This window comes from Canis aureus, chromosome 25, assembly GCF_053574225.1.
Source record: "Canis aureus isolate CA01 chromosome 25, VMU_Caureus_v.1.0, whole genome shotgun sequence".
NCBI classification, from domain to species: domain Eukaryota; kingdom Metazoa; phylum Chordata; class Mammalia; order Carnivora; family Canidae; genus Canis; species Canis aureus.
Window position 1 is genome coordinate 31,376,637 of NC_135635.1, and position 259,964 is coordinate 31,636,600.

General features: G+C 37.6%; 3 protein-coding genes across 7 annotated transcripts; 1 reads left to right on the forward strand and 2 right to left on the reverse strand.

Moving 5' to 3' along the window:
- Positions 1–48,562: 48,562 nt before the first annotated feature.
- Positions 48,563–165,981, reverse strand: DERA (deoxyribose-phosphate aldolase). Of its 2 annotated transcripts, XM_077870929.1 has the most exons (9): positions 165,894–165,981; positions 113,347–113,444; positions 111,853–112,000; positions 110,275–110,370; positions 108,008–108,142; positions 93,585–93,713; positions 53,080–53,192; positions 49,089–49,238; positions 48,563–48,777 (listed from the first exon to the last, which is right to left on the reverse strand). In XM_077870929.1, the coding sequence occupies exons 1-9, from the start codon at positions 165,922–165,924 to the stop codon at positions 48,721–48,723; spliced, it is 957 nt and encodes a 318-aa protein (XP_077727055.1). In that variant the 5' UTR covers positions 165,925–165,981; the 3' UTR covers positions 48,563–48,720. The 2 variants fall into 2 exon arrangements, with proteins under 2 accessions (XP_077727055.1, XP_077727056.1); XM_077870930.1 differs by lacking the exon at positions 93,585–93,713.
- Positions 165,982–174,079: 8,098 nt separating this feature from the next.
- STRAP (serine/threonine kinase receptor associated protein) lies at positions 174,080–191,431 on the reverse strand. 2 transcript variants are annotated; one of them, XM_077870934.1, is made up of 10 exons: positions 190,987–191,431; positions 190,171–190,306; positions 184,330–184,411; positions 183,701–183,773; positions 181,324–181,420; positions 180,518–180,655; positions 178,812–178,948; positions 176,765–176,914; positions 175,985–176,047; positions 174,080–175,280 (listed from the first exon to the last, which is right to left on the reverse strand). In XM_077870934.1, the coding sequence occupies exons 1-10, from the start codon at positions 191,096–191,098 to the stop codon at positions 175,219–175,221; spliced, it is 1,050 nt and encodes a 349-aa protein (XP_077727060.1). In that variant the 5' UTR covers positions 191,099–191,431; the 3' UTR covers positions 174,080–175,218. The 2 variants fall into 2 exon arrangements, with proteins under 2 accessions (XP_077727060.1, XP_077727057.1); XM_077870931.1 differs by having other exon boundaries at positions 175,985–176,050; positions 190,987–191,428.
- On the forward strand, positions 191,037–229,021 carry LOC144297159 (uncharacterized). Of its 3 annotated transcripts, XM_077870937.1 has the most exons (4): positions 191,396–191,657; positions 191,819–191,880; positions 226,644–226,738; positions 228,810–229,021. In XM_077870937.1, the coding sequence occupies exons 1-3, from the start codon at positions 191,419–191,421 to the stop codon at positions 226,667–226,669; spliced, it is 327 nt and encodes a 108-aa protein (XP_077727063.1). In that variant the 5' UTR covers positions 191,396–191,418; the 3' UTR covers positions 226,670–226,738; positions 228,810–229,021. The 3 variants fall into 3 exon arrangements, with proteins under 3 accessions (XP_077727062.1, XP_077727063.1, XP_077727061.1); XM_077870936.1 differs by lacking the exon at positions 191,819–191,880 and having other exon boundaries at positions 191,037–191,657; XM_077870935.1 differs by lacking the exons at positions 226,644–226,738; positions 228,810–229,021 and having other exon boundaries at positions 191,413–191,657; positions 191,819–192,221.
- Positions 229,022–259,964: the final 30,943 nt, after the last annotated feature.

The window sequence follows — 259,964 nt, forward strand, 5'->3', positions numbered from 1 at the left end:
ATTAGGAAACACAGATGCACCATCTGTTAAGGAAACATGATTTAACTGATTTTTTTTTTTCACTAGACTTCAGCATTGGAAATATTAACTCTACACTGTTCAGCTCAAATGAAAGTCTCCATGAAAAATATTGCTGATGGGGCATCTCTAAATTATATCCTCCATATCCAATTCAGTTTAATTCTACAAGCATTTACTGAATGTCTCCTAAGTGTCAAGCACAGTAAAACAATGTCTGCCTTCAGGAAGTTTATACTGTTAGCAGTAAGAATAAAACACAGAAGATTCGAGACAGAATTTGGTGTAGAAAGGTTTATTATTACACAGATTCAGAGAAAAAGGAGATCGGAAGATAGAGAAGAGAGGTTTCATAAAGAAGAGGATCAAGGGAAATTTCACCATGAAGTGATGGGAAAAGAGGGGAAGCAGTTGTCTTGGCTTGTGAACTGTCATGCAAGGAAACTGGGGCATAAAATGGAATTGGGGGTTGGGGGATTTAGTTGGTTTAGTGTTTGTTACAGAGTTTACAAGTAGCAGTCCACAGGCCATATTCAGCCTGGAAACTTTTTATTTTCTTTGGGAGTTTGCAGCATTTTTCTTTTAATTCGAATCATGCTCACATTTGAAAGTGGGAAATTTCACATAAGAGTAATTTCAGGCTCCTCTTAAAGAATTGGTAGAGCTGGCAACCAAAGACACCATTACTGCAATGTCAACAACCAAAATTGTGTAAAGGCTGACCCATAGACAGGATGCGTTTGCATTCATTGGCCTGGTCTCCTCCAGATCCACTGAACTTACTTATGTTCCCTTGTTAGGCATTTGAATCTGCAGCAACTAATCCAGAAGAAACACAGGAAATATCTTCTAAGAACTTGAAACAATGTCAATATGATTAGGAAAGTGTTTAAAATTATTCTGTTCACTTCAGAAAGAAGTGACTATTAAGTTATAAGTCATGAATTACTGGAATAGGAAAAGTAGATTGAGTCATCTACACTGTGGAGAAGACTGGAAATTGAGCTGCCCATAAGCTGAAAATTATTTATTCAACTCAATAAACAATGATGAGCAATCAAAGTTTTTGCACAGAGGAGTGATATGATTGTACTACTTCTGGCTTCTTCAAAAGATGGTAATTCTGGCTAAAATAAATTTTAAAATATATATGCTTTGTTTCAGGAAATAAACAGGTTATTTTATGAACTATGTTGGAAATAAATGTACTGTGAACTACATTTATATTTTGATTTATAACTTGGTTGACCTCAGTTTGAATCATTTGCCGTATAAGTTTTTTTTCAGTGCTCTACATGAATTTCAAAACACTTCCCATAAACTCCAGCATAAATATATATGGAACCACAATCAATAAAATAGTTTTACAAGTTGTGTGTTTGCCTATAATTTTCCTTTTCTTTATATCACTTATAGGCAATTATTTCCAAATGGAAAATAATTCATAGTGAATATATTCTAGAGTATATATTTATTTATAAATAAAAGGTAATCATTTCTGAGATATATGTATTCTAAAATTCTTCACATTTGCTGTTGACTTTTTTTTTTGTGGTTCACTCTAAAATGCCAAAATGTCAGTTGATTAATAAAGAATGTAAAGTTATTTCTTTCATAACATTTATATATGCATAGTCAGCCTTTTGAATAAATAGGATTTGTACCAAGGACTGTTTTTATCCTATATTTAAAACATTCATGTGTTTAAATATATTCATATTATAAATTCAGTAATCTGTGTCTTATAAAATACAGTTCTCGCTTTTTTAAGTGAACAAGGTAAATTTATGTACTTCCTGGTGATAATTAAATTAGTTCAAGCTCTCTCACCTTTTCTAAGAAACTATGTCATTGAATGGACACATCTCAGCCCTTGGACTTTTTATTTTCCCCCATTTCTTTCTTCATTCTATTAGCTCTCCCCTCCTAAGGTTATTAGTCACTTCTGCCTTTAAGATAATATATTTATAAAATTTCAAACCCTGCACGTGGGCTGTTGAGCAGAAATAAGTCCAGCAGCGACTACTAGTTATCTATCAGCTAGGGTTATTTTTCATTTCTATTGCCACCAGAACCATTTGTTTTTTAGAACCATAGTCTCCTTAGTTTATTACAAATGAGCTTGAATTTGACAATTGTGTGTGAATTGCACACATTTGTATTTCTTGGATAGGGCCTGCCTGATGAGAAATTTTAAAATAATCTCCTTTTCAAGGTAAGGGATTTTTACTTAAGCCAACAAATGCTTATCCCTGACAACAGAACCACAAAAGGAGACTATAATTATTTTGATAATCATTGGGTTTCTGTAAGAGATACTCACACATATGCACATATTTAGGTGGTCGTTGTGCCATTCATACCTCATAAATCAATCTGGCAGCTCCTTATAATCACTTGTGCTTTTCACATCTGAATCTCCTTTGTTTTTCAACGTCTTCCTCATGCTGAAACCCTGAGATCATGTGTTTTATTCCAAAAGTGTTTCGCCAAGAAGATATAAACAGACTTGTCTATATTTTTTTGATCTATAATGTGATTTCTTTGTGTAGTCTACCTAAAGTCATATTGCTTTTTTTCCCCTGCACCCCCTTGCATTACATGTTCATATAAATTTGCTGCTGGTTATCACCCCAATCCATTTAGCATTACTACTTTCTAAGTTTTTCCTCCTGTATGAGTGTCTGTTTCACTTCATACTTCCCAAATACATTAGCTCCATTTATCAAAACATCACTGTTTGGAACAATTCTCTGTGTATCATTAGTCAGCACATTTTCTTTTAACATTTTATGCTCATACACACCCCAAGAGGAATTTGGTGATGATTTTGACAGCACCTCAAACAAATAATTGCATCAAATTTCAAAAATGTTACTGATACTGAATTTCTTTTATGTAGTCATTTGGGTCTCTAACTTATTTCTGCTGAAGTAATAAGTTCATCCGGTATTACTGAAATGACATGATTTCAACATCTTCATGATCTATAGACTAAAGCTATCTCTGTGTGAAAGAAGGAATCAAAAACTAAATTTTTCCCAACAGAGATTGATAATGTGATATGCTAAATGTGTAAGGGATATCACCGATTGCGTATCATAAACAGCTTAATATGTATCTTACAATAGTATCTTGTATTGCCATTCAATTCTTACATTTGAGTTTTCATGTTTTGTCTCCTTAAATGGCTTCTAAATGCTTGAGAACATGGTGTGTGTGTGTTTCTTGATATTTTCCACAGGTTCTAGCACTGTACAATTTACATAATAGGGGCTTAAGAAATAAATCAAGAAGGAAATAAGAGAGGGAAAGGGGGAGGAAGTGGGCAATGAACACAAAAGTCCTTAAATAACACTCCCAGGTTGGGTAAAACAATAGACCGAAGGCTCTGACCATCCCACCAACTCACTTGTCACTAAAATTCTTTAAGGAAGGGGAGAGGTAGCCCAACCATACACTGTTGATGCTTTTTGGAATGAAAAAATATGACTACTATTACAGAGAAAGGGAAAATTATCAGCTTTTAAAGAGAGTGAAATTAATATGAACTATAAAGTACGGTGAGATAGTTGTAGCAGGATATTTTGTGCATTTTAGACAGGCACTTAGTACGCAGCAGGGACTCAGCGCACGTTTGCAGGATCCATTAATAGTAATATCTCACCATTGGTATAAACTCAGTCATACGCCAATCACTATGCAAGGGCTTTATGTAAATGATCAAATTCAGAAAACTCGCTAAGTTTATATAAACAGGTAATAATTCATTTCATATAAATACTTAGGCGTGTGTGATTCATCTTTTTGAATTCTTGCTACTGCTCTTTAAGTACTATTACAGTCTATCTATATTTGTACATTTCTACAGATGAGGTAACTGAAGCTAAAAATGTTGACTAACTAACCCAAGCTTTTACAACCAGCTAGTAAGTGGCCTACTAGTGCTCCAGCTCCAGTGCCTGCATGCAGGTACTACTCCAGACCTCCACGGACTCCGTTACTTAGATAATATGCCTTATTCCGACAGTATTATCCAATTCTGTTTCCATGTTCATATCCATGCTAAGCACCATGATTCTGACATTAATGGTCAAGTGCTATATATATAAAACATGCTCAGAAGAATGACACAGCCTGGGGACTTCATATAGGGATCTTTGGGTGAATACCTGAATCCACACACGGGAAGAAGACCTTCGTACATTTTGCTATTCTTAAGTCTAATTATAGACAACAGGTTGTAAGCAGTGTACACTGGAGAGGACATACCAGTTCCTTTTAGGCATCTAGATCTAATGTGAGCAAAAGAATAGCTCCTCTCTGTTTTGTTGTGGTCCTGATTCTTTTCTCTGGGTGTTGCTCCAAGTTGCTCTACATTCTTTTGTGTTCTAGGATTGGCTTCCCTTTGTTTTCAGATATCTGGGATAAAGCATTGGTCTTCTCATTTGCAAAAGCCTGCAGTTCTCTTTAGGTGCTCCTAAAGCACCCCAGGAGCTTACACTCCTCATAGGGTTTGGTCATGTCCACCCTACTACAGGTCTCTCCACTAGTCACTGGCTGTTTGACAGATACAATCAAATGGTGGATTTTAAAGCACATGCTTGTTGGCAACAAGAAGGGTTTCTTGTTTTGAAAACTTCTATCCCAGTGTCCCGTGCCATGATACTCTGTCAGTCCACACTTCCTGATAGAAACAGAAGTTCAGACACATTACTCTTTGATTATTCATACCTGATACTGTGTGAACTCCTGATCTCCTATTCAATCTACCTTTCACGTACTCAAATCCTTTCCTTGTGTATCTGAGGACTAGTTTTCACTACTGGCCCATGTCAGAGTCCTTTGTTCCTTTTCCATTCTTTGAGATTTCCCAGTACTGTGGTCCTCAGCCAGGGAACAAGCCTTAGATGAGTCTACATTCCAATCCATGGCACAGCACGCTGTCAGTCTCTGCTGTGAATAATTCAGTGATTCTGTGGTTCCCGGTCCTTTCATTTACATTGAGATCAGCTTTCATTAATCTTTTGGGTGTTAGAAAAATAGGAAGTGCCCCAAATGCTTTATTCTAAGATATGAATGAGAATACTTGTGATCTGAACTAGAGAAGCTATAACTTCTGTCATTCTACAGATGTTTTTAAGAACCTCTATGTATGAGGGAAATGGCAGTGAACAAGACAAGCAAGGACTCTGCTCTCCTGGAATTTACATTGTACGACTTTGTCATTATTTAATATTTATCGACTACATTTGATATGGAAAACATATGTTAGGTGTTTCAGCTAGCCAATAAGTAACATCTCTCTTTCCCAATTGAACTCAGAAGCAATTTAAAGATAGACGAGATAGACAGATGGAGATCAAACCAACAGCTTTATTACTGTTAGAGTTGATTGGAGAATGTGGCTTTAGATCTGCCTTTATCACTGAATTTTAAAAGACCCGTTTCCTTATTCACTGGTATAGTTTGACAACTGCAGGCCATTTTCCCCTAGAAACAGAGCTTTTACCATGCAGAGGAGAGGCCATGGGGATGTATGAATCCTGCAGACAGGTTCACTCTGAAAAAGAGTAGCCCAGGAGGGGCTGAGTCCAGTATGTTTGGGTTCTTCTCTTGGATTCACAAATCAAGGATGCCTGGGTGGCTCAGTGGTTGAGCAACTGCCTTTGGCTCAGGTCATGATCCCAGGGTCCTGGGATTGAGTCCCACATTGGATTCCCCGCAGGGAGCATGATTTCCTTCTGCCTGTGTCTCTCTTAAAAAAAAAAAAAAAAAAAAGAATTCATAAGTCAGATAGCTGAAGGGAGAGGCCAAGAGTATCATTCTGGCAGAAGCCCCATCACATGGAAACATGAAATCAGATTGACTTTTTATACAAATAATAATTGAGACTCTGAAAACTAGTTGAGTCAGGGAAAACTTACTTGTCCCCAGAACACTAAAGATTTATGGAGACTTAGAGGGAAAAGCTCCCTGAGTCTAGGGTCCATGGGTTAATTAACAATGATTTTGAGAGTTGGTGCCATGTAATGGTTTTGGTAAATGGTCATAATACCAATGGTGACTTTCATTTTGAAAGCAAAAATTGCAGGTGAGATCAGGAATTGCAAGCTTCCCATTCTCATCTGAATTAAAGTAAACAGCAATTTAAAATACAGTCTGTATAACAGTGAAGAGTAATTATGACAGTAATTGGAAGAAATATTTTTCAAGAAGCATTACATGTAGAGACAAGTTGCTTGAATAAGCCTATCATTGAAAATTCAGTATCACCTTCTTGCAGGTTTGGGCTTACTAAACTATTTTCCAATATAATCTAAGAAGAAACAAATGGTTTTCGACCATAACAACTGGAGTAATCACCAATATGACCTCAAGTAACTTGGAACGATGGTTCTCTCACTCTGGAGGCTGCTGCAAACACAAGAGTCAGTCATATTCCAAAGCTGTTGCTTGTTCCTAAGAGATCAGGTCACACCGTTGAGTCCCCCAATTTATTTAAATCTGTTATTTTATTTCAAGTGCTAATTGTCTCTCACAACAAACAGAGACTCCTCTCAGCTGCAATTATTGGCATTACAATAGATAATCAACAGGAAAGCCTGAACGCAGAGCGGGAGGTGTTGCCTTGGTTACAAACCTGAGATGCTCTGGGTATTACAGTTCTGTGTTTCGAAATTTCCTAAAACACCCCAAGAGCAAAGTGTTCCTTCTTTTCTTCTTTGTGGCCCATCTAAATTAGTTTTAGCCAATATGGAGTCTTAGTCTTATACAGATATTTTTATGAGGTCTCTTCAATAAGTAACCTTGAAACACAGGGCTTTCATTTAGAACATTTGTATTGCATGTTCATGCACTTAAAAGAATAATGAGAAGGAATCGGTTATTATTTTGTGTTAGAGAAGAATGTTATTATATTTGCCTTATCCACAATCACACAATGCAGCCATTACTCTACAGTATATACTCTCATCTCTCTTTTTTAAAGCAAACAGAAAAATAAATCACCTTACAGCCCATCAGTATTCCAGTACCAAAGTGGCATTTTTCCCTCTTGAGTGCGGATCGAGTAGGGCTAGTAGGGCAGGCCAAAAGGTAGAGCTCCCTAGCACGGCTCTGCTAGTAATTGCTTTGTTTTGTTGCTTCCTCATTTCTTTAGGAAATTGAGATTTTAAAAGTTAAGATGATTTTTCTGATAATGATCTTAATATAACTAGCCATCTAGAAAGCACATAATAAAATCCATGCTATCCGTCATAGAACAGCTTGTTGTTTATCAGGTGGTATTAGTGGCCAGTGTGACTTCTCCCTTCACTCATTAATCTTGGTTACGGGAGATATTTTTATTTCCAAAATATCACATGGACCCGCAGATAACATTTCAGCTATCTCAATCATGATATTCAGAAGTACAACTGATAGCTAGTACTCTTTACAAATATTGTACCCTGTACTAGTACTTTCAACAAACATTGTACTATCTAATCTTTGCAAAAATCCCATCATGCAGGAATTACTAATCATATTTACAGAGAAGGAAACTAAGGCTTATAACATAACTTGAAGGGATTTTGTAAATCCAATTTTTTTTTTCTAACAACGTAGAATGGAATGCTTCAACATCAGAATACTAGAGTAAAATCTTAGTTTTGCTTCTTAGGGTTGTGTGATTGTTGGCAAATTACTTAATGTCTATCATAATTTTTTTAATCTATAAAATGGGAAAATAAAAGAAATAGTTACAGTGAGTTAATACATGTAAAGCACTTAAAATATTGCCAGGAACATGGTAATTATCCAGTGTTAACTCTTTAAATATTTGGAATATTGTATATAATTTCCCAAAGTGATACGGGTTTTTTTTTTAAAGATGTTATTTATTTATTTTAGAAAGAGAGAGAGAGCAGGAGCTGAGAAGAGGAAGGGGGGGGCAGGAGAGAGAGAGAGAGAGAGAGAGAGAGAGAAAGAAAATCTCTCAGCGCCAAGCCTGATGCAGGACTCCATCCCACTACCCAGAGATCATGACTTGAGCCAAAATTAAGAATCCAACACTTAACTGACTGAGCCACCCAGGTGCCTCACAAAGTGATTATGTTTTAATGTTCAGTTATATTACTATAGTTATTTCTTATCTCTAATAATTTTAACCGTTTTTACAAGGTTATTGAAGATTACAAAACATCCATATGGATATAAAGTATTATATACCATGCTCAGCATAGCTGGATAAGCAATATAGATTATAAGCATAAATGTATATTATTATTTTGTTATTTATATGCCTACTAATATTTTTAACTATCTTTAATCTTTCTATGTTAATATTATTATCTAGAGACATCAAAGCTGACACTGTGCAAAAGGATAATTTCCTGTTCTCTGTTTACCCTCCTGGAAATTTCATTCATGTTCCCCTCTAATTCCATTGGAATCTATCTCAACTGGTTTTTCTCTTCTCTATCAAAACCAGTTTTCAAATCTTTCCTTTCACAGTAAGCTTGTTGGTTATTAAGCTATTCTCTTTTAGATAAAAACCCATCCTTCTCTACTCTGTAGTGTTAGGCTCAGATGTGGCAAAAATTATAGTAGTCACCCTTCTTATCTATAGGAATATATTATGAGACCTCCAGTGGATGTCTGAAACCACGGATAGCACCAAACCCTATATATACTATGTTTTATTCATATGCATCTATGATAAAGTTTCATTTATAAATTAGGCACAGTAAGACACTAACAACAATAATAATAAAATAAAGCAATTATAACAATACGCTGTAATAAAAGTTATGTGATGTGGCCTCTCACTCTGAAAATATCTTATTGAACTGTAGTCACCCTTCTTTTTGTGATGATGTAGGTAATAAAATGCCTACATTATGAGATGAAGTGAGGTGAATGATGTAGAGATTGTGACATAGCTTTAGGCTACTATTGACCTGCTGAGGATAAATCAGAAGAAGGATTTTCTACTTTCAAACCAAGATTGACAATTAACTGAAAGCAATGAAAACAAAAACAAAACCACAGATGGGGCTGTGGGGTGAGGGCTAGTATTAGATTTCTCCTTTGTCTTTTAGAGATGACCAATAAGGGGAAGTAGAGAAAGAATGGAGACTCACTTTTTATACACCAATTGTTCACATCTTGCCAACAATAGCCTAGTGGTAGGGTGGTCCTTTTTCCAGCTTTCTTCCTCACTCCAAGACACCTAGAAGCACCAGCTGGGAAGTGTCTTTCCTTCAGGTCCTGAGTTCTAAATCCATGGGCCCAACTCCTTCGACTTCCTGAGGTACCAGAAGCTGCTGAATAGCTCCCCTTTCTGAGAAGCCTAAATTCTATGTGGGGCATCTTCCTTAAGCTTCTAGGTTTAGATAATTCCAACCTCTTTCCTTTGTTCTAGGTGGTTACTTCTTCTAATTACTATCTCTGTGTAACTTGTTATTCACATTTGGCTTTTCATTTTTCCAACATTTGCTTAAGTGATGCTTTGTTTTAAATTCCTTCTGTTGAAATACCTAATGTGGTTTCTGATTTCCTATCTGGATCATAATTGATCCAAAAATGCTATAAATAACTGTTTGAAATGTTATATTCTTTTTTTTAAGGTTTTATTTATCTATTTGAGAGAGAAAGAGCATGACCAGGGGGAGAGGCAGAGGAAGAGGGAGAAGCAGACTTCCTACTGAGCAGGGAACCCGACTTGGGGCTGGATTCCAGGACCCTGAGATCACCTGGAAGTGTTGAATATATATCAAAAAAAAAAAAAAAAAAAGAATGAAGATGAATTTTGAGCACCTTCCATTAGATAGAGAAGACTTTTGTGAGATTAGAGAGAAGGTTTACTTGTCCCATCTCACTCCCAAAATAATTATCCTCTACCTAGGCAGCCAGTTCTGCCCACAGGCAGAAGGAATTTTCTTTTACTTGGGAGAGAGTCAGCCTTTTTGCTCTAGTCAGGCCTTCAACTGACTGGGTAGGCCCACCCACATTAGGGAGGACAATCTGCTTTACTCATTCTACCAACTTAAATATTAATCCAAAAACTTCCTCATAGAAATATCCAGAATAATATTTGACCATATATGTGCCACTCAAGTCAAGACATTAAATGAACTATCACATTTGCTAACAAACTAAGTGACCAATTGAGATTTTTGTCCACAGTCAACTCAAATAGCTATAACTGGGGAAGAGAATTCTGGGGTCAACCCTACACTTGCCTTGTGAATGCCATTACATCTTTCCTGTTTAGGCATTCTACCCCTGTCAGCCAGACCTTGCTGTGTCTCTGTCAGCTGCTGGAAAGGCTCCTCAGTGCTTGGGCCTCTACAGATCATGAGCAGTAAAAGTCAGTAGCAAAGCACTGAGAAAACATATAAGGAACCAAGAAATATCTTAGAAAGAGTGGACTAAATAAGGAGGTATAAGGTCGGAAGGTAATTTTTAAAAAATATTATATATATATTTTTAATAGTGAATTTTAAGTGTGTATGAGTGTTTCCTAAGGGCTACACTAGTCCAGTTAGGGTACTTCTGGAAAAAAATTAGACCAAGAATCAGCAATATAGACTTCCTCTTCATTAAGAGTTTTTTGATGACTCTTCCCTTTGTTATCTGAATTCTGTCAATAGCAAGTAAAACACAGCATCGAATAGTACACGAAATTTTAAATTATTCAGAGACTGATTATATGGCTTGTGAATTACTGTATCTCTTTTCATATCTCAAATTCCCACATCCATTATTAACCCCAATAAGAGTATGGCTTTGAAAAGTGAAATTTATAAAATGGGATCTTTTCGATCTAGAAGAGACATAGAGGTTAACCATGCCTAATCCTCTCCTTTGTGGGTTAGCCAACTGTCTTAAGAAAGGAAGGCAAATCACCAAGGCATGTGAATGAGTTCATGGAAGAGACTGAAATTAGGCAATTTGCTACTTGGCCTTTTTTTTTTTTTTTTTTTTTAAGATTTTATTTATGGGACACCTGGGTGGCTCAGCTGTTTAATGTCTACCTTAGGCTCAAGTCATGATCCCCCAGTACAGGGATCTAGCCCAGCATCAGGCTCCTTGAAGGGATCCTGCTTCTCCCTCTGCCTGTGTTTCTGTCTCTCTCTCTCTCTTTCTCCCTCTCTCTCTCTCTCTCTCTCTAGAGAGAGAGAGAGATGAAGAGAATAGAAGGCTACCAGTGGAGCAGGGAGCCAAATGCAGCACTTGACCTGAGCCAAAGGCAGATGCTTAACTGGCTGAGCCACCCAGGTGCCCAGCAATCTGCTTCTTGTAAACTGACTTGGTTACACCTCTGAAGTTTTTCAAGAGAAGAATATGACAATAGTAATGAAAGTAATATTGGAGGATCATGTAAAGATTTTAATTTTCTTATTCCTACTCCTTCTTCTATGGAAAACTGGAAATTGACTTTAACAGATTCCTTCTGTTCCTCAAAGAGAGAGATAATACTTCTTACTCCAGGGTCCCAAGCCTAACTGATATGTGTGTGTGTGATGTGTTTATTTGTGTGTGGAGTTGTCCTTCACCTTTGAAAATGCTAATGTTGGGGCATCTGGGTGGCTTAATTTGATTGTTGATTGGTTAATCATCAGACTCTTGATTTTAGCTCAGGTCATGATCTCAGAGTCCTGGGATCGAGCCCTGCATCAGGCTCTGTGCTGGACACAGAGTCTGCTTGAGATTCTGTCTCCCTCTGCTCCTCCTCCCCACTCCCTCTCTCAAATACGTAAAGTTTTAAAAATCCAAAAAAAAAGAGAAAATGCTAATGTTGACAGCATTATTTTTCTTGCTTATTACTATAGCTGAAAAGATCTGCCACATTGACACATGTATAAAATGTCCTTTAAAGAGATGATGTTGCTTGACTCAAGCACTGCCACTGACTAGGGCTGATATCCCTTGATCTGTCTTTGACCAAAGCCCTTGCAATACCCACAGCTAGGTTGCAGGCCTTTAGAGAGGACTTTCCAGGATTGGTGGAGAAATCTGGAACAGAGCTTCTCGATCTATCCTGGCCATACCCCTTATGCTTCAGATGTGTTTGAGGAGAAGAAAACTGGAGAGGGAACAAATAAGAAAGCAGGGAGTCCACCCTGAAGGCAGTTGAGTGCTTCTAAGAAGAGTTGGAAATTAACACTGTCATATATGCACTGAATCTGGGTGCCTTCCTTCTGAGATGCAAGTATTTGGAAACATTATCCTGATTAAAATCAGTTAAACTACCCATTTCCTCTAAGCAAAATGCCAAACAAAGTCCTTTGTGATTTCACCTGATGATTTATCCAGACTCTTTTCTCATTGCATTTGCCCACCTTCACTCCCACCTCAAAACCCTGAATCCTATGACAGAGTGGTACTAAAATACTTGTCATTACCTTTTCATCTTGCCGTACCTTTGCACATACTCCAACCTCTGCTTGGAACAGCCTTCTACTCTATGTTACTTGCTAATACAGCCTTCAGATTCGCTCCAGCGTTCCCTCCTGCAGGAAGCTTCTTTCTTTCCAGTTTGTTCTGGGGAGTCTGGAATAGCCAGGCTTTATGATGGCCCACAGTGATCTTACCTCTTGATACTTATACTTCTATGATCTCCTAACTGAATAAAGTTGACCTGTGTAACCTGTAGGGAATGGTCAAATGTGTGACTTCCTGAGGCTGTCATAATAAAAATAGTAAATCCTACCTTGTTCTTTTTTTTAAAGATTTTATTTATTTGTGAAAGACACAAAGAGAGAGGCAGAGACATAGGCAGAGGGAGAAGCAGGCTCCCCAAGGGAAGCCTGATGCAGGCCTCAATCCCAGGACCCCTGGGTCATGACCCGAGCCAAAGGCAGACACTCAATGACTGAGCCACTCAGGTGCCCCCTATATTGCTCTTATTTTGATGACTTACTCTGGTAGAAGCCCACTGCCATATCTTGAAATCATTCAACCAGCCCTCAGAAAGCTCAGTGTGTGGAGGCCTTGTGCCAACAGCTGGTTGTCAACTTGTCAGTCATGTGAGTGAGCCATCTTTGAAAGATCTCCTGCAGCCCTAGATGCACTTTCAAAGAACTACACCCTGGCTGACACCTGGACTATAACCTAGGAGATCTCAAGCCAGAATAATCCTACTAAATGACTCCCCAATTACCACTGCATAGAAGCTATGTAGATAATAAATATTTATTGTCGTGCTAAGCCTCTATGTTTTGGAGTAATTTGTTATGCAGCAATAGAAACAGGGTCTCTCTTCTACAGTTTTCCATAGTACCCTGTGTTTCTGCCCATCAAAGCCTACTCCTAGTTGTCTTTTTACTTGTCTGTCCCTTCCACTATCCTAACGACATCTTGAGAGCTGAGACATAGCAATTCATCTTCATCTCAATTCTAGTTCCAGTATCACTACCAGGAAAATGAAGAGGGAATTTGTGGTTGAGAAGCCAGAGATTGATAACTGGCACATACAACTAGAAAACAGCCTTTTACTAATTTGTTCCACCTATAGGAATGCTTTGTTCAGCTCTCACAAAGGCACTCTATGGGTCTGATGGTTTGTAAGGGTCATGAAAACCTGGTTTGAGGTACCTATCTAGTGTTCAAGAGTACTCCTAGTGCTCCTTCACGTCTCAAACCTGACTACGCTCACCTATGTGGCCATCAATGCCCTGTCCTGGTGACTTCCCTTCCCATGATGTAGCAGCCTCTATCTTCTGAGCATTATGTCCATAGAACACCTTGTTATTACAAACATGGGCCTTGAAATTGATGTTACGTCCATCAAGTGTGACAGATGAGATGAAACTTTTCTTAACACTGAATCTGATGAGAATATAGGACTTCTGTCATTTTGAGGCTAACTGGCTCTTACCAGCAGTTTGGCTTACAATATCTCTCAGAGAAGGGTAATGTTTTGTGACATCAAATCACAATAGCATCTCTACTAATAAGGATATAATAGTAATAGATAATTGCATAGAGTTACACAGCATGAAACTATGGCTTATCATCTCCTCCTATTTGTATTATTTCTCTATAAAATGAAATGATAGCATAGCTACAACCACCTAGCGGTCTCTGTTTATCCTGCTGCTCTGAAGAAATATGCTAATTATATGTTGAAGGAAAAGTTCTGTTTCTAATGTATTAAGGGCAGAATCCATGGCAGTCAGTTCAGTCAACATTTATTAAGTCTGGGTGAAGCTACAAAGAAAGAAGAAGATATTATAACTTTGCCCTAAAGTAACATACAATCTAATATTTCCTGTCATGGCAGTCTGTTGGATTCTGTATACTGCACTTTTTTTTTTTTACATTATTTCTCCTTTTTTCTATGATACTTTGATATTAAATGAAAGCAGAACACTGGAGAACTGCACCAGATGACTCTGGATTTTGTCGGGCATTACGATAAACAACCCTCTCCTTTATCTTGAGATGTGCACACTACTTGGCTAAAGAAACTTGGAAAAGGTAAACAGTTGAAAAGTAAATTTAAATCTAGTTCTATTAAAATGCCTTTGGTAAGCAATTCTTTATATGCTAGAAAAGTGTCACACAAAGCAAAAATCTATAGAGAAGCTTTGAGTATTTTGCCATGTTTCTTGGAAAAATACAGAAAAACCAAGATTTGCAAGCAAATAAGATGGAGTGGGCCTAATAACCATTACTTTTAAGAAAAGGAACACAGACAGCTCCTATAGATCAAATTTACTCACCAATGATGTCTTTCTACAGAATTTTGGAAAATAAGCTTGGTTAGGACTAATCCAAAGAATGTTAGAATGGTGCCATTGATAAAAGAAAGGGATCAGAGGTATAATGATGATAATAAAAATGATACTTAATGTGAACATTCCCTGAACTCTTTTAGTGAGCCAGACACTGTTCTAAGCCTAGGTAGGGTATTTAATCAGAGTTACCCAGAGAAACAAAACCAACATGATGATAGATAAGTAGGTAGGTAGGTAGGTAGGTAGGTAGGTAGAGATTTACTTTAGGAATCAGCTCAATGAGGCTCAGAAGTCCCATGCCTGCTGTCTACAATCCAGAGAGCCCAAAAAAGCTGGTGGTCTAGTTCAGTCCTAGTCTGGAGGCCTAAAGACCAGGAGTGCCAATGTCTGAAGGAAGGAGAAACAGGATCTCAGCTCAAGCAAAGTGAATTTGCCCTTCCCTCACTTTTTGTTCTGTTCAGACTCTCAACTTATTGAATGATGCCCACCCACACTGATGAGGGTGATTTTCTTTACTCATTTAAATGTTACCTATTTAAATGCTAATCTGTTCTGGAAACACCCTGTAGACACACTCAGGAATCATGTTTTACCACTCATCTGGGCATCCCTTGGACAGATGAGGTAGACAGGAAAATTAGCCAGCACAGGTAGGTACTGTTATTATAAGCCAATCTGACTCCCCTTTTGACCAAATTGCTCCTCTGCGTATTTCTCCAACTGGAAACAGACACACACTTTAACACATGTTAATATATTATGGAACAGCATGTTCACTGAATACATGGAAATGAAGATAAAACAAACATTTTTTAGGAGACTCTGATGTACCAAGTGCCACAGCAGGTGATTCAGACATATCCTGTCTTGTTAAAACTCATTCCCAGTCTTGTCAGGAGTAAGCAGTATCTGGAATCTTTATTTTTACCTTTTGGTAATTCTGCTTTCTGATGACAGTATCAATGCTGGGGGGAATTAAATAAATGTTTGGGAAACCCCTGGATGAACACATGTTTGGGTGTAGCGATTCAGAGTCGTCTGGGGATAAGCAGAAGAGAAGCCCCTCAGAGAAGAATCCTGGTTTTCTTAAGAATCATTTAGTTGTAGAGGCACCTGGGAGGCACCTAAGTGGCTCAGCTTCTGCCTTTGGCTCAGGTCATGATCCCAGGACACTGGGATCTAGTCCCACTTCGGGCTTGCTGTGGGGAGCCTGCTCCTCCCTCTGCCTATGTCTCTGTCTCTCTCTGTGTGTCTCTTGTGAATAAATAAAACCTTAAAAAACAAACAAACAAAAAGAATCATTTGGTTGTGTACCACAGGAACTCACCCAAACTCAGGTAAGGAAAAATAGAGTTTTGGTAGAAAGCCCTAGGGTTCTCCCACAGAACTCAATTGTGAGAAGTACGTCTAGGTTTCCTGCAGATAGGAATTGGGGAGTAAAATGTTGATAACAGAGTCTGCTCTTTCCTTCTCACCAAGAGTCCCTCTCAACCCCACTGCTCTCTACAGTGATTCTTCTCTGGCTCAGCCTACTGGTCTTTTCACCTTCCTTAGGTGCCCTGGGCCACCCCAACCCAATGAAAAGTCCAGTGGTCTCAGGAAAAAGGTAAGATTTGGCCCAGCCCAGCCTTTGGATGATCCACTCTTACATCCTATCATCTGTAACCTGAAAGAGAGAGTCCGAGTCCAATGTAAGTATAAATGTAGGGCGATAATGGCTTAACCAAGGGATGATGAGTGTATAGGGGCAGGGGAGGAGCTGAAGATTTTGCAGGCACATTAACCAATATCTATTCTAGAACATCACTAGAAGAAGGTTATATCACTTCCAAGGGGAACTTGAGTAAGATACTTGACCTCTGTGTGCCTCAATTTCCTCTTTGTTAAATGAGGGTAGTGTTATTTTGTGAGAATTATATGATTTAATTTACATGACATGGCTTATAATGCAGTACATTTTACCTATCCTCATTAGTATTTGTTGCTATTGTCTGGAGTCAACTCCTAACATCTGTCAGTTCAATAATCTAGATATTACATACTGTTCAGCCCACTCCTTATTTTCTACTGGATAATTTCTCCCTTCCTACTTGAAAAATCTGTATTCTATAAACTTGGGCATAAAAAAAGAGGAGAACTCCAGAGTAAGAGGAATGAGAGGTTCAACTCTTTAAAAACACATCTTTTTAAGTCACTCACACTTCTTTTCACTTTTTAGGCATACAATTAAATTAAAAGTTTGTGGTTCATAAACATGAGAAGTGTTTGAATTCTAGGAGGAGTCTTGGGCCGAGGTCCTTAGGGCAGGCAGTTGGCTGAACTGCTGTGTTGGAACTGGCCAATCAATTCCAGGAACCAATTTCCCTGGCTTTGCAATTGACTGGTGGCTTGAGCATTGTGTAGAAATACTCTGGAATGTGGGCTTTTTTGAATACAGCAAAACTAAGTGACCTGTTAATTTAGGTTACAATGAAAGAAGCGGGGTTCTGCTAGGAGCTGGTTTTAAATAAGCTGCCCCATTTTGAATAGCAGAGGCTTTCTTTTCAAATCTTTATTATTTGAAGTTATTTTGTAATTTCTGGTGTAACTATAATTTTGGCACCATTCTCTAGTCCTTGAAACAATCTCTCCTCCATTTCTAAACTTCTGTGTGGCATAGTTGACAATTATTCTAATTCTAGTCAGTTTCTTAATTCTTATTCTTTCTCTGAGATCTGACATTATACACTCTGTTTTAAGAATTTAGATAACTTCCTGGTTTGTTCTATAAAAGGGAAAACTGCTGCTTCTTCTTCTTCTTTTTTTTTTTTTCTTTGCTAGATGGGTGTCTTTTTCCCCTCCACCTCCCTGAATTAACTTATCATTCACTTTGTACTGCCTTCTCACTGTCAAAAAAAAAAAAAAGCTATTTTTTTTTTAGTCATTTCCCTCTGTACTGTCACTTCAGATTCACAGTTGCTAAGTGTTCCAGGAGCCCACCAGAGGGACTTTCTCATGGTGTGATTTGCAAACTTTGAAATAACACCCACCAGCAGAAGCACCATATGCTATGGAGTTACACAGTAAACTGACAGGAGCATCTCATTTGTCATATGAAATTCAGAAAATGTCAGCAATTTTCATACCCAGCAATTGCCTAAATGCCTCTCTGGTTAGCAAAGAGTAACATTTACTATAAATGTACATGAAAATATGAAATTTTATATTGTGATTCTAGAGGAATAATAATAGCAAAGCCAGTATTAAGACCTACACAAGTCAGTGAGCATATGGACAGACATATCAAATTTCTGCACTCATTTTATATCATATACGTGCATCTCTAGGTGAATGGCTTTATCTATAAGGTTTATGGCATTTGTACTATTCACATTCTATGACATTGCTGACTCAAATGTGCCTTTTTATGATAAAAATATAACACCAAAGACTATTTTTATCCATTAAAGGCAAATTAAACATAAAACACAAGATATTCCCTTTGTGATTAAGCAGAATTATCATCCAGCTGCCCTTAGCTACAACAAAGCCAAGAGAGAAAACTACTTGGCAATTCCTCCTAATTAAAGGATGTTAATTACTACTAAATACTATACACTTTCTATGTTATAAAGGTTCATCTAAATCAGTGTTATCACAGTATTAAAGAAATTAATAATGATTTCAAATCTAGTAAGTGTGGCCAAGCTACCCATTAGTGTGTACACATTAGTTCATATTTTTAAATGACTTCCCAAGGAAATTTCTGAACTGGTATCATGTAAGGACTGGGATGTCTATGGTCTTGCACATTGAGCACATCTTCTATGCATTAACCATAGTACATGGTGGTTTGTCTCCCTTAGACCTAAATATTAATGACATGATAGATAAGAGTCAGAGAGCATGAGAAAATGAAGAATGGGACTTAAGACTCTAGGTATTTCCTTCCTTCTGAACTCACCTATGGCCAGAATGGCCTCTGTGGAATAGAGGATTTTTTTTTTTTAAATTTATTTATGATAGTCACAGAGAGAGAGAGAGAGAGAGGCAGAGACATAGGCAGAGGGAGAAGCAGGCTCCATGCACCGGGAGCCTGACGTGGGATTCGATCCCGGGTCTCCAGGATCGCGCCCTGGGCCAAAGGCAGGCGCCAAACCGCTGCGCCACCCAGGGATCCCGGAATAGAGGATGTTAGACTGAATGCTCTACTATCTGTTCAGCAGTAGATCATAACCAGTAGGAACAGAAAACTAACACTTCCTGAGCTCCAGAAGTTTTCTTATTTGATACAAGAGTCCTTCGAAGTCAGTATATATTTTTTTAAGACTTTATTTATTCATAGAGACAGAGAGAGAGAGGAGGGAGAAGCAGGCTCCACGCAGAGAGCCTGAGGTGGGACTCGATCCAGGGTCTCCAGGATCACGCCCTGGGCTGTAGGCGGCGCTAAACCGTTGCGCCACTGGGGTTGCCCTGAAGTCACTATAAATACCCTTTTTTGGCATATGAGAATCTGGGGCCTCAGAAGTAGAAATTTCCAAGTTTCCCCAATTAATAGGTGGCAGCCATAAAGTCCAGTCTTTCTGACCTCCATTCACAGATTTTGCCTACTAAATCATGTTCCCCATTATGTAAAGGAAATCTGAAAACCTTGCTTTGCTTTTTTGAGCCAATATTCTTTCCCTTTTCACCTGTCCACAAGTCCTGTTAAGTTTATTTGGGTTTTGACTCAAGAGGTGACTTGTCAAGGGAAGAACTCCAGACTCGGCCCTGACCTTGATAGAAAGAGTCACCTAGAAAAGTCACTTCCTAAATTTAAGCCCTGATTTCCTCACCTGCAATGTGAGTAACAATTCCAAGTCACTCTTGGGATTGTGATGATGATCAATTAAGGTGATGTATAGAGGAAATGAAGTATTTAGAAAAATATAAAGAACAATCTAAGGTAAGGTGCTTTGGCTAAGTGCTATACGGGAGAATGAGTAAAGAGGGTGAACCATATGGACTCTTTATAACCCACACAGTGATTGTTACTTTTAGATTTCTAAAATCCACCAATGGTTATAGGCAAATGCATAGATGAGTTTTTACAGCACTGAATAGTTAGGAACAGGGTAGTCCCGGTGGCTTAGCGGTTCAGTGCCACCTTTGGCCCAGGGTGTGATCCTGGAAACCCGGCATCGAGTCCCATGTTGGGCTCCCTGCATGGAGTCTGCTTCTCCCTCTGCCTGTGTCTCTGCCTCTCTCTCTCTCTTTCTGTGTGTGTGTGTGTGTGTGTCTGTGTCTCTCATGTATAAGTAAATAAAGTCTTTAAAAAAAAATAGTTAGGAATGTGAGCTCTGGAATCAGATGGACAAACCAGAGTTCAAATCCAGGATCCCCCCATTTCTGTTTGTTTGAACTTAAGTGTGTTACTTCTTTTTTCTTTTCTTTTTTTTTAAGATTTATTTGATAGAGAGAGAGTGCACAGAGGCCGGGGGAGGGGCAGAGGGAGAGAGAGAGAGAGAGAATCAAGCAGACTCTCTGCTGAGTGCAGAATCAGGACCCTGAGATTATGACCGGAGCCAAAATCAAAAGTCAGATGCTTAACTGATGGAGTCATCCCGGGGTCCCTTAAGTATATTACTTATCTTACTATCACTATCTCATCTGAAAATTTAAAAACTTAGGTACTATCTCATATCTAGGGGCAACTTCATAAACATAAACCTGAGTACTAACACAGAAGGGCCCCACATTTGGTTTAATGCTCTGCTGTCATTAACTTGAAATTCTTAATAATTTCATCAAGTTTGTGTTTCTACTTTCATCAAGAGAAGTGCAATGTGACAATGGAGTGTGCATATGGGCAGAGGAGATATGTACCAGATGTGTGCCTCTGTGAATTCCTTCTTTACTCCACAAGCATATAACATTCAGGATGCCCCATGAGCACAGGATTCTAGTGGACCCATCACATACAGGAGTTCAGTGAGATTCAATGCAGGAATCAGGTAAGTCCATTAGGTCTATAACTGAGTAAATGGGAGCACTGATAGCCTGAGATGTATTCCTTCCTTTCTGAACCAGAATTTGTTTGAAATAAAGAAAACAATCTTCTCATCACAGGAAAAATATTGTAATTATGTATGGTGATGGATGTTAACTTGACTTACTGTGGTGATCATTTCACAATATGTACAAATCATTATGTTGTACATCTAAAACTAACGTAATGTTATAGGTCAGATGTATCTCCACTAAAGAAAAAAAAGGCAGGACATACAAAGAAATAGAAACAACCAAGGAACCCCATCTTACCCCTTCTTACTTGGATGTCATTCCCCTGCGATAGGGAACCACTTATGCTAAAAATTATGAAGGTAAAGGAAAAGGAAAATAGAGCAGCCCATAGTTCCTCTTCTTTCAGCCTTTGTGTAACTCAACTGTAAACCAGATGTAGAGTGTTGTTAGAATGTACACTTCTCAAGAAGTGAAATAAAAACACTTGAGCTAGTTTTGCACAGCATTCTGCTATTCTGATAGTAACAAAAAGAAAAAAAAGCAAAATAAAAAGTAATACAACAAAATATGTAAGCGATACTAGTTGTGTAATTTGGGTGGTTCTGCAGATGAATTAACTATTTTTATGTTTAAAGTTGGCACACATAAATATGAAGATTAATGGTAAAATTTACACTTGTAATCAATAAAAATTTTTAGCCACAATTAAGCAGCAAAAGGAAAAAAACACCATGACTAAGTCAAAAGAGAGATCACAGAAGAAAAGGAAAAAGCTTTATATTTTAGTACCTTTTTGAAAGAAGGACCCTCAATTTCATTTTCCACTCGGTCCCTCAAATTGTGGAGCCAATTTGTGATTGTGAATCATTTGGCAGAGTATCTGATACATGCTCAATACCCAGTAGAGATTGGCTACTAAAATTGTGATCATCTCTGAAATTTTATGCTGTTAATAGTGTAAAAAAGATGCTGTCGAGGGCCCAGGTTAATGCTCTAAATACTGTCATAACTTTGTCTGGTAACAGATGGTAGCTACACTTATTGTGAGGATCATTTCATAATGTATAAAAATATTGAATCACTATGACGGACCCCTGAAACTAACAAAATATTGTATGTCAATTATCCGTCAATAAAAAATATTAACAATAAAAAAATCAAGTCTAGAGTCACACTGTTTATATATAGGTTAAAATTCATGTTCTTCTACTTTGTAGCTGTGTAATCTTGGGCAAGTCATTTAAGTATTGGGTCTCAGAAAATGATAGCACAGACATCACAAGGTTGTTGTAGAGAATCGATGGGTCAGTGAGCATAGAATAATGCCTATGAAACATGCAAACGTTCATGAAATTTTTGCAACTATTTTGTTGTCATTGTTGGGATACAGAGGAGGGAGACATTAATCCATTCTTGCAGAAATTAAGAAAGGCTTGATGGAGAAGACATTTGAGGTTTCCCTTATGAACTTCACATTCATAAGTAAAGTGAGTAGAAATAAAAGGCCAGCCATATAGAAAGCTTGAAAGGGTTTACGCCATTTACTGACTTTGATGGCTAAGCCACATCAATCAGAGCCATCTCCAAACTCTCAAACAACTTCTATAGAACTATTTAGGCTAGCGTGCTATTCTCTTTACATGTTGATTTATGCTCCTAGGAAGACCATTATAAGAAAAAATAAAACTCTTTAAAAACACATAGTTGTCAGAAACAATCCAAGATCCCCTCACTGGAAGACTGCATAAGAGAACCTCTTAGCAGAATAAAATTGCTCCTAATGTACAGGCGTACACAGGAATCAATCAGCTGCAGCTCTTGTCTGTTCATTTTATATAGTTGCCCAGTTTGACAAGAAATCCAGAGAAGGGCTGAGGAGTGTTGTCAGCATAAAGATGGGAGAGAAGTGATGTACTAGGCTAATAAAAGGACTCACAAAGGTCCCTGAAGTCATAAATCCTTCTTGCGGCTTTTAAAATCTGTTTCCTTTGTAGGATTTCGATGATGGAGCTTTGACAGAGTGCCTTTTCTATCCTCTCCCCTGCATGTCGGGAACCAAGCTGAGTGCGTGGACAGAAGACAAAATGCAATCTAACTTCCTGCCTTAACTACTCTGCTCTTCCTCCATGAGGGTCTGTGGCAGCCTTGCGGATGGAGAGCAAGGCAGTGCTGTGCAGCCCTCCCCCACCACACACACCCTCTCCTGCCTGGGTCACCCTGCCCTCCCCATAAACTCATGATTGCCTTCTCACATGCGCTTAGAGAACCACCCCATTCTCTTAGGCATCGATCTAAATCCTGAACTAATCCGTAGTGCTTTCATTAAGTAGGTGGGTTTCCTTTTGGTTTTAAGTCAGACTCGTCAGGTGAATTTGGCAAGGGGAATATTGCAAATCATGCACTGGGTTTTGACTTCCCTAACAGATGAACAGTATCCAGGGATTCCACAAACAGGTCATCTTTGAGCTTGAGCAAAGACCACGGGTTGGAGACTGCCCTTGAAGGGGATGTGACTTCTGGCTGACCCAAGAGCTGGCCCCAGGAATCAAAGGCTCCCCACACCCTATTCTATCTTTGGGATGTACCTTCCGCCCACCCTGCCCACAGCCTGAGTGGTTTGAAGGATGCAACCTTGACAGTAAGATGTTGCTGAGTCCACCTGGGGCATTTACATGACTGAGCCTCATTAAGGCCTCTCTATAAAGTTTTAATATTCTGAAAGTTGGCTGTGGAGATTTACTTGTCTTGCAGCCACTGGATCCAAGCTTCCTATGTAAGTTCACTTGCTTATTAAAATTGCCACCCACTGGGGTAGGCAGCTGGGTGGCTGAGTGGGTTAAACATCCAACTCTCAGGTCATGATCTCAGGGTGGTGCGATCGAGCCCCTCCTTGGGTTCTGCACTGGGCCTGGTGCCTACTTGAGATTCTCTCTCTTTCTGTCCTCTCCTCCTCTCCCAAAAAGAAATGAAACAAAACAAAAACTGCCTCCTACCAATCAGGAATGGTTTGCTTCTTTCTTTGTTCTCCCCTTGCCCTAAAGGTCTGGGGCCTGTTTCAGATTTCCTTCTGGAGAACTTCTGAGGTTGTGAACACACACACAGCTTCTGCGTTTCTACATTTGGGATAATCTGCTTTCCTGCACTCAGAAAATACACCCCATGTTTATATTAATTCAGGTAAAATGCAATTAGGAAAATCAATTGGTAAATGCCACTATAAAAATGTACCCACCAAAAGAAAATACAAATGTACTTTTATTGTTGGTGCTTGTATTTACCCATCCATTGCTTTTCCTTATATAGTGTAAATATTTCAAAGTTGCGAGCGAGATAAAGGAACATAAATGTCCTGCCCACAATAAAGACATTTAAAACAAAACCAACAAAAATCTACCTTTTAAAAACAAATCTAAATTTGTTTTCCCTTCAACCAACTACAAGCAAGCAGTATATTTATCCCAATTTTGCTGCCAATACCTTGAATGTAAGACTGTGTTTCATTACGTCTCATTTCTATCAAGAGACAGGTCTCATCAGTGTGGCTTCCAGAGAGAAGGCATGGAGCAGAGCTGCGGCTCCACCAAATGTACTTGGAGCCACACATGAACTTGGTCTATACCTGAAAGCGACATTCCTTCATCTAAGGACAGTGAGTCAATGCAGCATTCAGAGCCACAGCATAAATAGAGTCCCACTACTTGATAGCCATTTTTCAACCTTTCAACCTATAGCTTGAACCTACATGTCATTCACTACATGTCAGTCATTGGTACCAAATGACTGTGGGCCATTTTACCAAGTTAATTTTGCTCTTAGAGGACGAGAATTACTGCCAGTAGGTCTTTATCTACTGCTCCTGGGGAGTCCTATACCTTGGACTCTGGCAGGACAAGTATTCTTGGTGTCAGGTTGGACCAAGAGAGTTTTCACCTAGAGCTACCTCTAGCACCTCAGCAGAAAAAAATCAAGATCATGGACAAGAAGAGAGGTGAGGGGTTAATTGTCTGAATTACAAGATGAGTAAAAAGGATCCAAGATAAGGAGCCTAAGACTTAAGACAATAAAATAGAGGAATACTTTTTTTTTATGGAGTCACAGAATCCTGAAGATAGTCAAAAGAATGTTCCTAAGGCTCTGAAGGCAACTCCAAAACAGCAATTCCAAAAATGTTTTCATCAGTGACAAAGTGACATTGAAGTAAGTGTATACTTACTAGATGCATACTTTGGAGAAAAAAGCACCTATTTGGGTGTGTGGATTCTGGCATATTTGTTAAACATCACACATATTACTTTAGAGTGACTCTTTAAATATGCAATACGTTCAGATGCAGGAAAAACCAACCCGGAACACTGTTGTGTTTTATTTCTTTATTGCTAGAGGTCCGATTCTTTTCTTTGTTGTTTTTTTCAAAACACAGAGCCTTCTTATTTGAAAATATTTATGTGTATATGAGAGGATAGGAGATTTTTGTACATTGTTCTTTGAAACTTTTTTTTTTTCTACATTACTGCATTCTCACACATCTTTTTCCATGGGGCAGAATGACTCTAGTTTTCTTTATAACCATCAGCTCACAAATCCACAGGGACTCTACATGGCACAGCTTATGATAACTTTCCAGTTCTCAAAGATTTGGGGGGAAAACTATATTAACTTTATATCAGCAGATGAAGCAACTTGACTTTATTTGAAACCTTTATCAGTCTGACCCCATAAGGAGACATACCTCGGTTTACTAGGTGGCAGTAGGTCTGGCGACACATCTGATGACTGTGATTCAAGTTACAGACTGAATTTCACCACTTCGCTTTGAGATTTGGGCTAAGTCTCTTTGCCTTCTGAAATTTCAGTTTCTTCTCCCAGTGCTTTCCACCCACTTCACAAAGATGTTGTGAATATTAACTTCAAAGGGCTTTGAGCGCTCCTGAACAAAGGCATGCCTCCAAATACAAGGCATTAAGTAATCTGAAAGGCTCCACTTCACGATTATCATATAAATAATCAGGAGGATTTTAGCAAGAGCACAGTTACTTTGTGTTAAATCCGGCTAGATAATAACAGTAATAAGAAAAATGTGTAGAAAAGGCAGAAACTAACGTAAGTTAGTTTACACCTCTAGGTGTATACATGACAACACTTCATAGGGGGTGCAAATAAAGGTGAGTCAATAGGCAAACTGTAGGAGGTATTTTACACTGTTGATGTGCTTGATTTCTTATTATTGTCATTTCCATTTGCTTGAGAACAGAAAATTAGGACAGAGAACATAAATCTGGCAAAATGCTCAATATTGCCATTCACCAGAGAAATGCAAATTCAACCCAAGGAGATAAGTACACAGTTGAACAGATAAAAGTAAAAAGATCGATGTTACCAAAGATTGGTGAAGATGTAAACCAACCAGAACACAAATAAATTGCTGGTGGGAATGTTCAGTGGTGTAGTGCCTTTGGAAATGGGTGTGGGAGTTTCTTATAAAGTTCAGCAGAACTTACACAATGATCCCACAATTCCACTTCTAGGTATTTACCCAATAAAAAATGAAAAAGTATGCACCCAACAACATATGTGTATATGAAAGTTCATGGCAAACTTTTCCATAAAAGTTTAAACTGGAAATAACCCAAATGTCCATTCACAGGTGAAAAAATTGTGGTATAGTCATACAACTGAATACTACTCCTCAATCAAAAGGAGAAAACTGATAGGGCAGCAATATCGATACGTCTCACAGACATTATCTTGTGTGAAAGAAACCAGACAACAGAGCATATCATCAGCTTTGGCAATGACTATTCTGCTACTATATCCATAAAAACTGGTTCTTATTTCCATAGCATATTTATTGTCACACACATGCACACAATTTCCATCATGCAAAAGTGCAAAATCATTACATTAAATCCATAAAAAAAAATTTAAATTTAGGGGTGCCTGGGTAGCAGTAGGCTAAGCAACTGACTTGATTTCAGCTAGGGTGGTACTCTCAGGGTTGTGAGATCAAGCCCCGTGTTCAGCTCTACACTCAGCACAGAGTCTGCTTGAGATTCTCTCTCCTTCTCTCCCTCTATCTATGCACCTGCCGCCCATCCCCACGGTTAATGCTCTCTCTCTAAAATAATTAATTAAAAAAAGAATCTTAAATTTTTGAGTGCTTTCCACATGCCAGGCGCTGTGGTAGGTGTTTTATATGTATCATATCATTTAGTGGATACGGTACTATTGTTACTCGCATTTTATAAACAAGAAAACTGAGGCTGAGCAAGGGCAATAGCTACCGCATGGCTAAAAATGAAGAGTTGAGACTTGCACTCGCAGCCATCTGAGTCCAAAGCGATAGGAAAAACCAGTGCCTTCAGCTGGCCCTCACTAAGTGCTAGCCTTTGCTTTTACAAAATATCAAACCTAATCTATCATCACTTACTAACCTATGGTTACTTATCACATTGTGATAGAGAAAAATGAATCATGGTGTTCGGAATTACTTACTGTATTTCTACATTTATCAGGACCTAGTTGTCAAAAGGAAGTGAAAGCCTTATCCAGTCTGGAAACAAGAACCCGGGTCGCTTGCAGGGAAAGGTCCATGGCATGGGAGAGGGCAGAGGAGAATTTACTGTGGTAGTCACATATATGAACTGGATTCAGTTCATGGGCTTCCAGTTCCGAGGATTCATCCACATACTTCAGTTCTTCACTTTCTGCCTCCCCCAGAATCTTAGAGTTAAATCAGTTCTTCTTCCTTCTCATACCGCACTGCCAAGTCAGATGTTCTTTGCTCCCGCATAACACAAAGACTCAGGCTTCAGTTCTTCCAGGAATTAAGGTGTGATGTAAGGAAGAACTAAATGGTCTCAACTCCATTCCCCCACAGCACACATACACAAGCATATTCCAGTACACACATATATCCATGTGCATGCATGTGTATTTAGGGGGACTTAATATCATTCTCCCATGTACTCTGATGCTGACCAATGGGGCTTCATGTGTCCTTTTGCTGATGCTAAGTCCTGGGATCTGGTGGCCAAAGGGCAATCACTGGCATCCCCTGTACTACTGCCTGGGATGTATCAGGTCTCAGGAACAGGTTGCCACTTTGATCACCCTACCTCATTCTGCTCATCCTGGTCTCTCTTCTTAGGGGAGTAAAACCTTGCCTCTTACCCTCATAAAGTGGCTCAAGCCCTGCTGTACCAGAGACACACCCCTAGTTAGCCACACTTTCTGCCAACCTGACCAGAAAACCCACAAACCAGAATCTTTCCCAGGGATCTCTATGCATGGTAAGATACTCTCTTTTTGAGGGCAGTGGTGTTCTCATCATCTTTAAAACTTGATTCTTCTGGAGGCACCTGACTGGCTCAGTCAGTGGACCATGTAACTCTTCATGCCAGGGTTGTTGGTTGGAACTCCACATTGGATGTAGAGAATAATTAAAAACAAAATCTTTAAAAATAGTAAAAAATATAAAAAGTAGAAAAATAATAATAATAAAATGGATTCTCCTGGGGGAAAAAATAACAACCCTGATTTACAGTGTTTATCAATTTCTGTGGTATAGCTACTTCCACCAAGACCAAACTCAGGCTGCCAACATGACATCATTTATCGTGCAGTTGGGAATAGATGAGCGGTGGCCCTCATTATATAGTATTTCTGCTATGCAGACACAGTGGAATAAAGAACTTCAAAAGCATCAGTGATAATAAAATGTAACTGAATCGGGAAGTAATATGCTTGAGTGTTTATTATCTTTATTTGTAATGTAATTTATTTTATTTATAAAGTCATATAATTTAATTTTTTTACAATGGCTCTGCTTAATACAATTCCTAAAAATTGAACAGTTGACTCTCACATGCACAAGTGGGCTCCAGCACACCACTGCTTGAAGACATGGATCACCTTGTTATTCATTACTCTAGGCCTGACTCTAGGGCACATGTAGGCATCCAGTAAATCTATTACAGTCAATGAGTGAATAAATGAATAAATCAAGCACTTCTGACTGGGCAATAAAAAGATGTCGTATTAATAAACATTACACTTGAATAAATATTATAATCTCACATTTGTCCATTCCATAAACATTCAGTGAGTACCTACCAGGTGCCATGTGCTCTTCTAGGAGCTGAGGTCCAAGAGGAACTAGACAAACAAATGCCTGCCCTCAAGGAGCATAAATCCAGTGGGACAGTAATCAACATTTTAGCAGGTTTCCCATTTCCCTTTCTATTACAATCCCTCCCCAAGCCCCTGTCAGAAGCTGTACTTTGCTCAGGTGGTAGCTCTCTTTCATTTCTTTACCCTTTTCTTTTTTTATTTTAAAGATTTTATTTGGTTATTCATGACAGACACACAGAGAGAAGCAGAGACATCCGCAGAGGAAGAAGTAGGCTCCCTGTGTGGAGCCCGATGCTGGACTTGATTCCAGGATCCCAGGATCACAACCTGAGCCAAAGGCAGAAGCTCAACCACTGAGCCACCCAGGTGCCCCTTCTCTTCCATTTCAGTCTTTGTGGGTACCTTGTTTCTCCCTCACAACTCCCACCTGCCCTATCTGACTCCACTAGAGTAACCTGTACCCTCTTACCTCTTCATTGTGTTTATATTTTCTCTTTCCAGACCTCCCAAGATCTACTTCTCTTATTACCACAACTCTCTTTGGAGAAAGGAAACTTACAACTATTGAACACATTCTGTATATTAGGCATCTACATATCTATTTCATCTAATTCTCATTACAACTCAGATGATGTAATATTATTTTCCCCATTCTTAGATGAGAAAACTGAGCTGGTTTGCTTGTTGTTTTTTTTCAAATCATGAAAGGTAGGACTTAAGGCCAGATCTGACTAATTGCCAAGTTCACGTTACTTTCTTTACAGATTTCTTCTTAGCACTCCTAGAGAGCTTTGATTTATGCATGTTTATATGCTCCTATCATCTTAAATTAGCTTATCTTTGAGGTTATAAACTTTAAAAATATAAGAGTATTATTGTTCCTGTATCACCTAGGCTAATTGGAGTTTAATAAATTTGGTTGACAAATTTTATTTAAATTTGTTTGATTTTATAAAAGTAATACATGATCGGGGCGCCTCGCTGGCTCAGTCAGAGCATGTGAATGGATTGTAGGAGTTCCAAACCTACGTTGAGTGTAGACATTGCTTAAAAGTAAAACCTTAAAAAGAAAAAATGATCAATATTGTAAAATACAATTTACACAACTGCAAGGAAGAAAAAAATCATATATGATCCTACTATCCCAGGATATCCAACTATTGCTATTTTGTTATTTCCATGTTTTTCTATGGACAACCTTTGCAAATGTAATTGACATCATACTTTATATATACTTTCATTTTCTTAGACTATTAATAGTACCAAGCTAATAATATACAAATATATGGATAATGCATTTTGTTATATGCATACAATTGAATATTCCATAGCTACAAAACTATAGGTATAATATATTTTAGCAAAACTAAAATATACTAATAGAAGTCAAGATATCAGTTGCATTTGGGGAAGAGGCACTGTGTAGTGATGTAATAGAGGCTTGAGGAGAACTTTTGGAATGTATCTTTTCATATTTTTATAAATTTGATTTTTTGTAGCAGACATCATTTTTCCAAACCATTTAATATTCTTCTACAATGATAATAGCTCTTGTATTTATTTAATCATTTTCTTGTTACTGTTCCTTAATATTTCTTATTATAAATAATATTTGAGGAATATTCTTTTTCTAAGATTTGAGAGAGAGAAAAAGAGAGAGAGAGCATGAGAGCAGGAGAAGGGGCAGAGGGAGAGGGAGAATCTTGAGCAAACTCCCCACTGATTGTGCAGCTGAACATGCAGCTCAATCCTAGGGCCCAAGACCCCAGGATCATGATCTGAGCCAAAATCAAGAGCCAGATACTCAACTGATGAGCCACCCAACTGCCCTGAGGAATACTCGTTTTTTTTGTTTGTTTGTTTGTTTTGTTTTTAAGATTTTATTTATTTGAGAGGGGGAGAGAGAGAGAGAGAGCACAAGCAGGGAAAGTGGCAGAAAAAGAGGGAGAAGCAGACTCCTGCTCAGCTGGGAGCCAGACGTGGGCCTTGTTCCCAGGACCCTGGAATCATGACCTGAACTGAAGGCAGACACTTGGCCGACTAAGCCAACCCAGGTGCCCCCTAAGGAAAATTCTTATAGATGTATTTATACACATCCTTATTTCCTAAAATAAATCCCTCTATATTAATTTTGCAACTTTGTGTGACTTTGTGTGTTATCAAATAACTTCCTACAAAATTGTGCCAACTTACCTTTCTACTAGCAGTAGATGGAGTACCCAACTACCTGTACCCTTGGCTACATTATGTCCATTGTTAATCATTACTAGGCTGATAAATAGAAAGCAGTAAGTCTTCTATTTGTTATTTCTTGAGTTTCTTATTAGTGAGTTTGAACAACTTTTTATAAATTTAGCGACCTATGTTTTGAAAAAATACATATTTATGGCTTTTGTCCATTTTTCTACTAGAATGTATTTTTCATTGGTAAGCTTATTGTATAGCAAGGCTTTGAATTTTTCCTCTCTTGTGTTAACTTAATTTACTTAAAAAAAAAACAACCTTTATTTTAAAATATAGATTCACAGGCAGTTGCAAACTATACTACAGAGTTCTTGTGTACCAAGGTTCTTGCATCGGTAACATCTTTACATTAACTGTAGTATATTATCAAAAGCAAGAAATTGACATTGGTTAAAAAAAGAGGGGGTTAAATAGATTACAGATCTATATGGATTTCTTCATTTATTTTTAAATCTATTAACGGAGAGTGTAAATATAAATTTTAATGCATTCATTCATTTTTTTAAATCATTTACACTTCTGGTTTCTGGTTCCACATATAAGAAGCTTAGAAGTTGCCACTCCACCTTAAGAACAAGTAAGAGGCTGAAGAGACTGAAAAATCAACAACTTTTCATGGATCTGCCAGAGAGAGGAGGATCCATGCAGGGCAAGCTGCCACCTCCAAGTCTGGAGAGACAGGTAAATACGAAGAATTGTGGTTTAGGAGAGCAGAGACTCACAAGCAGAAACCACCATGGGAACCAGTGTCAGGGTAGGAAAATCTGAACTGTAACTGATGAATTGCTGAAGGCTCGGTGCAGACAAGTCTTACTAAGAATTAAAAATTCCAAAGGGAACCAGTCATAGGGGAGCCCTAACAATATTGTGAGATTTACCCCTTGGGAACATACCCTGATTCCCACAGTAAAGCTAGGAGAAAATGCCCCTGGGGCTTCTGTAGGAGGAGGGGGAAAGGAATTACTTTGAAATACCTCAGAGGATTCTCCTTTTAATAAAACCTACCCTTGGAGGAAATAGTTAACCAGCTTCTAACCTAGTCAGGTATTATCAAAGTGTGACTGACCCGAGGAAGGGAAATACCCAGCTCCAGCTCTAGCCATCCTGCCCCACACAAATAGGGAGAGAAAAACTTAGAAACATTGTGAAGTTCACAGTCCAGTGGCACAGTGGCACTAAAAGACTGAAACCTAAAAATAGAACTACAGAACCCTTCCCCTGCCCCCACACCTCATCACCACATTACTAAAGGTCTATTTACACAGTTCCTTTTAGCCAGCACATCGTGTTTAGTTATCAAGAAAAGATCAGAGACCATTAGAAAAGGCAAAAAGCACAATTTGAAGAGACAGATTAAGCACCAGAAGCAGGTATGTTGGAATTATTAGATGGGGAATTTGAAACAACTATGATTAGTATACTAAAGGTGCTAATAGATAAAGTAGACAACATGAAAGAATAGATGGCCAAAATAAGTAGAAAGAAATTCCAAGGGGAAAAACAAAACAAAATAAAATGCTAGAGATAAAAAAACACTGCAACAGAAATGATGGATGCCTTTAAGGATCTTATTTTGGACATGGCAAAGAAAGAACCTCTGGGTACCTGAGGACCATTGATATATATGATATATCCTCTAATATTGATGACATTTTGAGAAAAAAAAATGCCAAAATATATTAAAACAATAAAAACCCAACAATTAGATTTTAATGCCCAGTGTGTTGTGATAAAGAGACAAAAATCAAAGTATTTCTAAGCCACCAGTCACAACATGTAAAAACGGTAAAGGAAAAATTGAGCTAGAATTAGAAATCTGAAACGTGCACTTTCTCAAAAAGCATAGCTAAAAATATGGATTTCTTTTTTTTTAAGATTTTATTTATTTGTTCATGAAAGACACACAGAGAGAAAGGCAGAGACGTAGGCAGAGGGAGAAGCAGGCTCCAGGCAGAGAGCCCGATGTGGGACTCGATCCTGAGACCATGGATCATGCCCTGAGCCAGGGGCAGGTGCTCAATCACGAAGCCACCCAGGTGTCCCAATGTGGATTTCTTATTGTAAATGGGAGGGAATACTTGGGCAATGTGCTATTCTGTGCTTTCTTTTCTATATGGGAGTGAAAAAATTAAAAATTTGAATTAGGGGAAAATATTAAAACCTATGGACTATCTGCAAAAGGATTGGGATTTAAAAAAAAAAAGGATTGGGATTAAAAAAAAAAGAAGAAGAAAAGAAAAGGTTACAATATCTTCCATCTGTAAAATGGGGCAGTAACCTGGACTTCATAAGACTGTTGTGAATATGGATATTTGCGCACTATCCATCCACCTTCTCCCACATCACTACCACCCCTCTAACTCCAAGCACCATTATGTCTTAGTGGTCAGTTTATTGCAATGGCCTCCTAACCAACTGCCCTTTCTCCAGTCTGCCCCACTATCATTCATTCTCAATCCAGGAAGAGTAATCTAATAATAAACCTAATTACCTGAGGGACGCCTGGGTGGCTCAGTGGTTTAGAGCCTGCCTTCGGCCCAGGGCATGATCCTGGAGTCTTGGGATCAAGTCCCACATTGCGCTCCCTGCATGGAGCCTGCTTCTCCCTCTGCCTGTGTCTCTGCCTCTCTCTCTCTCTCTCTGTGTCCCTCATGAATAAATAAATAAATAATCTTAAAAAAACAAAACCTAATTACCTGAATAAACCTAATTACTGAATCAGTAAACCTAATTCAGATCATGTCACTCCTCTTAAGTTCTTGCAATGGCTTCTCATTCCTTTACCTACTTCAAGTTAGGTAGAAAAGTGCAACCCCCTTATTATGGCCAACAAGGCCCTCCACCCATTTCTTCAATCTTCTCTCTCTCAAAACCCTTTTACCACAAATCCTCCTACTCCAGTCAACCCTTCCAGGCAGAGTCTTTGCTTGCTGTTTTTTCTGGAACACCTTTCCTGTAGATCTTCCCCGGCTACCTCCTTGTCATCCAGGTCTTTAGATAATATGCCAATAGTATCCTTGAAAATCACAAAGTCTGAGAAAAGCAACAGAATATCCAAGACAACTACACAAGGTGTAATATGTATGTAATGAGAATACAAGAGGAGAAGAAAGAGAGGAAGGAACAGAAGAAATATTTGAAATAATTATGACTTTCAATAATTTGAAATAATTATGAAATAATTATGACTAAATATGCTCAAATGACCATCATACACCAAACCACAAATCCAGGAAGCTCAGAGAATACCAAACAGAATAAATACCAAAACCAGTATAACTAGGCATATCATTTTCAAGCCAGAGAAAGTCAAAGATAAAGGAAAAAACCCTGAAACAATTCAAGTGAAAAAAATCTTACTAATAGAGGCACAAAGATAAGAAGTATATCTTTCTCGGGGCACCTGCATGGCTCAGCCATTTGAGGCTCCACCTCTGGGTTTTGGTTCAGGTTATGAACTCATGGGTCATGGGATGGAGCCCCACAATGGACTCCACACTCAGCAGCGTCTGCCTGAGATTCTCTCTCTCCCTGTCCCTCTGCCCCTCCCCACCCCATGCTCACTCACTCTCTCTCTCTCTCTCTCAAATAAATAAATCTTAAAAAAAAGAAGTATATCTTTCTTCACCCTTGAGGTTACTAATTGTCTTTCCATATCAGAATTTTACCAATTCCCTATTGTTGGATTACTGCTCAGATTTCTTAGAGAAATACTAAATGGACTTGAAAATTCTGGTGCTAACCATGTACATTTCCTTTTCCTCTTATGAGAAAAAAGCTAATATTGCCGAGGGTCAATGTGCTCTTACACTAAGAAATCTATGTATTTACACTGTTGTAAAATGAGTCATTTCAGTGAATCTTTTGATTAGAGCTTGTGTACTTTATGAACTGTGTTCCTTTTTTTAAAAAAATGAAGTATTTTGTGAAAAACTCATATGTTTACATCCTAAGTAGGACAAGAGGAAGATGTAAAAGAATTTTATTATGGGCTTACAGTTTTAACCTAGGAGAGGTAGCCCATCAAATCTGTGGATGTAAAACTGTGAAATCTTCTATCACTGGTGCCTTGCAGGCCCTGGGAGAAGGATGCCAGCCCTGAGTGCCTGGAACCTTTGGACTTTTAAATCTCTCACCTTGGGGCAGGTGGCTGAATACAGTGCAGTTGAGTTTGGAACATTATTTGGGCACCAAGTCTGATAGAAGATAAAGGGCACATGCAAACTTTCATGAGCCTTTGCCTCTTGAAATGTGGATATCTCTGTCTCATTATAATTAAAAGAAAGAATCAAGGCTCAGTATGGACCATGCAGTGGAGTAATTTCCAAAACTGGCAGAACCTAAAACATGAGCATTTAGATTGTTTTTTTAATCATTATAAACAATACTACACTACGTATTAATATATGGTGTTTATATCTTTAACATTTGTTCAGTTATTTCCTTAGGATAAATCCCTAAAAGTGGAATTGCTAAGACAAAGACTATGCTCATTTGCAATCATATGGTACATACTGCCAAAATACCCATTTGAAGGCTGTACTCATGCATATTCCTACCAATTGGACATAAGAATGCTCATTTCCTACATCTTTACCAACACTGGGCATGCGCATCCTTTGTAACTTTTGAAGAATTTAATATTTAATATGAAACAGATCATGTTGCTCCTCTATTTTAAGACCTCCAAAGTTTTTCCACCATCCATAGGAGTCATTTTCAAACTTTTTGGTTGCAGGACCTCTTCAGGGTCTTAAAAATTATTAAGGGCCCTAAAAAGCTTTTATTTACATAGGTTATACTTATTAATATTTGCTGTGTTGTATATTAATGTTACTATAAGTTAATATAAACAAAAATTTGAATTTTTATTTAATTCATTGAAAAACAAACCCATTATGTGTTAATACAAATAACATGTTTATAAGAGATAACTATTTTCAAAAAAAAAAAAACATGAGGGAGACATATGGCATTGCTTTACATTTTTGCAAATCTCTTTAATTACTGGCTTAAAAGATATTCTATTATAGTAGAAGCAGAAGTCTCATATCTGTTTTGGCATTCAATTTGTTGCAATATTGCACATCATGTAGCCTTTGGAAAACTTTCCTGTACACTCAGGGGAGAAGGAACATGAAAAACGTAAACAGTGCCCTAGTATTATTATGAATGTAGTATTGGCCTCCTGGATTCCCTGAAAGGTTCTTGGAGACCTCAGAGGTCTGTGCACAGTGCTTAGAGAACCATAAAGTCCAAAGGATCAATTCTAATTCTTTAGCATGCCATGAATCCTTTTTTGATTCAACCCTGTACTTCCCTCAGTTAGTCCATCATGCTCATTGTTAGAGCCATACAGAAACCTGACTCCTTCCCAAACACAATATGCATTTTCAGTTCTCTGTGTTTTTATAAATACCATTCTCCCTTCCAGGAATGCCTATCCCTGGTGGCTATATCAAGATTTGAGGGAACTCAATAAATTATAACCCTATCCAAGCTCTGAATAAGAAATAAAACAAAAAAAGCAAGCAGAGAGAGAACCGAGTATCACTTTTATTATCAATAGGGCTGATTTTGAAGAATATAGGCAGCAATGGGCTTCTTGATATTTAACCCTTGGAACCTTACAGGTACACTCACCCCCACACAGACTCTGTTGGGCAACTGCAAGCCTCCAATAGAGTCTCCCTGCTCCATTATTAAATTTTGAGAAAGAAAGAGGGCTTCCTCCCAAGAAGAGAAAGGAGGAGTGACTTGAGCTACATGCAATCCCTAGTTCCTTATCCCAGAGTCAACAAGTAGGGACATCACTCCATCTTTCCAGAAGGCAGATGACTGAGGGGAAAAACCAGGAGAAACTGAGGAGAGTGGGATGCTAGTGGCTTTCTTTCACATAAAGAAAACAGGAATGGTAATGAAACATACCCTCCAGCGCCCCCCACCCCCCACACACCACAAATGATATCCTTTAACTACAACCTGCTTATCATACTCAAATGTTACCTCTTGGATGACACTTTACTTAACTTCTTGACTTAGTCTCCCCTCTGCTTACATAACATTTTGTACACATAAATTCAACAAGTGATATTAACACTATTACACACAAGACATGAAGAATGCAAATACAAATGAACTATTTCTGCCTTCAAAAACTTGGGGAAATTATATTTATCAGCATCTCTGATACAGCTCTCAGATTCTTAGCTCTGCCATTTATTCTGTCAACATATTTGGAAGTACTAAGTACACAGGTGCCCTTTTTCTATGAAATAATTTACACGTGCCATTGCACCATCTGAAAACTGTTTACATCCTTTGACCTTCACAAATCTGTACTCAACTTGCATGATGCCCCTGAAATCTTTCCAAAATACTCTCATTTCCTATCAAGATCTAGCCAGACCAGTGCCACTATTAATAATCCCTCAAACCTAACAATTCATTTTTGTATCCTTCCCATTTCCCTAGTAATTTTATAGTTGGGTGCATGCCTTTGTGTGTTTATGTGTTTTGTATTTATAGCTATAATGGTAGAAACCTGCAGTAGCACAGCTCATTATATAAGGATTTGGAAATAACATGGGCCAAATCCCAGATCCTAAGACCCAGCAGTAAATATAATAAAAGCCTGATATAACATGTTTAACCTATAAGGAGGGCACTGTTTCTGTCCCTGAACAGCTCATTATAGAGATTCCACTGGATTGTTATTTCTCCCTATCTCCATGGCAGCCTGCAGACTCCTTGAGAGCATGATCATCGGCAGAATGGTTAGATTAAATGACCTTTGGGGGTCTGCTCTTACCCCACGAAATTCTATCATTCTGGTGAGTTTCCTTCTTGGAAACATGGCACAAAAGCTTCACTTTATCAAAGCTCTTGGCACATAGTCTGTCACAATAGTTAAAAGTACAGATGCTGCAAACAAGAGTAACTGGCCTCAAATCCCAGCTATCTCTGTGACTTTAAAACAAATCACTTCCTTTCTTTATGCCTTCATCAACTTATCTGTAAAATGATAATAATCATACCCATCTCATAGGCATGCTGTGAGGATTAAATAGTTAATATATATAAAGCACATAGAACTGTGTCTATCATATACTTAATGTACGATAAAGTATAAATTTCTAGTTAGTACCAGCAAATATGTGTTCAGAGAATTCTACAATACCATGAATTTCCAGTAACTTACAATACACATTTAATAGGCACTCACAAAGTTCTGTAGACCGATCCTGGGTCTGAATTTTATAGTCTTACCCAAATCCTTTTAAATATCTTGTCTCATTAAAATAAAATTTCAAATTAGAAAGGCAGTTAGTTTTTACCGAAAACTAAGTCCCTATATATATACCAAGCATAGACATGTTGAATCTACCAATGAAATCTTATTATAAGACCATGTTTGCATAATTCTATTATATTCAAAAATATTCATATCCATTTTTAGAGCTTCAATCAAGCATTTACACAATATCTGTAATATCTTTTCTTTGCAAAATCTTGCTGTAGGTGTGTCAAATGTTCTAAACATACCACCAGGTACAGACACTGACTGCAGTTTAAAAGATATAATCAAAGAACATATTAAACAGTTTCGTATAGCTTAGAAGTAAAGGTAACTTTCAACCACGGAATGGCTTAAGAAGTGGGTAAATTTGGCACATTTGCTCTTAAGTCATTTTAAAAGCATTAAAACATATTTCAAAGATTTCAAACATGCAATTATTTTTTCTGCCACTCAAAACATGAAATAAACATTGCTTTAGAAAGATATGTGCTTTTTTATCTATCAAAACAAACAACTTAATGAATAAAAATTGTTTTTCCTAAACCATTTTTCATACATTTGCAACTCATCCAGCAAATCCCAGGTCTGAAATTATGGAAACCACTGGTAAAATGTATCATTGTCCCCCCAGATTAAAATGCATTAAACTTAACGTGTGGTTATTCTATGAAAAACCACTCTAAAAATAGGTATTGTGCATTTACCTTGGAATTGCATTCACTAGCAAAACTGCACTTTTGTCTACTTGGATGGCACCGATATTTTATGTTTATCTTTAGATCAGGGTTATTTTATAATCACATATCCCCTGTGTTTATCCAAAGTGATAATTATCTTTTAAATTAATAAATAACTCTGGATCACCTACTCTTTACTAGGTCTACTGGATATATTGGATCACCTACTCTTTACTGGATATTAAAAGGTGAGGGGAAAAAAAAGGTGAGGGACAGGTCCAGCTGGTGGCAACAGGCTTACTTCTCAAGGTTCCCACTTAGGGAGGGCAGAAAGATAATGCAGATGAATAAATCAAATACAAGACATTTGCTCTGTCCTTTTACAGGTTCCAGGCCTACCATGTCATCATGACGAAGATCTAAGACCTCTGTCCTAGACCACTCCTGTATGACTTTTTTTGCCATTTGTCTCTAACTTCTGTGATCTCTTAGTTTAAAATGTATCCATGTATCTCTACCCACCCCAGGCTAGTGCATTTGTTAACAGACTTGTTTAGAGCCTCTTTGCTGACTTGGATTTTTCTCCACTCTTGGGTTCCAGACTTGCAAAGCTCCAGGTAAGAAATTTGCTTGCCAGTTCTGCATTGTAAGACTGATACTACTTTGCTGAGACTCCTCCCCAGCATCCCTTGCTTCCCCTCCTCCTCACAACCTGCTTGCCATAGAGGAGAAATGGGGAAAAAAGTACCAGACAATAATTTGAGTATAATAATGACATACAGAATGATAGAAACCAGTCATTACAGTAAGTTGGAAGCATGAAAAATGGCTTCTAATTTTGAATCTTCTTTTTTGATGCTGCTTAGTGATGGGCTTCAAGGATGACTAGTAGGAAGAACTGGAGCAGAAGCATGTTTACACTGACAAAAATATTAGTTTTTTATTATCAAAATAGTATATCTTTACATGTGATTTTTCCATCCTTTTTAAAAAAATGATGTCATGATGATGATAGAGAGTATAACTAGAACTTTTTTAAAAAAAGATTTTATTTATTTAATCATGAGTGACACAGATAGAGAGGGAGAGACAAAGGCAGAGGGAGAAACAGGCTCCATGCAGGAAGCCTGATGTGGGACTCAATCCCAGGACTCCAGGATCACGCCCTGGCCCAAAGGCAGACACTCAACCACTGAGCCACCCAAGCGTCCCTAACTAGAACTTTATGAACAGTTTCTACACACAAGACACTTTCCAAGCTCAGTTTTATTTATTATTCTCCTCCATTTTCCAGTTGAGAAGATGTTTTATCTGAGAATGAGATACTGAATAATGCCAGTTGCCTCAGGCACTGCGGCTTCAACCCCCCATTTCTTGGCACTTTCCATTTTAGAATTGCTGTTGCTTTTGCTACTGATTTTACAGTGAATCAAAATTTATATTCACCCCCAAATACAATTAACAACTATTCCTATTTAAATGTAACATTGTTACCAATTCCAACTAGTGGCCTTAGACTAAGGCAGCATATCAAAGCAGGTAGCCCACCCTAGGAAGACAGACCCAGAACTTCTACAGATTGATAGGGATAGGTGGTATACTGACTGGCAGCAGAAGTTTCCCTGGACTCAGTTTGGAATCAAAGAAAAGCACGGAAGATAAGGCTAAAAGAAAAATCATATAGCAACCCAAAATTTGCAAGCAGGCGCCTATTGTTGAGACAGGGCCAGAGGACAGACTGCATTGTGAGTAGCCCTAAAGTCACTGATCTCTGGTAGCTGGGGAAAAAGGATTCACTTAAACACACAATTCCGTGTCATAAGGAACTTATGTGTCTGAAAACAGTAAGAATTCCTGCTAGTGGAAAACATGGACATAGCATCTCTCCCATACAAACCTTCTGCCAGTAGCTGGTCCAGAAAAAAAACAAAAAACAAAAAACTGCCCTCTTTCAAAAATAAGCATCCACATAACGCTACTACAGGAAAATAAGAGAAGAAATAGAGAGAAAATGAAAGACAAACAATATGCAACAGAAAAAAAAGTTTTCCGTAGAACAATTAAACATTTGAGCCAAAAATATTGTTATAAACTTGAAGGGTAAACGACCTAAACAAAGCTTCCATACCTATAAAGCAAGAGCTCATATAGGATATACAAGAGCTCAGGGAAGATACTGCAAGGAAATAGGAAATGAAATACAATTTGGCAGAGCCCAGGAATCACACATTTCACTGGCAGCAACCAGATTCTGCTAAAACATGGAAAGAAACAAGTACATGAGGAATGGAAAAAGAGTGCAATTCAATGAAGTAGAAAAAATTAACAAGAATTATGAAAGAATAATAGCTAACGTGGACAGATTAAAAAAAAAAGCCTAAATATATGTAATAACTAATATCCTGAAGAGGTTGAAAAATAATAAAATAGGAAAAAAGCTACAGATAAGCTTTGAAGTAGCTTTTCAGAAATATAACTCATACTCTATAAACTGAGAGGACTCACTGAACTTGGAAAAACTTACACAAAACATTTAACCCTGAATCATGTTTTAATAAAGCTGCTGGAACTCAAAGAAAAAAGTTGTTGCGCATTAAGGCAAAAAGTTTAAGTCACATTGTTACTTTTCTCAAAAATGTTCAGTCCTAGAAGATACTGGAACAATAGTATAATTGCAAAGTCCTCAGGAAATAAAGTACGTGATCCAAGAATTATACACAGCCAAAGAGTCATTAATGTATAATGAAAATGAACATTTTCTGAGCTTGCAAAAACTCAGGCAATATACCCTAAGCCCTTCCTGAAGAAAATACTACAGGCCAAAATCTGAAAAGCAAGGAGATAAGTGGAGTACTGATCCTAAGTACTGACTTCATTTAACTGTAGGACTAAAACTAAAATAATTGTGGAGGTTATGGTCACAGAACAGAATTTAAATGTGATAAACTCTAATGATGTAGAAATAATATAGCAAAGGTTTGGAGGGGGAAGAGGACAGATGGTGGGTAGTAATGTCAATATGCTGATTTTCTCATCTGGTAGAGCAGAGGATAGAAAGATTATTGAAGCTGATAAATCATGTAATAAAGCTATAAGTACATTTCAAAATCTAAAGAATAAGATATGAAAAATTATATGATCATCAAGAGTCAGGTGCACTGGGGAGGAAGCTACGGGTGGAAAATAGAAAAACTAATTCCATCATTACTCATGGTAGAAAGTCAATAGCTAGCTGTCTAGAGATCTAGAAGTTTAAATATAAGGGACACTGTCATATATTGCTAGTGAGAGTGACTATAGGAAGGGCTTCATAGGACTTCTCTAGCCCCATTGTGTGGGACCAAGAGACACAGGGCAGCTTTTGCAGAATTCAATTTTAGGGACTCCTAAGAAGTGGAAAGATAGTTGAGGGGCAATGAATCCTTCCCTAGCACAAAATATGAACAATCTCTCCAGTGCTACCTTATTATATTGTGGTTGATAATTGTCATGATGAGTGACCACCCAACCTCTTGGATTACCATGTGCCACTTCCCCCAAGAAGGCCAAACTTGCTTTCCCAGCTTCCTCTACAGATTGAGTTTTACAGGCATGTAACAGAGGCTCCAACAATCAGACACAACCACACAGGACTTTGACACCCAAGAGAGCAAGGTGAGGAGTCCAACTTTGGCTACTGTGCCAAGTTAGGGCTCCAGCTTTTGATGGCAAAGGCAGAGGTTCTGGTATCAAGCGCCCAGTGGTGGTAGCAGTGTCTAAAGAGTGGAGCAGCCCTAAAGAGTGTTTTGGGCATTATTCCTAGCTGGCTGTCTTCTAGATAGAGGGGAGTTCTGTTATTTGCAACCATGAACCATGCCTGATAATGCATAATGGTTGCAGAACACACACTTAAAAAGACAAAAACAAATTTAAAACATCTTTTAGTGTTAAAAAGACCAAGGACCTAATGTTTTCATTAGCTCCTAGTCTAGAGATCATTTACACGGTAGCTTCAAATTAAGAAGCCAAGTATCTGTGAAATGTCCCCTCCCTACAACATGTTATCTACTTTAAATATAAGTTAGGGGATCCCTGGGTGGTTCAGTGGTTTAGCGCCTGCCTTTGGCCCAGGGCGTGGAGTCCCAGGATTGAGTCCTATATCCGGCTCCCTGCAGGGAGCCTGCTTCTCCCTCTGCCTGTGTCTCTGCCTCTCTCTCTGTGTCTCTCATGAATAAATAAAATCTTTAAAAAATATTTATATGTTAAAGAATGGGCTCTGTTAAAACAGGTCTTAGTTTTAAGTACAATTACACTGGAATCACCAAAGTCAAAGCATTCCAAATAGGTAAAATCAAAGACAGCTGAATCTTACTATCTTGACTTGCTGAAAGCCTGGATAGATTTTATGGATAATGATCCTAAACTCATCTGAAATGTTTATTCTAGGCTCCAAAGCTTCATCTAAGCCCCAAGTGTAGTCAAGTTTGCTGCCTACTGTGAAAGGGTTACAGGAAATGTCATTTACATTGCTCCCTCTCTTATTCCTGGCTATGAAAAGCAGCAAAATATACACATTTATCCTAGTTTCATGATACGGAAGTACTGCAGCTGGTGGATTTTACTAATGAAGGGATGCATTTACTTTGGAACCTAGGTATTGAGTGTAAGGCATTCCAGTCCAGTGGTTCTCAGAGTGAGGTTTTGGAGCATCAACATTGTTTGGGAACTTCCTGGAAATGCAAATTCTTAGGCCCCACAGCCAATTTAACTGAATTGGAAACTTCTCGGGTTGAGGCCAGGATTCTGTGTTTTATAAAACAACAATAAAAACAACCCCCTTGGGGTGCCTGGGTGCTAAATTGGTTAAGCGTCCACTCTTGGTTTTGGCTCAGGTCATGATCTCAAGGTCCTGAGATAAAGCTCCACGTGGGCCTCTGTGCTCGGCAGGGAGTCTGCTAATTTTCCCCCACTCCCTCAGCCCCTCTCCCCCTCTCTCTCTAAAATAAATAAATCTTTATAAAACCTCTCTTGGGTTTTTCATGTGTACTAAAGTTTGAGAACCACTTTCTTTGGAAGCACAACTAAACTGCTGCAATCAAAGGACAATCTATTTCTGAGAAGGGAAGACAAAGATGTACCTTCTTAATAACACATTTCAAAGTATTAAAAGAGTTCTTCCCTAGAACTAATCTAACTTCTCATGTAGCGTAGATGCATTTCTTCTTCTACAGAGGGGATATAGGACTTGGTTACTATGAGCCAGTATAAAACTTTTCCTAGGGCCATTAGACATCAAGTACTCTTCAATCTTCTCCTGGGGCTAAACAATCCTAGTTCCTTTTACCTTTATTTATAATCACTTAAAACTCTTTGTCATCCTGGTCAAGCTCCAGAATAAAGTACAGCATCATTTTACCATTCAAATCGATTAAAACACACTTTCTGTTGTCGAACCATATAAAATAATGCCACAAAACCTAGGTCTCTTATATTCTACCCATGCTTGAAAGTACATGTACTTCTGAAAAAAAAAAAAATCAAATTTTAGGTCTGTCATTTCAAGATATTGATTTCTCCCCCCTCCCCCTTGTTCTTCCAAAAAAAAAGGAAGGAAAAGAAAAAAAGTTTTAGTTTTAGTTCATTGTAAGGTCACTAAGTATTGCATTAAACATTCTGATCCTCATTTGCCCTATTAAATAAGAATTGACCAGATGGATATTCCACTGACTCTCTCTCCTGAGCAGGTTTTAGTTAATTAAAAATGATTATTTTTACTACATATTTTATATATTGGCCAGATGTTACCTGTGGTCATTTCTGGAAAGGATCATTTGGTGGTGGTTATAAAATACATATTTTCCTTTGGGAGGCAAGACTCTTGAGCATGATCAGGAAAGCAAATGTAGAAATTGATTTCACCTCATACCTTTTTCTTAGTGCCAAAATGGCCATAATGCTTCATTTCCTTTGAAAGTATGATCTATTCAAATTCTTTCTTCTATCTCCACTCTGGCCCTATTTATATTGTGTCAAAAAATTATCTGGTTTGTAGAAGAAAAATTAATACTGGTTTTTCTCTGCACTAGAAGTGTAAGTTGTTTTTTCGAATGAAACTGATTTGGTTTCTCTAGATGTAGTTTATGTGAGACATCTACCTATGGCCTAGCAAACCATTCTGCTCCATCAAGACAGAGACTATTGTGCCCTGAGCACAGAGAATGACTTCCAGATAGAATTTCTAACAGTTCCTGCTTTTATACAGGTCTCCTTAGAAGCTATTTTTCATGCAAACTAATTTGCCTAAATTTCCTGTTAGCACTGAAATAATCTAGAATGAGGCAAAGATACTGTAATTATGAAATTGTTTTGTGATTGCACTAGTCATTTTCTCTTCATTTGTAGACAAACCAGAATCCAAACAAGCCCCTTCTCATTTTTGTCCTTAAAAAAAATAATAAACACAATAAAGCAACATTCAACTTTTTTTTTTTTTTTTTCAGTTTTTGAGGTCACCCAAAATTCAGAAAGTAGATGGCATACACCACACCATCACCTGGGCTAGATTTAGATGGTTGGTCTTCAAAACACCATTAAGAAGACTTTTTTTTTTTAATTTTATTTATTTGAGAGACAGCATATGGGGGTGTGGAGCAGAGGGAGAGGGAGAAGCAGACTGTGCTGAGCACAGAGCCCAACGTGAAGCGGGGCTAGACCCCACAACCCAGAGATCACGACTGAGCCGAAACCAAGTCAGATGCCACCCAGGCGCCCCCAGAAGACTCTTAAGAGGCAAAAGTGAGTCTTCTGAAAGTCTGAATTTCACATGCTGACCAACATAATGTTAGGTGTGGTAGAATGTATAAATAAGAAAGAAACTTTCGATTCTAAAGCCCTGGCTATGTCTTGTAAAATATTTCACGGCCAAAATACGGGCCTAAGTTCTGGTTTCAGTGATGCATGACGTGTTCCAATGACAGACACAATGATTATTCAGAGTCCAGTATCTTGGAACAGAGAGGCCTGAAGGGGCTACACCATCAGGCACCACCAAGCTCACGTACAGAGGTGAAGCTCCGAGTGTGGGTTGACTTACGGCTTTATAAGCAGTTGCCATTTATGTGTGTTCCTGTTTTCATTGTTTCTTTTACCTTCTGGGATCTGGCTCTCCCATAGTCACAGCTCTCACTTTTTACATGGTCTTACATAAATGACTTCCCCACGTTCAGTTTCTTTTCTTACATAAAAAAAATGATAGTTAGAAATACACATCCTCTAAAGGCTTTTTAAGCCCCCAAATTATCTGATTTGTTGTTTATAAAGTAACTTTAAGGCCTAATATGCTTTATTGAGCAACTGGGACAACTGGGGTGGGGGATTGCTTTATTAATATAGAAGCTTTAAACACAGGACACAATCCTCATTTTCTGATCATATAAAGCATCTGCTCCCTATGTTCTCAAGTACACAAATCTGCTTGTAGTAAATCACAGTCACCTCGAAAATGACCTCTTCCTCTTATGTTTTCATAGCAATCAACATTTACTAGGCTCTTCCTATTAAAGTCATCTGTGTTACATTTGATTTCAAGAGCCAGGTAAGGGGCAGACATTCCTGATGAAGAGCCTGACAGTCCTTAGACTAAATTGTCCCCCAAAATATAAGATTACACACCTTCAGATCAGGCCATGCTCATCAGCCTTTAATAGGTTTGAGGGACTCACAGTCTTAATTTCCTATGTGAATCTATAATTGTCCGCAGGGGTCAATTTCAGTGGATGCCTCATATAAATTAGAATTGAAGATAATGATGCCTGTTCACTTGATCAACTAAAATGACCAGCTGGGTTTAATGGGAAGAAAACAGAAACCCCTGTGAAATTGGAATAGTTTCAAAGGTGATAGAATGTAATTATTTTTCTGCAAAGTTACTTCTCTAAAGGTGACTGGCCATTGTGCTGTGGGCACCTGGGCTGGCGTTGTTATGAAGGTGGATATGGCATTCAGAGCTACTGACCATATCCAAAGGTGTAAGTCAAGGGACAGCCTTCTGCTAAGGGAATGGGGGAAAGCAAGATTTCTCCTCCCTTCTTTTTTAGTCATTTCATTTCCAGTTGGAGAGGTGCTTTGGGGACTTGCCTAATTGATTCCCAAGAGGCACATTCTAATTTAGATTGCTACAAAAGTGTTTTCTCTTTATAGCTGTAAAACATTTTCTAGCATTTGTTATAATTATCCTTAGGGCAATATGATTTTAGGTCTCAAAGAACCTTGATATTGCCTGCCCAATCTTTCTCTTTTACAGATAAAGAAGCTAAGGTCCAGAGAGGTGAACTGACTGAAGCAAGGTCAGAGGGTTAGAAAGAGGAAGAGGCTGGCTGGGCTTCCACTATCAGAAGGTGAAACCAAAACGGATGCCCAGTCTGAGGTTTCCCACTGAGGAGTAGCTGGAGACTTGTTCAAGGAGGATAAAAGACTCTCTCCGAAACTTAATAGGTTCAATCGTGCGGGAGAGGTGCTAGGAAGCAAAAATGGTAGACGTGGAAAGCTTGGAGGGACAGACAGAGCAAGGGAAGAGTAGACAACAAAGCAGATGCCCATTCTCCAGAGCAGACAGTGAACTATGATGCTGTGCCTATGGGTGCTGAGGGGCAGTGGTGCACACCCAGGGTGACTGACACCCAGGAGCCAGGCTGTCGGCCTGGGCTTGATTCTTGACTCTGCCAATGGGGGGCTCTGTGATCTTTGACAAGTTGCTTCAGCTTTCTGGCCTCAGGCCCTCATTTGTATAAAAGAATGATAATACCAGTACTGACTGTTACAGGGTTCAAATACATTGATTGATGTGAAGAGCTTAGGACATATTAAGTGCTATGTTAGTGTCTGCTATTTCTTTCCCTTATTCGTTATGCCAGAAAAATCTGAAGTTTCAGCATATCTACATAAGTTGTATTCATTAATGCTCTTACTGAGGTGCCTTCCGATATACATATGCAAAGACTCTACTAGAAGGTGTGACTTCAAAAAGTCATTAATTAAAACCTCTTTATATGTTTAATGGATTAATTTTTCAGTAGGTGTTGTTACGATTTAAAGTGTTTTTTTTCCCAAAAAAATAACTACAGGGATTTTTATATTTAAAAATGCAATGTCCATAACATCCTATAACAACAACATAAGTTTCATTAGTGAAACAATTAATATAAGAGCATATCTGTTGCAAAAATTAAAGACAGATTTTCATTGCAGGAAATTAGTGCCAAGTCAGTGACTCCTGAAGTCATTAGAGTAGGGCCAGCAGCTCAGGGAGGCTGCGTTTTCTTTTGCTAAGGCACATTTCTTGGGCAGTTTAACTTTTTTTTTTCCTTAGAATTTAACGTTGTCAAAGCCATCATTAATATTTTACTCAGAATTTTTAAGGGAAAAATCTTCACAAAATTAACCATACAGATTTTCAAGTAATTAGGACCATTTCAAAAGTGCCTGAAAAGAATACTATGTATGGGTTAGTTGTTTTTTTCTTTTATTCTTTGAATTAAATTCAGTGAAAGTTTTAAGGGAAAAAAAAGTCCCCTCATATTTTAATTAAACAATTTTAGCAATCACATAGAAAAACACATTCTAAACACTGATCTAAAGAGCTCTTCTGGAATTGGTCAGTGATTTAACACATTGCAAGATCGTGATAGGCTGCATATCTTCCAGTCACGTGATGGTAAATCTGTAAGGTAAATCAGAATTTAGTTAATTAATAAGTATTCTATATCACATACATATTAATTATTATACTACTAAATATTAATAACTTTAATGTTTCATTATAAAGCCCCACATTATTACGCATTTCAGCAGACTCTCCATTCAACCTACTTCAGGTGGAGGTTTGCTTGAAAGAAAGCAGAAGTTTGGAGGCAATGAGGTAAATCAGATGAATTTTTTTCTCTAGGTCACATAGCCCAGCAGGGGATTTTTCATTTCTCTCTCAAAAACACACTTGTCAATTTGTCCCAAAGGCAATAGATTATTACATACCTGCCTCTCGATGTCTGAAAGCAGGGTACTGGCACCTATTCGAAAGAGTTCTGGCGTCAGCCATTCATCTCCCAGCTCTTCTTTTATGAGGGAGAGCCAAGCAAGGGAATCCTTTGCACTGCGGATGCCTCCTGCTGGTTTAAAGCCTATCTACAAAGGAAGGTGGGAAAGAGAACAATGTTTATTGTTCCTGGAGTGCTTTAAAAAATGATACTGCATGGGGGTGCCTGGTTGGCTCAGTTGGTTTCAGCTCTGGACTCTTGGTTTCTGCTCAGGTCATGATCTCAGAGTCCTGGGATTGGGCCCCTTGTCAGGCTCCACACTCAGCACAGAGTCTGCTGGAGATTCTCTCCCTCAGCTCCTCTCCCTGCACATGCTGGCTCTCAGGCATGTGTTCTCTCTCTCAAAACTAAGTAAATAAAATCTTTAACAACAATAAAAAAAATGGTACTGCATTAATACAGGGTCTCAATTCTCTTTCTCTCTTATTAAGTCTATTTCACTTCACCCAGCAAAAGAGCTCAGATCACTGACTCACACCCATTCACACTACAAAATGACTTTTCCAAGATTAATGCGAAGAATGTCACTGCTTCTGAGGAGACACTAATGAGCGTTAATAACCCTCATTAACATTGCGTTTATTGGAAAGTCATAAACCTCAACCATCTAGACTATAGCTGTGAACCGGGGATAAACAAGAGAGGTGTCAATAAATAAGGAAAACAGATACCACCAAAGCCCATTCATTCTACATTTCTACAATTCAGCCAGTCTAGTTGCCTTTCAGCCCTTCCTTCAGAGGTGAAAAAAACACATACACGTATTCAAAATAAGAGGAGAGAATCAGTGAGGCCACAGTAACCAAAGTGGCAGCAATCAGGAAGGAGCACTGGCAGTTATTTTCATCAACTGAAGTGTAGGGACTTTTTTCTAAGTCGTCAGTAGCAAGAGTTCTGTAAAGCAGCCAGACCAGTTAAATAAGCACAGTAGAAAGAGTGTAGGAGCTCTTCACAGTTCAGTAGTCTTTGAAGGTGAACATAAAACAGCACGACTCAGCCAATATCTGATGTTTACAAATGATGTCCCTGAGTCCATTAGAAATGGATAAATGTATTCTATAAACAGTAAAACCTGCTTATCTGGATTTACTTGTCTCAAGAACCTGAAACCAGTAGAGTAGAGAATCTACAGACAAGAACAATCAAGAAAACACTGCATAGCCCAAGTACTAAAGCTCAGGCATTTGAACACAAAAAGCCATTGATTCGATAGGTAGCACCAACACGGGGTTAGTTGCTAAAAGAATGCTAGAGAAGGGAGACAATACATGAATGGTCCCATAATTAACCTAAGCTAGAAATCTCACAGTTAACCTGGATTCCACCATTTTCCCCACCACACCACACTACACCACACCCAATCAATCAAAGGTCAAGTCCTACCAATCTTCCCTCTTTAACTTCTGTATTTCCCTCCTCCTATCCATACTTCCTCTGTACTCTCACTTCTGCTGTTTTAGTTTAGACCCTCATTAGTTCTAAGATCGGTGGGTCTCCTTACTAGTTTCCCTGCCTCAGTCATACATTGCCACTGTACACTGATCCATTGCAGCTATTACACTGATCCTAACCCTATCTGCCTATTACCCTGGAGTCCAAGTGGCTCTGAAAGAGTGCAGAGACATGGGGCAAGTGGGGAAGATAAAGAGGATGAGATTATTTATTGAGAAAAGGCCCCCCAAATCAATTAGCTGATATTAGCATACATGTTAATCATAAGAGCATTTCTGTCAATTAGGCAGCTTCATATAGATTTTTCTATACAGTTCAGTTGTGTCAGCAAGTCTGGCAGTGTTTCTAAAGAGAGGTTCTAGCATAAGTTTATCCTTTTTTTTAAGGGAGAGAATATGGAAAACATAAATCTGCAATGAAATCAGTTATGAAATATTAAACCTCTGCTGCTCAGAGTGACACTAATCATGGTCTGGAAGACGGCCCATCACATTTTAAAACACCCCTTAAATCAATGATGTAGAAAGTTTACAGTCTAAGGGCTGCCCAGGCAACTCGTCAACAACCTGAAAGGATGCACCTGATTTGCAGATACATATACAGATCTTCACTATGTGAAATCAAACGTGATTAAGATGAATATGAATATGATTTGACTTGTATCTGTTTCTTAATAAAACTGGGATAAACTTTGTTTATTAGCCGAGGAAAGGGTCAATACAATTAAAAAGAAGTAATGAAAGCCAGCAGAGTCCCTTCTTACTCTAGCCTAGAATATTGAGCACTTAAAACTTTTATTGAAATTCTTTGCTTATTGTCTACAAGCTCTCCTGGAAAGGGACTTGTTCATTTTGTATCTCTGTTAACATAGGTTAACATGACACATAGTTAGCTACTCAAATGTCTGTTGAGAACACAGCAGGGTTAGGTGTCCAATGGTGGATTTTAATCCCGACTATAGAGCTTATGAAACATATAGATGTCTAAGGATTACTCCTCATCCAGAAGTGCTAGGGACAAGGGCCCAGGAACCTATAAGCATAAAAAGCTTCACACTTATTTTGTTGTACTTTGATGGTAAATAAGAACCACTGGTCTAAATGAATGGTGGTGGTCTCAGCTGGCAGGACCAAAGACAGAGTTTTCTTTTTTATAGCTAAACATTTCTTTCTTTCTTTCTTTCTTTTTTTTAATTTGGATCAGTGCAGAAAAGCTACCAAACTAGAGGTTACTCAAATTGAGTCAACTGCCATATGTAAGGTCACAGTAACTATCTTTCCTATTTGTACTTTTTTAAAGATATGAAGTTATTCTGAAGGAGAAAATTCTGGAAGGAGTTCATTTCCTCTCGAACCCAGTACACTCTAAAATACTTCCAAAAATGAACCAAAGGTATAGTCACATATAAAGTCATCACATCTAGCTGGCATAGGATTAAAGGTCTTTTTTGGGTTTCCATTTGACAGAAATCCATAGATTGGTTTTAAAAGATGTCTTCTGAGGAAGGCACAGTTTCATTAAAAAAACAACAACAAAAAGAAAAACAAACTACCTTTCTCTCCAATGATGTAAAAAAAAAAAAAATCCTTTGAGATAATTTGCAGCTAAACAAGCAACTTGAAGTGAAAAGGAAAATCCAAACTCATTTTAAAAAACACCTCATACGCATTTTTCTTTTTAACATCATATGTTTCAAAAAAATATGTATTATTTTTCGAAAAGCTGACAAAAGCTAGCACATACCCTCCTCAGCTTAACAGTCTTCCAAAGAGCACATCCAACTGCCATAAAACGCAAAAATGGATATTTAATTCAAGAGCTATATAACGTCTAGCTACCTTTTCCCTGCTGTTTCACAGCATTTCATTATTTTGTTTAATAAGTTCATCTCCTCGAGAATTTTCTCTTCACCTCATATTATTAAAAGTAATAAGTTTTTCTGGACCGGGGGTTTCCCAACAGAAAAACCAATTTATGTGTGTCCTTCAATAATGACAGGAAAAGATTATTTCCCATTATATTGCATACTTTTCATATCACCACCACAGCTTATCATTCAATAAATGTTACTCTGCAATTCTTTCCATTCCTCAAGGAAGTTTAATTTCTGCATTAACCTGTTTTCGCTGGCCAACGCCTTACCAGAAAGCCTGTGTTGTAGCAGAATTAGTTCGTTAAAGAACCCATTTAGGAATCTCTTGTCAGTGATAAAATTGTCTTCAGTTAATAAAAGGACATAAAGTGAGTTTACATCTTGATCACACAGACTTACTCCCACACTCACACTCACTTTCTGTTAATCGCACATTTTTCTCCATGAATGTGTTCTTTTGTAATGAAAGGTAAATTAAACATTTATCTTCATAAAGGTAACTCATTCACACCTTCTGCATATAAAGACAGTTTCTGTGGCTGTAACTAGTATTATAAATAACATTATCTTTACTCTGAAGAAAGATTTGCTGGCAATAATATACCTTGTTTCCAGTTTTCCAGAAGAAATCTCTAATGGCCCGTAGCATTACTATAGCTACTGGGAAAGTGGCATTTACTGTTTCTTTTCCAGTAGAGGTCTTAATAAAATCTGATCCTAAAACAAAAGGAAAAAAAAAAAAAAACTCTGTGTTAATGAAAAACTTATTTTTACACTTTTTAGTCAGTGAAAGAAGTGGGCTATGTAAATTTTTTTCCAGAGGAACACTTTATTTTTCATTAGTTATTTGAAAAATGAGAAACAAAACCTCTCTTTAAAATAATTCTGTCTATACTTTCCATCCCCCAATTGTTACATGAATGACATGAAGTACCAGTTGGGTTCTCACTGATTCTTGGGGCCCCTGCCTCCATATTTCCAAATCATCAATTAAAATCAAGTTGGCTTATTTAATGCATAACTGAGATGAATAAAAACAATTTCATGCTCTATGCTTAATATCATATATTACAACACTACAAAACTGGAGTGCCTACTCATTTTCCCATACTTGATAGGAAGTACACAGCTATGATAACAAGAAGAACCAACACCAGCTGATTTGTACTGCACTGTTCATTAATGAAAGCACTGTCTTCCCAATGAGATTAGGAATTTCATCCTACAAATACTTTAAACAATTTTCTGTCTCTCAGATGTATCTTAAACCTACTGATGTAATTTAACAGAATCGCACAAGGAGACAAAGAAATGATAGTAACAGTTAAGATTCACTGTGTGCTATGCGCTATCTTCTATTCTAGGTTCACAAGTAATAACTCAGTCATTCCTCATAACTGTATAAGTACTAATATGATCCCTATTTTAAAAAGATGAAATTGAGATACAGAAAAGTTAAATAACCCGCTCGGAGTCATAGTAAGGTAGGGACGTAGAATTCTAACCAAAGAAATATAGCTTAACCAATATGCTGTACTGTCTCCAAGAAACTCACCTAGGGTCACAAAGTCAGGTAGCCAAATAGAGATTCCAGCTTTTATGTGGTTACTAACCCCTGAAATATTCAACATGTGCTCTACAGATGAGTAGCATGGGTACCACGAGGGTGCTTGCTAAAAATGCAGTCTTTTGGGTCCTATACTAGATCGACTGAACCAGAATCTGAATATTAACAAGGTTCCGAAGTGATTTCTATGCAATTCACAGCCCTAACCCACTGATTCTGTGGAACCATAGGTAATGCTAATCTCTGAGATTCTCCCAAGGTCCATCAAAGTCAATAGAAGCAGAGGAAAGAAGTGGCTAAAATTTTCCACTTTAGTTGCAAATGGAAAGGATATTTCCACAACTATTCTGTGGATGGAAGGGTTTAAATCAACACACCTTTATGTAAACACAATGTGTTTAAGGCACAATGGAAAATAAAACAAATAATTTAAGCCCTTGCCCTCAAAAGCCCCTCAAAAGTACAGGTGGAGATGAAACATAAATCCTGGGTAATCACTTGATGAGCCAGAAGTCAGAAGATCTGATTTCATCTCCCAAACTGTCATGTTTGTAAAATACATCAGAAAATTCTTAGTTAATTCATAGTTTTAATTCATACAAGAAATTAAAAGCAACAATCTAGGTGAAAGCACTTTGAAAACTCTCAAGCATTTACAAATATAAATGGATCAAGGACCTAGGCAGGGTTTCAATCTGTAAAAACATGATAGAAATTCTGATTAATGAAAGCAGGTCATCAGAAGCTTTTTTTGAGGCAAGGAGGTCTGTAGGCCCACTGGAAGAATGATCTGTCATGCACACATTTATCTACCAAATATTCACTGAGTGCTTGCTATGTTCTAGACTGTCGTAGATGCTGAGACCACTAAACAATAAAGTTCCTACCATTGTGAGCAGATTTTCTAGAAGAGAAAGACAATAAGCAAGTAAATATATAATAAATGTCAGGTGGAGATAAGTGTTATGAAAAAAAAAAGCATTGTAATGAGGTAGAAAGTGATGGAATTGTGGAGAGGTAGCTATATTTATACAGAGTTATCATAAAGGCATCTCTCAAGAGTGAAATTCAAATAAAGAGTGAATGAAAGGAATCTGTGAAAAGAACATCACAAGCAGAGAAACAGCCAGTATGAAAGCCCTAAACTAGGCATGTGCTAAGTTTAATAATAGGTGAACAAATGAATAGGACCATAGAACCAATGTCTGGTCCCTATGACACCAGAAATAAGAAATCAAGGGGAAGACAGTAGAACCTCCAAATAGACGTAAGAGGTGAGAGGAACAACCCCAAAGAATTCAAAATGAGACCAAGACATTGTCTTCTGAACCACCAGAAAGCTTTCGGGTACAACACTGGATAGCATCCAAATTCTTTCAAGCATCGTAGAAGAGAAGATTATTACAAGTCCACGACCACATTTGGAGGCCTAAAAAAATGGTATGGTCACTTAAAAATCACAGTTTAAAGTTAACCAAAAGAGCCAAACTCCTTTGAAAGAGTCTAGAGTTAGGATAAGGGAGGGATTCTCCTCCTAACATATTTGGGAGGAGCAAAGCAGAACACCTACCATAATAGCAACAAGAGCCCAGGAGTAGTAACAGTGGCCTACACATTGCGTGTTTGTCTCCCTTTCTTGATTGCATTTTAAGCACATTGGAGGGCAGGTGCTATAGCTTTCTTTCTATGCACTCTGAATCCCCAGAGCATGACACACATGCAAAGCTCATTAATGAATTTTGAATGGATAGATGGATGAATAGATGAATTGACGGATGGCTACAGCTACCAAGAAATAGCAAACTACAGTATTTCCCATCTTTAACTGACTAATGAGAAAGGGAAGATAGTTTTGACTTTCATTCCAGTTCAGGTAACAAAACTGGACAGGTGACTCACAAGAATATATCATTCTATTTGTTTTTAAATAAATTTTAAATTTTAGAACAGATCTAAAGCTACAGAAACATTATCAAGCCAGTACAGAGAACTTCCATATATCCCACACCCAGTTTCCCCCTGTAATTAACAACTTTTATCAGTATGGTACATTTGTTATAATTAATGAACCAACATAGATATATTACTACTAACCCAAATCCATACTTTATTTAGATGTCCTTAGTTTTACTTAGCATCTAGTCTCATCCAGGATACTATGAAATACCATTTATCATATCACCATGGGTTCTTCTTGGCCGTGATAGTTTCCAGTTCTTCTTGGATTTGCCTTATTTTGATGACCTTAACAGTTTTGAGGAGTACTGGTCAGGTATTTTGTAAAATTTCCCTCAACTAGGACTTATCTGACACTTCTTTCATGATTAAATTGGGGTTATGGGTTTCTGGGGAGGAAGACCATAGAGGTAAAGTGACATTCTCATCATATCAAATCATGTGTACCTGCCATCAGCATGGTTTACCACTGTTGATGTTGACTGTAATCACTCAGGAGGTAGTTTTTGTCAGGTTTCTTCATTGCAAAGTCACTCTCTTTTCCCTATTTTCCATACTGTACCCCTGGAAAGAAGCCCTTATGTGTATTCTATGCTTAAGGAATGAGGAATTATAATTTAACACCTTTGGGGGGAATAACTACATAAATTATGTGGACTTTTTTTGCGTGGGAGATTTGTCTCCTCTCATACTTATTTACAGTCATTTAAATCAGTACAGACTCAAAGACATTTATTTTATACTTGAGTTTATAATCCAATATTACTTTATTTCATTGCTCAAATGGTTCTACCTTTGGCCACTGGGAGTTCTTTCAGCTGCTTCCTATATTCCTAAGACACACCTCCATCATGTAGAATTTTTGTTTTTTTTTTTAGCACTTCCTCTGGTATTGCCAAATGTTCCAGGTTTATCTTTTATGTTTTCTGCCCCAGTCCCAGAATAAGCCATTTCTCCAAAGAGCCCTAGTTCCTTTTATTAGAGAATGGTATTTGTTTTCTTTTCTTTTTTTTTTTTTTTTTTAGAGAATGGTATTTGAATCCAAAATCTTGGTGGAGGGGTACTCATTGCTACTACAGGGTCTTATTTCTGGCTGTCTCTGTTGCCTCAAAAGGAAATCTATGTGTGTATACTAACCCATTTATATATACGTATCTTTTAATAATTCCATATTTAACAATCTGTATCTATATTAAACTAAACATCCATAATACTGACAACTCCAACTCTGACCCATTACCACATGGATCATCCTAGCCCTCTCTCCCCTTCATCTGTAAACTCCCACTTCAACAGTGAGAAACCTAGTACCTACCATCTGTCACCCATTTATTTAATTGTTCACATCCAGTATCCACATATACTGCTACCAGAACTGTTAACCTACACCATGGGAAACAACTTTATTAACTACTATGCAGTGTTAATGTGCACTTTCCTGTGTCTTTAGCTTTACAGCCCACCTTTATTTATAATATTATGTAGGTCATCACCTTTTTTCTACTTCCTTCAGGGAGGCTGTTTCGTATATTTGTAATACAGCTAGATTCTTTGCTCACAGTCCACATCCGATCCTGGAACGCCCTGATTACGTAAGTGATTTTTTAAAAAATGTGCATATATTAAGGTTCACTCTTTGTGGAGTTTCTAGTACTTCTGACAAATGTACAGTGTCACACACGCATCCTTACAGGATCACACAGATCACTTTCACCACTCTAAAAAGCCCCGTGCTCCACATTTTCATCTTCTCCAACTCATACTGACAACCACTGATCGTTTTACTATCACGACAGTTTTGCCTTTTCCAGGATGTCATGTATGGGAATCATACAGCCTTTCAGACTGGCTTTTCACTTAGCAATGTGCATTCAAGGTTTACTCATGTCTTTTCATGGCTTCATTTTTTAAATTGATAAATAATATTCCATTGAATGGATGTACCACAATTTATCAATTCACCTTTTAAAGGATATCTTGGTTTCTTCAGTTTTAGCACTTATGAATAAAGCTGCTACAAACATTCATATGCAGGATTTTGTGTGGACATAAATCTTCAAATCAGTTGGACAAATACTGAGAGGGGCAATTGCGAGATTATATGGTAAGACCATATTTTGCTTTGAAAGAAACTGCCAAATTATCTTCCAAAGTAGCTGTATCATCTTGCATTCCCAAGAGCAGTGAATGAGAGTTCCTGATGCTCTATATCTTTACTAGTAATTGGTGTTGTCAGTGTTTGGATCTTATCCAACCTAATAAGTGTACATATAGATTACACGCATATTTTTGTTAGATTATACCCAAGTATTCAATTTATGGATTGCTGTTTTAAATGATAGTTTTTTTTTTTTTAATTTTAAATTCCAATTGTTCACACTGCTGGTAGACAGGAAAGCAATAGACTTTTTATATTAACCTTGTGTCATGCAACCTTGGTAAACTCACTCAGTAGTTTTCAAGAGTTTGTTGGTTTGGGAGGATTTTCTCCACAGACAATCATGTGATCTATGAGCAAAGACACTCTTATATCATTCTTCCTATACTAATTTCTTGGTTGTTGTAACAAATTATAACAAACTTGGTATCTTAAAGCAATAGAAAATTTTCTCACAGTTTTGTAGGGCAGAAGTCCAAAATCAAGTTGTCAGCAGAGCTGCACATCTTGCGGAGGGCCTAGGGAAAATCTGTTCCCTAACTCATCCAGCTTCTTAGAGCTGCCAGCATTCCTTGGCTGCATCACTCCCACCTCTGCCTCCATCTTCACATAGCCTTCTCTTTTAGATATAATCTTTCTTTGCCTCTCTCTGATAATAACGTTTGTGATGGCATTTATGTCCTGCCTGGAAAATCCAGAATAGTCATTTCATCTCAAGATCCTTAATTTAATCATGTCTGCAAAGACCCTTTTCTCCAAATAAGGCAATATTCACAGGTTCTGGGGGTTAGGATGTGGATGTATCTCTGGGAGTCATTATTAGCCTACCACACTTACCAATTTGTGTTTATCTAAATTCTTTCTCTTGTCTTCTTGCACTAGCTAGGACTTTCCAGTACAATGCTGAATAGGAACTTATTCTTGCTTTATTCTTAGGGAGACTTTTGGGGAATAGTGTTGTTTCTCGTAAGTGTGTTAACTAAAGTTTGTTTGTAGGTGTTCTTTATCAAGCTTAGAATGTTCCCTAGTATTCCTGGTTTGCTGAGAGCTTTTATTTATTTATTTTATTTTAAAAAATATTTTATTTATTTATTCATGAGATACACACACACACACAGAGGCAGAGACATAGGCAGAGGGAGAGGTAGGCTCCCTGTGGGGAGCCCAATGCTGGACTTGATCCGGGGATCACAACCTGAGCCAAAGGCAGACACTCAACCACTGAGCCACCTAGGTGCCTGAGAGCTTTTATTATAAATATATATTATAAATATGTTAGATGCCTCATCTGTATCATTTGATATGACCATATGATTTTTCCTCTATAGTGTACTGATATGCTGGATTACATTACACTGACCCAGCCTTGCATACCTGGAGTAAATCCCCCTTGGTTGTGGCATATAATACTTTTTATACATTGTTGAACTCATTTTGCTAATACATTGTTGAGGACTGTTTTTGCATCCATGTCATGGGTGATACTGATCTATAATTTTCCTTTCTTGCAATGTCTTTATGTGGCTTTGGTATTGGGGTAACGATGGCCTCACAGAGTGAGCACTATCCTTCAATTTTCTAGAAGAGACAGATAATTGGTATTATTTCTTCCTTAAATGTTCAGTAGAATTCATCAGTGAAACCACCTTTAGCCACTGCTTTCCCTATTGGAAGGTTTTAATCTTTTAATCTTTCCGTAGTAACTTATTAAATTATTAAATAAATAAGAAATTTATTTTACAATATTTTAGAATTAAAATAGTTTTATAATAGTTTGTATAAATATATGCTTATGTATTTATTATATATAATATTTATAAAATAAATCAAATTAAAATTAAAATAACTTCCTTAATAGATACAGGCTTATTTGGACTATTTATCCTCGCAGATATTTTTTTTTTAAAGATTTTATTTATTCATGAAAGACATGGAGAGAGAAAGGCAGAGACACAGACAGAGGGAGAAACAGGCTCCATGCAGGGACCCGACATGGGACTCAATCCCGGGGCTCCAGGATCACGCCCTGGGCTGAAGGTGGCGCCAAACCGCTGAGCCATCTGGGCAGGCCATCACCTTGCAGATATTAATCCAAGTAAATAAACAATCACTTTAAATGTTAGTGGTCTAAATGCACCAGTTAAAATCAGAGACTGACAAAAAATAATGTATGTTGTCTCTAAGAAATCTACTTTAAACATAAAGATCCGGAAGGTTAAAAATAAAGGGATGGAAAAATATATAAAATATATATAGAATTAATCAGAGTAGAGTACCCATATTAATTTCAGGCAAAGCAGACTTCAGAAAAAGGAAAATTACAGGGATAAAAAAGGGTATGACATAATGATAAAGGGGTTATTTCTCCAAGGAGACATAGCAATCCTAAACATGTATGCACCTAATAATGGAGCATCAAAAATACATGAGGCAAAATCTGACAGAATTGAAGTGAAATAGACAAATCTACTATTATAGCTGGAGACTTCAAAACCCTTCTTTCAGTAATTGATAAACATATAGAATATGAGCAGATACATTCAAATTGAATAGCATCATCAATCAATTATGATCAAACTGATATTTATAGAAAACTTCAAAAACAAAAACAAAAAAACCCAGCAGACTACTCAAGTAGTCTGAGGACATTCACTGAAATAGGGCTTTTTGTCTTTTTTTTTTCTTTAATTAATTTTTACACCTCTTTTTCTGCCTTCCCTGGTTTTAATTGAACATTTTCTATGGTTCCATTTTATCTCCTCTCAGCATATCAATTACACTTCCTTTTGTACATTTTTTTAGTGGTTGTCCTGGAGTTTTCAGAATATATTTTTAGCAAATTTAAAATTTAGCAAATTTTAGCAAATTTTTAGCAAATTATAGTATAATACTATACTGCTACATAGGTATTGGAGATATCTTTTAACAAAGTATTCCTAATTCCTCCCTCTTATCCCATTCATGTGCATTGTTACTACTATTTTTAACAGTTACCTTTTACATCAATTGGGAAAGAAAAGTGATTTTTTATTTTTCATGTATTCCTTCTCTGATATTCTTCCTTTTTCAATGTAGATCAGAGTTTCTGATGTATATTATTTTCCTTCTCCTTGAACATTTCTTACAACACAGGACTGCTGGCAGTGAATTCCCTCAGTTATATATGTCTGAGCTCTTTCACTTTTGAAGGATAATTTCACTGGATATAGATTTTTTGCTTGGGTGTTTTTTCTTTGAACACTTAGTGCTTCATTTTATCCACTTCTTGCTGACATGGTTTTCAATAAGAAGTCTGCTGTAATTATTTTTCTTCTATAGGTAAGATGTTTTCTTTCTCTGGCTTTTTTCAAGATTTTCTATTTGTCTTTGGTTTCCTCTAGGTTGATTATGATATATTTAGGTGTAGTTTTTTTTGTTTTGTTTTTTGTTTTGTTTGTTTGTTTTTTCATATTTATCCTGTGGTGTTCTCTGAGCTTCCTGGATCCATGGTTTAGTTATCTGTCATTAATTTTGGAAAATTCTTGGCCATTAATTCAAACATCTTGTCTGCTCCATTTTCTCTTTCTTCTTCTGTTATTCCAAATACATGTATCACATCTTTTGAAATTGTCCCTCAGTTTTTGTTCTGCTTTTTTTTGTCCTTTTATCTCTTTACGTTTCAGTTTGGAGGTTTTTCTGGTTCTATCTTCATGGTCATTGATTCTATCCAGTAATCTAATGAGCCCATCAAGGCCCATGCTCCAGTTTTTGATTTCTTACTTTTCCTTTTGAATATTTCTTAGAGTTTCTCTCTGCTTATATTACCTATCATTCTTCCATTTCTATTTTTTTCCATTAGAATTAGTACTTTATCAATTACAATTATTTTAAATTTCTCATTCTGATAATTTCAACATCTATGTCATGTCTGAATCTGGTTCTGATGCTTGTTTTGTCTCTACAGACTGTGTTTTCTCTTGCTTTGCAGCATCTCTTATAATTTGTTGTGGGAAGCAGACATGACATATTAGGAACTGAAGTAAACAGGCCTTTTGTGTGAGATTTTACACTAATCTGGTCAGGAACTAGGCTGTGTTTTACATTTGCTGCAGTCACCAGTGCTAAGTCTTCAAGTACAATAGTGCCCTTGTTTTTGTCCACCCTCTTACTCTGGGCTTCCTTGGTCTTCCTCTTCAGAGACAGTCTTTATCTTTTAGCTCTGTTAACTGTCATCCACTAGATTACTGGAGTCCAACTGATATGGTGATAATGTATAGAGGAGAACAAGTATTTCATAATCCCATGATTAAACTTCAGTCATAGTGGACTCATCATGTCTCTAGGTTGTAACCTTCACAAGTGTGTCTTAGCTTTTCTCTCCCACTTTGATGAGGCTGAAAGAGTGAAAGGGAAATGCCCTTCTAGGTGGGATAAGATTCCAGCAAATTCTGTTGCCCTGGAGAGCAGGCCTTTGTTAAGGAAAACACTTTGTGCATATTTTGCAAAGATTATCTTCTCCCGACCCTGCCACAGCCAAGAGAAGATCTTGGCTCTTCACTGTAAGAACCTAGGGTTCCTGGAAGTAAAACCCACAAAAGTGCTGGCACCACACTTGGCCTCCAACAAGTTGTTAAAGTTATCATTTAAGTGTTTTTACCAGTTTATGGTTCTAGCAGATCTTGGTTGACTCTCAGCAGTCACCATCCCTCCAGACTTCAAAGTGGCAGTTTGCCCTGAGATCTAAGTTCTTTGATAAGTCCGGGAAAAGTCATTGATTTTCCAAATATTCATCTTTTTTTGTTCATTTTTGTTTTTGCTCTAAGGACAAGAGTGACAACTTCCAAGCTCTTCATGTGTCAGGACTGGCAGCAGAAGTTCTTAAATATTGAGACTTTATTGTGTATAAATCAGGTACAGGTAGAGATACTAATTATATATGGTATTTAAGGTGTTTGGGACATATGCCAAGTAACTATCATGGTCAAAAAGAACTGAAAAGGCTCAGATTCACTTTAGCTAAAAGAATAGAGGAAGGATTCATGGAACAGATGGAATTTGGCACAGATCTTGAAGAAGAGATAAAATGTAAAGATGAGAGGGTAGAAGGAAGAGCACCACCATCGGAAGAGGCACTGAAAGCACAGAAAGTACGAGACACAGCCAAATAATAATGAATGGATACATCTGAGGAAACTCTGTGAGGGACAGGGAGCATGAGAGGTAGAAGTTGTCAATGTCTATTTTAGAACACGTGACTATAAAAGTCCCTTAGGGAGCATAAGGTCTGACCACTTGTTATTACTGTTTAAGGCAGTAAATGCGGTGTTTGTTGGATCAGCTGAGGATAACTGAGAGCCAGAAACCACATGAGAGATTAAAACAGCAGTTTGGGCATACAGCTATTTCTTTATATCCAGGAATAAGACTTAGCTTTAATTATAAAAAATACTTCAGAAAGTACATTAGTATTTTACAACTGTCAAAAGAACAATGGATTTTCCGGTGGGACTAAGTGGGCACACACTTTTGTCTTACTTCTTATTTTAATATTGCTTTCCCTCACCCCTCTGCTATAACAAAATTACCTTAGAGAAATAAAGCTAGATTTCAAATTATCAATATCACAGAACACTGTAAACTCTCCTCAGGGCTCATGTAAATCCAACATTAACCAAGCTCACCTCTGCTCAGCTTTGGGAAAAAAACCTTCTGAGAAAATATCTCACAATTAAAATAGCTATCCATATAAATGTTCCTCCATCAGTGCCCACAATTTCAAGGAAATGACGAAACTAGGAGATAAAAGGCCTGAAAAGTCAAAAGTAACACATTAAATGGATCAGAATTCAACTGTGATTAGCTGAAATTAACATTAATAATAAATTTATAATATTTTATTCAATTGTATTTTTTTATTTTCTTAATCTGAAATCTCTAGCACAATACTTTTTTGTGGTCTAAAGCAACTCAAAGCTTTTCTAAGGCCTATAATTACAAGTCTCCATGGTACAGTTTCATTAAAAACTTTCATTAAACAACAGCTGCCCTTGTATATGGTCTTCTAATCAATTTGGTCAAACAGAATGACTTCTAATCAGCTGTTGATAAAAATAGAAGATGAAATTTTAATTCTAATAGATTAACCACAAACTCAAGACAGTCTTCAAAATCCATCTAGCTCTATTCTCCAGTGGATTTAATGACTATTCAGCAACTCATTACTAAATAGAACAAGATGAACATTTTCCAGTTCATTAAAGAAATGTACTATGTATTTTTGCATTGTCCTCATGATTCGTTACAGGGAGTCTTAATTACAAGATAATGGATAATGGTTATTAAATGCAGACTGCAGTAATGAAGCTCTATTCATTTGCGAACCTCAGAGACTGCAAAGAGAGGAAAATAAAATTACTAGCTTCAAAAGATTAACGGATCAAATTATTATTCAATTTTGAAAATCTCATTCAGACTTCATAGAAACAAGAAGAGATTAAAAACTAGTATTAAGACCACAGTAGTACATTAAAAAAAATAATATCTTAAGGCTATTACTGCATAATAAGCTTCAGATGTGATTATTAGAAAAACATATAGCTAACAATGGGAAAACATACATTTTTATTTCCCGAACAAATCTTATTTATGAGATAGGAAGTTACTAGCAGGATCTTAAAGACAGTCTTGGTGAACATGGAAGATACATGTTCCTGTGCTACAAAAGAACAGCACAATGGAAGGTATTATTAACATTTTATACTTTGCTAATGAAAAATAGGATTTAAAATCAACTGCTGCTTGAGAAAGCTTGTCATTAAGCGGAATTCATGCCAACCCTATAATAAGAGCTTCTGGGCACATTATTCATTAGCACCATGTTTTCTATCGCTCTCTAAGAAATTACCGATTAAAGTTAGCAAGAGAGTTTTGTATGGTAATTCTGACACTAATTTATACTTGCAATCTGCAATGGGACACTTTTTTAAAAACAAATATAATGTACAAAAATACGAAGCCCTAAATTAAAACATTTTCTTTGATACTATATTCTTTCACTCAACATAGGCTTGAAAATAATTTGGAGTGAGACATAAAGATCCAGTGTTATGGCTAAAGAACTGGCCAGAGTAAAGACGGAAGCAGAAGGCCCTGGGGGAGGTATCAATATGGTGTTAATATTCAATCTGGAGACAATTAAACCACAAAGACATCCTTACATGATCCAAGGATAATAACCTTAAGAAAGGGGTGTGTGGGGGAGAATGTTTTCTAAAAGAGAGAGGAAAAGCTTAAGAAGGAAAGAAAAAAATAAAAACACCTGCTTTCTCAGTTCTTTCAATCTAAATAGTGAGCACTGAAAATACTCTTCAGTTGGTCTAGTCTGTCACATGAGAAAGGCAACAGAGCATCATAATTAAGCAGCAAGGCATGTTCAAGCAGAATGGCAATCAGAAAGCAATCACAATCTCAGAGTTAGAAAATATCTCAAATACCCCAAGGGTAAGATTAGTTCATGATAACCACATTCCTTGCAGTTGCCTTCCCCTCAATAAAAATAAAAATGTGGCCATTTAAAATAATGCAGAACAGTATGATTCAAATGGAATACAAGGTGGGGACTCTGACTATATAATCCTGGGGTAATTGACAGTAATGTCCCTGGGAGGATATTCTAAACCATTATGCTAACCATACAAAGATATGTGTTAGTACTGCTTGACACTAACAAGAGTCCCTGAATTATGTCTAATATGACAAAAGTTTCCTTTCACTTCTAAAACTTAGGTTATTTGAAATGAGTTTCAGAACTGTAATAATGCTAGAGATGAGTTTCCAGTCAATGCAAACATCTTTTTTACAGTGGATTTAAATTGTTTAATCTTTCAAACAACTCTAAATGTTTTGTTTGTTTTGTTCTTCATTTTGTTTTTTTACAAATTTGGAAAAAGAAAAGAATATTTAACTCAATTCTTTACAAGCCCATATTGTCAGCAAACTGAGAAACAATAGAATGTTTCCTAACATAGAGGATCTCTATGCCTCCTCTAATTTTTTTTAAAGATTTATTTATTTATTTGAGAGAAGTGAGAGCACGTGTGACAGCAAGAGAGGCAGAGGTGGAGGGAGAGGAACAAGCTGACTCCATATTCAGCCCCACAAAGGGCTCCATCCCATGATCCTGAGATAATGACAATGAACCCAAACCAACAGTTGGATACCCAACCAACTGAGCCACCAGGCACCCCTAATTTTTAATATTGTATTAGTGTTCCTGAGGATGTTTGTGAATATCTACATGGAATTTACAGTTCAGAAATGAGTTCTCAAAATTATGTTGCACTTCTGAGGTCTTATGTCCCCTCTTCTCTCTCCTTCTTTTTTTGAGTAAGGGGATCAGGGAAGAAAAGCAGAGATAAGTAAGCCCTAGAAGATTTACAATTAAAATAAAGGTTCTAGAGTTAAGATAGTAGGGAGGGTTACAAAACTTTATAAATATGACTAAAAATTCCTGAACTTCACATTTTCAAGGTGAATTTTACCTTGTGGGAATTGTATCTCAACTTAAAAAGCAAAAGGGAATGTATTCATGAGACAGAGGGAGAAAAAAACTATCTAATAAGACTAACTGTAAATAAAATTATCAAGTAGTTGACAAATCAAGTATATATAATCAATTGTACCCTATCCCTTTCTTGAACTCATGTTTTTGTTTTGTTTTGTTTGTTTATTTGAGAGAGAGAGCACAGGCAAGGAGGAGAGGAGAGAGAGAAAAGCAGAGTCCCCAGTGAGCAGGGAGCCCAAAGTGGGGCTCAATCTCAGGACCCTGGGATCATGACCCGAGCCAAAGGCAGCTACTTAACCAACTGAGCCCCCAGGCACCCCCTGGACTCATGTTTTAAGGCAACTCCTAGTCTGTAGGTTGTTCCCACCAGCTCCCAAGTAGGACATCCACAATCCAAGCCTTCTCTCTGTCATCAACTATTACAACATAACATTTAGCTGTCATGGTTTAAATAGATATGGTATCTGTTGATAATGCTTTCCTTAGTAGATGAAGTTAACCAAATGAACAGCATTCATATTCAAAGCACTAAACAACCTGAAGCACTACTTTTGAAGAAAAATACTTCAACACATTTATCATTATAGTTCCTTATAAAGATTTTTGAAGAGTGACACCAACACTGTGAATTTCATGCTGATCAAAGAGAGAGAATTTTAATGAAAGGACCTTTCAGGACCAGCTCACTGATGCCTGCTGGGGTAGAGACTGCCCTGTGCACAGTCTGGGGCCACACTGCCTAATATGGCAGTCACTCACCAGTGCAGCTACTGAGCATTGAAAAGTGGTTAATCCAAACTGGGATGTATCCGAAGAGTAAAATGTGCAAAGGGTTTTGGAGATTTAGTATAAAAAATGGAACATAAAATAACTCATAAATAAGTTTTATGTTGATTACACTTGAAATGATATGTTGTGGATTTATTGGGTTAAATAAAATACATTATTATAATTTCTTCCACCTGTTTCTTTTTACTCTACTAATGTAGCTATTAAAAATTTTTAAATTCTATATCTCTGTTAGACAGTACTGGTCTCGAGCTTCAACAAGACACCAAAGTCTGTAATCATCCCATGTAGGCTACAATTTGATGTCCTTTTAAACTAATATCCTTTACGTGTTGGTTTAAATTTATTTTGAAAAAAAAAAAAAAAAGGTTCAATTCTGCCTAGAGGTAGAGCAAGAAGATCCCTGGTGACAGCACTTAACTATTCTCTTATCCAAGCAATTCGGCTCTGCCCTCAAATCTGAATCCTTCACTCAGCCAAACAAAAGCTCTGTAATTAACTAGACCCACCTTTCTTAAAAAGTGTAGATAATCCATCTGGAGAACATAAGAACATATCCTTGGAATGTCTTATACCCAATCCCAATCACATACCGTAGAGGAATTCTAGTAAATGCCACTTCCTCTGTCTGGAACAATTTCAGTGGTTTCAATGCCTCTTATGAATTAGCACCCTAGGAAACTGACCAACTGGCCAGCCCTTAATTGTCTAGAATTGGCCTTGCTTTCGGTTTTCAAATACACAGGACTAACTCTAAAACTACACTAGACTGAATATGACTTATACTCACAGCTCTGTGCTCAACCCAACCACTCTCTTTCCCAACCCTTCCACATCCATTCAACTAATATCTACTGACCACTTACCATGTGCTGGTACTGTTGTACACCTACAGACACAGCAGTGTGTACAAACCAAGGTTTTCCTTTACAGGACTCTGTACCATTAGAGGCAACACTGATTTAGTATAGAAGTTGTATTTTTTTTTCTCTTAGTCTGTCTACTTAAATTAAAAAATATATATATTTATCTGTCTCCATCACATTACCCTGTTTTTTCAGAGAGCATGTGGCATTGCTAAGAAGAAAAATACTGAGATTCATGAGATTAGGCTGGTACTCAATGATCAAACAAAAATGCCAGAAATACCCACAGGCATTGTTATTGTATAGGTATAATGGTTTGGATAAAGTAGTAAAGTGTTTTAGACTCAATATAAAGTGAAAACATCAATCTGTAAATCAAGTTACTGATGCCAAATGCCTCAAAATCGGAATGCTTTCCTGTTTAGCCAGCCCCTGCAGCCGAACTTACTGATGTAGGGATTTACTATGTTAAGCAAATGTCCTCTATTGATATGGTAGTTTTAAAGTCATCTTATCTTAAAATGACACAAGCATATCTAACATATTCCTTTTTCCTCCGCATTTGCTGGGAGGGAAGAGGGAGATGGAACCTCAATACGAGGTAAAAATGTGATTTGGTATCACTATACTTTGGCAAAGAAGAGTAAAATGAAGAAGCATTTTATAAAATAACAAGCTAGATATGCTTCAAACAACTGAATTTCATTTTGATTGTGCTTCCTATTGTCACTAGCAAGTTTGGAATATATAGTATATATTAACATTAAAAGTCAGGTATGCTTGTGTGGAATCTATTAACTTGAGAGAAAATTACTCAAATTGAAGAAATAGCTGCTTAAAATGGATTTAGAAATACATTTTACTGAACAAAGCAAGCTAGAAAATTAGGCTACTTTATCAGGATTAGAAAGTGCTATGAATTTTAAACACAAAGCTTTTAAAAACAATGCAGAGCATATTTGAGATTATCATACCTCAATGTCATCATAAATCTTTTTTTTTCAACAATGGATGATAAGTATGTAGAGTTTCTTTTTACGGTGACCTGTCTTTCATAATAGAAGTTGTGTTAATTTTTCTGTGGGGATTTTTATCTTGAGGTGATTGTTTCACTGTACCTGGAGACTCCTATCATATGCTTCCCATTAGCAGATCTACAGATGGGTCCACCTTGAAAATGCTCTGAAAGTATTTACCATGTGGAGCGTTCGGGGTTGGCCACTGGGGTTAACTGCAGTTACCATTCACCAACCACTTCCAAAGACAATGCTGCATCTCTCCTACTGTTCACAAACCATTTTCACATTAGAATTCTGTTTCTATTTTTCAGCTAGGCATGCCTTCATTTTTATCTTTATTTCTCCTTTTCACTCAACCACCACCAGAGACCTTGCTTCCTCCACAAAAGAGGTAGGTACTAGCGAGGAGAAAGTGATAGAGCTCTGCAAATCTCATCTATGGATGAGGGTCTATAATCAGAAAGGGTCACGGCAAACTTTTGCCAAGTCATGTGCATCACTGGGACATTAGAATCTCTCACAAATTCCTGAAAACACATGAGGCAAAGAGAAAGGAGGGAGAAGGAAGTTTGTAAACTAGGTAGGAAGACTAGTCCTGACCCAGACTCTGCAAAAGTCATGGACTAATACCACATGCTTGCATTAGCTGGATACATTTTGCATACTAACTAGAACTCATCTAGGATCTCCCTGGATGCCATATATATATATATATATATATATATATATATATTTTTTTTTTTTTTTTTTTTTTTTTAAAGCACTACCTTGCCAATGAATATACATGCCTGAATTTCCCTCATAGCAGGAAGGCTATGGGTGCCTTTTTTGAAACTTAATAGAAATAGAAATAACATATAACCATACAGTAATGATGTATATTTCAGACAAATAGCTTACACTACACACTTAATATGGAGGTTTTATCTGTCTCTCACAGAACTCCTTATTACAAAACTAATAGGTTTGATTAAAAGGCTATTCATTTTTAGGAGATTTTCCCCCACTAGAAAACAGAATATAAATAGTTTCTTAACATGTATAAGTTAGGTCTTTACCTACCTTCCTTTTAAACCTACATTGAAAACTTCTGATACATATTTAATGTTTTTAATATTACCTATATAATTGCTTTGAGTGTGGCATTTATTCCTTCCCTCTAAAGTACATGTTATATCATAGATATAATTTCTCCCAGGTATTTCAGGGAGCTATTAAATGTCAAAATCCAAAGTGAACATGTGGGTAACTAAAAAATGTAAAATCTCGGTGAAGAAAAAATTTCAGCTGTTAAGTTTATTACCAAAAATAGGAAATGGGATTCACAGTGATAACCTATGAGGTAAAATGGCATTTGAAAAGCTGGGTTAGAGACAGTTCACAGTGTCAACTTATGTTGGAGATCCATTTACTTGTGTTTCTGTCAGAAATAACATACATTTACTCTTGAGAAAGAAGATTTTCTGAGTTGACCTGGCCCACTTTTTTTTAATATCTTACACATGGAAACTAAAGAGCATACAATTTTTTAAGTATGAGGAGCTAAAAAGTGTTGTAATATGGAAAGGACAGATAAGACAGGTTTGATCATGGCATTTTTCATCTCAAACCGTCAATTGCTTAAAGAATAAAACTTGAGGATTTCTACTCGCCAGGATCTGAATCTAATCTAGTATTCCATTGTTCTCTCCTGCTACTCACTCTAAAGTATCTTGGACTCTAGCTAACTCTGAGCTGATGATGACACAGCACTAACAGTGGTAGTAGTGACAGAACAGGTCCCCCTTTCTGAGAATTCACCAGGTGCTTGGCTCTAGATAAACACTTTACATATCTATCCTCATTTAATTTTTAGGATAACTTCAAAGACAGGTACTTTTGTGATCTCCATTTGCAAATGAAAAAAAAAAAACAAAAAAAACAAGGGTTAGAGATATTGAGGCGTTCATCTAGGACCACAGCTTTTAAATGTCATGAATGGAATTTAACACAGCTTTTTCTAAATCCAGGCTCTTAACCACTACACACCTGTCTCCTAACCCAGACTAGTTACTGTTTTGCAAAAACAAAAAAACCCAATGTCTACCTTATTAACTTTGTACTCTCTATTCCTTCTCTCCCTGTCAAAATCCTATCTGACCTAGTTCAACTGTTCCTTTCAATATGAAGTGGCACCAATGTTGCTTTCTTCCTGTTTTGAATGTAATGTGATGACTGGAGCTTGGCAGCCATTTTTCAACCCATGAGGCAAATGCCAAGAGAATAACAGGCATCAATCTTGGTACTGATGATGAGCCAGCAGCAGTGACTGGTTACATCTCTAGACTTCTTGTTATGTAAGAAAAATAATTTCTTATTTATTTAAGTCACTGTTGTCAAGTTCTATGCTATTTGCAGCCATATGCAAGCCTAACTGATGCAGTCTCTGGAATATTTACTTTTGCTCTGCTGACCCAGAAATCCAATGGCACACTACATTTATTAATTTCCCAGGGCATATCTCTGCAACCATGACACAAATTATCACCCCTGCCACACACACACACACACACACACACACACACACACGACACACACACACACCCACACATGCGCACGCACCTGCATGCACCCACTCTGCCTAGCTGAGAACCCTATGATACCTCCAGCTATGCTTATCCAGGCCTTTACCTCCCCACTCTGCCTACGCTGGTTAATCAGACAGAAGTCTGAGTCTAACTGAAAAAAATGTGGAAGGAAAAGTAGCAAGTGAAAGGGGATTCAAGAAAGCTGTTAGGAATTATTAGGAAAAGCTAAAAGTGAAAAGCCACAGAACAGTAGAGATTTCTGGTAGAGAAGCAACCATCTGAGAGACTAGTCAATGAAGCATCTACATACCAATTATGTGAACAAGTTATGGAAGAAACCAAGAGAAAGGAACTATTTTATCAAGGAACAGAGAATATAAGGAGCTCTAGCAATAATAGAAAATGGAAGAAGAAACTAAAGTACAAGTCTTAAAAAAAAAAAAAAGCTAATTGGAAAAGGTAGGGCCTGAATAAGTTGAGAAATTTCTACATATGTGTCTGCTCCTCACTCCTCAGCCCAGGGAAGACATGCTCTTTGAGGGCTGTGACTGTCTCATTCATCATCATGATACTGCCCATGTGCAGCTAGCACGGTGGTCATAGTATAAACTTAATAATTACACAATCCAAATGAATTCAGTATTAGTCAAGCTTTAGTGAAACATAATACCCACACTGAACACAAATGAACTCTTCAATGATACCACATCTGCCTATTTGTATAAACAAATGGTTTTTATTTAATTCATTTTCTTTAATCAACACTTAACACAGCACTTACCACGTGCTGGACAGTGCCCTAAGAGCTTTAAGAATAACCTGCCAAATCATTGCAAAGAAAGCAGTTACCCGACTCTTCCGGCTCCAAATAAAGTGATCCTGCTGAGTAAGTCTGGGTGTAACATAGAGGAGAAGACATATTTTTAAGGCTGACATACTCAAGAAGAAATCTTGAGAAATCCTTGATGGCAACCCAGGCTTATGCTTCCTGGCTCTGGGGATCTTTACTTGACCTATTTTTTTCCCATCACAAGTATTTGTGGATGACTGCTGTGCGCTCAGCGATGACTATAAGCTTCCCTGACCCGAAGTGGCTCCATTTTGAGAGTGGGACGTACATAGGTGCGAAGTGGCCTATACAAAGTGCCGGAGAAGGGAGGGATAGCTGGAAAGTACAAACTACAGTGCAATGACAGATTGGAGTCCACAGATACAATGTGAAGAAGCGAGTGGCTGAGATTTCTCCTCAGCCAGTGCAATAGGAGGAACAGTGGATGGAGAGAGAGCAACTTAGTTCCAGGACATTCTAAATTAGGGCTCCACACTAAAGGGTACAATTTGGGTTTGGATTATCTGATTTTAGTCCTAGTCACAGTTGGTTTAACTGAGCAAATTTATATTAAATTTCTTCTGCTCTCCTTTTCTAAATTATTTAGTTATAACATTAACATAAAATATCTTGATTGGCAATGCTGTTTTCAGCCTAGAGAGAAAATCTTCTCTTTTCTTGGAAGAGTTTCTAATTTTGGTTGGATAAATGTCCAAACTTCACTGGTGAGAAGGGAGGACAGAATGAGGAAGGGTTTGTAGCCCATGGCTTCAACTTGGTGGATTTTCTTTAATCAAATATTTTCACAGAATCCACACACATAGTTCTCTTCACCTATCTGCTGGTGAAGATATTACTTTTGCACAAGTAATGTTACACAGGTACTAAAGTATATTACTTCTTTCACACAGATTTAAATTTTAGCAGGCTTAAATTAAAGAATGAGGATCTAACAGTGGAATTCCTAATATGAGCCACAAGAATGGGAAGGGGGCAGTGTTACCAAAGATCACATGGGAGGTTTTCTATAATTGGACCCATAACAGTGGCATGCTTATGCTTCTACAGCTACCTGTTAACTGTAATCCTGTCTGCTTAAAAAGTTACATTTCCACAGACCACAATCTTCTATGTCTACAGGACCTGACACAACCTACTGAGTTTTCTTCTTACTCTTTTCTTTGGTTCAATATTAATAATGATACATGAGGAAAAATGCTGCCATACTTTGAAATGTTTGATATGACAGCCTTAAACAAAAATACACAATTTTCCCTTTTGTAAGTTTTCAGGGTCCTTTCTAAATACATGTGCACTAGGAGTGTGTCTTACTAGAGTATATATTACCCAGTATCCCCAAAGCCGAATGACCATGAGGCCCTTTTGTGAGAGAAGTTTTCACTGAAATACTGTTTCACAGAATACAATTTAGAAATCATTGTTTTAGCTGAAAAGCTGTCCCCAAATACACAATTTTTCTTTATTCATTTGGTTGGAGGCAAGCTGGTCTTTAGAATAACCTTTCAGTTCTGACTCTACTTTTCCAGCATTCCGAATCATCCAAGGCCATGTATTGTGGAGTTCGTTATACTGACTAGCTAATGAAAATGTGTTTTGAAGTAGACTGCATGAAAAAGAAAGAAGATAATCTTTCAAACTTCTAAAACTCTTTTTTAGCAAAATTTTATTTTAACTCTATGTAGGACATGAAACCAAATCATCATTGCTGTTTCTTCTTTATCTAGTTTTTCACAGACTAATTCTTTAAAAAGGTTCATAAATCCCCTTAAATTATCAAAAGGTAGGTTTCTAACCCCTTGCACTAAGACATATACATACGCAGATGATCTTTATGAATCAGTGGTTCCTAACCTTGATTTTGAAAACTCTCAAGGTAGCTTCATCTTAATTTGTAGTAGGATTTTCTTTAATTCTTAAAAAACATTCTTTATAATCTATGTTAATTTTTGGAAAAAAAAAAAAAAGAATACAAAAAAGAACCAAAGTTCCACTAAGCCATTTGTTGGCATTGTAAAAAGAATACACTTGCAAATGCCCTCTTGTTTTTAAGATGATAGCATACAATTTTATAAACTACAGTGATTACTAATATAAATTTAGGAAGATGGCCAGTTCTCTTATGTCAGAAAATAACGCTACCCCTTTTCCTCATTAGCTTTTTTTTTCAATTCATTAACAAAAATTGAGAATTGTTGCATTTACAAGTTATCTTTTTATTAAAGACCAGGAGGCATGACACTCCTAGATTCATACAATAAAGAAAAAGAAACAAGATTTGGTGGGGGAACAAGGTTGTCAGGGAGCAGTTAAAGCTTTTTAGTTTAGTTTTGCCTTATGTAAGGTCTCTAGGGGAAATTATGTGTGCTTTTAATTTTTTCTCTATATTTTAAAGATTATTTATTTGACAGAGAGAGAGAGCAAGAACAAGCAGAAGGAGCGGCAGGCAGAGGGAGAGGGAGAAGCAGGATCCCTGATACGGGGCTCGATCCCAGGACCCTGGGTTCAGGCCCTAAGCTGCAGGCAGACACTTAATTGACTGAGCCATCCAGGTACACCTGTATTTTTTATTGTGAATGCTGGTTTTAGATTCAGATTTAAATGATCTACATATATTAAACTGTTAGTGGATTATACTGATAAACTGGTTATATTTTTCCACCTTTAATTAGTAAATTGAAAGGATTAATACACAATTCTCCAACCCAGAAATGGATCACATTCCAAGTCTGTACATTCATGGCTGTCTGGAAATCAAACTGTACTTCTCCAGATAAACAATATTTCCCCTGATAGTAAGTCTCAGGTCAGCCCCCAAAAGTATGTTTTACCTTTACTGAACCTGAGTTCTACTAACCCCTCCTAAGCATTTTGCATGGCAATTCCCCTAAGAAAAGAAGGGAAGGCCAGGATACATATGACTGTCCATCTTTACAACCCAATACCTCTATCATCTGCCAGGTTGGGGATAAGTTACTCTGAGCTTTAAATTACCAACAAGGTTTGCATTTGGACAAGGAATCTCAAGATGATGAGGCAGAGGAGGGCTGGGTAACCAGGTCTGTGTGGGTAGTGGGTGATGAAGGCAGCTCTGAGGAGCAGGGGCATTCCTAAGTTCTCTGCCAATGTTCTTGGTAGTCTCTGGTCATGAAGAAGAGCCACATTTCCTTCTACATCTATATTGTTTCTCTAGCTAATAATTTATAGAGTTTATAATCTTGCTTTTTACAGTGCCTGGTAACCATTCTAACTTTATTGAATTGGACCTATTTGGGGCACTAAAGAAAGGTGTCTGTGAAGTCCACATTGAGATTTCCTTTCTAAGCTTCTAGAATACCCACACTCTCAACAACTTTCCAGTCAAATGCCTCCCCTTCCAAAGTCCCTGGCCATGGCCATCTCTCGGGAGCAGGAGGCAGGGTGGTCAGGCTTATGTTCTCTCAACTCATTACCTTGCCCTCTTAGGAAATCCTTCCTCTAATACCATTTATTTCCTCTTCTTGTCCTTCCTAGTTGCATTCCCCTCTTTGACTACCATCCAATAGACATAAACTCAGGCAGATCCCCTCCAGTGATCCTATACATGTCTAGATTACTTAAACATGGCACACCTTTAAGAGCAGCAAATACAATATAGCACAAGACCAAGACTGTAAGACTATGGTTTCACAAGCACCTTTCCCCCCTCTCTGTGTTTCTAAGCATGAATCTCGTTCCTGTCTCTATGGGAGTTATTCTTTTCTCTGAGCCAATTGTCTTGAATTAAAACTCTGAACTTTTCCAGTCTAGCCCTGAAGGAACAACCACAGAAAACAGTTAGTGGAAAGAGATGGGTTTAACTGAAAATTATACTCAGTTATAAGAAGTGCCTAATCTCTTCATGGGAGTCTGGTTAAAAAGCCAGGCAGGAAGAAATCGAGTATCAGCCTGCCTGGGTGTGTGCTTACGAATGGAAGATGAAAATGAGAAATGTACTTCAAAAATAATTTCAGTAGAAGAATATACTTAATAACCACTCAATTTAGAGAATACCATCTATAATGAAAATGTCTCAGCTGTTTAAAGAATTTTTTTATTTTATATTTTTCAAAGGCCTTATAATAATGAATACTGTAAAATGAGGACACCAAGAAAGGCAGAAGAAAATCTGCTTTTTAATTGCCTAAATTATCTAATCTGCAATCTCAGGCAGAAACTTCAGTAGCTGTGACTGCAACTCCAGGTAACACTATAAACTCTGAGGTAATTTATATGCTTTAGCTTTTTATTAAAAAATAAACAGGAATATTTTAATTATTCACTAGAATGTTAATATCAAACCAGTGTGATAGCAGCTAACATTCTACAAACAGCCTTTTGCAGGCTTTGTGTGACATGGATGATCTAAATTCTTTCCAATTTCATTGACTATTCAGTGCCTCTTCTGTTGTCCCTGACCAATTTAGCAGCTTTGTAGCACAGGAAACTTCCTTTCGATGCCCCAGTTGATGATAAATTTTTTACAAAAAGCATACTATAACACTCATTCTTGGACCACTAGCAAAGCAAAGCCTCACCCCGATAATTCAAGGAAAAGCATGAATTTCCTTTTCCTCCTCTCCATTTCATTTTATATGCCTTGTCTTGTTCATGTGTTCTAAATAGAAAAATAGCCTCTCTCTTTTTCACTGCCACAGCCTTAATCAGATTTCCTTAAAAACACTAAATATTTTTTTCCTTGTGACAAGAACAGAAAAGTAGAGGAAAAGTGGTAAGACTCTGCAGTAAGCCAGCAAAGGAATGAACCGATGGAGGTCTTATAGAGGGCAGTGGAAGCTCAAGACTCGGATTCCGGGGCTCGGAAGAAGCCACATTTGTCTTGAACTCCCTACCCTGGGGAAATGGCACACCATTATGGGTTACTGTAGTGAGGCTGTGGACAAATGGAACCATTCTGAGTTGTCTTATCCTGTCCTTCCCTGGTCAGTATAGAATCATTCACCAAACACCATTTATTCTGCCCCCTGAATGTCTCCCCCAGCCGCTCCCTCCTCATCACCCTCACAGCACTACCTCAATTCAGCCCCACGTCATGGTCAACTACACTGGAATAACAGCTTCCTAACAGGTCCTCTGCCTCCAGCCTAAACACACTGCCTAAAGGCCATGTTCCTAAAATGAAAAGCTGAGCATCGTTCCACCACCACAAAGTATCTGGAGTAAGGATCTTTTATCCCCTGGTGTGTGACACAAAATAGACTTCAATAAGCCCTAGTGAATGAAGAGCTGGGTGGATGAATTACTCAACTGCTCAATTCTCAGGCTAGAAACTTCTAAGAGTTAAAAACTTCCCCTACCTGGGGCACCTGGGTGGCTCAGTGGTTGAGCGTCTGCCTTCAGCTCAGGTCATGATCCCGGGATCCTGGGATTGAGTCTCTGCTTCAGGTTCACTGCAGGGACCCTGCTTTTCTCTCTGCCTATGTCTCTGCCTCTCTCTCTGTGTCTCTCACCAATCAATCAATCAATCAATCAATCAATCAATCGTTTAAAAACCCCAAACTTTCCCTACCCAAACAGGAAACTCAAATTCTTTAGCATGGCATTAAGCCCCAGCAATTTACCAACTTCATTCTCCACCTCTCCTGTCACTCTCCATTAACTCTGCACCCCAACCATACCAGCTTTCTCATCTTGCCATGCCTTCTACGTCTGTGTATGAAACAGCATGTGTTTCTCTGTCTAAAATACCCTTCCTCTATGTCTCTCTGCACCTAATGACACCTACACAAGTACCACTTGCTTTACAAACCTCCCATGACTCTCTGGAGGGTAGCCCTGCTCATGCAGCAATTGGCATAAGTGTCCCTATGGCTCTCAACATGTTCGCAATGAAGCAATCATAAACCTTCCATTTCACTCCCTCATCAAACTAAGAGACACTATCAGTGTTTTAAAGGGAAGGGGTTGGGCAGCCCGGGTGGCCCAGCAGTTTGGCGTCACCTTCGACCCCCCAATGATCCTGGAGACCTGGGATAGAGTCCCACGTCGGGCTCCCTACGTGGAGCCTGCTTCTCCTTCTGCCTGTGTGTGTCTGTGTCTCTCACAAATGAATAAATCAAAAATCTTAAATAAATAAATAAATAAATAAATACATACATACATACATACATAAATAAAAAGTAAATAAATGGAAGGGGTTCTGTCTAATTTTTCTCTCCTCTTTCTCTCTTCTTATGCCTCTCCCATGTGGAGAGTAGCATCTGATAAACATTAGATGCTCACTAAATGCTTGCTTATGGGATAAGCCTATTCAAGTACAAGGAATGTCCCCAGGCATCAAGATGACAGAGATCCTTAGTCTTCTTCTTCTTGACTAGCCTCCTTCCCTCTCCCCTGTTCCTCTGTCCCCACTGCAGCTCTCCTGCCCCACCCCCTCAGCCTTTCCTCTCCTTCAGCTCTCTGGCAGAGCTTGGAACTGGGGGAGTCGTCATTCAAATCCTACACCTAATATGTTAAAGGAGGAAGGAGGAGAAGTCATAATACTTCTATCAAGGAGGTGAAAGGATTAAAAATGTTCTTGGAGACTTAATTAAAAATATAAATCCGTGTCTTTCCAAAACCACTGTTTCATGTGTTGGTTCTGACTTATAGAACTACTGGTGCAGAGCTGACCATTTATTATCTTGTTTCTATGGGAGTGCAGGCTTAGAGTTCCAAACAAGCAATCTGTAAAGTAGCCAACCACTAGGACAATCGATTTGTGAACTGTGTGCTGTCCATGCTCAAGATTCCCCCCCCCCCAGAATCTGAAATTCTTTCTCTAAATAATTTCTCAACTACCAGGGTGAGTGGGAAAAATGCTAGTCTTAACATCAGGAAACCTAGATTCCAGATAGAGGTTCTCATTCCTAGACAGTGGGAACACTCGAGAAAATTTTTAAAAGCACTAATTCTTGGGGGATCCCTGGGTTGCTCAGTGGTTTGGCGCCTACCTTTGGCCCAGGTTGTGATCCTGGAGCCCCAGGATCGAGTCTCGCATGGGGCTCCCTGCATGGAGCCTGCTTCTCCCTCTGCATGTGTCTCTGCCTCTCTCTCTTTCATGAATGAATAAATAAAAATCTTAAAAAAAAAAAAAAAAAGAGCACTAATTCTCTTGGCTCCATTCAATACCAATTAAAATCAGGATCTCTGGTGATGGGATCTTTTAAATAGCTTATTTAAAAAACTCTTCAGGAAATTCTAAACATACAGCCTGGATTGAGAACCTCCTTCTAAATTGTTTTGATTTTAGAATATTTGTCCCTGGATAAATTCCTTACGAATTTGACCTTTCTGGATCTTGGTTTTTTTTCACCTGTAAAATGAAAGCTTTGAAATTAATGAAGCTCCTTTATACCTTATAATCCTTTCCAGTTTTCAAAGCATTTACAACTTTTACAAGTTAACTTTTAACTTTAGTTGCTCTATTTCTCTCGACTTATCTGACAATGTACAAATCAAGGAAAAACAGAGATGAATTTGTAAACAATGACAATGTACAAATCAAGGAAAAACAGAGATGAATTTGTAAAGATCTTTTTGTGACTTAGACAAAAGGAGTTGCAAGCAAAATTCCAATTTTACAAGTGTTGTTTCCCCCATACTTAACTAGTTCCTGGGAGGACAAAAGTTACCTACACAATCACTGAATTTTATGGATTGTTTCGAGCCATTATGTTAAAAATTTTAAAATGGAAAAGAAGAGAGAAACCTTCCATACTCTAATATTTCACTGCCTCAGATACATAGCTTCATCGTTCTAACAATGACTTTTTTGTATATGCTTCCATTAAAGTCATGACTGCAGAATAAGCTGATGATTTCAAGAACGCCCCCTCACTCCTTAAGTCTTTTTACTGAATAGCTTGCTGAGCAATTTAACACACAGGGTCCCTAATTTCTTTATTCTGGTGATGGTAATATAACCTTTGTCTTGCTTCAACCAATTTTTCTCTCAGCAAGCACATCTTCCCAAGTTTAAAAAAATTTTTTTTTTTCATTTATTTGGCTTATAAAGTAAACCGAGAAACCTGCAAACACTTTTTAAAAAGCAAATAAAGAAATATTCACCCATGCAGAAGAAAACAGAACACAGGAGAATCGCTTGCTCCATTTTATAATATTATGGTACATTGTGTAGTCTTGTGTCAGTATTTATTATCAGTCATTTAGTTTATGATAGAGAATAACTTTTGATTACTGATGCTTGTAGTATTACTCACTCTGTCTTGGACTGTTTGAAGATCTGTATTTTTATTACAAAGTCCAATAAAAATAAAGTGAAAAACCCATAGGTCCCAAAACTGATTCCTGGCTTGTGCTGTATGTCACTCCTTTCCAATCTAAAAAGTATTTCCTTCTACTGTTAGTCTCTGTCTCTTGCTCATAAGCAAATTTATCTCCTAATGCCTCATTCTTTATTTTAGCCATTAATCTCCCATTGAGAACCTTACCAAATGCTTTTTGCAGATAAAAATATTTAATATCTACTAGATTTCCCCTATCCACAAAACCATCCAACATTGCTTAGAGGGAAAAATCAATCTTTTGTACCTGAATTTAAGTTTGCTGGTTTGACTCAAAGTATTTTTTTCCAACTTCTTCAGGTCTTTACAGGAAATAACAGAATCACAGTGCAAGAACCCTATTTCTCTTTGTTAAGGGTTTAATCTTGCCCCTCAAAAAGGTACGTTGAAATTCCAATTCCTGGTACCTTAGAAAGTAACCTATTTGGAAATAGGGTCATTGCAGACATAATTAGTTGAATAAAGACAAAGTCTTGTCAGAACGCCTGGGTGGCTCAGTTGGTTAAGTACCTGCCTTCGGCTCAGGTCATGATCCTGGGGTCCAGGGATGGAGTCCCACATCAGGCTCCCTGCTCAGGGGGCAGTCGGCTTTTCCCTCTGTCCCTCCTCCTGCTCATACCCTCGCTCTGTCTCTCTCAAATAAAAAATAAGACAAGGTTTTGCAGAGTAAGATGGGGCCATTAAGTGACTGGTGTCCTTATAAAAAAGGAAGAGACACAACAGAAATATATAGGGCCATGTGTTGATAGAGACAGAGAATGGAGTGTTGCACCTATAAGCCAAGGAATGTCAAGGATTGCCAACACCAGAAGCTAAAAAAGGCAAGCAAGGATTCTACCCTACATGTTACAGAGGGAGTGGGGCCCTGCGGGTACCTTGTTTTCAGGCTTCTACCCTCCAGAACCGTGATAATAAATTCTGTTGTTTCAAGTCACTCAGTTTGAAGTGGAAACCGAGGAAACCAATACACTCTTTTCTCATTATTTCCATATTTGGGGCCCTGTCTATACTGGATTGTAATATACATTGAAATGTCTCATACACATGTAACAGTTGTGTGTATGTGTGTGATATGTTTTTCTCTTCTTCATAGGATCACACTGAACTCTAAAACAGCACACATCTCTTATGGGCACTTAATATCACATATGTAACAGCTCCATTGGGCTGTCATTTAGCCTGTGCTTTGAATATCTCCTACTCCTGATGTGACCCATCCAATTTCTGGAAAATCTGGACCTTAACAAAACTCTGCCTTATACGAGGCCAGAATCCATCTTTCCACAACTTCTAAAAGCTGGCTCCCAGTCCTCCTATATTGGAATAATAGAGATTAATCATGCTTTTTCATCCTTTTTGTATGGGTGTATACAAGTATTTGAATTCAGTATCATAACCCCAGCAACTGCCGTCCTCCCAAATAAGATGCCCACTTTCCTTTTGATCGCTCTTCATAAGAAGTTTTTAATGCCCCTCATCCTTTGCTAGGTCAATCCTCTACACATGCTCCAATCTCATCACTACTGTCCCATACCCTTTTATGTCACCCCCTCTGCTCCTTCATTCTCAGACTGACTCCACTGGGTGGATAAGCGAAAGGTCCACTTTCTGGATCACTCCCTAGTTGTCCTCTCACCATCCAGGTAGAAAATCTGAAAATAATCAAGAGCCTCAGTGCAGGACTCCAGCAGCAGTCATTAAGTCATGACCCCACTGATATTCCGAGGGCGTCATCATGGGGACCATCAGCAGAGCAGGTAAACACACACACACAAACAGTATAATCCACCTGAGGTGAGGATACTCTAGGTACCCTTCCTTTTCACTCAACAAGGGTTACTGCAGGCCTATCATGCATGGGCCCCTGGGCTTACTTCCATTGTTCTCCTTCATGTTTATTTCATGTCTGCCATCCCCTGTAGTTTTCCTCCAAATACTGTGTCTCTCTATTGTCCTTGCTTCCTCTGTATTGTCTTTACTTTGCTTGTCAATAAAAAAGTCAGCTCAACATATAAATCTCACTCAGAGACTCTAAAAATACATCTGTGCCTCCAAAGATTATACACAGCTTCTATATAATATCTTACATACAGAGGAATTGCAGGATGGAGAACAGGATTGTACATGGAATCTCGAGTCAAGAGTCCTTCAGAATTTTGCCATTGCCTCAGTATATGGCCTTGGTCTTTTCACTTAACTTCTCAGCACCCAGGTTTTCATCTATTACAAGATGATAAGGTACCTCCCCTAGTGCCCTCTTAAGACAACTGCAAAAATAATCTGTGAACTAGTAACCTCCCATGATTTATTAATCTTTACTCATTTGCTCATTCAACAAATGTGTATCAAATATCTACCTGGTGCAATATGCTGAGAAACCCATTCAAGGATTCCAATTTCCTAGCATTTAAGAGTTTGCCAATACATCAGTAACCATCCAGCAGAGACATTAAAGAATAAATAACAGAAGTGAACGTGTTTGGAATCAAAGACAAAAGAGTAACAGAATCTCAGAAATGTGAGCAAGTATCTATAGGCCTGGCCTCTTTGTCATGTATCAGAATTTCATCGAGACATGAAAAAAAGTCCCTTAATGTTTCTTTTAATTCAAAACATATATTTATTAAAAAACTGAATTTTATACATGTTGTTTACAAATATATCTATCAATGCCTTTGTACCTGATAACTAAACCCATCAATAAGTACTTCCTAGGCGTCAGCCCTTTACCTACAAGTTTCTCTGAACAAGCTACCTCTGGAGAAGGCAGTTATAAGATTTTAGGTTGGTATTTTTTTGTTGTTGTTGTTGTTGTTATAAGATTTTAGAATACGGTGGGTTATGTTTTTAAAAATCTTACACACATACACACTAGTATATACAACATAAAAAAATGAAGCTTATTTGCTTTTTTTTCCCTCTAAAAGCAGCCATGAAGAGGCAAAGAAAACACTTTATGTTTAAATGTATACTTATTTTCTTTAAAACAACATACATACCCCAAAATCAACCATCAGAAGTTCCTGTACTACTGGAAGGCCAGAAAACATGGCAGCTTCTCTCTCGTACTGAGCTATTTTGCATTCAACAAAGGATGGTGAGAGGGTGCACGAGGACTGCAGGGTGGGTGGGTGGGTATGATGGGGTAAACCTGAAACTTTTGCTCCGGGGGGCTAAATTTAAATTTGCTCCCTGAAATGAGATGGCAAGTTAATTAGTTCTTATTCTATCGGTGGTTTAATTTTCAGGGCTAGTTTAAGGAACTGTAAACCAATTTATGCTTTAAATCCATTAACTCTTAACCCAACCCGATATTCTTACACTTTCCCCAGTGGTGAACTCTCAGCTGTAGCATATCTTTTCATAAATTAAATGTTTTTCCTATGAAAGGCAAGATCTTATTTTTAAAAACCCCCCAAACGAGAAAACCAGGCTGGATCCCCACAGGGGTCTAGATGTGCCATCTGGATCAATACTTCTTGAGTATACAAAGATTTTCAGCCTCAGATGAAGGACTCAGTGTGACTTGTGACAATCTTGAGAAAAATAAAAATACACTGTCATTTACTCTACCATTTGACTCCCATTTAAATTTTTAAAAATGGTTTTTAAATCTTAGATGTTAATTTCCTCCTAATCACAGCATTTCTTTTAAACCGTTGGTTTCCTTCAGTTATAACAGGTTTCTCACGGTTTATTTTCTTCCCGTTTTATTATTTTTAATGGCTTCCCTTATACTTTCTTTTATTTCTCTGCTTCATCTTATTGTTCCTGAATTACTCTGATCTTATTGGGTTGAATTTCAAATATCCCCTCCCCTGGTTTCTACTTTTTTCATTTTTGATTTCCTATACATTACAAAATTCCAGCCAAGTTCAAAACTCATTTTGCATTCCTTCAAGGTCTGCTTTTCTCAAGCCCCATATTTTTGTGTTCGTACTCTTCCCACAGATCTTCATCAGCAATTCAAACCTGATGACATTATGATTGCATCTTTAGTGCTTTTCTACTCCAACCTTATTTATCATGCCTGCATTATTTCCAAAGATAAGGTCTAGAATAACTTCAGAATGGAGCTTGTTAGCTGTTGCGTGTGTGTGAACAGTCCACCGCTACTGAAAGATAAAGCCACTTTTCTACATTCTGGCATTATTCTTAATGTGTGCGTTTGCGGGGCTGAAATCCCTTAGCAGTAGATGGACCTGCTTTAGACTTCTCTTTTCTATAAGCATGTTTCCCTTTCTATCTTACTTCCTATCACCTTGTTTTTGGATTGTTTGATGAAAAAATATGGCTCTCGTTTTTCTTTCCTGATTATATTCCTTTTGAATTGCTTACTCTTACCTCACCCCCTCCTTTATTTGTATTTCTCTCACCACACTGCCAGCAATGTGAAAGTCAGATCCATTTTCCTTGACCAAAAAGCCAAGGCAGAAGTTTTTCTGTAGCCCTCCAGCTGCCTCAGAATCTTCTCAAAACTTTTATATGTCATACCACTGCTTGTGTCATTCAAACAATGCCCCCAATACATAATCTCCTTGTCAACACTATAAATTATCTATCTTTTTGTTCAATTAAAATAAAATTTTGCTCTCCAGATAACACGTCCAAATTCTACAAGGTCGTGGTACATCTGGAAGGTTGAATCTAGGTCTTCAGTGTTTACTTTGCCTGTTTTTACTTTTCCTTATCTCTTTCTTTCTCATTCATCTGTCTGTCCATTTGTTCATTCATTCATTTCAAAATATTTTCTTAGGCTGTCTTAGATGCCAGGCATAGTAGCAATCACAGAGAAATACAAATAAGTTAGAGATAGTCCTTGGCTCAGGATGGTTCATAGTTTTGCAAAAGACTCAACAGGTAAAACAATGGATGATGATACGGTATGACAAATGCTACCAGTATTCACAACTGTCCTAGGAGCACAACGGTATGAACAATAATTAATTCTGCCTCTAGAGGATCATGGAGAGGTTTGGCAAAGTATGAATATTTTATTTAAATCTATAAAAACAGCTAAGAGGAGAAGAGAAAGCTGTAATAGACAAAGGAAATGATGTAACAAAGACAGAAGTATGTGGAATGTTTCCAAATATCAATAATGACCATATAGAATTGCAGCAAAAAATCCTTTTTAACTGATGTTCCCATTTTGCCATAGAAAAGTACCTACCTCATAGAGTTACTGTGAAGGTTAAATGTAAACATACATAAAGTCCTTAAAATAGTGTCTGTCACAGAGTAAGAGTTCAAGAAATGCTGCTATTACTATTGTACTGTAGATTGTATTACATATATTTCATCTCTTTGAAATATTTTCTTTCCTTTTTTTCCTCCTAGTTCCTGGCTTCATTCTGGATCATTGTGGCTGCTGAGTAAGTGATCTCCAGTTAAATATTTTATTCCAATACACATCTAAGGAGATAAGGTGGCTTATAGTTTCCAGAGTAAAGGAATTAGGAGGTATGACAAATAACCACAGCTGAGAAGTATAGGATAAACAATTTAATTGGGCCACATCTAATAGTGATTCTAAACTAATCAAATTCTTTTGAAAATTTTCTTTTTTAAGACAGAGCCAAAAGTTGGCAAAACAAGTTCCTATCTAAGATTCGCTGAACAATCCTACTAACATATTAATAAGCTTTGAGATCATCACAGAATGGAATCCTGCTCAATATATTCTATCTCCTGCAGCTACACCAGATGGTTCTGAAAAGTGATAGTCTGAATAATGCCTTATAATAGTCTAGGAAAAAAAGATTCAATTATGTTTCCTTCCCAACTGAGGTAGGATGGCGTAGGAAGGTATGCTGATATTTTTTAATAACTTGCAAAGTACTTTCTATATAATGCAGCCATACACATTACTTCACTTGAAATAATAATCAGATTAATTTATTTACTTAAAGTCACAAACTGTGCAAGAAAGAACAAGAATCCAGGTCTTCTAACTCCATGACCTATGGCTCCTTCCCTTAAAACATCTGAAAGACCTAAACCAAAGTAAACCAAGAGTAAGCTAGCAATCTAGTTGACCAAACATGGGAACATCTAGGTTAGCTTTTTATTTACAATGAAGCCTGATACCAGACCAATACAGTTACATGTCTCTAGCTTACTATCCAGAGAATTGGTCTGCAATAATCTAAATAGCTATCAATGTAACAAGATAACTATTATTAATGTGAATGATAAAAACATCTTTCCTTTTGAGATTTTTATGCTAAATTAAAGAGAAAACAAAAGCCATGAAGATAAAACAGAATAAATGTACCAGATTTACCCTCCTGCTACAGCCATACCACTGAAACAAAATATAAAAGGCAACTATTTTCAGGCCCTGGAAAACTGGCAGCTCAAGATACAGATGCCGAGATAATCCAGTTACATAAATTAGTAGGGAAGGACTTTTAATCAACTGTTATAAATATGTTCAAAGACTTATAAAAAATATGATCTCAATGAGTGAAAAAATGTTGAACATCAGCAGAGAAATGAATCTCTAAAAAAAATGAAATGGAAATTCTAAAACGAAAAATGTACGTACAATAGCATAAATTTCACTACATGGGCATAAGAGCAAATTTGAGTGGAAAATAAGGGTCAATGAACTTGATGATCCATGTAAATTAACCAATCAGAAGAACAGAGGAAGGAAAAAAAGATTAAAATTAAAATGGGGGATCCCTGGGTGGCTCAGCGGTTTATCGCCTGCCTTTGGCCCAGGGTGCGATCCTGGAGTCCCGGGATCGAGTCCCACGTCGGGCTCCCAGCATGGAGCCTGCTTCTCCCTCCTCCTGTGTCTCTGCCTCTCTCTTTCTCTCTATGTCTATCATAAATAAATAAATCTTAAAAAATAAATAAATAAATAAATAAATAAATAAATAAATAAATAAATAAAATTAAATTAAATTAAAATGAACAGGGGGCGCCTTGGTAGAATAGTTGGTTGAGCATTAGACTCTTGGTTTCATCTCCAGTTGTGAGATCGAGATCCGCATCAGGATCCATGCTCAGGGAAGAGTCTGCTGGAGATTCCCCTCCCACTCATGCTCTCTCCTCTCCCTAAAATAAATAAATCTTTAAAAAACTAAAAATAAAAAAATAAGCAGAACTTCAGTAACCTGTGAGACACTATCTAGCACTCCCATACTTAAAGTCCTAGAAGGGAAAAGGGGGGTCGAAAATATATTTGAAAAAATAACTTTGGACATTTTAGTCCAAAACTGGGTGGAAAACATCAACCTACAAATCCAAGAAGTTTAGGAAACTAAAAGCAGGATAAATACAAAGAAAATCATATTTAGGCACATCATGGTCAAATTAGTTAAAAAAACAAGGATAAAGAGATAATACTAATTGACCACAGCCAGAGTAAGAGGAAACCTTACTTACAAGGAAACAAGAAAAAGTGGAATTCCAAGAAATGGAATGGCATGTTTAATGTATTGAAATAAAAATAAAACGATAATCTGGAACACCATATTCAGCAAACAATCCTGGAAACATGAATGCAAAATGAACACATTTTCAGATGGACAAAATCTAAGAGAATTAGTCACCAGCAGTCTTACAAGTAAGAATAAAGAAGGAAACGACAAATGTGTGAGAAAATATAAAAGACTAGTTTTGCTTAGTTTTCTTTTAATGTCCTTAAAGGACAAATGACTGTTAAAACAAAAATCACATCCTATTTAAGGAGGAGTTTATAAATAGATGGAAGAACACCACTAAAATAAGTCAAAGGACTAAAGAGGGTGTAAACACACAACTGTTGTTAAGGTTTTTACATTCATAACACATGAACTGTAAAGTAGAATAATATTAAATCTATGTAAAATGTGGTAAGTTAAAGATGCATATTGTGGGACGCCTGGGTGGCTCAGTGGTTGAACTTCTGCCTTCAGCTCAGGGCGTGATCCCAGAGACCCAGGATCAAGTTCCGCATCAGGCTCCCCACAGGGAGCCTACTTCTCCCTCTGTCTAGGTCTCTGCTTCTCTGCGTCTCTCATGAATAAATAAATAAATAAATAATATATATTTTTTAAAAGATGCATATTGTAATTGCTAGAGCAACTGCTTGAAAAGTACAAAAAGGCTGTAGATAAAAAGCAAATAGAGAAAAAATAAAATGAAGTGTTATCAAATATTTAATGAACCCAAAAGATAGCAGGAGAAAAGAAAAAATGGATCAGAATAAATAGGAAACTAATTTTAAAATGACAGATTTAAGTTCTATCATATCAAATATTGTGTAAAATGAAAATGAACAAAACATTCTAATTAAAAAGTACAGATTCTCACAATGGAAGAAAAAAAGACTGCCTACAAGAGATAGCTTTATATATATAACAGAAGATGGGTTATATATTTCATACATGCATATATTTTTTTCATAAAATAAAAGGATGAGAAAAAGATATACCATGTAAATGGTAAGAAACACACAAGAAATCTGGTCGGGTTAGATTAATACCAGACAAAGCAGACATTCAGACAGGACTAATACAGGAAATAAAAAGGGACATGTCATAATAAAAGCATTAATTCAACAGGTAAACAAACATAACAATCCTAAAAGTGTATATACTTAATAACAAAACTCCAAAATACATTTCAAAAAAACTGACAAAACTAAAGCAATAAGTGGACAAATCTACATTCATATTTGGAGACTTTATCACCCTTGTCTCTTGGTAATATACAGAACAGGTAGACCAAAACAAAATAAAACAAAACCAGATCTGAAAAATGTGATCACCAACTTGACCTACTTGATATTTATAGAACACTGATACTAGTATCTGCAAATACATGATATTCTTTTCAAGTGCACCGGATGCATACTTAAAATATACCATAAAATGGGCTACAAAGCTCTTTAATTTCAAAAGACAAAAAATTCTTACTCTTCCCTGAGCATAACAGAATTTTAAATTACAAGTCAATAACAATAAGATATCCAGAGAAGCACAGAATACTTGGGAATTAAACATTCTGTTGATCTATCTCTGTTAATATTTGCTTTATGTATTTAGGTGCTCCAATATAAATGTTTATTATAAATAACACTCTAATAATATCCTAAATATCAAGAGATATCACAAGGGAAATTAGCAGTATTTTTAACTCAATGAGGATGAAAAAACAACAAAGCAAAAAATTAGTTCTCTGAAAAGATTAATAAAATTGGCAGAACTCTAGCAATATTCTTTTCTACCAAGAAGAAAGACAGAAACTAACAAACAACAGGAAAGAAAACAAAAATGACAACATCAAAAGTAAAAAAGGAGGTATAACTACAGACCCTATAGACACTGGAATATCATAAATTTTACAGCAATAAATTTGGCAACTCAGTATATTTGTACAATGGAATACCTAAGCAGACTCCTACACACAGAACAACATGGATAGATCTCACTGCTATTATCTTCCGGGTGGAGGGAGAACAGGCACAGAAGAGTACATACTGTATAACTCTATGATGTTCTAAAACTGGCAAAGCCAATCTATGCAGATAAAATCAGAGCACTAATGGCAGCTGGGGCAGAAGGTAAAAAGTGTGGAACTGAAAGCAGAGGCACCAAAAATATTTCTGGGATGATGGAAAATATATATTGTAGAAAGTCATCATACTGTACACTTAACACCCCAATGTATACAAATTTACCTCAATGAAGTTCATTTTTAAGGAAAAAATATATCAATAAAAAATGCCAAGGTAGAACTGTAATATATATAAATGTAAATTCAGTCCAGAATTCTTAAAAATTCTTCAAAACATACTTCATTTCTATTATATACCTTCTTAAGAGAATATGAACCATAAACTATGGGCCAGGAAGTATGCTGAATGCTTTCACTTATTATATCTTGCAAAGATGGTTATGTGTCTTACTTAACTCATTATAAGGTCAAGCACAGTACCTGAGGAGACAGCTGTGTTACAGCGAAAGTAATAACCCTGGAGCCAGAAGACCTATGTTCAAATAATGACTATATGTGATCTATTAGCTTTGTGACCTTAGACAAGTCACTTTTAAGTTTCTTCATCAACGACTGAGTTGATGTGAAGATTAAGGAATATCATTTTAAAGTATCTGGTAACGCACACACAAATATAAGTTTTCTTACCCATAGGAAGTGTTCAACAGACACTGATTAAATGAAGAAATGAAAGAGATAAGCAACCACTTGGACAGAGATACATGCAGACAGGAAGAGACAGGGGACAGCATGTTCCTACTCATGTTTGGTTTGGTTTTGGTTTTTTTCTTGTGGAGGGTAGAATAGGGGCTTCCTGGCATGACGACTTAATACCTTGTTCCTATCATGAGCAGTAGGTACAGTGAGTAGGATAGGCTGGAGGTTGGCTGACCTCCCAGAATGAATATACTTTCCTTATGACCTGGACCACAGCATTCTGGGCTAACAATCCCTTGTCCTGGCAAGGAGCATGAAAAGGGAGTTTTTTACCTGCCTACCTAGGACTCCAAGGGGCTTTACCCAGGCTCATAAGAGCTGCAGCGAGTCTTCTATTATTGCAGACTTTTGAAATGCCAACGTAACCGATAACCCACTGTTTACCATCTTCCATTATTCCTCATCCTTAGGTTTTCAGAGGTTGTGCTCTAAATGAAACAACCAGAGCAGAGATCATCTGGATACAGTGGCAATGAGTAGAGCAATAGCTTCATGAATGCCCAGCAGGTTGATTTTCTGTAGAGTTCCAGGGAACAATGACAATCTGACAGTACTCAAAAAGTATATGAGTATAAAAATCTAGAGGGTGACTACAACAGAGGTTCATAGTGAAGACCTGAGAAGTCATGTATCTTCACCCAGATACGGAGCCACTGGTAGGGCATCTAGAAATGTAATACTAATTCACGCTAAATGTGTTATGTCACCTGACAGAGGGTTCAACAAAATGCCCTGGGGGCATGCAGACGAGATACTGAACGAAATGGTGAGGGAGGAAGCAGTATTGGGGAAATACTCTTGAAAAAGGGGACGCCTGTGCTGAATCCAAAGCTATGAAGGAATTACTTGGGCAAAAGGCATTCCAGGCAATGGCCACAGCATGTATGATGACTTGAAAGGGTTGGATGGTGCCATCTGTGGAGAACTATAAGGAATTTCATACAGCTGGAGCATATGGTGTGAAGGAACAATGAGACTGTAAAGGCAAAGGCAGGGTCTTAAGAAGGACCTTTAAAGTCAGGCTGAAGGAATTTACATTTTACCTTGACAATGAAGGAATCCACTAAAGGATTTTTTTTCTTTGACTGGGCAGGCCAGGTGCCCCTTGTGGTGACCCTGGCTCTCTGAAAGTGATGTGAGAGTGGAGGGCAGGGGAGGTAGAGAGTGCAGCTTCTGGTGAAGGCCTTGTGTGTGTGTGTGTGTACGTGTGTGTTGTTTCTTATTAATGCAAGTGAATTTTATTTCCCTCACATCTCGCTGAAGAGAAGGCTGCTCCTTCCATCACCTCTCTCCTCATGTGCTCTCCACCTTCACATTTTTCTTATGTATTAAAAGAATCATTCAGTGGCAAGATTACATAAAGCACACTGGATTCAGAGGTGCCCTGCTGGCAAATACTAGCTCAAGTGTACAGGTGCACAAGTATTTTCCTTTGTCTCCAACTGGGTCCAGGGACAGCGTAAGCCACCAAAGGATTTTAAGCAAGCACTACCAAAATCAAATTAGCATTTTTAAGAGACTATTCTGGCAACAGTGTGGGAAACAGATTGGATGGGAACAAAAGCAGAGACGGGGCAAGTAGTGAGGAGACTGATGTGATCCATGCTGGGTATGGCCGGAGATGGCAGCACGCAGGATGGAGAGATGTGTTAGATACAGTGAAGAGGTAGACTTCTCAATACTCATTCACTAGTTCACGTGAAGGTGAGGAAAAGAAGGAACCAAGCTTGACTCCCAGGTTTCAAGCTTAGATGTATGAACGGACAGGCAGGCCTGCTGTTCAAGGAGATGAAGAAGTCAACCTGCATTTGAAAGTATAAAAAGCAATGATATTGCACTCCATTTTAAAAGAAAAATTAACACAAACAAAAGCACAGGCTGCCTTAGACGGTATAGTTACACATCTCTGAGAAAAATCAAACACTTAAATTCACAGAGAGGAATAAGTCAGAGTTAAAGAAATTCCTGTCTAACATATGTTGATGAATGAATAATCAAAGAATAACAAGAAGGCAATTCACTAACAAGAGAGCCATCTACTGCCTTACAAGGATAGTGCAGCAATGAAATGCCACAAAAAACGTGAGAGAAAGCCAAGTTTGTGACCACTTCACACTGTACATGTATTCACAGAATATCTGAGTCCTCCTACAAAAATGTCCAAGTGGTTAGCATTTTTTAGCTAATAGCCAAATATTTTAGCTTGCTTGTTTCTCCTAAAAACATCAATTCAATTTATATAATCATTTGAATTAGAACACTTACCTGCCATCATTGCTATCATACTGGCTTTATAGACATTAGTAAGAGATGCAAGTTCTCCTGTTGCTAAGATGGTTTTGAGATGAGCCTCCCCACAGGCCTTGCGAAACTGACGAATCTCATCATACAGGGCTGGGGGAGGAAATAATTGAAGCAGTTACAAAGCAGGCAAGTGATAACATAACTTGGCAGCCATGTGCAGCTGGTAGAACCCATCTCGGATTTAGGAAACATAAAACATTTGTCACTTTCTAAAAATCACCCCAATTTAATATCGCCTAGAGCATTCTGTTGCCGTTCACATCCTGTTACAAGAAATGCTTAGTTTGTTACCAGGAAACTTTCTAAGCCCCTGCCCAAGGTCCAGAGCCACACAGCTTTTAAAATATCATTATAATGACATGCAAATCACAAATAATTTCTACCTCTCCCATATGTTGGTTACTTACGAGAAAAAACACATTTATCTACCATATATGGGGGTGTGCCACTTTGCAAACTAAATAAAAAAAATCCTCAGGTCCTTATTAATACTTCCATTCACACATAATAAGTTCCCTTGTTAGAATATAAAGCAGGCCTTTCCTGAGAGCTCTGTTAATGACAATAAAGATGTAACAGCCTTCCCCATTATCTGTTTAAATATCTGACTAAAAAGCATTGGCCTAGCCAGGTATGCTGGATGTATATGCACAAAGCCAATTGTAGAGAGATTCATAGGTGCAGTCTTGAATCTATTCACCCCTGAACATGGTACCAAATCTGGCTTTTGATGGATCCACTAAGCACCCTGAAAACAGCTTAATTAAAAATACACATACATCCTCAAAACCCCCAAAAAACCTATACTCAACAACAAAAAAAGAATCAAGGGGGGGAACAGTTCATATTCAAACAAAATCAACAGAATTTTAGTAAACAAAATCAGCTTAAGGAGTATGAAAAAAATTTTTAAAGATTTTATTTATTTATTCATAGAGACAGAGAGAGAGAGAGAGAGGCAGAGACACAGGCAGAGGGAGAAGCAGGCATCATACAGAGAGCCTCATGTGGGACTTGATCCAGGGTCTCCAGGATCACGCCCCGGGCTGCAGGCGGCGCTAAACCGCTGCGCCACTGAGGCTGCCCCAATGAGTATGAAATTTTTGAAAAATTACTTAACAGAGCCTTCTGTCATGACACCAGTAGATTTGGCTTTTACTCTGCATCAGGTTCACTGCACTTGTTCGCTGAACTTGGGTTATTACCACACACTGTTGCATAGTATCAGGACTTTTTTGTTCCTCTGTATAGGTGTATATTTTAGGATATACACCTATTCAGAATACATAAGCACATGGTCTAAACTGAGCAGGAAAGAAACATTTATAATATGGGATAGGGTTAGGGTAAGCAGTTTTGAATGCAGACACGAGACTTCCTTATCAATTCATGGGTTTACTAAAGTCCATGTAAAAGACTAAAAATTAGTCACAAGTCAGCAAACTCAGTCAAAACCATGAAAATTCTATCAAGATGAAGAAGACCTGGCATCTCAATCCCAGAAAACCTGAACTCAACTTGAAGCTCAAAGGGAAAACTGAACCCAAATAAAAGCAAATATTCTATTACAGGATGCTTGGTAAATTTTAGTGTTTGTCACTGTCAAGAGACGGCATCTACAGAAGGTTTTTCAAGAAAGGACTGCATATTTTCACAAATCCCTAATAATCAGTGGCTTGGAGCATTAGAGATGATCTAAGATGCCACACTGCCTACCTCACCCTGGGCCATCCTACCCAAATCGTGAGAAGTCATCTCACCTACACATCCGATATGACATGTGTGAGAGTGGTATAGGCAGGAAAGACTATGTGGCAATAACAATTTATATTCTTTATATTCTTTTAGCTCAAGGAACGAATCTTGGATGGAATAACACTTGTCTAGTTACTCAATCTAAAAACAGAAAGTTGTTCTCTAAGAACTAGTGACAAGGAAATCTCTTGATCTGAAAATTCAAGAATACTAACCCAGAGTTAACTTGTGACTTAATGATTTTTCTTCCACAGTACAGCATAGCCATAAAAAGCAGGCTTGAGAGTCAGACAAATGTGGATTTAAAACCCATCCATCCCTTCCTGCATGACCTTGGGCAAGTTATTCTCTCTCAGTCTCAGTCCCATCCTTGAAGTGTCAATAATAATACTTATTTTATAGGGTTATTATGAGGATTAAAAGGGAAGATACAAAGTACTCTATACATTGTCTGGCTCATTGTAAACACTCAGAAAGTTTAACCATCATTCTTAAGCTCAGAATTCTAGTAAAATGAGTTTCAATTAAGGTTGTGTGATAAAAGCCAAATCTGATTCATGGCCTGACCCAACTCCTTGTACTGCACCAAAATCTTGTTATACGGATTAGTGCTTACAATCAGTGAGTCATCAGATAAGGCTTGAAAATGTTTTATTACAACATTTGTTAAGGTGAAGTTTGATCTGTACAACAAAATTCTTAAAACAGTGATCCCAATCATACTTATGAACAAAACTATCAACCTTTTTCTATTACCTTTTGATATCCAGTCAATTTCACCTTCAGTTAAAATTAATCAGAAAAAAAGATGTATTTTATGACTCAATTATCAGCCACCTGGAAGTGATGCTCTGTAATCCATGATCCAGAGTGTAACTGGACTTAAACAAATACATAACCAGTGTCTTCTCATTCTCTAACTGCCAACTCCTCAAATCATTTTACTAAACGATTTCACCACAGAACAGGGTCAATTTTGCTGAGCAAGTATCTTAATCCTTAGAGTTCAACACTGGGAAGTTGTCCGTCATTTTTTTCTGTTACTATTTTGCCCAGAATATACCAGAACAATTCAATAAAAAGCATACTGAACCTGTCCTTTGTATAATGTGACTGGGCTCTATCAGGCAAATGTTTCGGCTTCTGGATCTTACTAAGCGATGCAAAGATGACAATGCAGTCAGGACGTTCATTAGTATGACTACAGCAGCATCACCAATGGCAGCAGATCCAAGAGTCCCATGACCCAGTGGCCACTGGCCATAGTACCTATGCTGGCCTTGGTGGCAGCACCAGAAGTAGCCTGATAACCACCCTTCCCATGTCACATCTGGCTATATTCTCTGCTCCCCAGTCTTTCATGGTCCTGCTTATTTCTCAAGCCTGGTTCTCCTGGCTTCTTACTGACTCAGGAAGCTACTCTATGTCCTCCCAATAGATGCCTTTTCAGCTTAACTTAATCTGAATTGGTTTCATTAATTTTCAATTCATAATTTTAGTATAACAAGCATTTGCAAGGCTGGTATAGTGTAGGACAAGAGCATGGGTGCATATGAACGACCTGGGTTCATATGCTAGTTCCAAAACTAATCTGCTGTTTGATTTGGGCAATTAACTCTTAAACTTTGTCTCAGTTTCCTCTTCAATAAAATGGGGATTATAGAGGTATGCACACCTCATAGAGTTCTTTCAAGCATTAAGTAGGCTAATATGTGTAAAGTGCTAAGGATAGTATCTGGTACATCGGTTAATGCTCAAAGAATGTCAGATTATTTTCCTGTTGCTGGTGGTGCTGTTATTGTTACTGCTGAGTGCTTATTAGGTTCTGACCTAGAGGGACTTAACAAAGCAGGGGAGACTGTGACCTATGTTTCTAAGAAAACATAAACACAACCTCTTTGGGGCCTAGAAAGCAGGTTGGGGGAATAATGTTTACTACATCACAAACTTTTTTTAACTTGGAGCCCATGTTCCCAGACTCCTGGGATAAGAGTTTTGCTACTTGCTAGTTATGTAAATTTACAGGAATCATTCCATTTTCCAACCCTGATCAGTTAGGGGAGCCTAAGTTTGCTCATATATTTTTGTGAAGATTGGATAAAATAATACATTTGGCCAGAATAGAACAAAGCAGTTAATAGGCATTTACTCAGTCAATACTAGATTTCCAAACTTTTCCTTATATAGTACCAGGAATGCAAAAGTAACTTTGAAAAATTAAATGGAGCAAGCACTGTCTTAATATTTATAAAAACAAAATTAGAATTTACAAATTTAACCTGTTAGAAAAATAGACCACTTCACTCCAACACAAACCATGGAAGCCACAGAAAAGCACCAGTAGTGTCCAGGTAGTTTTAACCACCTTGGCATTACAGTGATTGATGACATATGTAAATCCAAGTGACTTGATGGCTGAAATGTAACCCAGTCAATCTCAAATCATAATTTCCTTTCACTATAGATGAAGGAAATAATGGAAAAACTAATGGGTGGATTTTCCTCCTCATCAGCAGGAAAGGACAGCAGCGGCATGTGGGTTTATATAATTGCTACTGGAATATACATGTGGAGGAAATTATAGTGGAATTAATATGTTCAATAGACCCTCTTCCCAAAAAACTCTTCATGAGGAGCAGCTACTGAAAACAATGAGAAACTCCCTAAGTTGTAAAGCATCTTCCTTCTAGAATGCTCAGTGTTTTCTACGTATCAGTTAAACATCCCTGTGGGGTAGCTGACAGTTACCTCCACATTTTATATGTGAAAAGTGAAATGCAGAGAGATGAATGACTTGCCAAAAATCTCCTCACAATTTTTTGTCTCTATTGCACCAAACACATACATGTGGGCAGATACACACATGCTGTCGTTAAAATACATTCTCAAGGAAATAAACTGAAGAACGTCATGTAATAGAGTAATCAAAACCTAGGACCTAAACGGATGTCAACTCCCATTTAGTTCAAATTACAAACATTACAGATGAGCATTATAATCCTAGGACCTGATTTTCATTCTTGGAGGGAAAACAAAGTTGAGGAAATTGAAAAGTTCCAGAATAATTCAGAAGCATAAAATAATTTTATGATTCAATATGCTAAAAAAAACTATTAATTGCTCTATCAGCCTTCTGGATGGAATCAGAACAGCACACTATGTTATAGTGAAGTTCACTTGTCTGAATCAGGACTTCTCTGCACTTGCTTACCCACTAATTGGCTGTTGTCATTTGGGAAAGTTACTGAACCTCTCCAAACATCATTTTTCTACTCAAGATCTGACAGAAGATCTTTACTTTTGGGGCTCAAAGACATCTCAAATCCCGGGAATAAATGTAAATGTAATTATTTAAATAATTATGAAGGTAACCTATTAACTGTTTTTCTCTTGGCTCCATCTTTAATAATAAGCAGTTATAAAAATGAAGATACACTTTGACTTGCTCTAAAATGTTATATTGTTAGAATTAAGACCAAACAGCTTCTTGTTATTGGTTTAGAAAGACATTTTGGAACTCTATACTTTGTAGTAGCTCTCAGCCAGAGAGAGGTAAGGGAACAGAGGTACTTTCATTTGCACACTGCCATGAAGGTGGATGTAAGCTTGGAACTGGCATGTCACTGGGGTCTTGGGAAATTCTGGGCTCACATGCTGCCAGATCAGGGTCAGGGGTGGTTATCCTCATCAGTGAGGGCTGGGAGTTCTGGAGGACGTGGTGAACTCAACCAGCCTGACTGTGCAGTACTGAGCCAGGGAGATAGCCTGTGTGGTCAAGAAACTGTTACATACAAGACAACTGATCAAATAAAGAAATATACTGAGGACGATGGGAACAAGATTTCTCATGACAAGAAAGAGGGGCATAAATATAGAAAGGGAAAGGGGAAGAATAACCACATGATGTTGGCTTATGAGGAAGTCATCGATGTGAACTTACGGTTTCTACTATGGATGATAGATAGACAAATAGATATAAATGCATGTGTGTTTATACATGTTCATCGTGTATATGTGAGCATTCACGTGTTTCCTAGATCTGTCCACTGAAAGGGCTTAGAAACAATAGCCTTGCAGCAATGAGCCCATCTAGCACCCAGATCTTGGTTTCTAAATACCAGTCTTCAATGAAAAGAAGCAGAGCTCTTGGAAAAATGGCTGATTCCAGGGCTTGGGCAGAGAAAGTTAAAGATAAGCCTGAAATATTTTTGATAAGAATTCAAGGAAGTTCTCAAAGAATAATACGAACATATCAGAAGGACAGAAGAAGGGATCCCTGGGTGGCGCAGCGGTTTGGCGCCGGCCTTTGGCCCAGGGCGCGATCCTGGAGACCCGGGATCGAATCCCACGTCGGGCTCCCGGTGCATGGAGCCTGCTTCTCCCTCTGCCTGTGTCTCTGCCTCTCTCTCTCTCTCTGTGTTACTATCATAAAAAAAAAAAACAACAACTATAATTCATAAAAGAAAAAGGACAGAAGAGCCATCTGAAGCAGCTCCCACTAGCCAAATCTGAGAAAATCTGAGTATTAAGATAAATAATGACAGTAATGGATTATAACTAGTTAAATAAAATAGAATTCCATGAGTTCTTACAAACAGAAAGGAAGAAAATGGGAGAGGAGAAGGTGACACTAGTAAGTATAGAAGAAATGCTGGAATTAGAAAATTGCCACTTGACAACAGAGTAATAACTGAAGAATTATGAATGAATGCTAAAACTACTGAATAAACGTTAGATGAGGGATAGGATATTAACAAAGTCTAAAAATATTTCCATTCATATTCTGTATTAATTAATTATTAAAACACAAAATATTTATTAATTTTACAATGGAGAAACTTGCCAAAAAGCATCTTTGCCATTTAAAAATTAACATAATGGGACAAACCAATATCTTATGATTCCTGAAATAATGCACTGAGAAGAAATGAGCGAAACATCTGTGGTATTTCTCCCCAAAACATATAACTTGAATCTAATCATGAGAAAACATCAAACAAACCCAAAAGAAGCATATTTTACAAAATGACAGGCACCTATTCTTTTAACTCAAGGAAAGACTGAAGACTGTTCTAGATTGAAGAAGTCTAAAGAGGCATATAACAACAGAAACCAATAAAGAACATTATTGAGACAATCTGCAAAATTTAAGCAGTCTATGGATTTAATGGTAGTATGATATCAATGTTAATTTCCTGATTTTGATGGTGCACTGTGGCTTGGTCCAAGTGTTCTTGTTTTTAGAAAATAAACACTGAAATATTTATGAGTAATGGGTTGACAGGTCTGCAACTTAATCACAAATAATTAAAACAACAATTACATATACACAATTTTATATATATGCACACACGTACATATGTATACACAAAGAGACAATAAGAAGGCAAAAGGTAGATAGAGCAGAATTTTTTTTTAAGACTTTATTTATTCATGAATGAGAGACACACAGAGAAAGAGGCAGAGACACAGGCAGAGAAAGAAGCAGGCTCGATGCAGGGAGCCTGACATGGGACTCGATCCAGGGTCTCCAGGATCACGCCCTGGACCGAAGGTGGCGCTAAACCGCTGAGCCACCGGGGCTGCCCAATAGAGCAGAATTTAATCATTGTGGAATCTCAGTGAAGAGTAAACAGTTGTGTGGATGATTTTTACAACATTTCTGTAAGTTGAAAATTATTCAAAAATAAATGTTAAAAAGACATGTTTCACTACACTATTGTAATTTATTTAGCATCTAGATATTTTTTTTATAGAAGGGCTTTCGAGATTATCAACTGTTCTGTTTTTTAAACAAAAAAATGATTATATATGGTACATATTATTTGGTAACTTGCTGTTTTCCCCTTGAAATATCACATACATCTTTCCATATTAATAAATATAAGTTTGTAAGCACAATTTTTAATGGCTGCATAATCTCCCATTGCATGGTTATAAATAATTTATTCAATCATTTTTCTATTATTGGATACTTAAGGTTTCAGTTTTTTTGCTATTACGAACAATACTTCAGTAAACGTCCTATGGTTACATCTTTGCATACATCATGACCTATTCCTTAGAGCCTTTATTAATTTTTCTGCTCACATACTTCCATGTAATCCATGTTCATTGCTAAAAATTCAAACATTACAGAAACTCAAAATTCCCCATTTAAAAAAAAGAAAAAAAAATCTTGCATGTAACAGAAAAATAATAATCAGGAAGGCTATTATAAAAGATGACTGACAAATGAAAATGGAATTCAAACACCTTGACTGCAAATTAGTCAGAATAATGCAAAATACAACAAAACACATACCCCAGAGAAGATGCTGGCATAGTGATGTCACATTAAAAATCTGATAATAAATGTTTTGACTTTTAATGAGGTTTTCAGGAATAGCAAAAGTGGGTGTACTAGAAACCCAGGATATATTACACTGTTGATGCATAATCAATATAGTAGCACAACCAGCAGAGGAGTTGTCTCCTATCTGTCCCCTCACATCCCTCCTACTAGTGCCACACTGAGAAGGAGGAATGGAGGTCGTAACCTGACCTTCTGCTCATCCTTCCCAGCTGAAAAACAAGTGAGGCTGTGTTGACGGAGTGTGTTCACTGACAGGAATCAGAGAACCTAGCCACACTGGGAAAGGCCTGTGTGATGAGAATGTAGATCCAAGGAGCAGAGGGGGTCACGCTGCATCTGTTTTAAACAGCATCCCAAACAGTTGACAACTGACTCTACCTTCTGCCTCCCTGTGTCAGCAGGAACTTGCATCTATAGCATTTTGCTTTTCTCCATTCAAAATTATCTTATTTGTCTCCAGCTTCCACCTATAAGGAAAGTATATTCTTAATCTTGAGACTCCTGGCAATCAGTTAAGTTTTCTGGAAAAGCTCTGCTATAAGACAAAGAAAACTATGTTACTAGTAAAGCTTTCATGAATACAAATTATGACTTAAGTAAAAATCCAAGTGTTTAAAGACTATGTTTCCTATCTAAAAGTCATAAAGCAGATTCCCTTTTATATTTCATGCTATTCAAATACACTTAAAAAATAATTGTTAACGAATATATCTAAGCAATTATTTTTGAGTACCAGGAAGATGTTCAACACTGCACAAGAATGGCCTGAAAATAACTCTTAAGATAATTATATGTACAGTAAAACACTTAATATAAATTGTGCAGCAACCTTTGAAACTAAAAAAGTCACAAAATGTTCAAGAACAGTTTTCATCCACCAATGCAACTAATTAATCTTGTAAGACTAAAACAGAGATGAGCTCAAACACCAGGTAGCAAAAGTAACCTACGAGAGATAAAACACACACATTTTGGTCAATAGTATTTGAAGTTTTAAAGAATCATAGCCTAAATACAAAAGCCATAAAAGTCTACAGCTATCATAAGTATCTCCAGAATTTTTCTGTTATAAACAACCCCCAAAACCGAGAAACCACAGATTATAGATTATGTGATTCCTCTCCAAACAGTGTCTATAGATTTAGAGATTGCTTTTCTCATAAGATATTATGATTAAGAGCTCTATAAAACAAGGAAAAATTCCAATTTCTTTTAAGAGTTGCTCTTTCTACCATCCTTCTTGTGTTAAAATAAGCAAATAAGAAAAACAAACTTCTGGCCTGGATGCAAGATTTTTCAGGATCCACTTCAAAAGACACAATGATCGGCACTGTGGTGTTGGCCCAAATATTTCAATCTCTTGCCCTAAAGCTCTTGATAGCATGAGGCATGTACTCCGCAAACCAAGTTTAGGAGAGCGAGTCAGGGCTGAAGAACCAAAGAGGATAAAATAGGGCTTCGGATACAGGATACAAACAATATTTCCAAGTGCAACACTGAACACAACACACTATGCTGAAAAATGTCACAAAAGAATCCACCTTTGGGGTTGTTTCTGATGATGCTCCAATATGGAATGGGTTTCCAAAAGCCAGTAAAGTCAGCTCTAGGTCCTATATTCAAAGAACTGGAAGATTCTTGAACAAGGCAGAATCTGATAACATTTCCATGTCACTGGTAATATATTAAGGTAAATATATGCAGCAGAGAAAGGTCATAAAAAAGTAAAAAATGAACACCTCTGTATTTACAGAGCATGGAATGCATTTAATTTTCAAAACCTGTTCAATAAGATTTATGAGATGATGAACCCCTTCTGGTGAATGCTTTCTTCAAAGAACTGTTTAAGAAATGCAACTTAGATGTCGACTTTAATATCATCATGAAAAAATACTGTATTATAGGTCCTTATCAAGGGAATAATACTCCCAGACAATGAAAATGCCAAATATAAAATCACAGGCCATTATAGCTCTAAAGGACTGTAGAAATCATTAAGTTTTATCCCCTCATTGGTAGCTTATTTAAATGGAGGCAGAGAGAAGTGAAGTGTTTGCCCAAGGACTAGGTATAAATTAGCAAAATCACAAAGACTAAAATCCAAGTCTTTTAGAGTTCTACTTCATTTCCTCAATACATGTACTATTATGGGTACTTCCCTTAACAACATACTATCAGTATCGGAAGGAGGAGAGAGAAAGAGAAGAAACCACAGCTGGCAAGGAGGGATTCATCTGGGCCAAGCAACGGGATGATAAATTTACAAACATTATCTAATTTAATCCCCATTATAACCCTGTGAAGTAGATGCCATTATTCTTATTTTGCAGAGAAAGAACAGAAGACACAGAGAAGTAACTTGCCTAAGACAAAATAGCTGGTAATGGTAGTGCCAGGATTCCAACCAAGGTCTCTGTCTGAAGCAAAGATCTGCTTTCAACCATTGCTAATCTCCCAGAGTTAACCTTCCTTCTTACTCCACAGTATATTTGTTCTGGGTAAGCTCTGGGTCTGGCCACCTCCAGTCATGACCGGCTCACATGCTATCTGTCTGGCTGGGTGCCCCCACCTCTCCTCTAGTCCAGCACAACTTTCCCAGGTAGAGGAGAGCCATCCTTTTCCCAAGAGCTTAGGAGGTAGAAGTCTCTCTGGCAACACTTTCCAGATTAACTCTTTATCCTTAGGCCTTTCTGTTACAGCTAACTGTAGATCCAGGCTAAATAAATGGAAACCCAGAGGAAACACTATTTGTACTAATTAACCAACATATAAGTTCAATAATGTTTCAATTACCCTGCATCTAAACTATGGAACCAAGAACAAGGAGTATGTTTTTTTAAAAGAAAAATAGACGCTCCAAGTTAGTGATTGATTCTCTATGACTATAGGATGGGAGGGAGGGTAGAATCAAAATCATCTGGGGCAATCTTCAAACTACAGGAGCCTATTGCCCTCACCTCCAACACCCAGCTCTGATCTTACATACACTCACAGAAGGGCATGCTAGATTCTGGGAGGAGAGGGGCTGGAGAAAGTAGTTTGAAAATGTCTGTCAGGGAATTCTGAGAACCAGCAATATATTCTGTACCCTATCCAGTTAAAGCTACTGTCCTGGGGTGCCTGGGGTGCTCACTCAGTTAAGCCTCTGCTTTCAGCTCAGGTTATGATCCCTGGGTCCTGGGATCGAGCCCCACATCGGGCTCCCTACTCAGTGGGGCGTGTGCTTCTCTCTCCCTCTGCCTCTTCTCTTGCTTGTGCTCTCTTTCCAATAAATAAATGAAATCTTTAAAAAAAATGTTATTTGTATGCCCTGGAAGGTAGCAGGTAGGTCTTCTGCTAAGAGAGAAGGAGCCTCAAGGTGGCCAGAAGAATTAAAAGCTTGGGGAGAGCAGAGATTTTAAGTTGTCACCAGGGAGAATTCAAGAAGAAGAAAATGAGCCACACCCCACCCCTCCAGTTGCCTCTTTGAGTTCACACCCGAAACTATAGACCCTATAACAGTGAGAACTGATCAGGATACACTCTGAATGGCCAGGTTTAAAAATGGGATTCTTTCTTTTGTGCTCTAACCAGTGTCCTACACACCTCAGTGCACAGAGGAGATGGACCTGGATTTGAATGTGTACTAGCCGGACAGACAGTTCCACTGGTACATTACAAGAAATCAATTTTAGGCTCATATTTTATAGTAAACAGCTAATGAAAGCATGACACTGAAAAATATAATATGTAATCAAATTGAGGCAAATTAAGACAAAATACTGCAGTGAAAAAAGGCTTCAGTCATTACAGGTTTCTATTTAGAATTAAATTTCTAGTATTAAATGTTCCTTTTCAATTTGTTTTGGGTCAAGAGGTTATTAACACCATAAAAAAGTTAATAGAAAAGTATGGTCTAGGACAAAGATGTATTATTATATTTTGCATGAATGCCTGTTATTAGGAAATTATCAGTTCCTAAAAACAACCATTCCTAGTTCATTAAGGGACAGTCAATTACATCAAAACTCATCTCCTATTATATTTTATTTCCCAATTAGTATTCTAGAGACAAGAGCACAAGTTATAATAGAACATATGCTTCTACGTCTACATTTAATAAAAGACACATCGGGTTTTTTTTTTTTTTTATCTAACTAAATCATATAGTTTATTTCCAAATTTGTTTTAAATATTACACACATTCATTTTTTTCCCTCTTATTCTGGCCTGAAATCTTAACTGAAATCTATGACTAGAAGGAAATAAGAATCAATATATAGGGAAAAGGGACATCTATTTAAAATAAGTCTTTTATGAGTGAATGCAAATTGACCAAATCTCATATGAACCATAAAAAAAGGAACAAAAATCAAAAGCACAAAAAGATACTTGTGAACTGTCAAGAATTTAAACTGGGTAAGGATTAAAGATGTTGATGAGTATAGTTGGGAGTATAGGACAATAGGAATGGCTGACATATTTTTTTTCTAGATCATTCAGAACTGTGGTATCAGTGATTGTATTATCCCAGAGCACAGTGATGCTCATGGAGCTGCTGAAATCTCTGAGGTGACCTGCTCCACAACTAATAGTGCTGTGCCTTTTGACTACATGTCTCTTTTTATTTAAATATTTGTGTTATTGTTGTTTCATAAGATCCTTTGCTATTAAGCTTTTTAATGTCAGTCCCCATTTAGCTCCTTATTGCAATCTGTCCTTCCATGCCAGAACTTCCCTCAGTCCTTTCCATCTGGGCACAGAAATGTACATCATTTAACTTGTTAAGAATGTATGAGAACACAGTTAACATTCTAAGCTAAAAGACTACATTCTCTGGCCTCACTTGCAGCCAAGATGGCCATGTAATTCAGTTTGAGCCAAGGAGGTATATACAAAAATGCTGTGGGAGACTTTTAGGATAAGACAGCCCTTCTTTCCTGTTATCTGGGAGATGAGTGGAAAGGCTGGAGCTTCAGAAGCCATCTTAGATGATGGAGTGCCCTTAAGTCTGAGAGTAGAAGCCACCCCACCCACTTTGGAAGTGGAAGATCAAAATAGCATAGGTCATTAAGAACTTTTTGGGACTGCCACAGTACCCCTGAAATACCTACCTCCAGATTTTGTATAAGAAAATAAATCCTCAAGTGTTGAAACTACTAAATCTTTGCTACTCTGTAACCAAAAGCAATTCTTAATGGATAAACAATGGAATTAGGATTTATAGAAGATAAGCTAGATGGACCGATGGATAAGCAACACAGAAAGATAACAATGAGACATTGGCAAGTCCAATAAGTAGACTAAAAAAAAATACATTAAGTATAATCCTACTTTTTATTTAAACTTTTAAAAAGGATGTCAGTTGCATGTGTGTATATATGAAGAGAAAAAAGTCTGAAAAATTGTGCTGTTATGAAGTTATTTCTAGGGGATAAGATTATGTGGAACATCTATTTCCTTTATTACTGGTTAGAATTTTTGTTTTTAACAGCAAGCAGGTAAAACCTCAATAATGACTATAAAATATGCCATGTATTTCATATCCACCTATCTAAAGAGACAACATATTATTCTGGTTTTATCTTATGATTTAATTAAATATTTTAGTTGAACTATTTTTATAATGATTTTTTTGAAGCAGAGAATTGTACTTATCTTAGCTATCAACAATCTCTAATATACAAAATATATTTAAGGCAAAGGTCAAATCTATTTTTTTAATATCTAATTATAAAAACAACAGCTTGTTACTGAAATGGGTGATGTTTTATCATAATTGGTATGATAGTAAATCATGAATCTCAAAGGTAAATATAAAGTAGTATCCATAGGAATTATGCGTAAGAACAGCAGGAGTGAAAACAGACTTAGCAGACTTATTACTAAGTCCACATCCTCAAAATCCACCAAGATTAACATTAAAAAAGGGAAGTTTCTTCCACCTATTAAAATAAACTTTGCATAAATGACTTGCCTAGAGTGATTTATGTATTGAGTAATAAAACACTAGAGAATAGAATAAAAATTAATAATCTACTGCATAGAAATAACCACTCACCTAAGCACTCAAAGGGATCTAAAAAGTTAATGCAGGTGGGCAACTACCTAGGATTTATGAGGGGAACAAGGAAAAGCAATACTAGCCATGTTTTCTCTGAAATTCACCCTCTGATCTGGTGACTTGTAACCTAGAACAATGACTTCCAAAACATGTTGCCTCTTATCCAATCCTCACCATTTGATTCACGCAGGAAGAACTATGTCTCCCTTTTGGGGAAGGACTTGCACATACCTTCCCACTGGCCCCTCAGCACCAAGGTCCTGTTAATGACCACGTCAATTTCTGTGGCTCCATCTTCCACAGCCAATCTGATCTCTTCCAATCGTGTTTTTAAATGAGTCTGTCCAGCTGGAAAGCCAGTGGCCACTAGTAGAGAGAGAGAAAAGAAAGGAAAGAGGGAAGGAGGATAGGAAGGGAGGGAGAGAGGGAGACAAATTTCAGTTGGTGTATCTCAACTAGGAGTTTCATACAAAACAAAACAAAACAAAACAGCATTTTGATCAAGGAATAGATGACACTAAAGAGCTTCTACACCCTTATCTTACAAAGTGAAGTGCAAAGAAACAGAATGTCATCTCATGATATTGGAGTTAGGATAAATATTAGTATTTTGTTGTCTGAAAAACCTGAAATCAAGTTTCTGTGGAGATGCTCATAAGCAGGCTTTAAATAAACAGAAATTAAGAAAATATGTATCATCACAGTGATAGTCATAAAATAGTAGTTATAGACTTGTCTTGATGGACACTGGTTAATTATGGATCCTACTCTTAATCAAATTGGTTATCACTGTATTCTTGATTTACTCACTAACATTTACAGCTGTTGTAACCAAATGGTAACATAGGTTCTTCTCACTGCCTATCTTAAAATGAATAGCCATATAGATGAGAATAAAGGGAAGAGACTGTACCAGGGAAAAGCATCTAATAAAGTCTACAAAACTGGGGCAGGGGTGAGTTGGGAAGAGCAAAACCAAGCACAAATTTCTTTAAAAATGGAAACACAGCTACACTTCAGAAAAACCATTACATTTTTTACATGTGCATCATTAATTCCACTTCCATTACTAATGATAACCTTTTATATTTCCTTGATGTTATTAAATTCCTTGGGTCTGCTATCTTAGAGGGAAGCATGTTTCCCTGTTGTATAAAAGAAAAGTTGAATTGACTGAGGCTGATGAAAAAATTTAAGGTTGCTGCCAAACACTTTCAGAATCTTCACAAGTAGCTTGTATATCAATACTATGTGTTTCTTCTGATGTATCCCTAATAAAATAAAGTAATCATGTTTAGACTCCTTATTTTAAAGCACCAGGATATTCCTCTAAAAATACAATCTAATTTTGTATCTATCCATAACACACACACACGCACACACACACACACACTCACCTACACAGAAACTTTAAAGACTCTTCTTACTTTCTTGCCAAGTCCTATTGGGTCTATCTTAAGTAATAATTCCTGAACATACCCTCTCTTCTTTACCTCCCAGGCTTTGGGGTGGCTCTCCTCACTTCTCACATGGACTATGGTAAGTCTCCTTAACTCCCTGTCACCTCTCTCTACTGTATCCACTACCATCCCCCTGACTCATTGCATCATGCAGCTGATCATGATATGCCTTTGCTTAAAATCTTGCAGTATCCCTCCCATCAGCAGAATAGACTCCAAATGCTACTGCCAGACCTGGTTTCCCTATGTGAACTGGCCCTAATCTACCTCTTCCTCTTCAACTCCCAGAGCTCCCCCTTCATCCCAATTTAGATCCAACAATTATAAACTACTTGCAGCTCCCTGTGCATGCTTCTGTGTCTTCACACATGCTAGTTCTTCTAAAATGCCATTCCCTATCTCACCAACACCGTCAACTCCTCCTTCTCCTTTGAGACCCCAAGCAGTTATCTCCTCTACGAAGAATCCCCTCACTCTCTGAGCATTACCAGTCCGTGCAAAATAAATCACCCCCTGCTCAGAGTTACAACTGTACCTTCTGCATATCTTTACTATCACACTTTACATATATATAATACAACATATCCTGCCTGATGTTTTAAACTCGATCATTCCTCCTAAACAACCAAGTTTCCTTAAGGACAGGGATACAGTTCTGTATTCTTGAAAACGAGTATGGTTTGTTACTCAGGAGGCAATTAGATACTGAAAGAATGAGTAAAAAAGAAATAATTAAATATATAAAACTTGGGGCACCTGGGTGGTTCAGTGGTTGAGCCTTTGGCTCAGGTCATGATCCCAGGGTCCTGGGATCAAGTCCCATGTCAGGCTCCCTGTAGGGAGCCTCCTTCTCCCTTTGCCTAGGTCTCCGCCTTTCTCTCTGTGTCTTTCATGAATAAATAAATAAAATCTTAAATACACACACACACATACAACTAATTAACGTCATAATATAAATTATATATAAAACCCCAGGGGTCTGAGCAGAAGAGCTAGAAACAGGTAGAAGGACAACAGCAAAAGTCAAAACCATCTTACCCGAAGCCACCGGGATTGTACAGCCTGCAGTCTTCAGTGCTTTTACAGCATCAGACACCCGTGCAGGATAAACACAAACAGCAGCGGTAGTAATGCCTGTGAAGAAAGAATCATAATGGCCTGCTTTATGGGAAGCTCAATTTGCATAACACACTTTTAATTATTATTTACACCATAACACTGGCAAAAATCAAAATGAGAGGAAGAATAATTCTATGATGCTGCCCCAAATGAAAAAGTTTTGGCTCTCTGAAGTCCCTCCTAGTTCTTGAAAATATGGATCATTTTCCCCTTGGACAAGTCATGGAATAATTGTGATGCACTGTTTTTTTGCAGTCAATATAAGACCACAGTTTCTAAAAACTCCTAAACGGTTAAACTTAATGGCCTCAACTCAATGAAAATATTTGATTTCAAGTAGGTAACAAAATCCAGATTTGTAGAGTTAACAAACAGTGGCTGAAAAAAGTAGACATGAACCTTACGGGGTAGTATAGCAAAATGACATTTAACTGATCATATTTCCTCTCTTTTAAGAAATAACACAACCTGAATTTGGAGTCCTCATTTGGAGGGATAAGCTCTTATATTAAAAAAAAAAATCGAATAGCCACTATAAAACAAAGCAAGAACATAGACTCATACAAAGTTGCTACTCTTTTTCAGCCTCTCCCACAAAGTTGTTACTTTTAACAATGTTGTATAGGCCTATAAGTAGGTGGTGTTTTTATTATCAACTCAAAAGAAACATAATAGATATTTTTCAAAAGCTGTGGAGTTGTTCAGGCCTATAAATTATTTTCAAATTACTTGGGATAAAATACCTGCATTGGGCCTATGTAACATCTCTAGTTGCATATTCATTATGGACAGGCATTTGGGAATCATGAAGCATCCCTCCAGAGAAAGATGTGGCTCCTAAAATCAGCCCAGTGAGAACCATGGCGTACGGTCTTGGAAACACCATTTAGTCTTCCAGACCTCAGTTTCCTCATTTAGAAATAGGGGATCAACTCTCAAAGGTCTTCTCCATTCCTAAAATGTTAAGATTCTAAACTTACGGCAACTTCATAAAGTCTTTTCTTTCATGTATACTAAGAGAGTGAATATAACTTTTTTCAAAAGATCTAACCTAATATACGAGCATGCAATATTCCCCATTTGCATTTTATTCTCCAAAGTATTTCATTTACTCACAGAAAATACTTTATGTATGAGATGTGATTATTAAGTAATGAGACTGGCTTTTGCACATGTGGCTAGGGAATGAAAATCAGTATTTTAGAGTCACTAGATAGAAATTTTTCCACACTGAAAAACTGCAAAGAAAAATAAAGAAACTCTCTACCAGCAACTTTAATCCATGATGGAAAGAACTGACCTAAAAATGAGACTCAGATTCTCTCCCTGCTGTTTTTCAGAGAAGAATCTTAATTATTTGTCTATGTACACAATTCAACCATGGATTTTTATTGCTGTTATCATTTTAGCAGCTGAATCTTGTCTTAAGTCCTCTTAGATTTAGTAATTAGTTCTGTAAAGAGGCAAACACAGACAGATTAAACACAACAACATTACCTTTATCGTGCATATTTAAAGCTTTTAAGAGATCTTCCCGGATTGGATACTTGGCTTTATAACAGAGCCTCTGAACATTGGAAGATGTGTCATCCCCTGAAAGTGTAGTAAGATCTATAAAGGTAACAGCTTTCAGGAGCCAAGCAGCCTGGTTTAAGAAAAAAAAAAACAAGTTTAAAAAAAAATCATTTCCAATTCAGTGAATAGAAAATCATTAGACAAACAGGGGTACTAAAATCTGACATCTAAGGCATGTCATTTTCATATGTGCTATAAGCATTGCTCAAGAGTGACCAATAAGATGAACACTGCATAGAACAAAATAAAAGAGTAGCCTTAAAAAAATTATTTTTCCAGGGCGCCTGGGTGGTGCAGTTGGTTAAGCATCCGACTCTTGGTTTTGGCTCAGTTTGTGAGCTCAGGTTTGTTGAGACTGAGCACTGAGTCAGGTTCTGGGCTCAGCTCTGGGATTGAGATTTTTTTTCTCTTCCCTTTGCCTCACCTCCCAAGCACACGTGCTCACTCACTCCATCAATAAATAAAATCTTTAAAAAAATTATTTTTCTTTCCATAGCTATCCCAAAGTGAAATCCCTAATAGATCAAGCCTCCCCACATGAGACTTCTCTATCTCCTCAACTAGGAGCCCCTGATAGCTACCATGGTATAGTAGAACTTGGGAATAAGAGAATCTCTATCTGATATTTTACCTCCAGCCCTGGGATCTGGGATGAGATATTTAGAAAAGAGTCTCTAATTTCTTTGTCGGTTTTTTTTTCCACCTTAATCCAATTCTGTTTTTAAAACAATATTCATAGTTCATAATTCATTCTAATGAATTTCCTTTTACCTTTCAATAGGAATATTTCCAAGGATGAGCAAAATGTAAAATGTCACCCTAAAATATTCTATCACAATATTTTGCCTCATTTGTGAAATGAACTCTGAACACCTTTTAGTCTTGTGATGCACAGCACATCTTTGGTCAGTATACACTGAAGGATATGCTGACCACAAGTACCCTGTGAAACATCCTTTTTGAGTTTTGGAAAATGATTTATGAAAATTAATAGTAAGGTAAACACAATGGTCAAAGGAGGTCAACTCTTATGCCTAAGGACCTCAATAGCAAACACACCAGGTTTAGATGTTATGGTTTAAAAATTAAAATAGAAGACAACCAAAGAAGGTATGTCTAAGGAACTGAATAAATGTGTTGAGGAAGTATGCCATTTAATTCACTCATGAATAAAGATGCCTCAAATTCATTTGCGGCTTTGCCACTCAAGAGTGATAAGATTTTTAACTTGTTTGGATAAATGTGTTATCTTTCTTCAACCCGTCATCATCATATATGAATTATTAAAATAAGTCATGGACAGCTGCAATCTTTTAAGTTTAGATGCATCTTGAGCAAAATTCAATATTGCGGCCTTGAGGGAAGAGACCAGGCATTGTAAACTACAGGAATAGAATACTCAAGAAGAAACCTTACTTGCCACTCCTTTTTCACGGTTCTCCGAGTCTGGATTTGTTCTGCACGCCTCAGAACTGCTGGTTGATTCACTTGTATTTTGGAGATCCAACTAAGGTCTAAAGGGGAAAGAAGAACACTTCTTATTAAATATATTCACCTATTTTTCCATGGCCCTTGAAGGGATATATCATTTTACATGAAAACTCTTTTAAAGCTTATGCTTCTTTTTGCACAATTACAAATAAATAACCTTGTTGAAAGAAACCCAGTCATGAAAAGGCATGCTTCATGTAAAATCAAGTACATTTGGAACTGGAAGGACCTGTATTGATTCATTACACAGACACGTCTAACGAGGGAGGAAAATGTTGTGTTACCCATGCCACGTGCCTCACTTCTGACAGCAAAGACTTATTTGTAAGAGCCCAGTGCAGGAGAACAAATGATTAATAAATACCTAAGTGAATTAATGTTGGGGCTTAAAGGAATCCTTGATCACTACCCCCTTACTGACAAGATTAATATCTCCTAGATGCTGATATGATATAGCCCATTCTTTCCTCAAAGGAGACTTTTTCCAAATGTATTAGAAATTACAACATCGACAGAACAGAAGTTAGAAAAAGAGAAAGAAAAAAAACAAGGTGTTCAAAATTCTGGGAGATATCTCTACTGCTTCTGTTTCAAAATGCTCTTCCCTACCTCGATCCTACCCTCTGTCTTAATTAACCATAATTTGTTTTAAAACCAGCCTACATGTTGGCTTTCATGAAAACACTGCCCACTCCCCAGATAGAGCTAACATTTGGATGCTGTTGTACTATATAACTTGTATTCAGTTCATCAAGGAGTCATGGTAAGATGGTGTCCTGTCCTTACTGTATGGAGTCATGATCTTATTTTTGAGTGTCTAACACATGAAAAACACAATGTGTATTTCAATTATATTTCAGTTTTATCCACCAACACTCTATTACATGGGTGACCTCGCAGTAAATTGAACACATACCCATTTATCTTCTATAACTAACATATATATATATATAACTTTTATATCCTTCTAATAACCTCTTCTACCTTCTACAACTAACTTCCTTTTTATATCCCTCTAGCAACTTCTTCTTAGAAGAGACTTAAAAAACTACTATGGAAAAGGAAATAGCCCCAATTATCCACAATTTTGCTTTCTGCAATTTCAGTTACCTATGGTCAACTGCAGCCCAAGAACAGATAATCCTCCTTCTGAGGTAAATCAGAAGGCGAATAGTAGCCTGATGTTACATCACAATGCCTATATCATTCACCTCATTTCCTCTCATCAGGTAGGCATTTTATCATCTCACATCATCACAAAAAGGGTGACTACAATACAAAAGAGTATTCCAGAGACCACATTCACATAACTTTTACTATGCCATATTGTTATAACTGTTGTATTTTATTATTAATTACTGTTGTTAATCTCTTACTGTGCCTAACTGATAAACTAAAATTTATCATAGATGTGTATGAATAGGAAAAAACATAGTATATATGTTCAATGCTGTCTACACTTTCAGGCATCCCCTGGGGTTGGTCTTAGAGCACATTTCCCACAAATAAGAGGGGACTACCATACACAATTCTCTGTAATGTGGTGGAGAAAACTACTAACTGCATATTGCACTATGTAACAACACAAATAATGATGATGATAATAATAATAATAATAATAATAATAATAATAATACAGTATTTGTATCCACCATAAAAATAAGACCACATTTCTACAAAAGAATTCGTTTCCAATTGATTCTGCCTATCAATATTAATATTGTAGAAATTCCAAGTCAGAGTCTGAGTGATTAATAATGATATACTTATTTAAATATCACTGAATAAGGAGCAGAGTCTGGATGCTTTTTTTCCCTAATTAAATTATTTTGTTAGCCGAAATCATTTAACAAAACAGGTTTTTAACATTTCAATCCATCTGCTCCTCAAAAGACACTGTATGTTTTCCTGCTCATCTGCTGAGCCAAAATCACAGAGAAAAAGGGAGTCTAAGGTCAAGCAAACGAAACCTGCCTCTTCTTTTGCAACCAAAGATGGGTTCTAGGTAAAGCCCAAAGAAATAAGACCAAAGAGATACACCAGACTCATCCTAATTTATAAGACCTATAAGAACCCCTCTCTACCCAAAGGCAGGGGAGATTCTTTTTTATAAAAAAAAAAAAACACTAATAATGAATGGTGATTAGGCTTATGGCAAAGATTGTTTCTGGGAGATAGTAACAATGAGGTAGAGTTGTGTGAAATATAAGGCTTTGAAGCAACCTTTGACAGTGGCCAAAACAGGGACGCCTATCTGTGGGGCAAGGCTTTGAGAGGCTTTCCTTTATCTGTCATAAAGCCCCTCCCCACCTCCTCTCTCCTCCCTACACACACTGCCACCACTGGAAGTACTGCTACTGGAGAGACATCTCAGGCAATCCAAGACTTCACCATCTGGCTCCCTTTGCCCTCAGAGGACCCCTCTTCTCCTTCTCTGCCCCTCCAACCCTGTGGCACAGCTCTCACTGGCAATGATGTCACCTTCTGTCTCTGGATCTGTGCATGCCGGTGGTTCCTTCTGCCCTTCGTTATCTTGCCAATACGGTTAACTCCTCCTCAACCCTTAAGACTTAGTTCAAAGGCCACCTTCTCTGTGAATCTTCTCTCACCCACACAAGTTGAGCTATTCCTTTGCTTCTTTGCACTTAATGCTACCTTAGCATCTATCTTTAGTGTAGTCCCCTAATTCTGAATGCACTGATTTGTCAAATTGTTTATATTCCCAACAGATTTTTAAAACTCCAAGCAAAGTGCCTGACACATGGGTGGCATTCAATAAATAAAATGAGTGGTTCTCCAAGACCAGAAATGATCAAAATTTGGGCAGTATCTTTCTCAACTACTTTTTCTTAAAAAAAAAAAAAATTAGTGTTTACCTCCCCCCTCCAGCTTTACTGAAGTATAACTGACAAAAATTATATATGTTTAAGATATACATCTTGATGTTTTGATACACATATACATGGTGAAAAAATCACCACAATCGAGCTAATTATCTATCACTTGACACATTTCCCATGTTCTTTTTTTTTTTTTTTTCTTTTTCTTTTTTGTGTGGGCTAAGAACATTTAAGATCTACTCTCTCAGCAGAATTCAACCATACAATATAGTTTTGTTAACAATAGTCACATTGGGGGTGCCTGGGTGGCTCAGTCAGCTGAGTGTCTGACTAAGGTCATGATCTCAGTCAGGGTCCTGGGATGAAGCCCCTTATAGCCTGGCTCCATGCTCAGCAGGGAGTCTGCTTGTCCCTCTCCCTCTGTTCCTCCCCAGGCTCACTTTCTCTCTCTCTCTCTCTAATAAAGAAATAAGATCTTAAAAAAAAAAACACAAAACATTAGTCACAGTGCTGTACACTAGGTCTCTGCAACTTATTCATCTTGAAAGATGAAACTCTGCACCCCAACTGCTTCTGATTAAAGAACTTGTGGATCTTCATAAGAGAAGCTGGGACTGAAACATGAACGCAATACCTAAGGGCATCTGCCTTAAAAACTAATTTTTAGTACAATTCTCCACCAAAGGTTAGAACCCACAAGGCCTGCTCTCACACTTCTGAGACACTACTTGCTAGAGGTCCCCGCAAACCACCTACTGGAGGATGTAATAGGATTACTTATCTGGCAATATCAGCCTTCACTGTTAAAAATATCATTAGTGGTCATAAAATTATCCGGCCCCATATTTAATCCAGCCACAAAATTTGCCTCTGTGACCTCCCATGGTAATGAATTATATAAGTGACTATCTCATTTTATTAGCACTTAATTTGCTACTCTTTAATTTCATCAAATAACCCTTGTTCTCTTATTATGGGGTCTAGGGAAAAGAAAGGGCTGATTGGCCTTTGTTATGTCCTTCATAATTTTTAATATTTTATTCGAGTACCCTTTAGCGTCTCCTTTCCAGGAGAAGTGATTCTAATGCACACAATCTCATCAGTACCATAGAATCTTCTCTTATGGGGCCAAGAGGGGTTTCAAGTACACGTGCCTTTGGGAAGAAGAGACATGAAGCCATAATTGGATGGCGATAATATTCTTTTCTCAAAACTCTCCCATGAAAAAATACCCTACTGTGTCTCTTAGTAAGTCATTTGGTTGGCTTTCAGGCCCTTCTGTCAGTTATAAATTTGTTCTCAAATACTCTTCTCACAATTTTTTATTATTATTTTTCCTATGCCTCAGTGGAGACAAATCATCTTCTCTACAAATCCACCATATAGTCTTTTTGTCACTTCCGTTGGTGCTTCCATGGATGTTCTTGCACATATTCACAATATTCCTAAACCATGTAACACCAAGTGAGAACTTTGTAAAATGAGGTTTATTTTGTATTTTGATTTTACCTTTGTTCCTAATGGAGAAAAACAAATTGTGATAATTTATTAGAGATTCTTTCTCCTAAATTTGGGAAAGGAAAGATTAAATTTCCCATGTTTTCTCTTTTCATTTTTTCTGGTTATTTTCAATTCAAATTTGCAACTTCCCAGGAATCAGTCACACCTTCCCATATGTGCAAGTGCCCAGCACAGAAATAGTTGCTCAATAAGCCCCTTGCATCATAGTACATTTATTTTTTTACCTCAGACACTGAAACCAGTGAAATATCAACTTGATCATGTCTAGTATTTGATCTTAGCCTCGGAAAAGGTTAGCATGGCTAGAAAAAAAGAGCCCTGGATGTCAGGGCATGCCTGAACCATTCAGCCTCAAAGATATTCAACATATGTAAATGAGCAGACTCAGCCTTATTCAATTCCTAACCAAAGATACAAGACAGATACCATGCTGAGAGCCTCATCCTTACTAACAGGTAGAAACTAGAATTAATTTTTTTCCCCAAAGTCTAGTCTACCATCCAATAAGCCCTGGGTGAGCTCTCTAGGGGATCCATGCCCCTAGTGGACATGAGTCAACTTGTCCAACATTCTACTGTGTAAGCCTAATTCTTAGAACCTAGACAGATGGTCTAGAAACCATGACACCAACAACCTGACAGCATATATTGCCACCACTCACAGAGCCTTACTACTATGACGTCTCCCACAGCTACTTTGACCCTAATCTACAACTCCCATCCCACATACATTCTCCATCTAGACCTTTCTTTAGGATATCAGTCTGAGTCCAGGTGAATAATGAGTTTACTACACTCCCTAAAATACTTCAGAATAGATTTCAGGCACCAAGGTGAAGGCCAACATGATCTGTTCACTTGATCCTTTGATACCAGCCTTGAATATTTTCTGCTTATACTCCTCTTCCCTCTGACTGTCATTTCCAGTATGTCTTATATCCATAGCCACATAGATTATAACATTTTCTCAGAACACATGATCACAGTGGAAGAGAGTCTGGGTTCACATTACAGGCATCTGTGCTCTTGCACCTGGCTTCACACACAGCATCATATGGTATTTTAAAAATTTCCCACTTTTCTCTTACCCTTCATCCCTCCTTGAGATATTAGCCCTTTCCCAGCTTTTGCTGCTCTTCACTAATCAATTTTTGTCATTATTCCCCTTCTCAACCAACAGCTATTACCTGTCAGTTAAGCTAGGCATTAAAAGCAGAACCTAGGGACGCCTGGATGGCTCAGTGGTTGAGCTCTACTTTTGACTCAGGGTGTAAGCCTGGAGTCCTGGGATCGAGTTCCACGTCGGGCTCCCTCCATGGGGCCTGCTTCTCCCTCTGCCTGTGTCTCTGCCCTCTCTCTCTCTCTCTGTGTCTCATGAATAAATAAATAAAATCCTTAAAAAAAATAAAAGCAGAACTTGGTCAATTATTCTGACATCCAAATACTGTTCGGTGCAATCTCCAGTTTGCTTACTTCTGTTCCACTTGTTCCCAGGGTACCTGTAATTACTCAGTGACCAGCCTCACAGGCTCAGCAGCAGGTGGTGGCTGCAGTTATGTCGCTAGAGAACCACAAGCCTTTAGTGCAGTAAAGCACCCACCTACCACAAGTCCTAATGCCTCTGCATTTAGCACCTCTGGAGAGCAGGCACGGGGTGACAGGATGTGAGAAATGCAGTGCCACTAAGTAGGTTGCTGCTGTTCTGAAAAAGCTTAGGGAATAAAGGCACAGAATGGGAAGAGTTGAAAAATATAAAATGTAAGCCAACATATGGGGACAAAAATCAATGCTTGCAACCAACATTTCCAACTAGTTCTACTGGTCATGTCAGTCAAGAACCTTTCCGTTAAAAATGGTGAAAACTGGGATCCCTGGGTGGCGCAGCGGTTTGGCGCCTGCCTTGGGCCCAGGGCGCGATCCTGGAGACCCGGGATCGAGTCCCACGTCGGGCTCCCGGTGTATAGAGCCTGCTTCTCCCTCTGCCTATGTCTTTGCCTCTCTTTCTCTCTCTCTGTGACTATCATAAATAAAAAAAAAAAAAAAAAAACTTTAAAAAAAAATGGTGAAAACTGACTTTAGTGACTGGAACAAAAAGGGAAGGGTGGTAAAAGCTCAGGTAACTGAGAAGAGACTGGAAAACCAAGCTCAGGAAACAGACAAGGACCAAAGACAGTAAGTTAGAAGAACATCAGTATTTTACACCAACAGCCTCTCACTCCAGCTCACTCAGCCTCAAGTTCCATATGGAAGCATCCAAAGCCTGAACCATGCATGCTTGTGTGGAGCAGGGAAGAGGGAAGGTCCATTCCTTCCTCTGTAGTGCCACCAACCTGATCTATGTAAGTTAGATAGAATGACCCATTACTAAGAGGACACATGTTAGTTGCTGGAAAGCCAAAAAGTGATAAATTTCTATTACAATGATAAGTGAGTTTGGGACATGCTAGGTGAGTTAGCTTCTCTTGGAGATGCATAAAGCATTTTTGGACTGTACTAGATGGACATGAGATGCATAAAGCATTTAGCACATTAGATTCTATGACAAAGTCCCACAGGAAAGAAATGCGGAATTTTCTTTAATTCAGCATTTCTCAAACATCTGATCATAAAAGGCTTTTTCCCTGTTACATACACTTACCACACTGGCTGGACAATAAGTCAAGCTCAGAGAAATGGAAAGCCAGAGTAGGCTCATCCAGTTCACACACACACACACACACACACACACACACACACAGAAAACCCTCTTAGTAGATAAGTGGAGATGTGAGATTGAGGCTAAAGCAGAGGTTCTCAGTCTAGAGACATTTGTGGTTGTCACAGCTGGTGGTAGGAAAGTGCCACTTGCACCTAGTGGGTAGAAGTCAGGGATGCTGCTAATAGTCTCTCAATAGTGTAAGTGCCTGATATTAAGCTTTCTAATTGTAGTATAAGTGCCTGACATTAAGCTTTTTATTGCTGAGGCATCCATTTCAAAAGACATTCATCCTGAATAAACATATGGCCAGCCGCATGACATTGCTACTATGAACTAGACAGCCCCCCCACACGAAGGTTCCTCTTTCAGAAAAAGCTCTGGGTAACCTAGATAACTGCCTGCTCAAGTGACCCTGCTTCCCCTTCCCATACCGCAATTCCTGCTCTTTAGCTTTAAATTAACTAATAAAGAGTTAACCCACAAAACCCTAGACATCCCACCCTCAGACCCTAATAAAGACTCAGGTCATTGCTTGCCTGTGCACACTTGCTCTTTCTGCCCGAAACCTCACAGTGCAGCTCTTGGATACACTTGCACTCTCTAGGATTGTGAGTAATAAATCCTGATCCTCAAGTTCCCTGATGGTTTTTGTTGAAGTGTGTGTCCTGAAGTCAAAATAAGAACCAGAAGAGACAGCCCACCCATAAAGAGGAGGCCCAGTAGGGAACCGTCTATGGAATTTGCCACAAGTGATATGCCCAAGTTAGCATCCCGGGCATTCCTAACCAAGGGCACTGCCATTAACAGGCTCAGGACCAATGGAAAAGTCCAATCCTAGAGAATTAACTGGCCCCAAATGTCAACAGTGCTGAGAAACCCTACCCAAAGCATGGGCAGGATTCAGGAAAAATAAAGAGGAAGTGCTGAAAGTTTATAGGAAACAAGAGTGTCAGGAGCACAGGCAAGTTGGCCCTATTTGATTCACTGTGGCTTCCTTATAAAGCTTAAGTACCAGGGAAAGGAGTCTAGATCTGTGCTATCCAATCAGTAGCCACTGGTCACATGTGGCCATCTGAGCATTTGAAATGTGGAACAGTCCAATTTTGAGATGTGCTTTAAGTGTAAAGTACTTAGCAGATTTCAAAGATTTAGTACAAAAAAAAAAAAACAAAATATTTCTGTAATTATGTTTTTTGTTTTTAAGCTCAGCATGGTGCCCAATGCGGGCCTTGAACTCACAACCCTGAGATCAAGACCTGAGCTGAGATCAAGAGTCAGTCAATGCTCAACTGACTGGGCCACCCAGGCACCCTTCTGTAATTATGTTTTGATATTGCTTATACACTCAAAATATGGTATCTGGGTTACATCTGGTTAAATAAAAAGCTATTAAAATTATTTTCACTTGTTTCTTTTCACCTTTTATAATGTGCACTCCAGGAAATTTTAAATTACTTCATGTTGTATATTATATTTCTATTAAACAGCACTGGTCTAGACTTTATCCTGCAAGTGATGAGAGCCATCAAAGATTTCTAAAGCAAACTGTAATAGAATTAAAGAAGTATTTCCTAAAAATAATCAGCATGCAGAATAGGTCCCATAGAAATACTTACACAAATATGCCAAGTGCAAATATGGAAAAATATTTATGCTAGTATTGTTGCAAGTGACACCAAGATCCATGATGGCTTCAAATATAGCAGATCCATAAGGTAGACTATACCCATTATTAAAAAGAATGAGGTAGATGAGTAAGCACTGTCATGGAAAACCAATTATGATACTTGACTCGGTGAAAACAAGTAGCCTGTACAGCAGTGATTTTCTAAAATAAAAATGTTTGTAAAAACAAAAATACAAGTATAAAACATATATCTGTTGCTACATGGGTAAAAAAAAATAATAGAATATATACCAAATTGATAGAAGAGTTTCTCTTCAGAGCTAGAATTACATAAGATTTCTACTTTGTAAAAAGGAAAAAAAAAAAAAAAGATTTCTACTTTCTCATATAGTTCCATAACACTGAAATTTTTTACCAAGAGCATGCATTACCTTATTGAGCAGTAAAAACAAAATATACTTAACTTTTGAATTAAGAGGCACTGCCAGGCAGCAGTGCGCAGGGCAGGTAGAAAAGAGACAATAGAAGGTAAACCAGCAAGATGGCTGTTGCTACCTATAATCCAGGCATCAGCATAGGACAACACCTCCCTGGGGCATTTCAAACTCCAGACCTGTCATACCCAAACTCTGCCATTGAGGGCTTCCATCAATCCAGCCTGACTCAGCTGCATGATACTAGGCAGAAATGATAATATAATCAGAACACCATCATTACTGCTCCCATAAAGAAGATCACTAAACATTAGCACCCTGGGCTACCAGAAAGAACCTGATTATTATATAAATCCTGAATGACACAAATATCACACCTGGGTGAGACAGGCCCACGCTGGCCCTTGCAGACCAATGCCCTTTCCCATAGTGAAGGAGTCTATGGGGTCAAAGGTCTAGACTTTCCCCAAGATCACATTCTCCTTCCAGGCAAGGTAGACAGGATTCCAAAATTCTCAGACCAAATGGCATCAGGTCTGCTCACAGAGTTTATAGGGTTCTCCGACCCAAAATCAGTAGCTTAAGCATAAGATAGGATACAGGTTTGGAACTCTGCTCCTAGAAAGTTTGGTCAGTCCATATCTGTCTGTGAATTACATTTATTCATTCATTCAACTAACACACGATGGTGCCAGCACTGCTCTAGGTTCAGCGGATTCAGCAGTGAGTGAGAAAACAAAATCGGTACTCTCACAGAGCTTCTTCTAATGAAATGAGACAAACATATAAATGTATACTGAATATATTACACAGTATCCGTGGGCTACAGTGAAAAGTTACATTGGATAAGAGAATGGAGAATGCAGGGATGGGCATGGTCAGGGAGAGTCTCTGATAAGGAAACACTTGAGCGGAGCTCCATATAAAACCATCAACCAGGGGAAACAGTGTTCTAGGCAGAGAGAAGAGCAAATGCAAAAGCCCTCAAGTAAGAGCGAACATGTCATATTTATGGCAAAGCAGGGACACAGGTTTAACTGGAGGACAGTAAGCCAGGGGGACTGGGAGTGGCAGAGTTAAAGTCTGAGAGGCAGGCAAGGACCAGATCATATAGTAAAATGTTCTCCAAACTGAGAGTCATGACCCATGGACCTGTCATGAAATCAAGTTTGTCAGCTGCAACTAGTATTTTTTGAAAAGAAGAAGAAACAATAAAATGGAAAACATCAGGACACCTTATATATAATACAAGTAAGGGTCATTTACAGAAATGTTGTTTCAATTATACATACGACGGCATGTACTGTGTGGCAATATAAAATACGTGGCCTGTTGTGAGGCATGCCCATAAGGTTTGAAAGCCCCTCAAGAAGGACATTTTCAGCATGGAAAGGACTTCAGATGTGAGACAGGAAGTCTTCAGAGAACTCTGTGCAGAGGAATGAAACGATCTGATTTAGATTTACATTTTAAAAAGTCCCTCTGGCTGCTAAGGGGAAGCCAATTAGGAGGCTCAAGCAACAGCAAGTGGTAGCTTGAACCAGAACAATAGTAGTGAGGAGGAGAGAATGGTCAAAATCTCATCAGTGCACCAACTGTAGCATTTCTTTTCTTTTTTTTTTTAATTATTTATTTATTTATGATAGTCACACAGAGAGAGAGAGAGGCAGAGACACAGGCAGAGGGAGAAGCAGGCTCCATGCACCGGGAGCCCGACGTGGGATTCGATCCCGGGTCTCCAAGATCGCGCCCTGGGCCAAAGGCAGGCGCTAAACCGCTGCGCCACCTGGGGATCCCTGTAGCATTTCTGTCTTTAAAATTTGCCTTCAAACAAATATGAGATGCTCATTCTCTGGTGCCATCGGGAGAATGAAGTGTCCAAGAAAAGCTGATATTCCAGAAGCAGCTCCAAGGTTCACAGAGCACAGAATTCAAGGAAGAATTACATCTGCTCAGTACCCACAAGTATCCTCAGGTAAGTCTCTGTGTGGAAGAGTTCACAGACTGGCACAAACCATCAGAGCTGATCCCTCTGTCTCCATGCTCTGACCACGACAGTAAAACTGACTACTCTTCCCAATCCGTTCTATCTGCTGAGCTTCTGGTCCTCACTAGCTTCTGGACCCCATCACCCTGGTTTACACCTCCTGTCCCATTCAGTTTAGCATTTGCTTCTATGGTTCATATATTCTTAAAAAATTTTATTTATTTATTTATTTATTTATTTATTTATTTATTTATGAAAGAGAGAGAGAGAGCACAGAAGATACAGCAAAAGGAGATGAGCCTGTAGGAGAGGGAAAAGCAGACTTCCCACTGAGCAGGGAGCCCAACACAGAACTAGTTCCCAGGACCCTGAGATCATGACCTGAGCTGAAGGCAGATGCCCAAACGACTGAACCACCCAGCCACCCTATATTTCATTTTTTTTATTTCATTTTTTAATAAACATCATAAACCAGAGTGGGTTTCACAGACCCCCAACTTCTACCACATTCTCTAGTAATAGTTTTAGAGGAAAGTGCAGGGAACAGAAGCCTTGTTTGAACATGTGGTTCACTCTGTAAGGAGACCAAAACTCGACTTTTCCCCTGGCTCCCAGATAGGGCAAAACTAACACTTCCAGCACACAAGGCATTTACTGACAACTGAGGGTTCTTGTAATATTTGTGGTTAGCAACGGCTAACTCCTTCCTGTCTTGGGTAGGGGTAGAAGTTTGCAATGCTCTTGTGTCCCTGCAGTCATGTGAATATACCAGTCAGCTGTGCCCTGGCCTCGGCCCAAGCTCACAAGAGATATAGATACCCCATGCCACCAGTCAGTAGGGCATGAGAAGTATGACAATCTGTAGGCAACATGAATATGGAATATGTATGGGGAATATCTAAACTCCTAGAGGAGAACTAATTGAAAGCAATGCTTTTGTCATTTTTAAAAAAATTTTAAAGATTTTTATTTATTTATTTGAGAGAGAGAGCCACAGAAATAATAAGAGAGAACGTATGCTGGGAGCAGAGGGAGAAGCAGACTCCCTGCTGAGCAGGGAATCCATGTGGGGCTTGATCCCAGGATTTTGGATCATGCCCTAAGCTGAAGGTAGATGCTTAACCGACTGAGCCACCAGGCGCCCTACTTTTGTCGTTTTTATATTCTATATAGCTAAACATATTTAGGGTTAGCCCTTTTTATTTTGAAAAAAATATATATTAGCAACAATGATCTCCAAAAAAGTATGCTTAATGAAATATTAAATTCTGAATTTCCACTTCTCTGAAAAGTTGATGATCTATAATTTGCACAAAATGCTTTTCAACATTTATCACGTGCCAACACAGCTCAACAGAGATATCACTGACTCCAAGACCCAAATCTGCTAAAAAGCATCTTTATATACTGCAAAAATTAGCAGTTATGTTAAGAAGCCTGTGCTTAAAGATGGCAATTTTAACACAGCCTCAGAAGAAGCAGTTACAGAAAGCTCTGAAGCATGACTTTCCATTTAGATAAAAGAAGTATGGATGGTCCCCAACTTACGATGGTTCGATTTATAATTTTTCAATTTTACAATGGTGCAAAAGTAATACACATTCAGTAGGAACCATACTTCGAATTTGCAATTTTGACCTTCTCCCAGGCTAGCAACAATGTAGTAGGATCCTCTCTCATAATGCTGGGCAGTGGCAGCCACAGTTTCCGGTCAGTCACGTAGTTACAAAGGTAAACCACCAATAGTGACAACCATCCTGTACCCATAGCAATCATTCTGTTTATGTCAGTCCAGTATTTAATATATTCCATGAATTACTCAACACTTTGCTATAAAGTAGGCTTTGTGTTAGATGATCCTGCCCACACAATAGAAGTGTTCTGAGCACATTTAAGGTAGACTAGACTCAGCTACGATGTTTGGTGGGTTAGTGTGTTAAATGCATTTCACTTACAATATGTTCAACTTGTGATGGGTTTATCAGAACGTGACCCCACCATAAGTCGAGGAAGATCTGTACTCTAAATACAGCTCATTAAAATAAATTAAATTAAATTAATAAAAAATACAGCTCATTTTTACATCCAAATCTAGTAGAAGTAAAGCAGAAGTTATTAATTTGTTTGCTTAGAAGCAGAATTTCACAATCAACTAGAAAATACGAGTCTTACATAGAGGTACAGGTGCTTCAAGGAGAAAATCTGTTAAATGAATTCAAATATTGGCTCATTTTAAAAATTGAATTTATCAAATCAAAGAAAAATTTTAGAAGTCAATTTTGTTGAAGGTCAAACATCTGACATCATTGGGGCTGCCACTGTAAATTCAGTTTAACAGGTTGGTGTTGAACATGTAATTATTTGATTTTGCAATGATAACATGGATACAAATTTTGTTGGAATATAGTATCATGATAAAAAAATTTCTTATTAAATTAAGAAACCTATGAAGCATAAATATACTTGGATATGGTTGTGATAGACACATAATTTATATTTTCATCCAAATAAGCTTCCACATTGTAACAAACTGCAAGCTGTAGCTGTCAAATTTTAAATATTTTATATGTACACAGAATAAGTGAACTACCTGATCTTTGTGAGAAAGCTGATGTTTAATTAAAAATAAATACTTCCTGGCAGTAGGCACTATCTCTCTACTGATCATCATCAGTTGAATATTAGAACATTTGGCTCTTGGAAGAGTAGGAACCATTTTGTCAGTCAATCTCAGCTGATGTACAACTAGTCCTGAACTAGTTTGTAAATAAGACCTTTAAATGTTGGCTTTATTGTTTCTCAAAATCGGTTGAAAATCTTTTTAAAGAAAAAAAACTGTTAAGTAAATAAAAAACCAAAAGCCTCCAGCTTTTGAAACTTAGTGAACCACAATTACTGATGACAACTGTTTGTAAACATTGCAAACAGGAAGACACTAAAATATATCCCTACAAAAGTAAAGACAAGATTTCAACAAATTAAATGAGGGCATTTCAACCAGTAAACAAGGCTTTGTTTTTAAGATCTAAAATTGCACTTTCAAATATCACTGCTTATCTGTTTTGATTATCTACTGCTGTAAAACAAACCACCACACAATGTCATGGCTGAAATCAGCAACACTTGCGTTACTTCTCCTGATTCTGTGGGTTGAGTGGAGCTGAAACCTGCCAAATAGCTTCACCCACATACCTGGTGCCTTAGGGAAGGCAGCTAGGAGCCTGGGCTCTGCAAAGACACTTAGTGTCCTTCTCTTTCTCCATGCAGAACCAGAACATCTCCCTCTCCAAGTGCCTTCATTTTTTTTTTTTAATTTTTATTTGTTTATGATAGTCACAGAGAGAGGGAGAGAGAGAGAGAGGCAGAGACATAGGCAGAGGGAGAAGCAGGCTCCATGCACCCAGAGCCCGACGTGGGATTCGATCCCGGGTCTCCAGGATCGCGCCCTGCGCCAAAGGCAGGCGCCAAACCGCTGCGCCACCCAGGGATCCCTCCAAGTGCCTTCTAAACAAAGTAACTGAACCTCCTACAAGGTGGATCATGGCTCCCCAAATCATAAAAACAGCTATTAAAGCCTCACTTGTGCTGCATTCTCTGGGTCAAGGTGTCAAGGTGAGTCAAGGGCAGCCCGGATCCCAGACACCTGATCCATCTTTGGAGTCTAGTTACCACAAACTCCACTTTTAAACTGGATACATTTATATCCTGTACTGGAAAGAAATGAAATGGAGAAGGCTTGAGGTTTTACAGTATTTAGATTTAGCAAAATCTTCTTCAAAAGAACCTTAAACAGAGACATCTTATATGACAAGTTTTTGTCTTATAAAAATACATGTTATTTTGCCTTAGCAAAGAGGAAAAAATACATTAGCTGTGAAACTATTTGTGCCAAAATATTTACACATTTCAATTTTTAAAAATGAGAAGAACAACCTCTACTTGCAGAATTTGTTCTAAGCTTACCAGATACCTCACCATCCATAAAGAAAATATTTTCTCAATTAGAAATGATATGTTCCACAGAGAAGAATCAACTGAAGGTGTCAAGAATTTTAAAATTTAAGAAACATAAGATGGAACTTGAAAAAAATTGATGGACATTTCAATTATTTTTTAAAATTTTCATTGGTCTTAAAAAGATACTAATGACACAACAGATTGATATAGCTAAGAAACTGGTTAAAACAGAGCAATGCCTCAACTTATGTTGTTTCATAATGCTGAGATAATTAAGATGGATACATTTTTTTGGCTTTGATATACATAAATATATTCTGTTTCAGAATGAAGTGTTTTTAAAAGTTTTTGAATAGAGCTATTTTCTCTTGAATAGAAGGTTCCCTAAAAATACAGAAACAATTTGTCAGTTAATAAATATTTGTAATTATATTAAGTGTTTTAATGCCTCTTTTCACTGTCAAAAGTATCTAGTTTGCACACTATGTCACCCCTATCGAAATTCCTACTCTACATCACCCTGAGCAACTTTCCCAAGCCTTTCAATCACAAAACCTTCTGAGCTCCACTAGAACCTTAACAGATAATACATAATCACAATTCTTACCCAAGTCATTCACCAAATATTTAGGTGTTTACTATGTATCAGGCACAAGCCCATAATCTAGTGGTTATTATGTTGGACTGCTTGTTGAATTGTCTAGTTAGATGTTGCCAACAAGAGAAGCCTCCACAGAGCTGAGACTCAGACCATTTCATTAGTATACGAATTTCTACCTCCCCCAGCCCAGCTCCCCATCACTGCATTTAAGTGACATGTAGCAAATCATCTATCAACATTTGAGGAATCAATGATAAAAACACATAGATTATAGGGAGGCCTTGTTGCACATCTGGTTGAGCAGAAAACTCTTGGTTTTGGCTTAGGTTGTGATTTCAGGTCGTGAGATCAAGCCCCATGTTGGGCTCCACACTCAGTGCAGAGTCTGCTTAAGATTCTCTCTACCTCTTCCTCTGCCCCTTCCTCCTGCATTCTTTCTCTCTCTCTCTCTCTCTCTCTCTCTCTCTCTCAAGTAAATAAATCCTTAAAGATAATATATGTATTTTGGAGAAAGGGGACTGGCAGTTTGAGGAAGCCTTGATACACTAGAACAAAAAAATTAGAGCCATTCATTTAACCAAGATTCATCACATAGCTACCATCTGGTGAGAAAACTTCAGAAGGAAGGGACATCTGGGGACAAGGAAGAAGGATTCAAAAACAGCAAAGCCTGTGGAAGAAGTACTGGCATCTGAGGGGAAGGGAGAAGAAAAATGTGGGACTTAACACAGTGAATCAAATTAAAACAAACTACATTATTTTGCTATATTTAATTAAATAATGGATACAGGCAAGCTCTGCTGGGACAGTACATAGGTCTCCATGTAGGACCAGAACTTCTCCTTCTCCAAGTGCTTTCTTCAACAGGGTAGCTGAACCTCTTACAAGGCAGCTGAGCTGAGAACTCCCCAAATCATAGAAACAGCTATGAAAACCTCACTTCTGCTACATTCTCTGAGTTAAAGTGAGCCAAGGACAGCGCAAATCAATGCTGTCAAGAGACCAGGATGCAAAAGGGGCATCCTGGGTGGCTCAGTGGTTGAGTGTCTGCATTTGGCTCAGGTCATGATGAAATTGAGTCCTGGAATTGAGTCTCACATCAAGCTCCCCACAGGGAACCTGCTTCTCCCTCTATGTCTCTGCCTCTCTCTGTGTGTCTCTCATGAATAAATAAATAAAATCTTAAAAAAAAAAAAAAAAAGACACTGAGTAAAAAATCTGTGGGGAACTAGATACTCACATGGTATGGAAATATCACCTCATATATCACCTGTAGGTCAAAAGGCATAAACTGGAATTATACAATTGGCAGATGCAACTGTAATCTCCTTAAACAAATGATCAAACTTAATATTACTGAGAGTGAGATAATCACTCATTATGAGCCTCATGATATAATATAAAATATACAGCATCACTTATAAAGTACTCTTACCAGAGCTGTTTAATCTGAATCTAATCAAGTTTTAAATATGTGATAGCTAATCTTATATGTCAACTTTGGGCCACATGGAGCCCAGGTGTTTATTTAAACATAATTTCTGGGTGTGTCTTACAAGGGTGTTTCTGGATGGGATCAGCACTTGAATCAGATTGAGTAAAGGAGGTTGTCTTCTGCAATATGCCTGAGTGTCATCCAATCTGCTGATGGCCTCAATAGAATAAAAGGCTGAGTAAGAAAGAATTCTTTCTGCCTGTCTTTGAACTGGGACCTTGGTCTTCTCTTGCCTTTGGACTTGGACCAGAACTTACACTGTTGGCTTGTCTAGTTTCCAGGCTCTCAGACTCAGACTGGAACTTAGACCATCTGCTCACCTGTGTCACAGACCTTTGGACTAGGACTAGAACTTATAACAACAGTTCTCTTGGCTCTCAGTCCTTCACACTTGGACTGGAACTGTACCACTGGCTCCCCTAAATCTCTAGCTCACTAATCCTATCTTGGACTTCTCAGACTCCATAATTACACGAGCTAATTCCTTATATTAACTCTCTTCATCTATATTTGTAACTATATTCATATATCTACTACTGACTCTATTTTTCTAGAGAACCCAAACTAATATATGACTTCTAAATTAAAGGGAATACAGAAGAGAAAAAAATAAGTTAAATGACATCATGAGGAAATAATCAGATAAATCCTAAAGTTGGGGCAATCTACAAGTTAAATAACCCCAAATCATCAAACTCATGACAGTAAAAGAAATGAATTCTATTCCAGATGATTACTTGTCTCCACAAATACAAAAACTGAATATAATGCATGGTCTTATAAGATTCTGGCTTGAACAAACCAGCAACAAAATACATTTTGGGGACACCTGGAAAAATTTAAATACTTAGTATTAGATAATATCAGGGAATTATTTTAAATTTGGTGACTGCAACAATGATATGGGGATGTTGTAAGAAAATATCTTTATTCCTTAAAAGATGCAAACAAGTATTTATAAATAAAATATCGTGATGTCTGTAATTTTAATTTAAAATATTTTGGAAAAAAATTGCCAAAGCAAACTGTAAACCACTAACAACTATTACCTCTAAGAGATTGGTATCTATGGGTGATTTACATTAATCCTTCTATTTTTCAGAATGTTTGAAAATTTTAGTAATTAACAGTAAACAAAAGCAAGCTAAAATAAATATCATAATGAATAAGAGAAACCATGATAGGCATCAAAATTGCCCCCAGTGATTCTCATCTCCTGGTATTCATGTTCCTTCCACAATGAATGGACAACCCACCCATATGACCATTAAAATATTGGGGAAATATCAGGGTATGACTTCCATTTGGTAATAAAAGACATTGTGGCTCTTGCATTACTATTTTGGGGCACTCTTTTTGAAAGAAGCCAGGTGCTGCAACACAGGATAGTCAGGTGAGGCCTAGAGTGAGGTCCACATAACAGTGAGCTGAGGGCTCTGGCCAGTTGCCAACACTAATTTGTCAACCATGGGAAGGAGCCACTTTGAAAGCAGAGCTCCAGCTCCAGGTAAACCTTCAGGTGATTGCAGCTTTGGCTGATAAGTTGACCTAACCCTCATGAGAGCCCCAAACCAGAACCACACAGCTAAACAACTCCTAAATTTGGCCCACAAAAACTGAGAGATAATAAATGTTTATTGTTTTAGGTTACCAATTTTGGGAGCCATTTATTTCATAGTAATACATAACATACAAAATCCAATACAACAAGGTGCCCATAGCAAACAGTATCACAAGTATAAAATGGCAGACTAAGAGTTCCAATGTAGATATTTAACACTAATAAAAATGTATAAATCAAATTATACTGAAACTCGTCTCTATAGGTATCTATACAGTTAAGATTAGTACATCTTACTGTAGATATGTCTTACAGTCTGAATGCATGTTTATGTCATCTCCCCTCACACACATATACACACACACAAATTCATATGTTGAAACCTAATCCCCAATGTGACAGCATTTGGAGGTAGGGCCCTTAGCAACTGATTAGTCATAAGAATGAAGCCCTTAGAATGGGATTAGTGCTCTTATAAAAGAGGCCCCAGAGACCATGTGAAGTTACAGTGAAAAAACACCCATTAAAGAGGAAGCCAGTCCTCATCAGACCCCAAGTCTGCTGATGCCTTGATTCTTGGACTCCCCATCCTGCAGAACTGTGAGAAATAAACTTCTGCTGTTTATAAGCCACCCAATCTATGGTATCTCTGTTATAGCAGCCTTGACAGACTAAGATATAGTTCAATTAAATTTATTTTTAAAAATTAGTGAAACTCTAGAAGCTAAATATCATGTGATGGTACATCCATATTTTTAAATTCAGCCTAAGTTATTTACAAAGCTTGCATATTTTTTAGTTTTTCAAAAGTTTATATCCATCAATTGTTTTTCTAAGCTGTCTTCCAAAGAGTTCTGTTAGCATTGAAAATATCATGTACTATAATAAAAATGGTGTCAGCCAATGACTGACCTCTCTGGGGAATGCACAGCAGCTTTTCACTCACATTTTTTTTCTATTGTTTAAATATGTTCAAATCTATGAAAAAAGCAATACTTTTTACTCTGTTGGCATTTTTCTTAAACTCTTAAGGGAAGCATTATCAAAAGGTTTTTCAGAAACTAAGTATTTCTACTAGGTTCCCAGTATGAAGCATTTCATTAACTATTTCAAAGAACTCTTAACCTGCCAGGTTGGAATGCTATAGTTTTCCTCAGCAATCCACATATCAAAGCTGTTTGAGAAATGTACTCATAGCTTGAATCAAGAAGTGAAAGAAAGAGGCAGTTAAAATATCCAATAGTTTCCCACTTACTTTATTTTTAATTTACTATAGTTCCAAGTGACTTTACTATAAAACTTCAACAGTATAGTGGTAACAATCCAAACCCATAGGCTATCTACTGGGGCCTAATACTTTACTGGCAATGATGGAGAATCATAGACTCATGGGGGTGTCAGCTCTGGATACACAGCACTACCCTGGAAAAAAAGGAATTTCATGTTCTGCTTCTGTGATCTGGGTCATCATTGGATTTGGAATTGGCAAACCATGGACAACAGGTGATGATGCACTGACCCTACGTCAGGCACTCAATAGGTGTCCTATTATGTTTTAACATAGTAAGGCTGATTTGACAATGTAGGTCTCCTCTGATTACCTTAACCACAGGATTCATTCAATTAATCTGAGCAATAGGCATGACAGTGCAGAGGGCATGACAGTGCAAAACAAGGCAAGAGACTGCATTCTAACTCCAACTTTGTCATAATGAGAACTCTAGGCTGGCTAGAGAAGGTTTCAGCAAGCCAATTTCCCCTGAGAGATTAGTAGAAATTAACTATAGACCAATACAGGAATGGTTATAGCTTGTTCCCAGAATACTAACAATGGCAAAAAGGTGTGTTTGAGAGTAAATATATAGCTGTATAGGTAAGGTGGTATCAGGTCACACAGAATCCCGAAATTTACACACAAGATACTCCAGATTTGAAATACTGGACCACAATTAATTTATTTGATCAGTTGGTGTATACAGTAGAATGGAAAAAGGGAAAAACTATAGTCAAATTTCTTCCAGTTCTGTATAATGAACATTTACTTCTTTAAAACCCTGGGAGGGAAAAACTAAAGCTTAGTTTAAAATAGTTAAAAGACGGGCACTTGGCTGGCTCAGTCATAAGACCATGCAAATCTTGATCTCAGGGTCGTGAGTTTGAACCCCACATTGGGTGTAGAGATGACTTGAATAAATAAAACTTTTGAATAAAATGGTTTTTAAGAAAGGTAAATGGGGGAAAACAGAGCCAAGTAGTTAGGCTTTTTTGTCTTTGGTATCAAATTATAATGTCAAACGAAGATGTAAATATAATGGGATATCCTGAAGGGATATTCTGAACAAGTATAACTTAGAACACTTACGTGCATTCTCTAAGGTGGGGATTGGTGGCTGAGAAGGCAAGAGCCTCATTCTAAGCAAGACACTGGGGGGAAAGAATACAAATTTAATTCAGGAATAATCACAGTTGTTTTTGTTCTGTTGTGGTTGTTTACATAGAGATAGAAACAAAGGCTGAAAGAAAAGTTGGGAATATATCATGAAAGGTGAAGATTGGTAGATTAGCACTAGATTGAATCTAACGCAATAGAAAAATGGAAGACATTGAAAGTTTTAAGCCCAAAAGTGTAATACTGTGCCCTAGTATTCCAAAGGTAAATTCAAAAGTCCTTCAAGCCATCTAAATACTCAGGTATAAGCAATAGCTAATCTAAGTTTCAGTATCTACTTAAAACTACTCTAGTTGGCCAGATTACCATTACAAAACAAAAAACACACGATACCTGGAAGGTAAAGTCAACAAAGAATCAATACAGATTAACAAGAAAATGCATGACTTATATAAATACTCAACTTTTCATGAGAACTCAAACTACACATACCTAATGTGTAAGTTTAAATCTTGACTCCTAAACAAAAATTCCTTTAGGTCCTCAATGCCTTTATACATACATCTGAAAAAGATTTGTTATTGACTAGTTAGCAGAATTGAACACCAACAGATGTATTCCCTTCAAACTAAAAATTGCCTATGGTATTATATCCCTGGTACTATATTTCTGATAATATGGACCATTATAACAAACTGATACCTTATATACTACCCCTTCCCAAGTAATACTGACACATCTACTCAAAGAAATTTATGAGTCTCTGTCTAAAATACCATTCCCTCCATTCTCACCTAGCTAGCTTCCTCTACCCATCCATGGGTATCTGTTTAAATATTCTCTGTGATTCTTTCTTTGATGCCCCAAGTACATTAGGTGTCCCTGGTTCATGTGCTCCCTCAACACTTTGTACTGCTTCTGTTGTCAAGACTGTTATAGAGAGATAGGATGAGCACTGGGTGTTATACGATATGTTGGCAAATCGAACTCCAATAAAAAAATATACAAAAAAAAATATACAAAAAAAATGTTTTAAAGACTATTATAGAGAAAAATAAAAGGAATAAATGAAAATCAATATTCAGTGCTATTATCCTCCTCCTACTCACTCTGAAAACACTAGCAGTTAGGTTTATGCTCTCCTAAGCAAAAGACTCTTTGGATTCGGGATGCCCAGGTGGCTCAGTGGTTGAGCATCTGCCTTCGGCCCAGGGCATGATTCTAGAATCTCGGGATCAAGTCCCACATCAGGGTCCTGCATGGAGCGTGCTTCTCTCTCTGCCTCTCTATGTGTCTCTCATGAATAAATAAATAAAATACTTTTAAAAAATACTGGAGGATTCATTTCTGCAGAAACTGCCCAGACCAAGAAAAAAGACCCACAGACAGTAAAGTTGGAGTCTTTTCAATGAAACAGCCCAGCAAGATTGCTCTACAGTTTATAAGCCCCATCCATGCTCAGAAAGCTTCTAATAAGCTTCTTAACTGCTACAAAGCTTGGAAAAATGTACAAGACAACCCTCACTTCTGATGCCAATGGCAAGTTTGGGGGATGGATCCCTAAGACCACCTCGGATTTAATAATTTACTAGAAGGTTTACAGAACTCAACAGAAGCTAGAGAGCTTTTACACCCACGGTGATAGTTTATCTCAACAAAAGCGTATGGATTAAATTCAGCTAGGAGAAGAGACATCTGAGGCAAAGTCCAGGGGAGTTTCAAATGTAGAGCTTCCAGTTGTCTTCTCTTGATGGAGCAATGGACAGCATTAACACCTCCCAGTAACAATGTGTGTGAATATGCAGAGTACTGCCAACCAAGGAAACTCACCTGAGCCTTGGGGTCCCGAGTTTTTATTGGGGGTTGGTCACAAAGATGTGGTTAGCTCCTAGAGGCTGACCTCAGTCTCCAGCCCCTTGGGGTAGAGCTGATACCACTTGACCCAAAACATTCAACATGAACCATACTGTTAGACTAACTGGCTTGGCCCAAAGCCCCCAAATAAACAAAGACACTCTATAAGGTACGACATTTCAGGAACTTAAGATTACCTCCCATGAGCCAAGGGCAAAAGAGACACCTCTTTGAACAAGACTAAATTCCCTCTCTCTATCATAAATAATAAATAAATATATATTAAAAAAAAAAAAAAAGAAAGGGATCCCCGGGTGGCGCAGCAGTTTAGCGCCTGCCTTTGGCCCAGGGCGCGATCCTGGAGACCCGGGATCGAGTCCCGCATCAGGCCTGGCATGGAGCCTGCTTCTCCCTCCTCCTGTGTCTCTGCCTCTCTCTCTCTCTCTCTCTCTATCACAAATAATAAATAAATATATATTTTAAAAAAAAGACTAAATTCCTTACTACACAAATGTCTCATTCTTAAATATAAATGGACAAAATAGAATTACCTCATATATGAAGAAATCTTCTAACATGAAAGAGGCAAAGCAAAAACAACCAGAGGGGAGAAGAAAGGACAGAATGAAGAACACTTAGAGGAAGTAAAACATGTAGGAAGCAGAACAAAATTTGAAAATGTGTATAAGTAACATCCTCACCCACAAAACCAGAAGAGGAAGCTATTTCTATTAAGAAAAAGAAACATTTAGGAGTGCCTGGGTTGCTCAGTCAGTTAAGCATCTGAACTCAATCTCAGCTCAAGTCTTGATCTCTGGGTTGTGAGTTCAATCCCTGCATTGCGATCCATGTTGGGCATGGAGACTATGGAAGGAAGTAAAGAATGAAGGCAGGCAGAAAGGCAGGCAGGAAGGCAGGCAGGAAGGAAGGCAGGAAGGCAGGAAGGAGAAGGGATGGAGAGAGGGAGGGAAAAGAAACATTTATAAAGCTAAGGAGGAAAAAAAAAAAGCTAAGGAGCTCTTAGAAATTAAAAATGTGATGGCAGAAATGAAAAGCCTATACCACCAAAGTTCATGTCTATGAAATTTTAGAACCCTGAAGACAATGAGAAAATTTTCCCACCTTTCACAAAGAAGAATAAAGGAGATCACATTATATAATGGTGATAAGAATAAAATCAAATTTGTCAACAGGAACAGTGAATAGAATCTAGAATACAGCAGACTTCTGGGGAAGATGGAAGAATAGGAAGATCCTAAGCTTACCTCCTCCTACAATACAACTAGATGAAATCCACATTGGTATTAAATAACCCAGAAAACCGAAGACTGGCAAAATAAATTCCCCATAGCTAAATACAGAGAAGAGGCCACTGGAAGAAGGCAGGAAGGGTGGACCACCAGACTGTTCTCAGGAGGCAGAGATATGCAGGTGCAGAGAGAGGAGAGAAATAGACCTTCACACCAAACATCGTAGGTACAGGGAACCCAGACTGGGAAGATGAATCCCATAACATCTGGCTTTGAAAGCCTGAGGAGCCTAAATTCATGAGTCCTTACAATCAGCAGGGCTTAACATCTGCACTTTAGAAATCAGTAGGATCAGTTCTGGGAGAGTCAGAGGGCAGTGGAGAGAGGAAACTGAGTCCTGCTCTTAGAAAGAGACAACAACAAACAGCCCCTGGTGACATATAGCACAGTTTAAAAATGTCCAGGGTATGTGGAAGGGAGATTTGTTTACTAATCTCAGAAAGTATGCTGGAGAGTCAGGGATCCTTGGAAGATTTCTCCAAGAACTGAAGAGCTGCTAGTAGCCATTTCCTTCCTCTGTCTGACACATGGACACCTGTAGGAACCAGTGCCAGCCAATGCTTTCCAACTAACTTGTTTACAGCATCTGCCCCCACATTTCCCTGTGCATAGTCCACCTCCAGCCAGGTCTCCTCTCCTAGTCCCCTCCCATAGCAGACTCCTGCAAACCTTGCTAACACTGTGCATCCTACTCCCACCTGAGGACTCGCCCTTCTAGTCCTGTGGCAGTTTCCTAAAGTACAGCAGACCTGTACAAAGCTTGTTAACACTGTGCACCACAGGCCAGCTTTCTCCTGTGGACCTGCCCGCTCCAATATAAACTTGGCTACAGCCCATTCAAAGTGCTGCCACAGGCTTGGCAGTATGCAAGCAGCCCTGAGAGGGGCCAGCACCACCCCAAAGTGACTCCTTTCTTGAGAAGAGGGAAACATAACCACACACACCAGTCTTGACTGTGGCCCCAGGAGGGGGGTGGGGGCAGACATATGGTCTACTACAGGCCCCACCCACTAATGAGCAATTCTCAGGAGACAACATAGGGAAAGTGCCCTACAATTCGGTGCTACTGCATCTCTGGCAAATGCCTGGTTTGACTGACTCAACTCAAACCCAAAGGGGTCCCAGACTGGCCCAGTAACAACACAGGGACAAAATCCTGTGCTTATAGGCAAAGACAGTCGTTGCAGACAACTGGACTGAAGGCAAAAGTGGCTTAGCCAAAATAGCAGGGTGTATACAACACACATGGGAGATGTCCCTAAAGTGCCAGGTCCTGGTAAACAAGGGAACACTGCCCTTCAGGGCACTAAAGGATCTCTTCTTCACAAGGACACTACTTTTAAGAGCAAGAGACACAGCTGACTTTCCTAACACATAGAAACAGACACAGAGAGTTAGACAAAATGAGGAAGACAGAGGAATATGTCCCAAATCAAAGGACAAAATTACAGCAAGAGAGCTAAATGAAATGAAAATAAGTAACATGTCTGACAGATAATTTATTTTTTATAATAAATTTATTTTTTATTGGTGTTCAATTTACCAACATACATAATAACACCCAGTGCTCATCCCGTCACGTGCCCCCCTCAGTGCCCGTCACCCATTCACCCCCACTCCCCGCCTTCCTCCCCTTCCACCACCCCTAGTTCGTTTCCCAGAGTTAGGAGTCTTTATGTTCTGTCTCCCTTTCTGATATTTCCCACACATTTCTTCTCTCTTCCCTTATATTCCCTTTCACTATTATTTATATTCCCCAAGTGAATGAGAACATATAACGTTTGTCCTTCTCCGATTGACTTACTTCACTCAGCATAATACCCTCCAGGTCCATCCACATCGAAGCAAATGGTGGGTATTTGTCATTTCTAATGGCTGAGTAATATTCCATTGTATACGCAAACCACATCTTCTTTATCCATTCATCTTTCGATGGACACCGAGGCTCCTTCCACAGTTTGGCTATTGTGGACATTGCTGCTAGAAACATCGGGGTGCAGGTGTCCCGGCGTTTCATTGCATCTGTATCTTTGGGGTAAATTCCCAACAGTGCAATTGCTGGGTCGTAGGGCAGGTCTATTTTTAACTCTTTGAGGAACCTCCACAGTTTTCCAGAGTGGCTGCACCAGTTCACGTTCCCACCAACAGTGTAAGAGGGTTCCCTTTTCTCCACATCCTCTCCAACATTTGTTGTTTCCTGCCTTGTTAATTTTCCCCATTCTCAGTGGTGTGAGGTGGTATCTCATTGTGGTTTTGATTTGTATTTCCCTGATGGCAAGTGATGCAGAGCATTTTCTCATGTGCATGTTGGCCATGATGACAGAGAATTTAAAATAATGGTCATACTCAGTGGATTTGAGAAAAGAGTGAAGGACCTCAGGGAGACTTTCAACAAAGACAGAAAATGTAAAGGAGAACCAATCAGAGATGAAAGAACTCAATAACTGAAATTAAGAATATACTAGATGGAATAAATGGTAGACTAGAGGAAGCAGAAGCAGATCAGTGACCTGGATGATAGAGCAATGAAAAACAATCAAGTTGAGCGGATGAGAGAAAAAATAATAATAAAAAATGAAAACAGACCTAAGGGACTCAGAAACACCATCAAGCATGATAACATTTGCATTATAGGAATCTCAAAAGCAGAAGAAAGAGAAAAGGGGGCATAAAAATTACTTGAAAGAACATAAAAGCTGAACACCTCATGAGTCTAGGGAAGGAAACAGAAATCCAAATCCAAGAAGCAAAGAGAGCCCCCAACAAAATTAACCCAAGGAAGTTCATACCAACTCACATAGTAATTAAAGTGGCAAAACATAATGATAGAGAATTTTAAAAGTAACAAGAGAAAAGAAAACAGTCACATACAAGAGAAACTCCATAAGGCTATAAGCTGATTTGTCAAAAGAAACTTGCAGGCCAGAAGAAAGTGGCATGATATATTCATACTGTGGAAAGAAAGAAACCTGCAGCCAAGAATACTCTATCCAGCAAGACTATCATTCAGAATAGGAGAGGAAAAGAGTTTCCCAAACAAAAACTAAAGGAATTCATGATCTACAGGAAATGTTAAAGGAGACTCTCTGAGTGGAAAGGAAAGACCACGGGTAGCAGTAAGGAAAGGAGGAAGTAGTAAAATTAGGTATATTTATAAAAATAAGTCAAAGGATTCACAAATTGAATGAATGTAAAGTATGACATGTGAAATGTAGGGGGAGAGCAGTAAAGAATAGCTTCAAGTGTAAGCAATCATTAACTTAATATAGACTGCCATATAACATGTTATATACAAACCTACAAATCAAAAATTAGTAATAAATATACAAAAAATAAAGAGAAAGGAATCCAAGTATATCACTAAAGAAAGCCAGAAAACTATGAGAGAGAAGAGTAAAAGAAGGGAACAGAGAAGAACTACAGAACTACCATAAAACAAGTAAGAAATGGCAGTAAGTACATATCTATCTAAAATTCCTCTGTAAATGGACTAAGGGCTCCAATCAAAAGATATAGGGTGACAGAATGGATAACAAAGCAAGACTCATCTATGTACTGCCTAGAAGAGACTAATTTCAGATCTAAAGACATGAAGATTGAGAGTGAGGGGATAGAAAACCATTTATCATGCAAATGGAAGGGAAAAGAAAGCTGAAGTAGCAATACTTGTATCAGACAAAACAGACTTTAATACAAAGACTATAACAATAGACAAAGGACCATATAATCATATAGGGAACCATCCACAAGAAGATGTAATAATTGTAAATAATTATACACCCAACGTGGGAGCACCCAATACATGAAGCAGCTAATAACATAAAGGACTAATTGATAGACTACAATACTATAAGAGTTTAACACCCCACTTAAATCAAAGGACACATTGTCCAAACAGAAAATCCACAAGGAAATAGTGGCTTTGAATGCACAGTGGACCAAATGGATCTAACAGCTATATATTCAGAACATTCCATCATAAAACAGCAGAATACCCATTCTTTCAAGTACACACGGAACATTCTCCAGAATAGATCATATACCAGGCCACAAAACAAGTCTCGACAAATTCAGAAAGACTAAAGTCATACCATGTATCTTTTCCTACCACAAAGCTATGAAACTAGAAATTAATCACAAGAAAAAGGCTGGAAAGAACACAAATACATGGACGTTAAATAACATGTTACTAAACAATGAAAAGGTCAACAAACAAAGAGGAAATTGAAAAATACGTAGAGACAAATGAAAATGAAAATATAATAGACCAAAATTTTGGGAATGCTGCAAAAGCTATTCCAAGAGGAATGTTTACAGCAATACAGGCCTCCCTTAAGAAGCAAGAACAATCTCAAATAAACAACCTACACTTACATCTAAAGAAGCTAGAAAAAGAACAAACAAAATCCAAAACCAGTAGAAGGAAGGAAATAATAAACATTAGAGCAGAAATAAACAAAATAGAAACTAAGAAAACAATAAAACATTTCTTTTAAAAATATTTATTTATTTGAGAGAGAGTGTGTGAGTGTGGGGGGGAAGGGGGAAAGGGAGAGGGAGAGAATCTCAAGCAGAGTCTGTGATGAGCAGAGTCCAACATGGGGCTCAATCTCATAACCCTGAGATCATGACCTGAGCCAAAACCAAGAGTCAGACACTTAACCAACTGCACCAGGAAGGCACCCCAACAGAATATTTCACTGAAACCAGGAACTGGTTATTTGAAAGGATGAACAAAATTGATAAAATCTTAGCCAGACTCATCAAAAAGAGACAGAGGAAATGGCAGCAGGACATCCATTTATGATAAAAGCCTTGAACAACTAAGTTTAGAGGGAACATACCTCAACATAACTAAACCCATATATGAAAAATCCACAGCTAACATCACACCACACTCAACTGTGAAAAACTGAGATTTCCCCTAAAATCAGGAACAAGACAAGATGTCCACTCTTCCCACTTTTATTCAACATAGCACTGTAAGTCCTAGCCACAGCAACTCAGACAAGAAAAAGAAATAGAAGGCATTCAAATTTGTAAGGAAGGGGATCCCTGGGTGGCGCAGCGGTTTGGCGCCTGCCTTTGGCCCAGGGCACGATCCTGGGGACCTGGGATCAAATCCCACATCGGGCTCCCGGTGTATGGAGCCTGCTTCTCCCCCTGCCTGTGTCTCTGCCTCTCTCTCTCTGTGTGACTATCATAAATAAATAAAAAAATTTAAAAAAACACAAATTTGTAAGGAAGAAGTAGAATTCTTACTATTTGCAGATGACATACTATATATAGAAAAACCTAGGAGTGCCTGAGTGACTCAGTGGGTTAAGCATTCAACTCTTAGTTTTGACTCAAGTCATGGTCTCAGGGTTGTAAGATTGAGCCTGATGTTGGGCTGTATGCTCAGTGCAGAGTCTTCTTGAGATTCTCTCCTTCTCCCTCCCCCTCTGACCACCCCTACCCTGTCCCTGCTGCTTGCATGTACTCTCTCAAAAAAATAAATAAAATCTTAAAAAAAAAAGAAAGGAAAACCTGAAGATTTCACCAAAAAACTACTAGAACTGATAAATGAATTCAGTAAGGTAACAGGATACAAAATCAAGGTACAGAAATCTGTTGTATTACTGTACACTAACAATGAAGCAGTAGAAAGAGAAATTAAGAAAACAATCCCATTTACTATTGCACCAAGGAATATACTTAACCAAGAAGGTAAAAGATCTCTACTGTGCAAACTGTAAAAACACCAATGAAAGAAATTGAAGATGACAGAAACAAATGGAAAGATATTCCAAGCTCATGGACTAGAAGAACAAATACTGTTAAAATGTCTACACTACCCAAAGCATTTACAGATTTAAAGCAATCCCTATCAAAATACAAATAGCATTTTTCACAAAACCAGAACAAACAATCCTAAGCTTTATATGGAACCACAAAAAACCCCAAAGAGCCAAAGCAATCTTGGAAAAGAAGAACAAAACTGGAGGCATCACAATCTCAAATTTCAAGATAAACTACCAAAGCTGTAGTAATCAAAACAATACGGTACTGGCACAAAAACATGGGACAGAAGAAAGATCTCAGCAATAAACCCACAAGTACATGGTTAATTAATCTTCAATGAAGAAAGCAAGAATATGCAAAGGGAAAAAGATAGTCTCTTCAACAAATAGTGCTGGGAAAACTGGACAATACTGCAAAAGAATGAAGCTGGACTACTTTCTTACATCGTATATAAAAATAAGCTGAAAATTGATTAAATATAAGACCTGAAGTCATAAAAATCCTGGGAGAGGGATCCCTGGGTGGCGCAGCGGTTTAGCGCCTGCCTTTGGCCCAGGGCGTGATCCTGGAGACCCAGGATCAAATCCCACGTCGGGCTCCTGGTGCATGGAGCCTGCTTCTCCCTCTGCCTGTGTCTCTGCCTCTCTCTCTCTCTGTGTGACTATCATAAATTAAAAAAAAAAAAAAAATCCTGGGAGAGAGACAGGCAGTAATTTATCTGACATCAGCTATATAGCAACATCTTTCTAGATATGTCTCCTGAGGCAAGGAAAACAAAAGCAAAAATAAACTATTGAGACTACATCAAAATAAAAAGCTTCTGCACAGCAAAGGAAACAATAAACAAAATTAAGACAACCTACTGAATGGGAGAAGACGTCTGTAAATGATATATCTGATAAGGGGTTAGTATCCAAAATATATGAAGAACCTAACATCAAAAAATAAAACAATTAAAAATGCACAAGAAACATGAACATTCTTCCAAAGAACATACACAGATGACCAACAGGCACATGAGAAGATACTCAACATCACTTATCATAGGAGAAATGCAAATCAAAACCAGAATAAGATACCACCACACCAACTGTCAGAGTGAGCAAATTCAAACACAGAAAAAACAACATGTGTTAGTGAGGATGTGGAGAAAGAGGAATCCCTGCACACTGTTGATAGGAATGCAAACTGGTGTTGCCACTTGGAAAACAGTATTGAAAAATTGAAAATAGAATTAGTATATAATCCAGTAATTCCACTACTGGGTATTTACCCAAAGAATGTAGAAACTCTAATTTGATAAGATATATGCACCCTTATGTTTACTGCAGCATTATTTACAACAGCCAAATTGTGGAAGTAGCCCAAGTGCAATCAATAGATGAATGGATAAAGATGTGGTATATATCTGTGTGTGTGTGTGTGTATATGTGTATATATATATACACACACACACATACATACAATGGAATATTAATCATAAAAGGAATGAAATCTTGCCATTTCAACAACATGGATGGAGTTAAAGAGTATAATGCTATGGTCAATAATACGTGTGTGTACATATGTAACCCACTCACCTGGCTGTGGTGTTCTCCTTCCTACTCCACCCATCCCAAGCCTGTGTGTATGTGTATACATACACACACACACACACACACACACACACACACACATACACATACACACATACACATATGGTCAATAAAAATAGAATATTTTAAAAGAGAGGGGAAGCATTTTATAATTCATCAGGATAAATACCAGCAGGCTTTATGTTGTGCAGTAAAAGGGTGTGGGGAATACTGTTTACATTTCTCTTGTCCTCTCAAAGGGATTTTCTCAAAGGATTAGCTGGCAAAAAAAACTCAGATGTGAGAGTTTGAGCCCAAAGTTAAAACCAAAGAGCCAACCCCTCCTCAGTGTTTCTATACTACTAGATACTTATAAATTCCTTTATCACTCTAATAATTCCCCCAAGAGATTTGCTGCCAGGGCACATCTAAGATTAAGGGTCACTGATTGTCCCCCAGTAATTCTCTACATTCCATCCTATTTCATTGTGCCTCTATTTCAGCAATGTCATTAGAAACCATTATATTTCCTCAATGAGGCAGCTTTTCCTATTTCACAGACCATCAGGACTCACATTCTAGACTTAACATATGGACTTACACCATAACTGATTTTATTTATTTTTAAAGATTTTATTTATTCATGAGAGACACCGAGAGAGAGAGAGAGGCAGAGACACAGGTGGAAGGAGAAGCAGACTCCATGCAGGATCTCCAGGATCAGGCCCTGGGCTGAAGGCGGTGCTAAACCACTGAGCCACCGGCGCTGCCCAACTTACACCATAACTGAAATATCACTATATCCTGATGCTTTGCTTTATAAGGATAAGAGAAAATATCTCAGAAGCAAGAAGACAAAAAGTTCTTTACAGTTTCTTTTAATGTCTACCTGGCCTATCCTTCACCTTTATGAAATGAACTCTCTGTCCACCTAAATCAAGTATTGCTTATTCAAGCCTCTATCTATCCCTGTGACTTTGCCAGGATCTACATGGGTTTCATACGTGTTTGTCAAATTCGAAACACACATACACACACACACATTTACATATCAAACACTGCTGTGAATCAGTCCTTAAACTCCCAATACTCTTCGAAAGTATCACCTAAAAAAAATCACTGATTCCATGCTTTTCAATCAAATTAACATCTTAAATAAAATTGCTAGTAGACAAAATTTCCCATATCACAAGGCATTTCATTGCCGAGATCTTGGTTTTACTCCTAAAGACTTTTATGAAGATACAGCATAAGACTTACTAAACCATGCCTGGATTTCCAAATACATAGTCTTTCAATTTAACAAACTCTGGGAAAACTTCGGATGAGTATTTCTCCAAAACCCTAAATGTGCCTAGTGTTTAGAAAGAATCATTAGACCTTAGAGAAATTCACTAAGAAGTCAGATAACTGTGGCCCCCTGTTGGGTAAAGATCTAACTCTCAGTCCTTGGAGAAGATTTGATCAATTATTCCAGGAGCTATGAGCTTCCAAGAATATTTAACTCTTTCCTCTCAATGAGAGTTGACGACAAACTTCCCTAAATTAAAATTTGAAAATGTCAAAAAATGCCCTGTTACTTACTGAGTTCATATTATAAGGCAATAGCAAAAGATTATTCATAAAGCTGCCACCTGTGCTAGATGTTGTGCTAATCATAGAAGATAGAATCTGCAAGGATACTTATGTGCTAAAATAAACCTGCACAATTCACCCCACCAAAATACCAGAAACATAATGTAAATGCTACAGAATAGAATTAAATAATAAAATTTATTTCATTTAAATTTAAAAGTACAGTAATCTCAAGAAAAAAAAAAAGAATACACCTGTTAATGAAACCTAGAATTTATATGAAACCTATTCTTATTTTTCCAGAAACCTATTTCCCTATTTCCACTGCCCAGTACTCAATGCCCTGCTCTCACCACACACTATCCCACCTAAATCTCATTTCAGAAAAAAATCTATTATTGGTCATATGCACTTTACTCATGATTTTAAGGTAACATATGATCTCTCCCAGGAAGATTTACTTCTAAGTTTTACTTCTATGGTAAGATACGGTGAATTATAAATGACAAGTTGTATAAAGGATGTTAAATTATTTCCAAAAGCTTGTGAATTTATATTATTCCTGATACTTAACCTTTTAAGCAAATGTTTTTAAATGACCTACTAAGAATCACTACAATTCTACTATTAAAATTTGTATAAATTGAATTTTGAAACCGATGTCTACTTTTACCAAAAGATACTGCTGTTTTCAGTTGAATGGTTTATAAATATTTGCCTATGATTATTTACCTAAAATGGTCATAGAGTGGCACCACAGAGACTTAATTAATGAATGAACACCTACTCTATAGTCTGGGTACTGATCAATTTCCAAAGATGCTGATCACAGAAAAAATAATTAGAGAAATAAAAGAATATGAACTGGGCAAAAAGAAACCCCAGAGATATCTACCTTTTATCATATTTCCATATGAAGGGGAGCAAATCACTGTAAAGGTATTGAATACACATCTAGTTTCAACCTCCATTATATTCCAGCACACACTGGGGCTCCACCCACCCCTCTTTGAATCTCTCCCTCACAATCCCACGTTATATTCTGGACAACAAATATCTTTGTTCAAAATCAGTTACCCTTTAGCTTTAAGGTCAGAACTTTCCATCATCCCTATTACATCTGTGCAAAGGGAAGGGTAAATAATTCTTACTGTGGCTTACTGGCACCAGGCCAGTTGCTCTACATGTGATACCTCATTTAATCTTCACAACTATTCTATGACCTAGCTTTTATCCACCACCTTATTTTAGGTGTGCAAACTCAAAAATCATAGGTGGATGAATCAGGATTTGAATCCTAGGCAGGATGAATTTCAAGTCTAACTTCATTTCCCCAAGAAAGCTCTATTTAATTAAATAGGTAACCATCTCAAGCATCTATTTATTTGCAGAAAATTTTAGGCTGGGTCATCTAGAACTACAGAGCCAAATTCTCAAACTTGAACAAGAGAACATCCTCTCAACTAAGGGAACATCCAAAGTGAAGTAAGCTTTGAAAGAAAAAAAAAATTTTTTCTAAAAGAGAAACACTTCTGGTAGAACTACCATATGTATTACTCAAGCCTTAAATGACCTTCTCCCTACCCTTTGATTTGCGGAAAATATCAAATGCTTTCCAGATCCCTACTTACCACAATCTCATGCTCTCTGGTAATGCCTTATCTGTGTTCAAAAATATATTTAAACACACGCAGAAGGAGCTTGGCATGTAGGTGTACCCCTTAAGCAGCAGGCATCTAACACGTGCTAAAATAGTCTGCCTGTAAGCAGACAGGGCTTGAGCTGATATTGTCTTCCAAAACAAACAAACAAACTCCCGCTGCATTATGGAGCACAAAGATTGCCAACACTGCCTGGGAATATCTGTTCAAAACTGATTCTGAATGGTATTCACCACCTGCTGGGTGCTGATTCTAAACACCGCTTTCCCCAGCACCTCATCTCCTTCTGCAATTTCTCCTCAGGAAGTTCTTTCACGGCACAGGTTTTGACAAGGTGGCCCATTTTCCCAATGCTTTTAGATGCTCCGTGACAAGTCATCAAAAATTCTAAAGCACCACCACCCCTCCTTTTAAAAGTCATTAGATATGCCAACTCAGAAGTTAGTCTGAGTTAGCTCTACAATAACAACTTGGCCATTCACCTGGAAGCATTCCCCCTTTTGGTGCACCACAGGAACACAGGGGCTTCCTGAAGCCTGCTCCTGGGGGCAGGAGGAACCTGAAGTGGTGGTGGAAGTCATGTGACTGTGTCAGCTCTCCAGGGAAGCTGGGTCTTGTCCAATTTTCACAGACAAGGCTACTTCTGTCTACAGGCAGGATTTAACAGCCACAGATCCAGAGGGCTGAGAGACTTTTTACTTAAGGTCAACTATACAAAACACAGAGCAACCAGAAGAGAAAACACTTAAGATTTCAAGTGTAGGAAGAGGGCTCCCCATCACTCAATATTCCCTATGGGCAAATATTTCAAATTACATAATTAAAGAATCATTCCTTGGTACTTATTAAAACTGGCTTTCCCAGGAAAATGTAGCTCTTTATACCATCAATCTCTCAAACATTAGTGAAAAGTGAATTTTTTCTTCTCCCAGACAGTGTTCAAACAAGGAGAAAGGTACCCTCAGAGGAGACACATCAGAGGTGCAGAAGGTGTGCAACAAGAAGCTGGTGCACCCAGAGGCAAAATTTCCCCTGCCTCATAAGGAGTATCTCTGACACGAGCGGGACTCTCAATTGTTCAGGGATTAATGACCCAAACAGGTTGATCTAGGCCCCTGGTCTTTTCTCATTCTAATTGTTTGCCCATGAAATGTCCAGCATATAGTCCAAAATGCAAGTATATAGAGTTGAATTTTAAAGTAATCATTTTTTTTTGTTTTAAAATCCCCCAAAGAGGAAGAATGAACAAGAAATTTTAAAATTATTAATTAAAACAACATTGAAGATTATCTATAGATATCCTATCTCCCTTCATTTTGGGTTTAAAGTTAAGATGGGTCATGAGCCAGTGGTCATATATGGAATGTGAGGAGGTATTAACAAAAATATAAGTAAAAAAAAAGTTTTTTAATAAGTATATACAGAAGCAATGTAGCTTTCAGAGTGGGAGGAATCTCGAGTCACACAGACCAGGGCTGAGTTTCAAGTCGCCAGTGTTTCGCTAGATGTATGACCACAGGCAAGATGCTTTACCTCTCAAAATTCAGCCCCTTGATTTATAGAATCAGGATGAAAATAATACTGACTACATAAAATTGTTGGGAAAAGTACAGGCTACCCCATGTACTTAGCACAGTGCCTTGCATATTTTAAGTATTTATTTTTATTTATTTTTAAGATTTTATTTATTTATTCATGAGAGACAGAAAGAGAGAGAGAGAGAGAGAGAGAAAGAGAGAGAGAGAGAGGCAGAGACACAGGCAGAGGGAGAAGCATGCAGGGAGCCTGATGTAGGACTCGATCCATGCAGGGAGCCTGACATGGGACTGATCCCAGGTCTCCAGGATCACACCCTGGGCTGAATGCAGCGCTAAACCACTGAGCCACCCAGGCTGCCCTATTTTAAGTATTTAATAAAAATTAACTGTTATCATAATATTTATATCATTTTCATGAAGGCAAGATCATCTCCCTTCAAAAATCTTTTAAGTAAATCAATTTTAATTTTGTTAGAATGTAACAATCAAGTAGTTTTGTAACAACAGAATGTTTTTCTAGAGATACATAACCAAAGTAGTAGGAGCAAAATGGCATGATGCCATTTTGAGTTTATTTGAAGTTACTACAGCAAAAAAGGAGGGCTAGTATAATAAGTGTGGCAAAATTGATTTCTGCTGAAACTGCGAGACAGGTATATGAGTTCATTACACTAATCTCTCCACTTTTGTGAATGTTTGAAAACCTTCATAATTAAAAGGTTAAAAAGAATCAATTGGTCCATCAATATGTATTTATTAAGAATCCTCCAGGAGCCCAATATAGAATGGGTGACATGAGATAACAGTTAACCATTGCTTAAGAAGAAAAACCAGGCAGGCATCAATTTTACCTCCCTGGCATGTGGCCAAGAATCAAAGCACGAGTAAAGGAAAGGGCTTTAATCTGTAAATAGGGATTTCACAGCACCCGCACATGGTGTTTATGCACATGACTCATCAGGAGAGCCTAGCAGCATTTCTCAGACAGGGTTTCTCATCTGAACCAGAGAAAAAAACAATGATTTAAATGACTGTTTTCTCATTCTTCCCAATGGAGAACTAGTACCCTTCTAGATGCTTCAGAGAGAAGTTAATTTGTGATATATAATGGATGCCTTAGGGCAGTAAGGCTTAATTCTCATGCAGAACCCCAACTGCAGAAGGCTGCTAGAATCTCACTCAGAACCCTCTTGCTCTTAGTTTATTTATTCACATTTCACATTGATGCTCTTGTCTCAAGTATACTGGAAACAGCAAATCAGAAGGTAGGAATCTCTATAGCAGAAGAATGATCACAGGAGAGAAATTCAAAAGTTTATTAAAAACTCACTCAATGAAACAAACAGCAGAGCAGCCTGGTCACCTAATCAGAGGGAAAAAGCCTCATGAGTCCATTTATACCTTTTATACTAGAAGTTAATATTTACTGAGTACTTACAATATTGAGTACCCACAAGAAATTACATGCTTGTAACAGTGATCCTCCAAGTCACCAAAAACTATTAAATTCTACTCAGTGTACTCTCCCTCAGACAGGGACTAAACCTTCAGAGTTCTACTGCTCCATAGGAGATACTGGGTAATTTTTATTTCCTTCTTTATATTTATGAATTTTCAAAAACCTCTATAATAACTGTGTATTACCTTTGTAAGTAGACAAAAACATCTTTTAAAGATACTTAATTTTACAAAAATTTCATCCCAGGTGACATAAATTTTAAACATTTCAAATCACTCCATAGTGATCCATTCTCCAAAGTTCACAGATAGGTATACACCTTATATAGTAGTTATTGTCCTTGGTGTTAAGGAAAATGTGATCAAAATAATAAGAAGAAAACTTGTAGAGAAAAAAATAAAAATTAAGTGTTAACAGACATCTCTCAAAAAAAAAAAAAAAAAAGAGTAAGTTTTTATGAAAGGGGGAGGGGAATCGGGCTTGACCTCAAAGGGTCAAAGGGCAGAGGTGGGTACAGGTCACAGGCACAGGCCAAATGACACAGAATCATCAAAGAAACAAAGAGCAGAAGTGTTGGAATTTGCACACTAGGCAGTAAAAAGCCACTGTAAGTTCCTAGAAAAGGCGACAATGCTTCTTTATTCATTCCATTTAATAAACACTGATAGAAACAAGTTGCTTGGGGCAGCCCCGGTGGCGGCGCAGTGGTTTAGTGCCCCCTGCGGCCCGGGGTGTGACCCTGGAGACCCTGGATCGAGTCCCACATCGGGTTCCCTGCATGGAGCCTGCTTCTCCCTCTGCCTGTGTCTCTGCCTCTCATTCTCTCTGTGTCTCTATGAATAAATGAATAAAATCTTTAAAAATATATATATATTTAAAAAAAAAGAAACCAGTTGCTTACATCATGAAAAGTCCTGTTCTAAGTGAAAGGAGGGATACAGATCTAACAAACACAGACCCTACCCTCAAGTGGCTTATTAATACAGTAACGCTAAAACATACACACACAAGATGAAAATCAGTAGCTACCAGAAGAGAAGACAAAGGACCTCAGAAGATGAGGGATGAACAGCAGAGGACACAGTCTTCACAGATTAAATAATGAAAGCAGGGGTGCCTGAATGGCTCAGGGTTAAGCCTCTGCCTTCAGTTCAGGTCATGATCCTGGGGTCTTGGGATCAAGAAGGAAGCAAGAAGCCTGCTTCTCTTCCTCCCTCTTCCATTACCCTACTTGTGCTCTCAGGCACGTGGTCGGTCTCTCTCTCTCTCTCTCTCTCTCTCTCTCCCCCTCTCAAATAAATAAATAAAATCTTTAAAAATAATTAAAGCAGTATTTTAGGAAGATTACTGAAATAATCTATTAGTCACTCATCAAATTAAGGGTGATCCAACTGTCTTTCTCACTGAATACTGACACTAACTCTGCCACATAGTAGGTCCATTTTACAGATGAGAAAACTGAAACTCAAAGAGATGAAATCACTTGTCCAAGGTCACGCAGAATATGTCAGGGCTAAGATTCCAACCCAGGTCTCCATGATTCCAAATCTACCCTACTTAGGGAACAATCATTTGGTTGAAAACACATTTACTTAATTCAACTATTTGACAGATAGTCTTAAGAATTTAACAGACATTTCTATTTCCAGTCTTGTGAGAATTCCTACCTGGAATTCCACATTCACCATTTCCTGACAGCACTATTTAGTTGTCCCCATCAACTCAAGTTATTTCCTTTGACTAAAGACAGTGATTACATTAATTTGATTATATCAGGGTATATACTTCTCAAGAAATGTAAGTCCATCTTTAGAGAAACCAAAATAGCAAATCTGAGAAGATAAATATAATTTCTTCTGTGTGAGCAAACAACAAGAAAAAGTTTAGCCACATATAGATTTTCCTGGGGCAGATAAGACAGACCAGGGTGGAGAAGTCAGCTGCGAGGCTACCAATGTGATTTAGGTGTATAATAGAACAAGCCAAGCATAGGAATAAAAGAAAAGAGAAAGGGGGGAATCCACAAGATATTTTTTATGGAAGATACAGTAAGACTATAATCAATACTCTGCCATGCAGAGGAATAAACACAAAATAAAAGGCTCTGACTACATAAAGATTTATGAAGTTGAGATGTACACTCATGAAACATCTAGAGAGAAAGAAAATATATAGTTAGGTATTCAATCAAGTTCAATCATCAGAGAAACAGGGGAGAGGGAATGTAAACTAATCCCTGGAACTTAGAGCCTTGAAAGCCAGAGAGGACTGTGATGGCCAGGGCATGAATAAAAAAGTATGAATTCCAAGCACAGGGAACATCATAAACCTAAAATTCCAAAGAATGGAAATTCTAAGTAATGATCAGAAGACTCAAATAAGTTCAGAACTGAAAGAATCCTCAGGGATCATGTGTCTGCTTTTTTGTTTAATGTTTTAAATAGACTCATTTTTTTTAGGGAAGTTTTAGGGTTACACAGCAAAATTGAGCAGAAGGTACAAAGATTTCCCATCTCCTTTTGTCCCCATACATGCATAGCCTCCTCCACCCCATACATACCCTCCCACCCTCCCACCCCACCAGAGCAGTGCATTTGTTGATACACTGATGAATCTCCATCATATAAGCTAGTACACTGAAGTCCCCTGCCCAAGACCACAGGGCCAGATGCAGAGGTAGGACTAAAATGCTGAAGTCCCAATCCTATATTCTTCCCAAAGAAGCCAAAAGGCATTCAGTGAAGCATACATGACCAAATAGATTCCCATCAATCATCCCAAAGGATACCAGATTTCAAATTGGACTGTAAAAATAGCTACTGTCATGTACCAAAACAATTTCTTTCCAGAGTAGATGGAACTCTGCTTTTGTCTGGGACATCTTCAGGTAGCATCGATGCCTCTAGTCTAGACTCTACATGAGAATCACTATGTACCATAGTTTCTCTACATTATGTAATTACTAAGGTAATACTACAAGCAATCAAACACAGTATCCATCTACAGACTGAAACTGATTTTTTTTTCTTCCTGGAGCCAGCTCTATGGAGGTGTTTTCACTAATAGAGATCCATATCAGATCTTTGCCTATATAAAGAGACCTCTCACAGTATTTTAAAATGATTATCCAAAGGTTAATAATCCAGTGTTGGCTGGTTCATCATTTGAAACAGGCAGCTGCATATCCTGACGATGGGCAAAGTCCGCTCTGTGTACAGCAGTGCACCTCCCCAGTGATATTTTAGTTTGATTAATGGAAGTTTCTCAAGGGCAGGGCCTCCTAACTTCTACTGCTCTCGTGTCTTTCACAAAGACATGGAAAGTACTGAGTATACAGCAGGAGTCTCTATATATATATATTTTTTCAACTATATATATATATATATATATATATACACACACACACCTGCTGAATAAAATAATTTAAATTATTATAATGACTGTATCCTGGAGTCAAAAGTTGAAAAAAAAAAAAAAAAGGCTACTGGGTGACTCAGCTGGTCAAGCATCCAACTGTGGATTTCAGGGTTGTGAGCTTAAGTCCAACATGGGGTTCCATGCTGGGAGTGGAGCCTACTTTAAAAAAAAAAAAAAGGAAAATAAACTGTGTTTATAAAGATTTAGAAGACTAAGATAAATTTCTTGTTTCTTCTTGGAAAACTATCAGAAACACTGAAATTTCTCCCCACATACTAAAGAGAAAAAAAAAACTCCCTCGAAACATCAAATCCTACAGAGCTTGAGCTTCTTTGCCAAATCCAAATAAAATGAGAATCATCACAACCTACCTTTCCACTGAATCCACAATACAAACTTAATTAATAATCTCCAAGGAAACATGAACAAGTTCTTTTTTTCCACCAGAAAATTAACTACATGACTCTTTCTGGTAGATCATCTCACATCTTCAGGTAATGAGAAATCTTTAGGGTCTGTCCCCTCCTGTATCTGAGGACCATGGAGAAGATACACTCATGCCAATTTCCAAAATCACCATGAAGAGCACTTATATTTCCCATTAGTCACTGGCATTATTTGAATAAAATACACTCCTTTTCAGACACAATGTCCTTTCACTTATATGCAACTAGTTGACTGCCTAACACCCCTCCTGATTTTTCCAAGATGCCTTCATGCTTAATTCTTCACTTCCTGCAATCAAAAAATAAAAGGCTCCTTTCTCCCCAAATCTGCTTACAGAAACATTGCTAACCAAACATAAATATGACAAAGAAATTAAAGGTAAAAGTGACAGAGAGAGGATCTGTCAAAAATGATATATAGTAATGGAAGATTCTTGAATCTCTAATTAATCTAGGTTACTCTAGAATTTCCTGCAGGGTTCTGAATCTGAAGTGCTCACAGGAACCCTCTGCGGAGCTTGTGAAAATGCAGATTCCTGGGCACTTCTCCCCACTATGGATATTTAAAGCTACTGAGGGACTTGGAAATGTTCATTCGAGAATCTCTACATCTTAGATGAAGAGTCTAACATACCTTAAGCATGCTAGACACCTAGCTTAGTGTCAAATGTTAAATTTGAATTTCTCTCTCTCTCTCTCTCTCTCACACACACACACACACACACACACACTCTTACGTTCTGGCCATGGGGACAGGAGTGTGTCTACTAGGTGTTCAACTGAAAAGTTTATCCAAATCCAGATTACAAGAATAGTTAATTCGGATATTTTTACCAAACTATAAAGACCACAACCTTGACATCATTAACCACATTCCGTCAGAACCAAAGCACCAGTTAAGTGGCATTCTTTTAGGAAGTAATTACCAGAAGCTACTCTTATCTCAGCCTTTGCTTTAGGCAAGGAAGACCAGACTATACAAAGAGAGTCAGAAGTTGCAGCCAGTGTCTTCACATTTTAAAATATCCTGTATAGTTTGCTGGAGCGGAGATGAAACATTATCCTTCTCTTGCAACCACTTTAGTTTCCAAGGGACTGACTCACAGCTGAGGCAGACTGACGAGAGGTACATCCGTTAGACAAGCACACAACACACACCAAAGTTAACTGAAAAATTTCAAAGTGCCTTTTTATGCCTTCAACTCAAAGATGAACACATTTCAAGGTGACCCAATCCTCAAGTGACAGACAGTGTTTTAAAAGGGCCAGAGCTCTCCACTTAAACAATTTCTAGTGACATGTTTAAATCGCATCCTCAAGGGCTCTATCTGCTGTCCTATTTACTAGTCTTTCTTTCCAGAGGTATCCCATTTTAAGTGAGTGCTTGAAGTTTCTCTTCCTTTCTGACAATTAATATCTACGAGGCTGAGATGCTTAAAAAAAATTTTCTTAACTAAGGAGGCACCATAGAGGACTTTCAATTATTTAATTGTATGACCAATCCAAATTATTATACTTTTTTTTTTTCTATTTATCAGAATAATAAAAGACAGCCTTGGGGCACCTGGGTGGCTCAGTGGTTGAGCTTCAGTCTTTGGCTCAGGTTGTGATCCTGGGGTCCTGGAATGAGACCCACATCAAGCTCCCCGCAGGGAGCCTGCTTCTCCCTCTGCCTATGTCTCTGCCTCTCTGTGTCTCTCATGAATAAATAGAATCTTTAAACAAATAAAAATAAAAATAAAAATAGTAAATAATAGCCTCATCACTCATGCTCACAAGCAAATAGTAAAAAACTTCTAAGGTAAAAGCCAAAGTTCATAAAAGGATGCCAATTTAAAATCTAAAGATGCATATAATTATTATACTGACAGTGTATGTATTTCATAAATAGAATATGAAGGATTGTTTTCTTTCTTCACTAAAATATTACTCTTACCCATTATAATATAATGAGAAGATTACACTAGAAATCTAAAAACTGGGTTCCTATAGTTAAAGAAACATGCCACGCTGGTTTTACTCAGGCCCTTTGCGGAAACTACCATCTGTTAAAATATCCTTTACCAAAAAGCCTCCCTTGAACTGCCTGTGAATTCCTCTGTATTTCTGCAATCTGACTACTTCTCTGTAATGATTTATATGACTATCTCCCTTAGTGGACTGTGAACTCCAGGGAGAGCACAGAACAGGTAATGCTTATTTTGATAATTTGATACTATAAGTATCTAGAAACAAGTGCCAGCAACAGCAGGCACGCCACATAGTTTGTTTTTTTAAAAAAACTATGTATATACTATGTATAGTATAAACTATTTATACTATAAATTTATAACATATAAAAATAAATTTTAAAAAATTTATTCTGGTGCCCTCTTTCCTTTTCCTTTCTGAGCATTGTTGGGAAGGGTGGTGGGGGGAGAGGATAATCAAAGTTCTCATTATAGAGAGAAACATAGATAGATGATAATTAGATAAATATAGAAGTAAATGCGTGTGTGTGTGTGTGTGTGTGTGTGTATAGTACATACATTCTCTAGCTCTGCCAAGTGGGAGACTTGGGAATAGAGACACTCCATTTACCAGGAGCATACCAACTGCCCAGATCTTGCTTCTAAATACCATCATCCACCAAAAGAAACACTCAGAGAAATGGCTGGCTCTGGTGCTAGGGCAAAGAAAGTATCAAATAAACGTGGAATATCTTGTGAAGCCGGAAAATAGGAAGTACTTAAAAGTAATGGTCATGTCAAAAAAAGAGAGAAGCCAGGCTGAAAGGGCTCTCGTAGGCAAAATCTGGGACAATCTGAATATTAATAATAGTAACAATTACAACACATGGGGAAAATAAGAAACCTCAAATACATACTAATATAAACAAGCAAACATAAATAAATTGAAAATTTGCAGAGAAACAGGATATTTAAATAGTTTCAAGGTACCACCCCACAGGGGCACCTGGGTGACTCAGCAGGTTAAGTATCTAACTCTTAAAAAAAAAAAAAAAAAAAGATTTTGTTTATTTATTTATTTATTTAAGAGAGAGAGAGAGAGCACAAGTGGGAAGAGGAAGAGAGAGAGAAGGACAAGTAAACCCCACACTAAGCTCGGAACCTGACGTGGGGCTCAATCCCACAACCCTGAGATCATGACCTGAGCTGAAATCCAGAGTTGGATGCTTGACTGACTAAGCCATCCAGGCACCCTGTATCCAACTCTTGATCTCAGCTCAGGTCTTGATCCCAGGGTCATAAGTTCAAGCCCTGCGTTGGGCTCCATGCTAGGCATGGAGCCTAGTTAAAATTTTTAAAGTACCACCCCCACAAAATACATATTAATTACAAAGGTTAAAAACTGACTTTACTGGGGCATCTGGGTGGCTCAGTTGGTTAAGTGTCTGCCTTCAAGCATCCTGGGATTCAGCCTGACATTGGGCTCTCTGCTCATTGGGGAGCCTGCTTCTCCCTCTCCCTCTGCCTGCCACTCTACCTGTTTGTGCTCTCTTTCTCTCTCTGTCAAATATATAAATAAAATCTTTTTAAAAAACAAACTAACTTTACTATGGGAAGGCTGGCTACCACCTTAACCGAGTGATCAAAATGAACATCATCCATAATGAAATAAATCAAAATCATATGCTTACTCAATAGGATGCAGCAAGAACACAGCATCTTTTCTGTGATAATTCCATCAAAGATGCATGACCTATATCTAACCACAAAAAAAAAAAAAAAACAAAAAAAAAAACAATGCAGACAGAAACTGAGGAACATTCTACAAAATACCTGGTCTGTAGACTGCAAAAGCGTGAAGATCCTGCAAGTCCATGAAAGACTATTCTATACTGAAGAAGACTAAAGAGACACAGGACAAAGGCAATGTGTGATTCTGAACCAAATCTTTTTGAAATAAAGCACAGTATTTGAACAAGTGGTTACATTTGAATGAGATTCATGTACTGGATATAATAATGCATCAATGTCAACATTCTCACTATAATGGGTGCAATGCTGTTGTAGCTATTAAGAAAAATCTCCTAGAGGAAATAAACAACCAGAGGTAGTGACACAACATGTCAGTCAGACATTTTCCTCAAATGGTTCAGAGGAAAAAGATCTTCCTACGGTACTTACAACTTTCCTAAAAGTTTAAGGTTGTTTTAAAGTTAAAAGAAAAAGGTGTAGCAAAAAGAATTTTTTTGTTATTCTGGTTTATAATCATATTTAATGGAAGGATAATAAATTCATCATTACCAATATCATAATTACATAAAATAATTACTTTCATAGTATCTTTTTACCCAAGCTCCTAGAATATTCTGCACACGTGCATAAGTGCACACACACATACACATGCACATACAGAGGCAGCTATGGTACAAAGAACTTGGAATCAGAAGTTCTGGATTTGAATCACGACCTCAACTCTTACTAACTCTGAAACATTTAACAAGTTACTTACACTCTCAATGCTTTAGTTTTCTCACCTATGAGATGAGGATTACTAGGAGAATTAAAAGAGAAAATGTTTACAAAATTACCCTATTAGACCCAAAAGAATATATACATATGTTAAGCATTAAGGAGAAAAAATACTGGATTCAGATATAAAATACACACTAACTTAAAATATTGCACAAACCAAGTTTAATGTCAAAAAAAAATCTCAAGTTAACTCCACTTGGTCCATTTCCCTCAGAAATCTATAAATTTTTAAATTTTATTCTTACCTAACCTGAGCTACAGCCAAATTTTCACATGCCACCTAATAGAATATGCTACCATACATTTTGTTTTAAGCAGGGATTGGCTTTTTTAACTCAAAAACAAACTTCAACATCCTTCTGTCTCACTAAATAAATAAATAAATAAATAAATAAATAAATAAATAAATGGAATTATTGAAGGGTGATTTATGTCATTTCTCTCCTAAAATCTAGAGACTTTTAATTCTGCTTGCCTTGTTTACAACTGAAGAGATTCTAGTTCTCAGGAAACTATAAAGAGAGGCCTCAGACTTAGAAATCAAAAAAACAAAATGGACAAGAAAGTCATCTCAAATTAACAAAACAAATTACAAATTTTCAGTAAGTACTTATTTTCATTCTTTCTTCTTCTTTTTTTAATCATGAGATGACATCAAGAGACAGGATTGGTTTTTAAACCCAGCAAGACAAGGTAAGCCCAAAGACTGGAGCATGAAAGCTGGGATTTTATAAAAATACAAAGAGACAAGAAAAAGAAATTAAGGAAACTAAAACTCCTCTACTCTGATCACTTGGCAAATCACTCCCAGGTCCCCACTCCACGATGCTCTGAGGCATACTCTGAGGTGTATCAGTACATCTATGTAAAGAATTCCCAAAAGTGCCTGGGTGGCTCAGTCAGCTGAGCATCCCTCGATTTTGGCTCAGGTCATGATCTCATAGGTCATGGAATCCAGCCCCACATGGGGCTCCATGCTCAGTGGGGAATCTGAGTGAGATTCTCTCCTCATGCTCCTTCCCCTGCTCTCTCTCTCGAATGAATAAATAATCTTAAAAAAAAAAAATTCCCAGAGGAAGGATGGGTTTAACATGTCATCCCAGAAAATTTCTCATTCAGTGATATCTAAACCTACTCTCCTAATCTACCAAAGATTGGATACTTCCATTCTTTCTCAAAATAAACTTCATCTTCTCTAAAACAAATTGCAATGGTTAAGGTGTGGATTATGGGGGCACCTGGCTGGCTCAGTCATCAAGTCTTCATCTTGGGTTCAAGCTTCACATTGGGTGTAGAATTTACTTAATAAAAAAAAAAAAAAAAAAAGGGCAGCCCCGGTGGCGCAGCAGTTTAGCACTGCCTGCAGCCTGGGGTGTGATCCTGGAGACCCAGGATCGAGTCCCACATCGGGCTCCCTGCATGGAACCTGCTTCTCCCTCTGCCTGTGTCTCTGCCTCTCTCTTTCTCTCAATCTGAATAAATAAATAAATCTCAAAAAAAAAAAAAAAAAGGAAAAAAGAAGAAAGAAAAAAGGTAAAAAAAGAAAAGAAAAAGAAAAAGAAAAAGAAAAAGGTGGATTATGGGAAGAAAACAAAAAGCTTTCACAGAGGATCCCTGGGGGGGGGGGGGGGGGGTCAGCGGTTTAGCGCCTGCCTTCGGCCCAGGGCGTGATCTTGGAGACCCAGGATGGAGCCCATGTCGGGCTCCCAGCATGGGGCCTGCTTCTCCCTCTGCCTGTGTCTCTGCCCCTTTCTCTATCCCTGTGTCTCTCATGAATAAATAAATAAAATCTTTCAAAAAAAAAAACAAGATTTCACAAAGACATGGGCAAACCTAAGAGACTCACATTAAAATTATTCACCTGCTATTGACTTGCTGGTCAACAATACAGTCTTGTATTACAGACTGAGTGCCCCCAATTAGCACCAAGAGACAGTGTCCAGTGGTTAACCATGCAGCGTTAGCACCAAACCACCTAGGTTTGAATTCTGGCTCTGACACCTTAGCTCTGCCTAAGCTCTGCCTAACTGGTTTTTGGCAAGTTACTTAAAACTCTCTGTATCTCAGTTTGCACATCTGCAAAAAGGACATCATAGTAGAATCTTCATAGAGCTGTTGCGAAGAGTAACAGATAATGCAAAAAGTATTTAACATACTGCCTGGAATGTAGCTAGAGCTCTATGTTAACCATTATCTTTGTACCTAGCATCTAGGCACAGTGTCTGGCACGTGGCTAGTGTTGAAGAATTATTCTCCAGCATCCTGTGCTTGGCCAAACTTTAAGATTTAAAATTTCATTCCAAATTATTTTTTAAAAAATTCTTTAAAGATAGCTTTGCAGTGGAAAAATCATCATTACCAAAATCTGTGTTCTACATCAAAGTTACTCTTCAGCAGGAGTGGCAAAAATGAGCTCCCTACATTCTTGGTTCTTACCTAAGTTCTTCAAGGGAAAATAAAAGTTACAATGTCAGAAGGCAGAACACTTGGATATCACAATCCATTCAAGGTACAGCTTAGGTACCTCTAGCTAATTGCTTAAGCGGACAAAAATAAATGAAAAATAACTGCTTATCACATTTGCAATTATTTTAATTGTATCTTTGGCTTGATGCCCAGCTCCTGAATCAGACCTAGGTCTGTGAAAGCAGGAACTATCCTTGTCCATCTTGTATCCAGAATACTACTACCCAGTGCCTAATTGGTATTCAATAACCACTTTCTGAATGAATAAATGTGCTTCATAAAATACAAAATCCCATCATGGCTCTTGGTTTGGCAACTAGCCAAAGCTAATCTCCTTTATCTGTGTTTTAAACAAATAAGAGACCCCTTTTGTTTGTTCTGACTTGCACTACAGAAAGCGCCTCCACAGAGTAAAATAATCTTTACATTCCTCAGTAATCATGATCTCTGATCATTCCAACTGAGGATATATGCCTAAAATAATCTCCTGTGTATGTAATACAGGAAAGCCATCCCTCCAAATTAAAAATCAGTTTTTGAAAAATAAAAAAATAAATAAATAAATACACAAATAAATAAAAATAAAAATCGGTTTTTGGGCAGCCTAGGTGGATCAGCAGTTTAGCACCGCTTTCAGCCCAGGGCATGATCCTGGAGACCCAGGATCAAGTCCCACATCGGGCTCCCTGCATGGAGCCTGCTTCTCCCTCTGCCTGTGTCTCTCATTAACAAATAAATAAATCTTTAAAAATAAATAAATAAATACATACATAAAATAAAAATCAGTTTTCAATTGCTTTCTTTCCCTATTGTTTTTCAGACACTTTTGACATTTTTCTTTCTGTACACAAGAGCTTACAGATATACAGAGTAGGGAGATCATTAGAAGTCACCTAATACAACACCCCCATTTTCCAGATGCCTCCAAAGAAAATTACATTTGAATGGAAGCCATAAATAAATAAATAAATAAATAAATAAATAAATAAATAAAAATTTTTTTAAAAATGAAAGGAAGCCACACAGTCAACATCCTTCATAAGCCTCTTGAGACAAAAGTAACAAATTTAAATTTTAATAATGTTCAGAAAAAGGAAAGTGTACCTCCCCTAGCACCTGCCTACACAGAAATGCCCCAGTTCTCCCAAGCAAGGAGCGGTTCTAAATTCATTAGTTCATTCAACAGGTATCTTTGAGGGCCTCTGGTGCGGTGAAAACTATTCCAGGTGCCTGAGATACACCAAGGAACAAAAAGAAAGATCACTGCCTGAGCTGTACCTACATTTTAGGCGAAACTTGGGAGGTGTCTAGGAGAATAAAGAAAAGAACATAGGAACATTTTAATAGAATACATAAGGCAAGAAACGCCCCATAGCACCATAGAGCTCATTAGGCTAGTGGTTCTCAAACTTGTGTGTGCTGCAGAACCACCCAGAGGACTTAGAACTCAGAAGGCCCAGCCCCATCCCAGAACTGATTCATTAAGATGTCAACAGGGCCCGAGAATGTGCATTTCTAATATGATCTCATACAATGTCAACGCTGCTAGTCCAGGAAGCAAACTTTGACAGCCAATGACTTAGGTGGAAACAAATCAAGTAGCTTGGCCAGAACCATAGGCTTCTCAATACCAGGCCCAGATTTAGGGCTTTTAACCCTTCCGACTCCAAACTGATCAAGCTTTTATGAGGATACAGCTGTCACTTATGCACAAGGGGCAAACACAGCCCAAAGAAAGTGTTTTTAGCTTTATGTTTGAGTTGGAGAAAATCAGAAATGTTTTAAGTATAAAATACCCTACACAGACAGCACTGATCACTAACCACAGACATAAAAATTAACATTAAAGTTAGAGGATTTGCTTTCTTTCACATATCTAAATGCCATGATAAAAGTAGGTTTTCCCTAAAGGGTTTGATCATAAGGGTGAGGCTCAGTCTCAAATGAGCCTATTTATTTATTCAAAAAAAAATCTATTAACTAGAGGTATATACACTTCATATAAATAAGTGATTGGATTAGTAATAATTTCAGGTTTTTTGTGCTAATTATATTTTCTAAAATTTTTACAATAGTCATGAATTCCTTTTGTAATAGGGAATTCACATTAATTTCTTTAAAAGAAGTGACAGTGTTTATTCAAAAAGACTTTTAATTAGAAAACTATAAAAGGCATCAGTTAATATACTGCATAAATTAATACTGAATGATTTTTTTCCTAGTACATAAATAATTCAAGTAACTTATTTTACATTTTAGGCTAAATCTCTGTCTGGAATAATGATTAATACCAGGGAAGGAAAAAAAAAATCCTTGAAATGTATCTGATTTTATTTAAACAAAGAGAATAAAGCAAAACTATGATCCTTTAAATAGCTGCAAAAAAACTACATTTACAATTATTCTACATAACAATTGTTTTTTGTCTTTACTGATACTTTTCAACAAATGTACGGATGTGATGGTAATTTTTGCAAATAAGGTAAAATGTCACGTGTCAATTTTATCAATAAAAAAGTAAAAATGGTTTTAATAGTATTTCTTGGAAGAAAAATAAGCATCTAAGTTTTGGAAAATAATGGTGTATGCTCAATGTGTGCCAAGTACAAGAGCCATATTCGAGAAGATACCAACGTAAGGCCTACACTCCATCCTGTACCCCATCCACCATCTTTCTGGATCTCCTAATCTGGGGAATATGCCTTTATTACTAAAGTCCACGTCTCAGATTTAAAACTAGAGTTTAAAACATAATCTGCTAAAGGGCAATAACTTGAAGGAGAATCAATTTGGTGAAGAAATCGAGTATCTTTATAAAGACACACACTTACCATTTAACAAAAGTTCTGGACTACCTCCTTAAGTCTGGCCTATTTAATTGGAACCGTCACTTTTAAAGAAAGAAAACAAAAAGTGCTTCCGTGTGTCGCAAAAAATCATAGCTAATTCTCTGAAAACTAGCCCCAGAATGTACCAAACACTTTAAATCCTCTCATTTGATCTCCAAACTGCCCTACGAAGTACTACGATTATAACCATTTTACAGATCAAAAAAACTTCAGCACAGAGTGATCAAGGAAGTTGCCCAAAATCACACAACTAAGTTGAAGATCCAGGATCCAGGCATCCGGAGCTACACTCGAACTGAGATCTTTAACCTCTGGCCCCGATCGTGGTTCTGCTGTTTGGATCGTGAAATTCTCACATTTGAGGAAATCAGAAGTAAACTTTTTCCTGCCATAGTCGATAGTATCAATAAAATGAAAAACGATCAAATAATCAATGCACGCGCGTTCGGGAATCTCCGGACTTCACGGAAACGGGCCCACTTTCCCAGGGGCAAGGCCGCGTGGGGCCATCGGGGCGCAGGTGGTCACCGCGGAAGCCCACGGACGCCCGGCGGGGAGCCGTCGCGAGGGGCTCGCCCGGGGCGGGGGGGGCTGCCTCGGTTTTGGGGTTGTTTCCGCTCGTGCGTTTTGGTGGTTTGAGGGCTTGCTCTGCTGTGTGAGGGCCCCCCGGGGAGGCGCTGCTAGTGCGGTCGGCTGGTTTGGGGTCGGTCCGTCTGCCAGCAGCGGGGGCAGAGGGAGCGAGTCCCGCGGGGCCACGCCAGGCGCCAGGCGGGTCCCGCGCTCCGCCTCCCGCTCGCCCCAGGCCCGGCGCCCGCGAGCACCGGAGCCGCCGAGCCCCGGGTCTGGCCCTGGCCCTAGCCCGGGGGGGGGGGGCGGGGGGCGGCGAGCGCGGGGAGCGCTGTGCGGGGGCGCGGTGGGTGCGGGCGGGGACCACCCGCGGGGCCCTTACCCAGCTCCGTGCCCCAGTTGCGCGCGGACATGGCGCCGCCGGCTGCTCGGCGCCCGGCTCCCTCGGCGCGGCCCTCCCCGCCCCCCGCCCCCCGCCAGGCGGCGCCGCGCTCGCCCCGCCCCCCGCCGCCCTCCTCCGCCGGGCGCCAGCGCCCCGCACGGGGCACCGAAGCCCGTTTTAAAATGCGTCAGTTGCCAAATGCGCTGAGCCAACACGTTTAGAAACTTGTCACTGCAAGATGAAGTCACGCCTGTGCCTCAGCATTGCACTGAGTGATGCAGTGGGACGCGGGACGCATCAGCTGCCTCTCTCTCTCTCTCTCTCTCTCTTTCTCTCTTTTTTTTTTTCTTCTCCATCAACTGCCTTTCTAAGCTTCATTTTTGTCATCTCTAAGAAATGACCTTGACAATTTCTTGGAAATTATTAGAGAAACTCAGAATCTGTGATACTAACTTTTTGGTTTTTTTTTCCAGCCTGACTTTTCCGTATCCAGGATGTTTAAATTGACTGGAGTCACTCAACATGGACTACTAGCCACCTCATCTCGACAGAGGCACCTCCACTCTGCTGAAAGAAAAGTCTTAGTTGTAGCTTGTCCACCATGAGCCTGTCACTGTGCTAGGTGCTTTCAGATGTATGACAGCGTGGGAGTCTCAGAACAATCCCGCCAAGTACGTAGATCTCCATTGCTAAGCCTGCAGACACCAATGTTCTGAATAAAGGGGCGTCCTGGTATAGCGGAAAGTGAGTAGGTGCTATCCCCTCCCCTTATTGTATCAGCAATTCCACTTTTTCTTTCTTAGATTTTATTTATTTATTAATGAGAGTGAGAGAGGCAAAGACATCAGCAGAGGGAGAAGCAAGCTCCCTGCAGGGAGCCTGATGCAGGACTCCATCCCAGGACCCTGGGATCCTGCCCTGAGCTAAAGGTAGACAGACACTCAAACACTGAGCCACCCAGGCGTCCCAGCAATCCCACTTATTAACTAGGTGGTTCTAGGAATGTTACTGTCTACTTGTCTGTAAAATGGGGAGATCAAAATATATATGTCTTGCAAAGCTGCTCAATGTGTATAAAGCACCTAAAAAATGTTACTGCATATAGTAGATGCTCAACAAATGAAAGCTGTTAATGTTATTGTCGGGTTCACACAGCAGTTATGGGGATAAATAGGAAAAGTAATTCCAGTCTTATTCCCCTACGCTGAGCTGCCTCTCTGCTTGTCAAGACATAGCTATTGCTCAGTGATTTTAGACATGTTTAGATTCTACTCATATGTATAACAGCATTTTTCCTCTATTTTCATTTTAACCCTGAAAAAGTGAAAAACAGGCTGTGAAAGTCCAGAGCAGCTAGACCATGGTGCTCCCAAGTAGAACATAAACAATTTCACAAAACATCAATATCGGCCAAGGTCACTGGAACCGCACTTGAACACAGAAAACAAACATGAACATGTACAAACCACAAAAAATGAAAAAACAGTTCCCATCCTGGCTAATATAACTGTCACTTCTTTACCCATCTGCTTTAACCTCACCTCATTTTTCTTGTATTTCAACCAAGAATTAAGATGCCCTGTCATAGAATTATCACCACTTCCTGCCAGCATCCAATCCAGAGTAATGTTCTGCCTCTTTGAACCTTCTCCAAATCATGTAACACAAGCCCAAACCCTATGTCATTTCTAACACTTTCTTACTGAGGCACTTCACAGTTCCATATGTTGTTTATCCTTGTTCCAACAAATCGATAAACCCAAATTTATCCAACTATAGGTGCATTCCTGTGGTCTTCAGCTAGAAAGCACTGACATCCCTAAAAGATATAAAGAAAATAAATGGAATTCTGATTTTAGGGGAAGATACAACTCTAAGCCAGATTCTAAGCCACTTGTTATATGTATCCACATATAATGTAAACTTATTAAAACAAACAAAAGCAGTGAGATTCTAGCTTAATTAAAACACCAAAATCTGGAGGATCCCTGGGTGGCTAAACCAGGCCCTGGTTTAGCGCCTGCCTTTGGCCCGGGGTGTGATCCTGGAGTCCCGGGATCGAGTGCCGCATCGGGGTCCCTGCATGGAGCCTGCTTTTTCCCTCTGCCTGTGTCTGTGCCTCTCTCTCTGTCTCTCTGTCTATCATGAATAAATAAATACAATTTTAAACAAACACCAAAATCTGGGCAGTCTCCTTCAAAAATTTCTCAGTGACCTTTTCTAAAATTGGCCAGTTGCTGATACTAATCTGGAATCAATCTCTACAGTTTGAAACTCAGTTAAATTGTCAGGATTCAGAAAGATAGTAGGGATAGAACGCAAAAAGTGAGGGTTTGTTTTATGCTTTTTTACTTACTCTTTTTTAGGTAAGCTCCACCCAATGTGGGGCTGGAACTCACAACTCTGAGATGAAGAATGACACGCTCTACCAACTTTGCCAGCCAGGCACCCCATGAAATAAATTTAATGGAGAAATGTTGGCAAGCTTCACTTTGTGACTTTCCCTTTTAAACTGACTGCTTTCTGAAACTTTTGAAGTATCCTAAGTAAGGCTTCTCAAAGAATTATCTGTAGACCACCACTACTATACTGGAATCTTCCAAGAGTTTTTTCTAGATTCTAGGCTTTACCACAGCCCTACTGAATCACAGTCTCCAGGATCCTGGAATTCATATATATTTTTTAAAGATTTTATTTATTTATTCATGGAACACAGAGACAAAGAGAGAGGCAGAGACACAGACAGAGGGAGAAGCAGGCTCCATGCAGGGTGCCTGATGTGGGACTCATGGAGTCCCAGGATCATGCCCTGGGTGGAAGGCAGGCGCTCAACCTCTGAGCCACCTAGGCATCACTCTGGAATCCATGTTTTTAAGTTCCTTCACATAATGTTAATGCAACCTAATTGTAAAGAATCATCAACCTGGAACAGAGAAGAGTAAACTCTGCATGCCAGTCTGGAGCTATTGCTCAAACCGGCTCTTACATGAGTAAAAACTCAAGTATTGTCATTTTTTTAGGTCATGCAAATTTTGTTGTTCCTTTTTTAATATAATTTTTAAATTGCCAAATAAATTACTTTTCCCATCCCCACACTATCTTCAATTAAAATTAAAGCTCTAGTAATTTATCATATTTATCTTGAAGTCTCAAGAACCTACGAAGCCTGGAGTTAGGAGTAATTCAACTGTTAACTTTGAAAGGACCATTTGTGTTTGCTTCTTCATATGCCTAGGGTCTAGTGGAGTCATTGCCACATAGTAGTCATATGTGTCTATTTATTAGATGAAGGATTATATATTACTTGCTAGGCTATTTTCTTATGGTGGCAATGGTTTTATCCAGCCCAATTCCATTTGACTAATCTCAAATCCTATGATTCCTAGGAGAACTCAGATTCCTTAGGTAATATGGACTCGGATCATGGATTGTAACCAGTTTTCTAAGTCAAAAGAGGAGAGATGTAGAAGCAATGAGAACTAGGCAAAAGTACGAATGTCAAATCAACATATTTCAGAACTGGAAGGACACTTAATAGAACATCTAATCCTGCTTCATGGTGAAATAAGAGAATAAGAATTATATTGAGTCTTTTATGGAACCTAAATTTATTCAATTTAAGTAACTGATCTTTATTCTGAGACTAGGTCTTTCAGTACCAACTTGGATTTTTTAAAATTTCTTTTCTTTTATGAAGATTATGGTAGTAGAAAAAAATTTGAACAGCCTCACTTGTCAAGATTAAAAGCAAACCATTCTATCTTGCCCTGATCTACTTTTTTCCTTTAACCTATTGCTCCACAAAATCTCAAAGTTATACAATCATTGATAGAATATATAATACTATCTAACACTAAGTGCTTCCTATGGGTTAAGTTCCTTACATCAATTATTCGATATATTTTTTTTAAATGTTAGAGATTCCCCCAAAAAATGTATAAGAGCTATTATCTCCTCTTACAGATAAAGTGAAATTAGTGTGAGTGCTAGGGGATGGTTTAAAGCCCAGGCAATATAACTCTACAGACCAAAGAAGTACTGTTCCCACTATCTTGCTGAAGCCAAACTCATTAGACCAGCCATTTAACCTTTCAAAGTCAGATTCTCAATATATAAAATGGGTAATATCCTAACCTTCATTGGGTTACTGGAGATATTTTGACCAAGTTCTATTCTCCCATTATATAAAGTGACTCAACCTATAAAGTATTATTACTGTTCATTAGCCATCATTCAGAGGCTTTGACCTTGTTTTCCTAGGTAAATTTGTTAGATGCCTCCTTTGTCTCATCAGGAACTGTGATTCTGTACTGTTCTAAGTGGCACTGTATCACTGGCAATTGTGCATCCCTATAAACAAAAGCTACACCTCCTGAGAATGCTCTTGCTCCTTAGGAATCCCCCTGGTATAAAATCCAACATGTACAGTAATTTATACGGTAATCCAACAGGAATCACATTTTGTTTCAAAATATTAATCCTCCTGGTATAAAACATTGGTAGCTACTAAAGAAATGTTTCTTCCTAGTCTGCATTTTCAACTCCCATTATGTTATTGCTCCTTCTGGAAAGTTACATACTATGTGCCCCACTCCTCTGCCCTTAGTCTCAAAGAAAAGCCAGCTCAATTAAATAATTCTACGCTGAATATGAACTACTAAAAATTTAATATTTTAAGTTATAAATTATAGCACATATTTATTGTACTATTTTATAGCCATTAAAAAGAATGTGGCCTTTATTTATTGATAGGAAAAAATTCTCAAGACAATTTACTGACCACACTCAATCCTGGTTTCTTGGGAAAAAACCTCTGGACGATACTAAAACTAAAAAGTAATGATTCACAAGTGAAATTACTAAAAGTGAGGTGGGAATTCAATTACCATGACCTACTGCACAGTAGGACCTAAAGAGGCAGCTCCATAGGAAGAATGGAATGGGAAACAGTTGGTTAGGATGAGACTCTCATACAAGCTGGGCTCCTCCTAAGTAAATGGGCCACAGGTTGCCTTTGGCTGTACATGGCCAAGGGCTTTGATTTTCAATGACTGAACAGGATGATCTGTTGCAAGGGGGATAAATGGAAAATTACCCTCCTAGTCTAATAAGATTTGGTGCTAATTTAGGGCCTTGTTTCAGTAACTTCTGAGTACTTACTAGTACACCAGCCTCTTTTCTAGCCAATGGGTAGTATTACTGAAGATGAAAAACAGGCAAGGTAATTTCAGATAAGAACTATAAATAAAGGCAAAATAAGTGATGAGAAAGAATACAGGAGGACTTGAGACCCAAATCACAAGGGTTAGCCATCCAAATACCTAGGTAAGAGTGGACCCAGTAGGAGACATAGCAAGCCAAGTGAAAAGGCCTTGAGGTTGAAATGAAGCCACCATGGCTACAGCAATGTAAGCAAGCAAAGGAAAAATGAAAAGGTCACAGAAGGCAGAAGTCTGATCATAATAAGAAATTGCTAGAATAGGAAGCCACTATGGATTTAAATAAGGCAGCCCCCTGGCCTCTTCAAATCCTAAAGCAATCAGCTTTCCTGCCATGTAGAGGATGGATGGATGGATGGGGACAGGGTAGAGGGAAAAGGCACAAGAAGAGCAGTCAGCGAGGCATGGTAATAAGAGTAGTCAGAGAGGCATGGTAATAATGTCAAGTGACAAATAGAAAGCCTGGCCTGGGGGGGGTAACAATGAAGAAGAGGCAAGTTAGATTCAGAAGCCCCCGCAGGACTTGTGTATAAACTAGAAATGGGGTAAGAATGGACTCAAGGACTTAAAAAAAAAAAAAAAAAAAAACTTTATTTTAGAGAGAGGGAGAGAGTAAAAGGAGAGTCAGAGAGAGAAAAATCTGAAGTCAACTCCACACTGAGCACAGAGCCCGACACAGGGCTCAATCCCAAGACCTTGAGATCATGAACTGAGCCAAGACAGAGTCGGCTGCTTAACACATTGAGCCACCCAGGCAACCCAAGGACTTATCTTTTAGTTTGTATTAAGTATTAGGTAGTGCTGGTTACTGGAATAAGTAATAAGGTAAGAGAAATTGGTTTGGTTGAAAAATTAAGATGTTTTAAATAATTAAGTCTGAGATACTTATAAAGGTTAAGGTGCAACACACAACTATACCATTAAACTCTGGTGCTCAGAGAGACTGGATATACAAATTTGAAGATATCAGAAAATACTGAGTGCCATAACAATGGATATTTTTTCCCCCTTTGGAGAGAAGGAACTAGGAAGTACAGCCCAGACTTGAAGTCAAGCAGAAAAAGAAATGGCAAATATAGGAGGAAAAGTTAGAAAAGTATAAGGAAAACCAGGCATGTGGTTTCACAGCAATGAAAATATATTTCAAAAACAAGTTAAAAGACAACTACTGAGTGCTGCTGAACATTGAGTAAGAGAAGAACAGTGATTAGGTTAGAAACACAAAGAATGCTAGAGACTTTGACAAGTGCAACTATAGTAGATACTTGAACTTTTTGTGAAAGTTTGTTCTATTAGAAGATTCTCCCATTACATAATGTGGTAGGCAGACTAATGGCCTACAAAAGATGTCCATGTCTTAATTCCTGGAACCTGCAAATATGACCTTACACACCAAAAGAGAGTTTGTAGATATCATTAAGAAACTTGAACTGGGGAAATTATCCAGGTCCACTATAGTCACACATGTCCTTTTAAGTGAAGGAGGGTGGCAGGAGAGTCCAAGATTTGAAGATATTAGCGGGCACCGAAGACAGAGGAAAGGACCATGAGCCAAGGTAGGTCAGCGGCTTCTAGAAGCAGGAAAATATAAGGAAACAGATGCTCTTCTAGAGTCCTTCAGAAGAAATGCAATCCTGTCAATAAAAACCTTTATTTTTAGTTTAGTGACACTTATTTTGGATTTTTGACCTCCTTAACTGTTAGACAAATTTGTGTTGTTTTAAGTCACAAATTTATGGTAATTTGTTACAACAGCAATAGAAAATCAATACACAAAGGATACCAAAGCAGTTATTTCCGTAGCCTGCTAGTGGTCTAAATGCCCAGTATATACCACTACAAAGGGAAACTGTTAGCCTTAAAACCTTAATACTAGGGGTGCCTGATGTGGCTCAGTTGGTTAAGTATCCAAATCTCGGTTTCGGCTCAGGTCATGATCTCAGGGTTGTAAGATGGAGCCCCACATCAAGCTCCAAGCTCAGTTCAGCGTCTGCTTGAGACTTTTTCTCCCTCTCCCTCTGCCCCCACATGCTCTCTCTCTAAAATAAATCAATCTTCAAAAATAAAAAAAAAGTTAAATAGGTAAAATCTCTGAAAACATGCCCTCTGTTATTAAAAACAAAAGTAGCAGGGCACCTGGCTGACTCAGACTGTGGCACATGTGACTCTTCGGGGTTGTAGGTTTGAGCCCCACATTGGATGTATAGATTACTTACAAATTAAAAAAAAAAAATCTTAAAAAAATAAATAAGAACAAAAGTAGCTAACAATCAAAAACAACTCTATTAATCTGGCAAAAGCTAAAAATTGAGATGAAAGGACTTGAGTAACCAGAACCTAATAATGGGTTAAAAGCTTAAGAACCTGATAGTTCACATCAACACAGAGATGTGAACAACATGAACATTCTAGTCACAAAAGAAATACAAGGCATAGTAGGACTTCATGACCTGAAATTTTTCAGCTTACAAACTTAACTCAAACAACTTTTACAGATTCCAAGCTGTCTGCCACCCAGTGATGTGTAAACACGTATCTGTGCACAGTCTTTAGATTTTTATAAAACCCAAGTAGGAGAAATCCTCTTGAACCATAAATTTCATAAATATCCAGCAATTTCATTAATCCAATCTGGTGCATATAAATCTCAACTTTAAGGTAAGTCAGACTCTGACTAGAGTCTAAGCAACCCAGGGTATACTGACAATATTGCTACAGCAAAGTAGAGGACCAGGCATGGAGCAAGACGGACACAAAACAACCATTCTATGAGACCTTGTGTGGATTTTCAGTGGCTCTCCCCATGACATAACCGCTCTTGGGCTTTAGAGACAGTCCTACCCCACAGTGCTTTTCTTCAGATTACCACAAATCTCCGAAAACTTACTCTTTGCCTGTATTTTTTTTTTTTTTTTAAGGAAAGTTATCAAGGGCCATTCACAAGATGAATGAGGAGACAAGAAGCGATTTGACAAAGATGTTATTCATTGGTCTAAAATATTTCCAAATTACTAGTTTAATATACGTCTTGTATTTTAAAAAATCAGTATAGTCTAAACCCAGTTGACCCATTTTATTAGGAGACTGGTAAAAAGGTTTTTTGAATGCCATCTGAACTTAAAGGATAAAGTAAAATAAACATTGCAGATCTACAATTATCCCACTTCTATAAAATATTTTATATCTGTATACACACATACAGGTACACAAAATTAATGCTAATTTTTAACAGATTTTGGGGATGGTGGGATTTTAAGCAATTCTCCTGCTTTCTGCCAATTCTGATTTACCTCATTTTTTCCCCTTATAACTAGCACGTGTCATTTAGTAAGACATTATTCTGATACTTTTTTAAAAAGCAAATCAAGTATTTCTATCCAACCTAGGAGGAAGGTAAATGCAACTCCAGCAAAAAACATGGAAAATTTAAAAACCCAGTAGAAGTAATTGCATTTCAAAATTAGGAACCAATATGTTTACTAAAGATTCTTTAACCACATTGTCTTTTGATATAGTTGATGTAGAAAAACTTTCTGGCAATTTCCATCTATAAACTCAAATCAGTATTTTTCCCAGGAAACAAACATTGTTTTGTTTTAGAGGCATTTTATTTAGACAACTAAAACAATTAGATGTTCAGAAGCAGTGTACAATGAAAGAGAAATCAAACCAATTACTTTATCATGTATTCCCTCTTCTTTACAACTAAAGCAAAAAAAAAAAAAAAAAAAAAAAAAAAAGGCTTTCTGCTTTAAGGGAAAAGTCAGAAAAATAGGCCAATATATTTTTCTTCATAATAACATAAACAGCTACAAGAAATCTAATTGTAATAAGAGAAATTGGATGTTGGCTTGCACATATTCATTAAAAAGACAACAGGCCATCATACCACAAGAGCCTAATTCCACCTGCCTTCATCTGATACTCTTGCCTTTCACATACAGGTAACACCAAGTTAGTTCCAGGACTGGAGCTAATTCATATTCCCCATTATTTACTGCTCATGTTTGCCTTAAGCAGAGAGTCACTTTGGGATGTTGATGCTTTTCTCTGCTTGCTTGTTTTAGTCCATAAGTTGTACATTATCTGTGGCATGTGCCCAGTGCTCAGGCCTTCACTTCAGGAGTTGAACTATAGATGGAATCTGAATTCTCTGAAGTAATTTCTTCTGTAATGAAAAAATAATTAATAAAAAAACCCACATTAGTCAACTTAATAAAGAAAATTTCTATGTTGACTTCATTTCCTGTGAAATGAATGAATAAAGATTTTTTGAAAGTGTGCTGATGAGGAGAGGCAAAAGAGAACAAGGGCACATGCTGTTAATGACTAGACTCAGGCCACTGACAATGCAGTGAAAAATAAGTTCATAGATTTCACCCACCAAACTTTTTTACACCATATCTTAACTTCCCAGGAGTTCTGCTTCTGGGCTAAACTTTCAGTGACTCCCAACTATCTAGTAAACAATGAATTACAAGTTGTATCTTGAAAGATTTGGTTCCCTCCTGTATTTATTCAAGTTTCAAGCAAGATTATATGATTGGTGTATCTTACAATCTGTAATTCTAGATTTGGGAAATAGCACTTAGTAAGTAGTAAGTGCCTAATAAATAATAACTGCAACTATAACGATTTTTTTTTATTTTAGCAACTGCCTCCTTACGTTAGACTCTAAGTACTGTAAGAGTAACGACCTCAGATCCATACTACATCTCCATGCCTGCTACTATGCAGTAAACACTTAACTATTTATATTATGAAATATATGCTCATATTAAATAAATTTCCTTTGACAATGAGTAAAACTCACCTAATACTTCAATTTTAAATACCCCAGGACTCTACAAAAGTTAATTCATTAGTATTTACCTAGCTCCTCTTCTGTTGTCTCTGGAAAACTGATCTTTGGCTTTGCCAGCTCACCACTATCTTCTTCTATGAAAAAAAAAAAAGTAATCATGATTATGTGAACCACAATATTACCAATAACTTCCAGTATTTAATAAGCAAGAAGAGTACACTAAAACTATTCTCAGCAATGAGCTACAGAACATAATGGGAACCTCTTCTTTTTTAATAACTGTGATTCTAAAATAGTTTGTCATTCCTCAAAATTCATTTTTAAGTTCTTATTACAACTACTTTGGGATCAGTAAGTATTTTTATTAAAAACATGTCTACCTTCTAAGAATCAGTGAGTACTAACCACTCAGAGATTAAATAAATTTACTTATAAATTCTTTATATTGCCCTCTAGCAAATTCTGAATTAGATTCATGTCATTCACCAAATGATCTAGTGTAAAAAATTCAGGAACAAAATAGAAAACACACACATACACACATAAAAGAAGACAAAACAAAAAACTTAACCAAACAAAATAACACAATAGCCAATTTATAGTTATGGGTCTCTGCTTAAACTGTATTGAATAATTTAAAATCTACAGAAGACAGAAAAATAGAAACAAAGTTAAAGATGAAAAATGACACAAAATCATGAAGCTTAACTTGACAACTTTGTCATTTTTAAGTGAACTCTACCAACGTGGGGCTTAAACTCACGACCCTGAGATCAAGAGTTACATGCTCCACCGACTGAGCTAGCCAGGCACCCCTTTACTTGATAACTTTAGATACAAATCCTTACCAGGAAGCACACATTTCCAAAGGCCGTATGTTTTTCCTACCACAGTTTGCCATAGTCTCAATGTTCCATCTTCAGAACCACTGGCATAGAGTTCTCCATCAGGACTAAATCTCACACAGTGAATAGGACCAAAGTGTCCCTTGTAGGATTCTGGAAAAGAAGAGAAGTGCTATTAGATAACTTAAGACTTAAATGTTGGTTAAGTATTGACACACTAAGGAAAATACTATCTGTATTATTGGAAAGACATGAAATTCTTAAGTGCAAATTCAAAGAACTAAACCTCATTAAAAATAAAGTGATTCTTACTGCAAAGTGGTACATAATATCTACCATTTCTCTGTAAAATTACCCCCTTCTAATTCTATCACACATTATGGTTTCATACTGTCCCTCTTTAAAAAAAAAAAAAAAAAAATGGCTTCAATCCCAGTAAGGGTGAAGGAAAGGAGTAAATTCTACAGAAAGCAAATCTAAAGTCTGTCCATTCAGCCCCAATTTCCACATCATAAACTCACTGCCTGTTTACCAGGGAACCAATTCTTCTTATGACCACAGAGAGCCACCAGATGGAGCTCTTTTACACAATCTGCCTCTTAATTTCCTGCCAGACTATATCTAAGAGTCTACTAGTCATTCTGTCACACAGAACATGAAGATACAAGATCAATGGCAATCCTTAAATATTTTAGTCTGGGGAATTTAATGAGAAAATATACAGATCAGTAGTAGTGTTTCTCTGTTTAAGTCCTATACTTATTTACAAATTTTTGATGATAATGCCTCATCACCTTAGTAGTTTTCAAAGTCTTTACTATTACCTAGACCAATGCTTCTATTCTGTCTCTGGGTCAACTCAAGGAACCTCATCTTCCCCATCTCTGTACAACCAGAGAATACCAAGAGAGTTTTATCGTGAGAGTAAAATTTTCATGAAAGTAGAAAGAATATGAGAGGTTTGTAATGAGAATAAGCTGGGTCCAAGGTCTGGTGTTCACTAACTGTGATCTCAGATCTCAGGCAAATAATTTACTTCTTTTTCAAAAAATAAAAAACATGGCCAAAACATTCTGAAACTTTGAAAACTGACATTAAATAAAAATAATAAAAAAAAGTCTCTCATTTAAAAGTCATCTATATTCAAACAATATAGGGTGAACTATAAACAATTATAATAGATTCTATGTTTCATTCACCAAACTTCCATTTATCCAACCCAAATCTATCAGTTTTCCTAAAGAAACAAAACATATAGTTGTCTTTTGTTCTTTGTGTATAATTCTAACAAGCTTAATTTCATTGGGTAGTAAAGCAAGGCAGCTAGAAACAAGTAGCAGCTTACAGAAAAAGACTAAATACACTAGTTCAAAAAGAAATTCTGTGAAGGCTAAAAGTAGATACTGAGAACCATGATTATAAAATAGCTAGTCAATCAGATAAATGTAAAGTTAGGATGTAGATTAACTTCAAATTAATCTTACCTGCCCTTCCCCTTCCTTTATGAAGGACTACTATGAAAACGGAAGCAAAAGTCAGACTCCAAACAAAAAAAAAACCCCTACCAAACAAAAATCCCCTCCAATTCAGATCCCTAAGGTATCCCTATAATACACCATAACTGTTTTTTGTCTACACTATTCTCTATAGAGCTTAGAGATTTTTACATTGGCTAAAAGGGAAGCCAGGTAGATGAGCTACATATTAGCATTATACTTCAGAAAGAACAAATACTCTTACATCTGTTTAACATGATTTTGACGTAAGACTGCCTGCCTCCTCCTTCCCTCAAATAAATACACTGCACTACTGTATAGAATATCTGAATACAATGAACTTAAGTTAAAAGGAAAAGGTAAAATTGAGAGTTTAGCATGCTTTGTTTATAGCTCTATAAATACTTCTATCCAGAGTGGGAAAAAAATCCTTTTTCACTTGAAAATAGAAAGTTTTAGTTAGCTGAAAAATTTGTTAACTGAGGTATTACTGAAATCCAGCATTGATAAATGTAACCACATCATTTTAAGGGAGGAAAAAGAGAACAACCCACCTAATTCTTCTCCACTATTATAATCATACTTATAAAGTTTAAAGTCTTCACCACCTGCAACAAGAAATTCTTTCTCAGGATGAAGAGATGCAGAATTGATGGTTGCAGGAGCTTCAAAAGATTTAATTGGGTCCAAACTGAAAAATGATTTAAATAATATTTATGAATTTTCAATATTGCATAAACAATACCAGGAAAGAGTACTTTTAAACTGTTCCTAATTCCTGAAACCCAAGAAATAATTATATTTTCATTTAGTCAAACATAGTGATGTTAAAAAAACAACAACAACAACAAAAAAACCTCTAAATAATATTAGCAAAAGTCCAGAAGGATACTCTGCCCAAGTGGAATTCATTCCAGGAATACAAATACACTTTGTACAATGAACGCTTCCCTAGAAATGACTGTGGTGGCTAATTCACAACAGTATGGTTAATATATCTGGATTTTTGCCCTGAAAGAAATTTAATTCTGTATTGTTTGATTTTTCCATGACAACTACACATTATCTTTGAGAAAATGTTTTATAGTAATTAACATAAAACACTATTTGTAGATTATTCTCAACTGCTGAGAATTTATAAGCTTCTGAAACAAAACCTTCAATATCACAAAAATATAAAACTGCTAAAGATGGTTCCATCTTTGCTATCAAGCTTGAAAGAAAAACCAAATTTGAAACTATAGCTATATAATAAAAATCAATGCATACCAATAGTTTCACATGAATATCAGTGAGTTTTCACATCAGCTTTTTCAGAGAAATTGATACATAATTTAGTAAAACCTAAGTATTTTCAAACAATTTTGAATAGCTAACAACAGTTTAAAATAAAAAATCAAAATTACACTTATAGGGCCCTAGTAATTAAAAAAAATACCCACACAAATACATGCATATATAATGTTACACATGTATAATGAAGAAAAAATGTGTAACCAAGAAAAAAAACTAATGGAAGATACAACTACCATTAACATTCTGGCATCTATGGTTGAAGAACAGTGGGTAAATTTTTAAAAATTATATTTCCCAAATTTTCAACAAGGGCATTTACTATATTTACAGTCACAAAAAAATTACATCTTTTTTTTTTTTAAAGATTTTATTTATTTATTCATGAGAGACAGAGAGAGAGAGAGAGAGAGGCAGAGACACAGGCAGAGGGAGAAGCAGGCTCCATGCAGGGAGCCCAACATGGGACTCAATCCCAGGACTCCAGGATCATGCCCTGGGCCAAAGGCAGGCACTAAACCTCTGAGCCACCCAGGGATCCCCTACGTCTGTTTTTAAAAAACATTATTAGGTCTATACAAACTTTGGAATAGAAGAAAAAAAATCACTATTTCTCTAAAATGTTAAAGGGAAAATGAATAAGAGAATCAAGATCACAGTAGCTTTATACAGTAATGAACGTTAAGTATAATTCCAGTCTAGAGATCCTTTTAAGAAAAATATAATCAAAAAAAGAAAATTTAAAAGTTACTAAATTTTACCAATAAATCTCCCCTAAACACTGGAAATAATTAGATTAATTCCCTAGTGTATCAAATTCTTAAAATACACATTATTAGTGGTATGGAAACATTTTCCCCATATAATATGGTCAAGATTTGCCTTATTAAAGAGTTATATATTTTTCACTTCTGCCTTCCAATTTTTAAGTTACCAAAAAAAAAGGGAAGGTATTTCTTGGACATACCTTACTGCACTATGAAAAGCAATAGATCGTCCATAAGTTATTACCAAGATCTCTCCCTCAGGAATATATTCCATACTGCTAACAGACATATTAAAATTTAGAGATTTCACTTCTGTCATGGTAGCATGATCCCAAAGGCTGCAAAAGAAGAGGAAAATAAGGTGATAATTAGCTTATTTAAGAAAAAAGCTTAATTCCCAATTATATTTACAGATTAACCAATGAAAGCATAATCACAATTGTAGTAAAACCTCCTCCATTCCAACTCATAAATTATAGATGATATGGAGAAATTTGGGGTTCCTATACAATGTTAAATTACTTGGTATCTTGTTGGTAAAGTTAACATATACTTAAAAATACCTCTCTTGGCAAAACTATGCTAAAAGTCATGTAAGGTTTTAATCTTAGCAATTTTAGTGTCACTCTAAATAACAGTTCTTAAATTCTGTATTTATAAATCTGATTGGGGTTTTTTCTCCACAGAAAAAAACATCAGGTGTCAGCACACAAAATTTCATAGAATTTCAGGAGTTTCATGGACCTCCTGTAGCCAGTGTGTCCACTACTTCAGGTCAAGAGCACATGCTTATAAAGATGTCAATAATTTTAATTCAGTGTCTTGTAGATTATGCTCTATGTTTATAACAGTAAATGGATAGCTCCAAGAAAATGTGACCTATGTACAACTTAACTTTCAATGTATAGAGATAATTCTTCCTACATACAGTTATGAGAAATATTTAAAATATAAGCACTAAGGTCAAATGTTTCAAACTTTAAATTACTAAAGAAAAATTACTTACCGGACAGTTTTATCATCAGCTGAAAGAATCTGTTTATCCTCACTGCACCATAGAGCTTTCTTAATACCAGAGGTGTGACCACTGATTTCCTTAGGTTCTTAAAATGAAACAATGTAGAATATATTTGTTAATATTTGGTTTTTTAAACTAAGCAATACTGGAACAATTAACTATGTGAAGAAAAAAGAAGTACATTTTAAATTAAGCTGCAACTTTTCAAAGCCCAACACAATGAAAACTTATGGTTTCCACAGAATACATTTAGTTTTTCTACACTGGATTAAAAATTTATCTGCATGACAAAGAACCCAAGAGCAATGCTGCTATATGTATCTGGGAGTGAATGCATTGCTCCCTCCAGGCTGTTTCTGCTTTCAGTAGCATAACTGTACCACACTGAAATAAAAGAAGCTCATCCAACATTATCACTAACACTGGGACCCTCCTCCCAGCCTGTTGGTAGAAACAGGAAAAAAGAGGGAAGTAGAGGCTGACAGGAGAAAAGGAGAATAAAAAGCAATGCAGTAATTCCCAAGAATATTTCTACATTGAGAACAAAGCATCAAAAAAAAAAGGGGGGGGGGGGGAATCTGTCTCTGCTGGAGACTTTCCCTGCAAAAGATTAACAAGAAAAAAAAAAACCCTACTCTTATCTTTGGGCAAAAGCAGATGCTGGAGGCAAAGCCATTCAACACAATTTTGAGCAAGTCATTTAACCCGTTGAAATAAACCTGTTGAAATAAAGGTTACTTAACCCTTTCCATTTCTTCATCTGCAAAATGGGATAACAATAGTTACCATATACCTCATAGCTTGAGAATGAAGATCAAATGAGAATATACATCTAAGGTTTCTAACCTGGAGTCTGACATACAGTAAAAGCAGTCAACTGCTATTATTTCTATTGACAATACAGTAAAGAGGCACTTTCAAAAAACAGCTTTGAGAAAGGTAAAAGATGGAAAAATGTCCGCCTAAGACCTGAACCACCTTGCTGAGTCAGAAAGATACATGATGAAATGAGGTCCAAATGCTTTATGTTTTGGCATAACGTTATTAAAGAAAATGAAAAGAAATACCACTGGGTCTGTGAAGAATAATCTATAAATGTAGTCAGTTTGCTCGCCTTAGAAATGCTTTTAGAAAAGAGTATCTTGAGAATAACTGCTTAATATCCAATGTAACTTTGACTTTCATACAAACTTCTGACGTTCATAGATTTATTACGAATAAATAATAAATACCCATGATACAATATAGAAGATACCAACTTATATAAAATAAATACAACCCTGTTTATCATAATCTGCTGATTTTTGAAATATATATACTATGTGGCTAGAAAAGCATTAAGAAACTACAAAAGAGACGAATATCTGGACCAGGGAGTTTTGAAAAAGCATCTTTTATAGCTTCTGTGCAATAAGAGAATTCATAAAGTAAATGATAAATTCCACCACCAGAGCCTTTACAATGCGTATACCATAAACTTTATTAACGAAATTTAAAAGCAAAAGACAAATTAGAAGATAAGAACCTTAAAACCACTAATAAAAAGATGAACATCCTAACAGATAAATTGGCAAAGGGCATGAACAGATTATTAGTTCACAAAAGAATACATTAAAATGGTATTCAACAGTATTTTAATCTCATGAATAATTTTTTCAAGTTCACATTACGATCACAGAATCACTTTTCTTCTATTAAATTGGGAAGGGCAAAATTAGTTATCGGTCCTTGTCAGAACAGGTTAGCTATATATTTTTAGATTTCATTGGAGCACACTTCGGTAATACCTACCAATGGCTTCCAAGTGTACCTCTTTTCTGTACCAACAATTCTATTTCTGTGTAGTTATTCTATAGAAATAACTGCGGAAATATTTGCAACTATAAGAATGTTCAGCATAATACTACTTATATTTAAGATTTCTAAATAGCCCAAATGGACCAGAATAAGAGATGGGTTAATCCACTTATTCATAGGATGAAAATGATATAGTCATTAAAAACAGCGGATAGAATAAAGACATGAAAAAAATGTTAATTTTTTAATTTTAAAAATTCTTCTGAAAAAAAAGAAAAAAAATTCTTCTGATTAGCTAATACATTCACATGGTTTAAAAATCTGAATATATACACAAAAAAAATCTTACCCTTCTCACTTTCTATAGACAACCATTCTTTCCTCCCAAAGGTAGTAACACTGCTCTGTACCTTTTTAAACTTAATATGATAAAAATTTAGCATGATAAACTGGTAAGTGTTTAATTTGCAAGAAAACTACACAAGCACAATGTAGCAAATAAAGAGACATTAAAAACTCATTTAAATTAAAAGAAAATATAATCCAAAGACATATAAATTATGCTCACCTGCTTCAGGTTTGTTCAAATCATATATGCGTAGCAGTTTATCCTGTCCCCCAGTTAACAAGTAATTACTATCCTGAAAACACACACAAGCAAAATGTTAACAGATTAGCCATTTTAATAGCTGTATCTCTTTAAAACTTTAACACCAACTAAAATCCAAATAAAGTTCAGACTTCATAAAGAGATGCAATACATGCCAATTGCTTCTAGAAAACATTTATCTTTCTCATAATTGCCAAAACCCTTTAAGCTCTCCAGTTCAAATATATTATACCACCTACCACATTAATTTTCTTCCTCTGCCCTGATCCTGCACCTCTCCCTCCTAAGAAACACCTCTTTGATGACCTCAAATTTTTCCTCTCCCTTCTGAAAGTACTGAGGAAACATTACTTGCACATTTTAGATGTCTGCTGCTACTGATGGAAGAACTGACCCAAGAGTTCCACAGTACCTTAGGATTAATCAAATAAATAAATCTGTATAGCTTAATCTGTAATTAAATCAAATATAAACAAATTGTATCCCCCCAAATATACAATAAATATACAAACCAAATACACAACCATTATTACAGCATATAATAACAGCAATCTAAACCTTCTAAAATAAATTCTATTTTCTGATACCTGTGTAAAATCCACAGTCTTGACAATGTGTTTATGAGCCAGGGTCATCAATTCATCTCCTGAGACAGCATCCCACACTTTGCTAAAAGTTAAAAAAAAAAAAAAAAAAAAAAAAATTAAAAGATAAATATAATGGTAATTTTGGTGATTACCAAATATGTTAGATATGTGAAATGTTATATAAATGTATTAGAAGTCTCCCATTATCTCTAATATCCCTCACTGTTAAGATTTAAATATTTGATTAAATATTTAAACAATTCTAAAGGAAAAGAAATTTACCTGTAGTAGCCATATAATCAGTCTAATTTTGACAATGGAAAAGATCTACAAATTTAAGTAAATGAGATCCATGAACCAGCCCATCCTTACTTTTAGTCTATAGCCATAATATCCTTTTAGCAAGACTGCAAAACATTTTAAATTTCATTTCTCCAATTTGTTTCTCTATTCTTTATTATGTAACATGCAAAACATAAAAAAGAAAAACAAGAAATCCTGACAAGAATTTACAGGAGAATGAAAGGCCCTGATACAGGTTACATAAAATTTTAAATTGAGACTACTGAGAAGAAAATATTCTCCCTATCTCTTTCTCAAAGTTGACTCTTAAAATTCTCCAATTCTTTTTTTTTTTTAAAGATTTTATTTATTTATTCATGAGAGACACACAGAGAGGCAGAGACATAGGCAGAGGGAGAGACAGGCTCCCTGTGAGGAGCCCGATGTGAGAATCAATCCCTGGACCCCAGGATCACAACCTGAGCCAAAGGCAGCCACTCAATCACTGAGCCACCCAGGTGTCCCATAATTCTCAAATTCTAATCAAATTAACTCTCCAACAAAGTATCAGTCTTGATTATATAACGCTAAACAGGATTTTTAACCTCTCAACTGTTACACTGACCCCATCCAACCCAAAATATATGTGTGGTTCTATGTCTACACACACACACACACACACACCTGATGAATCACAGGATAATGGCTAAATAATACATTAGAAAAATACTGTACAGGGTTCTCCCAATAAAAAAGATTAAAGAAGAAAAAAAAGTTCATTTTTATATCAGAAGAGGTGATTGAAAAATAAACAAGAAAACTTTGCTTACTGGGAAAATAACTGTTAAGACTGAACAAGCTAAAAAAAATTAAAAAAAAAAAGACAACAAGCTATGTTCTATAAAGATTTTCATTTTCATATAATTGACATTTATTTTTAAAAATAAAGGAAACAATAAACAGAGGTGGTGGTGGAGCTGACCAAAGTCGTATCATACAGGAGAGGCCAACATATCTATAGTCTTTTCCCTTCTGTTTAGAAACTCTACTAAAATTGAAGATGACGCTCTCTGACAGAAGCATGCTCTAATCACTTGTACTAACTTTGGCATATTTCATTATTCACAGTAAGAGTCCTAAAAGTCCTAAAAAGGGCTTACAGCCCTAAAAATATTCTGGAATAACCTAAATGTTTTTAATGTATTTTTCCATCTCCAGGCATGAAACTGATTATTACCAGGCTGGCTGCAGGACTAACATTAAGGCACTGAAACATCATTAACAATATCTTTTTATCAGCTAACCCTCTAACATTTATTTCCTGCACAACTCATGAAGAACTTGTCACCTCCCTAAACTACTGACCCACCTTATATCCCCGTTTCATGCACATAATTAATGCTATCTGTTCAATGCTTTTCATATCCTGAGAACATACTTCCAAGTCTCAAAAAAGGGGCTGCTTAACTTTAAAGCCTTAACAAAAAAATTAAGCTGTTCTGGGTGAAAAACATTTCCTAACATGACCAAGTCATCAAAAAGGAGATAATACCACCTTCAATTTATCGACAACCTATTCAGAGAGAAATCGATCTAATTTCTTTTACAAGAGAGAAAAGTGATCATATACTTTGGTTACCTATAGAGTGCTGGGCCCAACTCCAGGTCTATTTAATCATCCTCTGGAACAGAGTACAATAATCTTCTCCATTTTTGGCACTCTCTCCAGATGATTTTAATGAGAGGAAAGTGGAGATGCTAAGAAGAGGATCATGGGAAGTAAAGCTTATATTTGCTTCATGAATTAAAAGATAATAAGAGGAGGGAATTTAAGGGAATAGTGTACTCCTCACCTGACTCAAATGCCCAAATTACCTCAAGGTAACATTCCCAACTGACCCACAGACCCATCTCTGCTGAATATATTTTCTCCACAAGAACAAAATTCACCTCCACATAAACATGACTTTAATGATTTTCTTTTTTTTTAAGAAAAATGGGAGTTGGGGGAGAGAACTGCCTAAAAATGATCTATATCGACTATAATCAGGTAGGTTGGGGAAGCTATTCTTTAGCTGGATCAAGTTCCTTAACAGCAAGCTCCAGACAAATCATTAAAAGAGAATACATACAACATTCTCACACCTCAAAAACAGACACTGAACAAATAAGGGTTAAGACTCAATTACTATTTATTGAGAACCTACTATGCAATAGATATTATTGCTAGATTCCAAGAACGTAAGTGGAGAAAGATCTCTCAAATCCTCCCAATATCCATGTGGTCTTCCCATCTTACAGATATGAAAACCGAACTTTTAAAAAGCAACCCATGATCAAACTGGAAATATAAAGCATAGCTAGCACATGAACTCAGGCCTAAGCAAAGTGAATGCTTACATCTTTCTTGCCATGATATAATAGGAAACAGGGCGGGTGGAAGGGGGACCCAAAAGCATTTCTTCTTAATATTTAAATCTACTCAACCTGTCTTGCACAAAAGCAAAAAGTTTCATGGCCTCAGCCCAGAAAGTCCAAAATAACCTAATGCCTTTATCAGTTTAAAGGATTTTGGCCCAGTGGTAATGGTAGCTATCATTGTTAACTTACACATGTAACACTTATATACCCATTAGATTTTAGGCAATGTTCTGAATATTAGAAATATGTAATGTTAATATTAAAATATTTTAAAATATTTTTTTAAATATTTTAAAATATTAAATATTTTAGTTCATTTAATATTCACAACTGTCATATGAGATAAGCACTATTACTATTCTCATGTTTATAGACAATGACAGAGAAGAGGTTAAATAAATTCCCAAGGTCATAGGATTCGAGTACAGGGTTCATGCTTTTAATGCCACTTGTAAACATAGACACGGAGACATGAAATGTTAAGCACAAAACAACACTGAATACCTATCCAGGGACATGTCCTGGAATGTGGGGCATGGTTATTAATGCATCATAAGTGACCTAAATAAAGATAACTGGCATCAAGATACAATCCTGACTGCTCTTTCCAAGACTATTAAGTATTTAACGTGCCACATTTTTTCACGCTTGTTTCTCTCTCCATTTCAGAGGGGTTATCACGCCAATCAAACGCAGTAATTTCTATCTAGTTCTTTATCTTCCCAAGGACTGGTATTATATCATTTGATCAAATACACAAACTGAGAATCTTCACAGATTTTAAAGAGACAGGCATCCTTCCCAACAAGCTTTTGTACAAGTCTCTTAAACATGAGGGCAAAACCATCAGGTAGGAGGTGACAGCATTTTCCTCACATAATAAACATTGACAGGGCCCAGAACTGAAGTTAATAAAAAGGTATCCCGTTAGAATTGCAATTCAAAAGCTTATCTTTTTTTTAATGCTAATGTCTGTAGGGTCTATCATCTAACATCTAATGACATTTTTAAAATCCACTTATCAAACCTCTGAAGTCTAGAGTTGGGAATCCCAATTTCTACCTCTATTATAAAATCAATGACATTCATTCCCAATGAGAATCTTCCTACTAAAGTGAGCAAAAAACAAACTTTGGAGGAGTTGAAGGGGGGAAAAAAAAAGCTAAACTCATGGCAATTAGACACAAGTGTTCCAGAAGCAAAACCAAGATCTATAATTCACCCATTCTTTACCCTCTACTTTAGAAAATTTCTTCTACTTATTTACTCAACATTAAGGTATTAAATAAGCCTAGCATATAAAAAATATAACCTGACCTCAAGAAGCAACAACACACAAACAATTAAGTAGTATAAAAGTACCAGAAGTTTTAACACAGGTAACAATGTGAGAACAAGGAATGAACACCTTCACCTTACAGCACTCCATTAAGTCTTCCATCTGTGAATCACTTTTACCAAATTAACAAAAGAAAATGACAGATTACAAGTATGCATGCTGACATCTAAAGCAACATTTGACCTGAAGCTGCTGATATTAAAGAATTTATATAAAATCAAGCCGCTCATTTCAGCAGTAGAACATACAATCACAACAGGGCACAGTGCAAAGCCCTACAATGGTTATGAAGAAAGACATAATAGAAATCTATTCATTGAAGGCACAGAAAAAAGTTCAGGCTGACATTTATAACTTTTCTTGTTGATCTCTCATCATCTCAAATTTAATTCCAGGTAAGCACTGTATCGCCCTCTCCTTATTTAAAAAAAAATTGGAACTTATTTTTTAATCTTACCTATGGTAAAATCCATTCTGTGATATAGAAATCTACATGTTTCAACAAATGCATAGTCATAAATCCATTACCACCATCAATCTACCTTCATTTTTTATAAGACACTTTGTATATTTGATTTGCTTAGAACAAAGAAGTAACACATTAACAATTGCTCCCGTTTGGAATTCTGAGAGGAGAGAGGAAAACAAAGCCATTTTGACTTTCCAGATGGAGTCTAACAAGGTTTACTATCGCACAATAGCTCTTGACATTGCCTTTATCAGTTTAAACCTCTCAGGGTTAAGTCATAAAACACAATTAGGAACTAGAATACCAAGATTATATAAAATATGAAAGTGCCCTGAAGGGGAAAGTGGGTCATTGCAAGTCACTCTAACATATGCAAAAGCCAAAAACCAAAATGGTAAGGTGTATTCTGGCAAACAGTAAGTTTAATATAACCAGACTGTAGGGCATATGCTGTGCAGTGTCAGACGATGCTGATAAATTAGGATGAAGTCAAGTTTCAAACTGGCAACAACTGAAATTCAATCTTTAGGCCAGTGATTCTAAGGCCTGACATCAGAACCAACCAGAAGAACTTTAGGAAAGGAAAACACTGATGTTGGGATTCCATCCCCAGATCAATTCAGAATTTCTCAGACACATGCATATGAATATTTTAAAGCTTCTGGGGTTATTTTTGGGTTCACTCAAGGTCATGAACCACTGAAACTGCACAGGGAAGACAGGAAGATCACTGGAGAAATGACATGATAAAATTTGTTTTTAGGAAGCTGGGAAGATGCAGAGACAGAAAGATAGTGGTAGAGGCATAAAAACCATCATAGTAGACACTCCGTTGGTATACAACATAGACATAGAGGGGAAAAAATCAAGAATATTTAAATTTCAGCCTTAAAAAACTTAAAAATGAAGAGTATTTGAGTTTTAAATAGGTACAAAGCTAGTTAACAAAAATGGAGTGAGACAGGGCTAAAAATCTGGGCCATCAGCAGTAGGGCATCACAGAAATGGTATTTCTCAGGAAGCACATGTTGAGCATTTTTAAGCACAACAACCAAGATTCGTTATCTAGAGTGCTTATCGACAATACAGATTCCTGGTTCCCAATTGAGACATACAGAATAAGTCATTTAAAGTCTCTGAAAATTGATGAGAACCACTGAAGAGAAAAAAGCAGGAAGAACCAGAGTGGAGTTTTTAGAAAAGATCAAACATCATGTGCTCTATATGGCAGGCACGGAGTCAAAATTTTATGAACTGAAGCTGAAGTTTTGAGTACTTCACAACACAATCCACGGGGATCTCCAACACCCGCCAATTTGGCTATACTTACGCAGTGAAATCTGCAGCTGCTGTAGCTGCTTTGGTGGCATCCTTATTCAATGTCGCGCCCCAAACAGCACCCTTATGACCCAAAAATGTTCCAATCCAGTCTCCTGTATCTCCCTGGCGTAGCATAGGTTTCCCGTCTAAAACACATTTAAAAAGACATGTGACTTAGGAGTTCGGATTACTTAAAATCAAAGACCCAAACATAAAGTGACCGTGATAAATGCCAAAGTGTTAAACGGCTTTTGTTGTGTAACTATCGTTATTCGCTGGGGTCACTAAGAAAAGTCCAGAAATAAACTGAAGCGCTGAGCCAGACATTCTCCCTGAAGCATTTATAATTCGGTGGGACTAACGCTGGTCCGTATCAAAATAATCTAAAGTTGGGCCTAATTTTGCACAAACTTAACCTAAACCTCGGTTTCCAATTGAAAAATGGGGCTAATGCCATAAAGGAATGTCCAATAAACTAACAGCAATGACAAGTCTCTAAAATACGGAAAGGTATTACTTGGCTTGGCATATTTTCTCCACCCCCCCACCCCCCCACCCCCCATCCTTGAAAGATTTATTTAGAGAATACGATGGCCGGGGTGTCTAGGCAAGTGTACAGCCCCGCTTCTCCAGAAATGCCAATTTCTGGAAAGTGAAAGGAGAGGCCTGAGTTGGGGGCAGTACTTACACTGTTTTCCCCATCAGACCACTGCTGGCCCCAACCTCAAAGACTGAGATTCCCCCTTTGTCGCTGGGGAGGACCCGCCACACTACCTTCTGGCCCAGTCCTAGCCGTGAGGGACCCGCATCCAGGGGCCCCGCTCACCTTTGCAAGCGCTGATCAAGAAATAGCCATAGGGCGTGATGCCACTGAAGGCCAAATCGACCACAGGCCTCGTGTGGCCCGAGCAGGTGAGCGGCGTCTGCCTCATTGCCATGGCGGCGGCGAACCGAGCGATGCGGCGGAGGCGTCGAGGGTCGTCGTTTGGGCTCTTTCTTTCGTCTGCCGCAGAGCCTCCGGCTCAGGGCCCCCGCCCTGACACTGGGGGCTGGGGCTGGGCCGAGAAACAGGAAAAAGAGGCCAATCGGGTAGCACCGAGGTCAGGAAAGGGTTGGGGACGGGTCAGGGAGCCTGCGCCCGGCGACCGACAGCCGCCAAGGGAGGGAGAGGGAGGGAGGGAGGAGAGTAGGGGAGGGGGAGAACCGCAGAGCCGGCGGCCACGACCCGCACCGTCCACACCGGTACTGGCAGGAAGTGATGACACCAATGACGCCAGCGTCCGTCGGAAGTGACGATCTGGCAAGGGGGCTAGTTTGCCCGGCAGCGGAGCGAAGAGTGCGGCAGCGCGCAGGCGCGAGGTCGGCGCACGCTGGGCACGTGACGCTCGCTGGCCCCACGCCGGCTGCGGACGCCGGGAGGAGCTCTGGTCTGCGCGGAGCCCGCGGGGCGCGGTCTGAGCCGCCGGCCGCCGTCTGTCGGTCCCCGGGCGGGGCGTGGTGAGTGCGGGAGCCGTGGCTGCTCGTCTCCGCCGCGGCCCCGGCGGCCCCTGGGGATTACGCGCCGAGCGGTGCCCGCGGCCGGGCTGTGCTGTCGCCTGAACATCTAGGCGGGGAAACCGGCAAACATCGTCTAAAAACTTTTTTTTTTTTTTTTCCAGTTCTTATCAACTACAAAGGAGGACCCTCTGGTGTTGTCTGCAAGTTAAGGGCCGTGAGAAAAGTAATTTCTCCAGGCACTCCTATGTAAAAGTCCCCGTACCGTTAGCGTTTTCGTCCTGAGTGTTACGGTACCTTCAAGTGGCTTATCCTGGGCGCCCGGGTGGCTCGGGGTGTGATCCCGGGGCCCTGCGATCGAGTCCCGCATGGGGCTCTACGCAGGGAGCCCGTTGCTCCCGCTGCCTGGGTCGCTGCCTCTCTCCCTGTATCCCTCATGAATAAATAAAATCTTTTTTAAAAAAATAAATGACTCAACCTTTTAAGGACTTCAGAGGACTCTGGAGCAGTGGCCCCCAAACTTTTTTATTTTGTTAAGATTTTTATTTATTTATTCATGAGAGACACACTGAGGGAGAAGCAGGCTCCACGCAGGGAGCCCGACGTGGGACTCGATCCCGGGTCTCCAGGATCACGCCCTGGGCTGAAGGCAGCGCTAAACCGCTGGGCCACCCAGGCTGTAAAACTCGAGTCTGCACTCTCGTTGTGCGGATAATGATGTAGATGTTACATACCTGTACGTTATAATTAGGCGTAAACATACTAGAAGGATCTGAAAACTCAATATAAATAAAAACTCTGGGGAGCCTGGGTGGCTCATGTTTGAATATCTGCCTTTGGCTCAGGGTGGGATCCCGGGATCCTGGGATCAAGTCTCCCATCAAGCTTGATGCAGGGAGCCTGCTTTTCCCTCTGCCTAAGTCTCTGCTTCTCTCTCTGTGCATCTCTCATGAATAAATAAATAAATAAATAAATTAATTAATTAATTAATTAAATTTTTTTTTTTTTTTTTTTTTAAAGAAAGAAACTGGTCTATCTTCCTGCAGGTAGCCTACGTAGGGTATGGGTATTGCTGTTTGGTGTAACAACTGGAATGTCGGTTGACTTATATAAAACCTTTGTAGGAAAGAAACATCCTTTCTGGGGCAAGTTGTTTCTTTCCTTTGATGTTACAAGGTAAACCGAAGACAGATTATTGTGACATTCACTACTTTACCCCCAAGACTGTAATACCTAAGCATATACCAATAAAGGAGCACAAATGACTGAATGTTCCCTTCTCCGTCATGTTTTTTTAAATAAACATATGGTAGTTCAAAGTTCAAGTCTTGAATGGGGGCTGGAAGTACTTCCACAAATAACTTAGCATTTTGTTCATTTCGTTTATAGTACAGACTTGCTATATGTGTTTTCCATTATCTTTGTTTCTACTTCCTCTGTTCCAACCTTATCCCATGGCTCAACACACACACAGAGACTCCATTCACACACTTAAATTATGAACTTTTTAATGGCAGTGGTTATTGCTCTAGCATCTTCGTACTCTAGCACTGGAAGAGTGAATGCCATTTAGTGGGTGCTCAACAAATGATTGTTTACTGATTAAATAAATCACTGCATTACCGATAGATGTAAATAAAAGACAACTCAAGTGAGAACAACTGTCAGTAAACTATTGATATAGATCCATTTGTTGCTCATTGTGTGTAGGTAAGCATATAACTGACAACTACCTTGTCTCTAAAGAATATATGTAACTACATAGTGACAAGTCACTATTCCTGTGGTGGTGAGCATTGCGTAATGTATAAAATTGTCATATCACTGTCGTACACCTGAAGCTAATAGAACATTGCATGTCAACAATACTTCAATTATTTATTTATTTATTTTTTTTTTAAGATTTTATTTATTCATGAGAAACACATACAGAGAGGCAGAGGGAGAAACAGCCTCTCCATGGGGAGCCTGATGCAAGATTCAATCCCAGGACCCCGGGATCACAACCCGAGCCAAAGGCAGATGCTCAACCACTGAGCCACCCAGACACCCCATACTTCAATTTTTTAAATAAAAGGAAACAGGGAAAAATTGGTGTTTTGAAAGTGTACTTCCTCCTCATTTGGATTCTAAGCTTTGAGAGTATTGTGTATCAATGGTGTGGATTTCAAGGGTAGTTTAATATTAGAAGACAGATTAATGCAATTAAAATAATACCATTCCAACACAGCATTCTATTAGATGTTTAGGTAACACAAAAAGGCATAAGTGTTGCAAAGTAAGTTACAAGTCTGTAAGGACTTTAAAGAGTATTTATGAGGACTATATATAAAGAAAAATGTTTTAAAGATCTAATATAAATCATTGGAAGTAATGAAAGTTCACCAAGGTTGCTGGATTTTTTAAAAAAGGTATTGCAAAACTAATTGCAATTCTATAACTAGCAACAAACAAAATGTAATTTTAAATGTACTGTATAAAATAGCATCAAGACCTGAAAAGTACTTGAGATTAAATCTGACCAAGTATGTTCCCCAGCAGAAAAAATCTGGAACACTGAAATGTAGAAATTGAGGAGAGTTTAATGAATGGATCATTTATTAAGATGTAGTCAGAATCAAAAGTAACCAATAAAGGGGCACCTGGGTGGCTCTGTCAGTTAAGCCCTTGACTCTTGATTTCAGCTCAAAACATGACCTCGGGCTCTTGGGATCAAGTCCAGTGTGGGGTTCCACACTGGGTGTGGAACCTACTTACTATTCTCTATCTATTCCTCCTCTTCTTCCTCCCTTATGCATTCACGCACTCTTTCTCTAAAAAAAAAAAAAAAAAAAGTAACCAATAAGGAATGGTGAAGAAACCCAGGAAGATGATGGGCTTCTAACCATAAATCTGAGTGGACAATTGAAAGGGGGATCCCTGGGTGGCGCAGCGGTTTGGCGCCTGCCTTTGGCCCAGGGCGCGATCCTGGAGACCCGGGATCGAGTCCCACATCGGGCTCCCGGTGCATGGAGCCTGCTTCTCCCTCTGCCTGAGTCTCTGCCTCTCTCTCTCTCTCTCTCTCTGTGACTATCATAAATAAAAATTTTAAAAAAAATACTTATTGAAAGGAAGCAGTTATCTAACCTGAATTCCCAGAGCTACAGCTACAAGAGAAGGCTAGAACAGCAAGACTCAGGAGAGGAACATATCTACAGCCAATCATCATGTGCCCAGTAGTGGACAAGCAGTGAGGAAATAAATACTGAGATCTCCTCCCATGCTTCCCTCTAGCTAAACCTATTCAGAGGTCAGGAGGCAAGGAAGCCTTTCGATGGAGCCGATAAATGTCAACCCTCTAAGACTTGAACCATAATGCAGAAGCGAGGATCTGATGAAGTACATTGAGAATATTCAACATAATTTTTAAGATCTCTATGGAGAATGATAAATTTTATTGAGAGGCATTGAATATAAAAATAAATAGATGGATATATTGTATTTATAGATTGGAAGATTCAATATTGGAAAAATGTTAGTGCTTCTCGAGTACAAGCTAAACTATGCCTTTCCCACCAAATTCATTCCTCCAAGTCTAACCACCAAATTGTGACTGTATTTAGAGATTTGGAGGTAGGGCCTTTAAAGGGGTAATGAAGGTAAAATGAGATCATATGAGTGGGCTCTAATCCAATATAATGGGGGACTATCAGAAGAGTATAGAGATGATGCAGACCAATGGATGACCACACGCAGCTATCTGCAAGCCAAGGAGAGAGACCCAGAAGAAATCAAACTTGCAACATCTTGATCTTGGACTTCTAGCCTCCAGAACTGTGAAAAAAAATAAATCTCTCTTGTTTAAGCCACCCAGTCTGTCGTATTTGGTTATGGCAACCCTTGCAAACTAGTACATTTCCAAATTTATACACAGATTCAACACAATTCCAAATAAGAGTCCCAATTGTTTAAAATAAGACTTTACAAACTAATGTTAATATACAGAATGGGAAAAGACCAAAACTCACTGACACATTCTAAAAGAAGAAAAACAGGCACCTGCGTGGCTCAGTTGGTTAAGCAACTGACTCTTAGTTTCAGCTCAGGTCATGATCTCAGGCTCATGACATGGAGCCCTTGTGCTCAGCATGGGGCCTGTCTGAGATTCTCTCCTTCCTCTGCCCCTCCTCCCTCTCTTGCACACTAACCTCCCCCTCTAAAATAAGTAAGTAAAACCTTAAAAAAATAAAAGAATAAAAACAAGAGAAGACTTCTTTAACTAGAGATCATGATTTTTTTTTCAATTTCAAGTGTAATAAACATTATGGCAATGTCAGAGGATTAAAATAGAAGAAAGGAACAAAATAATAGTCCATATACAAAAAAATCTAATTAGGGACAGAGCTATACTGTGGATTAGGGGAAAAAGAATAATAATGAAGTTCTTAAGCGAGTTGGAAGCAGATATTTCCCTAGTTGAGCTTCCCAATAAGGGTTCAGTGGGCCCACACCTTGATTTCAGCCTTTAAAATAGTGAGAGCAGAAGTCCCAGTTAAAACACGCTGGACACCTAATACACAGAAATGTAGGATAGCAAATTTGTGATATTTCAAGCTGTTAATTTTTAATAATTCACATATAACAGTTTCAGGTGTACAACATAATGATTCGATATTTGTGTATACGGCAAAATGATCACAACTTTCAAATATGCAATACAGTATTATCAACTACAGCTGCCCTGCTATGCATCACATTCCCATGGCTTATTTATTTTAGCACTGGAATTTTGTATCTTTTGACCTCCTTCACCCATTTTGCCCCTTCTCCTTTCCCCCCACTTCTCTGGACACCACTAATCTGTTCTCATTATCAATCAGCTTGTTTTGCTTTTTTAAATTTAGATTCCACATATAAGTGAGATTATAGAGTATCTTTCTCTGCCTGACTTAATTCACTTAGCATAATATCCTCGAGGTCCATCCATGCTGGTACAAATTGCAAGATTTCATTTTTTACAGCTGAATAATATTCCATTGCATATATAGTATATATAAAACACATTACATATATATCATATTTTGTTTACTCTTTGATCCATGGATGGACACTTTGGTTGTTTCCATATTTTGGCCATTGTAAATAATGCTGCAATGAATATGGGAGTACAGATATCTCTTCAAAATACTGATTTCATTTTCTTTGAATATATACTCAGAAGTGGGCTTACTGGATCATACTAGCTCAATTTGTTCTTTTTTCTTTTAGAGAACTCCATACTGTTTTCCATAATGGTTATACCAATTTGCATTTCTACTAACAAGGCACAAATGTTCCATTTTCTCCACATCCACTCCACACCAACACTTGTTATCTCTTTTTGAAGATAGTCATTCTAACAAATTTTATTTTGAGATTTTGTTTATTTATTCAACAGAGAGAGAGAGATCACAAACAGGGGGAGCAGCAGAGAGAGGGAGAAGCAGGCTCTCTGCTGAGCAGGGAGCCTGATGTGAGGCTCGATTCCAGGACTGTGGGACCATAAGCTGAACTGAAGGCAGACGCTTAACTGACTGAGCCACCCAAGTGCCCTGATTCTAATAGATTTGAAATGATATCTTATTGTGGTTTTGATTTTCATTTTCTTGATGATCAGTGATGTACCTGTTGGGGATTTTCATGTACCTGTCACCCATTGTATGCCTTCTTTGAAAAAATGTTATTCAGTTCCTCTGCCCATTTGTATCTTATTTTTAAAGTCAATTAGCCAACATATAGTACATCATTAGTTTCAGATGTAGTGTTCAGTAATTTATCAGGTGGGTATAACAGCCCATGCTCATCACATCACATGCCCTCCTTAATGCCCATCACCCAAATAACCCATCTCCCCACCCAACTCCCCTCTAGCAGCCCTCAGTTTGTTTCCTATACTTAAGAGTCTTTCATGGTTTTTCTCTGTCATGATGACTTCCCATTCAGTTTTCCCTCCCTTTCCCTGTGATCCTCTGAACTGTTTGTTATATTCCATATGTGAGTGAAATCATATAATAATTGTCTTTCTCTGATTGACTTATTTTGCTCAGCATAACCTCCAGTTCCATCCATGGTGATATAAATGGTAAGCATTCATCCTTTCCGATGGTTGAATAATATTCCATTGTGTATATATACCATGTCATCTTTATCCATTCATCTGTTGATGGACATCTGGCCTCTTTCCTCAGCTTAGCTATTGTGGACATTGCTGCTATGAACATTGAAGTGCAGGCGCCCCTTTTGATCACTATATTTGTATCTTTGGGATAAATACCTAGTAGTGCAATTGCTGGGTTGTAGGATAGCTCTAAATTCTAACTTCTTGAGGAAACTCCACACTGTTTTCCAGAGTGGCTGTACCAGATTGCATTCCCACTAACATTGTAAGAGGGTTCCCCTTTCTTTGCATCCTCTCCAACATTTGTTGTTTCCTGTCTTGTTAATTTTAGCCATTCTAACTGGTGTGAGATGGTATCTCATTGTGGTTTTTATTTGTATTTTCTGATGCCAAGTGATGTGGAGCATTTTTTCATGTGTCTGTTGGCCACTTATATGTCTTCTTTGGAGAAATGTCTGTTCATGTCTTCTCATTTCTTGACTGGATTGTTTGTTTTTTGGGTGTTGAGTTTGATAAGTTCTTTATAAATCTTGTTCTTTATAAATCTTGGATCCCTTTATCTGATACAACATTTGCAAATATCTTCTCCCATTCTGTAGATTGCCTTTCAGTTTTGTTGGCTGTTTCCTTTGTTATGCAGAAGCTTTTTTTTTTTTTTATCTTGACGAGGTCCCAAAAGTTCACTTTTGCTTTTGTTTCCTTTGCCTTTGAAGACGTGTCCAGCAAGAAGTTGTTGTGACTGAGGTCACAGAAGTTACTGCCTGTGTTCTCCTCTAGGATATTGATGGATTGTCTCATCAACTCTATGGTCAACTAGTCTTCAACAAAGCAGGAAAGAATATCCAATGGAAAAAGGGCAGGTTATTCAATAAGCGGTGCTGGAAAAATTGTACATTCATGTACAGCTACATGAGGAAGAATGAAACTGGACCATTATCTTACACCATACACAAAGATATCCTCTGCTCATTTTTAAACTGGATTGATTTTTTTTTTTTTTTGCTTTTGAATTGTATGAGTTCTTTATATATTTGGAGTATTAACTCATCTGATATATGGTTTGCAAATATTTCTTCCAGTCCATAGGTTCCTTTTTAATTTTGTTACTTCTTTTGCTGTGCAGATGTATTTTATTTTGATGTAGTCTCATGTATTAATTTTTGCTTTTGTTGCTTATGCTGTTGGTGTCATATCCAAAAACTCATTGCCAAGACCAAAGTCAAGGAGTTTTGTCCTGTTGTTTTTTTTCCCTGGTTTTATCACTTTAGTTCTTATGTTTAAACCTTTAAACCATCTCAAATTAATTTCATTATTCTGCATGTGATTATTCAGTTTTCCAACATCATTTATTGAATAGTCTGTCCTTTTCCAATTGTCTATTCTCAGCTTCCTCATCAATTATTAATTGGTTCTATATACAAGGTTTATTTCTGGGCTCTTGATTTTGTTCCATTGATCTATATGCTTGTTTTTATGCTAGTGCCATACTGTTTTTATTGCTATAGCTTTACAGTGTAGTTTGAAATCAGGAAGTTCAATGCCTCCAGCTTTGTTCTTATTTCTCAGGATTGTTACCTCTATTTGGGGTCTTTTGATTACATACAAATTTTAGGATTTTTTTTCTATTTCTGTGAAAAAGGCTATTGGAAATTTCATAGAGAGTGCATTGAATCTGTAGATAGCTTTGGATATGGACATTTTAACCATATTATTTTTTCCAATCTGTGCATTTTTCCAATGCAATATCTTTTCACTGGTTTGTGTTTTCTGCAACTTCTTTAATCAAAGTCTTTAGTATATATATTATTACCTTCTTAGTTAAATAAATACTTAATTCTGAAGTATTTTACTGTTTTTGATGCAGGTGTAAATGGGATTATTTCCTTTATTTCTTTTTCAGATTTTTTATTGTTCTTGTATAGAAATGCAACTGATTTCTGCATGTTGTTTTTGTATCTTACAACTCTACTGAATTTGTTGATTAGTCCTATCAGTTTTTTGGTGGAGTCTTTAGGGTTTTCTATATATGAAATCATATCATCTTCAACAAAGATGATTTTATTTTTTCCTTTCTGTTTTGAATGCCTTTTGTTTCTTCTCATCTGATTGCTCTGGCTGGGACTTCTAGTACTATGTTGAATAGGAATAGTAAGAATGCACACCATAGCTTTGTTCCTGATCTTAGAGGAAACGCTTTCAACCTTTCATCCTTGGGTATGATGTTAGCTGTGGGCTTGTTATTTGAAGACTTTGTTATGTTGAAGTACATTCCTTTTATACAAAAATTGAACATTTTTGTCATGAAAGAATATTGTATTTTGTTAAATGCTTTTCCTGCCTTTACTAAGATGATCACATTATTTTATCCTTCATTCTATTAATGTAATATTATCACAGTTATTGATTTGCATATGTTGAACTATCCTTGTATCCCAGGGATAATCCCACTTGATCATGATGTATAATCCTTTTAATATGCTATTGAATATGACTTGTTAATATTTTGTTAAGAATTTTACATATATATTCATCAGGGATATTTGTATGTAGTTTTCTTTTAGTGTCCTTATCTGCTTTCATGATCAAGGTAATGCTGGTCTTATAAAATGACTTTGCAAGTGTTTCCTTCTCTCCAATTTTTGGATAATGTTAAAAGGGATTAGTGTTAATTCTTCCTTAAGTATTTGGTATAACCCACCAGTGAAGCCATCTGGTATGGCTTTTGTTGGGTGGTTTTTGATTACTGATTCAATTTCCTTACTCCTAATTGGTTCATCACAATTTTATATTTCTTCATGATTTAGTTTTGGTAGGTATATTTTAGAAATTTATCTATTTCTTCTGGGCTATCCAATTTGTTGGCGTATAAATGTTCTTTTATGATCTTTATTTCTGTGGTATATTATAGTGTCTCCTCTTCTATTTCTGATTTTATTTATTTGAGTCTTCTCTCTTTTAGTCTACTTAAGGTTTGACAATTTTGTTTATCTTTCAAAAAACACAGTTCTTAATTTCATTGGTCTTTTCAGTTCTATTTCTGGTCTTCTTTTCCTTTCTTTTTCTTTCTTTTCTTCTTTCTCTTTTTTGTTATTTCTTTTCTTCTGCTAACTTTGGACTTACTTTGTCTTTTTTTTTAAGTTCCTTGAGGTACAAAGTTAGGTTTTTTTATTTAGTATTTTTTTCCTTTTTCTTTCAGAGATTTTATTTATTTATTTAGGGAGAGAGTATACAAGCAGTGGGGAGGAGCAGAAGGAGAGAGAGAGAAAATCTCATGTAGACTCTGCGCTAAGTGTGGAACCCAATGCAGGTCCTGATCTCACAGCCCTGAGATCATGACCTAAGCTAAAATCAAGAGTTGGAGGCCTGACTGAGCCACCCAGGTGCCCCAGAGAAACTTTTTTTTTTTAAAGATTTAAAAAAAAATTTTAAGTAATCTCTACACCAGTATAGGGCTTAAACTCACAACCCTGAGATTAAGAGTCATATTATACTGACTAAGCCAGCCAGGTACCCATATATATTTCTTTTTTCTTAATATTTCTGTAAACTTCCCTCTTGGAACTGCTTTTGCTGCATACCATAAATTTTGGTATGTCTCATTTCCATTTTCATTTGTTTCAAGATTTTTTAAAATTTCCTTTTGATTTCTTCTTTGAACTATTGGTTACTCAGGAGTATGTTGTTTAATTTGCGTTAATTTTCCAGCTTTTCTCCTATTATTTATTTCTAGTTTCATACAGTTGTGGTTGGAAAATATACCTGGCACAATTTTAATCTTCTTTAATTTGCTATGACTTGTTTTGTATGATTTATCATGTGATCACTCCTAGAGAATGTTCCATGTGCTTTCTGAGAAGATTGCATTTTGTTGCAGTTGGATAAAATGTCTGTATATATTTGTTAAGTCCATTTGGTTTAAAATATGGGCTGAGTCCAATGATTCTTTGTTGATTTTCTGTCTGGATGATCTATCATTTGTTGGTATTTGCTTAATGTATTTAGGTGCTCTAATGTGAGTGCATATATATTTATAGCTTTATATCCTCTTGATGAATTTACCCCTTTATTATTATATAAATGACCTTCTTTGTCTCTCATTATTATTCTTGGCTTGGAGTCTATTTGTCTGATGTAAGGTTAGCTACCCTTGCCTCTTTTGATTTTTTCTTGCATGGAGCATATTTTTTTACACCTTCACTGAGCTGTTCTATAAGTCCCTTGTTCTTTTCTACCTCTCTTGCTGCTTTCTTTTGTAAATTGATGATTTTCCATATGATAGTCTTTGACTTTTTTCTCTTTATATTTGGTGAATCTACTATATAGCTTTTTCCTTTGTCATTACCACAGGGCTTACATAAAATATCTTATAAATATAACAGTCTATTTGAAGCTAATAACAATTTAACTTCAATTGCATACAAAAACTCTTCCATTTTATGTTTTTAATGTCATAGTTTACCTCACCTTTGTAATATGTATCCATTAATAAATTATTATAGCTATACATATTTTTTAATACTCTGATACTTTAACCTTTATTCCATGGTTAAGTGGTAAACACTCCATCATATTCCTGACTAAGGTACTAACACATCTTTACCAGTGTCTTGTATGTATTTATGTGACTAATTAGCATATTTTCATTTCAGCTTGAAGAGCTCTTTTAAGCCTCCTTTGTAAGGCAGGTCTAGTGGACATAGGTATAGGCCTGAAGGAACAAAGAAAAAAACTTAGAAACTTAGAGAAGGGATCCTGGGGTGTTGAAACCTAGACATCTGGGGAGCAGATACCAGCCACTTAGTTCTGGTGTCTGTGGGGGGTGGCGATGAGGCTGTTTCTGCAAGTGTTGAAAAAAATTTTGAACTGGATTCAGCTGCTACTACAGAAAAGCATGACTGCTACAGGGGTGGACAAGTGCAGCCAGAGTGATTTTCAGTAGAATGAGTAACAGATAGGAAACCACCAAGAATCAAACAGGAAAGCAAGAATCCCTTTTTCTCCTCCTATTGTAGATTTCCTTTCTTGTCCCTCCTGGAAGAGCCTAACATGTGATTTGCAGAGTCCAGGTATCCCCTAGTACATAGGAGATAATTAAAGGGTGGGTGAAGCTAAGAGAAATTATCTGGCCCAAGAATTTATAATAGGGTAAACAGAAAATATATATCTGTATGTTTGTGTCACTGGCGATGAATCTAAAGAAAGATGCTAGCTTCTTAACATGGTCCCCACTTCCCACATACATTCCTAATTAGCTGTATTTCCTGCCAACACCACCATTTACCAAGGCACCATCAGAGAATAATCTTTGATTCCTTCTGTGTAATTATCAGCTTTTGTCAATTAAATAACTTTCTCATGTATGCTGTCACTCACCTCGTTTGGCACACATCATTTTTCACATGATCTAGTATAACACCCTTCTAAGTGGTACTTCTATATCAAGTTCCATTTGTCTTTAGTCTAGAGAGTCTCACACCATGCTATCTAATAATATCATATGGTATTATTTTTTATATTTATAAAAAATCTTGTTCCCAAGCATCCTGTTTTAATTGGTTTGGACTGGAGTCTGCAGATCAATATTTTTATTTTTTATTATTTTTACCTTATTTTATTTATTTTTTATTAGTGTTCAATTTGCCAACATATAGAATAACACCCAGTGCTCATCCCATCAAGTGCCCCCCTCAGTGCCCGTCACGCAGTCACCCCCACCCCCTGCCCACCTCCCTTTCTACCACCCCTTGTTCGTTTCCCAGAATTAGGAGTCTCTCATGTTCTGTCTCCTTTTCTGATATTTCCCACTCATTTTTTCTCCTTTCCCCTTTATTCCCTTTCACTATTTTTTTTATATTCCCCAAATGAATGAGAGCATATAATGTTTGTCCTTCTCCAATTGACTTACTTTACTCAGCATAATACCCTCCAGTTCCATCCACGTCGAAGCAAGTGGTGGGTATTTGTCGTTTCTAATGGCTGAGGAATATTCCATTGTATACATAGACCACATCTTCTTTATCCACTCATCTTTCGATGGACACCGAGGCTCCTTCCACAGTTTGGCTATTGTGGACATTGCTGCTAGAAACATCGGGGCTCAGGTGTCCCGGCGTTTCACTGCATCTGTATCTTTGAAGTAAATTCCCAGCAGTGCAATTGCTGGGTGGTAGGGCAGGTCTATTTTTAACTCTTTGAGGAACCTCCACACAGTTTTCCAAAGTGGCTGCACCAGTTCACATTCCCACCAACAGTGCAAGAGGGTTCCCCTTTCTCCACATCCTCTCCAACACTTGTGGTTTCCTGCCTTGTTAATTTTCCCCATTCTCACTGGTGTGAGGTGGTATCTCATTGTGGTTTTGATTTGTATTTCCCTGATGGCAAGTGATGCAGAGCATTTTCTCACGTGCGTGTTGGCCATGTCTATGTCTTCCTCTGTGAGATTTCTGTTCATGTCTTTTGCCCATTTCATGATTGGATTGTTTGTTTCTTTGCTGGTGAGTTTAATAAGTTCTTCATAGATCTTGGACACTAGCCCTTTATCTGATATGTCATTTGCAAATATCTTCTCCCATTCTGTAGGTTGTCTTTGAGTTTTGTTGACTGTATCCTTTGCTGTGCAAAAGCTTCTTATCTTGATGAAGTCCCAATAGTTCATTTTTGCTTTTGTTTTTCTTGCCTTCGTGGATGTATCTTGCAAGAAGTTACTGTGGCCGAGTTCAAAAAGGGTGTTGCCTGTGTTCTCCTCTAGGATTTTGATGGAATCTGGTCTCACATTTAGATCTTTCATCCATTTTGAGTTTATCTTTGTGTATGGTGCAAGAGAGTGGTCTAGTTTCATTCTTCTGCATGTGGATGTCCAATTTTCCCAGCACCATTTATTGAAGAGACTTTCTTCCAGTGGATAGTCTTTCCTCCTTTGTCAAATATTAGTTGACCATAAAGTTGAGGGTCCACTTCTGGATTCTCTATTCTGTTCCATTGATCTATGTGTTTGTTTTTGTGCCAGTACCACACTGTCTTGATGACCACAGCTTTGTAGTACAACCTGAAATCTGGCCTTGTGATGCCCCCAGCTATGGTTTTCTTTTTTAATATTCCCCTGGCTATTCGGGGTCTTTTCTGATTCCACAGAAATCTTAAAATAATTTGTTCTAACTCTCTGAAGAAAGTCCATGGTATTTTGATAGGGATTGCATTAAACGTGTAAATTGCCCTGGGTAACATTGACATTTTAACAATATTAATTCTTCCATTCCATGAGCATGGAATATTTTTCCATCTCTTTGTGTCTTCCTCCATTTCTTTCAGAAGTGTTCTGTAATTTTTAGGGTATAGATCCTTTACCTCTTTGGTTAAGTTTATTCCTAGGTATCTTATGCTTTTGGGTGCAATGGGATTGACTCCTTAATTTCTCTTTCTTCAGTCTCATTGTTAGTGTATAGAAATGCCACTGACTTCTGGGCATTGACTTTGTATCCTGCCACACTGCCAAATTGCTGTATGAGTTCTAGCATTCTTGGGGTGGAGTCTTTTGGGTTTTCTATCATGTCATGCAGATCAACATTTTTAAAGCTTCCTAGGTAGTTCTAAAGTGCAGCCAGTCTCAAGAACCATTATTTCAGTCTCCCCCCCCCCATGTTAGTATCAAGTTATTTTATTATTATTGTGTGGTCCGTGAATCCAATAATGTCAGTCCACTACCCAAAATTCCTCAGTGGTTATCTGAATTAACAGACAATGTATCTAACTGGCATGCCCATGATACTTGGTCTGGTTTCTACACACCTCCCCAACTTCAGTTAGTTCTTCCTAACACTCTCACTGAACTGTAAACTTTATTCTCACTTTATTTTCCAACAGTGTTGAGCCACTTGCAATTTCTAACATAAGACATCCTCCCACTTATCCATGCATGTGCATATTTTATTCCCTCCAGGAAAAGAACCTCCCTCAAAACACAGCAAGTTTTAATCACATGGTTAAAAACACATAATGTGACTTTAATGTTTTAAAGTATCCCTCAAAACAGATTACTTTCTGTGATGTCGATTATATATGTGTGTAATTAAAATTGTGAATGCGTAGAAAGAGTTGAACAAAATTGATTAAAATGTTAACTATGGTTGCATCTATGTGGCAGAATTGTAGACTTTTCTTTCTTTTCTGTAGTTTTCTGTAGTTTAGAAATTTTCTACAATAACATATTGTAAAACGGAAAAAATAATATAATTTATCAGAAAAAATAATTTATATACCTAAAAACACAAGATGTGTCTATTTATCTGAACCTCTTTTATTATTCCTAAATAAAGATAAAATGTTTGATTAGTAAAACGGATAATGGAGAATACTAATATTTGCTTAGTTTTTACCCCCATCCTACGCAAAATATATTTTTTCTTTAGCCACTAGATGGCAGTCCCTTCACATGTGTTGCCCCATTTATAACCTTGAAGCGCCTTTGTAGAAATTGGTGCATGGTTTACGAAAGATATTTATTTTTCAACCAACAAATTATAATATATTTATGTTTATACGATATTTCAATACATGCTAAAAAATGTGGTTTTTGATGATCTAAAATGTAAGTCCATTTCCTTATGAACACCTCACATTTATTGGCATTATTCCTTTTTTTAATAATAAATTTATTTTATTGGTGTTCAATTTACCAACATACAGAACACCCAGTGCTCATCCTGTCAAGTGCCCCCCTCAGTGCCCGCCACCCAGTCACCCTCAACCCCCGCCCTCCTCCTCTTCCACCACCCTAGTTCGTTTCCCAGAGTTAGGAGTCTTCATGTTCTGTCTCCCTTTCTGATATTTCCTAGCTATTTCTTCTCCCTTCGCCTCTATTCCCTTTCACTATTATTTATATTCCCCAAATGAATGAGACCATATAATGTTTGGCATTATTGGCATTATTCCTATCAATGGTATTCTGTTTTTTTTTTTTTTAAAGATTTTATTTATTTATTCATGATAGTCACAGAGAGAGAGAGAGAGAGAGAGAGAGAGAGAGGCAGAGACACAGGCAGAGGGAGAAGCAGGCTCCATGCAGGGAGCCTGCGACGTGGGATTCGATCTCGGGTCTCCAGGATCGCGCCCTGGGCCAAAGGCAGGCGCCAAACCGCTGCGCCACCCAGGGATCCCTATCAATGGTATTCTAATAGCCCCATTTCACTATTTAAAAGGTGGCTGGAATTCCTTTCACGCTTAAATTTACTTTTGCTTTTATTCTTGATTTAGACCTTTAGGCTTAAAGATGATACTCCTAGGAATTAATCTAGCAAATGTTATTCAAGGCTAGGAGACTGCCACCCTTTTTCTATGTATACCAACTCCATGTTGGCAGAAAGCTAAGAATTGGATCAAGCTTCCCAAAGTCAGAGAGTAGTAGGAAAAAGGACACTTCTGTGAAGAATGTTATAATGGCATATATCTATGGCAGAATGATTTAAAGTCTTTCCTGAAATAATACATTCAGGGATATTGATAATATTAATTTCCATGATTTTAGAGGATACCAGATCTTTAGGTATGATTTTTTAAATTAATTATTGCCCATTTCTCACTGCTGTATGCATATAGGATATTCAGTAATCAAAGAAATCCCAAATCCTCTCCAGTTTTTTTCTCTTACTCCCTCCCCTTTCTTTGCAAGTCCAATTGCTTGTCACAAATGATTCCTCTCTGTTTCACTTTAGTTAGATGATGACTTATCTGCCTGGCATTACATTTTTTATTTAAAATAAACAGTATTCGGTGAATAAGTCAAATTTGGAAGACTTGGAGCTCTTATTCAGATCAACTGAGCCTTTTGCTTTTCAACATGTGAAGTGCATTTTTAATGTCTAAATTTAAGGCCTGAACATTATGTTCAAGGGGAATTACTGTATATTAGAGAATATATAAACACCTTGTAGTTTTCATATTTTTTTCTGATTAAAAAATGTTTTTATAAATTTTTTTATGATTTTATTTATTTATGCATGAGAGACATACAGAGAGAGAGAGAGAGAGAGAGAGAGGCAGAGACACAGGTAGAGGGAGGAGCAGCTCCATGCAGGGAGCCTGATGTGGGACTCGATCCCGGGTCTCCAGGATCATGCCCTGGACTGAAGGTGGTGCTAAACTGCCGAGCCACAGGGGCTGCCCTCTATAAAATTTCTGACTGTAAAAGCTCAAAGAAAAATTAAAATCATTCCTATTTTCCCCATCCAGGGAAAGTATCCCAAAATATATATCCAATTATAAGGGTTTGCATTTGGAGAAGTACATCTGTATCTCTGCATTCTCATTTTCCCCAGTGAAATTTTCTTATTTGGATTTCTATTGCTGTTGTCAATTATTTTAAAGACTGTAGCAAAAAATATAGTGCATTTTGTTCTTAAAGTAGATGTCAACCTATATTTAAGAACAAATCAGTTTTGTAAATTATTAATAGTTTATTTTCTTTGCATTATAAGGTTAAATATTTTTCTTAATTTATGTTAACACTTCGGGCTACTATAAACTCTGCGATGTGAACCATAGCTATTCGATGGAATCTTCCATAGGATAACAGAAACTCTGAATGCTTTTCTTGCTATTCCATGATTTTCTGTGGGGCCTCAGCAAGTTAATTCTCTTCTTTGTGTGTTTAATCCTCTTACAGAGCAGCCCTCATCTCTTCTGCATGCTATGCCACTCTATGAGGATGAATGTTTCTCTTTATCCTCTGCATATAGAAATGGAAAAAAAGGAGAATTAAAATAAAAGAACAGAGAGCCTAAGTTTTGCATCAACCTAAGAAATATGGCCTCAGTGTCTAGAGAATTAAGTGTCTGCTTCAGTCCTTCTGTGTATTACAGAGCATAATTTGAATCTTAAAATAAGAAGATTAGAAGTCAATATTCAAAATGAATATGGGTTGCTTTTCAATTATTTTTCTCATCTTTTCAAACAAACAAACTTAAAAATAACACCATCTGTGCCTATTAATTGCTATTTGGTGTGAATGTAAAGTGATATTTTGAAATAAGTGGCACTGTAGAGTTCTATTAAAAACCTTTCATATTAATTCATCCAAAGAACACCATAGATCACTGAGATAGATGAATAAGACATAGCCTTTACACAGAGTCTAGTGAAGGAGTCAGAAAAATGAAGAATTATCACGTATGAAAAATATTTATTTGGGATCCCTGGGTGGCGCAGCGGTTTGGCGCCTGCCTTTGGCCCAGGGCGCGATCCTGGAGACCCGGGATCGAATCCCACGTCGGGCTCCCGGTGCATGGAGCCTGCTTCTCCTTCTGCCTGTGTCTCTGCCTCTCTCTCTCTCTCTCTCTCTCTCTGTGTGACTATCATAAATAAATAAAAAATTAAAAAAAAAAAAAAGAAAAAAAAAAAAAGAAAAATATTTATTTACAGTGCTACTGTGTTCCAGGCAAGATCTTAAAGACTAGGCCAGAGCAGTGAGCAAAACATACAAACATCCTGCTTTCTTTTGTTTTCTTTACTTTTGTTTTCTCTTGTTTTGTTTCGTTTTCTTTTAAAGTAATCTCTATGTCCAACATGGGGCTTGAACTCATGAACCTGAGATCAAGAGTCGTATGCTCTATGGACTGAACCAGCCAGGCACTCCCATTATGCTTTCATGGAGCTTATATTTTAATGGGGACAGAAAGAGTAGATAAATAATCAAATAATATACATGGTGTGGCATATAGTGATGAGAGCTGTGCAGAAAAAGAATGGGCTCTAGAGAATGTCATTGCTAAAGTAGTCACATTTTATCAAAGTACTGAAGGAAATAAAAAAGCCATTTAGATACCTGCATGAAGAACATTTCAGGGAAGAGAGGAGCCAGGAGGCCACCAAGGTTTGAGTGTAGTCATCAAGTTGGAGGTTGGTAGGAGATGAAGTGAGAGAGATGGAGGCAGGCACAGGGGGAGATCATGTGGGTCTTTGAGGACATTGTAAAGATTTTGGCTATCAGAGTGAAGTAGGAAGCTAACTGCAAAGTTTTGAACAAAAAGAGTGAGATGATCTGAGGTTAACAAAAGTTGTCAAAGGATATTACAATATTCTAACAAAATTAGGATATTGCAATAATCCCCTAGAGAGATGATGGAATCTTGTACAACTGTGGTACAGTGGAGGTGATACACAGTGGTCAGGTACTAGAATGTTTTGAAGGAAAAGCTGACAAAATATGCTGATGGGTTGGATGGAGGCTGTGAGAGAGAGTCAAGGTTTGTTTGTTTTAGTGAAAACACTCACATTTATTAAATGCCTATATTATGTTGTATAAAATATGGCTTCTATTCTGGTTTGACTACTGTTTATTCCAGCAACTTCCTAAGATTGGTTTTTATTTTTATTTTATAGTTTTAAGTGGGTATTTCTTTTGTCACCTGTTTTATCACTTATTTGTCTAGCTGATGATTTGTCTTCATCCTACATCAAAACTTTGCAACTCCAATAGAATACAATTGATAATATGGAGATGTAACTTTTGTCAGAAAAGGCAATGTACTTCAAAATCCTTATAAATTATTTCTGGAAAGCAATTAAACAAATTATATTCTCATCTTATATCCAGTATTACATTATAAATCTTAACAGGCCTTCTTTTCATCTTCCTTCCTTCCTTTCTTTCTCTTTCTTTCTTTCTTTCTTTCTTTCTTTCTTTCTTTCCTTTTCTTTTCTTTCAATTGAACAAAGTTAAAACAGTTTTCTTTATGACAGATTATGACAGAGCCTGTGATATTCTAATTCACACATAATAAAAGACCAATACAATATGTGTGTTTTCCACCACATATGTTTGCTCATGGACTTTCCTTTCTTTTCACAACCTTCTTATAGAACTAATGTTTGCAAAACATACTTAGAAAAATTTTAATTTCTAGAAAGCCACCGTGATTTCCCAATTTCCAGTATCATTTTCAATGTACTAATTCTGAACCTGTAATTTAAACCTTAGCTACAGTGTTGGTTAAAAGTGCAAATGAAAGCAGAGACAAAATTAAAGATATTTTTTCTACTGTTATTAAAAATTCAAAGTAAATTGCAGTTAAATAGTTCACATTTTTAATGCCCTTTAAAAGTTTGTATTTAAATTTGAGTTAGTAAACATACATACAGTGTAATATTGATTTCAGAAGTAGAATTTAGTGACTCACCATTTACACATAACATCCAGTGCTCATCATAACAAGTGCCCTCCTTAACACCCATCTGGCCCATCTCCCCCCACCTCCCTTCATCAACCCTCAGTTTGCTCTCTATAATTAAGAGTCTCTTGGGATCCCTGGGTGGCGCAGCGGTTTGGCGCCTGCCTTTGGCCCAGGGCGCGATCCTGGAGACCCGGGATCGAATCCCACATCAGGCTCCCGGTGCATGGAGCCTGCTTCTCCCTCTGCCTGTGTCTCTGCCTCTCTCTCTCTCTCTGTGACTATCATAAATAAATTAATTAATTAATTAATTAAAAAAAAAAAGAGTCTCTTATGCTTGGCCTCCCTCTCTTTTTTTTTCCCCTTCCACTATGTTCAACTGTTTTGGTCTTTTTTTAATTCCACATATGAGTAAAATCGTATGGTATTTGTCTTTCTCTGACTCACTTATTTTGCTTAGCATAATACACTCTGGCTCCAACCACGTCTTTGCAAATGGCAAAATTTCATGCTTATTTCTATAAGGTTCACAGAGAAGAACATGCTCCAATGCACCTTTCTTTAATCTTATTGCAGTAATTTATCACAACTGAAAATGCATTGAATCCTTCAATGAGACAACCGGGCCACTACAATAAATTCTCCAAGAATCAAACGACTTTTGTACTCTTTTGCTATGAAATGAATGCTGTGCTCAGAGGAAAATTTTGTTACCATGTGAGTGATTTATAAATGGGGGTGGCAGCACATAGAGGAACCAGCATTAGTTTCTTTGGGCTGCATAACAAAGTACCACAAACTAGATGGCTTACAACAATAGAAATTACCCTTGCACAGTTCTGGATGCTGAAATATAAAAATCAAGGAGTTATCAGAGCTGTGCTCTTTCTGAAATTTCTAGGGAAGAATCTGTTTCATGCCTTTTTCTTAGCTCCTGGTGTTGCCAGCAATCCTTGGTGTGCCTTGGCTGTAAATGCATCGCTTCAATCTCTGCCTCTTTTAGTGTGGTGTTCTCTCTGTGTGTCTTGGGTTTTAAATTGCTGGTTGATTACCGAAGCAGGAACAGCCAGATGGAAGAGGTACTTAGGGCAAGGTGTGTGAGATGATGGAGCTTCCACACCCTCTCTGGGTGTGTTGCTCTCCCAGCACCTCCACATGTTCACCAACTTGGAGACTCCAGAGTCAAGATTTGTGGTCCAAGTAAGAACATTTTTAGTTAATGAGAAACTGCATCAAAAATTTTATACTATGATATAGCCCATGTGATTTCTTTAACACTAAGGTCATAATTTCTGCCAAAAAAATTTATTTCTTTTCCATGCCCTGATATACACCATACTGTATATAATTCGTTAGGAGTCCAGTCATCTTCAGTCAGAAAAACAATAAGAAACGCTTGTTCCATAATGATCTATGAGGCTTCGACATTCTTTCTACCCAAATCCTGCCAGATCTTTTAGATCTGTTCTCAAGGCACCAGGTTATTGACCAGACTTTGGGAATGAGCCAAGTGGAAGGCCATCTCCATTCCCTACCTTTAATAATAGTGACTTGAAACTTGGCATCATTTAAATGATGTGAAGTCCTTGCTCTTCTAGTGAACCAGAGTCTTTCATTACCTATGGTAAGAGGCAGTCCTTGCTGGGGAATGTGATTTCATAGATCCTCCCAGATAAGCAAACTGTGTCTAAGCCATTCAGGTATAACCCAGGCATTACGAACTCTGTTTCAACCATGGCCCCAGCAGCTGCTTAGGGCTTTCCTTCTTCGTGATGAGATTGGTTTGAGAATTCATTTGAATTTAAGCTTGCAAGGGGGGCTCTCTGTGAGCAGAAGTAGTTGGGGATGACAAAGGCAAAGGGAGTGAAGTAGGAACTCAACTGATTCACAGTTGTTCCTGAGTATCATCTTTTTAATAATCAAAAGTCATCACCAACTTTCCTAGTTATTTAAATAAGGGTCACTGGGACACATCACTTCTGCTGCCACCGTCATACCTGGGCCCTAGAAGGTATAACGATTCATTTAAGAAATACTTCTTGAAGACTTCAATTGATGCTTATGTTCTGGTGCTAAGGATTCAGTGGTGATTAAGGTGTCCACTGCTATAGTGCTTATATCTTATCATGCGAGATAAGTAAGTATGTATGTTAATTAAATAATTTCCCAAAATGATAAAATAAAAATAAACAGGGTAATGTAATAGAGTGACTTTGGTAGGGGGTGGGTGGGATCATGAGGCTTCTTTAAAATGAGTCAACAGAGAAGTGATATTTGACATGAGACCTGAAGGATGAAAAGCAACCTGTTAACTTAATAAACATTCATTTAAAGCCTAAGATAAAAAAATAAAATAAAATAAAGCCTAAGATATAGGGGTGCCTGGGTGGCTCAGTCTGTTAAGCATCCAACTCTTGATTTTGGCTCAGGTCACAGTCTCAGGGTTGAGGGATGGAGCCCTGTATCAGGCTCTGTGCTGAGTGGGGAGTCTGCTTGAGATTCTCTCTCTCCTTCCCCCTCTGCCCCTCCCTGCACCCCTCATGTATATGCATCTGTGCACAGCATGCTTTTGCTAAAATAAATAAATGAATCTTAAAAAAAAAATCTTTAAAAAATCTTTTTAAAAAAGTCTAAAAAGGGGAGATCCCTGGGTGGCTCAGCAGTTGAGCGCCTGCCTTCAGCCCAGGGTGTGATCCTGGAGTCCTGGGATCGAGTCCCACATCAGGCTCCCTGCATGGAGCCTGCTTCTCTCTCTGCCTGTGTCTCTACCTCTCTCTCTTTCTCTTCTGTCTCTCATGAATAAATAAATAAAATCTTAAAAAAAAGAAAGTCATATATATATATATCTGGCATCAGGTATTGGAAAAGGTGCACTGTGAGAAAAATATAAAGATGAAGAGGACATGATCCTTGCCCTTTGGAATGTGATATCTAATGAGGAAGACAAACATATATATTAATAGATGCAGTAGAAGGAAGTATAAGAGAGATGTAAGCAAAATGCCAAAGGAGTACAGAAGGAGAGGAATAGTTTGCATTAAAGTATTTGGGAAAATGTGAGAGATGAGCTTCACAGATGAAGTGACAGCTGAGCTTGGCAACAATCATAAATGGTTTGAATCACCAAGTCCCATCTCTGTGTCAGCCGCTATGCTAATAGGATTTACAGGAAATTTCTCATTTAATCCTCCTAACCCTAAAAGGCAGAGACGATAATCATTAATCATTCTCATTTCACGATAAATATATGAACCTCGCTTTGAACCCGGTTAATCTAAATACAAAACTAATTCTTATACAGATACTATGCAACTAAATAAGAATCATTTGTTTTGCTATGTTTTTCTCTTTTTAGCTTATTCTTTTGGTGTTGTGTTGTTTCTAAACAACTCCTACTACATAATTCTGATTCATAGTATCATTCCTAAAATCTATTTACATAACAAAAACATTTAAAACTATAAGGAAGATATTATAGCTCCCATACTTAGAACACATAAGTTATTAAGATAAAGTGCATTCTATGTTGTCTTGGTTTGTTGTTTCTAAACGAAATTTTACTTATTTCAGATAAAATCGATAACATAAAATAATTCTTTCCCTTGACCATCAAGCTGAAAACAGCAAGTTCTTTAAACCCAAAAGCCAACAAAAGATCCATAATCTGCATAGGGTGTTAATGATCAGAATTGAGACTTTTCCTGGAAACCTAAGATGTGAGCTTTAGGCTCAGGCATGTGTTTTCTTTGAAAAACAAGATATTAGCTTGTATAATTTGAATTTGTAAGGAAATAAAATAAAACTGGCAAATATTATCTCTCTCTCCTTTTTTTTTTTTTTTGGTCTTTTATGAAAGAGTAATATTTTGGTGACCCTGGAAATGTAAGAATGTCACATGTTGATTTGTTATTTTCCGCCTGTGATAGATGATAGATGACCCTAAAAGTTACACTCAGCTATACTGTAGGTAGTGAAACTGAGCTAAATATAAGACTATAGCAAATTTTAAAAATGAGACATTTAGCATTAAGTTTGAAGGTCTCTGGTTTAACTTCACGTATTTGCTGACTATTATTTTTTTCAACCGTTTAAAAATTATGTTCCAGGAGAAATAAATTGAGGAGGACAGTTAGTATTTTGGAAAATTAATGCTTCTTCTAAAAATTGGCCACCTCAACAGAAATGACATAAACTAAACAAGATTGTCTGTTTTACTATCTAATTTTTGTAAGACTTTCTTTGAAGACATGTTCAAAGGGAGAGTTTTTATTTGCTTGTTTTACTTTCTTCACTCTTCAAAACTGGGGGGAAGAAAAGATGACACGTGAAAGCAGTATAGATTTGATTATCAATCAACATTTAACCTAGATGATAATGTGGAATCTAATTTGATATTGTAATTTATGAAGATATTTACATGATATGCATTATTGTATTATGTAATCATTATATAATCCATGTATATTATACAGTACATATATAATACAATACATATATAATGTATATTATATATTATATGCATAGAATATATCATTAATACATGATATAATGTATAATGATTTGACAACATAATGCATGAAAGAAATTTCCTACTATCTTTAAACACTTGGAGAGAGATGGACAAAAAGTTGCTTTGATTAGAATTGGAGAGGCATATGGGTTACCATTTGAATTATGTGTATAATCCAGAAGTAAACTACAGATGATGACTTGGCACTTTAGTCACTGTAGCAGACTATGATTTTATTTTTTTAAGTTAAATTTTTTTTATTTTTAAATTTTATTTTATTTAAATTAAATTAACATATGGTATATTATTAGTTTCAGAGGGAGAGTTCAGTGACTCATCAGTTGCATATAACTCCCAGTTACTACATCATTATATCATGTTCCCGCCTTAATGCCCATCACCTCAGACTGTGATTTTAAAAAACAGTTGCAATTGTGTCTCCTATTCATGTGCTCTCCAATACCCTTGCCACTACCCAAAAACTGAAGTCTAAGTCTCTTCCCTTTGAACCTGGGAAGGCCATTGTGACTGCTTTAAGTTAAAGTAAGATCATGTCATCCATATCTACTTGTTTTCTGGGGACACTCACCATCAGAACAATAACTATGCTATGAAGAAACCCAAGAAGGCTATGGAAGGACCAATGTAAAGAGAAACTGAGGCCCCTGACCAAAGCTACAGCTGAGCTCCCAGCTGACAGCCTGCACCAACTTGCTAGGCATGTGAGTAAGCCATTTTGAAATTGGATCCTCCAGCCCCCAGGCAAGCCATTCCAGCTGGCTAAGCACTATGCAGAGCAGAGATGAGCCACCCAACTGAGCCCTTTGGATCTGTAAGCAAAAGAATTGACTTGTTTTGGTTTATGTATACAATGGAATATTCCTCAGCCATTAGCAACGACAAATACCCACCATTTGCTTCCACGTGGATGGAACTGGAGGGTATTATGCTGAGTGAAGTAAGTCAATCGGAGAAGGACAAACATTATATTTTCTCATTCATTTGGGGAATATAAATAATAATGAAAGGGAATATAAGGGAAGGGAGAAGAAATGTGTGGGAAATATCAGAAAGGGAGACAGAACGCAAAGACTGCTAACTCTGGGAAACGAACTAGGGGTGGTGGAAGGGGAGGAGGGCAGGGGGTGGGGGTGAATGGGTGACAGGCACTGAGGGGGGCACTTGAGGGGATGAGCACTGGGTGTTATTCTGTATGTTGGCAAAGTGAACACCAATAAAAAATAAATTTATTATAAAAAAAAAGAATTGACTTGTTTTAAGCCACTACTTTTTGATGTAGTGTGTTATGAGGCAATAGATAACATGTAGTGACCTGAAAGTTGCATTTGCAGCCATATTTTAAAGTCTTCACATTCATGGGGAACACAATGGAAACCACTGAAGAAGAGAAATCATCTAAAGTGATAGGAATTAATAAGAAAAGTAGACCTAGAAAAAGTCACAATCAGCTTTGATATTCGAGGGCTGAGCAGAGGAGAAAGAGTTGGCAAAGTTGGCAGAAAAGAAGCTGTCTGGGGAGTGAGCAGATGAGCAGTGTTTGTGGTAACTAAGAAGCCAAAGGGAGAGTATTTTAAGGTGAAGCATCTGTCCATGTTGATCATTTTTATTTTTAGAAGTGAGAATTAAAAAAATAGAGATGTTGCAAAGAAATATTATATATTACTAGGATCGAGATAAAATCAAATTTTACGTATGAGAGATATAAAAAAGCATATATATCTGTCTTATAAAAGTTTATAAGTATAGTTGAGAGATAAACTATGCATATAATGGCACAGAACTGGCAAATATTCTGTGTATTCTGTGTATTCTGAAGTAAGAGGAGAATATAACTAGATTTGGGGATATATGATAGTTCCAAGACAATTAATAATTATCTTAGTAAGTTTGGTTGGAGATGGGACTTGAGATGTTTTAGTTAGAATGCCAGAGAGCAAGATAGGGATAGAAGGATGGATATAGGTATGAAATGCGTGTAGACAAGTAGCAATTGGAGCCCAGGGAGTTAATATCTCCACGGACAAAGACAATAGTACAAGGAATAAAGATTTGCAGTGGATTGAAGCTCCTGTAGGAGATCACCTAATGGAAAAATTGAGGACAAGGTTGTCTGCTGGGTGGTAGTCTATTGAGTAACTAAAGGATTAAAAAAAAAAAAAAAAAAACCTAGAAAGAATCGAAACCTGAAATTTTACCAAGAAGTAACCAACAATATCCAAAGGTAATCTGCGCTAGTGATGCCTTATTTCTAGATACTGTTATTTTAAGCATTTCAATATTGAATATGTTTACTAATAATTCTATTGCTAATGAACCATCAAGATTGAGCAGTACAAGACCAAATGTTTGGGTTTTTTTTAATCGCGGTTTTATTATATGATCTAAATTTTCCGTGTAATCATTCAGTCCTTTAATTGTGCATATATAAGTGTTTACAACTTTTCTAGCTAGCACCAATATTAACTTTACATTTATTTTAACTGAGAAAAAAATCAACAATATTAATTTCTCTAAGTCTAGCATTTTCCCATGTGTTCCATTCTTTTTTCTAGATGTCAGAACTGATCTTATTGTCCTTAAGTTTAGCTCAGTGCTGGGCTGTGATCCCACTATTTGTCTGGCTAGGGAAACTCCAAAATCATTGGCTCCTTTCAAAAGATCAACAGATGTTCCTGCTAAGATTGTTTGTTAGTCTCCTGAGTCAAAAGGCATCCAATAGAGACAGAATTAACAACATACTAGATTTCTAAACCACAGCTTAATGCAAAAGAGAAAGTAAACAATTCCTAAGAATGTAAAGAAACACAAGTCCTTTGAGTAAAGGCTTATCCATACAATGCTTTCCTTAGAGTTAAATTCTGGTATCTAAGGAGATACACTACCATATCGGTAGCAACCAAAGCCACAACTCTCAATTTACATTGGCCTTTGGAATAGTCACATCAATAATACTGAAAATCATAATAGTGTACGTGATTCGGATGCAAGCCTAATTATTATATTGATTAAGCCGTCTTGATTTGATTGATTCTAACCATACCTTTTTAGGGAGCATGAATTTTCTTTTGAAACAATGGTGTAAGAGAAGCCTTAAGATTATTTGCTGCTTGCAATAAAAAAGACCTCCAGTGTCTGCTAAACTTATTGCAATATGCTATAGTGAATGGTTAGATAACTTTTAATGTATTTACTCATCTTATTTATGAAATAATATGTTACCAGAATTTATTTTTTAATATTAGAAGCAGTAATGTTGCTCAAACGTTTTAAAAAGTAGCAGAAGGGTCCTGAAGAACAACATGAACAGATCTACATCTTTCTGAGTATCTGGAAAACAAAACAAAACAAACAAAAAAATATATATATATTACTTACCTAAAGTCTTGCATTGCTCAAAGGTCATTCTTATCTTATGATTTCAACTCAATAATTCATAACTTGGGAATATTTGTTGAAGGTTAATATATCCACCAACTAGAATTTTTTATAATGATTCCACCTTTCTATTTAAAATAATCTTTTATTGGGATCCCTAGGTGGCGCAGCGGTTTGGCGCCTGCCTTCGGCCTAGGGCGCGATCCTGGGGACCCGGGATCGAGTCCCACATCGGGCTCCCAGTGCATGGAGCCTGCTTCTCCCTCTGCCTGTGTCTCTGCCTCTCTCTCTCTCTGTGACTATCATAAATAAATAAAAATTAAAAAAAAAAAATAATCTTTTATTATTTCTCTGCCTGTTTCTCTGCCTCTCTCTCTCTCTCTGTACCTCTCATGAATAAATAAATTAAAAAAACTTTTAAAAAATAAAACAAAATAATCTTTTAAAATATAAAGGCAGAACATCCTCACTTAAAGATAAAATCTACTAAATATAATTTTATAGTTTCTGAGTTAAATTTAATAATTTAATATTGCTTTAATGATTCAAGATTTTAGAAAATTTTAGCATCAGTATTTGGAACATTAATTCTAATTATGCAAAGCGACATATGGAATATTTATCATTTCTTGTCAAATAACTGTTGTGTTAATCTAGGTGCTCTGAGAAGCAAATGCCAAGAGAGCATTATTTTTTTTCAATTTATTTATTTATTTATTCATGAGAGACACAGAGAGAGAGAGACAGAGACATAGGCAGAGGGAGAAGTAGGCTCCCAGTGAGGAGCCTGTTGTGGGATTTGATCCTAGGACCCAAGATTATAACATGAAAAAAAAAAAAGATTATGACATGAGCCAAAGGCAGACAGACACTCAACCACTGAGCCACCCAGGTGCCCCTCTGAGACAGCATTAAGTGGAGAGTTTATGTTATGTGAAATGGAAGAGTCTAGGGCAGCCCGGGTGGCTCAGTGGTTTAGTGCCATCTTCTGCCCAGGGCATGATCCTAGAGACCGGTATCGAGTCCCACGTCAGGCTCCCTGTAAGGAGCCTACTTTTCCCTCTGCCTCTCTCTCTCTCTGTATCTCTCATGAATAAATAAATAAAATCTTTTTTAAAAAAAGAAATGGAAGAGTCTAGAAAGATCGAGAGACAGGTCAGACCCTAATGCAAATCTAATCCTAAGTAAAGGAGAGAGAAAGAGAAGATTGGGAAGAAGGATTGGGTAGGAGCCCTACCGATAGTATCACAGTGGATAGAAGGCTCTGAAAAGCTGTTGGTGAATCCTTGAGCTCAAGTTGGTTGACAAAGAAATACTTTGTCTTCTTAGGCTAATCTGCCTTAATATTATTCCCCCGCACCTGTTCATTGCCTGGAAGCCACCTGTAATATGCATGGCCTCGGCTCAAACTGGAGTCTAGGTGAATTTAAAGTCCAATAGCTGGAGCTACTTTGCCTAAGGTGGGAAGTTTGTCAGGCGCATTCACATGAGCTACCACAACCACTGAATCAGCACCTCCAAATATGGCCTTCTGCATGATTTCTGCTTCTAACTTGTAAACTGCCTACTGGAAAGCTCAGTTCAAATGATCTGGTGACATCTGACATTCAGTGATTCAGTGCTTTCCCAAATGAATACATCAGTTCTGTCCTAAGTCATACCACCATTCCCCTAAGGACCAAAGGCAATCTTTGTCTCTTCTCTCCTTTGCCTTCCAGATTCAAATAACTAATGAATCGGATTAATTGAATCTCTACCCCTGCCTTTTTTTTTCTGTCCCTTCTGTAGGGTCCATGTTACTGCTAGAGTTTAGACTCTCATTACCTTTATGCTATATCATCTGCACTGTTGGCCTCTCTACAGGTGTTCTCCACTTCCCAGCTCTCCATCCTAGTACTCTCTTTAAAAAAAAAAAAAAAAAGATTTTATTTATTTATTCATGAGAGATACACAGAGAAAGGCAGAGACCTAGGCAGAGGCAGAAGCAGGCTCCCTGCTGGGAGCCCGATGCAAGACTCTATCCTGGGACCCGGGATCATGACCTGATCCAAAGGCAGATGCTCAACATCTGAGCCATCCAGGCACCCCCATTGTAGTACTTTTAAAATGCTGCAACCTTCCCTGCATTATTACTATACTTAAAAAAAAAAAAACAAAAAAACAAAAAAACAAAGAAACAAAGACCTTCAGTGGCGCCCAACTTCTTAAAACATGAACATCTATATCCATATCCTGTCATTCAGGGGCTGCCATGATCTGGCTCCAATCAAACTTTTCAATTTTACCTCTTAAATTCCTTTTATCACATCAGTTGTAGTCTTCTTGAGTTACAGCAATACCACTCTTATGCTCTGAACTTTCCTATCTTCCTGAAATTTCCTCATAGACTTGCTTTCATTTTCTGTCAGTATTGTCTGTGTTGCTTCCAAATCATCTATCTCAGCCCTGCTTAAATGTTATTTCCTCCACAGATCCTTCCCCAAATCCCTTAACTGGAAGTATTCTGTTGACGTTTTCTGCTAGGTAAAACATACCACCAGTTTATAAAATTTGTGTTATGGGAGGTGGTGATGAGTGAACACTAGCAAACATGTTTTGAAATTGGTTTTGTGAGGAAACATGTATTTTTTGGTTTATGTAAATACTAAATCCTGCAGGAAGGCATAAATTCTGGGTAGGCAGAACTTCTAAGCTTTAGTCCTGAAAAATGGAAATCATTGATTTCAAAAGAAATGTTTTGGTGTCATGGAATGCTGGCGTGTAGCAGGCAGGTACACAGTAAATGTCCTGAGAGTTGGAAATCACATAATACAGTAAAGCAAAGTTACTACAGTATTTTACTGAGCATTTTAACTAAATATGCATCCACAGTAAACATAATTTGGCTGAATTATTGTATAGATAGCTGAAGTATGTGCAGGAAAAAATATTTTATTAAGAACCAGAACAAAGGGACGCCTGGGGGCTCAGCAGTTTAGCACCTGCCTTTGGCCCAGGGCATGATCCTGGGGTCCCAGGATCGAGTCCTGCATCAGGCTCCCTGCATGGAGCCTGCTTCTCCCTCTGCCTGTGTCTCTGCCTCTCTCTCTCTCTCTCTCTGTCTCTCATGAATGAATAAATAAAATCTTTAAAAAAAAGAACCAGAACAAAATATAAAGCACAATAACAAACTTAAACAAATTTCTATATCATGTCTGTAAATAAAGCAAGTATTTGTTGGGGACCCTTGGTGACTCAGTCGTAGGAGTGTGGGACTCTTGATTTCAACTCAGGCCATGATCTTGGGGTAGTGAGATCACCAGAGTTGGGAATCTGTGCTCGGCAGGGGGTCTGTTTTGTCCTTCTCCCTCTACTCCTCCCCTGGCTTATGCTGTTATTCTCACTCAAAGACATAAATAGATATAGATGATAGATAGATAGATAGATAGATAGATAGATAGATAGATAGATAAATAACACCTTAAATAAATAAAGGAAATGAGTATTTGTTGAATATTAGCCCCTAATGAAAAACAGTAAAAAGAATTAGGTAAATATATCAGCTATATGTAAGGGTACAGCAATGCCTTTGTTGAATTTAGTTATGATTCATGTTGACAGTATCTTTAAATATGAAATGTTTGAGGAATAAATGAAATACTACATTGGATCAACCTGTGGTCTGTAGGTTTGTCTCAGGGCAAAGCACTTTATGATTTCGAGATGAAAGACAGAGACCAGGACAAGGACTGTCTGACCTTCACCAAGGACGAGATCCTGTTTTTTTTTGTTTTTTTTTTTTTCCAGAAGCACTGAGCTTTATTTCTGGAAGCGACACTAGAACAGACTGCCTGCCTCCCAGGCTGGTGCCTCAGGGTCGCGCCTGATCCAGGCTGCATTCGCTAAAGAGAGGCGGTGGTGACCATGACCTCTTCCAGCTGCTGCAAGAGCTCCTCTGGCTGCAGAGAGAACATGCTAGTGTCCAGTCTCTGGAAGTCGGGGTGGGCCACCACAGATGCCAGCACCTCTGCAATCCGGCTGACATCAAAAGCAGCCTGCTGGCGGCCCAGCCCAGTGTCCTGACTGTCCTCCACTTCACCATGGTCTGTTTGTATTTTTGCTATGAGAGATGCCAAAAGGATGCAAATGCAAAAACTGCAATTTTATTTCCCTTCTCTGAACACTCACTGTCCCAAACATCTTGCTGCTTGTACACACATCACCCTAATATAGCTCCACTGAACTCCACTGGACAAGATTCTTGAAAGTGGGCTATATGTTAATTCAACTTTGTAGCTTCATAATTATTTGCACATGGATGAAGGAGGGAAATGAAATCAACTGAATAGACAACCAGACAAACAGAAGGAAAAGTAAAGTCTGATCATATGGACCAGGGAGAAAAGGGAATAGATTGTAGGTTGAGAGAAGAGCGTTGAGAAAGGAATCAAAGTGTAAGAAGCACATTCTGTGTATGGAGAAACTGAGAAAAGAAGTTGAACTAGTCAAAGCCAAATCATGAAAAACTCACATGTCATGTTAAAGAGTTTGAACTTGATTCTTTAGGCAATGGGAAATCATTCAAGACAGTGAAAAGACAAGACTTATATTTTTGAAAGATCATTCTGGCGCCATAGAAGTTGGCTCAGGGTGTGAGGGAGGAGTAGATATGTGACAGGGGAAGCAGGAAGACCAATTATAAGGAGGCTGTTAACAATGTTGCAGACGAGACATGACTGGGGTTTGTCCTAATGCCAAAGCAATGGGAATGAAGCAAAGGGCGGGATCTGATATCTCGAAGTTTTAAGCAACAGGAGCTGGTAATTGTACACAGGCAATAAAAGAGAGAATGTTGAGGACAACTCTTAGATATTTCAGTGGTAGTGCCATCCATGACAGTGGTGCTTTAGGAAAGATAATGAATTCTGTTTGGGTACCTGCGAGGTGAGGAAAATAATGGGGCTCATAAAGCAAATAGAAAAATTTGATTCAAGAGATAGCTGGAGAACCAAGAGAGTTGTATATAATAGTGTGCTTTATATTTTTATAGCTAGGGCCATCATTCTTCTAACCATTTGCTCAGGCTTTCAGAACCTCTTAATATTCATACAATATGTGGAAGAGCCCTAATAGGATCCCCTATTTTCCTTTGATCCAGTGTATGGATATTCCTTATGTATCACTGATCCTATAAAACCCTCCCCATCCTCACTACTCCAAGGGTAAAATTTAGGAAGAGGCTTAGTAGGCCACTAGGTCATTCTAACAGGAAATTACTTTTCAACATATAGTAGGAACATCTTGGACATTCCAGAACCCTCAAAGAATAACATTTCCCATATATATATATATATTTGGTATCAAATTGTGAATAAGACTTTTTGGTGAGCAGAAATATAAAACCTTGTAAGATTGAATCTGTAAATTCTTAAACACTAATCAGAATCCCTGAACATAATATTTTCATAGGCAAAAGATGTCAGGCTCCTTAAAAAAATGAATCTCTACTTTTCCACAGCAGTACATTACCCTTTAAAACAGAATTATTTCTAAGGGCAGGACTGCAAGTTTGAGTAGCAAAGGTAGCTGATGTTTAAAAGTTGAAAAAAGAGAGAGAGGAGAAAACATTCTTGTTTAGCTGAATATCAAATTGTTTCTCCATTCAAAAGCAAAAGTGCCTGCTTTAAAAAATAAAATAAATATGACAAACTCACAATCAACATAAACAGCGCATTGTCTCAAATGATTTACTTGAGCTTATTAAGGATAAATTGACATCCATGGGGGCCATAAGTAAATTTTTTACATAAGTAAAAATTTGGGGCCATCTCATCCCATACCTCCCCTTACCAGCACAAACTCGGAAAAGTAACTTTATTCATTGTTCAAATGTGTTTTTTAACAGAAAGCTCTACTCTTTATAAGGTACCTTCCTGTAATGCTCAAATGTCAATTGTAACCTTGCTGAAACCAACATGTTACATGCTGACTCTTCACTGTTAAAGAGTAACTCTTAAATGCACTCATTTCAATCATAATACTTGGGATCTTGAAATGATCAGGATCACGTACAAATTTCAAAACACAGTGGGTTAACAGACATATATGTGAGAATCATTTATTTTTACCAGTGAGATGAAACCACCTCTGGGGCCATCCAAGGCATCTCAAATTGTACCAACTTGATGCATAACATTTTTTAAAGCAGAAAGTGAAAAGCTTTAAACTGTTGGAGAACTGCTAAATTTCAGAAAACACATATTTACACTGGAATCTATCCCCAAACCCTGGAACTGATACTCAAATTATCTATGACACATAGGCCAGAATTTAAGCATTTGAATTCTCAGCACAGAGATCTTTTTACATAGATGACAAACAAATTCACAGCAGCCAAGTTTTATGATTCAGTCAAGAGACAACTTGTTGAAATTTTTTCCATGATCTCAACATCCTCAGACTTTAGAAAGCGAATGGTTGCAAGTTGGAGAAATAATAAGTAACGGAATAACTAACATATGAAACACAAAAAGTCTACCTTTTAAGAGCCAAGACAGTAACTTACATTATTTTTCCTCCAATTCTGGGATGTGCAGGTAAAGTCTACTGACTTTTATTTTCTTTGCTTCAGTTCCTGAGTAATTATAGATGTCCATAGGATAGTTTGGCTGTAATGACTATAGTATTTTTCACTTATTCTTCACAGTGAACATTTTTCCTTGCAAATGTTACTTATCACTCTGGCAAAAAAGGAAAGAATTTTGTATTTCAGAGGCTCACTAGGAAAAATGTCACACAAATATTTAGCATCTTCTATATTCCAGGCACTGCATTGGGTAGTTTCACTTGTCTCACTTGAAATGACTCAATTTATGTCAATTCCAAATATGAGCAGTGTATTCGTTTTCTACTGGTATGTAACAAATTAAACAAATTACCACAAATTAGCAGTTTGAAACACCAGGCATGTATTAGTTCACTGTTCTGTATGTCAGAAGTTTGGCCATGGTGTGACTGGATTTTTTTGTTCAGAGTCTTAATAAGCTAAAATGAAGGTGTACACCAGGCTACATTGTCATCTGGACCTCAAGGTCCTTTTCCAAGCAAAATTCTGTTCCTGTGACTATAGAAATAAGGCTTATATTTCCTTGCTGGCTGCCAGCAGGGAGCTACTCTCAATTCCTGGAGACCTCCTGCATTCTTTGCTGTATGGCCCCCTCCATCTTCAAAGCCAGCAATGGAGAATCAACCTTGGGTTGGACACTCCCCACACTTCAGATCTCTCAAGGAAGGTCCTAGTTCCTTTCATAGACTCACCTGATTAGGTTAGGATATCTAGGATAATCTAGGATATCTAGGTCCCTGCTGAGCAGAAACCCTGATGTGAGTCTCCATCCCAAGACCCCAGGATCATGACTTGAGCTGAAGGCAGACATTTAACTCACTGAGCAACTCAGATGCCCTGCAAGTTATCGTTTTTATCCAACACTCAAGGAAAGGAGATTATGCAGGGGTGTGACTTGCTGAGAGTCATCTTATGATGTATCTTCCAGGAAGAGTACACTCAGAGTGACTGTGGAAGAAGTTCAAATCAAACTGGTTTTCAGGTTTTTAAAAATTCAGTGCACAGGGCCTGGGGGGAAGGAGCAAATTTAGCTATGTTGAGCGCAGTAGTTGCCACTAGAACATCGATCCAAATGGATAAAAGTATGTCTTATCTTCAGACCCTAGATCTTATGTTAAATTGTGTGGTTTAGAATCCCAGCTCTGTCATGGATTAACTATGCAACTTTACCTCTATGCCTCAGTTTTCTCCTCTGAAAAATTAAGATAATAGTACCCCCAACTTCTGGATCATTATGAGGATGAAGAAGACACCATTTAAAACGGAGCCTGAGATTCAGTAAGTATTAGACATTACTTTATCTTCCTTCACATATTATGGTGCTGATTACAGTTTAACAAACATTTTTCATTTCCAAGCTATTAAGTCTCTTGAAGGAAGGAAATATTAATGTAAATTTTATGTAACATATTTTAATTATATGTTTTGTATTCTTTAGTTGAAGTTGAGTGGTAGACCACAGGTAAAAGCTGATAAGATCTGGTGAGTGTTGGTAGTTAAAAAAAGAAAATATACATATTTTGTATACATAGTTTGTAGTGTAGGTAAAGATCTGTATGTGGGGATGCTCACACACAGAGCCAAACATCTTGGGAATTTACACAATCTGTATGTTGGGGGGAATCTGTCTCAAATTTACAGAATTAAACTGAGTAGCACCAATTCTGTGCTCAACTCTACACCAAACTCTGTACAGGAACAAAAATGAGATAAGCCTCATTTCTTATTCTGGGGCTTATAGTGTTGCTAAGGAACAAAGCTCATACATATTAGACAGACATAATATAAGATTGCATGGGATTGCATTAAAATTAGATAAATGAGTATATGGGTTAAAGAGATATAGGATCTCAAGGAGAGAGGATGGATCGGGGGGTTTTCCTACAGAGGCTTGAGATAGGTTTGAATTGCAAGTAGAATTTGGATACTGAAATGAGAGGTTATGCTCTCGTTTTGTCAGAGTAGAGGGTTTAAAATATCCATTTGAAACATGGAAAACAAAATGCCACAATATGAAGTGACATGATCAATGTCATACTGTGAAGTGTTAACATAGGATCCTGTTGTCTAGTTTTTTTGTTTGTTTGAAATAGAAAACTCTATCATTAACTTTTCAATAGTTCACAACTTAGAAAAATATGAGTATCCTTACATGAAATTGCATATGAGTATCAGAGACAACAAAACAGGGTATTAATTTCTTATCTAATTGAAAGATCTCACAAAGTATGAAATGCCCTATCTTGTCTTACAGTTAGGTAAGTTGAAAAAGTACTTTCGGGTCCACTCTTTCTTTAGATTCCCACAACAAATCTTTGAATAGAAAGCATGATTTTTAGCGACCTACATTCTATGTAATAGAAGAGATTCTATGTAATATCTTCAATGTTATATTTCGCTATGTGTAATGGGAGAATGTATTTTAAATGGCTATTTATAAATTGCATTAAATCATACAGGCAGTATTATTAGTTGAGGAAGCTAGTAATTGAATGTTATTATCCAATTGTTTATGACCTTATCATTTTTCAGAGTCTCTCAGAAACCAATTTTCTATGGTGAGCTATTGGACTAAGTAGAAAGATAGCTAGAAATTCTTAAGAGCTGAAGTCTACTTCTCCCAGCCATAAATTCTTTGTCTAGTAAATACAAGTTCATCTTGTGCTCATAAAGCAGGGCACTACACTTCTTTTCAGCTGTTTTAGTACATCTTGGATGTGCTTCCTTTTTAACTAAATAAAGAATTGTGCTCATAAATTCTCCCTGAACTCCTGAAAGTCACAGTGAGCACTGCCTACAGAGAATCCCCTCCAGTAGAGAGCCCTGGGATCAATATCGTGACACTGAATTGAATAAATGGGTTGAATCTTCCCTTTTAAGCACTCAAGGCTACAAGTAATGCAACCTCAAGGAAACAGATGGGGAAAAATAGATGTTGGGGTGAGGAATCCAGGCTTATGTCTTACTGCACCAGAAAATAAATTAATTGTCATTTGAAACCTTGATCTATTTTCAAGTCAGACAGGAAAGAGAAATGGGGCCTCCCACATTCAATTTAAAATAGCTAGAACCTGGAGATTGCCTATTTTTTGTTTGTTTCTTTTACTTCAGGGTGTGTGCTACCCAAGGACATCTGGCTATAGGGACGAGTGGGGTCAAATTCAGTTCTCACTTAGCTCGCTGATCTATGTGCCCATATGAGAATATATCTGATTGGATGAAGTTGGCATCCTTTTAGTAGGTAGACCTACTGAAGGCCACCCACCCTATTGGTACCCAAGCAAATGTACTAATTGTACCTGGAGAACTTGAACCACTGTGATAAGTGTCTTCACTCTGCTTTTTCTAGTTAAAAGTATGTACTTTCCATTCTCTGTGTGAAGACCATGTGAAGAGGAAGAAAACTTTCAACTCATAAAGATTACTTTCAACTCTCCTCAGTCAAGAAGAGAAAGATATTTCAGCTTCATAAAAGGCTCTTGTGTGTTCATTCTACCTTTCTGTTGTGACACTTAAAGGAAAATATTTGGGTCCGAGATAAAATATAATGTCACTAGTCCTTCACACGAATTCTTGACACTTGCTGAACAGTTCTATGGTGTGACTCCCAATACACATTGTAATTCTATAGTTGACATTCTACTTCAGACTCACAAAACTCTCCTTTATCTTCTCTGCCATTCAAAGTTCCCCTCCCCCCATGTTTCAAAGCTCAGGACAAGTTCTACCTTTTCCAAAAACTTTTTCACTTTTCTCTCTCTATGCTAAAGTATTCCTCTAGCATATCTGTGCATTTCCATAACATATAATTGGTTTGACACAGCTCAGAGTCCAGGTTATAGCAAATGACCTTATGACTCCTGAGCAGAGTGGCTTGGGTTTAGTGGGAGTGGAGTGGCAGCCTCAGTAGGAAGACAGATTTGGAGTAGAGGTGAAGTAAGTGGCAGTGATAACATTGGGCAAAGCCATCAAGGTGAGGAGAGGAGGCATCCATCATAAAGAACAGCACCACTTCAATCTTTAGACTCCCAGCAGAGACTACTGTCATTAGCATGCTCATGGGCCAACGTGGACAGCTCTCGATCCCTTGGATACTGACTAGGAAGAGAAAAGAAATCTGGGTAGTTAGGACAGCTTTCACCTAGTGGATACTCATCCAGAGACTCTGTAGAGTATCTACTACTTTAAAATTCTGTTATTCAAAACCTCTTGACTGTCTTGCTTTAGACTAGTGAATGGGGAAATCATAGTATGCACAACCACCAACATGCCCAAATTGCTTTTGTGCAACTCTGATACCCCATTGAGCTATTTCCCACTCTATTTTACTGTGTATTTACTTTCTTCCCCATCTTCATACTGCCTTTTTTCTAGCATCATTAGTTCTTTTCTCTAATATCAAGATTAGTCTTTGACTTTGAGGATAACGTGGTCAAATAGTCCTTGTGAGTAGAGGAGTAAGTTAAGTAGCTGGGATCCTGACAGACTGAAGCACACCAAATTAACCTATTCACTCTTTCTGAAATATGCCCTTGGGTTTTTTTCTGGTGTCTTTGCTCATAGTAGTCCCTCTACCTTGGTAAATTTTCTCACTCTCAACCTATTAAAATTAAACCTATCCTTTAATATTTAAGTCAAATGCTAATTCTTAAAGTATGTCCTGAAATACATTTTTTTCCCACTTCTTCTTGACATACATCATACAGATTTAGAAGCATCCTGAGACAGGATGAGAGCATAGAAGGCCAAATGGATGAGAGTCAGGGTGCCAATATTCCTAGATAGCTAGTAGGGGTTTAGAGATTGGAGAGATAACATAAACCTTTTCTAGCATGTTAAAGATAAGAATATGTAGTAAGTGGGAAAGCTGATCAAGATCCAAAAATTGTAGCCAAAACTTTGGATATAATTATAACATTGATGCCAATGTAAAGAATCAGTGAATGATCTGGGGGTAAACATGGAGCAAAGCATGTTGGATAATATTTGAAGTTCACATGTAGCTTTAGACGAATTTTTTTTTTTTTAAATTTTTTTTTTTTAATTTTTATTTATTTATGATAGTCACAGAGAGAGAGAGAGGCGCAGAGACACAGGCAGAGGGAGAAGCAGGCTCCATGCACCGGGAGCCCGACGTGGGATTCGATCCCGGGTCTCCAGGATCGCGCCCTGGGCCAAAGGCAGGGGCCAAACCGCTGCGCCACCCAGGGATCCCTAGACGAATTTTTTTAAATTCTATCTATCTATCTATCTATCTATCTATCTATCTATCTGAGTGCAAGCAGAGGAGGGGCAGAGGGAGAGGGAGAGAATCTCAAGCAGACTCTGTGCTGAGTGCAGAGCCCACCCTAGGGCTCAATCTTATGACCCTGACATGGGGACTTAAACCCAAATCGAGAGTAGACCGCTTAACTGATGGGGCCATCCTGGCGCCCCCTAGATGAATCTTTCTTGCTTCCCAAAGAGTTAGTGGTTATGAGGTAGTTCCAGAATTTTCAGTCCTTAGTTTGTACTTCTCTTGTAATAGTTATGACGCTACACTTTGAAATGCTCATCCCCGTTACTAACCTGTGAGCTTCTAGAAGGTAGACATTGTGATTTACTCTTATTCATTTCACCTGCATTGTCTAGTGCAGTGGCCTTTACACAAGGATGTCAAGAAATAACTTTTGAATTGTAGTTTTGAAGATGAGTTGAATTAATGGAAACTATTAAGAATTTTACATATGTTGAGATTACAGACTTCCAGGGCATCTGGTGAGAAATACCCAGCAATCAGTTGGAGTTGAAAGAGCCAATGGTCAGAGGGAATGGATGGATGAACAGATATACTTGGATGATTTCCATATATGGGTGAAAGCCAAAGAAGTATCTATAGAGATTTTTAAACCTCTAAGTTAGGGACTAAATAAATATAAGAGGATACATATTCACTTAGTCAACATTTATTAATTCTTTAGAATGTTCTAAACATGTAGCTATGCATAACTATATAAATATACTTAAAGGAATAAGAAATAGTCTTTTCAATCAAAGATCTTCAGTCCTCCAGTGATGGTGACAGACCTAGTAAGGAGATGGTTGTAAAATATATTAAATGGAGAAAGAATATTCAAGAAGGTAGATGTGACTACCAATGTCTTCAAAAAAATGAAGACAAAAAGGAGTGCCTGAGTGGTTCAGTTGTTTAAGCAGCTGCCTTTGGCTCAGGTCACAATCCCAGTGTCCTGGGATCTAGCCCAGCATCAAGCTCTCTGCTCATCAGGGAGCCTGCCTCTCCCTCTCCCTCTGCACCCCCCTACTCTTGTGGGAGGGGTGAGGGAGAGGTGCATGTGTTCATATTCTCTTTCTCTCTCTCTCAAATAAATAAAATTTTTTTTAAAAAATGAAGACAAAGGGAAAACAATTTTATTTGCCTATAACAAGGTCACAGATCATCTTTGAAAAATCTGTTTCTGGGCAGATGTGAGGCAAATCTGTTTAATGTTTGTCATATTGGTGATGTGATGACATAGAGAATACATATACATTTTACAAAGTCTTGCATTATTATTTGGTACAACACCTGCTAGGACAATTCACATATCTCCATGTTTCTTTTTCTTCCAGTTTCTTCTTTTTCAGCCAAATGTGATACTCTGAATAATCTAAATGGGTTTTTTTTTACATTTATTTATAAATATGGGATTTTAATGGTTGTGTTAGTCCAATTCTTAGGGCTCCAGAATCCTATATAAGTGAATTGTTTAAAGAAAGATCCGTGGCAAAAAAAAAAAAAAAAAAAAAAAAGTAATGAGGTTATCTACAAAGACCAATTTGATTCTTTATAATAAACTACTTTTCATCTCCAATATAGCTTTAGACATCTAGAGAAGATTGTGCAGTAAGATTATTTCAAGGCATTCACCATATTTAAAGATTTGGATTAAATATTTATGATCAATTTTGCTCTTTGAAATTGTGTTCTAATGTTACTTGTGCCACTGCTGGTGGCTTACCAGGAAGTTCTTTTCAGCTAAAACAAATTCTACAACATCTCACCAGGAAAAAAAAAAAAAAAAAAAAAAAAAAGTTGCCTTTCCCGTAAGTTACCAAGTATTAAGAAAGGTTTGGAGCCCACATGCAAAAGGATTGCAACATATTGAGGAAAATACAACAAACCTGTTTTAGAGACTTAATATTGACTGTGTGTTGCAAAGATTATGCATCACCGTGGATATGAAAGGACATAACAAAGAGACCAGTACACAACACGAGCCCTGCAAATGTTAGTTCAAGTCTAAGCCATTTTATTCTCTAGTACGTAAGAGGATAAAGATTCCATTGAAAGGTATCATTAATCAATGGTTATTCATTTTATTGACAAATCAATTATAGACACAAGTGAGAGGATTATCCTGAGGCCTTAATGGAAATAGCCTCAGAGAATCTGAGAACAAAGCCTTCCTTGGGTGAAGGGGAAAATTATGTTGTTTATTTTTCCAAAGCTTCCTATTCTGGATTCTGGTCTGGCTACAATGAAAAATTGATGGTGAGAGATCTTTTTTTTTTCATTCCTTTATTAACCGGCACTCACTATCTTAATAAAATGCAGTTTTATATTTAACACATGAATTTAAAATATAATTTAAGATTTTGATGCCTTTTCTCAAATATTTGTGGTAACTGATTAGCATGATTCGACAAATATTCAGAAATTATTGGCAGCATTTCTTTCTCTCTCTTTCCCTGTCTTTTTCTCTTTCTTTCTTTCATTCCAATGTAGTTAATATACGGGATTATATTAATTTCAGGTGTACAATATAGTGATTCAACAGTTCCATGTATTACTCAGTGCTCATCAAGATAAGTGTACTCTTAAACTCTTTCAACTATTTCACCCATTCCCCTACTTATCTCTCTCTGGTAACCATGTTTGTTCTCTATAGTTAAGAATCTGTTTTTTGGTTTGTTTCTTTTTTCCCCCCCTTTTCTCACCGTTTTGTTCCTTAAATCCCACATATGAGTGATATTATATGGTATTTGTTTTTCTCTGACAGGCTTATTTCACTTAGCATTATACTCTCTAGATCCATCTATATTTTTCAAAAGGCAAGATTTCAATCTATTTTATGGCTGAATAATATTCCATTGTACATATATACCATATCTTCTTTATCCATTCATCTATCTATGGACACTTGGTCTGCTTCCAAAGTTTGGCTATTGTAAACAATGCAATAAACATAGGGGTGTATATATCCCCTCTAATTAGTGTTTTTGTGTTCTTCGGGTAAATATTCAGTAGTGCATTAACTGGACCTTAGAGTAATTCTATTTTTACCTTTTTGAGAAATCTCCATACTGTTTTCCACAATGGCTGCACCAGTTTGCATTCCCCCCTAACAGTGCACAAGGACTCCTCTTTCTCCACAAACACTTGTTTCTTGTGTTTTTGATTTTAGTCATTCTGACAGGTGTGAGGTGATATCTCATTGTGGTTTTGATTTGCATTTTTTTTTTATGATAGTCACACAGAGAGAGAGAGAGAGGCAGAAACATAGGCAGAGGGAGAAGCAGGCTCCATGCACCGGGAGCCCAACGTGGGACTGAATCCCGGGTCTCCAGGATCACGCCCTGGGCCAAAGGCAGGCGCCACACCACTGCGCCACCCAGGGATCCCATGATTTGCATTTTCTTGATGATGAGTGATGCTGAGCTTCTTTTCATATGTCTGTTGGTCATTTGGATGTCTTCTTTGGAGAAATACCTGCTCAGGTCTTCTGCCTATTTTTAAATTGGATTATTTGTTTTTGGGGTATTGATAAGTTCTTTACATATTTTGGATACTGACCATTTATTGAATGTCATTTGCAAATACCTTCTTTCATTCAGTAGGTTGTCTTTTAGCTTTGTTGGCTGTTTCCTTTGCTTTGCAGAAGCCTTTTATTTTTGATGTAGTCCTAATAATTTATTTTTGCCTTTGTTTCCCATGCCTTAGGAGGTCTATCTAGAAAGATGCCGCCATGGTCAATGTCAGATAAATTACTGCTTATGCTCTATTTTAGGATTTTTATGGTTTCAGGTCTCCATTTAGGTCCTTAATCCATTTCAGTGTATTTTTGTGTATGGTGTAAGAAAATGGTCCAGTTTCATTCTTTTGCATGCAACTGTCCAGTGTTCCCGGCACCATTTGTCAAAGAGACTGTCTTTTCCCCATTGCATATTCTTGCATCTTTTATTGAAGATTTACTATATAATTATGGGTTTATTTCTAGGCTTTCTATTCTGTTACATTCATCTATGCATCTTTTTTTTTTTTAAAGATTTGTTTTATTTATTTATTCATTCAGAGAGAGTGAAGAGAGAGGCAGAGACACAGGCAGAGGGAGAAGCAGGCTCCATGCAGGAAGCCCGATGTGGGACTCGATCCTGGGTCTCCAGGATCACACCCCGGGGCTGCAGGCGGCCCTAAACTGCTGCGCCACCGGGGCTGCCCTATGCATCTTTTTTTTGTGTGCCAGTACTGTACTGTTTTGATTACTGCAGCTTTGTAATAGAATTTGACATCTAGAACTGTGATGCCTCCAGTTTTGTTTTTCTTTTTCAAGATTGCTTTGGCTATTTGGGGTCTTTTGTGGTTCCACACAAATTTTAGGATTGTTTGTTCTAGTTCCGTGAAAAATACTGTTGGTATTTTAATAGGGATTGCATTTAATCTGTAAATTGCTTTGTGTAGTATTGACATTTTAACAGTATTTGTTCTTCCAATCCATGAACATGGAATGTCTTTCCATTTCTTTGTGTCATCTTCAATTTCTTTTATCAAAGTTTTATAGCTTTCAGACTACAGGTTTTTCACCTTCCTGGTTAAGTTTATTCAGGTAATTTATTATTTTGGGTGCAATTGTAAATGGTATTATTTTCTTAATTTATCTTTCTGCTGCTTCATTACTAGTGTATAGGAATCATTAGCAGCATTTCTTAATAAAAGTTCCACTAATTTCATTTAGTTTGAATTTGAGCAGTGAACATCTAGCATGATCTTTTAACCAGGAATAAATTATACTGTCATGTGATTTCACAAGACTATATTGACTAATTTAGTGCTCATGAAGTTAATAGTGAAATAATGAAATTCAAATATTTATTAAGTAAAGCACTCATTTAACAAATGGATTGACCCTTCTTTGCTGGATATTATTCTGGGCACTGGGACGAGAGCTAAAAAGAACTGTGAAGGGTCTGGCACTTTACTGTCAAGCTAGTAAGTGGTCTGTTACTGTGTCATGATGCTGGCAAAAGATAGAGACTCTTGAGTTGGAGACACAGGATTTTACTGCTGATGGCACAGTAGGCAGAATAAACTTCACATTTACTTGTGTCAGTTGCCACTGGCTGACACATGGGGAAATATGCGGGTGCCGACACACTCATTGGAATGCATCTCAGGGGAAGAACATTGTGCTTGGAGAATCTATCAATTTTAGAATGAATGGTAACAAACCTGTTCTTTAGGAGATGTTACTTCTCTTCAAAGTTTCTTGATACTACTGTAACCCTGAAAAATGGCCAGGTAAAGACCACTGAGAGTCTTGTATTCTTGTCATATCTAGTAAGACTGTATAGAGATTCTCAGGGCCCATGAGCAGATTACCTCTTTCAACAAAAGACCTAGATCCTTGCCCTTACAGAGCTTATGTTCTGAGGTGAGGATTCTCACTGGTTTAAGGGATTTAATCTTCGGCTGTTTTATTCCTGAATTACTGTAAATATTACCTTGAAGCTTTCACCGGTTTCTTCCTCGTTTTTAGTTTTTATACTCCCTGTTGCTCCACCGTCTGTTATTATTTACATCTTAAGTCTCAGGCGTTTGTCAGATTTTGCCTGTACCTATGTCCCAAGAGCCAACTGCTGTCATCAAGACTGGATTGAGGTCCTCGAGATATTCCCAGGCAATTTCCTTGATGCCTCACTACCCATTCAAAGTATCTCTCTTGTCTAAAGCAATTGTCCCATTTAGCCCTGAGGACTCAGGTCAGTGAGAATTTTGACCAGGCCATTATTTAATCTGGGTCACCCTGAGCTTGGCCTCAAGATTGTGGGCCTCTCTACCTGGTATGTCCAGCTAGCTGTTACATATTTGTGGTTAGAGAGGGCTGCCTCTTCTTTGCACTTTCTTCTTATTCTCAGCTCCAGTTCAGTTTTTGTTTTTTAAATTTTAATTTATTTTCTATTTATTTTTAAATATTTATTTATTTATTCATGAGAGACACACACAGAGAGAGGTAGAGACACAGGCAGAAGGAGAAGCAGGCCCTATGCCAGGAGCCCAATGTGGGATTCGATCCTGAACCCAGGATCATGCACTGAGCCAAAGGCAGACACTCAACTACTGAACCACCCAGACATCCCTTGTTTGTTTGTTGTTGTTGTTGTTAGATTTTATTTATTTATTCATGAGAGAGAGAGAGAGATAGAGAGAAAGAGAGAGAGAGAGAGGCAGAGGGAGAAGCAGGCTCCCTATAGGGAGCCTGATGCAGGACTTGATCCCAGGACCCTGGGATTACGCCATGAGCCAAAGACAGATGCTCAACCACTGAGCTACCCAGGTGTTCCAGCTCCAGTTCTTCATAGCATAACTGTGCACCAAATTTTGTTTTAAATAATAACCAGCATTAGAAAGACAAGAGTTTGTGTTATCATTGCTCTGCTCTGTAGAATGTGGAGAATTTGAAATACCTAAGTCTTCTTCTTTTTTTTTTTTTTTTTTTTTAGATTTTATTTATTGATTTATTCAGAAAGAGTCTGTGTGAGTGGGGGGAGGGACACACGGAGAGAGAATCGAAAGCAGACTCCATGCTGAGTGCAGAGCCTGACACAGGGCTTGACCTCACGATTCTGAGGCCATGACCTGAGCTGAAATCAAGAGTCGGATGCTTAACCAACTGAACCACCCAGGCACTCCCTAATCTACTTTTCAAAAGGACTGTAAAGAGTCATAAATTCATCTTTGTTCTCCCAAGATAGAGATAGTTTTATGAGGAGGCAGCAATGATGGTAAGAAATATAAAAGAAATGTAGTTTCATAGAAGAAAGGGTAACTTAACAATGCCCATAGGAAGTTTATTCTGTATCCTCAAATAAGATGATGTGATATAAAAATAAAGATATATTTTGCACTATCCTGTAAAATCCAGTTATGTTATTCTGGCAAAGTACTTCATCTGAATGCTCTTCTGAATAGTTTTGGGCACAATAGTCAGGTTACCTATCAGTACACCATGGTCCTGGTGGTGACAAATATGGTAAAGGAGAAAATAGAAGTACAAGAGATTATGGCTAAATGGATAGGCCTATGTTGTAAGTCTAAAACAGCAACAGTTAATATATATGTATGACTATGTATGTGAAATGAGTCTGTACGTGATGTCATTTAAAGGTGATTAATGACATCATTTAAAGGTGTATATATATATATATATATACTTATATACATATGTTATATATACATATATATATACACATACACACATATGCATGACTGAACTAACTAGTTCATAGTATGTTAGGTACAAGATATCATGGTTTTAGAAGACTGAAGTAGTCATCTCTTTACTAGATTCATTATGTTGTATAGAAATACATGTTCTGTGTAGGAAAGAAAAAAAAGGTTGTATAGGTAAGAGAATTTGTATGAAAAAGATACGGAATGTTTAAGAGACTTAAAATCTGTGACTAATTGAGAGAAGGAAATGACATTTTGAATAAATTCCCTTGTCAGGATATACTAAAGAAAATTTATGTCATTGACAAGCCAAAGAGGCATTTGGATGCTACCCACCATTGGTATAATACGTATACGGAAATGAAGTTAATTGTGGGGGAAAACAAGGAATGAGAAAACTGAAAGAGAACATACTATAGATAACACCAGTAAAAATAATAAAATGTTTAGTCATGTGTAATGACTTTAAATAACATCACGTTAGATTCTCAGTGATGGATCTGTGCTGACATGGCGTCTAGGATTTCCAAGCAAGTGCTCTATTCACTTTGGATTAAAATCATTACCCCAGACTTGAGCCAAGGGTTTTCCTCTGTCACGGCAGCTCAGCTGTTAGTGCAGTGGAGTACAGGAGTGTAAGTTGATGAGGCAAAAGTCTTTCTGGTTTCAGAATAAAATGACAAAGTTGTGGCACCCCCATGGAGATGATGCTATATTCGGAATTGCAAATATTGGTTTAGGGTGGTTTCAACACAGACTTTCAAGCAAAGAACCTAAGTGCTATTATGAGTTAACTAAGGAAATCTAAAAATGTTTCATAAAGTTGCAGGATAGGAATACATTTATTATATTACCTTCCACAGATCCCCAGTTTCTTAAGAGATTGCCCTTCGTTTTGGAAAATGAGCCGCCTTTTGGATTCGTTCAAGCCACTGCCTTGCCCACTGGCTGCAGCTGAGTGTTTTGGGAATGCCTGTGACTCTATCTTGCCATGAAGTAGGCTTTGGACCACAAGTAGGAAGAACTCCCTTCCAGAAACCAGAGAAACTCGAGAGGGATCTGAGAATTATGAGTCATGTTTGGCACATACCAAAAAGTGCTGTTAAAAGGGTGGGCTTTGGAAGCCAAGAAATGAAGGAGATTAAGTGAGAGTTTATATAGTCCAGCACTGGGGATTATTTGAATAACATACACTGAGCTCCAGTGAGCTTTTGATATATACATGATTAATGAACTCATTGATTAAATCTTCTCTAAGTATTTCCTCTCCCTCATGAATTGTGGAGGCTAAAACGGGATTTGGTGTGTTGGTGTCATTATCATATATGTATTCCAACATCGAGCAAACAAGGAAGTAACTTTTGTTGGTAAAACATAAAACTTTTCCTAGGTGGTGGGAATAAAAAGAACTATCAGAAATGACCCTGTTATTAAGGGCTTATACCTTGGGAGACAAGACATATCCATAAAAAGAGAACTAATAACACAAGATCGCACCCGATTATCTCTGAACATATGTGTTTCCTCACTCTCCAGAAACTTCAGAGGCAAAGCTTTACTCCCTTTGAAGTAGTTTCTCTTTTTTCCTTTATTCCTCTTCAATCATCCTTTCACCATCATTCTCAATCCTGAGGAGCTGGAAAATTTAGATCATTTATAGATTCTTATCATAACTTAATTTGAGAAACACAGTGTAGGTAGTAATTGTGGAGGAGGAATAAATGTGGCAGTTAACTGTGAGGGGTGGTAGTTGCTGGGCCTCTTACAGAAGGAGCAGGGGCCAGAGAACTATGTATATGGGGAACAGATTTTGCAGAAAGGTGAAGAACCCAGGCAGCCCATGTTTGAAGAATAAATGAGTAGATGTTTTTGCTAAAGTAGGTAGGATAAGATACTCTGGGGGAAAAAATAATGTTGGAGAGATATGGGGCAGTAGGCAAATTGTGAAAAATCTTTTTTTTTTTAAATAAAGATTTTATTTATCTATCTATCTATTTATGAGAGAGAGAGAGCATGAGTAGGGGGAGAGGAGAAAGGAAGGAGAGTGAGAGGCAGAATTTTTAATGAGCAGGGAGCTTGATGTGGGGCTTGATCCCAGGACCCTGAGATCATGACCCTAGCAGAAGGCAGACACTTAACTGACTGAGCCCCCAGGGACCCTTGTGAAAGATCTTTAATAGGGACTTATTTAACCTATAAGCAATGAAAAGCCAATGCAAGTTGACATAAGTGTGCAATATATTCAAAGTGTGTAATATATTCAAAGCAGGTTTTAAGAATTCTGAATTGATATCTGAGATGGGTTAAAGATATGAGGAGCTAAGAGGTAGACTATACAGTGGCCCTAACAAGAGCTAGAAATGAATTAAATAATCATCTTATTCAACTTCCTCTTTTTCTGATAAGGTGAATGTGGGGTGTGTGTGTGTGTGTGTGTGTGTGTGTGTGTGTGCGGCGAGCGCGTTAGGGTGGAGGATGAGAAAGTTTGGAACAAAGGTTTTCTCAGGTCACAAGCTAATCAATAACAGAGACAAACTGGGACTTAAGTATCGTCACTCACAACTTAGGACTATTTCCCCTATATCATGGTTAGGAATCTACTGCAACATCCGGAGGTAACAAATGAAGGCCTGAACTAGATACTGCCATTTGAAATTGAGATGAAAAAGACATTTGAGAGGAAGTGTAAGGTAAGAACCAATGAAGGTGCGATTGGTGATTGGATAGCATATTCATTTCTTATTACTGCTCTAGCAAATTACCACAAACTTGATGGTTGGTCTAGAACAACACAAATTTATTATCTTACCATTCTGAAAGGTCAGAGGTTCAAAAGGGGTTCCACCAAGCTTAAATCAAGGTATTGGCAAAGCTGAAGGGAAGGTCTGTTTCCTTGTCTTTTTCCAGCTTCTAGAGGTTGCCCACCTCTCTTGGCTTGCAGCTCCCTTCCACCTTCAAAGCCAGAAATGGCCTGTTGAATCTTCCTGAAACCAAGTCACTCTAACACTGACTCTTCCATCTCCCTCATCAACATTTAAAAGATTCTTGTGATTACATTTGGGCTCATCCATACAAGTAGGATGATTTCCTTATTTTAAGGTCAGCTTATTAGCAACATTAATTCCATTTGCAACCTTAATTCCCCCTTACTGTGTAACACAACATATTCAGATTCCAGGGATTCGGACATGAACTTCTTTTTGGAGGAGGGAAGTGTCATTATTCTGCCTACTATGTATAGATTATATGGAGGTGAAATAAATCAAGGATAATTCCAAGGTTTTGGACCTGGAAAAATATAAAGAAAATGATACCAATGTCAGAAATAAGGCAGTTGAGAACAGAAACTGACATGTGGGCAAATCATCTTGAGAATTGTTGAGTTAAAAAAAGAAAAAAAAAAGGGAAGCCTGGGTGGCTCAGTGGTTGAGCGTCTGCCTTTGGCTCAGGGCATGGTCCGAGAGTCATGGGATCGAGTTCCGCGTGGGGGTCCCTGCATGGAGCCTGCTTCTCCCTCTGCCTGTATCTCTGCCTCTCTCTCTCTCTCTCTGTGTCTCTCATGAATAAATTGATAAAATCTTAAAAAAAAAGAAATGTTGAGTTTTAATTAGTATTATATTCAGATGAAATTTCCTAACAGACTTTATTGAGGATTTTTATCAGTATTAGAAAAGTTGCTATTTGACTACTGCCAATTACTACTATGGTAAGACCTTTTCCATGTTCTTAATTGTTCTATTTGTATATTTCAGTATATTCAATAATCCTTGCATTAATACTTCAATATAAAGTATATATGGATGTTTGTAATGCACCATAAAAATTTATATTATGATTAATACATCTTACTATTCCAGAATTTAGTTATTTTGCTTTTAACATTATTTTCCCACACACAGTTTTATATTATATTTGAAAAACTGAAAACAAGGCTCTAATGTATTTCTCATAGGTCCAATGTTTTAATAGAGTTCTATGCAACTTCAGGTGAAAATTGTTTGCCAGTAGATACAATGTTCAAAACCCCATGACAGTTGGCCATGATTCAAAACATTTCAGATAGTTGCTCATATCACTAACAGGCACCACTGTGAATTATTCCAAACAACATTCCAGAATCAATGCCAACATCTTATCATTTTGGGAAATTTATTTCTCCAAATATTTTGCTCTACAAGTTTGTAAGTTTATTATGTGATTGGTCAAAGCAATGCTTATAGGGTTCAAGAAAAGATAGCCAACCAGCAAGACTTATATGATATAGTAATTAAAAAGGCATTGTAGGGGATCCCTGGATGGCTCAGCGGTTTAGCGCCTGCCATTGGCTCAGGGCCTGATCCTGGAGTCCCGGGATCGGGTCCCACGTCGGGCTCCCCGCATGGAGCCTGTTTCTCCCACTGCCTGTGTCTCTGCCTCTTTCTCTGTGTGTGTGTGTCTCTCGTGAATAAATAAAATCTAAAAAAAAAAAAAAAGGCATTGTATTAACACAAGAAAAGAAAAATAGAAATAATTTTCTATTTTTGGAATAGAAATGGAAATAATCAATAATCAGAAATACATAAAAATCTATCTTGGGAACTAGGTGTATAACAGTTATTATTTTTTTTATTTTTATTTTTTTATTTATGATAGGCACACAGTGAGAGAGAGAGAGGCAGAGACACAGGCAGAGGGAGAAGCAGGCTCCATGCATCGGGAGCCTGATGTGGGATTCGATCCCGGGTCTCCAGGATCGCGCCCTGGGCCAAAGGCAGGCGCCAAACCGCTGCGCCACCCAGGGACCCCTATAACAGTTATTAATCAGCAAGAAAAGGGCTCTAGGATAAGTGGTCTTTAAAGAAAAGAAGAAAAGTATCTTTCTACTTAATGCAATACAAAAAATAAATTTCAGGGGGATTAAGATTCATACATGACAAGTGAAATCTGAAAATATTTAGAAAAAATATAGCAGAGTACATTTATGTCACTAAAAACATAGGCCATAATAAGGAAATGGGTTATTACATTTAATGACGTAAAATTTTAAAACTGTATTTGACAAAGACGTTACTTAAAAACTTGAAATGCAAATCAAAATTGAGAAAATTGTTTAAAGTAGATCTGACTAATAATTACAATCCAGAATACATGAAGAGTCACTGCAAGTCAGTAAGAATAACATAAATAACTCAATAAGAAAATAAGCAATGGATAGGGAAAAAATATAGAAACAACATCCAAAAGATAATAAAGACAGAAATGTTCAATCAAACCCAAATTCAAGAAAAAAAAATACAGTGATATATACATATATATGTATCTATGTATATATATACACATATATATTTAAAGATTTATTTGTTTATTTTAGAAAAAGAGAGAGAGTGCGTGCACATGTGCACACAAGCCAGCAGTGGGGAAAGACTTAAGGAGAGGGGCAGAGAGCATCTCCAGCAGACTCCCCACTGAGCTCAGTGCCTGACCCAGGGCTGGATCTCAAAACCACTAGATCATGACCTGAGCTGAAACCAACAGTAGGAAGCTCAACTGACTGAGCCACCTAGGCACCCTAAAATAGGATATATTATTTTACCACCATCACACTGGCGAAACTTTGAAATGATTGGTAATACCAAGTGATGGCGAGGGTAGGAGGAACTCATATTCTCAAATTCTGTCAGCAAGGATGAAAATTGGTACAAAACCTTTGGAAATTAACCTAGACTTTGTTTAAAGTGATCATAACCTCTAACCCAGAAACTTGTGAAATTAAATATATACTTCTAGATAAATATTTGTAAACACACCATAGAAATATGTTCAAGGAATGTTTGTTCTAATATTTTTTATAATAGTAAAAGTTTGGAAACAACTTAAATTTTTATCGCTGGAACAATGGATAAATTATGCTATTTTAACATACTGGAAAACTATATAGAATTTAAATAGATGAACTACATATGTATACATGGACACAGTTTTACATTTTATTTTATTTTTTGTAAAGATTTTATTTATTTGTTCATGAGAGACACACAGAGAGAGGCAGAGACATAAGCAGAGGGAGAAGCAGGCTCCCCATGGGGAACCTGATGCAGGACTCAATCCCGGGACCCCGGGATCATGACCTGAGCCGAAGGCAGATGCTCAATGATTGAGCCACCCAGATGCCCCCAGTTTTACATTTTAACACCATGCTAAATACTTTAAAAAGCGGCTTTGAAAGCTATTTTTATATCATGTATGTAAAATGTCCAAAACATTCAAAACAGATACATATTTTATTTATGTGTATACACATAAGTAGAAAAGGATAGACTATGTATAGGAACGATGCTTACCAACTTTATGACAGTGGTTATTTCTCTGCAAGCTGGCAAATGTGAAGGCCAGGGATTTCAACTTATTTTGTAGCCTTTCATTTCTTAAAAAAAAAAAAAATTTGGAGCAAAAATGGCCAAACAACATATTTTAAAATCTTGAAGATAGTTTATGGGTCTACTACATATTGTAATGTAATGTGTGTAATATGTGTGTAATATGCAGGGGTTTTTTCATTCTATGTATTTTCCAACAGCTTTACTGAAATATAATTTGGAAGCCATATATATTCACCAATTCAAAGTATACAATTCAACAATTTTTTAGTGTATTCACAGAGTTGCACCACTATAACTATAATCAGTTCTAGAATATTTTCATCACTCCAAAATGAAACTGTGTACCCATTAGCAGTCACTTTTCACTTTTTCCAAACCCCCCATTACCCAAGGTAAATGCTAATCTCCGTCCTGCTCTGTAGATAATTTTCCTATTCTGTACATTGCACATAAATGAAATTATACAATGTGTTCTTTTGTGATTAGTTTGTTTGACTTAGTATACTGTTTTCAAGGTTTATCTATGTTGTAACATTTATCAGTACTTAATTTCTTTTTATGGCCAAATATTCTATTATTTGGGCATATCATATTTTGTTTATTCATTCATCAGTTGTGGACATTTGCAATATTTCCATTTTCCAACCATTGTGAGTAATGCTGCTATGAACATTTGTGTACAAGTTCTTATGTTGACATATGTTCACATTATCTAGGAATGGAATGGCTGTGTCATTTGTTAACTCTGTATGCCACGTTTTGAGGACCTGCGAAACTATTTTCCAGAGAGCTGCATCATGTACATTCTCATGAGTAATGTGTGAGGATTCCAATTTCTTTATATCCTCACCAACATTTGCTATTGTCTTTAGTTTTGATTATAGCCATTTTATGGAGTGTGAAGTGGATCCTCACTGCATGTGTTTATCTTTTCCCTGCCTTTTTGAATGTATGAAATATTTTATAACTAAAAAGAGTTGATGATAAGCCTTGCAGATTAAATCTTGATAGGGAGGCTGATGACATATGAAGCCTGTTAACATTGATTTGGATGAGTGTTGAAAAAGAATAATGCTTTAAATATTTTTTCAGATAAGTATTTGTGACAAAACCTCACAGAACATTAAGCAAGAGCGATATTCAATCAATGGTAGAGGGAAAAGCTGTTAGTCGAATATTAATGTAATTATATAAAAAGTATAAAACCTTCATTTCACAATTAAAAGAAAGGAGTGTAACAACATGTCAACAATATTGATAAGTCATTATATGTATCCATTTTTATGCAATAAACTACTAACAAAATAGAATTGGAACACAGTGAGACAGAGAGGCTAGTGGGTGCTGTCCCTTGGTAATTTGAAATAGAGAGATCACAAGATCTGGGACAGAAACTTCTAGAGAAAAAAGTCTGTACAGTAAAAATATATTAAGTTAAAAAGCAATAGTTGATCTCTGTTATATAGACTGTTGTAAATCAAATTTGTTTAAAAGTTTGGTGAAATTTGTTGTTGTTTTTTATTTTAAAAGATTTTATTTATTCATGAGAGAGAGAGGCAGAGACACAGACAGAGGGAGAAGCAGGCTCCATGCAGGGATCCTGATGTGGGACTAGATCCTGGGTCTGCAGGATCAGGCCCTGGACTAAAGGTGGCGCTAAACCGCTGAGCCACCCGGGCTGCCCTGAAATTTGATTATTAGGTCAAGGATCAGAGCAACACATTCTTCTACTCCATGAATAAGATGACAGTGCCTGAGAATGACAGGATGGTGAAAAAATTATTTACAAACAGCTATGGAATCATGGTTCGTATGGATTGGGAAAATTAATCAAATCTTTGTTCACTGAAGTACTCTCATTCATTTCGAATACTGCACCTTGCTTAAGGGGAAAGCACATCTTTATTATTAATTATTATTATTATTATTATTATTATTATTATATGTATGAGAAAGGAGCATTAGATAGTGTTCATTGTGAGAAAATCTACTTAGTGAGCACATAAAAAGATAGACCACATTTAGCAGCCATGTTGGAAACAGTAAGTATTATATCTATGTTTTAAACATTTGGTCATGTTTTAAGTATTTTCAATTTAATTCATGTAGTACATGAAAAAATCAGTAATAACTTCAGTGACGATAACTAAGGAAGGAAAATAAAATGTGTCGACTTTTTCTTAACTCCTATTCTGCTTTCCTCACTAATTTCAATCTTGGTCAAACTTATTTGCAAATTAAAGGAAGAACCAGCCTCCAGCTTACATAACTTTCCAAGAGGAAAGGGCACATGCAAATCTCCCAGGATCAGAGCAGTGACTATACAGGACCAAGAGGATTATTGGCCATTCATTCGCTCAACAAATATTACTGCATCCTACTTACATAGGCCAGGCACTCTGGGAGCATGTGGTGTAAAAAGGAAGCAGTTAAGTAAACATCATAATGATGCAGGGCGAAAAAGACTAATATAAGGCTCTGTAGGGCTTGAATGGGGAATAGAGTAAGCTAGGTACCTAAGCTGAATTCTAGTCATGAAAGACTTCTTAGAAAAGGCAATTCTTGCGCCAAAAGAATGAGTTTCAGAGACACAACCAGGTGAAGGGTTTGGGAAAGTGAATTACACGTGGAGACAGCATCATGTGTCCAGAGGTAAAAGAGAACAGCATCCTTGGAGGAATGCTCATAATTCAGTATATTTGAGTTTGAGGGCCTGTTGTGTAGAGGCAGAAGGCTGGTAGGATAGGACTTAAGCGATAGGGCTGTTCATGAATTGCCTTGTTGGTGCCATGCTAAGGAACTTGAGCTTCCTTTTGAAGAGGGCAGGAGGTAGTAATGGTCCTAAAGCGGCACTTTAATATGATTAATGTAATTTAGAGGTCTAGGCCTTCACAGCTTATGGCTAAAAATAAAATCATACTTACTTTCAGTGACCGAATTATGTTGATCATAATGACAAACGTTTATATACTGTTGTCTGTGTAGCAGCTGCTATTCTTGGTACACATCACTGTTTATTAATTTGTTCAACCCAGCTTTCTCTATTTTGAATCCACAGGCCTGCTCCTGTTACCCCTGACCCTCGAGAAATATCCACCTTCTGGGCACAGCTGCCTTCTGTTCACTGCTTTTGCATCTCTTAAGAACTAAATGCAACTTCTGCACAAATCCCTCTTCTTGTCCCCCTCCTCTGATCATGCAGACACCTTAACTAAGTCTATGTGCCAGGGGCAGCTCATCGGTGTCCATCAAAACCATTTCACATTATTTCCTTTGTTGAGAGACAGAAGCATCTGCTTTCTAGTCTAAGGAATAGGAAACTTTTTTCCCATCTCAAACAATCACCTACTGTCTGATTCTCAGATATGCACTCGGATTGACTTAGTGAGTAGGTGATTGATGTGGCAAATATATATCCCCTGTAGAGAAAACACCATTCTCAACTGTTGCTCTCATCATCCCAAGACCATGATCACAAAATGTAGTCTAATCCAGCTACTGCAATTCAAAGGAAGTTTTGATCTGATGTGATTCTTAATGTCTTCCCACTCTGGGACTAGAGAAACATGGTCAAAACATGGGTAAAGAATTCTCTCTGTTTTAGTGTAGTAAATAAGAACTTGGCTTTCAAGTCAGATTTTAAGGACTGACTCTGTCACTACACTACGTGACTTTGATAATTTAAGTTTCTTAACCCTTGTAAGACGAGGTTCCTTATCTGTAAGATGGCAAAAATAGTAATATCTATATCAAAGATGGTTGTGAGGATAAAATGAGATAATATATACAAAGTTCTAGCATAGTGCTTGGCAATATAAGTAGAGATTAGAGATAAGCAATAATTAGTAGAGATCATTATTATGATTTATAATTTTCCTTTATAATTCTTCTTTTCCTACTGATTGTGTTTCACATTGTTCTTCATTATTATTTTCCTAATATCAAAGTGTTTATACTACAGTAAATAATTTTCAGTCCTTTCTGCCTCTGCCATTGTTTTGGTATATCAATTATTTTCATTTGCATTCTTTTTAATCATGTCTGCTTCTAAATTCTGACTTTGTTACATAGAAAAACATCTGATACTACTTGTTAAAACCTGACTGATTTTTTTTTTGTTGTGACTGGATTTCAAAGTGTTAATTCTACTGGATATTTGATCTTTTTCTTAAATAAGAATTTTATTTATTTATTCATGAGACACACACACACACACACACACACACACACAGAGGCAGAGACACAGGCAGAGGGAGAAGCAGGCTCCATGCAGGGAGCCCGACATGGGACTGGATCCTGAGTCTCCAGGATCAAGCCCTGGGCTGAAGGATCACCCCCTGGGCTGAAGGCGGCGCTAAACCACTGAGCCACCAGGGCCGCCCTGGATATTTGATTTTCATGCTGTTTCTCTCTTACAGTAGAGTGTGATTCTCACTCCCTCCACATAATTTCAGGAATTAGTAAGGATTTCACATTTAGTGCAGTTTATCTTTACATTTTTTTCATTCATACTTTACAGTTTACTGGATAGATTTTGTGGAGGGTCCTGCAACCAGATGCTGTTGGTAAAAAGCCATGGTTCCTACTCTTTAAGAACTTATGCTTTTCTACAGAAGATGGACATGCAAAAGATAATGGAAATACAACATTGTAAGTGTAATAATAGAAGTTATGTGTCATTTAGGCAAAATTGGTAACACAATGCATTTAGTAATAAACCACCTGCAGCAGGGAAGGAGGGGTGAGGGAAAGCTTCAAAGAGAAGGCCATGTTTACACTGGATCTTGGCAAACAAAGATACTCCCTATATTTATGAAAAGAGGGAAGGCATTCTTAGGAGGTGTGTGTGTGTGTGTGTGTGCGCGCACGCGTACGCGCATGCACACACAAAGGCATGAAGGCATGAAAGAACATGATGGCTTTTTCAGGAAACTGGATCAGTCTGGGAAATCAGTAGAGGAAGAAGATAACAGAGAATACAGGGCCGTATCATGGAGGCTTTATTGTATTTGATGTCAGAGACTGGACTGTACTCCGTAAGCAATGAAGGAAGATATTTTAAGTCACATGTTATTTGTATTTTGGGGACAGTCAGTCTGGCAGCAGTTTGTAGGATGGCTTGGTGAAACTGGAGGTAGTTTGACCTACCCTTGTAATCACCTAGGAAAGAAATGAGGGCCTGAAATATGTTGGTAATAACAATGATGAAAAGGATCTGGCAAAGGTGAATGTGTTTTAAGAAGAAATTGACCTAAGATCCTATTGAGCTAGTGGATGTGGGAGAAGGGGAGAAACTCTCAATTATTTAGGGAGAAGGATGGTGATTCTAATTTGGGACTGATGAGTTGAGATTCCTGTAAAATGTACAAATAGGAGTGTTGGCTTACAAGTGTGGAATTCAGTAGAGAAGCTGGCTGGAGATATAAATATTGGGATCTGTGAACAGGAAATGTAGAATCATAACAGAAGAGGACCAGGAGCAACACTCTGCAGATACCAACACTCTTCTAAACCTCTCTTTAGAGAGAGGACACAAGACTATCAGAGACTGAGAAGAAGCAATACGGCTATGGGTGGGGTGGGAGCACTATCATCAAAATGTTCAAGGAAGAAGTGATTATCTGACTGATGGTAGTAGAAACTCTGAATAGATGGTCCTTGGAAGGAAAGACATTACCAGTGCAAATACCTACTCTTTTTTTTAAGTCTCTCATTTTATTACTTTGACTGCTCATGCTTAACCTTGCACACAGTCGTTGAACAATAACTGACAAGCAATATTAATGATGCCTGTAAAACTAGAGAACATAGAGTTTTCTTTCAAATCCAAAAGAGGCGTTCTCTTCAGCAGCAAAATAATAAATAGAAGAAAAACCTGTAAGATTTGTCATTTGCTATATCATGAAATCTTTCAATTTCTATAAAATCCAATGATATCATCCTTATAAAAATAAAAAGTTAATAGAAAACTACCTCAGTGTGCCTTAGATGGAGTTAATACTATACTTTCATTATAAAATAATATTTTTCATTTATTTATTATCAAAAGTTTTCTTTGTTTCACATAACTCCATATAAACTTCCTAGTCTAGTTCACTTTCTTATAACTACATATGAAAATACAATTTTAGAATATTTAATAGATTATATCATTAGAATATTGCTTTTTATTTTTTATTTTTTTTAATTTTTATTTATTTATGATAGTCACACAGAGAGAGAGAGAGAGGCAGAGACATAGGCAGAGGGAGAAGCAGGCTCCATGCACAGGGAGCCCGATGTGGGATTCGATCCCGGTTCTCCAGGATCGCGCCCTGGGCCAAAGGCAGGCGCTAAACCGCTGCGCCACCCAGGGATCCCAGAATATTGCTTTTTAAAAGAAAAAATACCTTACCCAATTGATTATTTAATTAAACAAAGAAGTATAAGCAAGGAACATTTTTTTAACTATGATTACCATATTAAATATTGCTTCATGGTTAAAATTTGGCCAATTTTCTAGTAGGGTAGAAAAGCATTGGTTATTTTATTATTATTATTTTTGAAAAGCATTGGTTAGATACTAGAATTGAGTACTGATTCTGTTGTTAATATTTTTGATAATCTTGAAAAAATTAATTAACATAGGCAGGCTTTGATTTCGTTGTCTAAAAAGCGTGGTAAACATAACTTTCCCAGTGTATGTTGTAAGAGTAAAGATATCACAAAAATAGACTTAGAAAAAAATCGAGGTGCCGTAATTAGAAATTGTTATTAATATCAGTTCTGAATGAGCAAATATTTCCAAATACTCAAAACCCAAGGTGGGGCACCTGGGTGGCTCAGGCTCAGTGGTTAAACGTCTGCCTTTGGCTCAGGGCATGATCCTGGGGTCCTGGGACTGAATCCAGCATCAGGCTCCTCACAGGGAGCCTACCTCTCCCTCTGCCTATGTCTCTGCCTCTCTCTCTCTCTCTCTCTCTCTCTCTCTGTGTCTCTTATGAAAAAATAAATTAAAAAAAATTTAAAAACCAAGGTAATTAAAATCATACATAGCATTGATTCCTACTGGGTGCTCATAATCTTTCCTCACTCTGAAATGTCAAATTATTTTGTCCCCTGCCTTTTTTTTTTTACTATGATCATATGTGCTTTAAATTTGAATCATTTGTGTACATGTTTTATATTGTCTACTGGATTGTAATCTCCTTTGTACCATCGATAGCCTTATATTGAGTAGATATTAAAAAACTATTTGTATTGAATGTGTTAGTAATTAAGTCAATGTATTTAAATTACATACATACAAAAAAAAAAGCAAGTATCTTAATTTCCAAGGAAAACTGTACCTTTGAGGTGTGTGTGTGTATGTAATTTAACAAAGTAACACAATAGTGACTGAACTTCCTGTTGGTTTATTTTTGTTTTCACTTTCGGACCTTATCATTGAATATATTTTAATCTTGACTTTAAGATGGGAATTACATGAGAAAATTTAAAGCCATTTGTATATCTCAAATAGGACTCTTCTCAGGGAATAAGAGGGTCGGTCAGCCTAATTTCCCAAAGTTTTGCTGGAGGTGGAAACCAGGTTCCCTGGTTGCCCTAAACTTTTATTCAGCCCAATTTAAGTTCATTTCTTTTAATAACAACGAATGCAGTGACATTTTGTTCAGAAAATCATGACCAGGTAATTCTGGACACTTCTAGCTTTCAATGTTAGGGAGGAATAAGCTACCTAATGAGTAAGTTTTCAACCTCAAAATTTCAAGTATTATGAAGCAATGAGATACAAGATTTGATGAAGGGTAACCAGATGTTAGTATGGCTGAAGATAGCTAGGGAAACAGATCAAGGCACGTAGGCTCACAATGACTGAGGGAATGTCCACAGTAGAAGTTTTTTGGGATTGACTGGGATGGATAAATCAAAAGGTTTGGGCACCAAAACTTAGGTCTTGAGGGGAAAGAAAAGAATTGAATATTGATTCTTTTTTTTGTTTTGTTTTGTTTTTTTTTTTTGAATATTGATTCTGTTTCTGAACTTTTCCTTAGGATCAGCCACAGTAGAGAGAAATGGGAAAGAAAGGAATTTGTATGGGTCATGTTTATCTTTTTTGTTATTAAAAGAGACTGTCTTTGGAACTTAATAATTTGCAACTTCCTACCTGTGTAAACTTGATAAATTACTTCCCTCCTTTCCTGAGTTTCTGTTTCTTTGATTGTAAAAAGAAGATAATAATGCCTCTTTTGCAGTGTTTTGAGAAAATTACATGAAATACATATGGGGTGTGTATTTTTATGTATATATTTAAAATTACTTAGCATAGTGCCTTAGACATAATACCTGCCCCAAATTCCCTCCAGAAATGTTGGACTTATTTAGCTGATGGTAATTTCCGTGCCTACCAGCTGTTCTGCTTTAGGCGCTGGTCATACAAAGGTGAACAAGATGAAGCCTACATCTAGGGGATGAATTTTAAAACTGTTAAATAGAAATGACTGATTATGTTTAGTGATTGAAAGATACCCAAAGCAGATTCTTGATGTTTGGAAACTTATGCATAACATGAAATAAACACATAAAAGGTTGACAAATATTTATAAAGGAAAATGCATATTGAATTTTAATACACAATAGTTTGTACTGTTTTATTTAGAATTTCCTTTTAAAATCTTTGCAGTTCAGGACTGTAATAAACATGAGGGTGTTATCTCCTGGAGGACTTTGTAAAGAAGGAAGGGGGCAAGTGGAGTAGAACACAGAAATGAAACTGAAACATAGAGGATTTGGATTCAAATAAGGCTAGGAAAAATAGCACAGAGTGAAGTCAATAGGTATAATAAGGCAGAAAAAAGAAGTATTGTTTGACAGATGATCATAGAAGAATACGATAAAAATAGTCTATTTAAATTATGCAAATATTAAACAAACAAATAACACTAACAAAACATTGTTGGAAGCTAACTAACTAGAAAGAAATGGCCACTGTGGAAGCTGAAGTAGACTGAATAGTATATAATATAAAATACTTTTCACACATTTTAGGAGACCTTAAAGAAAGGCACATCAAATATGTGCTGGGCATACTCATATCTTACCAGGACATCCTTTACTCAAAGTCAACAAAAAAGTTGGGGAAATGACAAAGAAGCATAGTCTATCCGTAACAACTAGTTGCATTGAAAAAAATGGGAAGAATTTTCTACATACACCATAATCCCTTCCAAAAGGTTATGTGTATAAATGCCTGTATATATGTCTTAGGGAAAAAAAATCTACAGAATGCCATTAATCTAAGCCCATATCTAAAATATTTGGGTTTTATGGAGTGGTTAGGAGAAATATTTTTGTTTTCCTTTATGTCACAGACCCACACGTTTTCCTAGTAAATCAATTTTTGGACCAGAGCAGATCAAAAAGTCTGCAGTTGTTTAGAGCTTTTAAAACATCTGGAAAGTTATTCTGGCAAGCAGAGTCAAATCCATGAGCAAAACAGATGTTTTCCACTGTGGCGGGAAAACACAACTTTCTTATACGTATTGCATATGGTCCAAATCCATTTCAAAAATAAGATTCTATCTCTTAGAGAGTCTTGGTACCATAGTACTCTCCTAGACTCTGCCAATAAAAGCATGGCCAAGGCCATTTTGTTGTTTGAAAGTCACTATTTTATGATAATCTTTTAATCTCATGTTTTATAAAATAAGAGAAACAAGTTATAAAAATCGAAGTTGCCTTTCCAAGCCTGCAGTTAAAAAGTTGGAACTGGATTACAAACAACTGGCAGAACCCCTGGGAGCTAAGAGCCGGGAAGGACAGTAGGTCCCTAGAGAAGAGCAGAGGGGAATTGTGTTGGCCTTTTCTCCTAGAGAAAGCGAAGAGAAGCTTCTTCCCACTGACCATTAGGACAGAATATCAGAAGCTCTAGAACATGGGTCTTGTCAAAAAGTCAGAAACTGTTGTGTCCCAGGAATAGAGGAAATGGATCCACGCAGAAACTCATATGGGGGAAATTGTTCCTTTCACAGATGAATCTCACATACAGTTGAATTCTCAGTATTAGAGGGCATAAAGCACATATTACAGGGGATTTTTTTTAGCTTTTTAAATATAAACATAACATTTTAATAGACAGAAAGCATCTGCATGGGTTATTTGCCACTTAATTGTTTTAACCTAAGAAGTTCCATATTCCTAGCCAATGTAACATTTTCCTGGTTAACAATCCATCTTTGGCTTTCTAAAATTATTTTTTATTATTTTTATTTTTTTAAAGATTTTATTCATTTATTCATGAGACACACACACAGAGAGAGGCAGAGACACAGGCAGAGGGAGAAGCAGGCTCCACGCAGGAAGCCCGACACGGGACTCGATCCTGGGTCTCCAGGATCACGCCCTGGGCTGAGGGTGGCGCTAAACCACTGAGCCACCGGGGCTGCGCGGCTTTTTTTTTTTTTTTTTTAATCAAGAAAAATTAGAAATAAGGAAAAATAGAATGAAAGCATTATTTTTTATTGTTTCAAATAATGTGAAAATAAATTTTACCAGGAGAAAAATGAAAGAACACTTGCCCTATTAAGCCGATTAAATTGGTTTAGAATCATCAGAATTGTTAATATTTGATAATGTTGCTTATTGTTTAAAAAATACTTGGGTTGCTCCAGATCATTGCTGACTATTTGAAAATCGTTTATAGTTACAAAAGCACAGCCTGTAAAGATAAAGAGTGCAAATCATTATTTGGATTCAGAGCTACGAAGATTTCTGCTATATCTAGGAAAGTATTGCCTACTGTCACAGAATGCTTTAAGTCTCTTTATAATGAGGTGCTATCATGGGACAGGCTACAGTTCTGACAGAGATTCTTTATCTGCACTCCGTTCATCTTTGCTAGGTGCATAAGCCTGCCAAAATAACTACTATTATGAATGATGGGATTTGGATTCACAAGTGTCAGGGAAAATGTGAATAGAGTCAATCACTGATACTAGACAGACACTTTCTTATTTTCAACTTCTTATTAACATTATAACCTGATTCATTTATGATATCATTGCTGTTTCTGTTTACCCTCGGTCCTGTGTGAAGCTAGCTCGTCAGGAATTTTACAGAGAATGCCTTTGAACCTGAAACACTTTAATTATCACTTTGCTCCGGGGAATTGTGAGCTAGAAAGATACCATGTTTAAGGGAGGAAAATGAAGATCGCTCTATGAAGATTATTTGCATTTGTCTGGGAGATAATGCTATTCATCCATTGTATGGAGGGGTGCCCAGAACAGAAATGAGGAAGGAGCAAAGATTTGCTAAGTGGACAGCTTTCTAATTTCTTTCGAGACATGTCTTCCAAGGATAGCTTTACTTTGTTTGAAGTGTTGTGATTTTTCCAAAAGTGGGTATATACCAATTTTGGTAAGTGTGAAAACACATCAGAGAGCCAGAAAAGAAATGAGCTCTCTATTTTTTACAGCCAATCTCTCCCCCATCTTACAGCTCTAATGGAATATAATTGAAAAACTGACTTTGTGTGGATAGGAAAGCTGGAAAGGTTGGAGCTAGAAAGGTTGTGCACAGGTATGAAGAGGACAGGAATATGTGTAACTGAAGGATGTGGGCCAGGAAAGGGCTTTGTGCAAATGAGGGTAGAGACAAAATGAAGTGCTAGTATAATTTCTGGAATTGGCATGTGTCTACTGCTGTCACTGACAGGACGAGAAGGAGAGAAGTTTAGCATAAGAGAAAGATAGGAGGTTGGGAGAAGAGCTAAGGTGTTTCAGGGGATTTAGTGGAGAGAGAATGGCAGGAAATCACACTAATGATTACACGAGGACATACTGTAAAAGAAACAATATGGCTTTCTTATAACTTCCTGGACTTTAATTTTTTCCTGTGGAAGGAAGGGCACATCACAAAAATGAAAGGCAATGGAGGAAAAGAATATGAATCCAGATGACCTTGACTCCTTTTTTCCTAAGCTTTGAAAAGAAAGCAAAAAATATATCAACAGGCCAAATCCAAAGACAGCAAAAACTTCAGGGCTCTCTTGTGAGGACAAGAAGTGTCACACAGACCAGGATGAGGAAAAATATTAAAAGCTCATGACGTATAAGGAAACAAGAATAAATAGACACTTGGGTTTCTATTTAGATCCCTCTTTAGAAGTGTATGAAATTATTTTTCCAACTAATTTTATTGAGTGAAATCTTCCATCTGGCTGCACTGAGGGAGAATTTCAAAGTTGTGGAATCGTAGAATCAGAGCTGGAAGTAACCTGCACGTCTTTTCATCCAACCCCCTCATTTTTCTTCTAGCAATTCTAGAGTGTGATGTAAACAGAATCTATCAAGTCCACATGCTCCAGACTTGCTCATTAAGCACGGAACAGCTTCTGCCACTCTTGTGCTCCCTTCCAGCTATTACTCCAACCCTCTTCCTAGCTAAGCGGCTTGCAAACAGCAGTCTGTCTACATTTGCACTCTCCACTGTCTCACCTTCCTTTCACCTCCCCAGGCCACAAAGCTGCCACTGTATCGAAACTGGCCTCATGGAGCTAGCCATAAAGTGCCCTCCTCCTCCATCTGTGCAAACGTGGGCTTTGGAGCAGGATGGCTGAACTTTAAATCTTGCTTCTGTTGCTTGTTTTCCTGTGTAACCCTGGGCAGCAAGTTCACCTCTCTCTGCTTAATTTTCTCATCTATAAAGTAGGAATAATAATAATAATCTCTACTTCACAAGGGTGTTGTGAGAATGGAATGCATCAAGCCGTGCCAGCTGCTAAAAATGGTCCCTGGCATGTTTTAATCCCTTAATAAAATGAATCATTATCTTTCTTGAACCTTTTGGAGTCTTACTGCTAACCAAGTCTCTCTTTCCAAGCTTCCTGCCACCCCTCCCTCTTTCCTAACTTGCCGTGCGCTCATCCCCTAACTGTCGTCTTCCACCCTGTTACCTTGTTTCTCTGTTTTCAGCAGAGACTCCTTTGCCTTTCTCTGCCTCTTGACCTCTTAAATTGTTCTTAAAATTTGTCTTCTTACTCTATACATCTTCCTGAAGATGAAGGCATCCATGCTATTCCAAACCTGTCTTCTGCTTTGCCTTCACTCATAGCTCTATACTTGCAACTGCAGATTAGCTGTCTCCACTTATTACCAAGATACTTCAATCCCAAGATGTCTAATGCAGAATGGACTATCTCCCTAGTGCAGTCTCCTTTCACCCAAACTGGTTTTACCTTGTAGTCAATGGTACCACCACCCATCTGGACACCCACATCAGCATCTTCTTCCTTCATTGGCCTCTTCTATATTCGATCATATGACAATTCTACTCGTGTCTCAAGTGCAGTCTCTCTCCTCTATTCCCACTTTTTAGTTTAGGCCTTCATTATTTTTCTCTCTTCAGAAGCTCAGCCTTCTAACTCGTCTCTACTTCCTACCTTCTATTCCACCAACAAATGCTCATATATTTTCCAAGATAAAAACCCGATCATTAATTCAATCATGTAGTTACTCGCTCACTCATTTACTCACTTACTTATTTACTTAATAACATGTAATGAAAATCTACTGTGTGCCAAGTCCAGATCATTGTACCCCACAACACATGCGTCAGTGTATGTAAATGCAGACATACACGCACACTGTTTCTCTCTTAATCTCCCTTACAATAGCCTCACACAGCCTTTTATTCATAGCATTTAACACAGTCTGAAATAATCTAGTTCAAATCTTTATTGTCTATTTCCCTTATGTAAATTCCGTAAAAGAAGGGATGTAAGTTGTATTTATTACTGCATCCCCAGTGCCTGAGCAGAACTGAATGAATTAATGAGAAAGAATTGAGCAGAGTTATGAAGAACATGCAGCAGTTTGTCAAAAAGACTTGGAGTGGGGGACTCGGGGTTTGGACACAGAATGTACATGGGCACAAGGATAATAGCAAGGAGTCAAGGCATTTTGAGGAAAATAAAATAAAATTTATTTTATTTAGAGGGAAAATAAAATAATCTGTACTTGGCACACAGTATGTTTTCATTACATGTTATTGAGTAAGACTAAGTGAGTGAGTGAATGCATGATTGAATTAAGGACAGGCTTTCATCTTAGAGAATATGTGAGCATTGATTGGTGGAATAGAAGATAGGAAGTGGAGACAAGTTAGGAGGTCTTGAATAGGGTAATTGGTCAGAGAAATCTTTTTTGGTGAGGTAACATTTGAGCTGAGAGCCCTGAATGAGGTGAAAGAGTGAGCCATGTAGATATCTGGAAGGAGAGCATTCCAGGGCATGGGAATAGCAAGCACTAAGATGCTGTGATGGAAGTGTGCCAGAGTGCTCGAACAAGGAAGTTGGAAGGTGGTCAGTGAAATGCCTTAGAGCAAATCTCTATGATGCTAGCCTGACTTTTGCAGAGCAGAATCCATTTCTCTGTGTTCACACAATGCTTGGTATCACATTGTGCTGTCATAACATGGCATATGGTTGTCACTATTTGTTTCTAGTTGTTTAATTGCTAACACTGCAAGCCCTCAAGGGTGGAGACAATTTTGTACTCCTTGCTGTATCCCCAGGGCGTATCTAGGTGTTTGAACCTTTGCTGAAAAGATGAATCAGAGGCCCCTAAGATGCTTTCTCATGTTTGAGTCACTTGCCTGGGTTTCTGGTTCCCACTGTTTTCAACACTCTTCTTTTCATCACCTCATTCTCTTAGCATCTGGTATTAATCTTCTGCCAGCTTTGGCTACTTCTGTCCTGGCACCTTGCGTCATGGACATTGCTGTATTGATTTCCAGTCATGACCCTCTACTCTTCACCAGGTTTCCAATGTATTGCAGTGATCAATGGGGCCTGTGTGGTTAAAGGGCTCTGATGATTGGAGCTGTGGGAAGGCTCACCAGGGCACTAATAAATGAGGATAAATGGGTAGGGTGGGGTCAGAAAATGAAGGAATTTGTAAGTTGAGTAAAGACAGGCAACTGACTATGATTATTTAGAAATGTCATCTTGCAATTTTACTTTAAGGTTTTATGAATACTTTGATGTTGATTGCCATAACCCATTTTTTTTGGTGCAAGAATGAATAAGCACTCGACCTTACCTTACTTTGATATGACCAAACAGACATGTTTGCATATATTAGAATAACATGGCTTCACAAGATATCAGTTCCTGTAAATAGGTGACATCTATAAAATGAAACTTTTTTTAGAGCAAGAAGTTGGAGTCAATTTTTAAAGGATAACAATCTAAAAGATTGTGAATACAATAATCATTAGCAAAAAAAAAAAAGCCTCTAAATCTTGAAATAAGGGTTGTCAAGAATGTGAGCAAAATTTGTTCCTCTTATCATGAAGTAACTTGTGAGTTCCCGATGTCAAACCTACTTACTCTTTAATTTCATACACGACTATAATAATTTGGTTGCCTATGTTTGAAGCCAAAGCAGATTAAAAGTAATAAATCATCAGGGAGGAAGATGGTAGAGAAAGTCATAGCAACAAAGTGGATGGAGGGATGCCCAACTGCATAGAAAGGACAGAAAGACTTAAAGAAGCAAACTTCAAGTACTCAAAGTAATAACAATGAATAACAATGCAGTTACTCTTTGTGGCACCACCATTCAGGTACATTAGGACTTATTTTGCAATGTGGGGTTGAAAGACTCGAATTTTAAAA

Bases quoted from the DNA above. Each gene is read 5' to 3' on its own strand.
- DERA (XM_077870929.1), bottom strand. From the start codon at position 165,924: ATGTCCGCGCGCAACTGGGGCACGGAGCTGG. The intron at 110,371-111,852 runs GTAATGTTGTTG...CTTTCTTCACAG, and splicing joins TTTAAATATGCACGATAAAG to GCATTACTACCGCTGCTGTT. The intron at 53,193-93,584 runs GTAAGTGTTCTA...CTTTTGTTTTAG, and splicing joins TATGATAGCAATGATGGCAG to GATCAGATTTTATTAAGACC.
- STRAP (XM_077870931.1), bottom strand. From the start codon at position 191,098: ATGGCAATGAGGCAGACGCCGCTCACCTGCTCGGGCCACACGAGGCCT. The intron at 181,421-183,700 runs GTGAGCATAATT...TTTCATTTTAAG, and splicing joins TTTGAACAAACCTGAAGCAG to AACCTAAGGAAATCAGTGGT. The intron at 178,949-180,517 runs GTATGTCCAAGA...ATCATTTTTCAG, and splicing joins GCTTTTCATAGTGCAGTAAG to TTTGGACCCAATTAAATCTT.
- LOC144297159 (XM_077870935.1), top strand. From the start codon at position 191,419: ATGACACCAATGACGCCAGCGTCCGTCGGAAGTGACGATCTGGCAAGG. The intron at 191,658-191,818 runs GTGAGTGCGGGA...TTTTTTTTCCAG, and splicing joins CGGTCCCCGGGCGGGGCGTG to TTCTTATCAACTACAAAGGA.